The sequence below is a fragment of the Sturnira hondurensis genome, unplaced genomic scaffold (genome assembly GCF_014824575.4).
Source record: "Sturnira hondurensis isolate 20B ecotype Veracruz unplaced genomic scaffold, ASM1482457v3 Scaffold0006713, whole genome shotgun sequence".
In the NCBI taxonomy this organism is placed as follows: domain Eukaryota; kingdom Metazoa; phylum Chordata; class Mammalia; order Chiroptera; family Phyllostomidae; genus Sturnira; species Sturnira hondurensis.
The window spans coordinates 1,699,359-1,987,716 of record NW_028079344.1 but is presented as its reverse complement, the minus strand read 5'-3'; the positions used below and the strand labels follow the sequence as shown (position 1 = coordinate 1,987,716).

At 40.2% G+C, this 288,358-nt stretch overlaps 1 protein-coding gene across 27 annotated transcripts; it reads left to right on the top strand.

Moving 5' to 3' along the window:
- The first annotated feature begins 52,150 nt into the window (after nucleotides 1-52,150).
- On the top strand, nucleotides 52,151-278,213 carry EPB41L3 (erythrocyte membrane protein band 4.1 like 3). 27 transcript variants are annotated; one of them, XM_037050299.1, is made up of 26 exons: nucleotides 52,151-52,452; nucleotides 189,014-189,174; nucleotides 193,298-193,495; nucleotides 225,859-225,963; nucleotides 227,157-227,199; nucleotides 233,250-233,325; nucleotides 235,581-235,799; nucleotides 236,151-236,238; nucleotides 242,900-243,052; nucleotides 246,859-246,956; nucleotides 247,852-248,027; nucleotides 251,036-251,256; nucleotides 254,746-255,309; nucleotides 260,461-260,514; nucleotides 262,846-262,881; nucleotides 263,577-263,768; nucleotides 269,528-269,602; nucleotides 269,951-270,049; nucleotides 271,034-271,753; nucleotides 272,268-272,390; nucleotides 273,011-273,388; nucleotides 274,156-274,287; nucleotides 274,713-274,811; nucleotides 275,429-275,509; nucleotides 275,783-275,898; nucleotides 277,088-278,213. In XM_037050299.1, the coding sequence occupies exons 3-25, from the start codon at nucleotides 193,442-193,444 to the stop codon at nucleotides 275,891-275,893; spliced, it is 3,897 nt and encodes a 1,298-aa protein (XP_036906194.1). In that variant the 5' UTR covers nucleotides 52,151-52,452; nucleotides 189,014-189,174; nucleotides 193,298-193,441; the 3' UTR covers nucleotides 275,894-275,898; nucleotides 277,088-278,213. The 27 variants fall into 27 exon arrangements, with proteins under 27 accessions (XP_036906194.1, XP_036906190.1, XP_036906188.1 ...); XM_037050295.1 differs by lacking the exon at nucleotides 52,151-52,452 and adding an exon at nucleotides 134,165-134,647 and having other exon boundaries at nucleotides 188,981-189,174; nucleotides 251,090-251,256; XM_037050293.1 differs by lacking the exon at nucleotides 52,151-52,452 and adding an exon at nucleotides 134,166-134,647 and having other exon boundaries at nucleotides 188,981-189,174.
- The last annotated feature ends 10,145 nt before the right edge of the window (nucleotides 278,214-288,358 follow it).

Below are 288,358 nucleotides of genomic sequence, written 5' to 3'. Positions count from 1 at the left end.
TTTTTTAAGCAGCCAGGAGGCAGAAGGCAGTGAGGGCCATTAAGCAATGTGAGTTTTTACCTTCATTCTGCTTGGGAAAGTCGCCTACCTATTCAGTGTTGAGTTCTGTTGAGTTCTTCCTATCTAAGAATGAGAGATCAGTTTGGTGGTCACAACCACCAATCACAGTCATACTGCAGTAAGACATTCACCTTTTATATCCCATACCACAGGACCTTGTTAGTACTCTGGCTTCTCTTTCAGATATCTATGCTGTTTATAAAATCAAAATTATGTTTTAAATCTGCATTCATGGAAAGAAATGCCTCCTTTTATTTGAAAAAGGATTGAAGTGGAGGTGATTTTGGACATTAATCCAAAATCAAGTCTCTTTACACAGGTAGTTGAGACCAATTTGCCTCACAAACTCTCCTAAGCATGGAGGCGGAGAGAACAGAGAGATCGTTGTGGTACCCATGATCCTTTAATAACAACAGGCACCTGCTTTCAGCTCTAATATGGAGTGACATAAATGCACGAGGCTGTGGCAAAGGTCTAACTGAAGGATGCTATTTTCATAACAATGCTCAGCTTATTTCAAAGTCTCTGAATAAGATGGACCATTCCAATAAAGGTTGCATAGGTGTGTCTGTACACCAGAACCACCCTGAACCTCAGTTCCAGATAGAATTCTGTATTATCAGTAAGGATGGGCTCACTGCTGAAAAAGACAACTCTCAGCCCTGGCTGGTATAATTCAGTGGACTGAGCACAGACCTGTGAAGCAAAGGATCGCTGGTTCGATTCCCAGTCAGGGCACATGCCTAGGCTGCAGGCCAGGTCCCCAGTAGGAGACACATGAGAGGCAACCATACATTGATGTTTCTCTCCCACTCTTTCTCCTTCCGGTCCTCTCTCTCTAAAATAAATAAATAAATAAATAAAAAGAGAACCCTCAAATCTCAATGTCTTCACCCACAAAGAGTTTCTTACTCCTCTCACTGTCTCATGCATGGCAGCAGTCGGGTTCTGGGGTGCTCCATGAGGAAACCAAGCTCCTTCAATCTTGTGCCCCTAGCATCCCCTAGAACAGGGCTTCTCAAATGAGCACAATTACCCTGACTGGTGTGGCTCAATTGTTTGGAACATTGTCCTGAAAACCAGAGGGTCACTGGTTCAATTCCTAGCCAGGACATTTGTGTGGGTTATGGGTTTGGTCCCGGTCAGAGTGCTTTCAGAGGCAATCGTTTGATATTTCTCTTTCACATCAATGTTTCTTTCCCTCTCTCCTTCCCTTTCCCTTCCTCTCTCTAAAAATAAATAAAATATTTTGAAAGAAAGGCAAAATATCAGCACTACTGACATTATTTTGTTATCGGGGCCATCTTGTACACTGTAAGATATTTTAGCAGCATCCCTAGTCTTGACCCATTAGATGTTAGTAACATCCTTCAGTTATAAAAATCTGAAATGTCTCCAGCTATTGTCAAATTGTCAAACGTCTGAGGGTCAAAACCACCTACTACTGTCCTAAGCCCTCCCCCCACCACCTTCCGTTAAGAACCATTGCCCTAGGACTTGGGGGTTTTCCACCTTACAGCCGGCTAATAAACAAAAAGAGAGCCCTGACTGGTTGTGGCTCAGTTGGTTGGGTGTTTTTCCTCAAAACAAAGGGTTGCTGGTTTGATTCCTGGTCAGACCATATGCCTAGGATGTGGGTTCAATCCCCCACTAAGACGTGTGGGTGGCAACTGGTTTCTCGCTCACATCAGTGTTTCTCTCCCTCCCTTCCCCTCTCTCTGAAATAAAAAAAAAAAAAAACAGAAATAAAAATTATTTAAAAACAAAGAAAATAGAGAAGGCCCACCCACTTGCAGATGCCTCAGTACTAAGTGACAAACACCACCACTGGGCTCATATTTCACTGGTTAGAACAACACATGCCCCCACCTAGAATCAAGGATGCTGCAAGTATCTTCTAGCTGAATGCTCAGGAAGAAGAGGATTACTGAAATCTGATAAGAACTGAAATCTGATGAGTGCCAGTTGTCTCTGCCTCACAATGTCTATTAGAGAGAATTGTAGACAGGAAGGGGAATGTGGAACAGGGAGAATATTATTAACAGATGGGTGTTCCCAGTCTTCCTCTGCACTGTGACCTTTGTTCATTCAGTCCCTTCCCCTCTTCATTCTGTTTGAGGAAGTTTTCATCCTGGTCACCTGTTTGTTTGGTTTTTTGTCTTTCAAGATGCAATATTGAGCGGAAAGGAAAAAGGCTAAAAGAAGGGGAAATAGGTAATTTCTTCACTTTTAGGAAGAGTGAGGAAAAGAGAGGTTGCAGTACTATCATATATAAAGAAAATAAATGTGAGAGGAAAAGGGAGTTTTTAAAAAATGAATTAAAAATGGAGCTGCCTTTTGGCCCAATGATTCCACTGCTGAGAATATACCCCAAGAATCCCGAAACACCAATTCAAAAAAAACCTTATGTGTTCCTGTGTTAACAGCAGCACTATTTACAATAGCTAAGTTTTGGAAACAGCCTAAGTGTCCATTGGTAGATGAATGCATTAAAAAACTGTGGTACAAGAGGAACATATATAAAGGATACATGGACAACAACTGACAAGGGTGGAAATGGGAGGGAGGGGGGAGCATGGGGGTGGGATGGGATGGGAGTGATAGAATACTGAAAAAATAATTAAATAATTTTAAAAAAGAAAAAAACGGTGGTACATTTACACAATGGAATATGACACAGCAAAAAGAATGAAGAAGGAATTCCTACCCTTTGCGACAGCATGGATGGAAGTGCAGACAATTATGCTAAGTGAAATAAGTCAGTCAGTGAAAGGCAAATATTATATGATCTTACTTATAAGAGGAATCTAATGAATAAAATAAACTAACAAACGAACAGAACCAGAGACATGGAAACAGGGAACAGACTGACAGCTGCCAGAGGAAAGGGGTGGGTGAATGGTGGACAGAAGGGGAAGGGAGTAGTCAAAGAACATGTATGAGTGACCCGTGGACATGGACAACAGTGTGGGGATGCGCTGTGGGAGTGGAAGGCAGGCTTGACAGAGGGCAAAGAGGGAAAAGTTGGGACAATTGTAATAGAGTAATTAAGGTTAAGATATGTGTGTGTGTGTGTGTATAAATCATATATATATATGAGTTCCATTAGTCAAGTAGAAGAATAACAAGGAAGAATTGTTCCATATTTGTAAACAAATATGCAAGAGACTTCAAGAGAAGTCTCTTCAAGTAAACAAGAGACTTCATTTCCCTGAAGTCTCTTTGTCCAGAGGAAACAAAGAATGTGGTAACGAGCATATGAGGATCTATATTAGAAAATGAAGTTGATTTTTAGTGGCCAAGACAATTAAGTGTACAGAATCTAAAAGTGAGAAGACTAATGCTTCCCAGACTTTACAGTGCATGGATGCATATGATATAACTCTTATTAAAATGAAGATTCTGCTTCAGTGTCTCAAATGGGGCCCAGAGTTGTGCGTTTCTAATGAGCTCCTGAATTATGTGGAACTCGTATGATTTGGGTAGCAAGGAACTAGTGAGACAACCTGTGTTTGGAATATATGCATGAGCTGGTCCTGGTGAAGACAGTCATTTGCCCAAATAGACTCAAAATCTCATATCCTTTTAAGAACTAGCAGGTATCACTGCCTTTTATACAATTTTGGTCTGTGTTAGAGATGGTCCCACAGCTTACAAACATCTGAGCTTGAAGGGATCTAGAGGCGAAAGGGAAGGAGAGCCCGCCGCAGAGTCTCCAGTAGACTGCAGAGCAGTGTGGAGCAACACAGCATGTTTATGAAGAACTGCCAGAAGACAATGTTCTCGGATTTCCTCTTTCCCAGCAATAATAGGCATCATAGTCCTTTACAGTGAGATGGTAATGTTGCCAGACAGGTCCCTCTGCTCCTGGCCTCTGTGACAGCAGCCCTCACAAGCTGTATAAGACCCTAACAACATAACTAATACTTGATATCGCAAGACCTCTACCTCACTTTCTTGCATCACTGTGACCTGAACTTCTGAACATTTGCCTTTGAGGAAAAAAATGCACACTTTATTTCTAATGTCTTTCATCATTGAAAAGGATTTCAAATAGTTACAATTATCAACAGCTACAACTCTCTGCTCAGGTTAATTATTTATTTATAAAGGTGTTAACACCAAATTCTATTTAGTTCCAAAACCTTATGAAATCGGACATTGATATTCTTGGGATGGTTTCTCAAATGTATTCTGAAATTGCTCATATTCAGAACTACTAAGGGAAATTCATTCATGAATATTATACTTGCTAACATGTCAGCTCCTTATTTGCCTTTTAATATCAGGGATGATTATTCCTATTTCCTCTTCCTATGCTAATAACTGATTCATTTGTGGTGGTGATAAATGGCAATGATTTTTGCCTATATGCAGTTCTCCTGTGTAAATTTCCCTCTTACTTTCAGGCAACGGCAATTGCTTGGACAGCCCAGATGAGAAAAAATCATTGCCACTTACTTACCAATATTCAACGATATTCAAAAATGTCTTGTAAAATGAACAAAAAATAAAAATAAATTTTAAAAGAGCCCTATTAAAAATAGCACTGCAACACAGAGGTGCTTTGTGGAAACAGAAAGGGAGCCCCAATACAAATAGTGAGAAACCCTGAAAGCGGAGCACCTCCTCTCTGTGCTCTGAGGACGCTCCGTCCACATTCTGTGGCCGTCACTCAAACAGGCAGAGGCTGTGTATACTTCGAAGGTTCAGACAGTCACAGACAAGGCATAAAATGTGGATGGAAATTTGCTAAGTCATTCAGGCTCCCCTCATTTCTCTTCGATTGCCTTAGAAAATTCATGTCTGTGGTGGTTCTAGGCTTCCCAACCTGGATTTTAAAAAAAAAATTTCAGACTTAGAGATGTTTCTTATTTCTATGCATAGGGAGAATCCCAGAAAATCAAGTTCGTGTTGGTTTAACCCACACTTAGAGGACCTCGGGTTTGTGGTCACATTGCGGTATTACTGCTAATTTGGAGTTCTAGCCGCTAAATCACACTGATGTTCTTGCTAGCTATCTACTTTTATGTTAAGAGTGTTTAACGTATACTTTAGGCTGCAGGCATCTAGGTCTCCGATGATTATTAGAATGAGCTGGTGAATTTTTAATTCCATTTTGCTATTATCATAGAGAAATAATTACAAATTCTTTCTAAAAATTAAAAAAATCTTTATCTATTTAGATCCCTAGGAAGAAAAATCAATCTTAGGATTTTGTAAGAGCTTTAGTTTCTGTATGTATACATACAATTTAATTTCAGAAACAAAGTATCACTGTTTGATTTGTTTTCAGAATGCACATAAGGAGAGGGTAACATTGAGGCATTATCAGGACAAAATAAGAAACAAGGCAATTTTTTGATGACTACAAATAAAAGTATAAGCTCTCCAACTTCTAGACAAATTCCTTTTTTTATAACCAGGTAAAACCCAGAGGAATGTACATGCTACAAGATACCCCTCAAGACATTATAATGCAATTCCAAATCTCTTCAGGAAATTTGGTATTTTGATTTCCAAAGCACTTTCCTATCCAAAATGAAAGAGAAATAAAAAGAAATGTGTGTGTATATATATATATACATGTATATATGTATTATAAGTGTATATTTATGTGTGTGTGTGTGTGTGTCAGTTTCAGCAAGTTCAGGAAGAGTGGTAAGGAAGAAAAAGATAAGTAATTTGCAAAACAATCAGCTTGATAAGTCATCTGTGATTGCATTTTAATGATGGCTCCTTCTAGTGTTTCTATTTATTCCAATCTACAATCCTTCTCATCCTATTTCAGAAAGCCATTTAATAATAACAATAAATAATGTTAGGTTCCTTTAATCTCCTAATGGAGAGCGGGGGGCGGGGGAGGTGGACGTGCCCCTGACCCTCTCCCATACACTTCCAGTTCTCAAACACTGGCATCCTAAAGTAGAACGTTATGAAATATTTATCGCATTTTTATGGTGCTGTTCTAGGTGACGAGGGGGTAACTTCGAGGAGTACACAATCCAAAGAGAGACATATAAAATATTTAACTTTTTAAAAACACCTCTAAGATTTTAACCACAAAGAAAAAGAATTTTAAGGAAACTTTTCTTTCAGCAGGTCCTGGGTCTCTTATTTCTTCTGGCTGGTTTCAGCCACGGCTTCCTAAACACCTGCACCGCGCATGGTCCTCTGAGTTTCCACGGGGGCTGTGAGCCAAGAGGAGTGCATATTTCTTCCTTGAGGTCTGGAGGGTATTTCCAAAGTTCCACCCAGTTCAGGTCTTTCCTGCACAATCCTTTATGGCTCCCATGTGCCCATAAGAAAAAATCTGAACTCTGTATAAACCTAGACTAAAAGAACCTGGATGATGGATCCACGCAGCCCCCTAAGACTGCATTCCCACCCTGGATGGTGGGCACTGTCGAGCAGTAAGACATCGTGTTGGGTTTGGAGCCCAGACAACCTGAGATCCAGCATGTCCTGCTTGTAGGCCTGTGGTCAACTCAAGTGAGTCACCTCCCTGAGTCCCATCTTCCCAGTTGTGAGAATTGAAAAAATGTGGAAATATTTTAGGTCTGTAACAGACTAGAGGCGTATGGTCCCCACAGATGAGACCCGCATCGGACCAAAAGCTGTAATATGCTTCCTCTCTAGGACCACTGTGCCCAGAGGGTTATGTTCAGTTGTGCCGGCCCCTGGTGCCTAAAACTGCTAGGGAGGATGGCATTCTTGTCCCTCTAAAATCCCTCACAGAGCATTTAAAAATAGAGTGGAAAACATCTGTGGCTTCTTTCCAAGAGATATAGCACTTGCTCTCTGGAAGATGAAACACCGGAACATCAAGTCCTTATTCCTGCCAGCCACCAGGTACCTTTTAGGCCGGCAAACTCGAGCTTTGGAGCCAGGAGCGATCGTGAGTTTGTGCCAGCCTAGTCACTGCTTGTGTAGTGGGTTATTCCCCTATTCAGGCAGAGGTCATAGAGACCTAGGCAATACAGATTTACAAGGAAGTTTTGAAATCCCCTTACAGATTTGAATGGGATTGGAAAAGGAGTGAAAGCAGAAGCATGAGATACCTTTCTATGAGTTCATTTTGAGGTCTGGATTTTGGGATGTGGGCCAACATGGTGATTGTGCTATGTTCCTCAGGGGAAAAAAGAGGAATCCTCACTTATATGCAGGAATAAAAAGGAAAAGTAAAAAAATAATCTGGGTTTGGGTGAAATTTAGGAGAGAAACCATTCAACTTCTTTCTATTCTGAATCGGCTTGCAGGCATGGTCAGCACAATCACTGTGCATTACTCTCAGAAGACTGGAACTGACACACGGCTGCAAAGTACATCTGGTGATCTGCGAGCCAAATCTGCTCTTCACTAGCTCAGTCTGGATCTTAAGGGGGCTTGCCTGGTTGGGTGAGTCTCAGTGAGAAAGGATCCCTGTAAAATACAAAGTCACCAGGACGCGATAACTGGGTTCTCAGTTCCTTGGGCATCCCGGTTGCTCTATACCAAAGTTGGGAGGGTCAGGATGTACTTCTCTGAAGCTTCACAGTCAAGTAGACTGTTCAGGGTCAGATGGTCTTGATCCCCATGTAAATCTTCCTTTATACAGAACTGACTCCAGAAGCATCCATCAACCCAAAGCTTATCGACAGGAAATCCTACATTTCTTTTTAATCGTGACACTCTCATTTATGCAAACCTTTCATGAAAGGTAATCACTGTCACTCTCTACCCTACTCCTATCCCTTTTTATGATGAAATCTTCACAGGCCTCATGTTGCCAAAGAAATTATTAAGCTTTTCCCTTTAAGTGGGGCATGTTCATGAGCCCTCAGATTCTCCAAGTACAGTCACCTCTAGCTTCTTTGCAGGTGAGGAGGCAGCCCTAAGCCCAGCACAGGGCTGGATGGAGGCCACAGCCAGGCTGGATGGAGGCTGGGCTCATGGCAGAATACAGTCCAGTTGTCGTGACCACCTCTCCGAGAAAGCCCAGGCCCTCCCCTGAAGAGCAGTCCTCCCCCATGCAAGAACCCAGTTTTGCACATGTGGCAACAAAACCTACATGTCCATAGATAAGAGCCTGGGTAGGGACACTGAGGGGTTCTGGGATGAGGACTTTTCATTTCTCTGCCACCCAGGTGGCGCACTACTTAAGCCAGACTCAGAGGGGGGATGATGGCAATGCATTCAAGGGGAGACAGCAAGATAAAAACTCTTTCCTCTTTTCTCTTCACACTTGGTTTCCTTTCTCTTTTCCTTTGTCCCTCCCTCCATCTCTCTCATTTCTTCTTAACCTTCTTTCTTCTTTCCTTACTTCTTTTCTCTTTTCTTTCTCATTTCTTCCCTCCTTTAAGCCACAGAGCCCTTGATTCAAATAAAGTTGCATTTCTCAAGTAAATATATAAAATGATTCAATGTAACTGCTCTGATTAACACAGTGAGTGGCATCTGCTCGTGCCCCCCCCAAAGTGCTCCTCCACACTCACACATACCTAAATGTGAACATACATGCACACATTCACACACATGAACACTCATATTCACACACACAAATACACACTACATGTGTGCATATATGAACACACATATGAACACACAGTGTACAGTGGGCCCTGTGAGGCCTCAGAGGCCTGAGGGCTTCTTGAAGTCTAAACAGAAAACCAACTCTTCAGTATATTTAGGAAAAAACTTCAGTGTCATACTCACTGGGATTTTGGAACACCAAATTTCAAATAGAATAGTTTCAAACTGAATAACCTGCTCTCCATTCATGGAATGCACTTTCCCCTTAAGTTTAAGAAGAAGGATCCACACACAGCCACACACAGTTCCCTTCTGAACTGTGCGAGACAGGCAGGCGCCGCACACAAGCGTGCAGCTGTGCGACCCTCTGCAAGGGCTCTCCCTCATGATAAGTCTCAGGGAGTTCACTAGGAGGCTGAGGGGTACCTGATGGACTGGGCTGTAGAATTAGGTTTGCCCGTTATCTTCCCACCCTTTCAGATTGTCCATGGCTCTGAGCCAGTGAAGACGTTTGTGAGAGCAGCTTCCCGTGAACCAGAGCCCCAAGGGCACTGCTGGTCGCAGACCAGGACTGGGTCGCACAGAGAAACGGGTCTCCCTGGCTGTGTTTAAAAGCCCCAGCTGCAGCCCAAGAGGAGGTTAATTTAGCATTTAAAGTGCTGCATCAAACATGCTATTAAGCCCGATCCCCTGGAAGAGCTCATAAAGAAGCGTTGCGGCTTTCCCCACCTCTGCAGCACAGCCCCGCAGTGACCATCTTTCACATTCTGGTCTAAGCTTGGAGAACAGGTGGCTCGATGCTGAGAGGCAAGTCGTATCTTTGTCTATTAAGCTGTGTTTTTAGAACAATTTGCAGAATTTGCAGAAAAGTAACTTCAGGTTTGTTTTCATTTTACAAGAATATGTGGGCTCTGGACCCGACCTTAGAGGAAGGAAGCTCTGGCTGCAATAAAGTAAAAACAAAATTTATGATGGTGACTGAGACAGAGGCAGAAAATAGTGTTTGCCAGCATAATGGGTTTTGCCTACTAGCCAGCCTGGATTGTATTAATAGTTTCTACACCTCCAGCTCTTGAACCCTCACCCTTCCAAAAGCAGTAGCAACCACCAATGTGTCTGGCAACCCCTAACCTTGGCTTTGGACTGCTGATTTCTCTAGTACCCATCCCACTGGCTTCTCTGGGGATTTCCCTTCCTGCTCATATCCTGTGGTGATAGCTAATAAACTTTGGGCACCCCTAGGCAAATAACATAGTGTCCCTAATCAACTCAGATTCTAGCTCTCAGATTGCACATCTAGGAAGGGAATGTGGATTGGAGCATGGCTGGGGGTGGGGGGACAATGGAGCTGAAACGGTAAGGGTACTACTCAAAGAATCAGCAGAGCATTTTGTTGACACTCTTATTTTGGAGGGAGGGGCCTAGGAAAGGAGGGGCTTGAGGGGAAGGTGGTAATTAAGTATACATATAAAGAAAGGGTCCTTCTTAAGTTTCTTACTGTCAATAGACTTCAAAGACATAAGTTGTAAGAAATAACCAGGGTTTATTTCTTGATTGTGGCAATCATTTTCCAAAGGCCTGCAATGCTGTGATATGTAGTATGGCACAAATGGTTTTTAAATTCCCATAGCTATCAAAAAAGCTGCAGGGCCAGCATGTAACTGCACACTGGTCAGGTTATGTGGCTGGTTCAGGTTTTCAAGAATGTGTTTACCATGAAGCCAGAGGACCGAGGGGTTTGTGCATGAGAGAACGCCATACCTTTAGGGAGTATTTTGAATGCCTGGAGCAGAGAACTCAGGGATGAGGGAGGTGGCAGAAAAATATACTGAAAAGGTAAGAAAGGGCTTTATAATCACACAGAGGAATTTGAACCCATCACGGATAAAATGGGTCTGATGATCTGGTAAACAATGTAGAAATGCAATTTTTTACTACTGTAATCAATGTTTTTATTACAATAAACTATAGGAAAGTCTATCCAGAAAAAGTCCAGCCATTGTTAATATAACAAGAACGGTTTAAGCCACATCAGTGTAACCTGGCAGCCGAGGAGAGTGGACTGGAATGTGCATGTGTGAGCAATGGTGACTTCACTATTCTAGTCAGTGTGGTGGTAGAGACACTGTTGAGTGAGTATGTGTACTGTGTGGCTGCTGCATTCACAATGACTGAGCAAGTTGAGCAACGCATCTGTAGCAAATTTTGTGTTAAGCTTGAACATTTCTCCATGGAAGCCATTCAGATGATTCAGAAGGCTTTCAGGGATGATTCAAGGAGTGCAGCATAAATAAAGGTGTGACACAAATGCTTCACATGTGGTTGAGAATCTGTTGGAAGTGAGCCATGTTCTGGAAGGCCTGCAATAAGCAGAACACCTGAGAATGTTGAGAGTGTTTAGACTACAATCAACAAAGACCAGTAACTATGTAAGAACTAGAGGCTGATCTGGAGATTCCAAAAATCACTGTGTTCAAGATTTTGATGCAGGAAATGAAATGTGTTCATGGCAAAATTTATTACACGGCATCTGCTACCAGAGCAGAAGGAACATTGTGCTACAGTTGGGAGAACTGTGTGAAATCCAAAGGTGCCTACTTTGAAGGGGACTGAGGAGTAATTGTCCTATGTACAATGTTTCTTGTATCTTTGTCAATAAATGTCTCTATTTTTCACATGGATGGACACTTTCTGGACAATCCTTATATACCAGAGTGGGAGCAGCTGGTGGATATGAGGTCAGAAAGGAGGCAGCAAAAGAATGTCATGCAGGTGACTAGGATAAGGGCCTGATGTAAGGCCACAGCAAGGTGGAGAGGGAAGGTGGTGTCTGAGAGAATCTTGGGCAGGAGAAATAAAAGACTCTAAAGACTTAATGAATGAGAGGTTCAAGAATAAAAGGGAGTTAAGGGATGTGCCTAGATCAGTCAATTATATTTTCTCTTCAAAGACCTCAAGAAAGAAAACCCGAGGGGGTTTTCCCCCACTTTTAGATCTTGAAAAGGACCATTGCAACTCATCTCCTCTTCCTCATCCTTCCAGAAAAGAAGATATAAAACTGCTCCAGAACTCTCAAGAGACTCATCTTATTCATTCATTTTGTTATTTCTGCATAGGAAGCTGATTTAAGTTGTGGAATTTGCTTTAGTTATACCAGATAAGAATGGCAATCTAGTGAGGTATATATTACTGGCCTGCCTCCCCAAACTGTTATTTCAACAATGAGAGGGGCAGATAAAGCAGATTTTTTTCTGCTTGAAATAGATGCTAGCTATTCTCTTTTCTTAGAAATAGCCAATCAATAAACATTTAAAAATCAAGATCTCGTCCCCATCAACAGTGCACCATACGCAAAGTCCACACCCTCCTCCTCTACAAGTTTGCCAGGCTACAATTTTCCAGTAATGTAGCTGAGTGTATCCCTTTTGGTTTAATTGAACTCTTTGGCTAAGAAATCTCACATTGTCTGGTACAGTTCTGGTTCATTGCCGATCACTAATGGCCAGTCCTGTGGCCCTGAGCCCACGTTGGCAGGTATGACCGATCCAGTTTAGAAGAGTTGACTTGCCAACAGGTGGAGGGGAATGTTGACACTTGGAGCACTGACCAAGTCAAATATTATGAGCTCTTTCTGCAACAGCAAACTGCTTGTGAGGTACCTATTTGTGTGTGTTTTTTAAATCATTGGTTTGTAAAAATACTATTATCCCCACAATTCTCCCATTTAACACAAACTTTTAAGTCTAATAAAACCATCTTCGCCATTTAAAAAATCACTCTATTCTCTTTCTAGGTTCATTATGTAACTCTGGGCTAATAGAACAGAAGCATCTGTCTTCAGCAGTTGTGTTTAGAGTTGCCCCATAAATGTAGATTCCCATAAAATAAAAGGAAATAGAATCTAGAATGATTATTAGTCTGTTACCTGATTCTTATTATACTTACTTTGGATATTTTCTAGTGCTGGGTATTTATTTTTATCCATTGCACCATGATTTTCAGGTAATTTTTATAAAGAATCTTTATTTTTAAATTCATAAAAAGACTTGGTCTGCCACAGTTTTATGTCTCAATAAGTAAAGCATAATTTAAATGAGCATACATGTTTATGAGACCCACATAGATAATAAATTCCCTTCTTTTAAGAATTCTGATGGTTTAAGACAAAACGGATCTACCACATTGTCTCCTACAGGCTACTTAGGGTTGCCAGATTTAGCTAAAATATGGAATGTCCAGTTAAATTTGAATTTCCAACAAATAACATTTTTTAGTATTAAGTATGTTCTAGGCACTATTTGGGACATGCCTATACTATAAAAAGTATTCATTATTTATCTGTTATTCATCCTGAGTGTCTTCTGTTTTATCCATAAGTGGACGGGTAACATACAAACTTGACAACTCTGGCTTCCTTGACACTTCGTGTCTTTGCACAAGACAATTCCAACCAGTGGAATATTTTATTTTGAAAAATAGCCCTTCTCTGTATATATTTAGAGTGTGCTTTTGAGAGAACATTATCATGTTCGATTTTTAGTAATATGAAACACACTTAAAGGTTAAATGTTGACAGAATCTATATGAAAAAAATGAGTTTCTGTGGACAGATGGAAAGGTGGTTTTCTCTCCATTTCACTCACAGTGTGGGAAACAGAATGGATATCTAATAACTTGGGACACCAGGGATGTTAGATTTAGGTTTTCACAGTCACTCAAGTGTGAAAGGCATTATTTAACACAATTCTTGGGCCACAAAGACCTTAGCAGCATCTACACCTAGGACTGTAATATCCTCTAAAGATGGGCTTTTGTAGCCATTTCCCTAAATCATATTGTCAGAGAAAAGAGATTTCACTTATATTCCTATGGAAATTGCTCTACTATATTAGATGGACCCTCTTAAGCAAGTGTCACTTCACAAGAGGAGGAGGCTAAAGGGAGCACTTCACATTCCTTTCCTAGGTTCCCACCCAGAAAAAGGCTCCTGTTAGTCTCACTTCTAAATTCCTTTGGAAAGACTTTAGTCTCCCCTTCTTCCAGAATGAGAAGATTAAGAAAAAGCCCCTCCCATGTGCATGAGGTCAGCCTAATTAATAAAGATGTTAGCCCTGGCCAGGTGGCTGAGTTGATTGGAGTGTGGTCTCGTACACCAAAAGGTTGCTGGTTTGATTTCTGATCAGGGTGCATATGGGAGGCAATCCATCAATGTTTCTTTCTCACATTGATGTTTCTCTCTCTCCCCCTAACCCTTTCATTCTCTCTAAAATCAATAACCATATCGTTGGGTGGGGATTGAAAAGAAGATACGGCATCTGTATTAGTCCATCTGATAATTTCTACAACATTAGGCTGCCTTCTGAGTGCTGGTTAAGATCGTGTGCAGAACTTGGAGAGGGAGAGCAACCATCTGCCCAAAGAGGGGTGTGTTCACTCAAAGGTATGTATCACATATAAAATACAGTTGTTTCTCAAACCCAAGTTTCCTGAATCTTTTCTCCCACAATCATTTCTAGCATCAATTTGCTCTATATGGATAGGGGAAAATAATTTGGGTATAGTATTATTTAAAAACAAAAGCCAGCATAACTAATTTCATAACAACATTATTCATAATAGCTGAGAGGTGGGAGGAACTGTCCTTAAAAGAATAAGTGGATAAACAAAATGTAGTATATACAAACAATGCAATACTAGCCATTAAAAAGAATGAATTTCTGATACACTCTACAATGTACATAATCTTGAGGACACTGAGTTAAGTGAAATAGGCCAGTCACCAAAGGAAAATACCTTTGGTATATACACGTAAAAGTGATCTTGAGAAGTAACATTCATAGAAACAGAGTAGAAAGTGATTGCAGGGGGCTGTGGGAAGAGGAATGGGGAGCGTTGTTTAACAGGCGTAGTTTCAGTCTCTGGAAGAGAAAGAATTCTAGAGATTGCTTGTCAACTATGTCAATGTACTAACACTACTGAACTGTTCACTTAAAAATGGTCAGAACGACAAATTTTATGTTATGTACTTTTTAACCACAAAAGAAGCTTCATCAGACAAAAGATATCTGATTTTGTAAGATACTAAGGTGCTCACTCCAAGTGCTTTGCCAATAAGAATTGGGTTTAAAACTGAGAACAGACCTTAAGCATTCAACTGCCTAAAGGGTATGAAAGTGACTAAGAAATCTGTGTCAAGAGCAGACTTTGGTAGCCTTTACAAGGAAGGTTGGGGTGCTTTTCAAGTGGCCTGGGTAGGACAGAGCTGCAGGCAATGTCACTGAGGGGGCTATACTGTCCCAGAAAACCCCCCCAGCACTCTGCCATTTCATCCAGGGTGCTTAATTTGGTCATGCAATTTCACTTTAAAAATGCAAATAACTCAAGAAAGGTCATATTCCAAAACCCCTAACACAGCACATTGGCCTTACTTCTGGACTTCCTGGCTGATGCCCACTTTCCTCTCTGCACTGGAGGACTGCTTTAATTTCCATAGAACCTGTAACTCTTCCTTCAAAGTACTCAGCAAAGGATGGGATTTGTGTGCTATACTTATTTGTTTAATATCTGCCTATGTTAGCTTTTTGATGGCACGTATGTTTCCTCCTTTGTTCCTCCTGTGACTCAGCACTGAACATATTGTTTAGTACAGAGCAGGCTCACAATAAATAATTTTTAAATGTCTAGGTTAGAAGACTTAGAAGACTAGTAGGTCCAGGAGGTTCCCTGAGTCGTGCGTAAGTAAAGTCGCTGAAGCAGTCCCTGAAAGTCTCCCTCCTATCTGCTCAGCAGTCAGAAAAAGGACTATTCTGCCCGGATTCCCATTACAGTATGATGTGAAGGACTCCTAAAGCAAGCACTGAAGATGCATAATGAGCCTAAACACTTAATTCCAAATTTTGATGGGTCTTCAGAATATCATGCTTAATGAAATAGATCAGACAGAACAGGACAAGAACCATATGATTTTAGTCATATGTGGAATATAAAATGGAGAGCAACAAATGAACAAATGAAACAAATGAGCTCATTGATGAAGACAACACTATGGTGGCTCCCAGAGGAGGAGGATGGAGGAGGATAGAAGGAGTCAAATATATGGCAATAGAAGGAGACTGAACTTGGGTGGTGAGCACACTGTGCAACATACAGGTGATATGTGCTAGAATTGTATACTTAAGCTTATATGAGCAATTCACCCTAGTAACTTTAATTTTAAAAAAATTTCCAGAAGTTCTAGTCAAGATTGTGACATAGGTAAACAGTCCTTCCAAACCACATGAAAATTACAACTACAGCACAATACCTAGCATTCAGAACCACCAGAAATCTAGCTGAACACAAGTGCTACAGCTAAGGATATAAAGAAGAGGCCACATTTAGACTGGTGGGAGTGGTGGAGACAGAGAATGGGCTGGTCCTACACCCACATGTGTTGGATAAAAATTGGGAGGGGTATCTTGGCTGTGGGGGGTCCCCCTTGAGGATTTAAAGGTCCCAGTCCCACACCAGAACCTCTAGCTCAGGGTTCCAGTGCCAGCAATTAAAGTCCCCATAGCTTTTGGCTATAAAAACCAGCAGGGATTATGGCTGAGTGAGTCAAAGAGCTTCTAGGGCCCCAGGTATTCCTCTTAAAGGGCCTGTGCACTGGCTTCCTCAGACGTACTTGCTCTAAGTTCCAGAGCTACAGCAGCAGTTCAAAAGGCACCAGAAACATACAGGAAGGAACTAAAGTGTCTGGCATCAGGGCAAGAGCTGGAGGGGCAACTTACTCCCAGACAGAGTGCTGGCAGACACCATTATTTCTTTTCTGAGCCCTCTCCCCACACAACTGGCAGGTGGGGCACCATATCTGAGTCTCTATCAACGTGGCTAACTGTTCACCCCTACCCCCAGTGATTTCTTAAGCCCCTGCCTGATGCAACTTGTGAGCCCACCTAAGCTGTTTACAGTGACTTTTCCATACAAATGATTTGTCTCGGCTCCTGCTTTGAACTTTTCTAAAACCTCTCAAACAAGCAGGACCTGGCGCCAGCATGCCTCTGCCTAAGGGGCCCCAGGCACAGCACTGGTGGTGGCTGACCTTGGTTTGCAACTTGGCATCTCCTGGACACAAGTAGCAGCCATCCCCACTTTGCTTTATAGCTCATGCTGGGTGGTCTGCACCTCCCAGGGAGGCCCCAGAGCCAGGATACCTTTAGACCACAACAAAGTACCACCTCTACAAGTAACATACTCAAAGGGCAGACTTAGTAAACACCAAAGCCCCACTGAATTAAGCCCTACTCTGGGAGGTCAGCTCTGGCACAGCATATCTTCCATGGTGGTCACAGACATTTTTCGCAGCCAATCAGCCTGGAGGACAATCTCTCCCACTGAGGTGTCATCAGCAATCAACTACAATGGAAAGGTATTTTCATTGTCACCACAACAGGGGCACACCTGGAGTGCCCAGCCTAGGTGATTGTGGAAGCTGTGCCACAGGGCCCTACAGGACTTAACACCACTCTACCAAGTCCAATAGATCTAACAGTTCTACCTAATCCATAGAATAAACATAGGGAGACAGGCAAAACAAGACAGAAATACAGCCAAAGAAACATGTCCTAAATGAAAGGCAAGAACAAAATTCCAGAAAAAGCATTAAACAAAATGGAGACGAGCAATCCAGAAGCAGAGTTCAAAACACTGGTTATAAAGATGCTCAGCAAACTTAGGGGAAAGTAGATGAACTTAGTGGGAACTTCAGCTGAGAGCTAGGAAACTGAAAAATGTAGATAGAAAAAAGAAGAACCAGTCAGAAATAAAGAATACATTAGCTGAAATGAAGAATACATTACATGGAATCAGAGTGAAGTAGATGAAGCAGAGGATTAAATCTGAGACTTGAAAAATAAGGAAGCAGAAAAGACACCCAATCAGAACAACAAAAAGAAATAGAACCCCCCCCCAAATGAAGATAGTATAAGGAGCCTCTGGGACAATCTCAAGTACACCAATATTCACATCATGGGGGTGTCAGAAGGAAAAGAGAAAGAGAGCAAGGAATTGAAAACCTATACAGAAAAGTAATAATGAAAAATTTCTCTAAACTAGTGAAGGAAATAGACATACATGTCTAAGAAGAGCAGAGAGTCCCAAACAAAATGAACCCAAAGAGCCCACACAAAGACACGTCATAATTAAAATGCCAAAGGTTAGACAAAGAGAGAATCTTAAAAGCAGCTAGAGAAAAACAGTTTGTTATCTACAAGGAAGCTCTCAGTAGACTGTCAGCTGATTTCTCAGCAGACAGTTTGCAGGCTAGAAGAGATTGACAAGGAATATTGAAACCAATGAAAAGCAGGACTCTACAACCAAGATTACTCTACCCAGCAAAGCTATAATTTAGAAATAAAGGACAGATAAAGAGCTCCCCAGATAAGAAAAAGTTAAGGAGTTCATCATTACTAAACCAGTATTGCAAGAAATGTTAAAGAATCTTCTTTAAGAAGAAGAAGAAGAAAGATACACTTATGAAAAATGGTAATAAATATATATATCCATAATGATTTTAAATGCAAATGGATTAAATGCTCCAATCAAAAGACATACGAAGGCTGAACTGACAACAAAACAAGACCATTATGAATGTATCTATGACAGACTCACTTCAGATTGAGACACATATGCAGACTGAAAGTAAAACAATGAAAAAAAGTGTTTCATGAAATGAAAATAAACAAACAAAAAAGCTGGGATAGCAATATTTATACCAGATAAAATAGACTTTAAAACAAAAGCTGTATAATGAGATACAAAGAAGGTGCCAACAATTCTACTTCTGGGTATTTGAAGAAGCCCAAAATACTAAATCAAAAAGACATATACATCTATATGTCCATTACAGCATTATTTATAATAACCAAGGTATGGAAGCAACCTAAGTGTCTGTCAATAGTTGAATGAATAAAGAAGTGATGCATTTATATAATGGAATATGACTCAGCCATAAAAAGAAGAGTTAAATACTGCCATCTTGACAGCTTGGATGTATCTAGAGGTTATTGTGCTGAATGAAGCGAGTCAGACAGAAAAAGATAAAAGCAAGATAATTTCACTTATATATGAAATCTAAAACACAAAATAAACAAACAAACAGGACAGAAGCAGACTCATAGACACAGAGAATATTTTGACAGTTTCCAGATGGGAGGGTTTTCGAGGGGTGGGTAAAAATGTGAAGGAGTGTATGAAAAGAAATTGATAGTTGTGAAACAGCCATGGGATTGTAAAGTATAGCAATACTTTTTCTCAATTAAAAAATAGAAATTTTTTTCTACTTTTAAGATGGGGTAAGTGAAAAACAAAACAAAAAAAACTATAAACTTTTCCTATTTGAGGTTTAATGAGCACTAGCACTAATTATACAAAGTTAAAAAGTCACATATTTTATCCAGTATTTCATCAGAATATAGTGTGTATGAATATAGATAGATGATAGATAGATAGATAGATAGATAGATAGATAGATAGATAGATAAAAATCCAAAACACTCTTTGCCAGTACCCTTATTACATGGCCTATTCGATATTCTGTTTGCTTCTATGAGAATTCTAAGGAAGTTAAAAAGTCAGATAATAATCCTTTCAGCAATCTCTCTTGTTGATTACCAATGCCCTGTAGATTTTCTCCAGGGAAAAACTAACTGCTCGGAGAGATGATGGGGCTGAATTCTGAGTTTCTGACTCAGTGTTACAAGTCATAGGATTGCAGATCTGGTGAGCCACTTAAAACTGAATCTAGGCTAATGTTGCCACCAAAATTTATTACTGCCAGCTTCCTTAATAGATAAAGCAAAAACAAACTAATAGCTTATTGTATTTTAAATGATTTTAACAGAAACATTTTTCATTTTGTCATTTTTATGCTATAAAAAATCAATTCTAAAAGTCTCTGTCTAATGTCAAAGGTTACGAAGCCTTTTGATGAGCCATTAGCTTGTTTGGGAGTTTGAAATTGAGATTCTAAAAATATGTGTTCTACAGAACCTGGAAAATGGCTCCTTATTTTCTTATTTCCTAAAGAATAAAATATTCAAGGATATAACAAAAATTGACATGAAGCTAAAGTTCCCCTCTAGGTGTAGGAAACTAACGGCGAGGATGAACTCAACAGATCTTTCTTCCGACTGCAGTATATCACTTCAACACTATGATGAAATTTTAGATACGTTTCTTAGTACAATTTCATCTAGTGAAATTGTTTCATCTTTTGAAATTTCTAGTGAAATTTCAAATAATGAATTGTTTTGTTCTCTACCAACTTCACCCAGATGGTCATTTGCTGCGTTTCACAAAAATTACGAAATATTTCCTCTCCAAGGATGTCCTGTTTCTGCTCCTTCTCATCAGTACGTGACTCTGTTTAGACTCTGTGTTACCATGAGGCCCCAGTGGTGAAGCTTCCACTTTGAAATCAGCCTGGGAACAAAGGTGGCAGTGTGTCGACTGAAAGATTACAATTTGATGGCATTACACAAGACTTTCCAGCCCAGTATTCAGATATTGAAAGCCAACATCTGCTTTCCTTGGGGTCTAAGCTAATTACTCTTTACTCAGCAAAAATACCTTTTCACTCCTCCAAAATAGCTAGTTTTTGTAACTACAAGGAATACTCATGGCAATATTTGTAAGGCAGCAATTTCTTGATTGATGCTAATGATTTCCAGATGTCCTAGTGTATCCATTCTTCCTGATGTAGCACTTCAATATTTCACTCAGCATAGCTAGGGTTTTATCATCAAAGTTCTTCCATCATGAAATGATCACAAAAATTAACAAGGTACATCTCAAGTATTGGCATCTAAGCTAAAATCTGGATGGTGGAAATGCAATCTGGATGGTGGAAATGAGTTATATAACTCATACAGAGGTGAAATATCTAGTAAAATAAAAGTGACCCTTATTTTATCAAAAGTCCTCCACTAACTACTGTATGTAGTCACTCAAAAGGTTAAGAATAGAATTACCATATGATCCAACAATTCTACTTCTAAATGTATACCTACAAAAGTTAAAAGCCAGATCTTGATGAGATATTTGTATACCCAGGTTCATAGCGCCACTATTCACAATAGCCCAGAGGTAAAAGTAACCTAAATGTCCAGTGACAGATGAATGAATAAGCAAAATGTGGTACACGCAGTGAAATGTTAGCATGAAAATTCTGACACACACTATCACATGGATGAACCCTGAGGACATTATGCTATATGAAATAAGCCAGTCATGAAAGGACACTGTCACCTTTGTTCTCAGTCATCGTTATATGAAGGACCTAGAACAGTCAAATCCACAGAGACTCAAGGTAGATTGGTGTTTGGCAGAGGATGAGGAAGTGGGGAATGGGAAATTAGTATGTAATGAATATACGAGGGGGGACTAAAAAATTATCTTCTGGGGGGGGCGGGCCCCTTATAGTACAGGCTCTCCCTGCTAGTTGAGTGTTCCAGGACCCGACCTGTATCAGTGCACCAGCTGACATTGTAGTGAGAGCCTGATTTTTGCTTCAGTGAATCTTTTTGAAGACTCTTCTTTTAATGTGTTTGCCTATTTCACGATAGGTGATTTACAAGCATGCCTGCCCACACCATGTGGAGTGTTCAGCAGCATGACCCCCATGCCCTACTCTCCCTATTCATCTGGTCTCACCCTGAGCAACATTTTTTGTTTCCCTGGATGAAACAAGTGCTCAAAAGGAAATGTTTTTCCCACATGGAAGAGGTGAAACAAACAAACAGACAAACAGCAGAAGCACTAAAAGGCATCAAAATCAACAGGTTCAAAAATTGTTTTGGACAGTGGAAAAAAATGTCTCAGTAGGTTATTGCATCAAGTGGAGAGTATTTTGAAGGTGACTGAAGTTTAAACATAGAAGAAAATACACAATTTTTATAAATAAATTCAATTTGGGGGGTTCCCCTGTAGAGTTCCCATTTTGCAAGGTGCAGAGTCTAGAGATGATGATTGCACAACATGTGAATGTACCTAAGAGTGCCCAACCTCAGAAGCCACATCAGCCTCTTGGAGGTACATCATCCTGTAAGTGAAAGGTTGCTGGTTTGATTGCCAGTCAGAGCAGATGCCTGGGTTGCAGGTTCAATCCCCTGTTGGGGCATGTGTGAAAGGCAACTGATTGATGTTTCTCACATCCATTTTTCTCTTCTTCTCTTTCTATCTCCCTTCCCCTCTCTCTGAAAACAAATAAATAAAATCTTTTAACAAAGAGGTTGTAAGGAGACTTTGGTATGTTTACATAATACCTCTCAGTATTAGTACTCTTCTAATAACATTTTTCCAGATACTCTTAACTCTGGAAAATGTAAGACTGTCAGGGAAAAGTTGCAGGCTGAGAAAAAACTGTGAGGTAAGATTTTTCTAATATTGTAAAATATTTTAAGTTTCCAGGAATTTCTTTTATTTCCCATTTTTTTCATTAATCTTAGCTTTAGAATATTTCCCTATCACTCTCCAGTAAAAACTTAATTCATCCATTTCTCGAACAGCAAATGAATAAAAAGATTCTCCCAGTCTTTGATGTCATTGAGGGAGACATGATCATTTGTATTGACGACTTTGTTACATCTCTCTATAATGAGGGCAATGGGAACCAGCATTTTTGAACATGAGGGCAACACTATCAATGCAGAAATGTTACCTTCTTCTCTGCTTCTAGGTTTGCAGTTGACTGTCTACAAAGGAACCAGTTATCAAGTGTGTCAACTAGTGTGATTGCTTCTTGTATTCCAAACACTTCAATGAAGGGTGCTATTCTAAAGATGTTTTAACTGAGAATGAGATGCTGCTTTAGGTGTGTGGGGGACGTATGTGGAAAACAGGTCAGGAGTTGGTGTGCATCGTCATTTTTCACAGGGGCCTTCTCTACATCTACCATGTTTGTCTGACTGTGATCTAGCTTTTGAGGAGTCTATTTTAGTATCCGCCATCATGGCAGGAGCTCTCTCCATCAGCAGAACAAAAACAGCTGCAATGGCAACACAATTTCAACCAGAAACTAGATTTGCCTCCAGGGAGTGAAGGCAGACTTGTGCATATTAAATTCTATATGTTGTTAAAACCTGCTCTCCATTTTCAGGGTCAGAAAGAGAATAAAATGAATGTTTAGATTTTTTGTTTCTTTATCTGTCATCAGAGGAATATTACAATGTGTCTTATATAATTCTTTAGAATATGACACCAAGAATAATCTGCAAAAATTACCCTGTTTGATTTGTTCAATTTCATCCAAATATAACATTACTTCATCTATCTTTTATGTCTTGAAATATTCCAAATTTGACATCAGTGAAACCATGAACATTCTTCTACTATTTTTTTACTTGTGAGCAACTATTTATTACTGGTTCTTTTTCTTTTTCTTTTTTGATATTTTTACTAATGTTCAAATACAGTTGTTTCCACTTTCCCACCACCACTTTCCCCCACTCTACTCACTCCCACCTCCTACTTTCAATCCTACCCCCCTTGGCTTTGTCAATGGGTTCTTTATACATGTTCATTTATGACCCATTCCCTCCTTTCCCATGTCATTCCTTTCCCCCTTCCCTCTATCAGTTTGTTCTTTATTTCGATGTCTCTGGTGATATTTTCCTTGCTTGTTTCTTTTGTTGATTAGGCCCCACTTAAAAGTGAGATCATATGGTATTTGTCTTTCACCACCTGGTTTATTTCACTTAGCATAATGCTCTCCAGTTCCATCCATGCTGTCACAATTTTATTGGTGACATTTTTTCTCGGGGTTCCTAGAGGGTGCTCATTAGAATCCCCTAGGGGGCCTTTTAAAAATATAAGGTAGATATATATATGCATGTGTGTGCATATATATATATTAATATACCCTATATGTGAATATATATATATCAATATATATATATATATATATCAATACATCAATTGGTCTTTAATAAAGGAAAGGCAAAACAATGAAGCAAAAACAGGTTTTTCAAAAAATGGTCCCGACATACTGGACATCCACATGCAACAAATAAATCTAAACACAGACCCTACACCCATCATAAAAAAACATATCAAAATGGATACAGACCTAAAAGTAAAGTAAAAAAGTATAAAAATCCTAAACAATAACATAGGAGACAACCTAAGTAATCTTGGGTATGACAACAACTTTTTAGATATAATACCAATACAAAAGGCATGATCTGTGAAAAAATCATTGATAAGCTGGACGTCATTAAGATTAAAAACTTCTGGGCTGTTGAAGACAGTGTTAAGAGAATGAAAAAACAAAGCACAGACTGGGAGTACATATTTGCAAAAGACACATTTGATAAAAAAAACTGTTATCTAATATATACAAAGAATCTTAGAACTCAGCAATAAGAAAACAAACACCCCGGTTCAAAAATGTGGCACCTCCCCAGAGAATGTATACAGATGGCTAATAGGCATATGAAAAGATGCTCTACATCATATGTCCTTAGAAAAATGCAAATGAAAACAACAGTGAGGTACCATGACCCACCCACTAGATTGGCCCAAACCAAGAAGACTGACAGCACCAGATGCTGACGAGGGTGTGGAGCAATGGCGACTCTCGCTTACTGCTGGTGGGAATGCAAATTGGTACAGCCACTTCGGCAGTTTCTTATAAAATGAAGCATACTTTTACATTTTGATCCAGCAATCTCACTCCTTGATATTTACCCAGAAAAGTTGAAGATATGTACACACAAAAACCTGCACATGGGTGTTTAGCTTTACTCAGAATTGCCAAACCTTGAAACGACCAAGATGTGCTTCAATAGGTAAATGAGTAAACTGTAGTACGTCAACAGTGGACTATTACTCAATATTAAAACTGAACTATAGAACTATGAAAAAACATGGAGAGATCTTAAGTACATATTACTGCCTGAAAGAAGCCAATCAACAAAAGCTACATATTGTATGATTCCAACTATGTAACATTCTGTAAAGGGCAAAACTATGATTGCCAGGTAGAAGGTGACAATGAACATACTCTGTATGATACAATAATGACGGATATGTGTCATTACACAGCTGTCCAAACTCACAGAATGCACAACAGCAACAGTGAACCCTAAATAAGCTATCTCCTTGGAGGAATTATGATGTGTCAATGTAAGTTCATCATTCGTAACAAATGTACCTCTCTGGTTGGGGAGGTTGGTAATGGGAGGGGTTGTGCATGTGGGGGAACGGGGGCATAGGGTAACCTCCGCATCTTCCCCTCATTTTTTGTGAACCTAGACTACTCTAAAAAAGTAGTTTAATAAAGTATGTAGCTTAATAAAAATGAAGACAAAATAAGACAGATGCCCAACTCCCTACTTAAGCTCTACTCTACACACATTCACAAGAGTAGAACTCAGGCCTGTGCATTTGAAAAAGAAACCCACATAATTCTCATAAGCACCCTGATTGAAACCACTGGCATTTTATAAACACCTGCTATCCAAGTTGCGTTTAGTAATGAGATTTTTTTAAAAACTTTAACATGAATATTAAATGATGATAAATGATGGGGAAATGATACGATTACACTCACATAAATTGTGTCTTTTCTGCTGGTACTTGAAAACAAACAACAATGTGGAGATTCCGGTACTACCATATATCTGCTTTCTTTTTTTTTTCTGATTGCATTTTATTTTTTAATTATTTTACCGTTGTTCAATTACCATTATCCCATTTTCCCCTTGTTACTCTCCCTGCCCTGCCCTGCCCACCCCCAGCCACATTCTGTCCTATGCTCCACCCATTGTCCTTGTCCCTGGGTCTTTTATACATGTCCCCTGACTCATCCCCTTCTTTCCCCTATTACCCTCTCCCTCCTCTCCTCTGCTCACAGTCAGTTTGTTCTTTATTTCCATGTCTCTAGTTCTATTTTGCTCATTTGTTCATTTTGTTCATTAGGTTTCATTAGAAGTGAGGACATATGGTATTTGCCTTTTACCAACTGGCTTATTTCACTTAGCATAATCCTCTCCGGTTCCATCCATGCTGTCACAAAGGGTAGAAAATCCTTCTTTCTTTCTGCTGCATAGTATTCCATTGTGTAAATATACTGCAAGACACTGTAATCAAAACAGCCTGTTACTGGCATAAGAAGAGTCACATCGACCAATGGAACAGAACAGAGAGCCCAGAAATAAACCCAGGTCTCTATAGTTAAGTAATGTTCGACAAAGGAAGCAAAAACATAAATGAAATAAAAATATCTTCTTCAACAAATGGCTTTGGGAGATCTGGACAGCTACATGAAAAAAAATGAAACTTGACCACCAACTTACACCATACACAAAAGTAAACTCAAGATGGTTAAAAGACTTAAATATAAATAGTGACACTATAAAAATCCTGGAGGAGAACATAGATAGGGAAATCTCAGATATTCCACACAGCAATATTTTCACCAGTATGTTCCCTAGAGCAAGGGACATAGAGGAAAGAATAAACAAATAGGATCTCATCAAAACAAAAAGCTTTTGCATGGCTAAAGAAAACATCAGCAAAATGAAAAGAGAACCAACCGTATGGGAAAATGTATTTGCCAATGATACCTTGGGAAAGGGTTTGATCTCCAAAATATACAAAGAACTCACATGACTCCCCATAAGGAAGACATATACCTGCTTTCTTAAAGGTTGAGTTTGACATTTGATACCATTAAAAAAACAATATTGCTTTTCAGTGCATTGACTGAACAAACCATTTTCACTTATATTCCCAACTTCTGATTCTTTTTGCTTTTAGACATACAATATACTATTAAAATCTCTTTAAAAACTGTTCCCAGATTTCTTGAACAGGACCTGATGAAATGATACAAAATGTGCATCACAAGTTCCGTAGAATGTATATGTTTTTAATTCCATATTGTATCATCAGTTTTTGAAGGTGCTGCTTTAAAAGAAAATTTTTTCTCCTTCCATCTCAAATAAATAATGCTTATAGCAAAAATGCTCACAGATGTGGGGAAATAGAAATCATAAGAGACTTAAGTTTCACAACAGTAGACCTTCATAAACGCTGAATAGGTCATTCAATCTTTAGAGAAATTTAGGTGTTGCGGCAACCCCAGTCACCAACCCCCTCACATGCAGAAAACAGAATATTTAACTTTGAGTATCACAGTAAAGATAAAACAGGCATGAATGTGGGTATAATCATGGGAGACTACAAAGCACATATTGTCTACCTGTGTCATATCAGAGGATTAATAACATAAGAAAATATTTGCCGGAACTCTCACTCCTTACAGCATTAAGATGAATTGAAATGTATGCCCTTATGCTGAGACTATTTTTTATTAAACCCAGTGTTTTGGAGCCTCTGGTCTTCCACTTCTGTTAATGGTGAAGTGGCTTGATCACACTGACTTTCCTCGAATCAACAATTATGAAATCTGGACAAGTGGGGAGCAAAACAATTATTTGAACTACTTGAAGTGACTGAGTGCAGACAGGGCCGAATGAGAATCTATCCTTGAAAGATCAAATACAGTGGATGAGATTTGAAAGTTCGTAATTTTTGCATGAGTATACTCCTCAATCTCTGTGTAGTTAAGCAACAGAAATCTGTAGACTGGCTTAAGGTGCCAGAGGACAGTTAGAGAAGTTGACAGTTATGAGGAAAATCCCTGAAGAAAAGGAGCTTCAGAAGATGAGCACAAAATCTGTGTTCAAAAATCTGACTAAATTCTGCTCTGGCTGGTGTGGCTCAGTGTATTGAGGGTGGGCCTGCAAACCAAAGTGTTGCTGGTTCAATTCCCAGTCAGGGCACATACCTGGGTTTCGAGCCAGGTTCCCAGTCGTGTTCTCTCTTTCTCTTTCTCCCTCCTTTTTCCTCTCTCTGAAAATAAATAAATAAATAATCTGAATGTATTCTTGGTAGATTTCTAAATTAAACCTGTATGTAGTAGTGGGGAATCATGGCGGGGCAAAGGAGGAATGAACAAAAAAAGCTAGAAGTTGAGAGAACTAAGAAGATATTTCAGCCGCTGCCCACAAAATCAGAGACAGTTGTAAGTTAAAACCCCGCAAAGTCCACTGCCGGCTAGAACAAAAGTCACTCTTCAGAAGAAAGCCACACATTTCAGAGTCATTACAGTGTGTCATTTGTAGTGTCCATTACCAGTAAAAAATCACCAGACCTCCAAACAAACAGGAAAATGTGACACATTTGAGAAGAATCAATAGAAATAGACAGTGAGTTGACCCAGATTAGTATTTTAGGGGAGTGAGTATAAGTCTAGAGTCTTAAAATAAGCTATATGAAAAATGAATAAACAAATGTAGAACCAAAGCAAAGAAATAGAATAAAAATGAAATGAAATTTTCTAGACATGAAATAAATAAATATGATAAAAAAGGCACTGGATGAACATAGTAGCAATAGAAGAGTTAATTAATTTGAAGAAATTATTCTTTGTAAAGAACAGAGAGGAAAATATGAAAGAAAAATGAACAGAATCTCAAGAGCAGTGAGATAGTGTCAAGCATCACAGAAGGAGAAGACAGAGAAATTGAGAATAAAAATATGTAAGAATATAATAACCAAAATATTCCAAATTTTATTAACATATCTAATAATGTCAACAAATCCCAAACAGAGTAAGTACAAAGAAAATTACACTCAACACATCATAGTCAAATTGCTGACATTCAAAAATTAAGGTAAAATCTTGAAAGAAGCCAGAAAAAACTAATAATGGGGAAACAATGAGAATGACAGTGACTTTTTATCAGAAACAATGGAGTTCAGAAAATATTTGAGTGACACCTTTGAGGTGCTGAAAAAAGTCAACCCATAATTCTATATTCAGAAAAATTATCCTTCAAAAGATATTTTCAGTTAAAAAATGAAAATTCACCACCAGCAGAGTATAGCACACTAGAGAAATTTCTTCAGGCTAAAGAGAAATGACACCAGCCCTGGCTGTTGTAGCTCAGTGGGATGAGCAAGGGCCTGGGAAGCAAAGGGTCGCCTGTTTGATTCCCAGTCAGAGCACATGCCTGGGTTGCAGGCCAGATTCCCCGTAGGAGACACATGAGAGGCACACATCAAACACATTGATGTTTCTCTACCACTCTTTTCCCTTCTCTTCCCCTCTCTCTAAAAATAAATAAATAAAAATATTTAAAAAAAAGAAATGACACCAGATGGTAATGCAGATTTAAGGGCTAAAGATCATTGGAAATTAGGAACATGTAGGTGAATATATTACATCTCTATGTATCTGTATGTTTGCACACATACCCAAATTCTTGTTTTTAGTTTCTTTAAAAGACATATAAATGTTTACAGCAAGATTTGTGAAATGACTTTTATTCTCCGAAGTGGGCAGATTCAAGGACTTTCTCACGGAGCTTTATAGCACATTGAATGTCAGCCATGAAGTTTCTGTTAGGAGGTCTCTAGGTAAGCATGCTGTACTTTGAAATTCACTATTTATTTAATGCCCACATATATAGTAAGGTCCCTGAGAATTTAGTCATTTTTATGTGAAAAATATATGAAAATCGACATTGCTGTCTCAGTTCTACTCATAAGTTGGTAAAATTATCAGAGAAATGCTTTATATTTTTGGTCTTATTATAAAATTAGGTGCTTTATATAAGTAAGTTTTTGGTAACGGAAACTTTTCTACTTTAATTTCAAAACAGTAAGTTTCTAAAATCTTTTTTCTCACCATCCAAATAAGAATATAATGAATACAACTTAGTCTTTCCTTTATGATTTACATCCATCTTTAAGGACACCGTGATGTTGAAGCTATTCAGGTATATATGGCTTTTTTTATTCCTTTAAGAAATGACCTCAGACTACTGTGCTTTTCAAATTTACATATTTTATTTGTTTATTCAGCCTTTCATTTATTAATTCATTTACTAAGCAAAATACATTCATTCTGCCAGATGTTAAAGATACAATGATGAATAAGATTTCCCTCACCTTCAAAAAGCTCACAGTAGCCCTGGCTGGTGTAGCTCAGTGGATTGACCACAGGCCTGCGAACCAAAGGATTGTGGTTCAATTCCCAATCAGGGCACATGGCTGGGTTGCAAATCAGTTCCCAGCAGAGGATGCGTGAGAGGCAACCATACATTGATATTTCTGTCCCTCTCTCCTTCCCTTTCCCTGAAAATGGGGAACTAATAGCTCCTTGTAGAGTTCTTAGGAGGCAAAAGTTCAGTACCTGCAATATATTAGGCATTCTTAAATATAAATATTATTTTCAAGTATAACAGCACAGAATACTATAAAAGTACCCAGAGGGACAGAACATTTTCTAGAGATTGTGATATTTTATGTTTCTTTGTAATTTGTTTGTCCCTTTGCTGGCCAATGGACAATTCTTGTGGCTGTCACCCACTTGTAAATGTGCATTCTGGTCCTTAGGACTGAAGTGCGATGAGGCGCATGTGAACTGTCAGCAGCGAGATGAGAGAAAACAAGCTAAAATTCTGTGGGGGTTTTTGTGGGTTTTTTTTTTTTTTTTGCAAAAACACAGGGTGCCTGGGCTGATGGTGGGAACAGATTCCTTTGCCTGATTTGGCAAGAAACAGGAGCAACAAAACTAAGAAGAAATCACATTGATGAGCCATATTTGCATTTATCAGTCTCTTGATGATATTGAACTCGAAAACACTCTCTGTGTTGTTTCTGCAACTACCTACCCCATAGGCTGGGGGGAAGTAAAGGATGAAGGAGTACCTCATGTGTACAGTTACACACACAAGTTCACACCCCTGGCCTGAGCTCCTCCCCTACACGAACCCGGGCATACACAAGATACGTAGGATGGATGAGGATACGAAGACCTAAGCGAGGAGTATGTCAATGCTTAAATGAAAAGATTGGATTTTATCTTACAGGCAAGTTACAGCCACTAAAAGTTTATGAGCAAAAGAATCATAGGATCAAGTATATGAGGAATGAATGTTCCTTCCATAGTAGATAATAGAGAAATACTTGAAACTATAAATTGCCACTATAATCTTCTAAACAAGAAATAGCAAAATGTTCAAGAAAGCAATGTGGTATCACTGCATTTCAAGTCATCTCTGTCATCTCTAAGAGATTTCAGCCGTGGGTGGTAAGACTGATGTTAACAATAGCTAAGACTTACTAAGCACTATACATCCTCACATATATGGTCAATGATTTCCAACAAGGATGCCAAGACTGTTCAGTGAGGGAAAAGACAGTCTTTTCAACAAATGCTGTTGAGAGAGCAAAATATCCACATGTGAAAGGATGAAGTTAGACCCTTACTTTACACCATACACAAAAGTAAACTTAAAATAGATCACAGACTTAAGTGGCTGTGCTAAACTGTTAGAAGAAAACAGACACAGGAGTAGCCCTGGCTGGTGTAGCTCAGTAGATTGAATGTGGGCCTGCAAACCACAGGATCTCCGTTCGATTCTCAGTCAGGGCACATGCCTGGGTTGCAGGCCAGTTTCTGGCAGGGGACACACAAGAGGCAACCATACATTGATATTTCTCTCCCTCTCTCCTTCCCTTCCCCTCTAAAGATAAATAAATAAAAATTTTTAAAAAAACAGACACAGGAGAAAAGCTTTGTCACATTGTATTTGGCAATGATTTCTTAGCTATGACACTAGGAGCACAGATGACAAAAATATAGAGAGAAATGGGACTACAGAAAAATTTAAAACGATTGTGCCGCAATAAATATAATTAACAGGGTGAAAATGCAGTCCACTGAATGGGAGAAAATATTTGCAAATCGCATATCTGACAAGGGCTAATATCCAGAATATTTTAACGCTCTATAATTCAACAACAAAATAACTCAATTTAAAAATGGGTAGAGGACTTGAATAAATAGTCCCCCAAAGATGATACACAAATAGCCAACAAGCACATGAAAAGATGCTCAATATCACTAATCATTAGGAAAATACAAATCCAAATCACAATGAGGTATCACCTCATACCCACTTGGATGGCTAATACTAAAAAATAAAACATAGAATAGCAAGGTTTGGCAAGGATGTGAAAAAATCAGAGCCTTTGTATACTGTTGGTGGGGATATGAAATGGTCCAGCTGCTATAGAAAATGGTATGGAAATTCTTCAACATATTAAAATAGAATTACCATATGATTCAGCAATTTCACTTCTGGGTTTATATTTTAAAAAAACTGAAAATCTATTTGCACACCCATGTTCATAGCAGCATTATTCACAGGACACAAGAGATGGAAGGAACTAAATTGCCCTTAGAAAGACGAGTAAACAAAATATAGTTTATACATAAAGGAAATATTATTCGTTTCAAAAATGGAAGCAATTCTGACATATGCCACAAAAATGAACCTTTGAGACATTATGATAAATGAAACAGGCCAGTCTCTCTCTTTCTCTTTCTTCCTTCCTTCCTTCCTTTCTTTTTTTCTTTCTTTCTTTCTTTCTTTCTTTCTTTCTCTCTCTCTCTCTCTCTCTCTCTCTCTCTCACACACACACACACACACACACACACCGTAAGATCCCATTTTATATGAGATATCTAGTGAGGACTCAAACTCAGGGACAGAAAGGAGAATACTGCCTGCCAGGGACTGGGTTGGGGGTGGGGAGGAACAGAAAGTTGTTTAATGGATGCAGAGTTTCATTTGGGGAAATGCAAAAGCTCTGGAGATTGTTTGCATGAGATGAATATACTTAACACTACTGAACTATGCATTTAAAAATAGTTAAGATAGTACATTTTATATTATGTCATTTTTAGTCACAATTTCTTACATTTTAAAAATCTTTAAAGAATGTATCTTTTAGCATAAGCTTTGTCTTGTAAACAAAATCTCCATATCAGAACATATTTTGAGTTTGACCTAAGTATATGAGTTAGAATCACTGCAAAGAGAACCCCAATAATTAACCTTCATTACACAGAAATGTTCAATCCCCCACATTGAAGGATATGGGAAGAGAGGGGAGAGTGCTTCTTTCCTTGTGACTGGAGAAGAACTCTAAAATGAGTTCTTTATTCTTTTTCTTTTTTAATTGTTGTTCAAGTACAGTTTTCTGTCTTTTTAAGATGAGTTTCTGATGGGAGAATAAAGCTTTGTTGTATCTTTTGGATGTGGAAGAAAATGAAGTCCTCATGTGTTTCTGTCTTTTCCCGTTTTTCCACGAGTGAGAAACTGCAGCAAAGCTAAGGCCGAGAAAATGTGAACAATACATTATCTTTCCATCTAGCGGCACACCACCACCCCACGAGGTTTTTTTTAGCTGATGGGGTGAGGGGTAAACTGCAGAGCCAAGAATCCAAACCTATACATACCTTGGATGAAAAACTTGAGACTCTGTTTTCTAGAACAGTGATTCTCAAAAAATGATTCTGACCCTGAGATCTTATCATTAACTCTGGGTGGACCCAGGTACCTGTGTTTGCATAAGCCCTGCTGAAGTTTGAAACCTGAGTAAGTATGAATGCCATGACCACTCATGGAATGTGAGTCACCAGAGGAGGAGGGAAGGGGGGTTTTTCAAACAAGAGTGCAAGTGTAAAAATTAAATGTTTGCTTCAAAGGCATCAAATGATAAGAACAAATAAATCAAAGCACAGAAAAATAGATCAACACAAAATTGTTATCTATATATTTTCTATGAAGTTTATTTTTAAGGAGCATCTAATCCAATTAATAGGTTATTTCTGTTCCAATTAAAATAAAGTTTTACTAAAAAATTTTAAGACTCACTGAGCACTGTCGATAAGTCCTTTATAAAGGGCGTTAAATGCATTATCACTTCAGCCTCACAATAAGCCCAAGAGATAGGCACTATTTTTACCCCCATTCTACAGGTGAGAAAACAGGTTTGATGTTAGAGTATCTTGCCTCTGGTCACATGGATGGAATAAACAGCAAAGTTTAAATTTTAACCTAGCCTATCTGACCCAGAGTCTGAGCTTGCAGCATTTACCGTTCCCTCCTAGACAATGAGCTTGAAGACAGTCTTAGTCCCTTGCCCAGAATCGCATGTGACTTACCTTGCTCCTTGAATAAAATCTGCTTCTACTTTTTGCCATTATTTCTACTGAAAATTCCTACCTCATGCCTCCTGCTTCCACCTAAGCTTCATTCCGCTGGCAAGTGACTCCTCCATAAACATGACGTTCAACCTGTCAGCACCCAGTTTCAAAACTCCTAAATACCAAATCTCTCTTTTCACTATATCCTCCACTTGTCAGTTCTCACCCCACAGTAGTGGGTTCAGATGCTCTCTCTGGCAACAAACCTCGGCCTGCTATTCCCTCTACTCTCAGACACGCTGCCTCCTCCTTAGACTTGTGGATCTCCTCCCAGTCTCAGGAATATCCCACGGCCACCTCAGCTCCACTCTCCAGCTGGTGTTGTCTTCTGGACTGGAATATTCTCCCCTCTCCCTTCTGCTTATGTAAATGTACCACCTCTTGGCTTGAGCTCACACTGACCGCCTTCATTCCTACCCTCCTGCAGCTCTTGCTGCCTGCTGCAGTGGTCTCTCAGCTTTGCTGGGTGAAACCCTCTTGACAAGACACTTGTCTTACTTTTGCTTCTACCCGCCTTTATACATTATATAAGTATACCACCTTATGCACAGTGTACATGCACACTTTAAAGCATTGCAAAATGAGAAGTTAAAACATCGGTGGTTCTGGCATTTTCTCCCTTCATCTCAAAAGATCGCTCTGGGGGCCCCTGGGGCACAAAGCCCCCAGCCTGCACCATGCTGTCCCTAGGCTCTGACCATTCAACATAGTCACTTCATGTTAGGCTGCCAGGTTTCCTTGTTCAGTTTGTCATGTGTCCCTACTTTACTTTTAAAAATATATATCATATGCTCTTAGGGGGAATGAACTCTGTGTCCACTAGCTAAAATGGAATATCGCATAGTAGGTGCCAAATTTATTACTGGTACAGGTTCATCGCTATCCACCGCACTCAGCTGACATGTTAAGCTTTTAAGGCTGCTGGTTATTGTTGGATAATTGTTCTTGGTCATTGGGTAAAACAAGGTGGCAGATTTAGGTTTGTCTAACTTCAAAGAAAAGCCAGGTGGCTAATGTGTCTGGTGTCGCTTGGCGGGTTCCCGTGAAAATCCCAGTGAACTGAGGATTTTCAAAAGAATAGTCTAACTTGCAGCCCAAGAAAGAATAAAATATTTTATCATGTCTCAGTGAGTTGAGAGTAGCATGACTTTATTATTTTCTTCCTATCTTCCTTGCCTCTCTTTTTAGAAAAATTGCTTTTTTTTTTCTCCAGGCCTTATTGAAATATAACATTGTGTAAGTTTTAGGTACACAACATGTTGATTTGATACACTTATAGACTGCAATACCTCCATCACATCAAATAATTACCATTTCTTTTTAGTGGTGAGAATGTTAAGAATGTACACTGTTAGCAATAGTCAAGCATATAATACAGTATTATTAGCTGTAATCACTGTGCTATACATTAGGTCCTCGGGACTTGCTGATCTTGTAGCTGGAAGTTTCTACACTTTAACCAGCATCTCTTCATTCCCCCTATCTCCCAGGCCCCTGGTAACCACCCACCACTCCACTCTCTGTTTCTCTGAGCTTGGCTTTTTAAGATTCCATATAGATCATGTCATGCAGTATTTGTCTTTCTCTGTCTGACAGGTTTCACTTAGAATAATGCTCTCGGGTTTCATCCAAGTTGTTGCAAAGAGCAGGATTCCTTTCCTCCTCATGTCTGAATAATATTTCACTGTATATGTTATACATACTATTCATCCAATGATGGACACTTACGTTGTCTCAAAATCTTGGTTATTGTGACTAATCCTCAGTGAACATAGGTGTGCAGGTATCTCTGTGAGATCCTGAGTTCAACTCCTTCGGATATATACCCAAGAGTAGGGTCCCTGGATCATATATGGTTGTTCTGTTTTGTATTTTTTGAGGCATCCCCATAGTTTTTTCTGCAGTGAGTGCCCTGGATTACAGCGCCCACAGCAGTGCACAGGCGTTCCCTTTCTCCATCCATGCCCTCGCCAGCACTCAGGCTTCCATGCTTCTCTTCGGACCCTATATTGTGCCCCTGGATTACCTGGAGGTCAGGTGGCCAGCCCCAAAGTGCCTAGCAAAATTAGAGGTGACACTGTGCACCATGACCAACATCTTGAACAATATAATGTGTTTAAATCATGTTTTCTCCTAATAAAGTTTCAGTCAATCATTACTCAGAATAACAACCTTGGGTAGGAAGAGTAAAGAATCCTATTACTGAGGCGTGCTTTTTTCTTTATCCTAAATGTTGTTTTCACATCTCTAAATGTAGTCTTATGTTACTAAAACTCCTGAAACATGTCTCATTTCTTTCTGTTCTCCCCCTTGTATTTGTTAATTATCTGAGAGATGGAGAAAGTAGCATGTAAGTGGAATTTCCAGTGCTGACAAATTAGAGAGATGCAAAGGATTCAAAGAGTTGGAGAGGAGACGGGTAAGAAATGAAAGTCACACCATTCTTAATGAATAATGAGAAAATGTCTAGCCATTGCCATGAGTGACTCATCTGAAGCATTAACACCTTGCTTAGATATGCAATAATACTGGCAGATAAGACAAAACTCATCAGCAAGACCTGTTTTCCATATTCCTTAGCATAAAATGCCAAAAGGATTGCCCTGTTCCACTTTCAGTGGAAGGCAATGGATGCTCTTATCGACCTTTGCTGAAAGACCTTTTCCAACCAATACTATGATTTTGTGTATGATTTTGGAAAGCAGAGCCTGCCCAGGAAGGAGCCACTCTCCTGGCCGCTGCAGAGCTGGTCTTGGAAGGATTCCAGCAGTGTGAGCTCTCCCTGCTTCTGCTCAGGCTGAGGTCATGCTAAGAAGCATGGAGCTCGGCTGCTCCTGAAGAATAATGATGATGATCTCAGGTGGTCAAGGCCAAGTTGGGGACTAGGTGGCAGTGACGTTGCACATGTTCCTCTAACCCTTTTGCTTCCAGTGGGCTGTGGGCACAGAGTGAATAATTATCCTTATCATCATTACCATCAGTACCAGGATGACACCTTTTATTTCCTAGTCATCTTCCCTGCTAACACTTTTTAAGCAACTGTATGTGCAGAAATTATTGTCTCACCTTTTAGCAATCACATGGCAAAGCAGTTTCCAGAATACTATTCCCCAGATGAGAAAATATATTCAGAGGAATTGAGTCATTTGCCCAGATTCACACAGTTAGTTGGTAGAAGTTAAGACATCCTGAACTCCAGATACAGCCTTTTCCAACCCAGTAGATCACTTTTTGCCTGAATTACTGAGTGGCTACTAAGTGTTATAGCTCATTGTGTACAACTATAGATCTACGCACACTTATCCCTCTGTGTGCTGGCCCTGCGCTCCAAACATCTAAATCCATTACCTTTCCTTTGAGTTTTGTTGTTGCTGTTAGGGTTCAGTTTCTTCTGATTCCTTGTGGCATCTCCCTAAAATCTCTGGCAGGAAGTCTCTGATGACATTTTCCTAAAATTCCACCTGTGTCCCCCGTCCCCACCTCCTCCCCACACACTACCCCTTGCAGAATGAGGGACCAAGGAAGAAACTTTAGTTTTTATGTGGATTGCATTTCAAACACAGGACTCAAATATCCACAAAGTTCATTAACTGAATTTCAACACAGTGGTAGAAATAAGAAATTTAGTTTTATGAGCATTTTTATCCACTATTTTATCCACTATTTTATGAGCATTTTTATCCAATAGAGTTCTTTAACTGTAACTGAAGATTTTGTCCTGACAGAGGACTAACTCTGTGAAATGTAGGAGGTGGGAAAAAATAGATTTAATCTAACCATGAGAACAGTAGCTTAAGGTTTTTTTTTTAATCTCCCTTTCCAAGCACCTTTCCCACCTACATTCCAAGTTAAGAAGAATGTTACCAAATATCTTTTCCTAAAATATGTTCTTTGGATGCTGTGAAATAGCAATGTTTTAAAGGAGAGAGAGAAAGAGAAAGAGAGAGAAATGTTTATCCTAGGAGAGCGATGCTCAAAGTGTGGTCCTGGAACCCTGAGCGGCACCTGAGAACCTTTCAAGGGGACTGCAAAGTTAAAGCTAACCTCACAACAAAATTAAGATACTGTTGTTTTTTTCACTCTTATTCTCACATGAGTGTGCAGTGGAGTTTCCAGAAGCTATGTGGCATGTAATATCATTTTTCTGACAGTTTGTATTCTAATATTTTGCATTTTTTACTTTTACTTTTTGATATCATAAATATCAATATAATTGACAGAAGCAAAAATTGTTTTGCTGATGTAAAAGATTGTAAAACCAAAATGCCTGAGAACTACTGTTCCAAGAAATACTTGCTCATTTATAATAATTATCTTATGAGACAACCTGAAAGAAGGCATCATGTCACTGGAGTGCGGACGGTGGTGAAGGAAACAAAGGGGAAAGTAATGAGTTCCAGTATTCCCAAAGATTGCTTGGAGAGCATCAGGCTAGAACACACATCTGGCAAGTTCTCCGCGCACACAGTAGCAAACTGAAGGGGTAGAAACAAAAGAACAATGTAATGGCTGCATCTAGATGGGGAATTAAAATGAAAATTGTCTGCACCTGTCGGGTTTCCCACCTAGGTTTGCTTATCCTCGCCACACAGCCTGGGACGCTATCTGAGTCACACTTTTCTGTTCTGTGGAGTCTGTGACTGCTCTTGGAAGGGCACGGGAAGTAAATCAGAGGCAACACCATGTCTGCCTGGCATGGGCTCTTCTTTGCATCCAAATGACAGAAGTAGGGAAATGTTGGCTTTACAGAGAGCCCACCTGTTCCATCTTGTCAAGGATGGCACTTCTAGAATAAGTGACTGGGTTCAGTCTCAAAGCTGACTCATTGCACATTGTGCAAAAGCAGTCTGATTAGCTGTTCTCCGTGTAATCAAACAACAATACCATGTTTGGTGCGGTTTTTGTATGCAAAGTTGCAATTATCTGACAAAATAAGTAGCACCGATGTCTGCTGCTAATTCCTCAGAACTTTGAGAAGTCAAGAGAAATGAAGCACCTACTTCTAAGGGCCAAGTCCTAGAGAGCTGTCTCCTGATCAATGTACTTAGTACTAGCAGCTTTCTACGAAGCTCTATCCTTCTAAGTGACAGCTGCAAAGCTCAAAATCGTTCTAAATCGTCATTTGAGACACTATCAGGAAGTCCTTTATTTAGAACAAAATTTCAAGTATCCAGAATTTCCAGGTATTTTTGGTTAGCTGGGGATACTCATCAATTGCTGCTGGATAGAGAAGGGCACCCCCCAAAAGAAACCTTTAGTTTAACTCAAAGGTTAAACTGTGTTGCTGCTTAACTCAAAAGCTTCAAGTCATGGTTGTGCAACAGTGTGAATGTGGTAACGCCACTGGACTGTGCATTTAAACATGGCGAAGGTGGTAACTTCTGTTACGTGCATTATACTGCAATAGAAAGGTGGGAAGCGTTACTCCAGCTGTAGCACCAAGGAAAACCACTCCACCCTTGCTTTGAGCTGCCTGAATCAAGACAATTTCCAGGCTTAGGCATGTTGGATATGCCAAACTGCATTTGACATGGCTTGATCTTAGCCACACTTGGGCAGTAAAATGGATATACATCTGTACTTTGAACACAAAGATTATTTTAATTACTATATATGAAGGGGTTGTAAAAATGATCAAATTACGAGCATCAGACTTTTGCACCTTGGATTGTCCTTGGCTTGCTGGGCAGATGTTTGCAAAACACACTTTGTGAAACTAATACTCAGTGGCTGTGTTTGATGGCAGTATTTGTGCGGCTGTGTGGACGGTCTGGTCTCATTTGGGGCATTGATTTGCGGAGTCGGTATCCTAGCACGTGAGCCCTTGAGAAATGTGACTTAGGGAATGGTTTTTAAAAATAAGTAAAAATTGTACTTACTGAGCGGCAAGATTTTCACAATACTTCTTAAGTAAAATAATTAGGTTATGGACCAGTATTTGCAGTAAGATTCTATTTTTATTTTTTAAAACAAGTACAATCATAAGCTTGTCAGATATTTAAAAGAGCAAATTTGATAGTGGGATAACCTGGGGATGGGAGAGTAGGAAGCCGTGGAAAGATATGTGGGCATATTTTAAATCAGAATGGAACTTACCAAACACCAAATAAAGTGACCTTTAATATAAGATGGCTCTATACATCTAAATTTAGTCATCCAAGAATAAAACAGCAGACAACTGGAGACATTAACTATGCTCCAGTCTTCTAACCAAAATAGATATGGGTTTGATTCACTAAATTAAGGTGTAATTTTATGTACAAAAGTCTTTTCAAAACTCAGTGAAAAAGCCAACTGAGAGAATTTGGAAACTATTAGCATTTATAAACCAGAGGACATTTTTCTTCAATGTTCAGTGCAAAGTCTACACACATACATACATATATGTATGCTTTTTATTTAAAAAAAACTTTCCAGGATATAATATACTAGTATTTTTAAATACTCTATTTTTTTGCCAAATCCTAAGGTATGTTATTAGAAAAGCCATTCCAACTTAACTGTCTACATTAGCATATGGGTCACAATGGTTTTTCTAAACTTCGTACACTATAAAATAATAAATATGTTGTAATGAGTAATGAGTAATAGTTATGTAAAATAACTGCAGAGATGAATTTATCTAAAAAAAGAAACATTACAACATTAGAGGGGCAGGGTTTGCATAGAAACAAATATTATTTGTTGCTTTGTCTCTAGATTAATGCAATGAATTTATTCACTTAAAGAAAAAGGAGAGCCCTGGCTGGTGTAGTTCAGTGGATTGAGCATGGGCTGTGAACAAAAGAGTCGCCAGCTCAATTTGCAGTCAAGGCACATGCTTGGATTACAGGCCAAGTCCTCAGTGGGGGCCATGTGAGAGGCAACCACACATTGATGTTTCTCTTCCTCTCTTTCTTCTTCCCTTCTCCTCTCTATAAAAATAAATAAATGAATAAAATATTTTTAAAAAGAAAGAAAAAGGAGAGACCAAAATTGCAGGTAGCTAATATTACTGGAGGCAAGTTTTCCTGACACCAATCAAGAAGCTGGCAACTCTTTTACTGATTTTCTCTACAGCAATGTCCCTGATACAGACATTACGATGATACCAAAAATTATCTGTGCTAAAGAACAAAATATCTCTTCTCTTTTTATTAACAGAGATTTCCCTTCTTCCTGTATTCCACCAAAAGAACTTCCAAATTCAGCCTCTTGATTTCAAACTTTATTATAAATCTTTAGTGATCAAAATAGTATGGTACTGTCAATAAAAACAGATTCATAAACTAATGGAACAGAATCAAGAGCCCCAAAATAAGCCCATGCATAAATGGTCACTAATGTTTGACAAAAGATCTGAGGATACTCAATGGGGAAAGGAAGCTCTCGTCAATAAGAATCACATTGGGAAAACTGAATATACACATGCGAAAGAATGAGATTGGACTCCTACCTTATACCATACACAAAAATTAACTCAACATGGATTAAGGAGTTGAATGTAAGACCTGAAATTATAAAACTCCTAGAAGTAAACAAAGGGAAAATCTTGGCAAAAGTCTTGATGATAAGTTTTTGCATATGACACCAAAGCAAAGGCAAAAAAAATCAACAAGTGGGACTACATCAAACTGAAAAGCTTCAATCTAAAAAGAAACCATCAACAGATTTTAAAAAGCAACATAAAGAATGGGAGAAAATACTTCCAAAGCACATATCTGATAGAGGATTAATATCCAAATTATATAAGGCATTTATGAAACTCAATAGCAATCCCCCCAAACCCAAACAATTGGTTTAAAAAAATGGGTGGAAGAGTCAAGTAGACATTTTTTCAGAGAAGACACATAGGACAACAAGCACATGAAAAGGTGCTTAATGCCACAAGTCACCAGGGAAATAGAAATCAAAAACCACAATGAGATATCACCTCAAAAGTGTCAGAATGGCTACTGTCAAAAAGATAGCCATGTTTTCCATGGTGACAAATGTAGGCCAGGATGTGGACAAACGGTAACCCTTGGGCACTATTGGTGGAAATGTGAACTGGGTCAGTCACCATGGAAAACATTAGGGAGTTTCCTCAAAATACTTAATATATAACTTCTCTATGGTCCAGAAATCCTAATTCTAGGTATGTCTAAAGGAAATGAAATAAAATCATCACCTGGAAGAGATATCCACAGTCATTCATTCAGCATGAGTGAAGGCTGCAATACAGCATTATACACAATAGCCAAGGCATGGAAACTAAGTGTTCACCAATGGATGAATGCATAAAGAAAATGTGATATATACACATTCACACACACACACACACACACACACACACACACCTACACACACAATATTCAACTGTAAAAAAAAGAAGAAAATCCTGTCATTTGCAATAACATGAATGAAACTTGGGACATTATGTTGCATGATATAAATCAGAAGATAAATACTGTATGATTTTACTTATATGTAAAATCTAAAAAGGTCAAAGTCATAGAAACAGGGACCACCATGGTGGTTGTTGAGGTTGAGAGGTGAGGAAAACGGAGAGATATTGGTCAAAGGGTACAAAATTTTAGTTTTAAGAGGAATGATTTTTCCAACATGGAAAACAGCATAGAGGGTCCTCAAAAATTAAAAACAAAACTGCCTTATAATCCAGCAACCCCACTTCTGGGACTTTATCTGATGAAATGCAAAACACTAATTTGAAAGAATATAAGCACCCTTGTGTTCATTGCAGTGTTATTTACAACAGCCAAGATATGGACGCAGACCAAGTGCCCATTAATAGAGAAGTGGATAGAGAAGTGGTACATATATGCACTGTAATATTACTCAGCCATGAAAAAGAATGAGACTTGAAGACAATGACCATTGAAGACAACATGGATGGACTTAGAAGGCATTATGCTCAGTGAAATAAGTCAGACAAAGACAAATACCATATAATTATCCATATGTGTGGAATCTAAAAACAAGCACACAAAACAGAAACAAACTCGTTGACACTGGGAGTATTTTTAATGGTTGCTAGATGGGAGAGGGGGTTGAGAGGATGAGCGAAAAAGGTGAAGGGATTCAGAGGTGTAAATTGGTAGTTACAAAATAGTCTAGGAGATACAAAGTACAGAATAGGGAGGGGATATAGTCAATAATATTGTAATAACGATTTATGGTGTCCGATGGGTACTAGACTTATCAGGGTGATCACTTTGTAAGGTATATAAATGTCCAATCACTACGTTGTTCACCTAAAACCAATATAATGTTGTATGTCAACTATAAAACATCTTTAAAAACCCCAGAAAAACAAAATGAGGCCACCCCCAGGCAGAGGGAGGTGGGAGGCAAGTAGCAACCCCAGAGTAGGTTACAGTTGGCATTTTTAAATCTTATCTGAGGTAATGCAAGGTTATCGAAAAGTATAAGACAAAGGAGGGATGGATCCCTGTGGCTCCCTGGGCTGGTTTGAGAAGGTTGTGCTAGGGGCAGCAAAGCTGCAGAGGAAAGCAGAGCAGCAGGTAGGAAGCTTCTGGGAGCCCAGGCCAGGGGAAACGGAAGCTTGGAAACTACACGGACAAAAGAGGTGGACACGACCACAATGTGATCTGAAAATAAACTGGGACAAAACTGACAGGTATCCAGGTAGCTCCAGGCCCTGCGGGAATCCCTGCTACCTGTGCATAGACACAGCTTCAAAGATGAAATACTGGAATAAATGTTCTTTTCTTACAAATTGTAAATCCTGGTTTATATTATTAAAATAACATGGTTCTTTTTAGGATCAAGATTATGTGAAATTGGAGAACCCTAACAAGTTTGCTTAAAAACTGATGATTCAGCAGTTCTCAGGAGCAAATCCTTTTAAAGTATCAATGTCTACTTAGGAAACTACTTATAACCTAGCTCCTTACAATATCAAAGAAATCTTTTACATTTCAGAGATACCTGACCATCCCTCTATCAAATTCTTTCTCATAGGGTCTTGGGTCCGGCAAAATTCTGCATCAGCTCCCACCCCGGTGGGTGACCTCAGTACCTAAACAACTGACTCAGTCATAAAAGCGAGGGCTAGACCAGAGACAGACTGGCAAGACCCAGGAGCTACACGGTCGAGATTATAGAATTTTGTCACCATTGATATTGGATTGGCTTTGACCTGAACTGGTACCAATTTCATGAGAAGACTAAAAAGATACATTGAAGATGTAATGAGTCAATCCATAGAAACCCCATTTCTGATCTACATGATGTTTATCCAACCACAAAGCCCTTTTCTGGCCCAGTGTTTGCTGAGCTTTTCCTCTTCCCTCCCTTCCCTAAACACAACCTCAGGTAAAGGGAGTTCTAGCTACTGCTCCCACAAATCAACTCAGGGCCACTGGCCAGGGTGGAGTACTTGAAGATGATCCAAGTGGAGGCCTGACAACACGGAACCCACTTCTTTTCAGTGGCACCTGAACACAGAGACACTTGTCTTCAAAGTTGGGAGCAGCACAGGGTGAGTGCTGGGACCCGGACAGCGGTTGCCCTCTTCCCAGATAGCTGTGTGACTGTGGGGATGTGACCTGCTGAAGGGGAGATCTCATCCTAATCTCAGGAAAGAAGCCCTTTGGGTAAACAATGGCCCTGCACTTCAACCTGAGTACAACAGCAGATACGTTCATTGCCAGCTGCCTTAACAAAAATGGAGGATGTTAACCAGAGAAGGTTGCCTCCTTCAGAAACTGGGTTTCTGATCCTCGTTTCCAGCTGACTGAAAGCTATGTAGTGATATCTTATAGTAAGAATAAAAATGTACTAAATCTCAGTTAATGAAAACAAGTATCACTAACCAGCTACAATCCATGGCTTTTTGTGGCAAAGAATGTGGCTCTGATTTTAAAAGGGAAAAAAAGTAGAAATTAGATTAATACTCTGTTTTGTCATCAGCATTGGCTTAAGGTGATACAGATGTCAACAGCTGCCAAATTTAAATCAGTCATATCGTATTTTGAAAATTTCTTGCTTTGTAAAATTTGGCAAAGAATTCACCTTTCAAGTAATTAACTTCTATTTATTGCTGAGTTTGCATGCTTAGTGTCAGAGGAGAAAATAGCCTACACCGTTCCTGCATCCACAGTGTTCTTTTCACAGGCTGACACGCATCAAGCAAAGAACAAGGAAACGTCAAGTTCTAAATCTTCACAAAGACTTATGATCTGCAGTTATATGGAAGGTTTATTGCTATTTGATATTTTGCTGCAAAGAGCAGGAATTACTCTAAAACTTTCTGCTCTTGGCAACTTGGTTAAATTTGGATTATAATTTAGAAGTTCTTGAAAAAAGAAAAATCATTCTTGGGTTAGTTCATGCCCTGCAAAATTTAACAAGTTCTGGAGTACAGAGAAATCAGTGAAAATTAAAGTTTCAAGTATTAGAGTAGAATTTCACTTAAGGGGAAAGCTGGTTAGGAGTATAAGAGCATCTGACTATTACAAAGTTCAGGCTGCACATCGAGAGTATTTTTAAATTTCTGCCATTATTCAATATAAGTAGTTCGATGAGAAGGAGGAGAGAGATGGTGGCGGTGATGATAGCACTATCACTCTCCTGGCTGTTATTAGTTTTCAAAGCCCTTTCATCAAATTGTTTCATTTAATCCTACCTATTTGATGAGGTACTCGATGCCATTCCCAATTTCTGTAAGGAAATTGAGATTCAGGGAGTTAATCCTGAGATCACAGAGCTAGGAAAGAAACAGCACTGGGGAAAAACTTGGAAGGCATTTCAAGAAATTACAACTTTGCTTGATGTTTTGCTTGACATTTTGACGTGTTCAGCAGCAGAACAGGGGCATCGGGGAGAAGAGATTGATGCTCCAAAGGCAAGTCTCCAGGTCGTGCACTGGTGGACACAGGACGCCATCAATGCGCTTCTCCAGCCCTTGTGTTAGCAATGATGGCTCCTTCGAGAACACGCGGAAAGGTCTTCCTCTCCAAAGAAGCTTAACTCATAAACCAGATAGCTGTGTTTGCAGAGTTCAGAATTTATTTGGAAGGATACATACTAATGACATAAATTTGAGAGCAGTAACCCTCTTACCAACCATTTCATAACTCCATTAAGAGTGTGCTGAAACCTGTAAAAGTTAGAATATCTAAAATTTCTATCAGAGCTATATCTTTTCATTTTATTCACTGAGTTTCATTGAAACATCCACCTGCATACTTTGGGGAGTTATAAAAATAAACTATTTTTGCAATTCAAAATATAATCACTTTATCTTATGTGTTCTCTCCAAGCATAGTCATTAAATAATTACCAGACTGGCCTTGGTGAAACTCGTCCTCTACAGAGCTGCCCTCTGTGCGTCAGAGTCGTCTGCCACACACAGAGTCAGGTACACTAAGAAGTTGGTGACCCATCAGTGCTGAACATTTCTCTGATGTGTGTGTTTCCATTTCATTTTATATAAATGTTTTTTAAGGACTTTGGGCTTATAAAGGACCACACTGAACACAGGACTTCAATAATAATAGAAAAGGATTTATTTCCCTTGTGAGCTGAGTCGGCACCTTAAAAAAGAAGGTGCTAAATTTGAAGTATTGCGAACTCCTTTAATGAGTCCTTTTTTTGCTCTAAGAGACTTCTGTTTCACAAGAAGAAACTGTCTAAAATCCTTGTAACATACTATAGAATTTTTCTGAAGCATTTATAGAACTTTTCTTTTTAATGCCTGGTGGTATACAATTTAGTCATTGGGTCCAATAAGTGACCAGTTGATACCTAACAACATCTTGTTTCCAAATTACCCACTTTACTTCATAGTCATCAAATACAGAGTCTTTTCCTGTCTAAATGTTTTTGATAACCTTTCACTGGTATACTCTACCTTTAAGGTTATATATATTTGTATATGTAAATGATTCCTTTTCATGAAACCTTTTGAGTTAAGACCTATTGGCTTTAAACTCTTAATTTACATTGACAGCCACCTAGCATATGAGTATACCTATACTTAGTCATAAATATATTTATGTGTTTCTATAATTTTATTCATTCATTTAACAAATATTTATTGAGGGTATATTGTATGCCAGGCTCTGGGCATTAGCAGTGAACATAAGAGGCTAAAATCTTTCTTTTCTTGGAGTTTACAGTCAAGGCAGGAGAAGGGGGCAGACTGTGAATAAATAAAGACAATGTATATTGTATTGGATTATAATACATCCAATAGAGAAAAAAGTAGGGACTGAGAGAAGGTGGGTTGGAAGGAGAGTGCGCAGTTATAAATATGGCTCCCAGAGAAGGCTTCTCTGGGTAAGACACATTTGAGCAAAGACCTGGAGGTGATGGGAGTTACAAGGATACCCGGGGAAGAGTGTCTCAGGCAGGGCGAAGGGCAGTGCCAAGAGCAGAAGGGAGCCAGTGTGCCTGGGGTGGAGACCCAAGGTAGAGAGCAGCAGGGGGTGAGAAAAAGGAGGCATTGGGCCCAAAGAACAAATCTGTTAGGATTTAACTTCTTATTCAGCTAAAGCGGAAGCCATTGAGCAGGGAATTGAATGATATGATTTATATATTAAAAGTATTATTTAGGTGCTGGGCTGACAATAGTCTTTAGGAGAGCAAGGCTCACCATAGGGGGTCAGTTAGGAGGCTATTACAGTAGTTGAAACAAGAGATGACATTGACCTGGACCAGGATATTAATGGTGAAGGTGGTGACAAAGGGCTAAATTCTGGACCTAGCTGAAGAGAGAACAATTGACTACAGTTTAGTATGGAATGTGAGAGAAAGGGTATTATCAAAGATAATTTCAGAATTTTGACATGAACAAGTACAGGGACAGAAAAGTCATTATACTGATGAGGTATGGTCAGGGACAGCACCAGGGACTCAGGACACTGACACAGAAGAGGCTGCAGTAGAGACAGGAGCCCAGAAGTTTGCAAGTGCAAGGGTCACCCACTGGGGCAAAGGTGAGGAGGTGGCTGATGTGGTCAGAAAATTGTTACATAAGGTGAGCTAGAGAAAGTAGGTCAACACACTGAAGGTATTTGGGACTCAGGCTTCTCTGTCAGAGAAGAGATTAATACATACAGAAAGGAGGAAGATTAGAAAAGACCCTAATGTATTGGGTTAGAATTAGAGGTATTGGTGTGATGTAGATATAGGAATAGATATATATCTCTATATGTTTAACTGATATATATGTACAAGTGAATATATAGAGAAATAGATACATATAAACACACATATAGAAATAGACATAAATGCGTGAGTGCTTGTATGTGAACATTAATCATTTATTTCCTAGCTCTGTCCACTCAGAGAGTGAAAAGTTATGGCATGTCATTAGCAGTGCACATGATGGGTACCTGTATCTCGTTTCTGAATGCCATCTCCCATTAAAAGGAACCAGGGCTCCTTGTGGAGCTGGCTGATTTCAAGGCTGGGAAAGTGAAAGTACTAAATGAGCCTGGAATATAGTTATGTAACTTCAGAAAGTTAGAAGCTTCCCAAAGAACAATGAGGACTTATCAGAGGGATGGAAAAGCCAGCTTGATAGAGATTACCTCTGACCAAGTCTGGGTAATTAGAACATCAAATTAATGAAAATAACAGAATACAACTCACTGAATGGAACACATGAATCTATACTGCCACAAATATATAAATGAAGGGAAGGAAAAGATTTTAACAGAAGAATGCCAATTAATAAATGCAAAGGAATGATACAAATAGAAGCCCGTCATTTGGCAATCACCACAGTAGCGGTTGGTTCAGGTGGGAGTCATCAGTGCCTCCTAAAACTGGTTGAGGGAGGGTTTTGTGAGGAACAGGATATTGGTGTGGCCACAGAGTATATCCCTATCAAACACCTATTGGTCACAAAAGGGAAAATGGTCACTTTACAATGGAAAATTTCAGTGTGCACCAATCCAGATGGTCAAGATTAACATTATACTGAGGGGGTGGTTCAACATCATGCAAGGACCATTAGGCAGGTGTTCACAGTTGCAATGGCTCAACAGTGAGGATGAACTGTCAAGGGCACAGCACTGTTCCTTTGATGTTTCCAACAAGAATACAATACATGGCCTGCATCAGAGATTAAGAAACGTCCAATGGGACTATAGAATGAAGTGCATATGGTTTTTAAAATTTTAAAGGCATGGAAGACAGAGAGACTGAAGAACTGAATACAAAAGGAGAATAAAGAGGCATGGCAACTAAATGTAATGTGTGATCCTGGATTTGGGCCCCAGACCAAACATAAAAGAGAGAGATAGAGGGGAAAGTTGGTAAAATTTGAACAAGTTCTATGGATTGGTTGTATTGAGCTGATGTAGGAAGGAATCCTGATTTGAGGAAAATATATACACTGGTATATTTAAGTATGAGGGGCATCATGTCTAAACTTGCTCTTAAATGTCTCAGAAGAAGAATATTGATCATGAGTACTACCTATCTATCTATCATCTACCTACCTATTTGACAAAGAGGGAAAGAAAAATCAAATGTAAAATGATAACAACTGGGAAAACTAGGAGAGGAGGACATAGTAGTTATCTGTACCATTTTCCATATATCTGTATGTTAAAACTTATTTCAGAATAAATTAAAAAGTAACTTGAATGGTCAGTGAGTTTAATCCTGCTTTTACAGAAAAGAAACATTGAATGACAACACCAGGACCCCCAAAGTTCTGGACAAAGAGTAACATGTGAAGATTTATGAGTTTTAGTTAATAGGCAGCTCAGTAGGTATCAAGAGTTGATCTCCCAATCTCAATGTATATAAAAGTGCAGGTTGGGTTAACAGCGTGTGTGGGCAGGGAAAGTATTTTGTTGGAAGGACTGGGTTGGAGCAGTGCATTCTTATTTTAAGGAGGTCAAGGCAATTTGGAGGGTAAGAGATAGGGTAAGTTTGTGAAACTATACCATGTGAGGAGAGGCTGAGGGGCAGGATGTTTTAGACTGGACAAAATAAGTCACACAGGAAATCTTTTATTTGTCTTAAACAATTTGGAAGGCTTTCTTATGAAATGAGGTTTAGACAGTTGAATGACCACTATGGATAGAAAAAGTATCAGCCAGTTTTTTTAAAGGCAGTGCTACACATTTCATATTTAAGTAAGAAAAGTGGAATGTACTCAGTTTGATGAGATTCTAACCACAGGGAATGCACATGCAGGATCAGCACCTGATGAAAATATTCTGTTGAAAACAAATCTCAAAAGTATTAGGTGACTTTTAAGCCCCTTTAAAACACTTTTTACAGTAATAGCTACTATTTTTGAATGCCTGCTGTATGCACAATAGTGTGCCAAGCATTGCAGATGCATTATCTCAGTTAATTTCTACCACAGCTCTACTGGGTAGGCACCCTTACCCCCTCATCACAGATAAAGAAAACGAAGCTTAAACAATGTGCCCCGCATGCATATTAGACAAATCACACAGAAGTGTTGGAGCCAGGATTCAGCCCTATGACTGCTGATGCCAAAAACCACTCAAAGACCCTTAGCTTCCACACTTGCTGCCTCTAAGTCCCAACAATTCTCTTTGGTCCCCTGCTCCAGAACCTTGAACCACACAGTGTCCATTGGCATGTCCAAGGGGTCAAACAGTGTTCACTGATTTCTCTCATTGTCAGTAGCCTCTCCCGTATTCTTTTAAAATTCATTCTCATTCCTAGATAATGCTTTCTCATAACTTGACCCTGAACTCCTTTCCTGCTATTAAGAAAATGCATCTTGTCTAGTTGTTTGTGCCTTGCCTGGTAGTCAGCCAATCAGATGTATATCTGGGTAAAATAACTATCCCCATCCCAACTCCCAATTTTTGCCAGGTACTCCTCCAGTTATAGAGTCAATGTGCACTCAAATCTGAGCCACTCGCTCCTTCATTCTACTCATAGTTTCACCCCTTTCAGGTCAAAGTACAGTTCGTTAATCAAGCACTTGACCTAGCTAGTGTCCTGAAGTAGCACCTTGTGAAAGTTTTGCCTCTGAACTCTACTACCCAAGTCTTCCTGGGTTTCAAGAAGATGGATAAAACTAACCTCTTCTGAGAGAGGTAAAAGTAAGCATTCGGCCAGGGGAAGTGGATGAGGGAGGGAAATTTGGTATTGATTCCCAAAGTGGATCCAAGATGTCAGGGTCTCATGAAACAAATCTGCCTCAGAACGAAACTAGTGCTATGAAGCAGCCCTCCGGGTTACTTAGCAACAGCTGAGAGGGAGTGGCTCCTTGACTGGTGCCAACTGTCCTCAATATGCCCTGTAAAGAGCCACTTTCGGACTTGCTTCATTAAACACCCTTTCCTCCTGCCTTACCCTGATGAGGACTCTATAAATCGAAGCCGGACATGAGTTTGCAAGTGCAGTCTTTGTCACACTTAACAGCGACTCACCTGCACTCTCAAAAAGTAGACAGTTCCCTTGTGGGCTATAAAATGTGCTATTTGGGAAGTTCACTTGGAAATATTATCAAACCAATGGGTATACTTGGCAATGCACGCCTTTCACAAAGATACACCCTGGAGTGAGATGTTTCTGGGTAATCGGATGGCTTTTCAGACTGGTACTTTCATATCTTTATAGTTTTTCTCCTCCAAACGAGTTTACCAAATCAGCTTTTCCAGAAAACATGGCTTCAGAAGGCGTTAAGAGGTAAAGTGGAGAGTATGCTTGATTGCCCTGGGAGATTCGGCAGTGAGCTCCTATTTCAGTCTTTGGGGTGGAAGTGGGAAGAGAAAGAAAGATAACGTTTACTTAAAAGGCTAAGAATTGTGCAAAACCCTTGGCCTCTGACATGCAGCAGCACAAGTTTTCGTGGCCTGGACTTGCAGCTTCAGAAGCAAGCAAGCTTGTGGCCCAAACGCTGGGCCCTCGAGCCTGGGTTGGAGGGTAAGCACCTGTGGCGGGCGGCGGGGCATGGAGGGGGGGGGGCGTTTTTCTGGGTGCTCGAACCGGAGGCTTCTCTATCGCAGTGGTGCAGGTTAAGTGAGAAATGGCACGAGACGCCAGGACTTAATTTTTGCATTTTGGCCCTTCATGTGTACTTTTATGATAACTGTCCCCAAACCACTTTCCTGGTTACATCTTTACACTGTTTGCCGCTGTGATGTTAACTCTTTTTCAGACCGCATAAATTTAATACCAGCAAAAGAAACCAAGTTACCTTGTCCCCTGAAGGCACACGAAGGACATTTCTCATATCCGGTCCTTTTTCTTTCTACTAGTCCCCATCCAACCTACAAAATAATGTGTGTGTGTCTGTGTGTGTGTACGTGAGTGACGGATTCCCACCACACCCCGCCCCCCATCCCCGGCTTGCAAAAGCCTGAGCAGCTTCGCGAACTTGCTGGCTACAAAGCCCAGGGAGGCCTGTTAGGTGACCCACGCTCAGGGAGCGAGAGGCTCGGAGGCGGGAGCTGGGCGGGCTGAAGAGCTGAGACCGCCCGGCGCCGGGCGCAGCCAACTAGCAGACGGGGAGGGCGGGGAGGGCGGGCTGTCAGAGGCGCCCCGCGCGCGCTGCAGGTGGCAAGTTGGAGGTGCCACGGCCACCGACACGAGAGGAGCCGGGGTCTGGCGGCCCCTATCAGCCTCGGGGAGTCCTTTCCTGCCGCCGAGCCTGAGACACGGCCCAAGAAAATCTGCAGGGAAAGCCGCTGCGTGGGTACCTGTGAGCAGCCCTACCTCTCTGCTGCCATTGCGCTACTTTTTTTCTTCGAGGAAGGTTGGACCTGGAAGCTGCGAAGAGGATCCAGAGGGGCTAGAGAGGAAGACTCCCAGTGACTCAGGTGAGCGCCTTTCCTTTCCAGTGCCTTTCCCCTCTTCGCAGCCTGTCGCAGGCCGGGACCTTGGCTTGCCCGGTGGGCAGGGGCCGGAGCACGGGCGCCTGCCCTTGGTTCGAGGTCGATGAGGGAGAAACAGGGAAGGGGCGAGGCTGGCCTGGATGGCCCCGGCTAGGGGCTGCCTACCGGGACCCGCCTGAAATAGGCAGGGACTTCTGAGAGGGCACCCTGAGGCGAGAGACCGGAAGAGACCAGCTTTAAGGAGGCTGGAGGGAGGGCTTGCATCCAGCTTTAGGAGGGCGGGGATCGCCTAGGTGTCCGCTGTTCCGGAGACGCAGCGGGAGCGGGGCGCGGCGCGGCGGGTCAGCGGACGCCCGGAGTGAGCGCTCCGGGCCGGGCGAGAGCACGAATCTCCAGTCTCAGCGATCCCCAGGCGCTGGAGGACGTCATCCCTCTCCGCTCCGGCAACTCCTCCTCCGCCCCTCTCTCCTCCGCCCTCCGTGCCCGCTGCTCAGCCTATTCTGAGATTCGGTGCCTTTGCCAACGCGCGAAGTGGTGGCTGCTGTCACTCCTCGCTTTCCTCGCCAGAGCTGGAGCTCCCCGGGGTCCCGCTCCCTGCCCCAACCCCCTAGTTATGCGCTGGAGGCGAGAGGGGCTGGCTAGTTCCCCGAGAACCGAGGTGAGCGCGCTGGCTCTCTAGTGCTCCCTCTATCCATCCCCGCCTAACTGCAGTTTGAACCCCTGTCCAATGAGCAGAATCTCAGAAGCCAAACCTTGCTCGCTCGGAGAATCTGAGGGGCCTCCTAGGTCGGTGCGAACATTGGAGAAGAGGCGAGAGCGTTTCAGCTCCAATCTTAAAGTGAGCAGTGGCTCTCCGTCCTCCGCGTCCCGCTCGTGGAGGCGGGGGCGGGGGGGGGGTGGGGAGCTGGCGGCAGATTGTGTGTGTGTGTGTGAGTGTGTGTGTGTGTGTGTGATCCTCCACGAGGAGGAGGCGCAGCATCCCGGTCTCCTTGGGCTGAGCCGACGAGTCCGCTCGCCCCTCACCCCGAGGGGCGCGAGGCTGCAGCCCAGCGACTCAGTGCCGCGGGCTCCTCTCTTCCCGTTCCAGCTACAGGCCTCCACCTAGGCACGTCCCGGGGTGAAAATCATCTGGCCAAAGGGTGCAGGTTGGAGTTTGAGGCGCTCCTGAGACGGATGAAGAGGTTTTTCAAAATCCCAGGGAGCGCCCCTCACCGGGCATTTGATCTTCCCTCAGCGCGGCTTTAAGGATCTCGGGTGGAGGCTGGAGGAGGCGGTTCCGCGCTCCCGGGAGGGCGAAGTGTCACTTGGAAGTCGAAGTTAGGGCCGTTGGACACCGAGCTCCCTTTGGCGTGTCTTACCCCGGCCGGGGAGCTAGGGGCTGGCGGGCCCACGGGCGGGCGGGGGTCATGCTCCACCGGAGGTTGGGGACCAGCTGCGGGAAGGCTCCTCCGAGCTGTGGGAGCTGAAGGCCCTTTGCCCGCTTTGGAGGGCGCGTTGGGGCTGCTGCGGGCTCGCCGGCGCCAGACTTGGGCTGGAAGTTGAGGTCTGGGTCCTCACCGCGTGGTGATAACCCTGGCGGCGGCTGCGGATTTAGAACAGCAGCCACGCGGCTTGTACCGCCGCCCCTCCACCCGCCAGCCTCCGCTTTCGCTTTTCATTATGCAGAAGTGAAGCTCCTCGCGCGGGGAAATCCTGGGGCGCTGGGGGAGAAATCCTCTGCGGAGAGACCGACGGCGTCCGAAAGATAATCAAAAGGAAAACGTCGGGATCCGGGTGGCACAGGTGCGATAGCGCTGCTGTGAGCGCCAGAGATCTCCAGCTCCCGGTCCTTGGCGCCGCTCTCCCGAGGGGACCGGGCGTTAGAGCCCACTCCACCCTCACCCCAGCCTCGTGGACAACTCCTGTGTATGGCCCTCCGATGTGCATTGGATTAAGACTGGGCACAGAGAGGACTGGAATCCACAAAGTGAATGATAGTAGAAACTACTGTAAATCTCAAATCCAATTCTGGTTTAAATCTAAATTCCATTTGATTAAAAATAGACAAGCCTGGTAGAGCCGGGTCTGGGTGGTGGTCCAGATTGTATTTCTCCTCAGGGCAGCTCCTGGAGAGCCCTCTGAGGTTTGCAGTTTCCAAGTTGGGACTGCCTTGTCATGGGGGGAGGAGTCCTTATGTCTCTCCGTTTAACTTACAGTAGGAAAGAAGTTAAGTTCAGGCTGGCTTTGAAATGACCTTTCAAGCCTTCTTCCCCTTTCTCTGTCTGCCGTAGGCATTTCTCAGCTGGATCAATTCCCATTCAGGGACTTATGAGTTCCTGAGGGTTAAAGTTCTTCCTGTAACATTAGCATCCAAAGACAACTTTAAAGTAGACTTCGTGGACCATGTAGTGACCTCGGGAAAACATTCTGAGGAAGAGAGATATAAAACCAAAATTTGGTATAAAACCAAAATTAGATTATTACCTCTTTATCCCTTGCTAAACATGTAAGTTATTGGAAATATCCTTACTAGGATGTAAGTTATTGAAGGCAGGGCTCTGCCTCTCTCATCCTCTGATCTCCAGGGAGGCATTTAATAATTTCTAGGATCAATCATTATTAAAATCAGAATATTAAATGAATTCACATGGTCATTTTGAGGAGCAGTGTACATCGTTTACATATATTTTAAACTATTTGGGCCTGGTGAAATCACTTCAAGTAAGAACGCACTTAAGACACTAGTTAGAAATAGCAGAGTGACAGCTGTATGATTGAGGTCCCTCTGAAACTGCCTCTGATTGAATGTGTCTAGAAACAGAGGTCTCATGACTTTTACCAGTGTGTGTGAAAGCACTTCATATAAATTAATAGTCAAATATTGGGGACACAGGGGTACACATGACACGACTCGGCCTGCACATTCTAGCTGGCGGGCCGAACGGGAAGCAGGACTTCGGTGCTGATGTACGGAAACCTGAGACACTTGAGATATCTCAGTGCAGTGACCGCACACTAGGAGAGGCAGTGGCTAGAAAGATTTCACCACAGAGGGGTCCTTTGGTTTGGATTTTAAGGAGGAGATGATAAAGTGAAAACTTAAGGGAATGGTTCATTAAAAAGATCCAGGGAGGCCAATGAGGCACAGTCCACTCTGGGCCACTTCCTCATCTGGAAAGAGAACACTAATTTTCACGTGCCACACTGTGAGGGTTTATCTGTGACTCCAGTTATCAGAAGTCCTGGGAGGGAAGTGTGAGAACTAGCACATGGAGTGTAGAAGTTTCTGATTTAGAACTAGTTAATGAAGAATAGCAAGACACACAGTTAGTTAGAAAATAGGACTTTCATGGGAGAGGTGCTAAAGAGGCTAGAAGATTTTCAAAATATTTTATTTAATTTTTAGGGAGAGGGGAAGGGAGGAAGAAAGAGAGGGAGAGAAACTGATGTGAGGGTGAGAGAGAAACATCAGCTGGGGCGCAGCTGGCAACACAGGTATGGGTCCTGACTGGGAACTGACTGGGAACTGAACTGGCAACCTTTTGGTTTGCAGGAGGACACCCAACCCACTGAGCTGCACCAGTCAGGGTAAGGCTGGAAATTTTAAAAGCTGTTGAGCCATGCTCTTCACAGTAAAGGTGGAGAAACATAAATAGCTGTTAGAAAGTTTATGATTTGTCATACTGCCAGAGAGTCAATGAAACTGCAATATAAAAACCAAAGTAGCGACCGAATTGCTGAGAAGAAAATCATTTATTTTGTTTGCATGCTAGTTGAGTACCATGTGTGGCTTTTGTCTGGGAGCATTTGGTGTCATGGTGACATAATCTTCAAAAAAAAAAAAGCTGGTCTGATAGATGTCCAGGATGGGTTCTGAAGTGCTGGGCGTGCACAGCCCAAAGCTAATAAGGGATCATATCCTGGTGGGACTGTTGGCAGAATGCAAGGCATGGGAGCTAAAAGCGCACTGTCTTGAAATCCTCTATAATGAAAGAGTGCACAGCTAACTAGGTTAAAAGCAATCGTGAGACATGGAATGGCACTGAATATAATTGAGGCCGATTAGACAAGATTTCAGTCAAATAGAATGAATGGAGATTAGAACTGGAGCAAAGAGATAAATGGAAAAAGGAATGCGTGGCAGTACTTAACATCGAGAACTCTGAACTAAAAGGAGGGAGAGAGCTATCCTTTCTTAGTGTGGTGGAAAAACAGGGACATAAATCAGAACTCAGACATCTCACTACTGGCTTCAGCACTTTGGCAATGTTTCTGAGCCACAACGTCCCCATCAGTAAAATGGGGATGAGAAGGCTTCCTGGCAACAAGCTTCTGGTATTGGAGCATCAGAAGTGTGGTGGGGTGGATGAGTTATCACCTCGTCTTTATTTTCAGCCTCCATTAGGAATCTAGACTCACATTTCCAAGGAGATATTTTTACCCAGCTGTTTCAGTCACATGAGACTGAATATATCTAAAAATGCTATTCATCAATTTCCTACTTTTTTCCCTTACACCAGTTCAGTGTACCCTGAGTCACCAGGCGGGAAACCTGATCTTCATTTTTTTTTTAATCCTCACCAGAGGGTATGTTTACTGATGTTAGAAAGAGGAGAGGGGAGAGAGAGAAACATCGATGTCAGAGAGAAACATCCATCAGTTGCCTCCTATACACACCCCAACTGGGGATCGAACCTGCAACCTAGATACATATGTGCCCTGACCTGGGATGGAACCCACCACCCTTCAGTGTATGGGATGATGCTCCAACCAACTCAACCACGAGGCCAGGGCCTTGGTCTTCATTTTTTACAGCATCTTCTCACATTGATCCCCTACAGTCACGTACCACCAGAATCTCAGGGGTCAAGTTGTGAAGACTCATTGTCGCTTCCTTTGTATCATGTTGCCAGCAGTCCTACTCCAGGTTCTGCCACCTCTTTCTCAGACCATGAGGTAATCGTCCTGCTTCACCTCACCTCTGCACCCAGTTCAATCTTTTTACAGCAAAGCTTTGGTTATATCAATTCCTGGCTTCAAAAATCAAGTCTCTCCTGTTTCCTAAAGGATAGGTCTAGATTCTTCAGATTTACACATTTATTCAAAACCCTATCCTATCTACACATGCAGTGTTGTGTCCCACTGGCCTCAGCAGGAAACACACTGCACCTGTCAACGTTTCCGAGGCGTACCTTAAGGTTTTACTTTTATGTCCTTTGCTCATCCATTTTCTTCACCCAAATTGCCCCTCCTCATCCTGTCTTCATCTTGAAGTCTACCAATTTTTCAAGGCCACCACCTTCCTTATGAAATTTTTCTGTGTAGCCCTTAGGAGGTTTCTGTCCCTCCTCTTTCCTTTTGCAACTCTGCTTTTTTTCCTCTCACGTGGCATGTACACTGTCTTCATTCTTCAGTGTGTTCCTGTTGATTGAGAAGTTGTTCATTTTTGTAGTGACCACTAAGTGGTGCCCAGAGTGGGAGCTCAATGACCCTTCATTGAGTGAATGATTGTTCAGGGCAGCCTGAGAAGGGGGATGAGAGAAGAAGGACCTTCCAAACCCAAGTCATGTCAGTGTGAGAGGGTAGCCAGCCCTTGATTGCATCTGCACAGGCAACGTGGAACAGAAGCTGTTGCCTGGAAACTTCACAGATGACCCTCTATCTCACGTTGGTCTAATTGTATGAATAATTTAAGCATTGGTAATGGGAAGAATTTGTGTAATTACTAATATTATTCATTATAGAAATGAGCTTAGAGTCATGTGAGCTGGACAGAGCTTTCAAAAGCAGACTCGCATGTGGACAGCCAGACTGATGGTGATTGGGCTGAAAGAAGAATGAGATGTGCTGGGCAAGATGCCTGTTAAGTGCTAAATGCATTCAGAAATATGTAGGAGAATTAGTGGTTTGTCTGATCTAGAATCTCTTTCAGAAGCTTGTCATCTGGTTCCTATCATGGCTCCTTGATTTACAAAATACAGTCATGCATGCGCTACTTATCACGGTTCAGATGTTTCTGATCTCCAAGAATGAAAAGACCAAGCCGTTCCCCGTGTGTATGTGGTGTGCGTGAGGCCAGGCAGAGAAACAAGTGACTGCAAAATGCTCAGCAGCTTCCATATTCCAGAACGGAAATGTTTCCAAACAGTTTTAAAACTTGAAAGGATAAACCCATCCTCATTAAATAGTTATAAACAGCCCATTGCACACAGGAATGAAAAAGTAGGAAAAAAAAACAAGGCTTGATCGAGTCCTGAGGTTTCGAGGAGTTAGGACTTAGACACTTTGTAATGTGTGTTATATATTCAGATCTCCATTGGAATGTGAGAATTGTATGGGTCTCAGTGACCAAGAACTGTGGTGTCTGTGTTTTACAGATTTTGACCCATGGCGCTTATAAAGTTTACATAAGCATGTTGCAGACTGGGAGAGATGTTGGTCATCCACCATGTGAAAACATTTGGCCACACATGTGTGATTCCCATCAGCACACTGCTCCCAGCCCAGTTCCTCTGACAGCTCACTTAGCCACGGTCAGCCACAGCTTCTTCATGGACAAATGGCAATAACAGTAGTTTCTACATCACACAAAGGATGAATAAAACTAAACAACACCATAAAGTGTCACATTCATGATATTCTCATTACTAGTCTGGTAGTTTTAAATGATCAGCATTGTGCCATACAAATCTCTCCTTCTCTATAACCCCTTCAATATAAATATGCAGCATGGAAGATTCACCACATCCAATTCAAATACAATCAAGTGTTCTATCAGGTACTCAGAGTATCCTTTAAATTAAGAATTTATTTTCCCCCAATGGCCTAAAATTTCTGCAGAGCTAAATCATCAAGCCAGGAGTCCTTGTGGGGCAAAGATTATTTGGATAAGCTAGTGGCCTGATCATTTAAAACAGTGTAAGATATGTTTGCATTCCTCTTAAAGTAGTTGTTTTCTTGGATGTTGGATGCCCTTTTGTTTTGCATTGTGAATAAGAAAATACCAATACAAAATGACACGTTTAAAAATATATACCCGAGAAGCTCTGAAGAGCAGAGTAAGCATGGTGATACTCCCTCAAATGAGTCAGATAGCCTTGCCACTGTGTTCAGTGCACACATACCAAGGTTTCATAAGTCTCAGGGTAGCATCTTCAGGAGCAGAGGGGAAAACATTAATATATGGGTGGGCGCCAGGATGGGGACACATAAAAGGTGCCACCCTTTGCTTGTTCTTTCCTCTGTTTTACAATGTTGTGCTCTCATGCCAATTCTTCAAACACTCTTCCACCGAGGTCTTAAGAATGACTTTCAATATGGTTCTTTAAACATTATTTAAATGCTGTTATTTATTTTTGGAGAATGTTCTCTCTACCTATGCTCCTTCTTCTATACTCCTATGAGCTAAGCTGCTGTCCCCCACTTATGTACACGTATCACTCATCTGCATAATCAGTATTAGTCTGACGCCATTGGAAACAGACCCTGAGATAAGGGTTTGACAGGGAGGAGACGAGCTACACACTCACCTTGCTGCAGCCCAGTACCAGGAGGTTCTGGCTGAATGTCTGGGGACCAGTCACCCAACTCTTCTGAGTCTCAGTTTCTTCTTCTGCATAACTAGTTTAGGAACACCTGCCTAGTGGAGTGGTTGTAGAATGAGAAATATTACTTATAAAATAACTGGCGCGTGGTGCTCAAACAGAGGTACTCATTCGTTTGTGTCATGTGATGCCTATTAATAAAATATACTTGAAAGTAAAGCATAAATGTTAATGAAACATTTAATTCAGTATGAAAATTTATATTTAGCCAATCAACTTTTACTTTCAATCTTTATGTTTCAAGCTTTATGTTCTGACTACATTTATTTATTTTCAAGCATTAAAAGAACTTTGATGGTGAATATTTTGAATTGTAAAAACCTCTGTGCCCCTTTTTACATTTTTTAACAGTAAACAAAGCAAAATGCAATTATAAATGTAGACTGGTAATCCTCTGCAGAATGTTCCTGCCTTTCAAGATGGAGTAGGTGTTATTTTCTGGTCCGCTCCCTCTCTATATGCATCATTCGTGTTGGAACAAATGAGTATCATACACATCTGTCTCTGTCTGCACTAGAATAATCAGTGACGAGTTCATTTAGATTCCTTGATCTTGCAGGGATCTACATTGATCACTTAATTACCAAGATAATTAGGTAAAACTGCTACACTTATTTTTTTTTCAAATGGACTGATCTGATCTGTTTTGTTTTGTTTTTTAAAGAGCACTCAACTTATAGTGGAGCCCATGTTTCCCAGACCAAACAACTGTATTTCTTTGACTCCATCACCACCTGCAGCAATGGTGATTCTAACTGTACTCAGATTTCTCCTAACACTGGCCCTAGAGGTCCATAGGCATCTCTTCCCTGCTTGCAAAACCAATTCCTCTCTGTGCTGAGTGCACCCAGCCATTTTTACTAGCTCTTATTCTGGCCACCATAGTGACATTTAATAGCAAATGTCCTAAAGGCACCAATGGATGCCACTAAACCCATCGTGGTCCAACCCAGAGTGTCGCACCCACTGCCAGTGGCTAATGTGTTCCTCAGCTTCCCCAAGGTCTGGATTGGAAGCAGGTCTGAGTCACTGCTCAGTCTGCTGTGTTCTCCCACCACCACATGTGGTCCAGCATCATCTCGTCGCCCTGGCGGCACCATCCCACAACACTGCCACTGGGCGAATTCTGTGATTGCAGTGGAGTGACACTTTTACTCAGGACTCAGGCACAAGGGGCTGGTGCTAGGATGGAGCGTGGAGCAAGACATACTCTGTGTCACCCTCCAGATCTGTTATGGTTTCTATGTTTTCATATGAAATGCCTGGTATATAATAAGTGCTTAAACGGGAATACCCACCTTGTAAACTTACAAAATTTTGGAATTTATACAATAGACAAAGGGAAACCAAGGAAGGATTTTGTACACAAGAGTAATACAAGGAGGTTAGACATAGAAAGATTAACACTGACTGAGGTGGAGAAATTTTGACAGCGTAGACTCACAGGGGTGTCCAACCTGTTGGCGTCTCTGTGCCACATATTAAACACACTGTGACACATAGTCACAAAAGAAATCTCAAAATGTTTTAAGTAAATTTATGATTTTGTGTTGGGCTGCATTCATAGGTATCCTGAGTGCATGCAGCCCGCAGGTTGGACACCCCTGGCACTAGAGGTTGGGATGTTAGATGTGTGGCCAGGAAGAGTCTGCACCCAGCCCAGCCCCCCACACTGACGTTGGACCAAAGTTTGTACCTTGATTCTCCCTTGACCTGAGTTCTTTCCCAGGAGACTCCTTACTTTTTCTCTTTATGGTTAGATGTTGGAATAACAGAAACTAAATATATAGAGATTTTATTTTTGAGAGGTTGGAGGGCTTAGATAACTTTCAGAAAATTTATGAATCCAGGGGAATAATATCATGTTAAAATGTCATCTATATTTTACCTCTAGTGGATGAGCAATATGTGCTCTTCTTATCTATTTGCTTCCTTTGAAAAATATATTAAAGATGAAAACAATTAAGTAATGCAACAGTGAGTAATGCTGCTTAAGTGTGCAAGTTACCCAGTTATCAGACCTTTTCACTAAGTGTTTTGTGTCTCGTACTTTTAATACACTCTTATTTTTCAGGTTACTGCACATAGTATTTTATCTTCAGTGTAGCTTTTCTCTCCCTATGATATGGTTAGAAGATATCTAAGTGTATTTCAGGAAAAAGAAGCAGAGATATAATTTTCCAGATTGTGGGCTCATCACCACTTAATTTCCCTGGATGACAGTTTATTTATCTCTGTGATAGAGTCACAGCTGCTTCAGCTTTCAAGCCCACAGTCCTAAAGCATCATCATAGATTCGTTTGTTAAACCTGTAATACAGCATAAACTTCATGATAGTTTTTACGGGCCAGTGTTATTGAAACAAAAGTGTGATAGGAGGAAATGAAACTACCACTCGGCACAGGATCTGTTACACAACAAATACTCAATAATGACGATAGTAATAGTGATATTATCATTAGGGTAAGTAACCACAGGTTTTCGTTCTCTGGAAAATTGATCATGTCAACCTGATGACAGCCTACTGTTTTTCTGAACTGGTTTAACACTTTTATGGCTTAACCATGTTACCTGGAATTTCATTTCATTTTTATGTTCTTTGACCTTTCCTCATAGATTTGGGTGATTTCAAAGATATTCTGAGTAATCTTCACAAAGCCCAGTAAAATGATTTATTTGTGTTTCCCATTAAACATCTATTGAAATGGTAGATACCAGCTAAAGCACAGCACGTCCTCCTGGCCTCCATTTGGCTCGAGGAAAGGGAGTTTCGGTTACATCTGACTGGCCCTTGTGTGGTGGCGGATAAAACTCAGTGGGCAGGGCAGGAATGTGGCACGTGGCTTCAACTGGGAGCTGCTTACATGAGGCTGCGAAGAACCTGAATCGCCAGCGCTTTCTAAGGCAGTGCAGGTAACGTACTGTCTGGAAATGAGCTGACTTGGGAATAAGTGTCTGACCCATAAAATTATTGCTCTGACCAAAAATATTAGTTTAGCAAAACTGAAAAGAGTTGAGAATAGAAAAAAATATAAGAAATAAAAAAAAAGAGGAAAGAATTATTTCTTCACCATGCACTTCACTGGGGTGGCCATGGATGAGAGCGACCACATACTGTGGGCCCCACAGAGCAAACTGTACTATGTTCATAGAGAACTTATCAGGGGCAGTAAAACATGTTCTCTTCTTTTTCTGCCCTTGCCCCGAACATCACCTTGTCCCCCACCACCCCCCCCTCAAATTCTAAAAAACCTGTCTTAATAGCCAAGACTCATATTTTTGTCGGGCTGTCCTTTTATGTGTAGCACATAGTAGGTGTCCAGTAAATACAAATAGTTATTGTTAAGTAGTAAATACAAATAATTATGACTTGATTTACCATTCTAAACTAAGATAGAAATTAGAGCTTATCTGTTTGTGTATTTTCAAAAATGTTTAAGTGTCTGAGTTAATTAGAGTAATATTTTAAAGATCGCAAACCTCTTCCTCTAACTTGAGCCATCGATTATCCCTTTAACACCGGGGTGCCCTGAGCACGTGCCTTCTCCCAGTGCTGAAAACACTGAGCTCTGTTCCAAGTGTTCTCTTTTCTTGATGGTTTTGTCATTGTAGAGACAAGCTGAGTGTGTTTGTATGAGGTTGCTGGCTGGAAAGTTAAGGCATAGTGCTTACCCATGTTTTGTTGACTCTTCTCTGTTCACAAGGAGACACACTGAATTCAGGAATTTTCTTTTTGGCATTGACCTACTAAAGTAACAGTTTGCACACAATGTGAAAGCCAGCATCAAAAATGCAGGCAAGACAGGGTCAGTGACCTCTGAGTGTTTTGAAGCCTTTAATTTTTCAGCTGCATTCGCGTGGAGGAGAATCTCGGTTCCAGTAGTGTCCTGTGCCCTTAGACATGCCGGGAGCAATGCTGACACGGTCTTCCTCTTTCTTGAGCCTGTGGTTTTTAAAAAACTTTTTATATCTCCCTCATAAGGAATGCCTACATAGCTCATACTTTGGGAAGTTTGGGCATTTCTTTTTGAGTTATTTTTCAAAGCAGAAGATAAGCAGTGGTCAAAGAGTAGTTTTATAGATGCTGTGCATTTTGTTTTGGGAGCATGGAGATGCTTCTCTTCTTCCACTTCTGGCTCCCTTAGCCCTAGGGATGAAAAGATTAGAGTGATAGAAGGCAGAGACCTACTTTCTGAATATAGGCATTCCCCATGTTACAAATGAGTCCTTTTACCAAAAGTGCATTTGTCAGTAGTTGTTTGGAATTTTGAGTTCTTCACCGTGAGAGGAGTTGTTAAAAATGATGGTTAGGGTTCCAGGCTAGGCCAGACAACTATACTCAATCTACATTACTAAAAATGTATAACTATTCCTAACTGTAGTTGTGAGACCCTAGAACAGGCGGTCACATGGCCAGTCTAAGGCACACATCTTCAGATGAGCATGTGGTGCTTGACGCCTCTCCCCGAATCCCTCACCTACCTTCTCGTGCCCATTTCTCTGGGCTCTAGTGTTCTCGTGCTATGCTGAGTCCCCCTTTTACGCTTATGGTTTACTTCCGAAAATGGACTTCTTGCTCCAAATTTATTGGCTTCTCTCTTCCTTAGGTAAAACCACCATTTTCTTAGTTGTGCTGATCCAACTTGGTAATAGTAGGAAAGCAATCTAATTGGGTTAATCATATTTTTGTGCAAAGGATTAATAACCCCATAATCCTTACATGTAATTTGCATCAAAAAGTATAAAATCTTTTTTAAATTTTATTTTTATTTATCTTTAGAGGTGAAGGGAAGGAGAGCGGGAGAGAGATATCAATGTATGGTTGCTTATCATGTGTCCCCTGCTGGGAACTGGCCTGCAACCCAGGCATGTGCCCTGACTGGGAATTGAACCATAATCGTGTGGTTCACAGGCCCACGCTCAATCCACTGAGCTACACCAGAAAATCTTTTAATTCAAATCAGATGCAAGCTGTTGTATATACTCCAGTTTTATTTTCATTTAACATTTTTTACAAGCAGGGTACTGATAGGATATAATTGTGAATGAATAATTATGCTTATCAGATTATAGGGAGATAAGTATATAAATACTAATAAACATGGTAAAAGTGTGATAATAATGAATTTCAAAAGATAATTTTATAAATATCAAATCTTACATATTGCAGGAGAAAAGCAGGTAAATTGGTTACAATGTTGAAAAGCAGTTATGCATTATCTTCTAACAATGGCACATTGTTCAATATAGTAATTCTGCATATAATTATCTACCATTGAGAAACTGTCACACATATGCACTAAGAAATATTTCAAAAATAGCAAGAAACTGGACACAACACAAATGTCTATAGACAGGAGAATGGGTAAATAAATTATGACATATTCACAAAGTGAGATTTCATACAGCCAGAAAAATGAATGAATTATAGCTAAAAAACAGCCATTGGGATGAATCTTAATAATACTGATACAAAATGGGAAAAGACTGAATGATATAATACCATTTTTGTAAGGTTAAAACCCATGCAAAACAACAGTATTCTGTTGTATCGCATGTTTTTTTAGGACAGAACCAGAGAGCACAGAACAAGGACCTCCCAGGCAGAAGGGTGCTTCTGGCGGTTTTGTTTTGTTTCAGGGGGGCAGCAAAGTGGTACTCAGACACTAGTTCTGTCTTTGCCAGCAATTTATTTAGCACAGGTTTGCTGTGGGAATTGTAATTTCAGAAGGCAGTAGCATGCAAAATAATATCTCTTAATAAGCCAATAAAGAAACAAAATACTCCAAACAAATGACAGCTTAATCACACTCTTGTTCCAGGCAAGGGGAGATAAAAAGAATAAAGCCCAAATTTAACAGAGGTTTATATTTTTATACAAGTTTTCGGGAGAGGGGGCTTGTCCAGCTGAAAGCTGACTTCCAGCTGCCAGTGCAAAAAGAAAGTCCCTTGTTGCTAGAGCATGATGCCAGGGAACGAGGTGCCAGCGCCTTGGACCGGCGAGGCTGCTCCGAGGGTTCTCCCTCCAGGGATGGCTGCAGGAGGTGGTGCCCACCGAAGAGTCGCCTTGGCATTGGCAGCAGGAAGTGTCTCAGGATCTTTGGAGAGATGGGTCAGCGAAGTGCATCTTGCTCAGACCAAAACTCTTGGATAGTCCTCACAAACTCTCAGCATTTATAGTCTAAAAATCCTCCTGCTGTATTGCTTCTCCGCAGGTTGTTATCGGTGAGCCCCCAGTGAGGTCGCTAAGGAGCGGATCAGTCACAGTACATGAAATGACAATATCCTGACATAACTTACTTCAGTCTGGCACCAAAGCAATTACTTCTAAAAACAATTTTTTTTTGTCCTTGGCATGAACAAGTGGATTTAAGCAACTTCACTTGTGATAAACAAAAGGGTTTGAAATCTCACTAAACCAATTCACAACCCAGACCCATGAAGCGAAGGGTTACGCAGCACAGAAAAGGGGTTGTCTTTGCTAGAAAGGAGTAAGGAGAACCCACCAGAAGGAGAAGGTAGATGAAATTGCCGGTAGGTTCTGGACAAACCTGGAAGCTGAAGGAGTTTATAGATGCCTCAACTACCACGAGTTTCCGTATCCGATGTCAGGAAGGAGAGTTTCAACCAAATCACCAATGGGTAGAAGATTCTATTTTTTAATATATTTCTTAATTACAGACATCCATCTTCACTATAAATACATTTGTCCTATTTCTACCTTTCTCTCTCTCTCTCTTGAAAAATATCTTTTTTGTATGTGTATACATCATAGGTACCTGAAAGCTGAGCGGCTCTCCGATGGCCGCTTAGGACAGGAAGAAAACGAGGAAGGAGAAAAAGAACTGCCACCTCCTGAGCTCTGTTCATAAGCTCTTCTCATCTGAGGGTGGAAAAGGCTTATTTGCAGCCTTTACCATATCTGTGTAGTATGTAATGTTAAGAAATATCAAAATCAAAGCACACAGGGCAAGTGACCCCCCAAGCCAAAGTCCATTCAAAGAAGACAGACCATCTCTGTGTAATCGTTTCTCCCATTGTTCCACACTCCTCCAAAACAACACACACACACACAGAAGTATCTTCTTAAAATGTTTCAATTAGATACACTGAGAAATATAATTCCCTGCCTCTTGTGGTTTTGCTCAGATATAGTTGGCATTTTTAAATGATAACCCAGGGACTTGATGTTTTACCATCTCAGCCTTGATTGAAGTTTCTAGCATCTTATCAGTTGCTTCCTTAAGGTAAAGGCTGTTCCCACAGTCATGCTGTCCCTGAAGAAGGTACTTTGATAAAATTTTCGTTGTGACTAGAGTTGTCTCCTGGCTAAGTTTCATAGCCCCTCTTTACACATATTCCTGTACACAGACATGGCTTAGACCTATCTTTTCTCGCTGATTTTATTAACATACAATTATTTTCTTGTCATGAAAACCATAATCACACTTTCAGTGCTATTTATTCCTGGAAACTGCATATTAAAATGATTATTTTTATCTCACCGACACTAAAGTTACAACTCATAAATTTTATTATCATAGTGCATGAATGTTAACTCTGTAACTTCCTGCCTTTAGCTTCTTGGCAAAGAGAGAAGTGGAGTTTTTTCCTAAGCGAGTGGGGAGTGCAGAGGGGACTTGAGAATAAACAGTTTGCAACAATGCCTGAGAGGAGAGGTACCAAAAAGCCAACAAGGAGAGCAGAAAGGGTTTGCCTGCTCACAGGAGGGTCACACTGAGCTTAGAAAAGGCCATTTTTACTAGGAGCTTCATCTCCCAGCCCACTCCCCAGATCACCGGAGCAGGCGCCTCAACCCTGGTTTTGGTTTCATCGGAATGTGGGCACCGGTTTGGGGAGATAAAAGGAAGCTCTTCCATAAATATTTCCCACTTCCAAATTAACCATCAAGTTGGCTTTTAAAAGTAAGCATAATACAAAAAATAAACAAAATTTTTTAAAAGTAAAGGTAAGCACAGTAGAGACATTGCCTCTGACTGCATCGGGGAAATGACTCTTTTTGAAAACAACCTTGAGATTTATGACGGGATGATGGAGTTTTAGGTTTAGTAATAGGGGATTTATTAATTCATTTTTATGATAATCACAATAAGGTGGAAAAGGAAGGTGAACAGTAAGTGACTCCGTATAACTGTCATGCACAGAGAAAGGCACCGTAACTGCAGCCCTTAGCATGTGGAACAGCCGCCTGCTGCCCTTCCATAGAGACCCAAGCCTTCACGTGGCCCCCAGGCGCGAGCGATCCTGCCTTGGGGTCTCCACAGCCTCTGCAGCCTCATCTTCTGCCATGTGTCCTCCCTCTGTCTGTGCTACCCACAATGGTTCTCAAACATTTCGGTCTCGGAACCCCTGTGCTTTCTTTAAAATGATTGAAGGTTGCAAAGTACATTCATTTACATATTATGCCTACCAATGTTTACTGCATTACAAATTGCAACTGGGAATGCTTTAATACTTATTTTTAATTCACTTAAAAATAACGATGAAAACCCATTCCATGTTAACATAAATATTTTATGAAAGTTAACTCTGTTTTCTGAAACAAGAATAATTTTGAGTAGAGTGGCATCACAGACCTGTTAAAGGTCTGAATTAGTAGAAGAGAGTGGATTTGGACGCCTGCTTCTGCATTAGAAACTGAAGATGAGCTATCACACATCATGTAGCTTCGAGGAACTTCCATTCTCTTCCTAAGAGAATGACAGTGAAAAGGCCAATAATGTGCTAGTGTGACTGGAACCTCCCAAACCTCCCAGAAGAGTTTTGGGGACTCCCCGGGGTCCAGGGCTACACTTTAAGAGCCTCCTACTTTAGACTCATGAGCCTTCGTTTGGTTGGAATACGCCAACCTGGTGAAAGGTGGGGCAATGGGAAATAAGGTTGGAAAGTGAAGTCCAAGCTTCAGCATATCCTGTCTTATTTGGATATTCCTCATCTTCTGGAAAGGAACTGAGCATTCCTGCCAGAGGCAGGCAATGGTTAGGGACATTCCGAAGCCCACCCTGAATTTACACTGCTTTGTGTTCCTTAAAGGAGTTTTTTTTTAAGTGTCATTCCATTTGAACATTACCAGAACTCTATGAGAAAACCAGAATATCTATTATATTCCTTTTCACTCAGAGAAACAGAGATGTTTAGTGGCTTGCTCAAGGTTACCCAGTTCCTTAAAACTGCTGAACCCATACCTCTGATTCCCTAAGTCCTTTTCCTATGCAACTTGTCTCCCTCATTGGGAGGTCAACCCTTGTACACAGAGGCCTAGTGGTAGAAACTGTGAGCAGAAGATGACTGAAAGCAGATATTTAAAACTACCTCCATTATAGTGACCCATATATTCACCAGTGTATTTCCCTTTGTGATTCTTTAGTAAATACAGATGGTTAACATCAAAGAAAAATCAACTGTATTTTTTCTCCATACAATTAAAATTCTCATGGGAAGAAAATTCACCACTCATTATCTGGACTTGAGAGAGTAGATTAAACAAAAGGCTATCTACAACCCAAGTTGTTAAACTTTTAAGATATCCAATGGACTGTAAGAAGAACTTGCAGGGGCACTTTTCAGGGTGTCCGTGGACTTGGATAGAACAGGAGAGGTCCGCACCCTGCCTTCTTTGAGGAGTTGACTGCGTGCTGACAGCCTGGCTGTCATCCCTGGTCCTTGGCATCTTTATCAGTTGTTTCTTCCAAAGCCCTTCAAGCAGCTACTCTCATCCTACCACCTGCTGAGAGGAAGCCCACGTTTCTTGAATTTCTGCTAGGCTCTAGCCCGTTTCTGTGCTGTTACAAATCAGTCTTTGACACTTTATACTGACTGTTGACTTACACTTATTCATTCTTTCCTTTGAAGACTGGATCTATACAAGGTGGCCAGATAGTTCCAAGAATCATTCTGATTGTAGCTTTTTATTTTTAGCTGTAGTAAAATACATGTAATGAAATTTACCATCTTACCCATTTTTACATGTGCAGTTGAGTAGTTTTGTCTACATTCATATCATGCAAACAACCTCCAGAACTATTTCCCTTTTCCCATTGAATAACAACTTCCAGTTTCCTTCTCCCTCCAGCTCCTGGCAACCCAACATTCTACCTTCCGTCTCTATGAATTTGATTACTCTAAGTACCTCATATGAGTGGAATCATATGGTATTTGGCCTTTTGTGACTTGCCTGCTTCACTTAGCATAATGTCCCTGAGGTTTGTTTATGTTGTGGCTCCTGTCAGAATTTCATTCCTTTTAAAGGCTGAATAATATTCCATTGTGTGTATGGACCGAATTTTTGATTATCCATTTATCTGTCAATGGACATTTAGATTGCTTCCACTTTTTGGCTATTGTGTACAATGCGACTATCAACAAATATCTCTTTGAGACTCTCTCTGCTTTCATTTCTCTTGAGTGTCACAGTAGCTTTTGATGGAATAAATTAGTAGTGTACATATGTAAGGCGGAAGCCTAGGAGGCTGCAGTGGAACTGGGCATCATGGGACTCTTCTAGCGTGACCTTGGCACAGCCTCATTTCCCAGTGTGATTGCTCGTGTAGAAAGCCTATGCCAGAAGAATTGTTTTAAATAAAGGCTCAGTTTAAAAACCTCCATCTACTTGAAAATGTTTTATATGATTTTTATGCTCTGAAATTTCTTCCCTAATAGAGCAACTATCATGGCTTGTAGGATTGAAAAATAAAAATAATGCTTCCTAGAAATTGTATGCCATGAAAATTGGGGGGGGGGGCTATATAAAAAAGAATAATAACAACAACTTATTTCTTTGTTCCTTTTTTTTTGAAGAGTTCAAATTCTATGGCTCTGACCTATAGCACATCTAAAATGGGTTGTAATTGATATTCTTTGAGAGTGTGTAATTAGAAATATTTTAGTCAAATGTTTGTTGGCATGTATAAATAATTTTACTTAGTTTTCTAATTATGGTTCTGAGTCAGCCTAAGTCTTTGACCTTGCCATAAATTTTTCTTCCCTATTCTAGTCCAGATGTGATTTAATTATTTTGATGTCCCTAAATGTTCATACAACTCTTTCATGAGATTTGTCTGGAAGCATCTATTACATGTTCTTATGTGGCTTACATGTTTTTTTCTCTTATTTGCAAATGCTAAATAAAAATGTTAATGAAAGATTTCTTTGGCTATTTTATGAATTATCTACCTTGTTCTTCTGTAGCAGCTTTCTCCTTAACCCAGGGTGTCTCAGTAGTGGGGCAATTTCTAGAAAAGGGGCAGCTATTGTTATCATATTTGGTAAGGGGGTATATTATTGCCAGTTGTGGAATTGTTCCTGAACTAATTTTTCCTCTCCTTTTTGCACACCCTCCATGTCTCACTGCCTCTTGGAACATGGATCATGGAACACGGACCTGCCTGTCATCTGGAAAAATGTTATTACTGGGCGTTGGGACTTGGACGATGTGGGTGAGTCCTACCTAAACTTACTGTTTAAGCTGTTGATTTCTCTCTTTGTTTGTGGAAGAAGAAAATTCCATAATGAAATTGTTTGATGGCGAAGTATCTTGGGCACCCCAGTGACCAAGTGTGCTCCCCCCCATGTGCCGTTGGTTGCAGTCACCCCTCCCACATCAGCGAGGGAGGACTCCTGAGGTGTGCTGCTGGCAGCCTGGCTCAAGTGAAACCGAGGTGAATTATAGTGAATGACAAAAGTTGATTTTTAAACCTTCGCTGTTGGTTTTCTTTTTCTTTTGGGGGTCTATACAATCTCTAATAATAGTGCAATGTTATAAAGCAATTAGAAAATATGCCATATACCTTGAAACTGAATTTTCTAAAGCTCTTGTTCAGTTGTTTCTATAAGTCACATGCCTCATATATTCATAGCTACACTTGTAGCATAAATATGTTGGTGATGTTGACATTGTTTCTAATATAAACTCATTGAAATGGTATATTGTCGATGGATTTATACTAAATGAGTCATGAATCTTGACATGAAATCATTCTACTTCACTCAGTCTTTAATAGATCATTTGCAAACCAAGGTAGCTAAACTATTAAACCTCAAACTCTAAGTCTCTTCTTCCAAAACTGAGCAATAAAAGTGTACAGGGCACCCAGCTTCACCAGAGGCAGGACCAGGCCTGGGAGGCAGGGTCCTGTCTTTTGGGGGATGTTATGCTGGGGAATGGAGCTAGAAGACAGGAAGATTTTGAATACAAAATCTAGTTTAAACACATTTTTTTTAGTTCTCAAGCTTGTGGGAAGCAAGATTCCAAGAAAAGCTTTTGATTAACATAATATTATAGAAGAGGCTGGTCCACTATCATCTCTACTTTTCTTAAAGTATTTTGCATGGCTGATTTCTGGGGTGGAGGCAGGGAAGAAGTCTGTTGGAGTATACCTCTGAAGGAAAGCCATTGTCTTGATCATCAGTTCCATTTTTGTCCTGAGTCACTCTCCTCTACATGAATTCCAAACTGTCAGTCGCTGTCTTAGCCAGCTGAGGTGGCAGGATTTCTCTTGCTGGGAGCAAACACATTTGTTGTTGCAATATGTTATTTCTGAAAATTCCAAAATTACATTGAATGTTAGCATGAAACTTGGCATCAGTGTTTGTAAGATTTTCTATTCTGGTGTAAGTGATTTGGGAATCTCTATCTTAGATGATTTGCATACCCATAAATATCCTTAAGAATATGCGCCCTTGGAGTGTAATCTGTTGAGCTGTGAGTTGTTGATTTGACACAATTACCACCTAATCAGCTGTTTCGCTTTTTTGGGTTCTGGTGCGATTCTTTAGTTCCGTGTCTTGGTTCTCCTTTCAGGATTCACATTGTGTATTTTACTCTGTGTATCTCTTCAGGTCTTTTAGTCTCCGCCTTTTTCATAAGCAATAGCCAGCTGAAAACTCATCCTTAAAACCTCATTTTCTCTGCCGGTAATAACCAGTAGCCAGAATCTACTTCGTTTTTTAAGCATATTTTATTGCTTATGCTCTTACAGTTGTCCCCATTTTTCCCTTTGCTCTCCTCCACCCAGCCCCCATCCCACTCCCTCAGGCAACGCTCCCCCACACCCTTGTCCAATCTACTTCTTTTAAACTGATTATGAGCCAAATCCTGTGACTTCTCCTTTTGCCTGGGACTTTGAAAGCCTTCTGAAGATAACGGTTTATTTATGAGATGCTCAGGAAGCTGCAGAAACCTCTGATCCTAAAAGCAGTGGAGAGCGAGCAGGGTGTGTTACTGTTCCTTTTCAACCTGCTCCTAAGGTGTGTGCATGTTCTCCTCTTCAGCCTCCCCCTCTGCTCTAAGGCCTCCTTCCACTGAGGACTCGCTGGACTTGGGGGTCATTTGGTTTTCTTATTCGTTTCTGTTCCATTTATAAGAAAGAAGATAGACTGGCTCTGCAGCCTAATAAGTCATTGTTTGGTCGATGAAGAATCATTTTCTCAAAAAAAAAACAGTAGCTGGTGGGTTTGAAACACAGTTCACTTCCTGTACAGTGCGGGATCACATATAACCACCATCACGCTCAGCATCACCCTCAGGTGATTGCTCTCTCCCGGGCCCTGGGTTACAGACTTTATAGGAGTCTCATTTACTTTTCATAACAATCTCCTGGTACAGGAACTTTTTATCATCTAATTTTATGAACAAGCAAGCTGAAGTACAGCCTAACTTGACAAAAGCCACTAGGGGCACATTCGTAAAATCTTTCCACTAGATGCATTTCCCTTAACCAATGTAATGTGCTTTTTGACTCTTCTGTGCTTCCAAAGACAGAATTTCAGGGCACCTCGGACAGTACTCTGTCATGGTCAGCTGTGTTTGTCTTCATCTGGCAGTCGCATGAAGGTCCTTCCTGAATCAGAGATGGCAAACTTGCGGTGGCAGGGCATGAAAGGGGCTAAAATGGGTACAGTAGAAGACTTATTCTTGGGGGACTTGTCCTATGAAACTGACTTCTGTTTCTAGGGAAACTGATATTTTCATATCTGGCAGTATTTGTATAGTAGTAGTTTCGGAGGGAAAAAATCAAGCAGAAACTGACTTTTTTCCAAATTCAGTTAAACTCTTGTACCTACAAATTCCATTTGGATTTTCAACTCTTGTTTCCAAGTGTTATTGAGCTTCTAAATCTAATCATGAGTACTTCTCTAATAGCTAATTTTCTGCTTTATTAGTCAGGGTAATAGGCCTTCCTCAAAACCAGGGAGACCCGCACAGCGTGAGCAGAAGGCTTTCTCTGTCAGCTCACTCGCCTTGCTCACCTCTTTCAGGGGACCCTGCTGACCAGGACTTAGTCCACAGAAGTGTCTGTCCAGAAGGCTGATACTTCCAGTCACCCAGGGTACGCAGACCCCCGTCGTATCTCATTTGAGTTTTCTTACAGCTTGCTAAACCCTTCTTTTTATTTTTATTCCATCCTCCATCTGGCTCTGGAGAGACCCATCCAAGCTAGAAATCCAAACACAATGCTCTTGCTTTAAACGCCCCAGTGGTTCCGTGTTGCTTCGAGTAGTGACTCTGAATCACAGCATTGCAGCAGCCTAGTGAGAACTGGCCATGTGTGTGGCTGTCACAAGCAAAGTGTTACTAATGATGTCAGGTATTAAAGTGTAAACATTACTTATGGTTGTAAAGAAAAATAGACTGGATCCAAGTTTACCTCTATGGCAACCTTGTTTACACTCATCTTTATTCCGTATTATCTCTGTGTGTTAGACAGAGAGGTGACGGCATGACGAGCGAGGGACTAGGGATTGTGCAAAATCGGCAGCCTTGCATATCTGGCCCGTTGCCTACTGATTCTTGGTGTACAGCTGAAATTCTGCTTGTCAATAGTGTTGGTAGTGCTTATGAGTTTTAGCTATCAACTAAAGCTTATGTGGTTTTAGTTATTAACTTTGCTCATGTACCTTTACTCGAGGATAAGTTTTATAAGAAGGAAGGCAAGGACCGAGGAAGAAAACTCAACCTTTTGTGTGTAATGCTATGAACATTCTTATCCATAATGACAAATACTTATGATTACTAACGAACAGCAAAACAATGATAAAAGCAAAACTTACAAGAAGATAAGTCATATAACTAAAGGTTAAATCTGAAAATTTCATTTATTTCAGTAACAACAAATATCATATGTACTGTTCAACAATTCATGTTTGTTTACCTTTTTAATATTACCTGTGTGATGGAGGTCTGAAAAAAAGACAAGATTCTTTTTCACAATAAAATAATATATTTTGAAAAATTTTATGTGCTGGGAATTTTTTATACAAAATGACTTATTTCATGTGTAATAGGTCGTTTAAGTTGATTCTGATAAAACGACTTATTATATGTTTATATAAAGGTATTGTCCACACCATGCTCATCTTCCCAAAGTGTCTGTGCCACTTTTTGCTCTATTTTTCCAAAAAGTTTTGATAGAAGTGAAGAGTAGGGAAAATTTAGAAGTAGGGGTTGCATGGAAAAGTCATCTGTTTTGTGTCTCTGTTGGTTAAAAATTCAAGAACAAAACCTGTTAGGATGACCCGGAAGTTTTTAGGCCCCTTCTCTCATGCGTCCCTTCTTCTGTGCTCATTGGCGTGGTGTGCCTTTAGCACTCCAGGAACTCTCACGTGTTTGTGATTTTTCTCATCTTCTTTCTTCTGCCTCCAACTCTACCTCGTCTTTGTGGAGTAACCCCTGCTTGTCTTTTACATGCAGCTCCTACAAGAAGCCTGTTCTGATAACCTTTCTCTTCCCACCCCTCTGGATAGAAGAGTCTCCTGGACCCTAAAGGCACCCTGAGTGGCTCTCACACATTTTTGCATTGTTGTAAGGTGGACTTACCTGTCCACTCCCTATTGTTTTATTAGTTTGGAAAAATGCGACTTCATCCTTGAATAATTTCTTTATGCCTAACACCTAAAATTTCATAGGCTGTCACAGGTCATTTGTTGACTGTGAAATGGACATTGGTGGCCAATGTGTTTATTAGGGAATGTTCCTGGGACCACCACTGAGGAAGAAAGCAGGAGGCAGAAGGAGAAGTTGGGCTGTGTTCCCCTGGTAGGCCTCAGAACACCCCATGGGGAACCCTAGAGCTGGAATGCTTTTCCCGTTGTTTCTAATTAGAGCGAGAACTCTGACACACAGGGGAGTCATTTGGGATGCAGGCACCCCTGGATGATGGTTGGACCCAGCAAGGCTTCTTCTGCAGTGGAGACAGTCCCCAAAGGAGGCTAAGGGCAGAGGGGAGCCTTCTGGCAACACTTCCACCTGGAAGATTATAAGCCTTCATTTCTGTTAGGGTGTCTGAGCAATGTATATCATCAGGTCTAGGTCTACCCTTTGGGAGCATGAGGTTTTTGTGAAATTAACTGAAGGAGAGCATAATGCCCATGAATTTGGGGGTTGGGGATAGAAAGAAGAAATGAAACACAGGGACAATTTCTATCCGCTCTATTAACAGAAATGGTTTTAATAAAATGGATTTCTCTCTGAAAAAAGGAGGTACGAGGCCGAAAGATCCTTTAAGTTTTAATTAAGACTTTCAACCCTAAAAGCAGCAAAAGCATCAATTGTTACTATTCCAAATATTTAAACTTCTACTACTCATGCTATTGTTTATTAGCTACACAAAGGTACACAGCTATATATTAGCAGGTGTGGGACCAAAAAAAAACCCAAACCAGAGTCATATATCCAGGAGATTTCAAACCATTGGTAGATGCGGTCATTTAAACAGTTGACTGTAGTACAAAGCAGAAGAAAACCTTGGAATGAGATGTAGAATGAGCTGAGCTCTGAACCTCCGGGGACTTGAGTTTGACTTTTTCAGGAAATGTTAGCTTTTACTTTTCTGCCTGAAATAATATCTCATTCAACTTTTATAGCTTCTGCAACCACTGACCTCTGTATTGGAAGGAGGGGCACTCTTATCAAAACTGACAGTTGGCATTGAAACCAAAATCATAACTGCTCCTTCCCTATTCCACTCCCAGACTCTAAAAATGAAATGACCCTCGTTCCTCTCAGGTTTGATTTTTCTGCAGGGGAATTAAGTCTCCAAACATGGGACTGTATTTCAATTCTAGGCTGGGCTTATGTTCCCCTGCTGGTCTTGCCGTCATCTTCAACTCATTATGGGCACTCCAGCCCTTCCATGAATCTAAGCCCTGTGCAGGATGGAGGTGGACCTAGCTCGTTTCCAGCGTGTCTGAAATGTTTCCTTTGCTCACCTCCCTTTCCCTGAAAAAGGACCCCTGCTTTCTTTTACTAACTCTATGTATGTGTAGTTCTTTTGTTTCCCCTACCTTATCTTTAATTGCTAAGCTAATGACCGTGCTGATGACTAAGACATTATGTTTCTCTCTCAAAGGTTTAGCAAAAAGGAAAAAAAGGAAGCATACTGAATTATAATAGCAAAGTTCTAAATTATGCTTATAAGGCAGTGTTGATGATAAGGAAGTGGTTAAACATTACTTTGCTTAGAAAGAAGTTTTTCTCAGGACCAATACCGAGTGTCAGCGAAATGAAAAACAATTGATTCATCAAGTTCTTTCCTCCCTGGCATATAGAGAATGTGATTATTAGCCAGGGAAAGTTATTCTAAAATTTATTTTAGTCGATTGCTCTCTTTGTCAACCATTTCCCTGTCAGTCCCAAAATCCTATATTTAAAAATGTAAAACATCTGTCACCCATTCTCCTCCTCTGACTATGCTGAAGTTGTTACCCAGAGACAGAGAGGAGGCTGGAAGGACTGTAAACCTGTGAGTGTGTATTGGCCCTTACCACCAGATTTGCAGCCCCTCCTTTGAGTCATGCTGGAGGTGGAGAGGAGGTGCCTTGGCTCCCCTTTATCTTTTAGGGGACAATTTGAATCTAAGCTTTACTTTGTAAGGATCTGTTACCTTATTGTCAGCGCTGGCTACAGTTTGGCAGATGGGATGGAGAAGGAGCGGTGTTTAGGAGGGAAGTGCGTTCGTGTGTATTTTCTATTCCATAGGACATGTCACTAGCCTCCCCCACCCCTTTTGAAAAATTAATTGGGAAACTTTATTAAATTGTAGCAGAAGGACAAAAAGCCTTACCCTCAAAGTAAGATTTGTTATGAAAACATACAAAGTTTAATGACTAAGTTCACATACACACTTGTCAGTTGTAAAGGCATTAAAAAAGGCTGTCTTTTCAACATAGTTTGTCCAATTCATCCAGTCTTTATTTTAGCTACTATATGGCTTGAGAACCCAAGTTTCAAGTTTTTTTAAACAAATCACTTTTGTCATTAAAGAAAATTACCCATTCCTGAATCCTATTCTTCTTTATTCCTTTCAGTTTGCATCTCCAAATCATTTCTGGTAGCAGAGTAATAATTTGACTTTAGTAAATAGCTCACAAAACAGAAATCAGCTTGCATGTGGAAAATATGAAGTAAACATCAAAGATCATTTGTTTTTCAAATTGTTTTGATTTAACAGGTATAAGTCCCCAGGTATATTTGAAACTGGACTCTTGGGACAGTGCTGTTTTCATGCCTATCTGACCCTGATTCAACCAGTTCCTTGTACTTTCTCTGGAAGAATTTATGTGAGGTCAATGATTTGTACTTGTTCAAAGGTTACTCTGCTACATAATTCAGATGTCAGCAGAAGTAGGTCTTGCCTGGTCCAAGATTTCATATAAATTTGGAACAAAAAGAAAGAAAGACTCCAGCACCTCTTATTGCTCAGTAAACTGATAGATCCATGTTGGCTGTGTCAGCACAAGTGTTTCAGAACGGCCAAGGGTTCTCCTCACTGCTGGCTCATCCGAACTTCACATTTTGTACATGTAAGGTCAGAAAGCGGGCCCTGAGACAGCACAGGGGAAGTGGACTAGCGACTGTGGAGGAGACAGAGGTGCTTTTGTCCTGCAGCAATGAGCAATCACCAAGTTTGGCGGGTTATCTCAGAAGTCTTATCTCCTCCAGCTAGAGTCCACCGTGAGGCTCAAGAGCACAGTCAGGGCCTATTTTTAACTGCAGGTCTTCTGGACCCATAGTTGAACATGCGGTTTGTTCATTTCATACCCCCCTTCTCAGACATCCAGAAATGCATGATTAGGCCTCCCTATATTTCTGCATCATGGAAAATCTCTGGGTTTGAGTGTATTTGGGATGTTTTGCCTTTGTTAGGGCTCCAGTATTTTAAAGAGTTTTTAAAATTATTTTATTGTTGTTCAATTACAGTTGTTTGCATTAAAGAGTTGTGTTTTTGTGTTTTTTTAAATATATTCTATTGATTATACCATTATAGTTGTTCTATTCCCTCCCTTCATTCCCCTCCACCCTGCACACTTCCTCCCTCACCATTCCCCACCTTTAGTTTATGACCACGTGTCTCAAAACCTTTAGATTCTATATTTCCCATACTATTCCTGCCCTCCCCCATATCTATTTTCTACCTACCATCTATGCTACTTATTTACTGTACCTTCTCCCCCTTCTCCTCCTCCCACTCCCCTGTTGCTAACCCTCCATGTGATCTTCATTTCTATGGTTCTGCTCCTGATCTAGCTTTGGTTTGCTTTTGTTTTAGGTGTGGTTATTAATAACTGTGAGTTTGCTGTCCTTTCACTGTTCATATTTTTCATCTTCTTTTTCTTAGACAAGTCCCTTTAACATTTCATATAATGAGGGCTTGGTGCACTTTATCTGTCCTTCCATTCTAAATGAAAGCTTCGCTGGATAGAGCAGTCTTGGATGTAGGTATTTGGATTTCAGGACTTGGAATATTTCTTTCCAGCCCCTTCTTGCTTGTAAGGTCTCTTTGGAGAAATCTGCTGACAGTCTGATGGGAACTCCTTTGTAGGTGACTGTCCCCTTATCCCTTGATGCTTCTAGGATTCTCTCCTTCATTTTAATCTTGGCTAATATAATTATGATGTGCTTTGGTGTGTTCCTTCTTGGGTCCAACTTCTTTGGGACTCTCTGAGCTTCCTGGATTTCCTGGAAGTCTATTTCCTTTGCCAGACTGGGAAAGCTCTCCTTTGTTATTTGTTCAAATAAGTTTTCCACTCGTGGCTGTTTCTTTTCCCCTTCTGATACCCCTATAATTCAGATGTGGGAATGTTTAAAGATGTCCTGGAGGTTCCTAAGCCTCTCCTCATTTTTCTGAATTCTTGTTACTTCACATTTTTCTGTTTGGTCATTTCTTCGTTCCTTCTGGTCCACTCCTTGATTTGAGTCCCAGTTTCCTTTCCATCACTGTTGGTTTCCTGTGCATCTCCCTTCATTTCAATTAGTTTAGCCTTCATATGTTCCTCTAATTTATGACTAAAATCAACCAGTTCTTGGAGCATCCTGATCACCAGTATTTTGAACTGTGCATCTGAAAGATTTGCTATTTCTTTTTTGCTTAGAGTTATCAGCTCTGGGGCTTTGAATTCTTCTTGAGCCATATTTTGGACTGTTCGTGCCTGTTACCTATGAGGAGCAGAGCCCTAGGTGTTCCCCAGGGCTGGGCAACTCAGTTGCTGGGTTGTGATGCTGTATGTGGGGGGTGGTGGGTCAGAGAGGGGCAATGGCGGTCCCCTCTGCTGCCTCCTGCCACTGCGGTCCACGGGATCCGTCCCACTGTCCGCGTGAATGTGTGACCATGGTCAGCCTGCTGCCTTGCGCCCTCACTGGGTGCGCCCAATGCTACCCCAGCTGCCTGGGTGCCTGGGGTCAGGGGATCTTTCCTGCCCGACCCTGCTCCGCTGCTAGTTCTGCCCCTCTTACCAGTCCGTTTGAATGGTTTGTTGTTGTTGGAATTCCGTATAGTTCAATTTTCTGTTCTTTGGCTGCGTCCTTGTTTTCTAAACCTTTGTTGTATTCAAACTTGGTTGTGGGAGAAGGCACAGGTGTAGTATTTCTACCTATACCTCCATCTTGGTGGAAGTCCTCTAAAGAGTTGTTTTTAACAGCAGTGTATTTCTAAGTGTCATGAAGCATCTGAGTACCATGCCCACTGTAGACACCTGAGGTCGTTGATATTGTTGAAATATCTTCACAAGTAGCCAGAAAAGGTTTTATCCCCGTGGGCTCTGTACCTCTGCCCCAAGTGAAACTGAATGTTTTCACTGAATTCAGAACCTTGTGGCTGTTACTATAGCGGCAGCTTTGCCACTGGTGCTTCTCCATAGTAAACGTTAGTGGTCTTATCCACTGTCACGGTTTCTTACTATTAGGAAGAAAAATTCTTTTCTGGTGGTACTGTAGGTTTTAGGGTACATTTTTTAAAATGAAAACATATAGGTGTCTTTGTGGTTTGGCTTTGAGTTGTTAATTTTTTTTTCCTTAATCATTCCAAATCTTGGACAAGGGGCTCCACCTAGTGTAAATTTTAGGTTAGCAAACATTGTGTGGCTGTAAGGAGAGGCAAAAAGTAGCTGAGCATACTCCTTTACGATAAGAATGCAAAACAAACAACGGTGAAATTTTGTAAAACATTTTCATGGTTCAGGTGACTCATATCGGTATTTAGAAGCATTATCAGTCCTTCGTTTTCCATAATTCTTATGTTTATACCTTTATCTAAAAGGCAAAATTGTATTCCTTATGTGTATAAACACAGTTTTAGTTATAAACATTTTCTTTGCCTGTGATAAATGGATTTAGATCCAATTTTCTGGTGGAGTTACAAAACAAGAATCTTAAATGACACAGTTTGGGATCTTAACAAAGAGTAAACTTAGAGTTATTGCCTGAAATTGCATTTTTTTTTCAGTAAACAGGAGCTTGATGTTTGTACTTATTAATTTTCAAAGTATCATGTAATTACAATTTGAAATGTTTACATTGCATCTACTTTAAGATTCAGGTTTTTTACTCTGCAACCACTAAGTGAAGTTGTAATACTGTTGATAATAGAATTTTTTTACAACTTTGATATTTCTGCAATGTGGTATTTAGTTTCTTTATATTTTTTTCTCACAGAGGGGAATTTTCAGTGTTTATATCTATTGCCACTGAGTTCTAAGAACAGAAAGAATGCATGTCTCTAAAGGACTAAATGCTGAACTGGACTGACACACACAGGGCAATGGCCCAACTGGATGACGACCTCCACAGCCGAGAGTTGAGAGCCTGGTAGCTCAGAGATGGAGAAATTCACTTGAAAAGTGTCCCTTCATGCACTAGGATTATCTGGCGTGCAGCACTTGCCCTAGAACTAGCCCATTCGTGTTACAATGGGAATAATGCACTTGGGATACATTTACTTCTCCTAACGCCCTGTGAATCAGGGACTCTTGAGATCTGCTTCACAGACAAAGTAACTGAGCCTTAGAAAAATTAAATAACATATGTAGGTTCTGTCAGGATTGGAACTCAAGTCTGAGTCTCTGTAATTTGTACCTTTCCTCTGCATCGCATTACTAACTTATTCAAACGTGTAATTCCTTTGCGACACCAACTCCCCTTTACGTTTCCAGGTAATTGCTATTTTCATTCAAGAGTCAGTATGTGCTAGATTCCGAGGGAGTTGTTACTATTCATGTCCTCAAGAGACTGAAGAAACTGAGCACTTCAGTCATACTTCCTGAGATCATATGCTCCCTGTGCATTTGGTTCAGTGTAAGTGTTTGGCAGAGGTAATAGGCACCATGGAAGTCTGGGTCTCTAAAAACACAGGGTCTTCTTTTCCATTTCCCTTGCTCCATCAATGAGAACTTCCCTTCTGGAATGGAGGGGACACAATGATAATCAAAGGAGTATAACCTGAAAGCAGCAGTTCTTAAATTTTGGGGGTTGGTATCCCTTTGCACCAAAAGATTAAAAAAGCTTAAAGCTTTAAAGTAAGCTTTAAAAAAAAATATTTTTTTTTACAAAAAAAATATTTACAAATATTTACAAAAAAAAATATTTACAAATTTTTTTGTAAAAAGCTTTGGGTAAGCTGTACTAGTTTACCAACTTAGAAATTAAAACTAATAATATTTTAAAATATTCATTCATTTAAAAATAATATTAGTAGACCCATTTTATGTTAACATAAATGACATTTTTTAAGATTTTTTTGTTTATCTATCTTTAGAGGGGAAGGGAAGGAGAGAGGGAGAGAAATATCAATGTATGGTTGCCTCTTGTGCATCCCCTGCTGGGAACTGGCCTGCAACCCAGGCACATGCCCTGACTGGGAATCGAACCACAATCCTCTGGTTCGCAGGCCCACGCTCAATCCACTGAACTACACCAGCAAGGCCCATCAATGACATCTTTTATAAAAAATAATATTTCCCAAAACAATTTAGTGAAAAAAGTAGCATTGTTTTACATTTTCTCATCTACTTCTGCATTCAACCTATTATAATGTATTGTTTTCGTTGATGTACACTAAGAAAATCCAGCTCAGACAGAAATTTCTTTGGGGAAGGGAAGCATATTGTAATACTTTGTCAGATAATTCTTTGGTCTTGCTGACCTACAAAAGAGTTTCAGGGAACCCCCAAGTGTTTCTGGGCCTCACTTTGAGAACTGCTGGTTTATATAAGATGAGACCTAATTTCAAATCTCAGTCTTTCATTTCCCAGATGTGAAGTGTGGGGAAGTTACTTCACTTTTGGCACAACCATTACAAATATTAGAAACCATGTGCATGCAGAATCTGGTACATAGAATGCATCAAATAAATGGTTGTGATGTCCATGGTAAAAAGTTCTTGCCCTTGAGTGGTGTGAAGCCCAGATTCAGAAAGTGCAGTCAGACCCAGACCATGGGTATCTAGGAATAAAACAACATAGAAGACAATGATACAAAAGAGAAGGCTTTCCTAGGTTATGTGGCTTAGTCCACTCAGTCTTCAGTCCTTCCTAGCCCCAGAGGATAAGGCTGATTTGCAGGGTCTGCCCAGCCTTCCTAGATTTTGAATTTACTACCCTGAAGAATCAGTTTTAGTTCTTTTATTATTGGGATAAATGTAATAGAGATGAAGTTCTATATTTTATATACGTATTTAATGTGAAATCACTGTTAAAAGTGTAATGAATAGTGAAAGTGTTTCATAAAATAAATGGTAAAAAGTAGGTACCATGGACTTGAAAAAGGTAAGAAAACAAAAATTCTAAGAAGGCTTTACAGATGCTTTTCAGGAGCTTAATGCATTGTGATGTTGAGCAAAGCACATTCCATCTACAACATGCAATGCTCATATTTTCTAGAACACTGTGGAACCACTACTGTCAATTTGACATAGGATGCTAAAGGGTTCGAGTCAGGATGAAACAAGACAATAGAGGCCATTTCTGAGAGAGAGTCCTGAAGCCGAGTCACGTTACAGGGAGACAAGCTGTGTGCTCTGAGTCAGGAAGGAGGCTGTGGGACGGGTTCAGAGTATGTGTCAGAGATCAGAGGAGCAGAAAGGCCAAGGCGTGGGAAACAAAGGGGGCTTGGGGAGGGTCTGGTGGCATTGCTGGGGCAGGAGGTAGGTAAGCAAACAGGATAGTGAAACTAGAGCCCTAACAGTCTGGGACGGGATGAGGCATGAATGTGAACAACTTTGGTGAAGCCAAATCTTGTATACATTTATCTGTCGTCTTGCTTAGTTACTGAAAGAGCTGGGAGAGGAGATTTTTTTCAGAATTCTTGGAAATGTACACCTTGAAAATATTTTTTAAAAACTTATTCAAAAGGTTTTTGGAAAAATATGTCATTATTAGAACACTACGAAAGTGACCCCATAAAAAGAATCTTCTTATTGCATTGTCAGAAAGATGACATAATATTTTTGTTTCAAAATAACATTTTAGCCCCAGCAATAAAACTGCCACAAGAGATTTATCATTTAAAGAAAGTAAAAAAATAAAAAGAACAAAATTCTCAACTGTTTGTGTGAGATGAGCAGAATCACGGACTCCTTTCTCTCCTATCCTCAGTGGTATCAGGTAAAACTAGTATTGCCAACCAATTGGAGCATCTCCAGCTGAGACACATTTTTGTGTCTGTGGTGGTCACCTACAAGTCTCAGGGACCCATGTGTGACCTGCCTAAGAAGACCCTGTCCCTCAGAGCATGATTAGGTCCCCAGTCACCATCTTAGCTGTGCTACTTTGGGTAGATCACACCCAGCTTCTGAAGGTCTCAATCTACTCATTCATTACATGAGGAAATAAGATTAGATGAGTTGTTCTCAAGGTGTGGTCCACAGACAAGAAGCAACACCATCACCGGAACTGGTTAGAAATACATTTCTGGGCCCTATGCCAGGCTTGCTGAAGCATTAACTGCAGGAGTGGCACCAGCTCTCGGTGTCCTGACGTGCCCGTCATCATGTGAGTCTGTGCACTCTGCAGCCTGAGAGCCACTGCACTAGATGAACTCTAAGGCCCCTGTGGTGTCAATGGTGTGGGAGTCAGTCACATGGAGCAGTCAGAGCAGACAATTATTCTTCTGTAAGCATCCAGAGGAGACACTGCCTTGGGTGGCTCATCTCATTGCTCCACCCTTTCAGGAACCTTTTATTCCTTATTGTTTATTTGAAAATATACATAGAGCAGTGATTTTTTAAAATTGATTTTTGGATTACAGTTTCCTTAAAGACTCTAAAAGAGCAATAGAGATGCTCTAGGGTGTGTGTTGAGGGGTGGGGTGCGGAGCCACATACTAGAATATATGTTAAATTTATGTACAATTTCAAGAGGTTCACAGATTCTCGAATATCCATCTACAGCCCTCATGGATTTGGTTAAGAAGAACTGACTTAGAAGATTTTTAGTAAATTATTAAAGACAGTAAGCACATTTCTGAGGGTTCTGAGGTAGAGACTCATCACACACATTTCCTCCTGTTTCCATTTGTTAAACACGTGTCAAACACTTACTTACTGGTGGGGAAGGTGCTGCTTTAGGTTGTGGGGTGGCATATACTCTTTGAGCTTTCACACAATTATCTGCAAAAGTGGACAATACAAGTAGCAAGTGGGCACCAAATTTGGGGAAAATCTCAAAAAACACAGCACATGAGTTGGTCTTTGGGGATGAGCTAGGGGAGCGCTGACAAGCTGAGAGGACGGTGTGAGGAAAGGCGGGAGGTGAACGACCGTCCAGGACACCTACCTGACGGAGGGGTTTCTCTGGGCCACCCAGACTCCTTCCAGCTTTCTTCAGGGGCTGCATGGAAAAGTCTGAAAGGAGATGAAGCGGAATCCTTTCCTTCCCACACTTATATTAATGTGCACAATTGTCCATTTCCACTGTAGCTCCAAGGACTCTCTTGAAGACAAAAAATTTCTTCCCACTGAGAATACTGATCTTAAACAGTTAGACTGCTCTCCTTACAGAACACGGTGTAACCATTTGCCCACAAGACATGTTTTTAAAATTTTCTGTATAGAAAATTAGCTATATTTTAGAAATATAGCTGGTTTTAGAATTAGCTATATTTTTACTTCAACTTTAAAGAAGTCAAAGATTGGTCATTGTCGAGAACTCGTAACTGAGGTGCTTGCTCTCAGTGCATCTGCTGGGAATTGAGGAACTCTGGACGCTTCAGAGTTCCTCACAAGATGCGGCCTGTTAGTCTTTTAATGAGATGGTAGTGGATTCTAGTAAAAAAGGCAAATTTTATCTTTTTCCTTTCTTTCTTTATTTCTTTCTTGTTTCTGGCTTTTAATATCAGAAATTTGTTCACTCACAGTTCTGGAGGCTAGAAGTTTAAGATCAACGTGTTGGCAGGACCACACTCCTTTGGAGGGAAGAATCCATCCTTTGCATCTTCCAGCTTCTGGGGCTCCAGGCCCCCTTTGGCCTGTAGCTTCATTCCCCCAGCCTCTTCCCCTGAGGGCACACTCCTTCAGTCCCTCTGGGGAGTTGAATGTCCCTCTGCCTCTCTCTTACAAGAACACTTGTGACTGCATTTGTGGCCCATGCAGATAATCCAAGTCAACTTCCCTATCTCAAGATTATTAACTTAATTACAGCTGCAAGTTCCCTTTTCTTAATAAGATAAGAAAGATAATTTTCTACTCATTTATTAGAATTATCTCATTATAATTATTAATTATAATTACAATAGTTGTGTCTTGATAACCTCATGTAGCTCAACACCATTTTTCAGGTGTTTAATTTCAGAGAAAAATAGGACAGTATGAAAGTGCTTTCTGATCTGATTGAATCTTTATCCTTAATATTCACTGCTAGACTACATTAGGGCTTCTTTACTGACAGAGGCTGCTTACATTCACTGTGAGGAAAAAACACCATTTAAAGAGTTGGTTTTGAGGCTACCATCTAAGGGAAACAAGGGAAAATGATGCTGTTACTTCGTCTAAAGGTGCAACGTATATTATCCATAATTGGAATTCAGAATGACATAATTAAAAGTTAAATATCCCATAACAATCACAAACTAAATGAACTCTTGCAGAAAATACAAATTATAATAAAATACAAATTATTATTTGTACATTTTATTACAACCCAAGGCCTAAGGAAAAAAATGTGTTTTTCCTCTCTACCTGTCAATACTAGGTCAAACAAAATGGGAAGTCCTATAACGTTACTTTTATGTGATTAAAAATAATCAGAAGGTCTTACTTAATGAAGGATTGGCATTAACACAGGAAAAGTGGGAACGCAGAACATTTTTAGAATGTGGTGAGATAAGTTGTATGTGGAACCATGTCTCTACAATGCTAAGGAACCAGTGAAGTAGTCCAAGGTCCGTGGTGTGGAGCGGACAGTGGTTCCCATCATTACAATCGAGAAGGAGTTAGAAATAGTGCTGCTGAGCCCCATCAAGTAAGTCCATACCTCTGAAGATTGTTCGTTGTTTTTCATTCTCACCTGAGGACATTTTTCCATTGCTGTTAGAGAGAGAAGGAGAGACAGGAGAGAGAAACATTACTGGGCTGCCTTCTCCTGCATGCCCTGACCTGGAATCAAACCCATGACCTTTAGGTCTGTGGGACAATGCTCCAACCAGCTGAGCTGCACCAGGCTAGGCTGGAGATTGTTTTTTTTTTCAATATATTTTATTGATTATGTCATTACAGTTGTTCTATTTCCCCCCATTCATTCCCCTCCACCCTGCACATCCCCTCCCCTTCAATCCCCTCTTCCATACCGCCCTTTAGTTTATGTCCATGTGTCACAAGTTCTTTAGATTCTATATTTCCCATACTATTCTTGCCCTTCCCCCTGTCTATTTTCTACCCACTGTCTATGCCACTTATTCCCTGTACCTTCTCCCCCCTTCTTCTCCTCCCACTCCCCTGTTGCTAATCCTCCATGTGATCTTCATTTCTATGGTTCCGCTCCTGATCTAGCTGTCCTCTTGGTTTGCTTTTGTTTTAGGTGTGGTTGTTAATAACTGTGAGTTTGCTGTGAGATCACTGCTCATTTTTTTATATTCTTTTTCTTAGATAAGCCCCTTTAACATTTTGTGTTAAACATGAACTCCTTGAATTTGACCTTATCTGAGAAGCACTTTATCTGCCCTTCCATTCTAAATGAAAGCTTTGCTGGATAGAGCAGTCTTGGCTGTAGGTCTTTGGATTTCATGACTTGGAATACTTCCTTCTAGCTCCTCTGGCCTGTAAGGTCTCTTTTGAGAAATCGGCTGACAGTCTGATGGGAACTCCTTTGTAGGTGACTGTCCTCTTATCTCTTGCTGCTTCTAGGATTTTCTCCTTCATTTTAATCTTGGCTAATATAATTATGATGTGCTTTGGTGTGTTCCTCCTTGGATCCAACTTCTTTGGGACTCTCTGAGCTTCCTGGATTTCCTGGAAGTCTATTTCCTCTGCTCGATTGGGGAAGTTCTCCTTTATTATTTATTCAAATAAGTTTTCCACTTGTCACTCGCTCTTCCTCTTCCCCTTCTGGTACCCCTATAATCTGGATGTTGGAATGTTTAAAGATGTCCTGGAGGTTCCTAAGCCTCCCCTCATTTTTTGAATTCTTGTTTCTTCATTCTTTTCTGTTTGGTTGTTTTTTTCTTCCTTCTGGTCTACTCCCTTGATTTGAGTCCCAGTTTCTTTTCCATCACTATTGGTTTCCTGTGCATTTCCCTTCATTTCAATCAGTTTAGCTTTCATATGTTCCTCTAATTTGTGACCAAATTCAACCAGTTCTGTGAGCATCCTGACCACCAGTGTTTTGAACTGTGCATCTGAAAGGTTGGCTATCTCTTGATTGCTTAGAATTATTGGCTCTGGGAATTTGAGTTGTTCTTGAGCCATAATGTTTTGGTCTGTCCATGCCTATTATGTATGAGGGGCAGAGCCCTAGGGGTTCACCAGGGCAGGGCAACTCAGTCTAGAGGTTGTGATGCTGTATGTGGGGGTGGGGTCAGAGAGGGGCAATGGCGGTCCCCACCACTGGGGCCTGCGCAGTTGGTCTCACTGCTCGCTCCTTCGCCTGGTTTATCTATGCGCAAATGTGTGACCTTGGTCAGCCAGCCACCTTGCGCCCTCACTGGGTCTGCCCGTTGCCGCCCTATGCCTGGGATCTGCCAACTGCTGCCTGCGCACACCTGGGTCAGTCTGGCCGATTTTTCCTATGCAACTCTGCTCCGCCAGCCGCTAGCTCCGCCCGCTACCAGCTGGCTGAATGGTTTGTTGTTGTCAGACTTCCGTACAGTTCAATTTTCTGTGTTTTGGTTGTGTTTTTGTTACTAAAACTTTGTTGTCTTTAAACATGGTTGTGCGAGGAGGCACAGTGTTTCCACCTACGCCTCCATCTCAGCTGGAAGTCCTGGAGATTGGTTTTTAAGACTCTCAGGGGATTCTCCAGTGCAATTACCGTTGAGATGCTCTGGCCTTTATGATATCTGCATGGTTGTCACCTTCGAGCAGTGATGTGATTGATGGAAAGATGCTAACAGATTCAGCTAGAAGATATGTTTTTTTAATGGTACTTAATTTGAAAACACCCAGAGACTTTTATATCAAGCAGGAGCTAGCAGGAGTCCCCAGAGTTATGACTTTCCAGGCCTCTGAAGTTCCCCATAGTGATGTACAGCTGTGGTTGATAATGCCTATGTGACATGAGGGTCTCCCAGAGGCAGCTAGCATCTTTGGCCACTCTAGCCTGAGTTCTGTCTACTCCTGCCTCTCTACCCTTATGCACCCTCTCCTGGTCTGTGTTCTGGGGGCCTAGATACTGTGTTTGCTGCTCTCAAGTAAAGTAGCTGGTGCAATCTCCCCTCCTCATTCATATTCTTGAGTATGTGCTCCAAGATGGAAGGGAGGACCCTCTGAGGGCATCCCTTAGCCAGCCCGGCCAGGATCCCCGGGCATCTAAGGGCCATTCCTGCAGTGCCAGTTAACAGTTTATCTGACTTCTCTGTTAAGATTGGAATGAGTTTTATAAATAGAGATTTTGGTAGCATAAATTTTTAGGCAAATTATTTATCACAATAGTTGATTAGCTTGATGTTTTCATCTGTTTTTCAAATGTGAGTCACTGAGGAAATTCACACTGTCAAAGCATTTTTGTTTAAGCCCAGACCATGCTTAGCATTCTCTCATAGGAAAGAACTCCGGAGTGCCCTTCAGACAATGGTTGGCCTGGTGGTTATTTGGCGATTTTTTCACTTTTCTGGGAAGGAGAGTGACTATAAAAGATTACATCACACATCTATTTTGTGTGTTCTGCCTTTCCTGAAAATAACATTTTGTAACCTTTGAAAGTTCTTATTTGTCCTCTTCTTTCACTCCTGAAATTTCTTTTTTTTATCCTATACTTGGGGATCAGAACAAAGGTGAAATTCTCACACAAGTTTTATAAAGAAAATGACATAGCCAAAATTTTAGTGGTCATTACAATGCCATTTGAACTTTTATTTTTCTAATATGTCTTGTACTTTGTTCCCCCCAAGCAAATAATATCATTTCTTCTAAGCCTGAAAAAGGGAGGCATGAGGGTGCACGGATTCTGTTCATGTTTATGAAACGTAAAGGAGAGAGAAAATGGTGGATTGGTGATGTTTTCATTTTGGGTACTTTATTGATTAAAAAGCTGAGGGTTTTTTTCTTTCCCCCTTTAAAACATTTTTAATTTTACATTTTAAATTATCATACAATAAATTTTAGCTTTTTGTCTGTATTGTTTTCTTTTTTTAAAAATATTTTATTTATTTATTTTTAGAGGGGAAGGGAAGGAGAGAGGAAGAGAAACATCAATGTATGCTTGCTTCTTGTGCGTCCCCTGCTGGGAACTGGCCTGCAACCCAGGATTGTGCCCTGACTGGGAATCGAACCGCGATTGTCTGGTTCACAGGCCCGTGCTCAATCCACTGAGCTACACCAGCCAGGGCCCTGTCTGTATTGTTTTCATATGCAGAGATTCATGTAACCACCACTGCAGTCGGGGTACAGAATAGTTCATCCCCACAAAAACACCCCCAGGGCTGTCCCCTGGTAGTCATGGCCATCTCACACCTGGAGCCCCTGGAAACCACTGGCCTCTTCTCTGGCACTTTAGTTTTCTGTTTTGGTGTTTTCTAGAATGTCATATAAATGGAGTCATACAATCCTATGAGACTGGCTTCTTTCACTCCACACAATGCCTCTGAGATTCATCCAGCTTGTTGCATGTACCAATGTTATTTGTTCCTTTTTATTGCTGAGTAGTATTTTATTGTCTGGACAGATGAAGTGTGTTTATTCACTCTCCTACTGAAGGGTATTTAGATTGTTTTCTGGCTCTTGATGATTATGAACAGAACTGCTACAAATATTCTTGTCTTTTTCTGTGAACAGAAGTTTTAACTTCTCTAGGGTAAATGCTTAGGAGTATAGGACTGCTGGGCCACATAGTAGGAACTTGACAAAAAAAGTGCCAAACTTCTAGCCCTGGCTGGTGTGGCTTAGCTGCTTGGAGCATTGCCCTATACACCAAAGTGTTGGGGATATGATTCCCAGTCAGGGTACATATGTAGGAAGCGGGTTCAATCCTTGCAGGTCGGGGCATATAAGGAAGGCAGCAGATCCTCTCTCTCTAAAATCTATAAACATATTTGAAAAAATAATAGTTAAAAAAAGGAAGTGCCAAACTTCCAGAGTGGCTTTGCTGTTGTGTATTCCCACCAGCAATGAAGGAGACTGCCAGTTGCTCCACATTTTCTTCAGCACTTGCTATGGGCAGTACTTTTTATTCAGCCATGCTAATAGATGTCCAGTGGCCCACTGGGGATTTCACAGGGGTGAAGGAGTGGGCCCCATGCTCTTTGAGCTCCTTGTTCACTCTGCAGAGTCAGAGCTGGTTGGGACCTCAAGCAATGGCCCTGGGAACAGCTCTCCCCTAACATCCCATCTAGGCAGCTGGGGTGCCTGTCCTGGTCTCCTCCTGGCCAAGATTTATTATCTGGAGAAGAATGTGAAAGGAGAGATAAGGAGAGAAGGAGAGGCAACTTCAAAGAAAGGGAGCAGTTTGCACCATCTCTCTTCTTTCTCTGGGCTCTTGCCTCCTTCCTCCCACATCTCCATTCTTCCTTCTTCCTTCTTCCTTCTTCCTTCTTCCTTCTCCCTTCTTCCTTCTTCCTTCTCCCTTCTTCCTTCTTCCTTGGTGAAAAATAAATGGAAGGTTGTGATTTGCTCCTTTTAATTCAAATTGATATCTATATTCTGAGGATGACAAAGCTCATTCTACTTCATTAAGCGGTGACAGAAGAGAAACATACTAGAAAAAAGAAGTTGAAATAATCACAGGATCTCGGTGTTTTCACCCCAATCACTCTGCCACCAGCTGTGAGTCTGATTAATGTCCTTGAAGCACCAGAGAGTCACACTCATTTAAAACAGCAGCAGCCCCAAACTCCCCCAAACCACAAAAAGTGTATGTAAAGTTATGGGGAGGTGTACCTTCTCCTTTTTTAAAACATTGAAAGAAAATATTGGCAAAATTTAGGATATGGGAAATTGATCATTGAAACACATTTATAAGAAAGCTGGGGAGTATATACAAACTAAAGAAAGGTTTTTGTCAGTGTTTGCATACTTTTTTAAAAATAACAAGTTTGGGTGAAACTACAAAGAGCTAAAGAATCATCCGAACATAATTAAACATGCCTAGTGGAGACCCATATCTTATATGTTTTACAGCCACATATAAAATTTATAAAACGTAAGTGACTTGCTTGATAACTATGTTTTCGTATTGTTATTATCACCTTGAGTAAGAGATAAATAACAATACAAATCATCGTAAATGAAATACCTTCCCTACTAATCTTTTACAACAGATTCAGAAAAGTCTATCATAGATATGTTGGAGGGGAGGTGGACTGGGAGGGTGTGTTAGGGAAGAAGTATGATATGCACTGCCAAATATTTTAATGGCTTCCTATAATCATTAGCATTTATAAGAGTACACTTTGTAATGAGTCGACACCATAAAATTAGCTTTGAATTTTCCCCAATGGAAAGAGGGAATTGTGGTCACTGTTTTTAATGTCTTTGGCCGTAATAAACCCCTAGCATCATCTGCCTCCTCATTGAATTATTTATGGGAACATAGTGTGCCTACCTCTCTCTAAGTGCAATACAGGACACGTATTCAAATAGCCATTTCTCAAATTAAATGCACTTTCTTGTCTACAAAGTAATAATTTTTTTACTGAACTAAGAAGCCATAAATATTTGGGTGCCTGGAAGTACATCTTGTCATAATTCACACTACCCTTTATTTTCTTGAAAAACTAAAGTCATCATATTTATTAATGAAGTCCACTTTGCAAGTCTCAAGATTTTATTTAGGTACTGTTTTTTCCAGCTTGCTATAAAGCCTATAGAAATAGGAACCTACTGCTTTAATTCCAGCAGAGAGATCATCTTCAGCTTTTAGAAGCTTAGTGTCAGAAAGACTCCTGATATCTGTTCTCTGCTAAAACCTTTGGAACCTTGGCCAATGTTCTTAATATGGAAATGTTTGTTACAAAAGAACATGGGCCCAGTACGTTAAACATAGGGATGTGACAAAGTAGTAAGCATTTAACAAATGCCTACTGAATAAATGAATGGATCTACCATTTTATTTCTACTTTTTCACTCAAGATTGCTTTCTACGTACTTTTCCCAGATGTATATAGCTTATACATTTCAAATTTCAAATTATTTTATTTTATTATAATAATATATCATTTTTACCTGACTCACTCATGGTTGGGAAAAGGCCATTCCCCTGCCATTGAAGGCATGTTAAGAAACATCTTTGTACACACAACTATTTTCTTCTTGAGTTACATCTTGAGGGTACTGATTCTAAAGTCGGAATTACTGGGTTCCAAGCTGTGGTCAGTGTTCTGACTCTCACTGGCTACTGGGTGGTTGTCTCCAAGTTCACTGCACAAACTCAGAGGACTCCTTGCAACTCCTGCCAATGCATGTATTAATTTAATTTGTGTTTCCTAGTTCAATAAGTGTGAGATGGCAGCTTATATTTATTTAAATGTTTGTTGCCTTCGTTGTCTGTGAGGCTGAATATTGTTTCAAAGTGTGTTATTTTAGTGTTTTTTTGTGTGTGAACTGCATTTTAGTATTGTTAAATTGAGGTTAGGTATTGTCTTAAGGGATTGAAGCAGGTTATTCCTCATAGGATTATATTCGTCATATGGGGGGAATTATTTTAACTGTAGCTCTTTTTATTTTCATCCTAGTTCTCATTTTCATTGTCATACAGAATTATTTTATTTCATTAATTAAAGCCATTAGTAAATTATGAGTCAAACAAACTGTAGCTTCTCTCCAGAATTAAAATTCTCTCTCTTTCTATCCCTCTCCTCCTCTTCCTCTTTTCCTCTCTCCTTGGTCTTTGTAAGATTTGTTGGTTACTGTCACATCGTGTGGAAATTTCTGTGGATGTCATGTGAGGGAATTGAAGAAAGAAGGAAAGAAAGAATACCATGGATGCTCTTGGTCTGTGACGCTACTGCACTTTCCCAAGATGCCCTTTTTCCGGCTATAAGGCCCCTAGTCATCCAATTAATTTCTACCCTCCCCTGCTTCTTCCTGATTATTCTTATTTCCTACAAGTTGTATATAATTCTTCTTACTAATCAACTTGAGGCAGGGATAATGAATTATATAGATTAATTTTTACTTCCAAGATATACATTGAAACCTATTTTAATAAATTATTTAAATGTTACAAACCAAAATAATGTAATCTATTCATATTTACTCCAGGTATATTAATGAGTTAAGTAAGGCCTTGCTGCCGCTTCTTGTGCAGGGAAAGGGCTAAAGAACCTCGAGGGCTCTGAACAGATTCAATAAGGATGACTGTAATGACCTGGGACACCAAGGTTCCGAATAGCAACTCTGTTTTCACAACAGCTGCCTGGAGGTGTGTCCTGTTGCCAGGCTTCACGGAGCACACCGAGTAACCAAGCTGCCAAATAATTATTTTTGGAAATAACTAAATCACCATTCATGAAATCTTGTTTCTCTTAAGTAGCATCACATCTGGGAAAACAATGCAGTACCATTCGTTGATACTTTAAAAATATTTAGACTCCTTATTCATTACATAGGATCCTCAGATTTTTCAGTTCTCTATCTAGTGTGACTAGATCAAGTAAATGACTTTTTAAAAATGACATATGCCAAAATAATAGAATTTTGCCCTAACTGAGTTGTTGTAGTAGGAGCAAATTTTAGTAGCCATTAGGTTGATTTGTGGGCCTATCAATCAGGACCATTACAGGCAGCAGGAGGCACATTCAGCTGTGTATTCTGGAGGATGTAAGGCAGGGAATTTTACAGAAGGCAACAATGGGGGTTGGGGACCTGAGAGTGGAAAGCTTTCCCATCCTTGGCCTGAAATGGTGAGGGGAGCAAACAGTGTTAACAGAACCCACTCTGAATTGACATGGGAGGAGAGACCATCTAACAAGAACTATTCCTGAGAGACGGATGTGGCCATTGGCAGACACATGGCACCTAAGCTGGAAGGAAGCTTGGGGAAAATACCGTAGCCTCTCTGAGGCTTCCGTCCTGATGACCCAAGCCGACCCAAGTCAGAGGTTCATAGGGTTAGACCCTCCTCCAAGCCCCCTGGTCCTGAGCACAGTAAAGTGGGAAATGGATCTGGGTATCTAATGGAGAGTAAATTAGCAAGATAGAATTTTGGTGTTTCCTTTGAGGAAATCTATGTTGGTGAACACATTTGGTAGAGCAATACACCATAGAATCATTTACCTTATTTTATTTTATTTTTTAGAATCATTTATTTTCAATAGATCTGTCCTTGCATTACTTGTTTCCAAGATACATATTTAAGATCTGTCTGTATTATTTGAGTAACAGGAACATTGAGAGAGGATCTCTTATTGATAATAGTTTCGGCACAGCTAACATGCTGCATCCACTTGTAACTTACAACTGCATACTGCATTCCAGCGAAATGAAAAGAACTCAGAAAGAGCAAGAACATAATCACTTCATCTAGCATATTTATTTTTCCCTTTCTTTTAAATTTCAGTTTGTGAGTCTTTTTTCTTGAAAAGTATTGCAGGATTCCTGAAGGGACAAAAGGGCCATTCTATTAAGTTTTGGGCAACTGCACCTCCTCTACACAAGGCACCCATTGACTAGTACACAGTCCCGCCATCCAGTTTTCTGAGTCATCGTCTCATGTTGGGCTTAGTTAGTATTATGTTCATTTTTTAATTCAAATCAGCCTTCTCTTTGAAGCTGCATGCCTTTTGTTTTAATGTGCTACAGATTTCACTTTGAAGCAAATGAAATACTTTGATACTTTGGGATGTCTCACCATTGGTGGTTACAAGCTATTTTCATTTACTCACTGGAGTGGTGAAATTCCTTTGTGATAGAAAAAAGCATAAGATATTACTCATAGAAGCTAACTAATGTTTACTGAATACCTATTTGTACCACAATCTTTTTTATCTTTCTCTTTGTCCTTTATACTTCATTTTATTTCATAAAAAAGCCTGGGATAACTTTTGTTAACAGGTAACAAGCTTTACAATAGCTATATGCTATAGGGGCATTTAATTTTACCTTACAGATGAGGAAAAGAAGATACGGAGACCTTCAGTAACTTCATAAAACTATAAAACGAACCCAATAAGTTAAAGGCTCCCCAGTAAATATTAGATGATCTATCAATGTTAAATTCGACACCATGGCAACAGCAAAATGCACCTTGCGCCACGTGCTGAATGCTTTCAGGTCATACTCGTCAAATGGGATGACGTTCTATTGCAGCAGAGCCGCTCAGGGAATTTTGAGTCTGCCAGACAGGCAAGCCCTGGATGACCCTCAGAGACTGAACCCAGGAAATCAATGACCCAACCATTTGCCAGTTTTTGCTGCACCCCTATGTCCCATTGCATTATGGATAGACAGCCCAAAGGCATGGTGCAGGTCAGAAGCATATTCGAGAAGCATTTAAGAATTATTTTCCAAACCATATCTCTTAAAAGAGTTAATCTAAATTTTCAAAGGCATTTATCATCTGAAAAAAAATACTTCAGCCCTTCAATTCTCAGATGCTATATGATTACTTCATCAGTTTAATGACAGCTTTTCAGGGAGGAAACCCTATCACATTAAGTATATGAATCAGTTTCACATCCTGATTTCAGAAATGTTGAAACGTTAGGAGAAAAGTACATGTTAGAAAGGGAGAAATAAGGAGTTGCTTGTGACATAATTTTCTTGAAGTAAACTTTTTTCCCCTTGTAGCCAACTGTATCCAGATAATATTCTGAAAAAGAAAAGAAAGGGGGTGGCTGTTGATTTCTGATTGTGCTGCTCTCGATGACCTAATCCAGGCACACGGGTCATGACAGGGGTTGTGCGTTCTGCCTGGGTGGGTTGGCAGACCTGGGTTAAAATTATGACTCTGCCACAAGGTCTCCGGCCTCACCAGTGCAGTGGGCAGGCACAGGTCCCTCCTGGGAGGCTGGTGGAAGTTTAGAAGAGCTAGCAGGTGTGTGGGGTACCTTGCCAGGCACATGGTTGGGTTGTGGCTGTGTTTTCCGCAAAGGATATACAACCTTTTGGTCTTAGTCACTCTGCCTAGGAGTTATATAGTACACTAAAAACAAAAAAAAATTATATTCCTGATTTCTCTCTCTCTGCCTAATCTCAGGAATCCCAGACTCCTTTCCAGGTTTTCCCTTCTCCATCCACCAGCTTTTCTCGGGAGGAGGTCGGTGGCATCTCTGGCATGGTGTTCTTAGTTAACGACCCAAGGGGACCTGCCACCTTCCTTCCTGCTGCTCTGCTCCTATCCCTGGGGGAGGCCAGGGACCCTGGCCCTCCTGAAGCCCCAGCATCGGTGCTGCCAACCTCGTGACGCTCAGTGACCCCCAGAAAGTGCTTTTAGTTCACAATTAGACTTTCATGACAGCTCCTGTAATTCCATGCGACATTTACATTTTTACGAAGTCGAAACATTTAAAGTCAAAACTTCCACTTAGGTCATATCTCCAGCTCAGTCAAGAACTATTTGTGTAGAAACAATAAGCCACTTAGCTATCTGGAACTCGGCTTCTTCCATCCTGAAAGGAGAGCTGGAAGCGCTCATTCCTTCGGTCCTTTCTAGCACTAATATTCTCTGTGTGGAAACCATCTTGGCCACTGCAAGAAACACCAAGTTGCATTCGTCATATTTAGAAAACATTAGCTTTAGAATATATTTAAACATACACTGTTTAGCACTTTAAAAGTAAGCATCTGTTTCATGTTGGGAGAAATGAAATTGTAGGCTCCAGATGTGCTTCCGTTCTCTGTGGAAATATGTATTTAAATCACAGATCTCTAACCAGCCTAGAGGCAGCTGCCAGATTTCTGTCCCCCCCAATCCGGTTTTCCTTTACCTGTTTTCAACTCTTTGTGAAATGGAGATTTTGTGAAGTTGTTCCAGCAATGTTGGCTTCTCTGTGTCTTCTGTGTTTAGCACCTTTTGTAGCAGGGTTTTATATTACAGCCTCCACTGCATTTCCTCTGACTGTGAGCAACATTTAGTGACTACAGAGCCCAACTCTCTTAGGGATTTGATCTGAGTGAGAGGCAGCCCTTTGGGCTTGAAATGGCTGGGTCACAAAATTTTCTGGTTCGATGTAAAACTTATTTCAAATCTTGATTCTTTTCTTTTGTTTTTCTGTCTTTCATATGAAAGTAACAGGTGAAACCACATCTTAGTCTTTTAAAAAGTTACATTTTTGTGTTTTGATTGACATTTGGAGAATGACATAGAGTTAAATCAGGGAGTGTGTGTGTGAGTGGGGAGATGCAGGTGCCGTTTGTTTTGTCTGCCGGCAGTGAGTACGTGATTCTCCCATATTGGAGAGATTCCGAGTGTACGAAGTTTAGTTTTATTCTTGCAATTCTATATCCCCCTTCCAACTCTTATATGATGTCTTATTTACATCAGCAGAAAATACTGAAAGTTGTAGCCGATTTACTTTTTCTTTATTCTCTGGAGTTGGTAGCCTCTTTAAAATCAAATTGGAGAGAATGTTCCTGTAACTGAACTCACAGGGGAACTTTATATTTAGACACTGTATGGGTAAAGCCCCCAAAACTAAAAAGCTCCCAAAATAAGAGATCAAAAACTAAATGTAGAAAAACTAGATTCTATATAAGGAATGATAAGAGTTGAGTCTTATTTTTTGTAATAATAATAGCTGCCATTCATTTTGCACTGGTTACATTCCAGACTCCATCTGCTAAATAGCAATATAAATAAAATAAATTTCTTTCATGTGGTTGCATCACACCAAAAAGGCTTAATGGCTTTTTCCTAATTTAGGGAGATCTGATTACAAGTATTGACTCATTAGCCTCTGCTCAGTTCACTCTGTGGGGCCCATCACACGTGGGCCTCACCCTCTGAGGAACAGAGAGTTAGGTACAGCCAGGGGCCGAAGTGCCTGCTAATGCGGAGGGACAGGCCACGCTGACACGCATGTGCTGAAATGCACACAGTGCATGTGACAAGCAGCCCCAGGATGAAAACCATGGGCCAAAGTGCTCCGAGCGAGTCTCATTTATTTGAAGTTGAGCTGTTTCTCACATGGCCAGCACTACATCATGTGCACAGGAGGGAGAGGGAGCAGGAAGTTTTTAACAGTAGGTAACGAATTGAGCAATATTTGAAAAGCTAGGCAATATTTTGTGTATTTGTGTTTGCACAATTGTGTGCATGAGTGTGTATCTATACACATGTGGGTATGGGTGTGCACATATACATGAATATGTCTATAAAGGGTACATTGTGTATCTAGAAATCTGCATATGACTTTGTATGTCTCTGTACATATATGTCTATACACGAGCATATCTTCACATGCATGTGTATCTATACATACGAGTATGTATCTGTGTATACCTATCATAGGTACGTATTCATGCATGAGTGTTTCTATACATATATGTATATTTGTATATGTGTGTGTTCTTAGCTGTGAAGAACTCGGGCAATGGGACAGAAGAAAGCTGGGTTTAAGACTCTTCCATCATAAATGTGTGACCTTGAGGAAATGTCTTAATCTCTTTCTCTTTCAATCAATCGTTAAGTTGAAAATAATAAAAACCCATGCCTCGTGGGTTGTGGTGAGAGGCATTTTTAAAGTGTTGGCAATGTTCTGCCTTCTAAGCAACTGAAGTGTTAGTCAGGATGATTACCACCTGCATCCTCGCATCCCCAGGAAACAGAAGTGGCAAGAGTGGGACCTTCCCCTCCAGAGATGCAGTAGAGCCAGAATCCTAGCCTAGGTCAGCCTGTGTGTTGCCCAGGGGTGTCTGACGGTAATGTATTTGGGCCTTTCTACACTATCTGGAAAAACCAAGTTGATCAGTTCTTGTTATGGTCTGTACACAAGGTCACGCCATCCTCCTGGCGAATGGGAGTGACTTGCACTGCTTTTTATGTCTCCGGTTGAGAAGAGAGGAGTGGCCTGCCCTGGTGGCAGTATGAGCTCTGGAGATTGCTGGACCGGATCTGGGACCAGTTTTTGTTTATTCGTTGGTTTTTCTCTTCTTTGCATGTTTTTAGGACCTTGCATATACAAAACTGGGCTATTAATAATCGTTGGTTAATTATACACTCTCATCAATGTTCTCTCTTTATTTACTTGTTTTGTTATTAAACATTTTACATAATGCAGTAAGCACCTGTGAGACCACCTCTCAAATAAAAGCTAGGATTTTGACAGTACGTTTAATCCAATCATTGGTCTGTTCTGGAAAGAAAATTTTTCATTGTAATTGTTTTTAACTTTCTAAAAAGGATGTAATGTTGCATTTAACCCTTTGAGACTAACTTTTTATTGGGAAGATTCATCTATAGTGTGATATGCTGTACTGCAGTTGTTTTGTCCTATTGTTTAATATTACAATGTGTAAAAAATACTGTAGTTTATTGATACCCTCTCAGTGATGGCCATTTGCATGGTTTCAGGATTCTGTTGTTATGGGGAGAGCTGTTTCAGCATCACTGAACGTGGCTCTCACGCACATGTACAAGAATTCCCCTTGGACAGGAATAGCATTGCTGCATTATGGGATGATGAACGCTCACCTTTAGGAGAGAGTAGCAACTTGTTTCCCACAGTTGGTTGCCTCCATTTTCACTCTCATTGGCGTGTGTATCCACAGTCTTTCAACACAAGGAATTGTTAGATTTTTTCATTTTCGCCCATTGATGGGTGTAAAATGATTATCTCACTGGGGTTTTAATTTAAATTTCTCTACTACTGGTGCTGAACACCTCCTCTCATGCTCATTGGCATTATGTTTGTTCTGCCGTGAAATGTATATTCATGTCTTTTGATAAATTTTCTGTTGCATTTGTGATTTTTTTATTAGTTTTTAGGAGATGTTGGGCAACTTCATCATTTGAGACCATTTCTGCATCTGTAAAAGTGGGGATGATAACACAGTGTTCATAAGGTTGATTTTAGGGTTAAATTAATACTTACATATGATACTGTAAATACTGGCATATAGCATCACAGACAATCAAAAACGTTGGTTCTCAGTCCCTGCTACCAGAGCAGGTCCCACTCCACTGGGGCCTTCCTTTCGGTGGACCAGCTTGGTCAGGCTTTACTCTGTTTGCTTACGGGAGACTCTCTGCTCTTTGGTGTAGCAGGTATTGTCCTACTAATGTTGTTGTGCTTTAGGGAATGAAGCAAGTTAATGACCTCAGGCTCCCTTGGAAGAAATATGGGAAAGGAATGTGGAAGGGAAGAGCTTCAGTGGAGTCCTTGCAGAGTGAAGGGGGAAAATCAGTGCAATTATTCCAGTGATCTCAATAGCCCTGTCTGTGGATATTTGCAGTGTGTGTTAATATGGCAACTGGGAAAACTAAGGATTTAAAAAAATATCCATACACATGATTAAACTGAAAATTCAATACAACGTTCAATACCTGTGACACTTTAGTCTTCCTGTCTGCCTGCTGCTGGAACCTACTTCCACAGCACTTTTGAGAGTTTTGCACAGTCATGCAGAGAAGCTACCCTGGGAACCAGGAGAAGAAGCTGAAGGACACTGGGAAATGCTGTGCAGTTATTAGTTCCTGTTTCTGGTTTGTTTTTGAGTGTTGCAGTCAAGGAGGCTATCTGGATGTGGTAGTAAAACGACTGTGTTTTCCACCTGGATCTTTCTGTGTTTCATCGAGCTGTTCCTGGAGGCATGGACGCGGAAGGCCAGTGCTCTGGCCACTGAAAGTGCTGCACTGCAGCATGCCGTCTCTCATCTGTCTCTATCTGTGTTCAAAGGCCCTGTTAGGACTTGGAGGTAAAATTTTTGTATTCCTAACATTAATGTATACATATGATGAGTGACCATTTTTAGTGATTATAACTCTGAATTTGATCAATTTTCAAGCAAGTCTACATGTAAATTCAATCAGGGAAATGTAGAAATTATTCTTTAGTGCGTGATGCCTCTTAAAATGCTTGTTCATTCATGCTATGCTAATTGTTCTCCAGTTTTTCTCTGGTTTAAAAGCTCTGCTTTTCAGTTTTTAGTAGGAAAGCTGGAATTGAGAACAGATGGAGTTTAGCTTCAATGTCATTTCACCTTTCCCTTTGTCCTTCTCACTATACACCAGTCTAACTGATTTGTCAGAAATTATTTGCTCTAAGGACACATGCGTAGACTTTGGAAACAGCTTTTACTTGAGATAGCAATTGCAATTTAAGAAGTAGTTAAGAGAAAAGTTTGAATGCTCTCCAAGGGCAAAAATGTCACATTCTCGTGCTTAAGCTTTGCAATTCACACACTGTAATTTGTTTTCCTTTGTGCCAAGAATTACACAGAATATTGAAATATAATTTAAATGTATTTTGTAAGTAATTGTAAAAACAACTTCATTAAAACATGGATGGTACCTAGACCTCAAAGGGATGGAGTTGCCCGTCAGCCAAGCCTAGGAACCTACTCCAGGCTGGAGAGTCTTATGTATGGCTCCCTCAGTGGCTTTTGTAGACCTTAATTGATTGTTGGGAAAATGAATTTCAATGGTAATTGGTATTTCATGTGACTAGTTAGTAAAGTATGTACACAGATGCAGCTGTAAACGGAGAGGTTTTTCTGTGGGCTCTTGTTCAAAATTTTGCTCCCGTTTTTTATGTTTGTTTGTTTTTGAAGATTTTATTTACTTATTTTTAGAGAGAGGGGAAGGGAGGGAGAAAAAGTGAGAGAAACATTGACTGGTTGCCTCTTGCACATGCCCTGACTGGGAATCGAGCTGATGGTCTTCTGGTGTGTAGGACGACACCCAACCCGCTGAGCCACACCAGTCAGGTTTGAGCCTAGGATGTTCTTAACAAAGGAGGTTCTCAAAGTTTCAGAAGAGGCTGTTTCCTGCCCGTGTCATCTGCCTCATCCTGAGGGGCATGGGGCTCCAGCTGAACAGAAATCCAACCCCTTTCCTGCCAGCTACTGGGCTGGTTGCTCATTTCTCTTTATCCTTTTCTTTTATAGCAGTGATGTTCAAAAATAATACTATTATCAGGAGAGTATCATGTGGTATTTGAGTATTATTCCTATCTTCAGAGCATATTACATTTTCCTTTAAATACCTAATTCTGAAATATTTCTCACAATTTCTTTCAGTGAACCCAGAAATTTTTGCAGAACTATACAAAATGACTTTTCATAATGGAAGTTACAGAAAAAAATAGGCCTCCCTTCACAGAGCTGCTTTGCTTTACAATTAACTTTGAGAAAATGTGCCTGTTACTTGCAAATCAGTAAAGTTATCTGTATGGAAAACCAAAATCTTGAACCTGGATATTATTTGTACCTGTAGTTTTATTCACATTTTACATGCAACAATATAAAGCCCTGGAGAGGTTGTGCATTAGTAAGAACTGAATAGGAAATAGCACAGGAGAAGGAATAGAAAATAGAAACGAGGTCTCTTCACCCACGCTGAGAGCTGCCCCTTATAAACTACCATCCCTACTGCACCAGTCATGATCTGCCTGAAGTAGTTGGTGGGCACACACTGGAATCCAGAAGAAACACCAGGAGAAGTAAGTAATAGTAAGGGCAGGTATGAAGAGCTTTACAAGTTGGACAAGAGAGGATAGAAACGATGAAACAAGCCATGGCAGTTATGTCAGGGTCCCAAAGTCAGTGGTTTGCTGGGAGGACTCACCGGATTCATCATACAGTTGTACTCAGGGCTAAGATTTATTACAGCAAAATGACACAAAGCAAAGTCAGCAAAGGGCAAAGGCACATGGGGCAAAGTCTTGGGGAAACTAGCCTCGGGCTTCCAAGGGTCTCCTCCCAGTGTCATCACACACCGTGTGCTCAAGTGCTCCAGCAGCAAACCGTGACGACACGTGTTGTCTGCCTGGGACGCTTATTGGAGACCCAGCACCCATGGATTTGATTGAGTGCCGGTCACACAGATGTCATCTGCACACTGTCAAAATCCCGGACTCCCAGAACGAGGTGGTGTTCAGCATGAACCACATTGTTGGCACAACATTTGGGGGCACCACGAGCTACCCTTAGCAGTTGGGGAGCAGTGGAAACTCTCCTGAAATCTAAGTTTTCAAACGTGAACCAGGAGCCAACCTTGCAAGCAGAACTTTCTAAGGATAGTATCTCAGACCTACCACGGTGACTCTGCACAGGAGCTATATTGTAGGTTATTGAACAATTGCAGTGACATTGAAAACAAGGGTTTAAAAGATTTTGGTGGAGTGGACTACAGAGTGCAGTGGTTGGTGAGAGACTGGAGTCAGGAGACTCTAGAAAAAATCTAGCCCAAGTCTCAGACATCAGTGTGAGAACGAAAAAAGAAGTGACAGATATCACAGACAGTCAACAGGAGGGATAGACAGGTTAGATGTAAGGAGTGAAGAAACAAAGATGTTTTCAAGTCTGGGGATGAAATACATGACAGTTTTGGGCTTTGTTTTTGTTTTGGCAGAAGAGGATTGCTTACCAAGAACAGCTGTGTAGGAGGGGCGAGTGTTCTAAATTTTTGGATATTGACTTTGGATGACAAAGGAGTCATATTAGGATTTTTTTAACCATAAGGGAAATACATTCAATATATTGGTACATTATATTTTTAAATAACTCATTCTACTATGAAGTTCATGTCCACGGAACGTTCTTGTGTCATACTTAGAGAATTAGAGTAAAATCATGTAATTAAAAAATAAGTGTTGAAAATTTTGACTTTGTATTAGCTGTGAAAGACATCCTGTTAACAGACATAATTTTAACATGAAAATATTATGAATGTCATTAAAATGTATGTATGTTAGGCAACTTTTTAAAGGACTGAATTAGCTTTGTATTCCACTTACCACTTATTGAAATTAGGTAATTCTTTACCTGAGTTGTCTAATGTTGTCTTGGTTTTTAAAAAGCACAAGTAGCTATTTTTATTGAAAATATCATATGAATAATAATAATTATAATAATAATGTTCTAGAGTTTGTTTCCTACACGGGAGGAGGGTCCTAATGGGCACAGATTTTAAAAAGGGAAATGGCTAGGGTAAGACAAAATGTTGAGATGCCTAGGGAACTTTGCAGCAAACCAATGAAGCAATGTGTGTGTACAGGCTTCTAAACACTCTAACACGAAGTTTCTTTCTCAGTGATTTTGTGCACAATATGAGCAAATCTCAGGTATTTAGGAAGAGCCATGCCATATCTGTGGCCTCAGCAGCTTCTGAGAATCCATAGGTATATTTTCTCCCTATAGTTACTAATTAAATGTTTAAAGCTTTTTATTGGGCTTATATAACTGCTTTTGAAACATTTCACTTAGCCAAAGTAAATTTTTTTATTCTTCATATGGGTTTTTATTTTTTTTTTTAATGAAGGCACTCTTTTACTTGTGGGGATAGAAAACATAGTGTCAGGGAACCAGAAGGGAGGTGGGAGGGAATAATGGCGGGCGGGGGGGAAGGGTTTTCAGGATCAACTGTTATAAAGGACACATGGACAAAACCAAAGGGGGTTGGAAACAAGGGAGGGAGATGGGGATGGTTGGGTTGGTAGGGGAAATGCAGACAACTGTAATTGAACTATAATGAAATAATTGACAAACTATATAGTGTCAGGTTTGAGATAATTTTCAGAATTGTGTAAGTGTGGGGGAAAATGGTGATACAGTAATTGTGCTCTAATATAAATAAAACTACTTCATCAATATGTATGGTGAAGATGACATTTTTATGTTATACAAATTGGATGTGTCAGGATTTTAAATGTCACCTTTGGATTTAATGCAAGAAGTTCCTGACTGGCATTTTCTTGACTTTCCTTAGAAGTGACCCTGTAGCCACAGAATCTTACTTTCAATTCCTTGCTGACAGACAGTGAGATCTCTGTCCTTCCCTCTTCTGTGCCCTCCCAACTCCCACCAACTCCTGTTACTCTGGACTCTCACCACGTCTGGGTGGTCAGGAAGCACAGCAGCAGTAAGTAGGGGGACGGCATGGGGTACCCTTTATTCCATTTATCTTTGAAAAGGGGAGGACTAAGAACAAGAATAAGAGGGTTATCTTCTGTATCTTCCATGCAACCATTTTGTTTGTTGTTAATTTTTAAAACTCAAACCCTGTATTGCTCTAAAGCACATTGCTCAAATAGAATAAATGGTTGAGGAAGTCAGGGTTAAAAGAATACATGGAAAGGAAAAAGCAAAGCCAGGGCAAGATGAGTGTGATAAATACATACCTTAAGGTCTGTACAGTTGATAGAGGTAAGTTGCACGTTTGGCTCATAGGTTCCTAACAGTGAAAGTGAAGAAGAAAACACGGTCAGTGACAGACTTGAAATATATGTAAGATAAAGACCCAAACTTTTCTAATGCTAACACCTAAAAGGAGTTTCTTTTGTGGATGCTCTTAAAGTGTAATGTAAATGACAATGACTTCACATGAACCCTACAACAGAAATAAGAAGGCTCATATAGTTATTGATTATATCCTCATCAATATGTGCTTATTTACATGCTGCACAGTCCTAATGGAATAGAAGCATTTAAAAAATGGCCAATGTAAGATGAAGACATAGGTAGAAACACCATGCCTCCTTGCATAACCAAAAGAAGTACAATAACAAATTTAAAAACAAAAACAACCAGAACTAGCAGAAAATCAAACTGTATGGAAGTCCAACGACCAAAGAGTTAAAGAAGAAATATTCATCCAGACCAGTAGGAGAGGAGGAGATGGGCAGTGGGGGTGGAGAGGACTGGAGGCAAGGTAGTGGCTGGCAGGCTGGGTGGTCTCACATTCGCATGCAGATAAACTGAGAGGAACATCTGGGAAATGAGACAGACAGCAAAATCCAGGGTCCCAGCACGGGAAGATAAAGCCTCAAACCACTGATTGAAAACACCTGTGGGGGTTGAGGTGGTGAGAGAAACTCCCAGCCTCACAGGAGAGTTCATTGGAGAGACTCACAGGATCCTAGAATGTACACAAACCCACCTACCTGGGAATCAGCACCAGAAGGGCCCAATTTGCTCGTGGGAAGTGAGAGAAGTGACTGAAAGTTGGCAGAGAGTCGAGCAAGCACCATTGTTCCCTCTTGGACCCCTCCCCCACATAAACAGCACAACACAGCGACTTGGGTTGCCCCACCCTGGTGAACACCTAAGGCTCTGCCCCTTACTATGTAACAGGTGCACGGAGACAAAAAAATATGGTCCAAATGAAAGAACAGATCAAAGCTCCAGGAAAAGTATAACTAAGCAACAAAGAGATAGCCAGCATACCAGATGCACTGTTCAAAACACTAGTAATTAGGATGCTCACAGAACTGGTTGAGTATGGTGGCAATTTAGAGGAAAAAATAAAGGCTATGCTAAGTGAAATAAAGGAAAATGTACAGGGAACCAACAGTGAAGGGAAGGAAACTTGGACTTAAGTCAATGGAGTGGACCAGAAAGAAGAAAGAAACATTCAACCAGAAAAGAATGAAGAAACAAGAATTCAAAGAAATGAGGAGAGGCTTAGGAACCTTCAGGACATCTTTAAACATTCCAACATCTGAACCATAGGGGTGCCAGAAGGAAAAGAGGAACAACAAGAAGTTCAGAACTTATTTGAACAAGTAATGAAGAACTTCCCCAATCTGGAAAAGGAAATAGACTTCCAGGAAGTCCAGGAAGCTCAGAGTCCCAAAGAAATTGGACCCAAGGAGGAACATACCAAGGCACATCATAATTACATTACCCAGGATTAAAGATAAGAAGAGACTCTTACAAGCAGCAAGAGAAAAAGAGACAGTTATGAACAAAGGAGTTCCCATAAGAGTATCAGGTGATTTCTCAAAAGAAATCTCACAGGCAAGAAGGGGCTTGAAAGAAGTATTCCAAGTCAAGGACCTACATCCAAGATTGCTCTATCCAGCAAAGCTATCATTTATAATGGAAGGGCAGATAAAGTGCGTCCCAGATAAGATCAGGTTAAAAGAGTCATCACCAAGCTCTTATTCTATGAAATGTTAAAGGGACTTACCTAAGAAAAAGAAAATTAAAAATATGAACAGTAACATGACAACAAACTCACAGTTATTAACAACTGAACCTAAACAAAAACAAAAACAAACTAAGCAAACAACTAGAACAGGAAGAGAAGCACAGAAATGGAGATCATGTGGAGGGTTATCAGTGGGGGAGTGGGAGGGGAGAGAGGGGGAAAAGGTACAGAAAATAAATTGCATAAATGGTAGGAAGAAAATAGACAGGGGGAGGTTAAGAATAGTACAGGAAATGGGCAAGCCAAAGAACTTATATATATGGCCCAAGAACTAAAGGGGGGGGATGTGGGTGGGAAGTGGTGTGCAGGGCAGAGGGGAATAAAGGGGTAGAAAATGGGACAACTGTAATAGCATGCTCAATAAAATATATTTAAAAATCAAAATCAAAATAAAAAAAAATGGCCAATGATTCCAAATTCACAGTTCTTTCCAAAAGTAAAATTCAGGACATTTAGAGGGATAGGCAGTCCCCATATAGTTCAGGCAATTCTATTCATGGATATATTTCCCCCACTGGGTTTTGGATAGAATCATTCAGCATAGAGTCATGGTTTATAATCTCTGACTAAAACTGGGAGTTCAATGCTTGTGATTTAATCCAGGAAGGATAGAGTTAATTTTCTCCAATGAAATTTAAGGACCCAACTGTGAATGGATGATCTCAGTGGCTTTACTCTGAGACAAAATGAGGGAGGATGTACAACCAAGGATAAAAATTTTCCTCAAAAATAATTCTGGATCCCCTACAAACCAACGTGGAAGGTGATTCTAACTCAGGTTACCTTACCTTTAAACCTTTACTTTGAAAACTTAAAAATGAGGGCTAGGAGTCATAGAACCACCACATTGCCTAGAAATGAAATGTCATTAAAGCATATTGTGTTGTGCCCACTGGGAAAGAAGTCTTCAAATGCATCATGCTGAAATGCAATTAACTATCCATGAGCTACGAATCCTTAGGGGCCTAGCATTTGGTACAGAACAGGCTAAAAAAAAAAAAAACTCCAGAGAAGATGCTTAAATTTTGATAGCATTCTTTCTCATTTCAGAACAGAAAGAAGAAAACTTATAGAATATTTTTCTTCCCCGTCTCTAAGGAATAATTTTTTAATAAGGAAGCCAATGTATTTGAAAATGGAATTTTATTCAACATTAACTATTGGTTCAAAGAGGGGGCATTTAAATTCAATGAGTATTTCTGGTAACTCTTGGAATGCTTCCAGATGTGTTCACAACCGCTTTTCACATAGTATATGACTTCGCAATGCCAGAGATTTTTCACTTTAACCTTTAAAGTGTGCTAACATAATAGAGAAGTTCATCTTGAAGCAATGCACATAATTAAAATTCTCCATGTGTACTGGACTTATATTCAGAATGAAAAATTTCTAAAAACTTGGCATTTGAAAAGACAAAATACAGACCATTCAATACAATGAAACCTATTTTATTTCAAGATTTACAAAGTTAGATGGAAAATGCTGATAAGACTTGCTTTCCATAATGACTTTGGTCTGCTCCTTAACCTCTGACATCTCTTGCCACATCTCAGTTGCTAGGCAACAGCAGAGAAATAAAACCTGTGTGAGTAAAGGAAGTTCCCGACATAAGAATGGCTTCTATTCTAGAAGCTGGTGAGCCACTTCTTTAAAATTTTAAATACAGTTTTTATGTTAAAATATGATAAGTGTTAGTTCAGTACCCAAGCCAGCTACTATAAGCGTATTTAACTCAAAAGTCCTCTTGAAGTATAGAAAAGGAGCACCTCTTCTCTCCAGATTGAATAATTTGACAATTCTCTTCTCCCAAATGCCAAATTTTAGGGAATAAGAAAGTGCCTCTGCAAAAATAAATATTACAACACGGTCTTCTTGGTTATAGGAAGGGTTAGATGAAGCCACAGCCTATGTAGTCTTGCTTTAAATACAACTGTGACAGCTCACTATTTGAGAAATGATCAAACCAGAAGACACACAGACAGAATTAAGATGTGACCACTGACAGTCTGAATGCAGAGGAAGATGCAGAACATTTTAGACAATCTAAAGCATAACTGCCCCTTCCCTTCTACAATAGGGTACTCAGCCCCCTCCACACTAGACACCCTGTGCTGTATTATGCCTCCTTATAAAAACGATGATAACCATCCATAACCAACAAAATGATGCTCCTTTTAAAGACCCATTAGTGTGCATTTTAGAAAGCTTGAATCATAAAAAGTGAACATGTAAAAGAAATTAGCACCAACTACAAGTGTTTAAGGGGTATGTCTTCAGTTCTAAGCAAAGTTCGTTTAACTCAAGTAACAAAAACCAAGAGTTCTGTATAGCTGAATTTTACCATAAAAGTACCACAATTTCATTATACCTGTAATTTGTAGGATGAGGAAATATATTATGAATTGCACCAAGGGACACCAGATAAACATCCACCACTCTGGGGCATTGACAGTTAGCCACGGAAAGCTGTTCGTTCTTGCAAATCTTACAGAGAAAAGGAAGAAATGTTTTCACCTCTGTGTAAGGGAAACACACATCTCTATATTAGTCATCAGGTGTTACAAACTGTGTAGGAAAATGCATTTATCCCTACGGAAGGTGAGAATGGGCTTCCCCTTCTCATCCCTGCTTCTTATGCCTCAGGTGGGCTGCTCTCTCACAATGGAGGCATCCCTCATTTGAGGACTGTTTTATGTATTACATCTCAAAAATATTTTAATCTAATTGTGCATGAGCCCTGCTGATTCTTAATTGCTGTTTTGGTCATGGACACAGCAGTGACAGTAATTCTGAATTAAAAGGTGACTGCCCTGGCTGGTGTAGCTCAGTGGATTGAGTGTGGGCCTGTGAAGCAAGGGGTCGCCGGTTCGATTCCCAGTCAGGGCACATGCCTGGGTTGTGGGCCAGGTCTCCAGTCGGGGACACATGGGAGACAACCACACGTTGATGTTTCTCTCCCACTTTTTCTCCTTCCCTTCCCCTCTCTCTGAAAATAAATAAATATTTTTTTAAAAAGGTGACTGACTGATATTAAGCATTGGATTAACTGGGTACAGTAAGTCCCCATATTGGTAACATCATTTAGAGGCAGCAAACCACCGCCTAACTAAAAACATTCGGTTCACCACAGCAGAGCCTGCTGTTGTTTTGTTTCATTATTTCTTCATTTACATTACCTCTGTATCTGCAGGACTAATTTTGAGTATTCCTATTCCAGATAGCTAAAAATTCTTCTAAAATGCTATGCAGCCCTGTTGAAAGAAAATGTTGTCCAATCAAATCTGCAGATTATAATCAAGATGCATTTTTTAAATTGTTTTTATGGAAATGTTCCTTAGGAGATTTTGTAAACAAGCACTAAACTTGATCTTTAAACAGTTCCTCAAGTTTCAATGACTAAAGTCTTTCTTCCTAATTTTTCAGCTTGACTTTCTTATAGAATTCCTTAAATTTAAAGGATGTTCGGGCTAAGCCGGGGCTTTGTGAAGTAGCTGATAAGAAGAGGTTCACACACAACATATTCAAAAACAGCTTACTCTAGAAATCCTGGGATCTGAAAGTATGAACTCTTTAGAAGTAAGGTATTTAACATGCTCCCTCCATCAGAGGATTAGGGAATGTTTTCAAGGTAAACCACTAGGAAGATACCCTGGGGAAAGTGACTGCACCTTCCTTAGACTCTGCTCCTGTTCCGAATAGCCCGTAACACCCACAGATGTTTTGCACTCAATCAGGGCTTAAGTATACCCTGGGGGCCCCCTAGCAAATGCGGCTATACCTCCGGGAAATCTAGATCCATATTTCACACTTCATGTTTCAAAAACATCCTTTGATATGTCAACAAAGTCTTTGCTTTCTCTCATATTTGACTTTTTAAAATAGCCATCCAGAGGAATTCATTGGTAGAAACCATGTAGTGGAGAGAGAAGGGAAGCCCTTTGGTATGGAGGGGATGGTGCTCCACTGAGAAACAGCAGTCTTCACACTTTTTTGCTTGTGTGCCACTGAAAAAAAGAAAGAAAAAAACCCTTTGGAAAACTATGTACCCCATGCACATTTTTAAGTTGACATCTAAAATCTTTATCTTAAATTAAAATGGTTAAACAGCATATAATTTCAGATATAATGCACACGTTATACTTTTTCTAACCAAACAAATCTATCACTCTTTTGTATGTATCTTTTTTTTTATTTTTTTTTCAATTTTTTTATTTAATTATTTTTCAAGTACAGTTTTCTCTCTATTACTCCCATCCCGTCGCACCCCCCATCCTCCCCCCTCCCTCCCATTTCCACCCTTCTCATTTGTTGTCCATGTATCCTTTATATAGGTTCCTCTAAATCCCTCCCTTATTTCCCCTGAAATTCCCTCCCCTCTCCCCTCTGGTCACTGTCAGCCTGTTCTCTCTTTCAGTGTCTTTGGTTNCACTGAAAAAAAGAAAGAAAAAACCCTTTGGAAAACTGTGTACCCCATGCACATTTTTAAGTTGACATCTAAAATCTTTATCTTAAATTAAAATAGTTAAACAGCATATAATTTCAGATATAATGCACACGTTATACTTTTTCTAACCAAACAAGTCCATCACTCTTTTGTATGTATCTTAAACATTGTAGTGATTTGCTGTCTGTCGTCATCTATTTCACAAATACAGGAACACACTTTTTTTCCAGATATTCTGCACCATTTCTTTTTCTCAGTCTTGTATTTTCATTCCATTTCACCACAGAATATTACCCTAATGTAATAGTTTTATGCTTGAAAGTATTTTATTGATTACCTATCATAATTCTCTGCAACAAAATGGGTATAGAAATTGAAATTTGAACTTCATTTTTCATTTTATGTAACCATAACATTCTAAGTTTTAAAAATATTTGCAGCAGTAACTGCTCATTATAATTATTAGCATTAGACACTGATCTAAACAACACAACTATATTACAAACTATGATAAGTATTAAACGTATAAAGAAAATGTTTTTAGAAATTAATCTTTTAATAAGATAGGCAGAGCATCTTTTACATTTGTCCATGCATCTTTGATAAGTATTTCGTATTCCTAAAATGACACATGGGTGAGCAACATCCATTCTCCCTCCTCTCTCTCTCTCCCCCTTTCTCTGTCTTTGTCTGTCTCCATTTCTTATAGAAGCACAAATTGTTGCAATACAAAAGTTGATGTAAATGGAAGGATTACCATATCACATCAAATATTCCCCAAATCTTTAATTTATTAGTGGCTTCATTTGTTCATCAATTTGGTTGAAAGGAGAATATTAGAACTTACCTGAGTTGCAGAGTTTGTTAGTGACTTAAGTATTTCCAATCACTGAAGAAATTAACTGTGTTGATCTTTTAGATAGACCCTTTTTGCCCTCTACAGGTTTACTATCATGGGACAATGCAGGATACAGATTAATCGTGGGGGCTGGTCTGCCTTCATATCATTTAGTGGGAGGAAAGGGTTTTGAAATAGGAAGTAAGAAAGGAGAACCTCAAAGGCAGTCACTGACTCGGGCAGAGCAGTCTTAGGATATGGAGCTGAGAATCTTAAAACTAGACAACCTACCCAGCCAAGTGCCAGAATATGCCTTTGAAAAAAAATGTGTACATGGACAACAGTGTGGTGATGGAGTGGGGGGATATAAGGGGACTCAATGGTAATGGAAAATAAAATAAACTTTCAGAAACAAAACAAAACAGAAGAAAAACATCCCAGAGGTATCCATACTCCAGTTTGCAGACCTTACGATAGATAATAAATACTTGGCTATGTGGTTGTTGTTTAAGGGAGAAGTTCTGATTGTGAATTTAGATGCCCTACAGATGTGAGCATTATTTGAAAAAAGGAAAAAAACCCTATTAGGTAAAGTTATAAGGGACTCTCGGTAGAATTCTCTCACTAGACAAGTAACCTGTCTACTGTTGACCCTTGAATAACGCAGGGGTAGGGGGTGCTGGCAGCCCCCCCACAGTTGAAAATCTACTTATAACTTTCAACTCCCCCAAAACTTAACTACTAATGGGCTGCTATTGCCTCAAAGCCTTACCAAATACAGTTGATACATTTGTAAGTTATATGTTACACACACACACACACACACACATATATATATATACTGTATTCTTACAATAAAGTAAGCTAGAGAAAATAAAGTGTTATTAAGAAAAATTGTAAATTTCTTCAGATTTTTGCAAGTTGTTGCAAGTCTCCAAAAGACTTTCCAATATATGTATTGAAAAATTCCACATATAAGCATACCTATAGAGTTCACACCTGTGTTGTTTGAGGACCAACCATATTTTCTCCTCCAAACCAAAGACCAACTCTATTTTATCTTTGTTCTTGCTGCCCTCATGTAGCTAGTCCTAAGTCACACAATAGGTGCTCAATAAACATCTGAACAAAACTGATGGGAAGAGGCAAGAGGGCATCAGGGGGACTTGGACAGGACCTGAAGCAGTAATGTGTATACAGACTAGAGCTTTGTCATCTTCTATGTCTGAGGTGTGGGGATGGGATATTCTTTGGGGCCTTGTGGAAGGAGATTTGTGCTACTGGCCAGTCACAGACAGGCTGTTCATTAACACTACTGTCAACATCTCCATCACCACTGTTGCTGGGTGGTGACTGGGTCCCTACAATATAGCAGGCATGTTACTCTCTTTATGTGACTTATTACATGTAATCATCACTTAGCTCTATGAGTTAGATACCCTGCCTCACCTGCTATTTAGCGATGAAGAAACTGAGCCTTAGCAAAAGTAAAAGTAGCTCGCCCAAGACTGCACAGCTTGGCTGAGTGAGGAATGGAGCCAAGTCATATGTTTAATTTTCCTTTTATCTAAGCTTTTAATTCCTATTTTCATTATTTAACTTTTGTCCATCCTTCAAGATACAACTCAGTCTGGATACAGAGCAACTAAGCGATTTTTTTTTACATTTATATTATTTATTTATTTAACAGTATTTTGAAACAATTTTAGACTTTAACAGAGGAGTAGTAAATGTAATAGAGATTTCCCATATAGCCCACTCCCATCTATCCGTAATGTTAACAGTTTACATAAAGACAGTAAAATGAACAAAACTAAGAAATAGGCATTGGTACAATACTATTAACTAAACTACAGACTTCATCCAGATTTTGCAATTTTTTTCACTAATGTCCTTCTTCTGTTCTAAGATCCTACACTGCACATTAGTCAACTTACTATGATCTCTTTAGTCTCTTCTGATCTTGTCACTTTTTTGTAATCCTCACCCAAGGACACACTTATTGATTTTAGGGAGAGAAACATCAATGTGAGAGAGAAACTGATTGGTTGCCTCTCGCACAGGCCCTGACTGGGACCCTACTGGCAACTCAGACCTTGCCCTGACTGGAATTGAACCCATGACCCTTTGGTTAACAGGAGTTATGCTCCAACCAACTGAGCCACACATGATGGGGCTAATCTTAACACTTTTAAAGAGTAACTCATCAAGGTGCTTCATAGAATGTCCCTCAGACTGGGCTTGTCTCACGTTCCCCTGTGATTAGATTGAGGTCATGTCTGGCAGCCCTTGCTCTCTATGTGACTTACTGCTGATGACTTCAACTTTCATCACTTGGTTAAGGTGGTTCTGCTGGGTTGCTCTGCTGTAGTGTCAACATGGATCATTTTATAATTAAGAAATATTTGTGGAGAGATACTTTGAAACTTAAACTTTCACCCACTGATGTTGGCATCATTGGTGGGTCATGCCTGTAGCAAATTATTCCTGTGGCTTTCTAATAGAGATTTTTCTATTTTCTTCATTCATCCTACAATTATTGGTTGGAATTTTCTGTAAAGAAGAGTAGTTCTTTCTCATTTATTTACTTTTCAGTTATTTATTTTTAGAACTATGAATTCATGAGTAGTTATTCTTGGGGTAATCCAACACTATCCTTATTTATTTGCTCAAATTGTTCCAGCCTTGGCCATGGGGAGCCCTTTCAGACTGGCTGCTGAGGTTTTTCTACATGACCCTTCCTTTTTTTTTTAAAGTACCTTCTTACTTTACAGAGCACAGAATGCTGCAGGCTTACCAAATGAAGCAAATTTTAAAAGTTAAACTATTTAAAATTAAACTAATTAAACTGTTAAGTATAGTAACTATGTATTATGCTTAAACATTGAAGTTTCTCACTGGACATCTCATTCAGTCCATCACTAACTTTTTAGAAGCTTGGTGCTTCTTAGGAAGAAATCGTCTTGTGTAGCTGTAAGAAAACCACAGAAGATAACAAGTTGTTTTTTCCTTCCCCCAACATGAAGTCTTGGAAATTACTTTCTAGTATGGAATGTAGCATTCAAGTCACATAACAATGCCTGCCACTGCTATTTAATTTCCTTTCAATAAATATGCAAATGTTCCCCTTCCTGATCAATGTACCCGAACAAATGCAGATTTTCAGAATGGTGCAGCAGCGGGCATCCTGCAGTGTTCTCTAGAACTTTTAGGATCTGTGGGCTTAATTCCCCTACTTAGATGAACTTGTACTTCACCCAGGGCTGTTGACTTTGTTCTGTAGCCAGTTGTTCCTTTCTACACATGTGCGTTAAATTTGAAGAAGTTAAAATTACAGTTATTCTTGTCAGGCTGATTGCACTGCCAAAATTGTTTAGTCTTTTTACATGCTTCTTCAAAGAAGCGTTTCCTTAAAAGCTAATTGTAAGGTAGGAAAGAGAGTCTTCACTCTGAAAGTTACTGAGTTTAGATGAGTGCGGGCTGTGGACGGTCTCCATCACTTATCAGGCTGTCGTTCTGCCATCAATCAAGGAAACCCATCTAATTTTAGGTTTAGCTTTAATCCGCTCTTGTGCTATTTCCATTTTTATACAAACACTTTAGATTACTTTGAGCATCTCTGAAACTCAGAACTGCAAAAAAACCAATCCAGCTCACAGGCTCGTAGGAGACGGGAGCATATTGGGGAGAGTCATTGGAAGTACGTGTGTTTTTCGCATTCGGATGTTATCATCATATCTGAACCAAAGACTAAAATAAAATGAAAAGACAGTTCAACAGGCAATATAAAGACAGGCTAAGTCACAAATTTGTGTTTTCAAATGCACAAAGGTAAATTTTAAAATATTATAACTAAGGTCACAATGGGTGCAATATAATGAATTTCCTCTGGTCTTACTAGAAAAATTATCAATATGTGGCAGATGAAAAATATTTTATTTAGCTCACATACAAAAAATTGAGATAGTAATGAAACTGTATATAATTTTGTTTAGTCTTCATAGATTTTTCTAGAGAGGTAACCAAGTAAATGTTACATGATCAATAGAAACTATAAGAGGTTCAAATTAAACCAAATAATTGTGAGTTTATAAACATTCACATCCATAAGTCCATTTGTAGGCTGATTGTTTGGAACTCACAAGATATTTTTTCCATAAAAAGACTGCTTTAGTTGTTGGCTTCCCAGGAAATTGGACAAAAGCCTATTTCGTCCGGGATATATTTGAAGTATAGATAAACTGTAGTATTTCTCTTACCCCGAATTGCCATGTCATGCATTGCTGTCATGAAGCTTTGCCTTCAGGGTCCCATCTCTGGCGGCTCTTGAGATAGCCAGGCGGATACGATATCCCCTGGTGGTGTGAGATCGGGAGAAGAAGCAGGGGTCTGCTGGCAGAAGCAGGGGCTTCTACGGTTAAGTAGATGCTCCAGGGGACCCAGAACTTTGTCTCTCTCTCTGCATAAGATGGGTGTTAACAATGATAAAACAAGGGCAAATTCCCCAATGATTTGTAATTATGGCTTTTATCAAGTCCAGACCTAATGACTGAACATTCCATTGTAGTATACCTTGTCATCTATTTTATTGATCTGCAACTTTGGAGTGACTGTGCCTGTCTCAACTTCATAAAAATAAAACTATGGCTGAATATGTTCAAGATCACAAGATTTCTATAGGAAAAGAATGTTTATTCATCTTCATGAAGAGCGCAAAAATTATTTTTGAAGGATTATACAGAAATGATCCTGGAAACATTTCACTTTAGCAACTATCATTTAATTAGCTGCAGACACTGTGTACTCTTGGGAGAGAAAAGCCTCCTGAAGGTCGAAAGACGCATACCTGATGCGGTCCAATGGGATTCAAGTGCCACTGTCAAAGACGGAGCACACTTGTAAAATGTGAATGTTTGTCCTGCTGTGCCCTCCCCCTGATAAGGACCCCTAGGGCAGAGTGATGTATTTTTACACACACATTAATAGTTACAGCTAACGTTTACAACGCACTCCCTATGGGCACAATTGGAATAGCTTCACATATTGGGTTCTCAAGCAAGGTGAAGAGAGTGACATGATCATCCCTGCTTCGTAACTAAGACACTGAGGCCTTAAAGGATAACTTACTAACAGGCAGCAGATTCCAGAGTCAGGTTCAAACTCAGCTTGTAATACCTAGGCTGTACAGCGTATATATAATTAAATATAATAAACAATTATTCTTTATACTACCAGCTTAAACTCTCCACATAAGCATAATGGCATCTGGATACGAATGCCATTATCAGTTACCCATTTCCAGATTTTTATTTTATTTTATTTATTTATTTATCTTTAGAGGGGAAGGGAAGGAGAGAGGGAGAGAAATATCAATGTATGGTTGCCTCTTGTGGGTCCCCCCACCAGGAACTGGCCTGCAACCCAGGCATGTGCCCTGACTGGGAATCGAACCATGGTCCTGTGATTCACAGGCCCATGGTCAATCCACTGAGCTACACCAGCCAGGGCCCATTTCCAAATTTTTATCAGGCTCATTTCTTCTTCCCATTTGAAAGGGTTGCATCATGGTTCCCCTAGGCATTGGGGTTTCTGTACATTTGTAAAGCCCTGTTCCATTATGAACAGGCTCCAGATTCCATTAATCTTGGGTATTTGTTGGAATGTCCTGTTTTTGCATTAAAGGAAGCTTGACTATTACATGATACAAATTTTTAAAAATCATCAGAGTACATTCACTCCAAGGAAAGCTGTCTTCTTCTAGAGGAGATAGTCAAGTGAATTCTTCTATGCGGATAAGTGCAATTCTACTATTTACCTTGTTTTGACCTTGGGCAGTTACTTAATCACTCATCTGTAAAACAGGTATAATGAACCTCAGGGAAAGTTCATAGAGTGTATGAAAGCCCTTACAGAGTGCCTGGCGCATACAGTAAGCACTCAATAAATGATAGGGGTTTTTTTTGTGAGTAGAGATGGTTTGGTGGCTCAGAATCTTTTTGGAACTAGTTTTTGAACTTTCTTCCAAAGTAGCACATTAAACTATTCTAAGAATTCAGTTGAATGTGTGTATAGTCAAAACCTCGGGAGTTTGTTTATTTTTTTGAAAACAAACAAAAAAAACACATTTGTTTTTTAATGTCTAGTGGTTATTGTAATTTTATATTTTATGAATATATTTTATTTTTAATATATTTAAAAGACATTATATTTTGTCTTTTGACATAAAGACATAAATATATTTTGTCTTTATGTCAAAATGTAAAGATATAGATATTCTACATAATATAAGAGACATTGTATTTTAATGTCTAGGGTGATTATTACCACCCTAGTTGACCCCTATAACCACCGCCTTCTTCATTAGCCTGGTGCAAAATCATTTTGTCTCCTCCCCCCCCAAAAAAACAAAACAAAAAAACCCCATCCATCTTCAACAACATGAGTTTTTGCAGTTTTTTAAGTGACTTCCAAATAATGAGGTATGTGCTCTTGAGAGAATTTCTCAAATAAATCTTTAAAAATGCTTTCATCAATGACTGCAGGACTGAGGAAAAATATTACTAGGACCAGCACACATGATAATATAGTATAAGTTCTTGTGTGTTGATTTAAAAATATTGGCCTGTTATGTCCTAGCAGATATGAATTCCTGCACTTGCCTCCTTTCCATCAGTGATGTAACCAAATTAGCAGCACCAGCAGAATAGCTTTTAAGAGCTCCTGGATGCTTCTGTCCAGCTCCTCGTTGAAGTGCATTTGTAAGTTCAACACTACCAAGGGTCTAGAGCCTTCCTCCTTCAGGGCTTCTGCATCTGGGCAGTCAGCAAAGTGAGACAGAAGGAGGGAGGCATCGGGAACTTCTGGGCTGCACTGGCCGAGGGAGAGTGGTTAAGTGGCATTATTGTGTGTGAGCCACTGTGTTATAACTACAACACATACACTGCATGACACTTAGACCTCACTAAGTGCTTTTACCTCAATTATTTCATTTAATCCTCTCAATGGTCCTTGAAGCAGATTTAGTTAGTTTAGAAGTGAAAAAGCAGAGAAAAAGAAATGAAGCAATGTGGGCCAAGCCAAGGTTAAGGGCACTGGGCGTGGAGGAGCTGGAGGGCTGACTGTGTCTACCACAGGGGGCCAGGGATGGAGACTCACTGTCTGCCTGGCTTTCCCTCCACCCATCCCTGATTGCCACACAAATGTCCTTTGCTTTTCTGTACTTTAATTTCTTTAGCAAGAGGAACCACTGAGCACATGTGAATCAGTACTGAAGTCAGAGGCCGATGCTCTGGACCAAGGAACCCTGTGTCACTCTCCTTTCTTTAAGTGACAGCATTTCAGGCACCAAATGTTCTCACTCTAGCTACACTCCTAGGGAAAATGACACATTTTGTTTTCTCCTGAGTCCTGTTCAAAGTAATATGGATAAATATTTGAATGCCCACTGTGAGCCTTACTTAAGTGTCCAAGATCCAAAATGCCTTTTTGAGTCTCTGTCTCTGCTTTTTCCTCTGTAGCCGGCAGAAGTGACAAGCCCCTCACAACCAACTGTGCAGCCAGGCACCTAATCATTATGAATTGTACTGTTTCCAGTATTGACAGTCCATGGACATTTGTTTATCATAAATGTTCACTGAGTGCCTCCTATGTCCCAGATAGCGTGCTAGCTGCAGACACTGTGGTGATCAGAAGCAACCCTAGTCCTCCATTGAGATTAGCAGTTCATCAAATAATCATGCATGCAATGCATAGTTGCAACGCTGGCAATGCTGGAAAGCAGAGGGACTGGCACTTCCAGAGCCCTCAGTGAGCATATCTGACCTAAGGTGGGGAACTGGATAAAAAGGGCGATTAGGTAGCCACTGTGATGAGATAGAAGAAGAGGGCATGGTTCAGGAGCCCAGAGAGAACTCGGGGCGTTGAGGCTGTGTTAGAGGGTGTCGTCTGCACCCTGAGAATACTGGGTTCAGAATGTTCTAAGCAGAGGGTCATAGCATCACCCTTATGCCTCTGAGAGCTCAGTCATGTTGGGGAAACTGGATTAGAGACCCAAGAAAAGACAATTACAGAATGGAGGGTCGGGACGGGGAGATGTGGACAGATCCAGGAGTGTAAGGTAAAATGCAAAGGCCTGGGTTGAGGGAGAGTAAGGTGGCAAGAAGACAGGATTTCTAATCTGCATGACTGGGAATTAGTGGTGTCATTCACTAAACTCTCTAGGACCTAGTGCTAGAAGTGTTTTCAGGGTTTAACTGCTCCCCCTCCCCAGGTTAATGTGCCATGATACTCACACTGGAAAATACAAACAGGAATGAGAGATAACTGCTTCCTTGCAGAGCTTGCAATCCAGTAGAGGAGCGTGGAAGGAGTGGTTAAGATACCTTGCTAAAATGTGTTTAAAGTGTGGCTGTTGCATAAAGTTGGCAATGGAAATCCACATAGAGACTCCTTCCAGAGGGTAACTAGGGGGTGGGAAGCCTTAGAACTTGGATGTCCTGGTGGAGGAAGAGGCTAGGATTAAGAGACACTTTTGGCAAATAAAGGAATGACCTGGTGACCTTTGAAAAGGCACTGCGAATCACTGAGTAAAGCCTTAATGCAGACCAAATGGAAAAACACAGTACAGGCTTCAAGCCTGAAATGACAATTGAAAACTCATCTTTCATGGGCATGCCAAGTGCAATCAAAGAAGTGAGCCACCCAATGGGATCAAGTAGGATGAGAGTGATTTGTGAGGACAGAGGGTAGATTGCAACTTCTTTGCCTGCCTCCAACAGTCTCTTAAAAGTATTCACTGCATGGTCATTGCTAAATCTTTATAAATGTCACCATGGCAACCATTGGTATGAAAAATAATATTAGCCTAGACACTTCTGCATCAGTTGACCTGCCATTTTCCATCGCAGAAAGCGTTTACATAACTACATTCTGTTGTGCAGGTGCATAGATTTCTACTTGGATCCTGTCACATTTTTTTTGTCCTGAGAAGACAAGTGTTTGTTAAGTCCACCCTGATATTAAAAAATGACTCAGTGGCACTGGAAATGGGTGGCGTTACCATTCTTTCCTTTCATCTCTGAGGATGTCCTGGGGAGATGGATCCTGTTGGTGTCATCTGTGGTCATTCGGGGTGATGCTGGGGAGCCTTTTAGTGCAGTTGGTTGGCAGATTCACCGAGATCAGTTAGTTCCTAGAGGACCTAGAGGAGGTATATTGCATATAACTATGTACAGTTTTTAAAAAATCACAAATCCACTATTCTTTCTCATAGTTCTTTGGAATCTCTTCCTTCGGGTGTCTAATCTGAATCTTGGGAACCCCACTCTTCAGTTCTGTACTTTCTATCCTTCTATTCATCCTTCTCCCAGCCTCATATTTTATAATCCCCGCTGCTTTCTTTATTCTCTCATTCAATAAACATGTATTGAAGGCCTTCCCCATGTCAGGCACTCTTCCAGGGGGCCGAGCACCCAGTGCATAGGAGCCCAGAACCCCTGCCTTTGTGTCACTTACATAAAGAACGGTGGGAAACACACAATTAACAAGGACACGATGGGTATGTTAGGTGATAATTTGTTTAAAAAGTAGAGTGGGAGGAAGGGTAGGCATGCTGGGTAGCCCAGTCACAATCGTTAATAAAGTTACCAGGGTAGGCCTCTGTGAGTGGGACCGTGAGAGCAGTCTTGAAGGAAGTGAGGGCATACTGGAAAGAGAAGGAAGGCAGGAGATGCCTGGCTTGTCTGAGGACCTGCCAGGGATGGAGTGCGGCTGTAGGTGTGATCGGATTGGTGGGGTTGGCAAGGGTGAGGGCTAAGATGCATGTCCGAGGGCCTTTGGAGGTTGTGAATATGAGTGAAGTGATCTGGCTTGTTTTGTAGGGACCACAACAATATCTTTTGTTTGGAGAAGGAATACAAAGGTCCCAGGATGGCAAGAGAGAAAAATGTGATGAGGCTGTTGTGGGAACCAAGGGGAGGGATGATGATGGCTTGTTCGGAGTGTGAGCAGTGGATGTGGTGAGAAGTCATTGGATCCTGGGCGTGTTTTGAAGGTAGAGCCACTAGGATTTATGAATGGAGCACAGCATTCTCCTTTGAACTGTTTTCAAACTTCAAATAGTAGTAGAACACTCTTGTTAGTAAAATAAATACACAGGTTCCATTTATAGTAGCTTCTTAACAAATTAATATTCCTTTTTCTGTAGAGGAAATTCAACAGGACATACGGAATTCTGTAGGAACAACTTAGCATTGTGGTTAATAGCAGTTTCCAAAATAAAATTGCCTGGTCCCATTATGTCACAAATGTGTGACCAGGACAAGTTACTTAGCTCATCAGTGGGCTCAGTCTTACCACCTGTAATATGTGGATCATGAGAATTTCTGCCTCAAAGGACTATGCGGTGGGCGGGGGTAGGGGGGGTGGGAATGAGACAATATACATAGGAAGCACTTAAAACAGTGTGTGGCATCTAGTAGGTGTCAAATAAAAGTTAATAATTACTAGAGTTTTATTAGTTCTTCTAATAGCTTAGAAGAACTAAGTTCTTCTAAGTTCTTAAGTTCTTGTAGCTTCTTAGATGATGAAATGGCTGAAGATGCTTCCTGTATTAGTAAATAGAGACTTTTTAGAGAACCTTCACCATTCTCTAATATGTCCACGGTAGTAGCAACACTCAACACTTAAGTCAGTTCTTCTCTGCATTCATAGTTAACTCAATGTTTTGTTATTACACTGCATTATTATACTGTAAAATTATTGTTTTTGAAAGTTGAAGACCAATTGAATGTTAATGATTTCATGAGATTTAACCAATATGTGCATGTACATGTATATATTTGACAAGTTTTAAAGACCTACAGGTGTAGCTATGGAGTGAGACCACCCAAGTTTGTATCCTGTCCCTATTGGTCATACCTGTGTAACCGTGGATACATTGTTGAGTCTCTTTCTGCCTTATTTACCCCTTCTGTAAAATAGGGGTAATGATAGGATCTATTTCTGGGACAATAGCTGATAAAACCATTCCTTGCACAAGGTAAATATTCAATCAATTTGGTTCTTAGTGAAAATAGTGACCCCTGGACTGGACACCATGATGTAGAATCCCAATGCCTGAATGTGTCTGGGGGAAAAATCACTAGCTCCATTTAATAAAACACTGGCATCATATTTATTTAGATGTGATTCCTATTAAACCCCTCTAACATGCTAGAAACATGCTAGAACATGCTAGAAACTTCTGTGATTCATCACCTAAGATAATCATGAATGGTCAAGTGCATTTTCTCTATATTACACAGGAACTTGGGACAAAACCATGAATGACATATTTTTTCTTTGGAGTGTTTGAGGAGCTGTTGAAATTCTAGTCATGATAGTTAGTGTGTTATGAATTCTTTATGCCCGTTGTTAAATATGCCAGCATTTTATCGACACATTACAATGAAATAGACAGCCAGCTACAGTAATAGGTTCCCCCAAAAAGCATGAATATCAACAAATCTGATGGCATGCACAGCCAAGGAAACCAAATGTGTACAAAAAACAAGTAGCTTTGTGGAGATAATGGGTCTATTCATGCTTAATCCAGTGGCTTCTACCAAGTACTTCAGGTATTTGTTAAAAGATGTAAATAGGTGGTTACTACTAATATTTATTTTTATGGCATCCTTCTTTTGAGAAGTTCTTAAAATTCTATTTAATCTTATGCCTTAGGGTTTTATTTTTTTAATTCCTTCATTTTCTCAGCCATGCCTACATCTAAAAGTCACTAGGGGAATGAACTTAGCAATACCCAGGTTGCATTCCCCAAAGGCTCTCGGCTGACCGGTCTGGTGTAGATCTCAAGCATCAGTATTTTTAAATTATCTTGTAATTTAAATGTTTACTGTGAAATATTTCAAATGCACACAAAGTAAAGAGAATCATAATAATAAGCCCACATATATGTATCACCCAGCCATGATAACTAACTTTAGTTGCTATTTTTAAAAGTACCCCCAAGTGATTCTTCTACTATGCAGCATGGTGAGAACCAGCACTCTATTTATTCTAATAAAACAGAAAATGGAAAGAGTATTTCAGTGGATATTGATATCAAGAGGCTGAAGTTTGCTCCAGGACACAAAACAATTTTAAGACATCACCTAGACCTCCGTTCATCAAGCCATAACGGCATTCGTGAACATGCATGTCATGTGGTGAGTGTCTGCCTGCTTGATTTTGTTAAACAGTGAAATAATTTGAAAATGGGTATTGGAACACCTGGGGGAAATTCAGAAAGACTTAGAAGTATAATGGTTTTCCGTTTAGAATCTTTATACCTTGACTCAGACAACATCATGCCTTTCCACCTAAGCGGCTCAGTCCAACCTGGCTCAGAGAGAGAGCAATGGTGGGACAAGTGGATTAGAACCTGTGGGAGGGGAAATTGTCTCCAGACTCAGGGAGAAAAAGCACCACACCAGTGACAGGCTATTCAATAACAATGTAAAGAAACATAGTCAGTATATCTTAATTAAGTGAACATTTGAATTGCTACCTCAACAGTGAACAATTCTGGGCATTTCCTGGTTCCTAGGTGGAAAAAACTTGGAAAGCAATTCGGTCTGAGTTGGACAGGACCTTAAATATGATCTTGCCTAAGTACCTACTCGTTAGAGGGATCACTTCTGGTGATCACTTCTGATCACTACTGACAGTTGTCACCTGGTATCCATCCCCTTAAACATTCTGGCTGGAGACCCCATTGCTCATAAGAAAGCCTGGGTCCACATTAAAATGGTAGTCTTCTTTGACTGAGCTGATATCTTATTCTTAAAGACCCCTCTAAAGGAAAGACGGTATTTCTAATGCCCTGGCATGTTGTCTTGAAATTAATTTTCTTACTTAAATATGTAGATATAGATACAGATATGTGTAAAAAAGATTTAAGTATATCATGCTATTGGTTTCATCATCTATAAAACCAAAGTAATCTTACAAATTGATATAAAAATACAAGGCCTATAAAATTAACAACATATTAACTAAATAGGATTAAGGATATTGTCTTTTTATGAAACAAAATTCCTCACATTGTGCCTAAGGGTAGAAAGAGGTAGCCTCTGGTCAGTTTCTTCCATTTGGTTCACTAGTTTTTCACTTATCAATGCAGGGGATTCCTGTTAGCGTATGTATGGTATACCAAATAGTATTAATAGTTTAAAGTATCTATTTGCTAAGTTAGGGATAGTCCAATCTGAAACTTAACCAAAGCTGCCAGCAATTAGTTCTCCATTTCCCATTTTAATGAGACATCCCTTGGCAACTTTGTAAAGATGTTTTGTGCATTTGGATATTAAGGTCAGAGTTGTAGTGTAATTGCAATCTTCCATGAATGGGCATTTAATCCAATTATTGTTGAAATTGGGTACGGAACAATCCTTCATTGTTACTTATTACTGTACTGATTGCTAATGAACCGCTCTTGCAAACACGCATACGACAGGATCCAGGCCATAAATCTTGCCAAATGTGTGCGGACTGTGGTCGCACGGGCTCACTTACATGGCCGAGTGGGGCTGTCCTCCTCCCATGTTTCTCTGTTTCAGCTTCTGTTACACATCTACCTGGATAACACACCAACTCTGTCACCTTGGTGATGATTGTTGGGCACCCATCACCTAAATCAGTGGCTCTCAAAATTGAGTGTGGATTTGAATCCATGGGGAGCTACTTCAAAGCACCTGCTTTCTGCACTCCACCCTGAAGCTTCTGATTTGCTTATTCTGGGGCCAGACCCAAGAACCTACATTGTTAACAAACTCTACAAGAGGTTCTAATGTAAATGGTGTGAAAACTTTTATTACTTTCCAAAATTATTGTTGACACAGAAATATAAAATGTAAACTCTTCACGAACAATTTGAATTGAGAGATTCCAGCGTCCCTCTCAGATGTGTATCATCTGCAAATGAGCCCAATAAGCCCACCATGGATGTTCTGGCAAATCCCTGATAAACAACTTGAAAAAGAAAGAGTGAATAGCAGAAGCTTTCTTTAAAATGGCTTTGATCTATTAGACATCAGATTTGTTTCAAGGGATACAGATATTCTAGATAACATTTTCACTGATTCTAAGAATGTTCTGGAAGTTGTGGACCAGTGTAGAATCACATTTTCAGATTGTGCCCACACTGTTAAAGTATACATAGAGTGAGGCAATTGAAATGGGAAGTAAGTGCTGGAAGACAGGATCAAACCAAGCAGCAGAAAGACATTCTTTGTTCTGTGTAGTTATAGCTGTAAATTTCTTAGTTTATAAAGTTAACTGTTACATGTTTGCTGAAAGAGGGGACATAAACTTAGAGACAGAATCAACAAGTGAAACAAGACAACCAAATGCGTCTTTATTACCCATTTTTCTCCTTCAGTTAATTCTTGTTGATTGCTGTTAGAAGGAAGCGTAATAGCTGGTTAGGATGATTTATAATTTTACAGGAGACTGAGAGGCTTGCTGGCATTTATTTTATGTCTTTTGGGGGAAAGCTAATTAAAACGTTAAGTATCTTAGCATAAACCAGTACTGATTGTCTGTTCAGGATATCAGTGTGGTCTCAGAGAGTGCAATGAAATGCTTGGGAGTTAAATTTAGTAATATTAAGATTACCAACTTTCTTTCATTTTGCCACTACATACAAAATGCTCAAATATAAATATCCTTAGTGAGTTTTCATTTTTACTTAATGGGAGAATAGAATTATCCAGCACTTAAACTTTATGATATGAGGATTAGAATAAACCTTAAAATTTTATTAGCACTTTTCTATTCAAAAGTGCTGAGATTTACTTCTAAACTTTAGTAGAAATGGAGAAAACAAAATAATTTTGAGTATATTTTAATACAATGAAATTTACATATGTATTGATCCTGCCTTTATGACTAATATTTTTATAATAGTACAAAGGAGGCAGATAAAAAAATTTGATGACTAGAAATTGTTTTTTAAAATGATGTTAACATATCTAAACTCACTCCCTCTCAGATGTATATATTTTTGTACATTTTGTACTGCAATTATATTTATTGGCATTTTTTAATTTTTGTTTTGCATCTGTTCTCTATATGTATATAGATGCATGAAATGATATATAGGAACCAGGAATAAAGAGAACATCTGGAAGTCTTAATGAGCTGTCGAGTTGATACTATTCTTAGAACTTAGAAACACTTAAACGAATTTTTATTTCACAAGAATTCACTTGTTGACTTTGAATTATGCATTCACCCTTGCATTTCTCTTATTTATGGTCCCTGGTAACACTATGGCTGAACACTGTGTCCTGATTTCAAGGACTTGATATGCAAATCAGGTGCCCAGCATTATGCCGTGCATACGGTAAGCCTCAGCTAGTTACCGCAAGTGTCGCTGACATTATACTAAATCAGCCTAGGCTGAAAAAGTTAGCTTAGAGGACTAAAGCATATGGAGATATTTTTAAATATCACAATTCTTTAGGTAAAGGTGGTCTGAGATTGTCAGAGAGGAAAAATGGGTGTTGCATGCCTCGTTAGAGCAGTGTTTGTAGGGTTTGGTCAAGCTCCAATATTCTTCCAACCCTCATTTTGCCTTCACGTTTGAGGGCAAAGTTCTGAAAGATGGATTTTTCATATTTTTTTTTCTGGAGCCTTGTCAATGGAGCTGACAGTAACTGTAATACAACCTGAAAATGCTGCCCTTGCCTTGGCTATCGGGTTGGAGTTATTATTGCTCTTCAGGTAGCAGGGTATCAGTGAGCACCAATGAGTATGTATACTATTAGCTCCTGTGGTTGGAATGAGGTTCATGGGGAATTCTGTCTCCATGGCCTGGAGTGAAGTTACACACATCTCTTACCTGAAGGCAGCCGGGCTCCTTTTCTCCGTGCCATGGTTAGAATTCGGCACGACTCGGTGGTCTTCAGTGCTATCTTACACACGGTAGAACAGTTTCAAGAAATCCAGAAATAAGATTAGTGTTGTAAAGTAAGCCTTAGTATGGTGGAAGAGATTAGAATGGGCATCTTGAGAATAGGTTGGAGTCTTGGAATATTTTCCCGTGTTTCACGAATTATTTCATTGTTTGCCCTGTGGACACATTAAACTAGAAAGCTGAGTTCTCCCGCCAATTCTTCATTAACTCTGGTACTACGTGAAAGGCCTTCCCTGGACACAAGAACTACTTTCCTGTAACTTATTGGAAAAGCACCAGGAGGGTTATATACGGCTAAGGAGAAAGAACGCTCTGGAAGTGAGGGGGATACAGCGAAAAGTTGGTCTTCTGTGAAAGAAAGCAAACCGTAATGGCATCATCATGCCTCTTTGACTTTATTACTTTCCTTCTCTTTTCCATGTGGAAGAACTCACCATTTTATTTCTGGATAAGGGTAAATAGGTTTTTCATTATTGCTTTTACTTAGCTGGTATTAAGAGGTAGTGATATCTTTTTATCTTATGGAACTCTAGTATTTCTTATTACTTTACTGACATGACATTGATTGATAACATATGTTTCAAGTGTACAGTTCTATAACACATCATCTGTATATTGCATTGTGTGTTCAGCACCCAAAGTTTAGCTCCTTCCACCAGCATATATTTGAGCAACTTTACCATCTTTCCTCTCTACCAACCTCATTTCCCCTCCGGTAGCCACCATACTGTTCTTTCTCTATGAGTTTGTTTATATTGTTTATCCATTTGGTGTTTTCTGTTTTATGAGGGAGGACTTTAAAAAATCAGAATTATCTTCTGGAGGGCAGTCTCCTTGTAGTACAGGCTTCCCCCACTAGGTGAGTGTTCTAGGAACCCATCTGTATCCGTGTAAGAGCTGGCATTGTTGTGAGAGGCTGCACTGGACTGCAGTGAATTTTTTTTGAAGACCGTTTCATGTGTTTGCCCATTTCATGATGGGTGATTTACAGATGTGCCTGCCCACACCTCACTGAGTTTCAGCAGTTTTTGACCAAAAAGCACATGATCCCCATGCCTCCCACCCTCCCTATTCACGTGACCTTGCCCGGAGTGACCTTTTTCCCCCTGCATAAAAAAAGTCATCAAACAGAAAAATTTTGTCCATGTGGAAAAGGCAAAACAAAAAATGGCAGAAGCACTAAAAGACATCAAATTGGTAAGTTCAAAAACTGCGTTGAGCAGTGGGAAAAAATGTCCCGATAGGTGTATTGCATTAAATGGAAAGTATTTTGAAAATGGCTGAAGTTTAAACATGAAAGAATACACATTTTTTATAAATAAATTCCATTTTGGGGTCCCCCCTTGTATATCCCATGAGTGAAATCATGATTGTGATTGTGATTGTGAAAATCATGTGATTCTTGTCCATCTTATTTTACTTAGCATGATACTCTCAGGATCCACCCGTGTTGTTACAAATGACAGTATTTCTTATGGTTGATTTAGTATTCCATGGATTATATGTACCTTATCTTCTTTGCTCATCATCCATTAAAGGACACTTAGGTTATTCCCATAGCTTGGCTACAGTGAATAATGCTGCAATGAACATGGATACACACACACATATTTACAAATAAATATTTTCAAATATTTCAGATATATACCCAGAAGAGGGATTGCTGGGTCATATGGTAGCTCTACTCTTAATTTTTCTGAAAAAAATTCCATAGTGTTTCATGGTAGCTGTACCAGCTGTACTCTTCTCTCCCATACAGTCTGTAAAATGCTTCCTTTTTCTATTACATTCCCACCAGCAGTGTATAAGGGTTCCTTTTTTTGCACATCCTCTCCAACACTTTTTAAAATTGATAATAGTAATTCTAACAGGTGTGAGGTAGTATCCTGTTGCAGGTTTGATTTGCATTTCCCTCATGGTGAAGTTGTGTGTCATTTCATATACCTGTTGGCCAATTTCATGTCTTCTTGGGAAAGAAGTGTCTGTTCAGGCCCTCTGCCCATTTTTAAATTGAATTATATTTTTGTTGTTGAGTTGTATGAGTTCTTTATGTATTTTGGATATCAGCCCCTATTGGAGGTATTGTTTGCAAATATCTTCTCCCTTTCAGTTGGTTGCCTTTTTGCTTCATTGATGATTTCTTTTGCTGTGCAGAATGAAGCCCTAGTATTTTTAAAGCATAAAGGACTTTGGAAATACTAACTTATTTTACACATGAGAAACTGAACCATCAAAGTGAAACCTTAGTTCATTAAACTTAGTACTTTATTTGATGTCCACTCACTAAAATGTTCAGTGCTCAGCTTGCAATGCACCCAGAGAGGCACTGTGGGGAGACAAAGATGACAGAGGGCTCCTGCCTGTTATTAACAAGGTGGAAGGCGTTTTATTACAGAGATGCAAGCAAGCTGCTGATTGACAGAGCTCTGTGCTGCTCTTGAGCTTGTTCAACACTTCGTTTTCTCCACATCTGTGCTGGGAGAAACAAACAAGCCAACAAACAAAAATAGCAGAGTGCTGGTCAAGCCCAAAGCGTTTCACAGTTATTGCTTCCTAGATTTACTATTAAACTAGGAAGCAGAATGTTTTTACTTCAAATTTTGAAATAATGGAATGTTAGGATAATTAGTTAGGGACTTCTAACTTTAAAAAAGAAAACATTTAGGACTCTAACATTTTCTCCAAAGAAAACAGACATCCGTATACCATTGCTACTTTTCTCCAACGGGAGAAAGATTCAGATTCATGAATTAGGGAAAAAACAGCTTGCTCTCAATTAAAAAAAATAGCAAAAATAATAAAATGAATGAAAATATGAAACCATCTGTGTGTCAAATAATGCCAACTTAATGTTTGTTGTAAACAATACAATTTGTTCAAGTCCATTTTTAAAGGAGGCGCTTTAGTGTACACACGAAAGAAAATTAGTACAGTCTTCATTCAAAGATCTTACATGCCACACAGGCAGCTATATAAGTACAATATATGCATTTTGCCTATATGTAAAGGCAATATATGTATACGCATATACGCTTCTAACACTGATGTGGTCTTGAAAGGAAGTTAATACAGGTGATCCCCAAATATATCACCCAGTATTTGAACTATCACTTTTACCTGTCACTTTAAAGGCAGTGCAGGCTCTTGTTACCTTTGTTACTAGGAACAATGTGCTAATCACTTCCAATCAGCTCCTGGTATTTGCTCATCCATTCTAGTCTTTGCTGTGTCAACAGACTAGTTTTCCAATAACGTAAGTCACATTTTCTTGCTAAAAGTTTTCCCAAAGTGGGCACATCCGTGGAATACAGGTCCATAACAACCTAGTAACCCTATTTTCCACTCTTCTCTCCCATGTAGTCTGCAAAATGCTTCCTTTTTCTATTACTGTTTTCCCTGTCCTAGAAACACAGGCCAAGTCTCAGGGGCAGATCAGACCCACTAATCTCTGTATCACATCGTTGACACCCAACAGTAAATGCAGTATTTTTGTGAGTCTCTTTTCCCTCCCTAAAATGAGTCGGCCAACTCCTGGAAAAGTGACTAGGAGTATATGGAGAGGGCCCTAGACATTAAATATGCCTGGGTTACTTGGTTAGAACCTTAATGTGGGATGACCAGGAATAATTCATTTTACACAAATCGGAGTGTGAGCCCCCTCCGCTCCATCTGAACGTAAAGCTTTATCAATAATGACTTCCTGTTAGTCTGGGACGCTCAGGACAACACCTTAACTGTGAATATTTATGGTAGGGAGTGTAAGTTTGTGGGAGCAGGGGGCTACTGAAAGACAAAAACCCTCTCCCCTCACCTTTAATTCAGGCCTTCTGTATTAGCTTACTATTTCTTGAGCGCCCACGTGTGCAAGATGCCAATAATCTGAATTTCTTTTTACTTTCACAAGAAAAAAAAATAACTGCATTTTCTAAGCCAATAAATAACTCACCTGAAGGTCAGGGACACTCTCCCCACACTCAAAAGGACTGTCTGGGTGGGCTGTGCAGGGGATAGAGGGCCCGGTAGTAATCTAACTGGGTATCCAAAAGCTAACCGCTACTACCAACTGTATCCAGGCGTTGTCTCCAGCCTGACCCCTACGCCAGGATTGAGAAGGCTGTTACTACGTAACAGTCCTAAAGTACAGCGGTGGCCCCCTCCCCCCGCACCCGGGAATCGGAGTCTGGACGAGGCTGGCTTTCTCTGCGCTGTCTCTGGGCGTGTGCCCCCGCCGCAGCTCCGCCAAGCTTCCCAGTCCCCTGCAAAGGGGGGCGGGGAGCCGCGGCGAGCAGCCCGCGTCTGCGGCTTCCTCCCCACGCCCGCGCCTCCTGCGCACAGACTGGAGGACGTGCGCCGAGCCCGTCCCCACGCACCCGCGCGCCCGGGCTCCCTGCCCAGCCGAGGTAACTTTTCTGTCTGCCAGAGAGGGGGGATCCGAGGGGGTCTCCCGTTTGTGAGGTGCGGAGGATAAGCCAGAGGCCGGGGTCGCGGCGCGCGTGGCTGTGCCCCTGACGCGTGGCCCCCTGCCGCTGGGCTGCCGGAATCCTGGGAGCGCAGATCTGCGGGGCCCGACCGCGACCCCGCCCGACGCTGGGACCCTCGCCGGGCCGAGCCCTTGCGCTGAGCCTCGCGCACGGGAACACACCCGCTCCGCCCGCCGTCGCGCTGCAGCATTTGCTGGGCCGGCTCGCGGAGCCGGTCTCCGGCCTGGGGGGGTTCTCTTTGGTCGCCCTCGCAGAAAAGGGCGACTCGGTCCTTGCGTCGTTTCTCGGCCAATTTGCCTAAATCCCCCGTTTGGGGCGCCATGTTTTAAGTTACCCCTTGGGGTGGGGGCGAGGGCCGGGGACTGGAGGGGTACGACCAGGAGGCGCCGCCCGGAGCGGGGGGCCGGCTGGAGGCCCCCCCTCCCCCCCGCGCGGTGTGGCTGCGGGCCGGCCCCTAGGTCCGGCGCGGGGATAAGGTGCGCTCCGCACAACGCATCCCCGCTCGGGAGCGGGCCGGCGCTTTTATGTAACTTGTCTCCTTCCCCGAACTGGGGCAGCGTACCTCGGACGCGGCGGGGGCTGCAGCCCGGCTGCTGGGAGAAGAGGAGGGAGCGTCCTGTAGACGCTGTTACGAACCCGGGCACCTGCGGGTCTACCTGGCCCGGGCCTTCGCTCCCCTTGCCCCCTCCCCAATCCCGCGCGGGGAGCTGAGGCGCCGGGAGCAGCAGGGCTCACCTGGCGCCCGCGGGACCGCGAGCCGCCTGGGGTGGTGTCTGCGAGAGCGGCTCTGCGGCGGGTGGGGGCGGGGAGGCCCGGGCTTCAGTCCGCTGGAGTCCTGGTCTCAGCCGATTTCTGACAGGGGTTTCCTGGCTCTTGGCGCGGGGGCTTGCTTTCTCGGATTCCCCCTCTAATCTCGCCCTACTTCTTCCCCTGCCCCCTCTCCATTTTCCATCCCCCCCCCCCCCCCCCCCAAGTTCATGGCTTCTGCAATGCGGTGGGTGTGGTTACCTAGTAAATTGTAACTGTGGTCCTTTGCAGTGGGAGCGTTCTTTTTTGGGGGGTGGGGGGGTATATTTACAGATACAAAGTTTTCTAGGGTTTTCTCCTCCAGTTGGCGGTCCCGGATTGAAGTTGGGAAGAAATTGTTGCAGAAGGAATAGAATGATAAAGAAAACATGTGTTATTAATTACTCTTGGAGGCTGAGCTGGGAAATCCTGAGAGGGCCAGGCAGTCCTGCTAATGTAGTGCTTCCATTACGTGCTTAAATTGGTGTTTCAGCCTTTTTTTTTTTTTTACATTGGTCTTGTGGAATTACTTTTGCAGACATCCTGCTTGTCCTTTCTGGGGTCCATTTGTAGGCTTTCTGACGTGACCAGGTGTGGTGGAGTTTTTCTTGCTAGCATTAATTTCCCTAAGTGGAAGAGTCATCACGCCAAATGTTAAAAACGTTCTTTTTGAACTTTACACTGGTTTTTAAAGTCTCAGGGAAGCTAAAAAGATGAAACTCTACTTATATTTGAGAGCCCTGGATGTACTAACAATTACTGCAAATTAGAAAAGCCTTATTAAGAAAAGGGAACACATCAAGCTTGAATGAACTCTGGGGAATGGGAGGTGATTTATATCTTGGCTCAGACAAGGTTTTTTTAAAGATGCATGTTAATTTTGTTATCAGAGTTTCAAAACTGGAATAGCAAAGTTTCCGTGAGAAGAAATAAATAATAAATTTAGAAGGCATTGATAAAAATAAAATAGCAGATCATTAATAGCACGATAATTTGCATTATCATGTTCTGATGGTTTAGAAAAAGAACATGTAAGATGCACGAGTTACTGGATAAAATTTAGCCAGTACACTTCAGGCAGATATATTTTTTGCAAAATAGAACATGTTTTGTGAGTGATGTATCATTAACAAGAAGAGTAGTCGACTTAATTCATAAATCCCTTTTAGGTGAAGGTTTGGGAAGATACAGGTCAAAGGTCAGTGTCTCTGAAATATTTTTCTTTAATTTTTAAGTGATTTTTTTTCCTGTATAAAAGCCATCTGTGTTAAAAGCTGTTTTTGTCAACTCTCGTACTGTACTGGACTTTGTCCAGCTTTGAATTGTGTTGCAACAGGAAATCAGGGATATTTTTTTTTACTTCATTAGATGCTATTTTATACTTACATTGTTTTTTTGAAAGTGGTTGGTCAGCTGCATTAAGGAACTGCCCAGGTGGAAGAGAGGCGTTCCCTTCATGTACTGAGACATATGATATTGCTGTTATTTGGGGAATCCATCTAGATTTACTGTAGATGATGGGTTAGTATGCTGGAACATGCTGTCCAAGAGATTTTTCTTACATTTTTTCTTAACTTTTTAAAATTTTTTTTCTGAGGACATGCTTATTGTTTTTAGAGAGAGGGAAAGGGAGGGACAGAGAGAGAGAGAGATGGACCATTGTCTCTGAGCTGTGCCTGGGAATGGAACCCAACACCTAGGTAAGAGCCCTGATTGGAACCTGGGATCTTTTGGTGTCTGGGATGACACTTCAACCAACTGAGCCATACCAGCCAGGGCTTTCTTACATGTTGAAAAGTAACTATTCATCTTTTAAGTTAGTGCTTTAAAAATGTTGTAAAATTCACAAATTAGAATTCATATCCTCTTCAGTAAAATAGAACTCTTAAGAATGGGCTGAAAAATAAATATGTTTCTTTTCCGTGAGAATTCGACTGTAATGAAGAGAGAGATTTCATAAGTACTCTACTACCCAGGTCATCTTTAGTTTCTATGGTCTCTTCCAAGTATCCAACCAGTTTTCCTCTGAATGTCAGCTTTATTTTGACTTACTCTAGAAATTTTAGGCTTGCTATAAAAACCATGAGTCAATTTATCTTTAGCACCACTTCATTTAGAGAGATTTTTAATGGTGCAATTGCTGCATCTATTCCTTTCAGAAGGCTCTCTGGCTGTTATTTTGTTGAGAATTCGTCAGATGCTCCCGGAGGGTTCTGCTGTCATTTGATTTGCCTTGGCTGCAAAGAATTATGTGCTCACAAGGAAGCGCTGGAGCAGTGAAGTCATTGCCCTGCCCAGTGTTGTGACATCACTGTGGCTCAAAGGAAACAAGGGTGGGGCAGACCAAACCAGATGGTCTCAAGCATCTTGCTGGTTTTGACTTTGCCTGATAAATGAATGAGACTATCCTTTCTCAAACTGAACCAAGCCATAAGGTATTGTTTGGAGAACTGGAAGGTAGTCATGAATGAATGGAAAGTGTGATGACTGGGTTTTGTTGCTGTTGTTGTTTTGGTGCAATAGTAGAAATCATTGGATATTCCTTTTATTGAGGAAAATGCTGTAATTTTTTTTAAAGGGCTGTGTAAAAACTTTCTTAAAAACAAGAAAAATGAGTCTGTATTATTTTATGCATGGACTCAATATATTTTAATAAAATAGCATTCTTGCTGTATTCTTGGTTTAGATTATTGGTGTTGTCTTTTAAAAGTGTTTGGTGCCTATAATGATAGTTTATCTCCTGTGTAGGCAGTGTTCTTTCTGATTTATTTTTAAGGGATGTAATTGCAATTGGTAATTAGGAAAAATAGAAAAACCTACAGATTTGTAAGTTTAGAAGATACTGCAGTGATTGGGGGTAATTGGTTTCTATTTAAGTTTTTGTTTATTTGCAAAATATTTTACAATTTAGCATATTAGTCCTACCTTAGAACTCTAGTACAAGATCATCATAGACACTTTTCATCCAAATTAGTGATGAATAAATTATAAGAGGAGGTCTGAATTCTGAAATGTAAAGTACATTTTATAAACATAATTGATTTCTGAATTTAATGTGCTGTCAGCATAAAGAAAGGAATATCCAGAGTAGCTGAAGCTTTCACTGAGTTTGCTGTATCTCCTTGGTAAGATGACTGTCATTTTTTTAGTGGGTTTTATGTATGGGAGCTCTTACAGTTCTTACTTAATTGTGTAACTATTCCAGAATACATTTCCAAACCAAAGGGAAGGCAAAAAAAAAAAAAAAGGCATAAAAAGAGAAGTTGAAATTAGGTACCAGAACTGTGGAAGGGTTGGTTGAAATGTCTTCGGTACTGCATTTTTAGACCTTGCCATGATTGCTTAAATGGCACACTTTAGAACCGTAAGCTTCTATTAGCAACAAGCCCCCAATTATTTTGTAATTTGCAGTACAGAGTAAAAGCTGACAACTTAATTTTTAGATTGCTGACATTTTGATACATTGTTCTTGTAGCCCTTTCTTACAAACTTAAAAAAAAAGAAAAAGGAGCAGAAAGGCCTTTATTAGATCTAGGAAACAAACTAGACATGCTATTTAAACTGCCTCATGTGTTTGTTTTTCTCTCCAGTTACATTGAGTGATTGCTTGATGTGAGTAGGAGCTTGCTTCTCTTGGAGTTTCATCCCCAAACCATGTACAGGTCTAAACACAGCACTCAGTCAATATTTAAGGAATTGAATAAAAAATGAGGCCTTTAAGAGACTTACCCTTCACTACAAAAAAACAAACAAATGTTTGAAAAGTCTTTAAAAGCCTTGCTGCTTCATTGAAGAATGAGAAGTACTGGACTCATGTATGTAGTCATTATTTTTAATGGCACCATCCTCTTGGTTACAAGCATGCTACTCCGTCCATAGCTCAAATTAGGTAGGTTCTGATGGTTTTACCAAATCAGAGAAGAGAATGCTGTAGGGGCCAAGGGAAAAAAGAATGGCTTTTTGAAGGGCGATCTGCAGGCCACCTGCTTCCTTCCCTGCCAGTTGGCCAATCGTTGCTGTCATGGAGGTCGTCAGTGTGGAGGGACTCCTGGGGGCGGGGGGGGGTGGTCAGACTGAAATGTGACCAAAGCTGAAAATGAGTTCGGGCCAGACTATGATATTGCTCCTGATGTTGAACTAAAAGGGGAAAAAGTGTTTCATGGTAGATCTCTTTTCTTTGGAGATATATATCATCTGGCACAATTAATGCCCCTTTTTATTACAAAATCTTCTGTTACAAAGTCATAAGCATGTAATTTTATATAACAATATCACGCTCAAGCACACCATATGACATTTTAGGTGAAATGTTCAAATTAAAGCTATAAATTTTTACATTCATATTATTACCCGGCCAACCACACTCAGGCAGGCGCTATTTCTGCCTGACCCTGTATATAGTGCTTACATTCTCAAACGGGGTTTTTGTGGTGTGTTTTACAAGTTATTTTAAGAACTTCCATTATTCCTAAAACAAACATTTTTCTCCACATTTTAACATGCCTAAAACTGGGATATTTCATCCACGTAGCAGAGAGAACGCCAGCAACTTTATTGATTGGGAGCGTGCATCAAAAAGTGGAGAATTAGGTGTCAGCTAATTGGAAGAAAACCTTGGGGACAGTAATGGAGCACTCGTGAGAAATAGCGCATTATCTACAAAGAAACATAGAAGACGTTGTATAAAAGTAGTTATAACTGAGTTGGTATGCAATTCAAGAGTTAGATTTGGACCTTATGAAGAACTTTTAGTATTATCTTGGCTACTTCATTATGTTCGGTTTTCTTTACATACGCATAAATGTATCTAAAAGAATAAATCTAAATAAATGTAAGAAAGTTCTTTAAAGAACAGAATTAAAAATAATAATTCTAAGTTATAAGTCATAGCTAAATTGGTAGAGTACTACATAGCATATTATCACAGTTACTGATTTCATGAATTTTGTGAAATAGATTTTATCACTTGGCTATGAACATTTTTTGAAATGCTTTATAATGTTCATTGTTTATTTACATGGCCCAGTTCATGTATTATTATGTTTCTTATGTGCATCCCTCAATAGAAAAAGTCTATTAAGCAATATTTGTTTTTCCATCTTGACTATTCCATTGTGGTCCTTGGAAGATGGTTGGACTTGGATGGAGATTAGTCATTAAGAAGACATTCCAGAAGTCAAGAGACCTAAATTCGGCTGAAATATAATCTTTTATCTATCTATCTATTTACTTATTTATTTTAAAAGATTTTATTTATTTACTTTTAGAGAGAGGGGAAGGGAAGGAGAAAGAAAGGCAGAGAAACATCAATGTGTGGTTGCCTCTCAGGTCACCCCCACTGGGGACCTGGCCTGCAACCCAGGCATGTGCGCTGACTGGGAGTTGAACTAGCGACCCTTTGGTTCATGGGCCGAGCTCAGTTGGAATATAATCTTAATCATAGGGAGTAGCAGGAGGTGAGTCTAAGGAGGGAATGTGGGGCCTGATTGTGGAAGGGTTTTCCATTCTATGTGAGATGAAGAGATATTTTGGCAACTTACCCATATATTTTTTCGTGGTCATATTTAGTTGAAGATTACGTATTACTTTCGGACTGTTTGGGGTAGGTTGAGATACAGTGAAGGTGGAGAAATTTTTCAATCTTATTTATCCTTCCAATTAAAATATCTTTGTTATTTCAGATACTAAAAATAATGAATGCCTGCTCTGCAATATATTCTAACAATACTGAAAAAAGAAATCTTATTATCTAGAAATAGCTACTGTTAATACTTTTGGCAAATATCCTTGAACTACCTTTCTGAATGTATAATGCCCTGCAGTGAGTCTTAGGATCAGACAGACCGGAGCTGGGCTCCCAGGCTCACTGTTTAGTAGCTGTGTGACTGGGTCAAGACTCTTAACTTCCCTGAGTCTGTTTGCTTATTCATAAAGTAGCCATAATGCTTAAATCTCAAGGCTTTGAGGACTAAAGGATATGAAACATGCAAAGCACTGAATGTATATATATCATAGTGCCTGTTAAATAGCAGTAGCTTGCCCTGGCTGGTGTGACTCAGTGGAGTGTGGGCTGTGAACCAAAGGGGATCATTGTGATCCCCAGTCAAGGCACATGCCTGGGTCATGGGCCAGATTCCCAGTTGGGGGTGCGTGAGAAGATACCACCCATTGATGTTTTTCTCCCTCTCTTTCTACCTCCCTTCCCCTGTTTCTAAAAAATAAATAAATAAATAAATAAATAATTTAAAAAAAATAGCAGTAGCTCCATTATATATATGTATAGATTCATATATAGGTACATAATACTTTACATGAATAGACCTTTACGTTAAATATTAATATGTAACTATTTTTAATGTAACAGTATGTCCTGGGAAGCCTTTTCATGAATGCAAATTTGTATCTACATTGTTATTTTTAATGGGAAATATTCTCCTTGAGTCCTGTACAGCACTGGTGAAGAATCATTACCTTAACGGTAGTGATTATTGGAAGGCTTGTCATGCAGCCCCTCTCCCTCCCGATACTTACTGCCTACACTTCTCATCGTGGTCTTACAGCACACACATCAGAGGGTGGCAGTGAAGGAGGACAGTCTCCAATAATAATTGTGTACCTCTCACTCATGTGTGTGAATATTCAGTTTTAACAGACTAAGGCAGTCAACCTGTGGCCATATATTTCTTGGTTTCCTAATTTAAGCTTTAATGAAGCCTCCTGACAGTGGGCTGACCTCTCATAGTACAGCCCCACTGTGAGGGTCCCGGGTGCCCACTGTCTTCCCACACGCACGTGTCCTAGCATGCCCCAAAGGGCAGCAGACGCCACAGCCTGTATGGAACTAAACTCGGAATTCAGTGTCGAGACACGTCAAGATGGGGGATAGTTTGGGAGGTGTGGGAGCATTGGATTCCCAGAAATGGAAGACGTTAAGCCTCCCTTGGTCATGTTCTGAGTTCTGAACCCTTCCTTTGTGCTCAGCAGTAGAGAGTTCACGAGTCAGTTCGCCATTCAGATTCCCGAGGGACACGGGCCACTTGGTTATGTTATTGATCAACACGTGGTTTCGACGGATCTCAGGTTTTCTTGAAATCCAGTTCGTTTTCCCTGCATTCACGCAATTGAGGACAGTAACTGTATGATCCTAAGGTGGTGCTACCCGGATGGTGCTCCGAGACAGACCGCTCCTCGGTCAGGCCATGGTGGAGTCTGAGCTTAAGGAAGGGCCGGTGCATTGCTTGCTTTTGTGTAACTTGTATCTAGAGTTGCTCGTTTCGCAGAGGTAACAGGCAGTTTGGCAACTTCTGTACAGAGAATCCTTGATTTTTGTCTGCTTTATCCCTTAGTATTATGCTCTCGGGTGATGAGTTTTATTAACTTGAAGAGGAATACTCTTGGTGGGCTAAGTATAGGGTTGGAAAATTAGAGATTGATTAATTTGTCTGCTCCAGACATGTGGAAAGTTCCCCTCCACCCTTGATTTTTAAAGTATAGATAGCAGTAATTCATGGGGAGGAGCTGTTTTGTAGGATAAAGAAAATATGAATTAAAGAAGGTAAACATCTGCTAACCTTCAGCTAGGTGACTTTGGGCAAGTTACTCTGTTTCTCTGCACGGTCCCCCATCTGCAGTGGTGATGATGGTGCCAACCACAAGGTCGAAATGAGACCTATCTATTCAGAGACATCTGGAGCCGTGTGTAGTGAAAGCAGGCCCGTAGTGCATGTTTTCTCATTTCAGCCGATAATGTCGTTTGCCTGTTTTGTACTTAGGGACCTATGTGGGAATTATGCACTTCCAAAGATAAATTCTTACTTATGACATTCTATCACAAACTCCATAATCCAAAGATGACCCTCAGTGAGAATACAGAATTTTGTCAATTTTGAAACTCCAAATAACAATAGTAGAGATTTGCAAACAGCCACAATGTTTTTCAAGTTTTCATATGAGGCAGAATCACCTGGGGAATTATTAAAAAGCAGTTTCTAGGGACTCCTCCACGGTTCTCATTTACTAGGCCTGAAGTCGGGGTGAGGCATCGTGTGTTCATCAAACTCCTCAGTGGGTTTTGGTACAGGTGGTCCCTGGACCAAGTTTTAAGATGTGCTGCCTTAAGGGATCTCATCTTAAGGACTTCTCAGCTTACTAGCTGTTGTCTTGTTCATATTTAATCTGTAAAGACAGTTTGTTGTACATAAAGAGTACTAATTTATGAAAGACTATTTAGCATAAAGGAACGTGTCCTGACCTTGGACTGAGAAAAACCTGGTTTCATTATGGCTGGTTCATTACTTACCACTTTTGTGGCCCTAGGAAATTTTGTAAAATTTAAAAGGTAGAGGAAGTAGGATTAAGGGATAGCTTTATTACCTACTAAATAGGAATGATAGTAATTACATAGCGTAATGGTTAAGAGTATTAAATGAGAATCTGAGTGAAAATGCATGGCTCTTAATACATTTTCCGGTGAAGTTGGTTTCCTTTCATTATGATTGATAATAGAAAGATGGAGTAAAATGCGATAGTGAAGAAGAGATGCTTCTGTGAGGAAATGTGATCCTGCTGATCAAATCATACTGAGCTGTTTGGGTCTTGTAGACCCAAATATAAGTTCTCGACTTAGACTGGTGAAACTTAAAATGATTAAAAGCTTTGTTTTCTTTATGGGTGGTACTATTTCTAGTGTTGTGTAAAATATAAATGGTCAGACTACATTATGAAATCTGTGTGTGAACATTTTTTTCTATGTGACCATAGAAAAAAGTCTTAAGTCATGTCTAAGAAGGTTCCACATGTCACATAAGCCCCATATAGGGGCAACAAAACCAAACCAAAATCATTTGTCATGCACAATTAAATTGCTTCAATGTCTTAGGATCCAAAGGTCATTCTAGAGGGGGCTTCTGGTCCTTGGTGCTACAGTTGCAATACAGGGTCTGAAGAAGCTTTTCTGACAGAGTGCCCCTGTTTTGATAGAGGATGCCAAGACACATGCGTTATTTAACCATCTTCAGACAACTGGTAATAATGTTCCAAGCATGAGACTTTGACCTTTTGTAACGTTCTGTGTCTTTATTTATTGCTTCCTCTATTTATCTGTTGATTCCACAAATACTTGTGGAATGCTTATGACCCTGGTACCTTGCTGGGTGCTAGGATTATAGCAATGAACAGGACAAACCAGGCCTCTATTCTCCTGGACTCTGTCTTTTAAGCAGGGGGCAGGTGATAAACATAGAAACAAATATGATTTCAGGTAGTGTTGAGTGTTCTGAAGCAAGACCAGGCCACAGTGACCGCGTGTGTAGAGGGCTACTTTAGGTGCTGTTATGTGGATATGTTTAATGTTTTACTGAGTCCTTCCTTCTTGTCTGCATCCCTTCTCTGCAAGCGTGACGTCAGGTGTAGGTTGTAAGTAGTCACGGGTAGGGGCCACGTCTTTAATCACCTTTGTGCCCTTGGCCTAGCGCAGTGCTTTGCAGTGGACCCATGTTCACTGCTGAATAAATAGCCTTCACTCTTGCCACCTCTCTTGTACCTTGTCTTTCTGGTGATGCTGTTTTTACTTAGAACAGATATCCTCTTCTTTCTTGTTTAATTTCTCTTACTATCCCACTTAGATGTGGACTTACCATGAACGAACGAAGCTCGTATTTAAATTTGAATTTATAATTTTATAATCTTTTTTCTTAGAGAAGGTTCCCAAATGGCAGAAGCTTCGGTGCTCACAAAACCTGCATCTGCCTGTGATCCCAACCCACAAAACTGCAACTGTCGTTACCCAGAATCCAGAACTTTGTGTCCCAACTCTTTTTTTGAAGTATCTCAAGGACGCGCAGGAGAGACGTATTCAAAGGCATGAATTTATTCCTTGTGACTTGACTACAATAAGTGACTGAACCTCTCAGAGACATAAACTCACATGTAAATGTACAGAACAACCCCTTTCCATTTGCTGCAGAATGATTGTGTTGGGAAAGCACTCTTGAAGCCGTGAAGATGTATATGGTAATACTCGACAGTATTTTTAGAGAGTTAAGATGGCAAACAGTTAGGGTAAGGGGAACGTCTTTGGTCTCTTCCATGCTCTACTCCCACTCTTCTGTCCTTTGTTTTCTGAATGGAGTATGTCTTGAGTACTTAAGGAGTGCCAGCGCTGTGCAGGTACTGGTGATAGCAAGGTGAACTATGTAAACAGGAGTGCCCACTCTGGTGGGGCTCCCTGTCACCCAGGGTGCACGGCTAAGTAATTGTGTCCTTGGCACGTGCAATCTACTGCGACATGTGCTGTGGTAAGGGAGCTGGGGCACTAAGTGGTCACAAAGGGAACTCTCCCACCCAGAGCCTGGGGTGTGTGGTCACAGGAGGAGAGGTCCCACCTGAGACCGAAACTATGACCTAGAGTCGGCATGTGATGGAGGAGGGGGGAGGCCTGATGGAGTCTAGAGGAGGCAAGAAAGGAGGTGTTCGAGGTGACTGAGCAGCAGGTACAAAGGCCAAAGGGAAAGGAGCTTGGCCACTTCAGAGAGTTGAAAGAAAGAGGGGAGGGAATTTCAGGGGAAATAAGGGAGGGATTTAGAGGAACCTATATAAAGGATACATGGACAACAACTGAGAAGGGTGGAAATGGGAGGGAGGGGGGAGGATGGGGGGTGGGATGGGATGGGAGTAATAGAAAACTGTACTTGAAAAATAATTAAATAAAAAAATTGGAAAAAAAAAAGAAATTGCATCTGGCTAAGGAGCCAGATGGCATGCAGGGGCAGTGGGGAGACAATGAGGTGAGCCTTATGGGCAGCTGAGGTCAGGGTTCAGAGCCATGAGAACCATGTCATCCTGAGGGGTGATGTGGGGCCAACTAAGAGCTTTGCCTCATCCGATGAAATGGTCAAATGTGATTTTTAAGAAAGTTACTGTGGCTTCTGTAGTGATTTAGGGAATTTACTTTTTATCAATTGTTAAAATTACTGTTATCTAGTCGTTTTTTTGAGTGGATGAATGCCTCAATAAGCTTATTAATAAATTCTGACTCCAAGAAAGTCTATCCTTGTAGGAAGTGCTTAACCTTAACTTTATTTTTTTCTGTGAAGTAAAACTTGCCACACTTCACAACATAGCAATCATTTCTGCAAACCTGTGGATAAGTCCTTTGCATATAGTAAATTCTCAATAGCCAGTAGCTGTATTACTGTCCAGGGAGAATTAAGGGTGTTCTGAACTACGAAGTGGTAGTAGAAACGGAGGGAAATGCACATTTGAATAATGTTAGGAGGTGGCAGTTTGAGGCTTGGTGACGTGTTGGAATTGGGAGGTGACGGAAAGGGGGAATGGCTCCACTTACTGCCTCTGAGTTTGCACCCACCTGGGAGGCCCAGAACGGTGGGGCTGCCGAGGGTGCTGTGGAAGGTGGGAGCTGAGCTCGAGGGTCTTGCCTGGACATCTGGAGAGAGATGTCTAGGAGCCTTCACACAGGAGTCTGCAAGCCAGAGAAATCAAGACATCATTACTATAAGATGGTCATTAAAGCTGTGGAAGATGAGTCCCTAGAGAGAGGGAGGGTGAGGGGAATCTGCAGTGGAGAAAAGGAGAAGGGGAGATAAAATGTGTTTCATGAAGGAGCAGTGACCAGAGCAACCAAGCATCCGGGTGATACTGTGCCTGGTGCACAGGTTTGTGATGATGTTGGTGACCTCTCAGTGAGGAATGCAGAGAATAATAGCACTGCGTTCCCCTGTTGCGCACAGATTCTACTGCATCCGAGCTTTCCTTTCACCCTTGCCCAGTGCATCCTAAGGATGGTGCAGATGCAGTGAGTGAAGGAGTGAGAGGAAACCAAGGTAGTGGGAGAGCTGGTGCACAGCTGCACAGCTGGGGGGCCTGAATGCGCACGGGAAAACCAGTAGACTGGGTCTGGTATGAAATATACATTTTATCTGTAGTGTTCTCTTTTTCTAAAGAAGTACATTGAGAAGCAAAGGTGATATTGCTAAAAATACCTACCTCTTATGTAGATAAGGGATTGTATTTAAAATTGTGTCAGGCAGCCCTGGCTGGTGTAGCTCAGTGGATTGAGCGCGGGCCTGTGAACCAGAGGATCACAGTTGGATCCCCAGTCAGGGCACATCCTGGGTTGCAGGCCAGTTCCCAGTAGGGGGCACATGAGAGGCAACCACACATTGATATTTCTCCTCTTCTCTCCTTCTCTTCCTCTCTGAAGATAAATAAATAAAATCTTTAAAAATTTTTTAAAAAGTAAAATTGTGACAGACAGCTTAGATGAAAATGCTAAGCAAAGATTTGTCATATGTTTTACGCAGACCATAAAGGCTCTAGTGTGTCATTTCAGAGGGCCAGAGAAGGGATGACCGTTCCTTTATTCCCTTAATTTGCTCCTTTTTTCCTCATGATAACAGAAATGATGCTACCGGTGGTAAAATATTCTTGATCATAATGGAACAGAAATATTGGTGTTGTCTTGGCCATTGCTCAGAGACAGGCACCAAAATGCCCTGTGGGTGGTTAACTAAGAAATCAGAGAATGCTGAGGTAGAGTTGAGGATTTTTTTAAACAATAGCGCAAAGTATTTCTGATACACCCCAAAAAGTTGAATACCACATACCCAAGATCCATCTTAAATAGTTAACATTCCCCCAAATGGCTCAGTTTTCCCAAGTCCTCCACAGCTGTACTGCTCCTCAGACATTGCTACTCTTCGGAATTTGAGTTTGCTGTAACCATAGTTTCTTTATTCCTTTTCAAATCACTGTTTCTATATCGCCAAGTCTGTGGTATTGTCTTTAATGTTCAGAAAACTTTAAATGGCATCCTCTATGTATCCTTCTGCAGCTTGTTTTCATTCAACGTTATGTTTGTCTGTTGTATTTGTGTCTGTCCTATTCCATAGTATATTTCTGATTAGTAAGACCAGGTGCTTTAACCCAGGTTCATGACTTCCTTGCCGATCCTTGAACAGGGTCATGCTTCCACCTCTGAGACATGATACTTGCTGTCCCCTGGGTCTGGGACATTCTCCCCCAGCGCATTGTCACAGCTTGCTCCTTGCTCAGACCACCCACCACCTCTCACCCTGTTTAACACGCCCTGTTTGCCTTCCTTGCCTATAGTTCTTCATATTACTACATATTTTCCTTATTTACAGTATGTTTGCTGCATGTCTCCCCCAGCCAGAATATCAGCTTTGTGAGGATGGGGCTTTTATCTCTCTTGTTCACTGCCACAGACTCTAGTTCTTAGAAGAGTGCTAGGCAAGTAACAGGTGCTCAGTAAGTATTTAAATGGAGTTATTTAAAATGTAGCATGAAACAGTCTTGTGGACTTAGAAACAAAAGTTCTATTGAATCATTAACATTTTATTCAGTGGATAAAGTTTTTTTTAGAAGTGATTTAACTTTGAATTGTAAATAAAACCTTAAAAAGTGACACTTCTGCCCTGGCTGGTGTAGCTCACTGGATTGAGCACAGGCCTGCGAACCACATGATCATGGTTCGATTCCCAGTCAGGGCACATGCCTGGGTTGCAGGCCAGTTCCCAGCAGGGGACTCACGAGAGGCAACCGTATATTGATACTTCTCTCCTTCCCTTTCCCTCTAAAGATAAATAAATAAAATCTTTTTAAAAAAAGTGAGACTTCTGATGGGAAGATAACAGCTTGCCTGAATGGCCTGCAGGATCTGCTTGGGACACAAAGGACTTGGTGTGTGGGGTGGACCAAAACCTTACTGCAGTGAGGGGTAGTTCAGCCATGCTTCCAGAGGTGACCGTTGGGTTCTGGTCATTTTCAATTAACTAGGACTGTGGATGCTTCATGCTCATTATAGTAATTGTCCCCCTTCCCCAGAATTAACACTTACACGTTGTTAATACCGCCCCAGATATACCATCTGGCCTGCCCTATCCTTCCTAATTTTAGCAGTCTAAGGTAAACAGCATTTTTTCCATACCAATGAATATTCCATTGTCTTATAATTTGGAAAATAATTTGCATAACTCTCATTTTCACTCTTTGTATTTAGTGAGGTTGGTTTTTAATTCTGAGCTCTTGAACACCAAATAGATAAGAGGTTTTGATTAGGCATGCATTGTAATGAAAAATTAATGATAATTTTTCATTTGGACTACCAGGGAAAATTATAGGTATAAAAATAGATATTTGTGTTTACCTATTGGAACTATCATTCATAGCTTAGTTTTGAAGAATTTCTTACCCAAAAAGAAGATTTGTAGGAAATTAATTTTTTCTGTAATCTGAGTATCATGCCTAGACTTTCCGAGGATAGAGATTTAGAATTTCTCTTTCTATAGCTCCTGGTACTCAGACGGCCTTGGTGAAATTAAATGGTCTCTTTTCATGTTAAATTTGTTTCTAGTCGCTATATATGCTTTTCATCTTGTGCAAATAGTGACTTGTCCTTGGATGAGGCTCTAAAATCAGTGTGACAAATTGAACGTGCCTACTCGATGAGGGGGAGTTGACTTGAGTGGTAAGAAGGTATCGGCCTAGAAGTTTTCTAGTAACTGAAGATGGGGATGGGCATCCTCAGACTCCTTCCTCGTGAACCCCTTCAGTGGGTGGCCCTCATGCGTAGCTTTACCGAGACACACCGGTGTCCACCTCTTTGGACCCGTCTGTATCTGGAGTCACTGAGTTCAGGATGTCTGACAGCAGCCGTTGCTCACTTTGAAGCTATTACATTCTTCAGGGTGAGCAGTCAGGATTCTGTCTCAGGCCCTGCTCAGCAAAGTTGATGTTTTGAAGCTCCTTTTAAAGACTCTGTAATGACATAGATAATTGTTTTTTTGGCTTTCTCGTGAAATGGAATTGTCTGATAGAGCTGTCTTGGTTCTTGGCCTTCTTTTATCTGATCCCAAAAAGAGGATGAGGATGAAAACCATTTCCGTAGAAATACCAACATCATTACAATCCTCATAAGCATTAAATATGCATTGACTGTTTCTCCTAAAGAAGGTATTTTTCTTGGAAGGGGTACTGAGGACACTGCAGCGATTTTAATGCAGCTGCCTGATGAAGGGAAGTTGGTTGGGTAGTAGGGACGCTATCACTTAGGTAGGTAGTCTCTAGTAATAGGCCTGTGTTCTCTAAAATCATTCTCCCTAGATCTTTAAGTTCTGTGAAGATATATATTTCAAATGTTTTGTATTATTAGTATATACATAATTTCTGTATCATTTTTAAGTATATATGGTATAACTATACTATGTATATAATATTTATATGTATCATAATCAGTGTGGAACTTTTAGATCAGATTTGTCACATGCAGTAAAGTATCTTTATGTGTTACACAATCTCTACATTCAGTCCCAGCTTAGTCACTTTTTCTTTGCTTGTAAAATGTGGCTGATGATACCAACCTCGCTGGGTTTGTGTGCAGTTTATGTGCATGAGTAAATCCAAAATGGGAATTGTAGTAAATTTGACCTCATTGTGTTACTGTCAGGATGCTTATTAGTATTACTAATACTCTATAGAGTTGATTTCAAAATGCCAGTGCACAGGGCAGTGCCCAGTCTGTGTGAAAGTTTCCTAGGCCATGGCATCCCTCTTGGGTAAACTGCTTGTTGCTTTGGTTGTCTGGGTCTCATGAAGACTGTCAGTGTGAACACACCCTGGGCTTTCAGGCCCTGCTCTTCTTGGGCCCAGTAGGGGAAAGTGTAAGAAAGGGCACAGAACAGGGGGATTTTGCTACTTGACTGCTCTCACTTGTGCATATCATTTTAATTAAATGAAATGAAATAGGACGCATCTGTTAAAACTGGGTTTCCTGCAATGGATGGATAAACGTGAAGAACTGAAATAAGCTAGACAGTCGATCTCACAGCATGAACTTTGTTGTGCCTGACCGGTGCCTCCTCTCCTTTGCTTTGGAGATTGCTTCTCCCTTTTTTCTTGTGATTATTTGGGGCTGTCAGCATCGGCTGCCCGCTCCCTGGGTAAATGGGAGGCAGGGGGTCCAGACCTTGCCATGATGTGCTCCTCCATCCCTGGGTGTGGGATCCAGGCCAACTCAACATCCTCCCCTGGACTCTTCCCTGTGGATGGAAGAAAGGTGGCCTTAAATGTCTCAGTGATTGAGGCTGAAGAATGTGACCTTCTTGCTCAGTTCAGAAAGCATGATGTCAACAAGACAGATGAGATTATTTTTTAACAAAGCAGAATCCCTGAGACCTCTGGAGCTGCAAATGACCAATGGAAATGGCCGGAATGTTTTTTGTTTATATTTTGAAAGTGGCCAAAAATATTTTTGTTTCTATTTGTTAATTAAAGATAGTACAAAAATAGCTGTTAGCAGTATAATAATATAGTAAAGATCCAAGCCAATCACTGTATGAGAAGAAGGTTAAGCATAACCTCTCTGTGCTTCAACTTCTTCAATTGGGAATAATAATAATAATAATAATAGTACCCACTTCATGAATTTGTTGTGAGAATTATTATTTTAGAAATATATATGTTATCCATGTAAATCATGTTTATTTTGTAAAGTTTTTAGTTATTTATTTTCAGGGAGAGGGGAAAGGAGGGAGAAAGAAAAGGAGAGAAACATCAGTTGGTTGCCTCTTGCACATCACCAACCAGGGACCTGGCCTGCAACCCAGGCATGTGCCCTGACTGGGAATTGAACTGGTGACCTTTTGATTCCCAGGACGGGAATCAATCTACTGAGCCACATTAGCCAGAGCTAAATCATATGTTTAAAATACATACTTCAATATCTATTTATAGGTATTATTATCTATTTATAAATATCTATTTATATTTTAAAATCTTTTAAATGATTTTTAAAACCAAAAAACCCTATGATTTTGGACAATCCTTCTTAAAAAGGTTCAGCAAAATAAATGTTATTGCTATATGATTCCTCATCACTGCCCTGAGCCATGTCCAGTGTGATTCCACCTGAAGAGAGGACAAGTGTCATAAGAAGCTAGCATGGAACCTGTGTGCAAACACCCCCAGCAAGTCAGCTCACATGCACTTTCTCCTTTTGCTTAATAATTAATTTATTAACATAGTGCCTTTGACATCTTATAAGGAGACATCTATAGGAAATATCTAATATAGATGTAATGCTTATAATTTTCTGATTAGAAAGCACATTTACAAAGATGTCAAGTAAAAACAAAGAGTAAAAAATACATAGTCTGCATAATGTGGTTTATGGTATATTGTAAAATGGAAAACATGTCTGTTATTTTGTATCTGCTGGTTTTCTTTGTTATGAATTTATTGTTTTAAGATTTGAATCAAAAGTTGAGGAGTAGGTGTGCACTCTGAAGGTTTGAACTCTAATGAAATTTTACGTTGAAAGGCTGATTGATGACTGCACTTGTATATTTTTGAAGCTGAGTACAAAAAACTGAAATGCATACAGTCTCTAAAAGATAGTTTATTGTGTATACCCTGCATGACAAATACCTTCTTTCATCTGGACCACTGTTAAATCTACAAATAGTCATCTGTTTTATTATTATTATAGTGTAACTGTAAACATCTATTTTGCATCAAAGGAATAGATATTTCTGTTCTATGAAGATAACCCTTTTACTTGTAAAGAACCTCCTGAGGCTCATTGTTTGGTAGAGTTTAGTTGCATTCTTGCTAATATTAACAGGTTAATGTTTTAACTGTTAATATTATATATTTTCTATGGCTGGTGTTGAGACTAGTTGTCACTATTTCAATATTTTATGACCAAGTTAATCACAATAATATTTTGAATGACAGCTCAGTTACTCATTTATATTCATTCACTTATTCACCAAATATTTCTTGAGTACCTATGATGTGCCAGACACTTTTCCACCCAACAGCGAAGAAAACACAGAAAATCTCTGCCCATGTGTCTTATATTCCAGTCTGATCTTCCATTATCTCTAAGTCTACAACACATTTATAGACCAGGTACATATTATCTCTGGTCTACAAAATTCTGAGTGGAAGTTTGGGCTTTATATTTTTTTTCTTGGGAGGTGAGGAAGGGGTACATGAGTGATGTGACCTAGAAGAGAAATAAAACCAAAGTTAATTAGTTCAGTATTTTCCAGTTTTGTTCCCCCAAGTAATGGATGTCAGTAAGAGTGTTACTTTGTGTAACATTGTTGGGGAAAGGCTACTTTAAAGTGCTACTACCTGCCTTATTATTAATCATATGTCATATGTACATTTTCAGATATGCTTTAAATAGCATTTTGATCATGGAAACATTGGGTTTCCCAATGTTTAAATTCTTGGAAGATACTATAAGTGGAGGAACAGTTTATTTATCTGTCATTTTTATTTGATTGGTAATAACTTCAGTAACAAAATAATATTCATACGGGATATATATGAAGGAAGGTCTGTCTGGAAAAAATGCAGCCATTGTCAATATAACAAGAATGGTTTGTGCAACATCGATGTAACCTGGCAGCCAAGGAGCATGGACTGGAAGGCACAGGTGTGAGCAATGATGACTGCACTGTACTAGTCAGTGGGGGCAGTAGATGCCATTGAGGGAGCATGTGTACTGTGTGGCCGTCACATTCAAAATGACTGAGCGAGTAGAGCAACAAATAGGCATCATATTTCGCGTTAAGCTTGAACATTCCTCTGAGGAAACTATTTAGATGATTCAGAAGGCTGCAGCTCTGGGCAACTGGTGATTGGCAGTTTCATCACGACGATATACACATTCATGTATCATGTCTTGTACAGAGATTTTTGGTGAAACATCAGATCACCCAGGTGACTCTGACTCTACAGCCAGATTTGGTGTTCTGTGATTTCTGGTTTTTCCCAAAATTAAAATCACCTTTGAAAGGGAAGAGACTGCAGACCATTGACGAGATTCAGGAAAACATGACGGAGGAGCTGATGGCAATTGGGAGAACGGGGTGAGGTCCCAAGATGCTCTCTTTGAAGGGGAGTGAGGTGTCATTGTCCTATGTACAATGTTTCTTGTATCTTCTTCAATAAATGTCTCTACTTTTCATGTTACATGGCTGTATACTTTCTGGACAGACCTTCCTGTTATTTTACTTTGACATTTTCTGACCAAGCCATTTGTAATTCACGGGAAGGTGCTTCCCTGCCCTGACCTGGCTCCCTTCCTTTGCCACGAGAAGGCAGCTTGATGGTCTCTTCTGGATTAACACTCTGTGACTCAGAAACGTGTCCAACTTGCACAACTCAGAAATGAATCCACCGACCTAGTTTATTTGGCCTTATTTGCTTCTTGATTTGAATCACATTTCTTTGGGGGGCATCTCTCATTTGATGCCTTTGAAGCACTGTAGATTGCTATGAATTGTTATTAGTCAGTGTATTATGAAGTCCAAAATAGGAAGTGCATCGAGGTACCCATGACAAATCCTGGACTTGCCCGAAAAGACAGAACAATCCCATTCCTGAGCTGTCTGTGCTGCTTTGCCCTGCACAGATGTTTTAGGTTTGGATTGGTTGGTACTCACCAACATTAGTGTAATGCTCTACATCGCAGATCATAGTAACACTGAACAGTGTGACGTCCGGGCCGCTAACTACTACAGGAAAAAGTTTCAGCTGTTACTGAGCTGAATCTACTTCAACTTCAGGGAAAAGAAGGTAAATCCTTTCCAAGGAAAAACAAAGACTGCCCCATGTGTGCACAGACCTCACAGCTGAATGTAAGATGGTCCCAACATCACCTCTGGCAGAGGTCCTAAGTGACTTAGGAGGAGACATTGGCAAGGGTGTCCTCCAATTTATGAGGTCCCAGCATTGCTTTGTACAGCCCCCTGAGGGAACCAACGGTGGAGGATTGCCAGTAGTTCGTGGGTTCAGTGTCCTCTCTTGGAAAAATAGCTCAGTGGGTTCACAGGAACCAACCTCTGCTCTTAAAACATACTGGGCACTTGTTTTGTTGAGTTACAGCCGTTCTCAGGGACAGGTGATAACTGTTTTCCTAGAGTTTTGAAATGGAGAAAAATAGAAAATGACATGGACATTCTGGAATAACTGAGAGTAGGTGGGTAGGAGAACAGGACTGAGGAGGAAGGAGTCTCATAGAGTGGATTCCCCCACTGTACCGGGGGCTCTGAGCTGCTTCACTGTCTTCCCGAAGACAGCCACGTGCTGGTCCGCCTCTGCCTGTGGATGGGCCACGCACAGCCCTGTGTCCCAGGGATGGACTTCACAGGAGATGCAATTGTGCTTTCACCAAAAAACAACTGTTGAGGGTTTGTTGTCGTTTTAGTCATGTTTTCCTGTCTTCACAGCTTAGCATGAGTCGTTTCCCTGCAATTTTTCTCTCTTATCAACCCTATAATTTTATTGTAATAACTCACTGTGGGATGTCTCTTGACACACATCCAAGCTGACGTCTCTGTGAAGCAGATTGCCTGCTAATTTGCTAAACAAATGGGTTCAGACACTTTTTAGTGAGCTTCTGCATATTCTTTTTAACTTTGAACTACTTGTATCAAAAGAAAAAGCTCCAAACTTTCATTTTAATACTTGCTCCTTCTTATCTGCAAATACCTATGTTTGTGGCAGGGTTGTTTCTAAGTAATAAAAAAATGGGAAAACCCTAAATTCCATCAGGAGGGGACCAAACTGCGTACGTGTTTTTACATCCTCACAGCAGACACCCAGTCAGTGTTTAATGCGAGGAGATCATTGTATCTATCTAATAAAGAAACTGTTAAGAAAAAGTATTCAGAATATGTTGCTTGTTCGTTAGTTCATGCAACAGATATTTACTGAGTGCCTGTCACTGAGTGCTGGGCATTGTGTTCTGGGAACTGGAGGTAGAGCAGGGAACAAGCAGAGAGAAACCTGACAGTCCTGAAGGCTCTACTCTAGAGGTGACAAGCTGAAAATAAGCCCTAAATTACAGTAGAGCATGAAGAGTCTGGTAAATGTTACAGGACAAGATAAAGCAGAGAAGAGGAGTAGGAAGAGTGGGTTGGACAGATAGAGAAGGCTTTAGGAAAAGAGATGCCCTGAGCAGAGCCTGGAATGGAAGCTAGGGAGCGCACGGGTATGGGTGGGAACTGCGTTCCGGTGTAGAGTGTGAGGTGGAGATGCACCTGGTGGCTTTAGGGACAGCAAGGAGGCCAGTGCGGCTGGAGTGGCAAGAGGGAGAGTAACTGGAAGTGAGGCCAGAGAAGAAATAGGGCCACGTGTGTTGTCGCTTAGGCTTCTCTGGGTGCGATGAGTGATTGGGGGCTTCTTAGCCTAGGAATACATGACCTGATTTCATATTTTAGGAGATGAGCTCTACAAGATGTGTAAAGAATAGACTCTGGGGGGAGGAGAAGAGAGGGTCAGGGAGACCAGGTAGGAGCTCAGTACAGTAATCCAGGTAAGGGATGATGGCAACCATGTCTAGAGCCATGAGATTGGTTAGGCTTTTCAAAGACTGGATGTGGGTGTAGGTAAAGAGCACAGCTGTAACAATGGAGCTCTGAGGAATCCAGTGTCTCCAGGAGGTAGGGGGCATACCAGGAGTTTGGGGTCAGGACTCCTGAAGGAGAAAGTGTTTGAAGGGTGGGCAGTGGCGACTGTGCCTGGTGGTGCTGATGGAACGATCATGGTGCAGAACCGTGTGTATAAATTGCATCTCATCTGTTTACAGGGGAGGAGTTTGTTCACATATTTGTGCTTCATTATGCCTAGAACATTTCTGAGGGAATACCAAAAATCTTGACAGTGTTCTCTGTGGAGGCCTACTCTACAGAGAACTTTCATTTTAAAAATCATGTTAATTTTTAAGTGCATTTAAGCCATTCCAAGAACATTCGATGGAGCAACTGCTACCTGCCCCTCTCCTCTTCTCTTTCTCAGCCCGGCTTTGAGCATTTCTTCCTACGGTGTTGTGCTAAACCTCCACCCTCTCAGACTCTCAGATTGCAGTCCATGCATTTTCTCATTTATTCACTCATTCACTCATGCATTGGGTGCCTGATTGTGCCAAGGACTGCTTGAAAGGTTTGATGATAGAGCCATGAACTGAAAAACACAAACACATATTTGTTTTTAGAGCCATACGCAGCCCTGCTCTCCCGCAGCTAATCTCTGCTCAGTGCGAGGAGTCTCATTGGCTTTAGTGATGCTGAAGTACTGTTGTGTTGCGTTCTGGTTTAAGACTTATAGGGGAAAAGGGAATGGACTCACATGAACAAGTATAAAGGACACATGGACAATAACTAAGGGTGGGGGGTGGAAATGGGAGGGAGGCGGGGAGCATGGGGCGGGGGGCGGGCAGGGTTGGGAATATAAGACAGAAACCTGTACGTGAACAAGAATTAAATAAAAATTATATTTAAAAAAATAATAAATAAAAAAAAGAATTGATGCAAAAAAAAAAGAAAAGAAAATAGACAGGGGGGAGGGCAGGAATAGTATGGGAAATACAAAATCTAAAGAACTGTGACACATGGACATGAACAAAAGGGGGGAATGGTGAGGGAGGGGAGTGTATGGTGGAGGGGAGTGAAGGAGGGAATGGGACAACTGTAATGGCATAATCAATAAAATATATTTTAAAAAAAAGACTTTATGGCCAGTCCTTGAAGCCTGACTGTAACTTATGACATCGTTTCCATGGAAAGTAGGGTTTGGGGCTCTGAATAACCACTGTGCAAGTAGCATTTTGAAATACAATTACTTGGCAGTTGGTAACTGACCATAATCTGGTTTTAACTATTCTCATCAGCAGATTGTATGTAGTAATCAACTCTTAGTTATCTCTGTTTATACTGCATGTAGTAGTGTAAATATATAAACTTTTACTGCTGAGTTAAAAAAATCAGATTTGTTTAATTGTTTTGCTTAGGCTAATACTAAAATGAGTTTACATTCCTCAGATTTGTACCAACTGATACTCAGTGCGATAAGGTAGCTACGGGCTGTGAAACGGAGTGCTGGAGGCTCATGGTGCTGAGCATTTTGGGTGCAAGGACTTGTGGAAATACAAGACATCTTGACAGTTATTTCCATCAAAATGTGTGTGTGGGGGGGTTGTACTGAAAGGACTAAACTTCAGTTTATTGAAAAAAGTCATGTGGGAAACAACTGATAATATCAGGTACCAGCATGGACATACTGGTCTCTGCTTGACCTGTGACCTCTGGCCTGAGAAATTCTCTCACTGGTCAGTGGAAGTGTAAGAGGAATGGCAGTTCCCCAGGGCTTCTTTCGTAGAGATAAACAATGAGAGGAGTCCTCAGTTGGGTGGTCCTCACATCCATTCCTTACATGTTGCCCTCAGTCCTGGTCGGGTGGCTCAGTTGGCTGGAGTGTTGTTCCGTACACCCAAAGGATATGGGTTCCACCCTGGAGCAGGGCACATACCTAGGTTGGGGGTTTGATCCCTGGTTGGGGTGCACGTATGGGAGGCATTGACCGATGTTTCTCTCTCACATCCATCTCTCTCTCTCCCACTCACCCTCCCTTCATCTCTCTCTAAAGTCAATTTAGAAACATTCTCGGGTGAGGGTTAAAAACAATATATACTGCCTTCAAGTATGTCCTCTTAAGTTTTCGATTTCCAAAACCAACAGCATAGATGAGCCCTTGATCTTAGTTGTCATCTCGTTCTTTCAAGTTCAAGAACACAGTAGTTTCCAGTCATGCCAGGTGTCATTGCCTGGGAGGAGCACAGATTGTTTGGTATGCACCCCTGGTCTGGGCTCCGAGTGTGGTCCACAGACCAGAAGCATCTCCGGCACCTGGACCTTTTTTTAGTTAATGCATCTTGCCCTTCTGAGGGCCCTGGGTCACTTATCAGCTCTCAGAGTGGCTGACTTTTCATGGGCACTTGAGTTTTGGTTCACTTTGTCATTTTTCTAGTCAGGGAAACAATGACTTCCTGAGGTTGAGGATGACCCATGCCCAGCCTCCCTCTGCAATTGCAGCAGGTCCTTCTCTGCTGAGATCTGCTTCTGGCCATTTGTTTTCAGGAGTACTTGGACCAGAATCCCAGGGGTGGTAGATGGTGCTCTGCATCTGGAAAGTGTTTTCATTTTCTTAAAAATCAGACTCTGTGTGTTAAAGACTTACTCCAATTTACTGCTTGCTTCCTCTTTTACTTGTTTACTTTGTTTTCCTGGACTTGCACGCTATCTTTTCTGGCACAGTTGGCCTTGATTTTGAAACAGGGTGAGATTTTTGCCTGCCTTGCTAGTTCCTCCTTGCTGTGCCCTTTCGCTTCGCCCTGGTGATGGTGCCTGGAAAGAGAATTACGTAAAAAGCTCTGAGAGTAGTCGTGACTGGTTCAGTTCTGATGTTCTGTGCACATTTGAATTAGGAAGTTTCTAGTATTGTTTTTGCACTTCCCCATTTTTTATGCTTAGTCTCAATTCTCTGCTCATGTCGTTGGCTCAGAATTCATTTTAAAGCAAAGCTCCCTCCTTGTAAAACAGACCTGTTTGTGGCAAATGGTTCAAGAATTCATATTTGCTCTCCAAACAGAATTCCAAACTGTGTTACTCCAAAAGTACCATCTTTAAGAGGACTTTTTAGGAAATGCTATAAAGCAGAAAACTCAGTTCGCTCCAGCAGTATATGCAGTGGCAGCTGGAAAGTCTAATTATAGGCTGGGAAGCCTTTTGGGAATTACAGCAAGTGTTAGCAGAAGGCCTGGATGTAAATGACAGCTGTCTGCCTTGGGCTCCAGGGAGCCAGAATGCATATAGAATAAAGAGCCCTGTCCAGCATATGTTGGCATTAGACACTTGTGAAAATCACCCTACTTAGTGTTGGCAATAGTAAATTGATGGTCGATCACTGTAGTAGTGTTGGCTCAGAAAGTGCTGTGAGGAAGAGAACACATACATTCCTTTTGTAGTTCAGAATCATGTGTTTGAGATGTTCAAGCATTCAATGAACACTGATTTAAAGATGGCATAGGAAATAAATGTTACATGCCTGTAATTTGGAATATTGTGGGTGCAGCTGTGCTTGTCTGCACTTAAGATTCTAGGACCAAGGAAATCTCACCTTCTTATGAGAAACATATGGCGTGAGAAATATTCCTTTTGTTAAAAAAAAAAACCTTGAGCATCAGAGCAATGCCAAGAATATGCTAATGATTACTCTGAATAAATATATTTCTCAGACTTAGCATTTTTCATGAGATGCATTTGAAAATATATAGTTTCTTTGTAACTGTCTTGTTTTTTTTTTACAGAGAAGAAAACCGTTTTGAAAATAAAAAAATAGTTACCTGCAGGTGGACTGTAATACTTATGGGAGAAAGAAAATGTATTTCACGAGTAATCTTATACTGTAATCCATATTTTTACCATGTATATAATATGGCATCTTGGTTACATTTTCAAATTCCTCTTTTGACAGTACAAAAACATGTTCACTATTAGTGACTGGCATCATATGTAAAAATGTATAGCAACTTAACTCCTCGTATTCCTGTACAGGGAAAATGAACCTCGCACTGTAATCCATGGTGAGAACTGTTCTGTGTTAACAGCTGCCTGGCCTCATGTGTCAGTTAGGTTGGGGCAGGAAGGAGGAAGTGGTGCTTGGTTCTGGAATAATCGCTGCATTGGGGTTGATGTCGCTGTGTTGCCGTTGAGAGTTGTAATTTAACACGCAAGACATGTGGAAGAAAATGCTCACTTTTCTTTCACATTGGTAACCTTATAATTATGCTTTTGCCTTTGTATTGACTAAACCAAAGTCACTACTACTTTTTTTAATCAAAAGTGAATTCCACATTTAAAATGCAGCTTTAGCTTTGCTGTATCATTTTTATTATCAGGTTTCTGTTAGGACACACATTAAAATTATCTTCATTTTCTACTTTGGATTAGCCATTATTACTATAAGTTATATTCTCTACATACTGGATATAGGAATCTGAAGTATATGTATATATATGAGATAAATATATCTGTACCATTCCATGTATCTCTGGAATTATCTCATTTCATCCTTACAAGAAGGTAGATATGCAGATATGATTAATACCTGTATATTATACTAAGACTCAGAGACATTAAGTCACTTTCCCAAAGTTACACAGCTGATTAATCATGGAGCCAGATGAACCCAAGCAGTCTGACTGTAGGGTTGTTACTCTTAACCTCTCCGTATTGTTTGGTGTGACACTGTCTGACTGTAGGGTTGTTACTCTTAACCTCTCCGTATTGTTTGGTGTGACGCTGTCTGACTGTAGGGTTGTTACTCCTAACCTCTCCGTATTGTTTGGTGTGATGCAGTCTGACTGTAGGGTTGTTACTCTTAACCTCTCTGTGTTATTTGGTGTGATGTAGTCTGGCTGTAGGGTTGTTACTCCTAACCTCTCTGTGTTGTTTGGTGTGATGCAGTCTGACTGTAGGGTTGTTACTCTTAACCTCTCTGTGTTATTTGGTGTGATGTAGTCTGACTGTAGAGTTGTTACTCCTAACCTCTCCGTGTTGATTGGTGTGACACTGTCTGACTGTAGGGTTGTTACTCCTAACCTCTCTGTGTTATTTGGTGTGACAGTAGTGTCCTGACATAGTCACAGATGAGGTGCTCCGTAAGGACAAGGTGGGGCAGAAGTAGGTTTACAGCTCCTGTGGAAAATAGTACAATAATTAATAAATAGTAATACGAGAATAAACTTTGTGTCATGTACTCACAAGTGTTAACCTACTTTATCCCACCCAGTAAAGTCTCCATTTTCTAACCTTCAGTTTAATCTGGTCATCCTACCTTTTGTTTTTTCTAGGTCCTTTTTTTCTTTTAATTTTATTTCTGATATTAGAAAAAGGGGAAGAAAGGGAGACAAACATCATGACCAGGAATTTAACTAACGACCCTTCAGTTTGGGGGATTGACATCCAACCAGCTGAGCCACACTGGCCGTGGCTTTCCTAGGTCTTTTAAACACAGCACAAACACCTATCTCTTCTCTTATTACTAGACATGTGGCTTTCTCCAGCTCAGTCAGTTAGGATGGATGAGGTTATGCTGCTATAACAACCCCAAGTCTCTGGTGTAAAACAGCAAAGATTCACATCTTGCTCAAGCTGTCTGCATTGTGGTTTCGCAAGGGGTCTTCACTCATGGTAGTATATGAGGGACCCGTACCATCAAGGATGTTCAGTCATACTCTGTGCCTAAAAAGAGGAGACCCTGAAGTTCTTTGGTGGAGAGAGAACTGTTAACCATTATAGCTGTGTTCTCCAACCGAGAGAACTGCATGCACGCTCCACCAATGCCTAGGCACTCTGCTTGATGCCCAGTCCCTTGTCCTCCTGTGCACTGTTGGTCACCTCTCTGTAGAATACACTCTTGTCCCCCTTCTGGTGGCTCCAGCATTTTTACGTAGGTGGGGCATCACCAGGTAAGCTATGTGAAGATGAGGAATTAGAGGATTTATCCTGTTCCTGTCTTTGCATAGGCAGCCAAATTAGATTATTATTTTGGAAGTGGGGTGGGGAGGGAAGTGACTTATAATGGAGATAATGGGGAGGTGTAACGCTCCCCATTCTCCCTGCTTCTCCAAAACCCATCTCCATTTGTATGACATTACAGTCATTCAGGCCCTCATCTTTATCCTGGGTCATTGTGATGCATTCCTCACTGGTCTTCTTTTCTCTACTTTCAACCCTGGTTCTCTCCCTAATCCATTCTCCAGTCTTTAGCCATCATGATATATCTCACATACCAATCAGACAGTACTACTCCAAGGCTTAAAGCCTTGGTAACTTGTCCTCTCTCGCTTCTATTAAGTGCTGATGAGCTCCCTTTGTGATCTGATTCCTGATTGCCCCTATAGCCTCCTCTGCGTTACCATCCCCTGCCCCCTGCCCAAACCCAGACACTCTTCACCTTGCTATGTTCTTTGGGTCTCAGATTTCACATTCTCTTGAAAGGAATTCCTGATCTCCTCAGTCTAGCTCAAGTGCCCCTTCTTCCCCATCTCATGCCATTCCTCTTACAACTGTTTGCTTGTCTGTGGTCCCTCTAGTCTATGAGGTGTTTGAGGGTGGGAATGTTATCAATATCTTCTTTGTTCATCATTATGTTGTCTGCATTAACACATTGTGCTGTGTTGTTAGGTGAAGGGACAACCAGCTGGGCAATATAATCCAGTCCAATTGCGCTTTACATTTTATAAAGCTATTTTTTTTTGTATTGCTGAATTTGACCAGAAAGAAAGTTCTAACTCCACCTGTGTTCTTAAATACTACTTTATTCAGGAAACCTTTTGATTTGGGTATAGCCTTCTATACATTTTTAATCTCTAGCAAGCTGGTTCCCGATGGTTTTTCAGCCCTATTTGTGGCATCCATTGCTACATAGCAGGTGTTCTCTGTGTCTGGAAGGTTGGGCTGTGGAGGGCCCTTGAAGGGCAAACGCCGGGGTCACTGGAAAGGTATCCGGGACTTCTGGAATGCTGACCAGTAGTAGAGCTAAATTTACACACTTGATTAAAAGAACAACATAGAGTGTGGTTATTTCAAATACTTCTCCTTTTCTTAGTATAATGATGCCTACGGTGAATTTTTGATACTTCATTCATCACTTTCCTAAGTGAATAGGTTGATGAAGCTCACATTTAAGTAAAAACGTATTAATCTGAATTTGATAATTTTTATCTTAAAAAACTTTATGGTGATGAGACATTTTAAAAAATAAAACTATGAAGTTAATTTATTTAGCATATATTTATGGAACAAATATAAGAGGTATGTTCTGGGCACTGTAATAAGAAGCTGAAAACTGCTAGCTCCCTGCTGAGGAACAGCCCATGTCAGGTTGGGCACTGGGTACTGTCTGCGCAGTGTAGCTGGTGGGCTAAGAATTTGGGGACTGCTCTTGAGCACTCATGAGGGGTTCCCTGTTGCCTGGAAGTTGGGCTTAGTTTGTGTAAGGAATGATGCTTCATCTGGTACCAAAGAAGAAAGTTGGGCCCTCTGGGCCCACTTCACGCCATTAACAAGCATCATGTGTCCAATCATAGCCTTCCTGGACTGTATGGCACAGGTCTGTTAGATATCCTACAAGCGCAGGTGTTCCCTGCGTCCCCCATACTAGTTTTATAGCAAAATTAGATGGTACCTATGTAGTTATATCATGTGAATGCCTTTCCTGGCATTCTTTTTCATAAGTACAAGCCCTTAAGTATTGTGGGGGCAACTTTCCTCGCAAGTCCCCCATCCATGTGCCATGGATGAGAGTAAACATGGCAGAGATATGGTGTGATCTGCTTGGGGAGGAGAGGTAGCCAGTTTCCCAGAGGAAAAAGGCTGTGAACTGTGGCCAGTTTCTCAGGGGAAAAAGGTGTTGAGCCCCTTCCTCCAAGGGCTTTTATTGGGTTCTAATACACAGGAATACAGGGCAGCAAAGATCAAACAGTAGATAACATTTCAAAGAAATCTGAGGGCTTAGTGTGAGTCAGTGTCTGAAAGGGGGTTGCAGAAACTTTGGGAGACATACTCATTTCCTCTCGGACCCTTATCATATGAATGAAAGCACTCTTAGCAGAGCAGATTTCACAGGTTTATCAGGAAGTCTTTGTGATGCCAGATTTCCCCCCAGGACATGCTCTAGCAAGGCAAGGAGCTGCACCCCTCCCCACCACGTATTCAGGCTTAAGGGGATTAGAGCCAGGAAGAACTTCTCCAAGAAGACTTGGGGACTTGGGCTTTGTCAAAGCTGGGGCGGGGTGGTGGGGTGAGAGTCTATCGCTCTTTGTTGCAGCACCCACCCCTCCAGTCCTGTGATGTGTCTGGCCTAGGTTGTCCCCCGCTGTGAGGGGTCTTACCCGTCATATACCCGTCATTGACTTCCGACCAAGCTTTGGGGGCAGGGAGAGGAAACTGAGGTAGCTGTTGATTTGCTACCAGAGACAAGCTTTGTCTCCTGCGGCTCACATTCCAAAGGTCATTGCTTGCCCTTAGCCACAGGGGGTCGAGTTACAATTCCTAGAACCAGGCAGAGTGGTCCACAACAAAGTATGGCAACACCTGATGTCCATGTTAAAGTGCCATACCTGTAGCTTAGGGTGAGTGGGTGTTCTAGAAATACAGGTACCTCCTGACTTTGGTCTAGGTTGATGGTTAGCTGTAAGTGACTAGTCTGTATGTATTTAGTTATTTTAATGATTATACCATAACACGTGTTGTTCAATAGTAAAAAACAGAAGCAATCTAAATCAAAAACATTTCAGAGTCTTGGGCTCTGGAGACCCAGCATATAGCATGTAAATGTTACTGAATGATAGATTAAGGGAGTGAATGGTTATGAATAAAGGGCAATTATAAAGAGAAAGATTGGAATCTTACCAAAACAAGGCAGAACAATNGCACTTCTCCAAGAAGACTTGGGGACTTGGGCTTTGTTAAAGCTGGGCGGGGTGGTGGGGTGAGAGTCTATCGCTCTTTGTTGCAGCGCCCCCCCAGTCCTGTGATGTGTCTGGCCTAGGTTGTCCCCCGCTGTGAGGGGTCTTACCTGTCATTGACTTCCGACCAAGCTTTGGGGGCAGGTAGAGGAAACTGAGGTAGCCGTTGGTTTGCTACCAGAGACAAGCTTTGTCTCCTGCAGCTCACATTCCAAAGGTCATTGCTTGTCCTTAGCCACAGGGGGTCGAGTTACAATTCCTAGAACCAGGCAGAGTGGTCCACAACAAAGTATGGCAACACCTGATGTCCATGTTAAAGTGCCATACCTGTAGCTTAGGGTGAGCGGGTGTTCTAGAAATACAGGTACCTCCTGACTTTGGTCTAGGTTGATGGTTAGCTGTAAGTGACTAGTCTGTATGTATTTAGTTATTTTAATGATTATACCATAACACATGTTGTTCAATAGTAAAAAACAGAAGCAATCTAAATCAAAAACATTTCAGAGTCTTGGGCTCTGGAGACCCAGCATATAGCATGTAAATGTTACTGAATGATAGATTAAGGGAGTGAATGGTTATGAATAAAGGGCAATTATAAAGAGAAAGATTGGAATCTTACCAAAACAAGGCAGAACAATAGCAAAACAACAAAAATTTCATTAGTAGAAATTCACTCAAAGTGCTTTGCAGAAGAATCCAGCCAAGCAATTTGAGGCCCATTGCACGGTGTCTTTGTGTGAGCCAGTACCTCTGGTTTGAGCGCATCCTGTTCGGGGCCTGTAGGCTTCCCCTTTTGATCTCCTTTGATTACTTTTAGGTTAGTGATTCTAAAGTAGCACACTGTGAAATTGGGAGATTAATGTCTTCACTCCCATTTAAATTTCCAACCATTTTTCTCCTCTTACCACATTCTGTTCTCTTCCTTCGATCCCTACTATCTTAGGCAGCTGCCATGACTCTGGTGGACTAACCAATGTCCTCATGTCACCAGAAATGAATGTTTTCGTGTGTCCTTTAAGATTCAGTACTCACTCTGACTAGTGTGGCTCAGTGGATTGAGTGCTGGCTGGTGAACAGAAAGGATGTCAGTTCAGTTCCCAGTCAGGGCACATGCCTGGGCTGTGGGCTGGCTCCCCAGTTGGATGTCTCTGTCACACATCGTTGTTTCTCTCCCTCTTTCTCCTTTCCCCTCTCTAAAAGGAAATGAATTTTTTTTAAAGACCCAATACTTAGGAATGATGTTCACTTTGGAAGGCCAAAAGGGGGTTGTTTGGGCCAGGTGGGGAACCGAGCCCTCCTCTGGCTTATTTCTTCTTCTCAGAGTTAAAACATCCTCTCAGGCAAATGCAAACCAGTTTGCATGTTCGTGAGGAATTGCTCAGCACCACTGGTCTCTGATTATGAAACTTGTTTCTTTCGATACCTTTAAGTACTTATGTCTGACTGGACTCTGAAATGTAGCGTCTTCTAGATTGGTCTTTGTGACATGAGGGCCTGCTGAGTACCCCGAGGCTGATTAGACACAACCTCTAAGTATCATCTTTGTTCTCGCTGTTAAGCACAGTGCTCTTTTTTAATGTTTGCACCTTATCTCTGCCTAACTGATCTGTGTGTTGCTTATTAGACTTATTAAAAATAGACACATCAAAGCCCTGGCTGGTGTAGCTCAGTGGATTGAGTGTGGGCCTGTGAACCAGAGGATTGAGGTTCGACTCCCAGTCAGGGCACATGCCTGGGTTGCAGACCAGTTCCCGGCAGGGGACCCACAAGAGGCAACCATACATTGATATTTCTCTCCCCCTCTCCTTCCCTTCCCCTCTAAAGATAAATAAATAAAATCTTCAAAAAAATAGACACATCAAATAGCTGTAGTTCTTCTTAGATGCCGTTATACATCAGAAACAGATTGGAAGCAGATAGGGAATGAGGGGATGTGGAGAAAATGGAAAGATGGAAACAAATACTTTGCACAAACTTCAGAAAAACAAGATATTTCAGTGTGAGATACATCTGCTGTACTTGACAATGTTATTAGAAAAATTACACTGTAGTTAATTGTTCTCATTTTTCCCATCATAGGAGAGAAGATATCTTGGAAAGTGGAATATTTTTGTTTTAATCATGCCTTCTGGAAACTAAGTGAAGACAAAATATAGGATATGATAAAAGTTAGGCTCTGGTAATTAGGATTTTGTAGTCATGGTTCCTCAATACCCATTTCGTTGTCTTCCTGTCTAACCAAGGGCGTTATTGTCCCGTGTAACCTTTGTCTGAACTCTTTTTCCATATCTCCCTCCCGAGAGAGTCCTGGGGTAGGATAATTATCTCCCAAGCTCAGATTTTCAACAGAGTTCATGTAAGCACATTACTGAAAATGACAAGTTCACAGACGTGATGGATGCTGCTGTGATTTTTCTGACACAGTGACAAGGAGAGAGTCCAACCTGCCCCTTAATTTGTTTACTAATTATGATAGTAGCACTAGCAATCCTTAAGGCGTATAAAGCTCTGAACGAGGATGTAATATTTCATAAGTTTGGAGGATCTTTGCCCAAATCATCATTTGGTTTTGACAAAATGTCCATGTTTTTTCCCTCATTAATTTTGGGATAAACTGAAGCCAGGAGATAGTGGTGAGAAGAGCTGTCCCCCTGGTCTAAGGTGACGGCCTGTTCATCAGCATTGAGCGCCTCCTCGGTCTGTTGTGCTAGAATAAATGTGCGGTGTTTTACTTAATTCTCAAAAATCATAGAGGTATTTTACCTGCATTTTACAAGTGATATACATTCGTATTGCATAGAGTTTAACTTCAATTCATAAAGCTGGTGCCAGCTAAAATTTTAATATAATCTGTTAGATTTTAACACTTTGTAGGAGGTAATTGACACGAATTGGTGAAAGTGATTAATAGTATCAATATCTTTCATTTTGAATAATAATGTCCTTTTGGCTTTTGTTGTTAATTTCCTTTTCAGAGAGACAAGGTTCATGCCAAATTGTTAATGCTAAACAGAAGGGTTATATGATGCCTCTTAATCTCACACTGATATTTTCTGTGCCCATTGGTTGCTCTGTTTTTTTTGCTTGCTTGTTTGTTTGTTTTTGTGAGTTTGGACAAGTGATAAGCTGCCTCTGGCAGTTCCTTGTCATATGGGAGACACCACAAGGGACATCAGTGTCACCATGTGGGATGGATGGGTCATTCTTTAAAGTGCTTTTCTGGATAATAGCCACTTTTGAGTTTCACGTAATGGAGTAGCCCTCTTTTAGATAAACGTGGAGCAGAACATTCTGCATGCTACAGGGATCAACGTATTAATGTACAAGTGCTTTTAATTCCGGTCAAGGCCCGTGTGGGCTGTGGCCAAGCCTTGTTCAGTCCCAGTAGCCACACTGCCCTGGAGGTGCTGCGCATGCGGGGGGCGTCCTTAGAAGTGGACTTGAGGAGGATGAGTCTCAGTAGTTCTTACAGCCTCAGATACGGAGACCCTCTTGCTGACTCAGCCTTGTCTAGAGAGGCCCTACAGAAACCCATCCTGGTTGAAGAAACATCTGTGACTCTGTAACGTGTCTGGAGGAACAGGCTCCAGTCCTTCCTGATTTCCAGTGAATCAGCCCTGGAGATAACAGTCACTGTGCTTTTTCTAGTCAAGGACTTGAATATACCTTCCTCCCATAGTGGACCAAGCCTTCTTTTAAATCTGGACTTTTGTCCCACCTCCTGATCTATTAAAGAATAGTCCACGTTGGCAATTTCTTAAAACTGTTCTGAGAAACTAATAAATACAATGGTAATAGCTATAATTCATTGGGTAATGCTACATGCTAGATATTTTCTATACATCCTCTATAGTCCTTAGTGCAGCCTCCTTAGTGCAGCCTTCGAAGGTAGATGTTTAGCTCATTTAAAGATAAAGAACCTGAGACTTTCGAGGTCACACCACCCATGGTAGAGCTGGCGTTCCAGCCCATGCCTGTCTGATACCAATGCCCAAGCTCTTTTCACTAGACTGGGCTGTCTTCTGTGAAAAATGATTCTAGGAATTATAATAAGCATGTCAATTATAGTGCCATTTTGCATAAAAATTTACTGAAATGGACAGCACAATTTCAAATAACATTTCAGGAATTTAGCAGATGGGTGTCCTAATTCAGCAAACATAATCTAATGAGCACCTATTAAGTGCCTGGCACTCACTGTTCAAGGGCCTGAAGACTCAAAGCTGAGGTCATTTACTCAATAGCAAATATTCATTGAGCACCTGCTCTGTATCAGATACTCTTTGGGGCAATGGGGATACATTAGTGGCTATTACAGATAAAAATCCCTGCCCTCACCATGCTTGAACAAGCCTCCAGAATGAGGCGAGAGACAGATGAAAAGCAAAGTAAATAAGTGAAATGAAATATTTCATATATTGAACAGTGATAAGTGTTACAGAGAAAATAGAGCAGGAGAGAGGATAGGGAGTGGCAGGGTTTGACGTGGAAGGCCTCACTAAGAAGGCAAACTTGAGCAAAGATGTGAGTGAGGCTGGGGAACGATCAGGGGTGGGGGAAAATGTTCCAGGCAGGAATGGCAGGCTCTGGGTGGGAGTCCTGCTGTGTTAGCAGTGGTGGAGAGTCTGGGAGGCTGCCAGAGTGGGTAAGTGGGAGAGGAGAACACAGGGCAGCATTTGTGCATCATTGTTTTAGGCAGATACAATGACTGCAATTTACTCTTCCTGAAGTGGGGAAGACTTGGCGTAGAAAGATAACACTTTGATTTATACAAGGTCTATCCAGAAACAGTCCAGCCATTGTTAGTATAACCAGAATGGTTTGAGATAACCTGGCAGCCAAGGAGAGTGAACTGGAATGAGCACGCGTGAACATTGACAGCTTCACTGTACTAGTCAGTGGGGGCAGTAGAATGCTGTTGAGTGAGCATGTGTACTGTGTGGCCGTTGCATTCATAATGACTGAGCAAGTAGAATCTGTATCATATTTTGCATTAAGTTTGAACATCCCTCCGTGGAAACTATTAGGATGATTCCAAAAGCTGCAGCTATGGGCAACTGGTGATTGACAGCTTCATCATGACAGTGCACCTGCTCACGCATTGTATCTTGTGTAGTTTTTTGGGAAACATCAAATCACCCAGGTAACTCAGCCCTGCCGCAGCCCAGATTTGGCACCCTATGACTTTCAGATTTTCCCCAAAACTAAAATCACCTTGAAAGGGAAGAGATTTTAAGTGGTCGATGAGATTCAGGAAAATACGGTAGAGCAGTTGATGGCAATTGAGAGAGTTGTATGAGGTCCCAAGGTGCCTACTTTGAAGGAGACGGAGGTGTCATTGTCCTATGTACATTGTTTCTTGTATATTGTATCATCTTCAGTCTGTACTTTTCATATTACGTGACTGGATACTTTCTGGATGGGCCTTGTATTCCAAAAGGATCAACCTGGCTCTTTATGGAAAACACCACAGAGAGTGCAAGGGCAGGCAGAGGGAGACCAGTTAGGAGAATAGCAGGGTAACTGGGCAAGCAGGGATGGTGGGTTGGATGGGGTGGGGTGATGGATGTGCTGGCAGTGACAGATGTGGAGGGTGGAGGAATGGACTGGTTGCAGTTCTGATACATTTTGAAGGTAGAGCCACAGGGTTTACTGAAGGGACTGAATGTGGAGTGTATAGAAATTTTTGTTAGTTTAGTATTTTCTTTGGCCTAAGACCCTGGAAGCTTGGGTTGGCCATTGGGTGAAGACTTGAGCATGACCTAGTTTGGGGGAGAAGGCTCAGGAATTTGATTTTAGATACCTTAGGTTTGAGATAGACATCTCATACAGAGTGAGTGAAGCCCATTCTTGCCTTTAAGAATCTTGGGTCTGGCAGCAGCGAGACATACTTGACGGGAACGTGCACAAGTGCACTGGTTGCCCAGCAGACGGTACCAGTGGGGAATGGGAAACACACCGGAGTGGAGCTGGTGTCAGAGCTGAGTTTTGAAGCGTAAGGGTTAATAATGCTTGGACAAAGTGGGTTAGATTGGAAGCTTCTAGACCCAGGGGCAGCACCTTCAAGAGCGTGGCGCTTTTGGAAAACTACACCTCACTCAGTGGGCCATGATTACTGAAGCTTGTGTTGTGGGAATAACGTGAGGCTTGAGAGTCAGGGTGGTTTAGTATGTGGCTGCCCTCAGTGTCTTACCAGGGAGAAGGAAGGGATGGGGAGCTACTGGAAATAGTTTAGAGAGAAATGGCCTGTCCATTTCAGACTTGCCAGAATCCAGCTGGTGACAAATACCAGTAGAAAACAATAGAGAGGCGGTTATAATCTGTGCCTTTATTTAGTTACTGTTTTTTGTTTTTTTCATAACCAAGGTTTCCTGAGCTATAATAAAAATACTATGTTCCTAGTTCTTAGTAACAGCATTGTGTTGAATAGATCATGGACTGGATTTGGTGGAGGGCGCTCAAAATGTCCTTGAACCGACTGCTGGCTGCACTCTTGTCCCGCTCAGGAGAGCCTTCAACAGGGCTGCCAGGGAGAAAAGACTGCAGTAAAGATGTTATTTAGAAAGGATTTGACAGGTTTTCTTGATATTTGGGATTGGGTAAATATAAAGTTTGGTCATGAGGCCTTTTCAAAAAATAATATTTTGATGTATCTGTTTCCTTCTATTTTAGGTGACCAAGTCCCCAACTCCCTGAGGGGTCAGGGCTCAGCAATTTTTGTAGAACTGGATTGAAAGCAGTGGGTAAGGGCAGGCAGGGTGGCCAGATTGGAGCTGTGTTTAAAGCGAGAACCAAAGGTAGCTTGAGCATTGTAATTAACAGGGTTTTAGTTTTCCCCCTTTTTTGATCATTCCTCTTTCTCTTCCTCTTCAAGTGTCCTCCCCTCATTGGAAGCCCATTTCAATTTAAATGGTACCTGGCTCCCCAGTGCAGCAGGCAGCTTGTCAGCCTCATAATCAGTTTATAGAAGGGGCTTCTTGGGGAAGAAGGGGAAATAAGTTGTCTCAGCTTGAAGGAAGTAAGATGTTCCCAAATTTGTTTCAGTGATAATCATTACCACCATAGGTGACTAATACTCTTTCCACTAGTTATTACTTAACATACTATTGTGAAGAAGATTGAGCGTGACTGAGATGGAAGAACATATCTATTGTGAAATAGAGTTTGTTATCAGTGTTATATATTATTGAAGTGAAGATCTAGCTAAAATTCAAAAACGTCTAGTCTGCATGTAATTTTGCAAATACCGGTAAAAACAAAGTGACATATGAATTTGTGCAATGTAAAAACCAGTAAGATTGCTTAGCTTGATTTTGTAGCAGTAATCAAAATAACAAAAATTGATGGCCTTGTTATCTGCTTGTCATTTCGGTTCAGATGCAGTCACTCAATAGCTGTAAGACTGTTAATTTCCTTCTAGGCCACCACTAGTTAGAAAACTTTAAGAATCATGTGAGTGCCTATTAAAAATGCTGAAATATTACCCCACTGTTCTCTATCCAGCCTGCATTTTAGAATCCCAGGGTAGCTTCTAAAAATTACGTGCGCCTGGGAATTGCCACCAGAGATTCTGGTTCAATTGGTAGGGGTGGAACCTAGGCCTTTGTTCTTACGCTTCTCTATACCTGCAGGGAGGTCTGGGGCACGTGCGTGTTTACTAGGAGGGTTTGAATATCATCCTCTGCTCCTCTTCAACCTTCACGGACTGCCCCACCCCCCGAATGATGGCACCCAGTTGTACTGGTGGGAGGATAAATAGGCGTATTTCAGATGTGCTAAAACAAATTATATTTGAATTAATCTTTTAAAATCAAAAACTAAGTTTTTTTTTTACCTTTGTTTTTTTTTTCAATTTTTTATTTAATTATTTTTCAAGTACAGTTTTCTGTCAAAAACTAAGTTTAAAAAAATTAGGAAAGTGACCTTTCTAAAAGAGCATTTAAAAGAAGTGGTAAATAAATACATCTTGAAAAAGAAACATTTTAATTTGCTTTGTTCTGATGATAAAAATAATACTTTTGTAGAAAATCTGAAAAAGACAGAGTTGGCCTTCATAGGTGATCACTCTAAACATTTTGGTTTATCATTTAAATATTTCTTCTTGTAGTGAGTCTGGATGTTGAAAACCCCAGGCTCGGTCCACAGCCTGTGTTGGTTAGTAGTTAGCGGTATCCTCTCCACCTTTGTGGCCTCTGTTGCAGACCCATCACTTCCATCAGAAAGTATCACCTCTCTCCTCTCAGGGGGTAGCTTATTGTCTTCCCCATCCCTTCATTTTTCCTACTCTAGGTCAGAAACACCAGAGGGAGTTTAGGAAGCTCTCGTGCTGCCCTAAATCTGTATGACTGTTTCCAGTGAAGAGTCTCCCTGGTTAATGGGTGAGGACCAACCTCATCTTCTTATCCAACCCAGTTTTGCTTTGGTATCTTTGCATTTTTTCTCATCTTCCCGATATGACTCTGCCCAGGGCTACTTTGGTGGAATAAGCACCCCTTTCCCTGCTTATTTGAGGGCCCCTCTAAATAGAAGAGTTTTAAAGTGAGGAATCAGTATGGCTTCCTTAACTATTGGTTTAGCCAAAAAGTTCATTTTTTTTCCCTGTAAGATGGCTCTAGTAGTGCACAATTGTCTTTAACTTCATTCAAAACAGTTGTTAGATTGTATTGTGACCGCTGCCATATTAGCATGCATTAAAAAAGCTTATCAAAAATTCTCTTGATAAGTTTTAATATTGAAGATAGAAGAAAAATTTTAATACTGAAAATAGAAGAAAATATGCAACATTTTCAGCATCTTATGCTTTATTATTTCAATAAAGGTAAAAATACAACTAAAACATAGAAAACGGTTTGTGCAGTGTATGGAGAAGGTGCCGTAGTTGATCAAACCTGTCAAAAGTGGTCTGCGAAGTTCCACACTGGAGATTTCTCGTGGGACGATGCTCCGTGGTTGAGTAGACCAGTTGAAGTTGATAGCGATCAAATCGAGACATTAATTAAGGATAGGTAGCATTATACCACATAGGAGATGGCTGACGTACTCCAGACATCCAACTCAATAAAGTTATGGTGAAAATGAAAAGCATGTCTTTTATTTTAGGGGAAAAAAACCATATGGACTTTTTGGTAACCCAATGCATATAAAGCTTCCAGCTATAGGCAGATTTATTTTGTTAATTTTAAGTAGACATATTAAAATTCTTTAAACTAATTTCATTGTGAGAAATGTAGTAAATTAAAAATTATCAATATAGGAAGTGAAGCAGGTTTTGCTGTGATTAAAAAAATCCTAGACCATAAAGAACCTATAAAAATATCTTAAGATGAACTGTTTTTCAGCCTTGCAGTTTTTCTTCAAATTTGTTTTTATCTGTAGGGTTTTAAGTTAATCCCCATTGAACTGGAAATAGGTGCTTTTAAAAATTGGAAGAGCTGTTTATTGACTTAGTTGCCCATTATAGAAAACGAATATAAATGATACATCACTCCTGTAGCTGTTCAGTCGGTTTTAGTACACTGTGTGGGAAATTCAGTTACTCTGAATTTGATCCTGCCCCCAAAGGCAGCTCTAACCCGGGGCTTCGTTGTTACCTACTGAGTCACTTCAGAGGCAGGAAGGAAGATGGTGGCTGAGCCAGTCCCATGAGGCTTCAATCGCAAAGGATTTGCAGTGTAAATGGGAGACCCTTCCAACGTTCCAGACTCCCAGTGAACATCCCTGGAGGAAGGAAACCTCTTACCAGCTCCTTCAGAGACCTGGACGAGGCATTGTTCTCAAGTAGCGCATTTGTGTGCCAGTGAGGTCTTTTAAGAACATTCTTTGTAGGCTTCATCCATTACTAGCGGCCAGATGAAAGCTGATGCATTACAGTAAAAACCGAATCATTACTCTGCCTGGTATTTGTATTGAAGGATGAAAAAATTCAACAGCCTGTGAGGTATGAAAGGATCCAGAATGCCAGAGGAGCTCCCATTTCCTCTCTGTGAGAGTTGTGATAAGAGATGTGAACACTTAGTAATTAGTTGTGGGGTGGCACAGGTTTCATTATGTGGAACGTGGGGGACACCAAATTTGGAATACAGAAATGTCCTAGAAAACCACAGGATTAAAAAGAGAAACTGATCAAAGTTAACATATTCTGTGTGGGGAAGAGTTGAGAGGTATTAACTATTCGTAGCATATATTACAAATCTGCCAGGAGGCTGGGGGTCATACTGAATTAGATCTGATTTCCCAAGACATCACTTGTAGGCATGTGACTTAGGGCACATTTATTTTAAGTGAGGCTGATATATTCAATTATTCATTCATTTACATATTTAATGACCACTAGGCTGCCAATAATGGTTACTTTGTATGATTTTTTAAAAAAGAAATGGCAACAATAATAGAGTGTCTGGAAATTTCCCATGTATTTGATTTCTTTTTCTTAGCAGTAGAAGTGCCTTTTTTCATATTTCTCTATGGATTTGATCCTACGTGATTTCTGCCGTAGCTGATCAAACCTGTCAAAGGTGGTCTGCGAAGTTCCACACTGGAGATTTCTCATGGGACGATGCTCCGTGGTCGAGTAGACCAGTTGAAGTCTTCATGACACACTGCCTAGAACTTTTGTAAGCACGAAACAAACACAGGCAGCTTACCTTCCAGCTCCTTGAAAGGTCTTTGGCCCCTTTGCTCTCTTTCTCATTCTCACCACGTGGCATTCTGGTGAGAAATTTGGATGCCTGCGTGAATCTCCCATTAGGAGCTAACCACAGAGATAAAAGCCTCGAGACATGAAAATGGACAGGTCAGACCTGTGTTTGGCTGATCATCTGATTTTATAGGGTTCCTAGGTAAACGTGAGACCTGCTGTTCTGTCTTGTATTCAGGAGACTCAGAAACACAAACTGTTCCCTCATGATTTGTTCATTGGTTACTTGTAGGCAATCTTTTCCTAGACAGGCAGCAAATTAGAGCACAGGTATTTACTGGTAGGTCTTTTTCAGACGTCCATTACTGTGCTTCTGGCTGTCCCAACCCCTGTGGTATTGACACCTATGAAGACAAACCCAGATTGTGGATTCTCGGCCAGACATCCCATTACTGTACAGTCTTACTGTTTTAATTCATTCACTCTCTGTGGTTCACACCTCACTTCTCACAGATGCAGAGTCAGATGTTGGGTAATGGAAAAATATGCTCCTGCATTAAGATGCCAAAGAAATCTTATTGCTAATAGGTTCTTCCCAAAGATAGGATTGGCCAGCAGTACAGAGGGAATAACTCTGTAACCGTTGCTCTCCTCTTTTGGTTTTAGCCACGGAATTCGTGGAACATTTTAAACAATGGAGTTGGTCATGTATAATTTGAAACATTTTACTGGCTCTTGTCAGTTTGAGGCCCTCCACTAATGATGCTTTCAAACTTGGAACTAATTAAAATTCAGGCTTTCCATTTGAGTCTTAAAGCCACAGAGTAGAAAGTTATAACTTGTTAAGATTCTAGAAGCAGAGTCAGTCCTATTCATATTTTCTCTAGAAGGAACTCCAATCATTTATTTATTTTTTTGTTTTCCAGGAATAAAATGGCAACTTGGGACAGAGTCCTGAAGGTTCACACAAGATTAGAAACCTCTTTTTTATACAGGAAGAAACTAGCATTGTGATGTTTTATATCTATATGTTTAAAGATAAGTAAGTAGGAGGAAAATGTCTTAAAACAAAATATAGTTTTATAGAGCTTTGAATTTACTCAAGTCTGACTTACATAAGTAGAAGTGGAAGGTAGCACATTAGCAGCGTGGAATTGCAGGTGATCGTATGTAACAACAAAAGTTGTCCAGTTCTGAAACTGGAACGGGAGGTTAAGAGGAGATTTTATTGGTGTATCAAAGTGCCGAACCTGTGTGGAAGAAAGAGCTTTGTTACTGGAGGCAGAAACTCAGATTTCATTCTTGGCTCTGTTCTTAACTGTCACTTAGCCCTGGGCACTTGTGCACTCACCTTCCTGTCCCAGTCTGCCCTGTGGAGGGAACACCCACTTCGGGGTGGGGGAGCTTGTGCGAGGGGGCAGAGGGGCGGGGCCCAGCACCACTCGTCTGTGTGTTCCCTGACTTCCTTTACTTTCGAAAGCACCATACTGTGAATTAAAAAATAATTACTAAAGTGTGAAAGGTTTATGAGAAATTATCTCAGCTGTCCAACTTAAGAGGATCCATTGCATTTTAGAAACTGACTTTTCCTATTTGGAAACCGTGGGTAGTATTTTACAATATCTGTGGAGAGCTAGTTAAGAAGCAAATATGCCACGTTTGGAAAATGATCTACACCTTCAGGCTATAACAACAGTTTCTTTTTTAGAAAGTGTGATTAATGGTTAACAGAAAAAGAAAAAAAACGGTTGCTGTTTTTAGCTTATTTTCTTACACTTTCCAGGATAGTGTTTGACATAAGCACCGAACATTGCTTTTAGGTATTTCATTGGCACTCTGAAATTTCCATTTTTATTTAATTTTTTCCCTTAAATCCTGCAGAAAACTGTGGGAGTGCCTTTGGCTAAGGGAGATGAAGTCATAGTCGGTTTTGAACTGGATTCAGTGATGGGGAACACTGATAAATTGCTGTGAGCATAGCCATCAGGAAACTGAATTCACGTATTCATGTTAACTACTGAAGAAAAATATATATATATTTACATATTTGGCAATTTCCTCTCCCAGGACCAGTTCTTTAACGTATTTCTTCTGTATATTGAATAATGCATGAAAGTGCTTGTCAACATGGGAAATGCAAATATGATGTGCGGCAACACTGCATCTCACTGGTGCATCTTTCTAGTTCACCCTGGGGCAAAATAGGGTTCACCCCTGGGCAGGGTAGACACGTACATTTAAACCCTTTAATAGCACCAGCTGGAGTCTTACCTACTCAAGTTACTGATAATGATAGCGTCTCAGTAGTAATCATGTTAAAATCTTAGCGAGACTGAAGTTCTTTGCCAGATTGTATGGGAGAGGAGGATATCGGTACAAAGGCCAGGTAGGCATTATTTAGGTTTTCAGATGAACCCAGAAATGTACTGTATACTAAAAGACCAAAACCTTCCGTGTTACTTTGGCCTGTGTGTGTCTGTAAGTCTGGAGCTGTCACTTAAACCACAAGAATACATTCTTTGTCCATAAAGCTTCTCTTCTGAAATGGATGTTTTTAAAATGATTGCTGATGATGTAGGGGGTCACTGATGACTTCTTGTGTGAAAGGTGATGGAATACTACCTACAAGAGTAACATGGAAACTTAACATTTGTTTGTTGGTAGGCTCCCTGCCTGTAGGGGAATGTGTTATCATGCAAGTCTTACCCCCGGGGATCCTCGGGTTCATAAGAGACCTCATATTTATAGAAGATTTTGCCTACCAGCTCAGTCTACCTTCCCTGTCTTCACCAAGCTCTAGTCAGGGGCTCTGATGCTCTAGTAGGGCATCACTTACTTTCTCTCCCCTCTTGATACCCTGTTCCAGCATTTTCTCTCAGCTGGACCTTTGCCATAGCCTGCTAACTGCCCTCCCTGCTGTCGCTCAGCTCCTTCAATCAGAAGTCAGAGCAGTCTTTTAAAGGTATCAGTATGACCCTGTCATTCCTCACTTTACAGTGCTCCATTGCATTACATACAAAACCAAGCTTCAGAAACTGGCTTGCCAAGACCCACAGGTTGTGATCCATGCTCCCTGCCCCCCGTGCCCTCCCCCTCCCCACCCGGACCCAGGTCTTCTACTTCATCTTTCACCTCCTGGGTCCCAGCTCCCTCAGCCCTCTCTCCGTTCCCTGAGCACACCAAGCTCATTGCCTCCTTGGGGCCTGGGCACTAGTCTTCCTGGTGGGCAGTATCCTCCAATCTTCAGAGGGCAGCTTCTTCTCATATTCCAGCATCTGTTCAAACATTCCCTCTTCTTGGAGAAGCTGTCCCTAACACCCGGTGTAAGCAGCCACCCTCTCCTTCAGATTGAGTTATCTAGTAACATCTGTCTCTAGCTGACACAGTTGATTTCCTTTTCTCCTTCAATTAGAACAGAAGCTTCGCTAGAGCAGAGACCTGTTTGCCGTTATCTGATGTATCCCCAGGTTTCAGCTATTCAGGAAGTGTTTGCTGGAGGAACATATTAATGAACAAAGAAGTGATGCAGCCGGTATTTCTAGCCTTAACTGATAAATACTCAACCGAAAGCAAAGAAACTTGGTTAGTGTGTGCAGCTGTATCATTGCTAAATGTGCACTGTCCTTTAAAATGTCAAAATAAAGTCAGACCCATACATAGTTTTTTTCCCATCCTCTGGAGTTCAGGAATCTCAGCTTGGGGAGTTCTTTATTTTTACATAACAGTGGTAATGCAGATGTCCAGAACAGACAGACCCTGAGTTGGTACTTCTTCTACTTTGCCTGTAGACTCATTTCGCATGTAGTCTGTCTCCTCAGGAACCCTGCCTCTCCTGTCCTTAGTGCTGTCACTGAAAGCTCTTAACCCCCTTCACTAGCACAAGCCTCTCTTCTCCCGGAGAGGGAGCCAGCTGCTTCTTGGTTTATTGAAGTGCATCTAGGGAACTGGTGGGAGCAATCAAGTGTCCTTGGTATTTCCAATAATATATAGAGAAATATGAGTATATATTGATAAGGTAGGTGCCTACATAATCACAACATCCATATCTATCAAACTACATCTATTAAACAGAATAGAGATCTAAACTTTTTTAACTTAAAAATAAAAGCTAACTTACTAAAAACAAACCAGTTTTTTTCAATGTATAGAGTGAAGAGTGTTTCCTTCAGGTTTCTCAGATTATTTGGGTCAAAAGTATTGTTTCAAGGAATGAAATACAACCTTAATATAGACTCAAATGATTAAGGAGGCCTTTGCTGCCTGTGCGGTGGAGGGGGGGCTGTCTTTCCTATGAGAGGGCTGGCGGCTGCCTGCCCTAGTTGTTCGTGCCCTCGGAGCCAGGCAGGAAGGTCAGTTAGTGTCTGTCTTCACTTTTCTCAGAGGACAAAATTTCCTTAGATCTCACGCTGTTACTACAACAGGGTCCCTGGTTCTCAAGAATCCTAGAATTTGAGAATCTTAGAACAGAAAGGGAAGCTGAATTCCACTGAGGTCACAGAGCCTGTGGCAGAGTCCAGGCCAGAGCACAATCTCTCCTGGCTGGTTCACGCCCTCCCGCCCCACCAGGGCTCTGCCCCATCATGGCCCCTCTCCTTCGCTTTTATCCCCCGGGCTTCCTTCTATCTTTCTGATGGCTGCTTGAAGTCGATGGTTTTTAGTGGACCGATGGATAGGATTCAGCAGTTATGAAAGTTTAAGTGAGTACGTATCAGTGTCCTAGCCTCTTGTTTCCTATATATTTATATTTTAATTATAAAAAAAGAAAAAACTAAATGGGAGGGGAGAGGGCTAGGTGGGTGGGCTGGGATGGGAGTAAAAGACAGAAAAGTGGAAAACAGTACTTGAACAAGCAATAAATAATTTTTAAAAATTTAAAAAAAGACAAAACTGTTCTTGCACAACAATTAAAATTAAAAAATAGAAAAAACTTAAAATGTTTTTCTATTGTAGTGCTACTAAATGGTATTCTATAGGAATCCTGTTGTGTACATGATTTATATTAAGCATTTCTGGCACCATCTTAGGCTTATGTCTTTTAATAAAATACCACTGAATTTTTAAATCAGCAAGAGAGGTAGGTACATTTGAATAGAGAAGCTAATTTAGTTATGAGGTGGGAATTTTAGACATGTTACTCCTGAAAGTGGAAAAGATGAAGACAAACTGACTTTTTTTTGCTTTAATGGAACAAAAAAATTAAAGCTGAAAAGGAACCAAACCTGAAATGCATGACAATGACTGTTTTTTATAGGTAAAATGAACTGGGAATTGTGACTATGATTCCATTTACACCTGCACGGTGTTGCCTTTGAAGCTCATTACCGTTTCCTTGGGCAGTCACTTAATAACTGTATCCCTGAGAGAGGCATAATGAAACACAGTTTATGTTTCTTAAAAAGTAAAGGACTACTCTTGCCTTCGCTCCAGGGTCCTTAATGAATGTCCTTACCCCAGCTTGTAAAATTTGGAGTGTCTAGGTATTCTAGCCTTTTTAGCTTACGTAAAACACAAATAATAAGGTAAATTTAGTATTAAAAAAGAGAAAGCTAAGCATAAGCATTTTGCATTGCTTCTGTTTGGGATTGCAAGTGGGGTTTATTTGCAGTAACTGAAATAATCAACAGCCATGTTTAATCCAAAGTGAAAATATCAGGTGAAGATGTGGGAGCACTGGAAAATAGTAATCTTTAGTGAGTTGGAAAGGGAACTTTGTGACTTTAGTGTCAAGGATTATCCAACAAAGCAAGGAATGAGTATAAGAAAAAGAAAAACCAAGACAGTGTAGCTATTATGAAAATCTAATTTTAAAAAATGTTCTGGCATTTGGGGGCAAGATCAGAAGTACATAGAGGAGAATAAGGTGTAAAACTATTAAAATAATGAGTTAAAGTTAGAACTACTGTATTTAGATGCTTATTATGTTGCTTGGCATTTAAGAATCAGTTTATTGCCTACTTATGTTGCCATGTGGGTGGGGAAGAAGGCTATTGTAAAAAGTTTTGAAATTGAATTTACTGATCAAGGTCATCAGGACCATTTACTCACAGGTACAATATGAACTGATTCCCATTCAGATATGTGGAATTAAATATTGATTCCAGTGAGAGTCCACAATTTAAAGGCCTTACATTTTTAAGGTTTATTACTTTACTTTCTCTCAACAACAATGAAAGGTTTTTTTTACGTTAAAAGTAGTCAAAAAGCAGCAATGTTTTTTTTATTCATTATATTATGCATACAACCTGAAAAAAAACAGTATACCTAGGAAAGATTTGACAAGGGCATAGGAGTTTATTTAAGGTTTGAAGTTCGGTGATTTATGTAATTTGTAAACAGGTAGGGGTATTATACAATGTATTCATAGGTAGGAAATAATGGCGTTATTTTATTATTTAAATAGTCGATAGGTGTTTGCTGAGCTCTCTCCATTTTGCATTTTTATTCAGCTTTTGTGTAGCTGGCTCTTTGCCTTAGGGAGTCATGGAATTAGAGACAAAAGCAGGTGCAGAATGGTTTCGGGGCTAGAATAATAATACTGAAACTCAAAATTCGGATATATTTTTACTAAACTTGCCTTTTTAATTCATATATAGTGAGTCCAGGGGCTAATGCCATGGGTCTAGAAAGATTTCTATTTTAACGTATATCTGACAGCTTTTTAAAGTTTCAAGTGCATTATCATGATATGTCTGTCTGTACTACAACTATATTTGTGTGGAAAAGTCCTTTGTTTTAAAAAGTAGGAAGTAGGACAATGATGAACATGGTGACAGGCTGGTTGCCCTGAACAGAAAGAAGGTCCAGAAATTCCCTGCCTTTCCCTGCCTCTTCCCCCACCTCCTGTCTCACTCCCTCACCTTCTTTGCCAGTCCAACCCCTTGTTTTATGGAAGTAGGAGATCGAAAAATTAAGTTAATCACCCAGGACACACATGGCAACATATTTATTGCTGGTTATTTTTATGTATTATACCTGTAATGATTATACATAGATTTTAGAGTGAAATGAACTGAAATGTTTGTATTTTGCTACATGATTCTGATTTTCTGCATCCGTAACAGTTTTGGCATCTCATCATTCTTATAGTCATTATTTGATGAAATATACATAATAAAGAATCCTACTGAAGGCATCTAAATTTTTTAAAAATAATATGATTTATATGTAGAAACTGTTCTATCTAGGAATAATTAACTAGTTTTTAAAATATGCTTTTTCTAGTAGTCATTTATGTTTTTTAAATTCATGACCTGGTGACTTTTTTAAAGATTTTATTTTTTTATTTATTTACAGAGAGGGAAGGGAAGGAGAAAGAAAGGGAGAGAAATGTAAGTGTGTGGTTGCCCCTTACGTGTCCCCAGCTGGGGACCTGACCCACAACCCAGGCATGTGGCCTGATTGGGAATCGAACTGGCAACCTTTTGGTTTGCAGGCCCACACTCAATTCACTGAACTATACCAGCCAGGGTCGACCTGGTGACTTTTTGGTTACTCTTTTATAGATGCTCTCTAAACTACCTAAATATTTTCTTTTTTTTGTTTTGTTTTTAGAAGGCCCTTTGGTCTATTGATAATAGTATTAGGCTGTGAAAAGACCAATAGTGTCTATTACCTTCTAAAGAGATTTTGGTTCTGAAAGTTGAACTGAGCTCTATTTTCTATAAAACATAAAAATATCTACTCTTTACCCACTTAAGAAAGATATTGCAATGATTAAGAACTATAAAGAACAGTTATTACACTATAAAATGCAGAAACATAATAATGGGGTTGATTTTGTTATTTAGTCATCCATCAAATAGTTGTTGAAGTACCTGTTGTGATGTGGGTACTAGGTTGACACAGTAGGCCCCCACCTGCAGTTTCACTTTCTGTGATTTCAGTTACCTAAAGTCAGCTGTGGTCTGAAAATGTCAAATGGAAAATTCCAGAAGTAAACTGTTCATAAGTTTTAAATCGCCCACTGTTCTGAGTAGTGTATGACACCTCACCCAGTCCTGCTTGTGACACAATCATTCTTTGTTCACGCCACAGCACTGCTACATACACCCCTGCCCTCCAGTCACTTAGTAGGAACCTTGGGTATCAGATCCGTTATCAGACATTTTGAGAGAGCGAGAGAGAGACTTCATTCACATAACTTTTATTACAGTATACGGTTGTATTTGTACCAGTTTATTTGTATTGTTATTAAACTCTGTGTCTAATTTACAATTCAACTTTATCACATGGATGTATGGATGCACATATGTATTAAAAAAACATAGTATATATGGGGTTCAGTGTTATCGTAGTTCAGGCATCCAATGGGTACACTGGCAGGGGGGATTCTTGTACGGTTATATTGAAGAATAAACATATATGATTCCCACCCTTGAGTGTAAGGGAAGGTAGTTAAGGGAAAGTGAATAGTTTAAAAATTTGATAATTTATATGAAGGAAACAATAAGGCACAAATAGAATAACTGTTTAAAAGTGGGGAAAGTGTCTCTTGGTCTCTTGGTCTCTCTGCCGACACTTGATGAATGGGGAATTGGCCGTTTGAAGAGCAGAGCAAAATTGTTCTCAGCAAAGAGAACAGCATGTCTAGAATATCCTGAGGCAGAAAATCTGGATGTAGTTTAGAGACTGAAAGGAGACCCTGGGGCTGGATCACTGTGGACAGCGGGATAGGCTCTGCTGCTGGGTAAGGCCATGGGGTGGGGGCCTTGGCCTGCCCTGGAGGCCACAGCAATTAAACAGTTTAGGTTTAACTTAAAGCACGTTGGAAAGCTGTTAAAGGGTTAATGGTTTATGAAGATCATACAGAATAGAGGTGGGCAGGAATAGAGGCAGTGAAAAGGAGGTTATTGAAGAATTCAGAAATGTTGATTTCCTTAGTGGCAGGAAACCAAGGGGAGATACACAGTTTGCCCTTGAACAACACAGCCTTGAACTGCATGGGTCCACTTATATGTGGATTATTTTCAATGAAGCTATGGCAGAATTTTTGCCTTTGGAGGTTTTGTATTGATTCCACTAAGCTGCCATAAAGCAGTCATTTTTGCTTCTTTGTTATCAATGCACAAATTGTTACATCTGTAAATAAATGTGAATTTCTTTTTCACATTTAGACCAATACCTTTTTCTGGTCTTTAATGTTAGTGATAAGTATAATGTCTACAGTGTTTTGTATCATGTAAGACAATATTGGTTTAGGTGCTGAGGCAATTCATCTTGTAAACAGATGATGGGAACTTACAGTATCAGTGAATACAGTACAGTATTATAAATATTTTCTCTTATAATTTTCTTAATAACATTTTCTCTCACTTTATTGTAAGAATACAGTCTATACTACAGATAAATATAATATACGTGTTAACCAACTGTGTTATTGGTGAGGCTGCAGGGCAGCATAGACTGTATTAGAAAGGTGTTTCTGGGAAGTCAACAGTTACATGCAGATTTTTGACCATGGCAGAAGGTCAGTACCCCTGACCTCCGCATTATTCAAGAGTCAATTATATTTTGGAAGAACATACTTTTAAAATATATTTACAAAGTCCTATTTTGCAAACCTGTCCTATATTAGATAAGGAAGATAAGGGAAAGGAAAGTGTCAGGGGTGACTTATGGAATTCTGGCTGGAAGGAGTGGCATTGCAGTTTGTCGAGGTGAGGAAGGGGAGGGGAGGAGCAGATTTGGGAGAGAAAAGTCAACAGATACCTGGGGAGATGGTAAAGTGGAGATTGCGTGCTAGCATTACAGCTCAGAAAAGAGGGTTGGGGCCCTGGCTGGCGTAGCTCAGTGGATTGAGCGCGGGCCTGCGAACCAGACGATCGCGGTTCGATTCCCAGTCAGGGCACATGCCTGGGTTGCAAACCGGTTCCTTGCAGGCTAACTACCAGCAGGGGATGCACAAAAAGGCAACCATACATTGATGTTTCTCTCCCTCTCTCCTTCCCCTCTAAAAATAAATAAATAAATAAAAATCTTTAAAAAAAAAAAAAGAAAAGAGGGTTGGAACAGAGAGATGAATGTGCGAGTTGATGGCTTATGGGAAGTATTTAAAGCCCTGGGAGAGGGTATCATAAACTGCAGAGGGAATGTAGAGAGAGAAGAATAGAGGACTGAGAATGGACTTTTCCAGGACATTCCCACACTTAGAGGTTGCTTAAGGAGTAAGCTTTTATCAAGAGCGTGCGAAGGAGTAGCCAGAGAGATGGGCGAAAGGGAAGAGAGTATGGTGAGTTCTGAATCCCAAGAGATGGAAACGTGTTGACAGGGCAAGTCCCATCACCAAGCTGGGTCTACTAAAGGTCAGAGGAATCGAGAACAGATGAGAACACATGGTCTGTTGCATGGACCACAAGAGCCACCCAAATGGAGTAAGACAGGAGTGGTGGCAAAGAGGGAGTGAGGAAGTATAAGACAGTAAGGATCAACAGAAACTTTTCTGAGAAGTTATGAGTGGAAAGCAGAGAAATATGAAATAGCTGACAGAGGATGTGAGATCATGGAAAGACTAGTTTGTTTTAGTAAGATGGGAACCCCTGGAGTATGACTAGTAGAATTTTAGTTGATAGAATATGCATTAGATTGGGTATGGGCTAGAATACTGAGTTTCAAACGAGGCAGAAGTTGATTTCTGCCTCACATAACAATCCAGGGTGGGTATGTTATACTCCATGGAGTCATCCAGAGGTCCAGGCCGAAAGGGGCGACTCTGGCATCCTCCTGAACTTGGGGTCCCCAGGACCAACCACATCAGTCATTATTTCTAGCCAATAAGAATGAGAAATCTAAGGCAAGTACGTGGCTTTGTCTTCATGATGGTGACCTAAACATTGAATTCATTTTCTCTGTTGTCTCATTGGTCAGCCTTTATCACATGGCCACAGCTCATGTGGTCTCAAGCTAGATGGAAGAGTACCAGCAAAACCTGAAAGTTTAGTTACTTAAAAGGAAAATGGAGAAAATGGATTCTAGGGAGTTTCTATTCTGTAATATTTACTTTGAAGATTTGCTTGAAGATCTAAAATGTGATATAAGAGGAAAAAAGACAATGTGTTAGTTTTATTTGGATTACTGTCTTGCTCTGAATTTAGATTTGATATATACATACATTTTGGGCAACTGAGCACATGTCAAATTGATATGTCTCTGATTCAACAGAAAGAATAAAAAGGAAGATTGTAAAAAGGAACTCTGAATAGAAGCACTGATTCAGTCTTTAGTCTATAACATAGATCAGTATTTATTTGTGATGTTTCTCCTCTTCTTCAAATTAGTAAACATATTCCAATGTGTATTGTGAAGACGGCAACTAAAGAGTTTTAGCATGGAGTTTTATTTGCATAATTTTACATTCTACTGATGTGTATACCATTTGCTTAAGGCATTACACTAGCCTTCTGCTCATGAGATTTTTACCATAAAATTATAATTAGGAAGGAAAAATCTATGACAATCTGAGATATTTGTTTTTGAGATAGTTCCCTTAAACCCAAGATAAGAAATTACTTAGAATGACATGGTAACCACAAACATAATGGCTCTGTTGCCGCTTAGAGCAAGAAACAGCTTTACAAAAAATGGCATGTCTTTTAGTAGGGAAGTTAACAGCAGAAAATGGGTTCTGGAGGTATGAGTGGTTCAGTTCCTTCAGTTAGCAGAAGTAGAATCTGGTGCAGAACACGCTTAAGTGTCTTGACCAGTGAGTGCTTAGAAGATGGTGGATATATTCTATAAAGTCTTTTCAGGATGTAAGAGTAGATTATTATAAATTAAGATCTGTTGTTTGAGTTTCTTATGAGATAGTTCCCTTTCAGGCTGCAAGGGAAGTAGGAGGAAGCCCAGAACAAGCCTACGGGAACGATTGTGAGGGATGGAGAAGTGACGCCGCCCAGCTCCCCTCCCGCCATGGCTAGTGACTGTCCATATGTGACCCATTCCGGGTCACTCGCCAAACCTCTGTTGTTTCAATGGGAAATCAAAGAGAAGGGCGTTTGATCAGGCAAGACCGAGAGATTCAGGAGCTGGGAGAGGCAGAACAGGGCTCCTAGAGACAGGAATGACATAGGGAATGAGAAAGAATAGGTGCTTCCCTTATCGGATCAGCCTTCCCAGAGATTAAAATGTATGTTAGGCTGATGGAGCAAATTCACTTTTCTGAAATTAAATATGTCATTAGTATGGCATTACTTTAGTGGCATTTTAGAGTCATCTGTGGCAGAAATCTAATAGAACTAAAACCTGTGATCATTACAAATGAACTTTAACTCCTAGTGAAATGTTAATTTTGAATTTTTCATGGGCACCTGTCTTCATGGTAAATCTGACAAGTCGTCTATTAGTTGTGTGTGGTAGGATCATGCTTTGATTATTAGCATTTCTCTGCAGCCTTTGCATGTAGCTTCCTCGTTTTCTTGCCTAGGAAAGATAATTGCACCAGTGATGGGACTTGTCCTTTTTCTTCTTGCAGAACAATCAACCATGACAACCGAATCTGGCTCAGACTCAGAATCCAAGCCTGAGCAGGAGGCCGAGCCCCGGGAGGCGGCTGGTCCGCAGGGGCCTGCAGGGGCGCAGCAGCCAGGGCCGGGGCCAGAAGAGCAGCGCCAGGCCTTGGAGCAGTTCGAAGCTGCCGCGGCGCACAGCACCCCTGTGAGAAAGGAGGTGAGCCCTGGGACCCTGCCGCCCCACGCCCCTGCAGTGGCTGGCATCACCCAGAGACCGATTAAAGAATGTTTACTGAGCTTTTTCAGGGTCTGGTCTGACCTTGGTCTCTTAGCACTAGAGGGAACTATGAGGAGTCATCTGCTTCACCCCTTCTGGTCCCAGGCAGATGGAAATTGGTCCTCTTTCAAGGCTTTCAATGAATGACATTCCACAGCCATGCTTGGTAGCTCCTTCATTTGATTAAAGCTGTTGAGCTCACACTGAAATCTGGATTCCAGGTTGTTGGTTTTATCTGGGTTAACAGGAAGGCCAGACACCACACTGATGGCTTTAATTACGCTCTTGATTTTCATTCAAGTGTGGGGGGCGGTAGAGCTATTTTGGTGTTTCCGTATGTTGCCAGCTACTCTTTGTGGATGTTCAGGTCAGTCTCTTTCCCTCCTCTCCCCCATGTACGTGTATATTTTCAACTCTGTTACATACTAGGCATACTTCAGATGTCACATGTAATGTGGATATTTCTTTTAAAACTTTCCATGTAAAATATAAAGCATGGTTTATACCTGAGCTTTGAATGAATCCATGTTTAAATTTCTTTGGCTTAAAACATTAAACCTGGAACCACCAAGTTTTAGAGTTCTGGCTGACGTGTGGTAAGCAAGTCCAGAGGCCCCTGCAATGATTTGCTTTTCAAAGGTCAGGTGTGATGGTGGGAAGCTAGAAATTCTGGACCCTGTGAGAGAACAGAATGAAGTCAGCATGTTTGTGAAATTCTTTGAAAGGCACGACACATTATTATAACATTAAACCACAGTATATGTTTACAACCTGATTATTTTATTTTCTTTTCCCGGGGAATTTACGTTTTGCTTTATAATAGTATTGAGAATAACATTTATTTTCATGCTGTGTAGATTGTCTGTCTGTCCCAGGATGTTTTGTGATGAGGAGTAAAGGGTTATTATTCGTTAATTCTGTGAAGGAAAATCGGCGGACCTTTTGTTTTCATGGTGTTCCTTTACCTTTTCTTTTGCTCTTGTGGAGGAGTCGTGCTGATAGTGTTTGTTTTTAAATCTTCAGAAATTTAAAATAACTAGGCTGGCTTTTCTTTATTCTTTCCTTTTAACTCTGAATGGAAATAAAAATGAAACCAGGGGAGAGCTGTAGAGATGGAAGAGTTTCTATAACCAGACATGTTTAAATATGCTGTGTCTTTTGTAGTCAGGTGTTTGAAAGAGAGCGAAAGCAGTGATATCAGACCTTTATTGGAAAGATGACTGCCGGCAAAGTCAGGAGGCCCAGATTAGTTCTGTGTCTTCCCTAGTATTTTAATAGCCTGGAGATATCCAGGTCCTCGGGGCCTCAATTTCTTACTTACAAGTGAAGAGATCACAAAACATAATTTTCTAAGATTCTTCCACTCTAAAATTCTTTGATTCATACTCTGAGCCCAGTTCTGTTGGAGACATTTAACAAAGTACATTTGGATATTTAGCAGTGATTGAAACATGGGCTTTGGTTGAATTTGAAGTCCAGTTCACTAGTCTCGTGGCCTTGAGAAAGGTTGTTAAGACTGTGTGCTTTGTTGCATTCTCCGCCTGTGCAAGTGAGGGTGCTGGTACCCACCTCCCAGAGCTGTGAGGAGGGTGAGATGAATAGAGATTTGCTAAAACAGTTGATATTGATATTTCTATTTTATATATTTTTCTAGTTTTGAAAGACTGTTTATTAATGTTAAATATTTACAGACTCATGGATTAAACTATTTATCAATTTACTACCAGTAGGTTATTTGTTGGGATTTCGTTTGGAAGAGGCGTCACCTGTTATCTCTACGACTTTTTTCCCGTGCAAGAGGATTTTAGGTTATCTTTTCTTTTTTTCACATCCTTTCTACATGCTTTGAATCAGTCCTCTGGCTATCTTAGGAAATTCAATGATATTGATGTTTTTATTTCTTATTTTTTTAATATCTTTTCTTGATTATCCTATTACACTTGTCCCATTTTTTCTCTCCCCTTTATATCTCTCTGTCCCCCACCCCGCCACACCAGCATCCCCCACCTTAGTTCATGTCCATACATGGAAGTTCTTTGGCTTCTCCCTTTCCCACACTATTCTGAACCTCCCATTGTACCTGCCATTTATGCTTCCTATTCCCTATACCTTCACCCCCATTCCTCTCTTCCCTTCCCCACTGATAACCCTCCCTGCTATTTCCATTTCTTGACATTTTTAAATTGTAGCACGTTGTATGACCGTGATTGACATTTCATTTTGAAGTACTTGGTCTGTTCTTCCATGTGCTTAAGAGCCTCCATGATGGGTTGGTGTTTCAAGTGTATGGAAAGGAGGCCTCCCTTTGACCATTGGTGGTTTATGCTGATTCTGGAATCGATACATAAGTATAAGTATAAGTAACCCACAAAGCTTGTTCTGATACAGAAGTACTTATATCTTAGTAGAGGAAAAATGAAATTCATCTTCCTACTACATAGATAGGTTGATTTCAGGTAACAGTTAAATAAAAAATGTAGCCTTTGTTGACTTTGCAGAGGATGAGCTGAAATGTAAATTAAATGTCTTACGTAAATTATGAAGCATTTAACAAATGTATTATGGTAATTGATACAAAAATCCAAAATTACCAAACTTCTTAAACTAACTTAAAACCAAAGTTAATAATTTATTGCTTTTTTCGCACTATTTTAATGTTTTGATGTGCAAAGACCAACAGTTAGCAGTTGGACCGTGTTGCCAGAGCAGGCCTTTCCTTGTGTTAGCTGGGGCTGGCCTGCTGGCTGCTTTGGACCTGGAAAAAGTTGGTTCACTTTTTCCTTGATTTTGTCCCTTGGCAAGTGGTTTTTTGTTTGTTTGCTTTGCTTTGTTTTGTTCCCCCCTAGGGAACGTCTCAGGACTTGGCCTTGAATTCCTGGGCAAGGTAGTGGAGGAAAGGATTGTTATTTGTAATCTTCTGGGTGTAAAACAAGATAGAAAATGCTATTGTAAAAGCAGGAATCTATACCTAAAACCCAAAATAAATATGCTGAAAAATAGCTGTGATTCTATTGGAGGGTTATAGAATCATAGAGACTCATAAAGAAGAGAAGTGGGAATGATGGTACTGCCTTTACTCTCAAGCCCAGTCCCTGGAGCTGCCAGCAGGAGAGTGTGTTCACAAGAGAGGAAATTTCGTGCTATTTCAAGGAGCCTAAAGTGAATTCTGGAACGTATTTTTCTCTGGACTGTCAGTGCAAATTTTTGTAGGCCAGTGGAGTGGTAGTTTGGCTCATGAAACGAACTCGCACTAATACCATTCGCGGTCGGTCATTTAATGTATAGATGAAGGGTGTAAAAAGGTTTCCAAGGAGAGTGACTCAGGGGAGTATTTTATTGTTACACAGGACATCCTCGGGAGTTTTGAGTCTAGCCTGGACTAGACAGACTGTTGTGATCTGAAAGCAGATTAAAGCTTTTGGACAGATTTGATCTGTTCTTACACTGGCTCATTACAAGGAGGGGAAGTGGATTTAGGGGATTACTTTGCAATGAATTTCAGTGCTGCTGGCTTCATTGAATTGATTTAGAGCTAAATCAAACATTTTAACAATTGTAAAATTACTAAGAGGATTAATACTTGAGATTCTGTGGACTTTAAAGTTGATAACATACCTTGTATATATTGTATATTTGGTGATTATGGGTCTTGGTGAATATAGGAGATCCAGATAATGAAGAGAATTCTAGTACATTAGGTAAAATCTAGATGATATATTTTAAAGACCAATACTATCCAATGTCTTTCTTAAAAACCCTGGAGTCCATTTGTTTTTCTTCTTTGATTAGTGAGTTTCAACAGAATTTGCTCAGTGCTTCAAAGGCAGATCCTGGAGTCAAACTGAAATAAGGCCTTATCGGTACATCTTAACAAGAAAAGTTATTTAGGTAAAATTGTTAGCTTTATAAATATCTGTGTATTTATAGCCTTTTCTAATGTCCCAATTCAGATGTCTCTCATCAGGAAATAGGAATGCCTGTTTCCAATGTGTACTGGTATTGCCAGAGCAATGCAATATTTATGTCCTGTCTTGCAATGAAAACTCTTCATTGTTCTTCACAGGTCACGGACAAGGAACGGGAATTTGCTGCTGGAGCTGCAAAACAGCTCGAATATCAGCAATTGGAAGACGATAAACTTTCTCTGAAATCATCTAGCAGTAAACTCTCTCGATCTCCGTTGAAGATTGTCAAAAAGCCTAAAAGCATGCAGTGCAAAGTGATACTTCTGGATGGATCCGAATATACCTGTGATGTGGAGGTAAGTGTATATTTTAAAACCTTTTTGTCCCAAATCTGAGAGCTGGGGAATGTTGGCATAAACATACAAGATGCCTCTTTATTTTTTCAGAACTCTGGAAAAACACTCAGACCCAGCCTCTAAACACAAAATTGTTTCCAAAGTCTGTCATAGGGTATCAAATTACTAAAAAATGCTTATAATGTTCCTCAAATGTTACAATTTAAAAAGTGTGATTCTTTTAAAAAATTCAACACTTTTCATGGTAGGAAAAAAATGGGAAGCCTTAAAAATCACATGTTCTTTAATATCCTGGCTAAGAGCTATCCTCTAAGTGAATTTGGCCTTTTGCCTTTGAATATTTTATGGACAAGTCAGTTGTTTAATGATGGTAGAAACTTGGAAACTTTTGTATATAGGAGCGGTGGGATATTTCAAACTATGAATGTCTTTTTCTTGCTGAGAAAATGAGTAACCTGTAAAATGTACAATGTTGTGGGCATTGCAGCTTGAATGGTCTTTTGGTAAAGAAAACACATTCCTCTCAGAGAAGAAGCAGTTGAATGACTTTTGCCTGAGATGTTTAGCAGACGCAAGTTAACAGATGACAACAGGAAAACTAGGGTTTTTCCATGTTTTCTTAGATGTCTGTAGATGTCTGTAGCTACGAACTGGGGTGACTGCTGAGTTCTGTAAGTTGTCACGGGGAGTGCACACAGGGCATGGACACAGGCCGCAGGAGCAGGTCTCTGTGTGCTCCTCCCGCGGCATCCTCTCCTCACAGCTGGGAAGGAGCAGCTTGCTCTCTCAGCAAGGTGATCCCGTTTCAAAGTTAATGTTTTCATTCAAAGAGCCTATTCCTCCTATCTTCAGGCCCCTGCCCTTTATCACACAAGGACATTACACATCCTTCTGTACCAGCCCTTCCCACCACATTTTCATGCATTTACACAGTTTTCCTTTTTTGCTGGGTGTTCCAAGTTGCTCCCCGGCCCACGAGCAGTGTAGGCCTGTGTGCTCCACGTTTCTCTTCCTCTTTCCTCATGACATGAACAGCACCAGACTCACCTGACTTTGTGTGTCCCACATTCGTTCATCTCTGCTTCCCCTGACTACAGCCCCATCTCATTCATTTCCATTCTACTTTTTTTAATGGGCATTAAAAAAATGCCCTCTGTAATCAGAGGTCATTCAGCACTCTTCTTGGAATAGAAGATTCAAATCCACTTCACGTTGATAATGTCAGTAAGGGCAGGGGGTGGGATTTGGGTTACTGAATTATTACAGATTATAAGAACATAGGAAATGGGGGTGTGTGTAATATATGTATGTGTGTATATATACATATAAATTATTAGATCAACACTTATTTGCTCTATCATGCATTTGTGTCATATAACTTAACAAATATTGAGGGGTACAAAGAGTGTACTGTATGTCCCACGGACCCCTACCTAAGGTTGCCGCAGGCAGATCTGTTTCTTGCATTTCCCTGGCTTTGATTTTGGCTGAAATCTTAGCCCAAAGTGTTCAGTTGTTGATTTGGATATTTATTCTGGAAGCAGGGTGACTCAATAATACATCTCTATGTATGTTTTACTGTGAAGCTTAAAGAACGTTTATAACCTTGGGAGAGGCTGTATTTTTCCATTGTAGATCTGCTTTCTGGAAAAATCGATCAAAGCCAAGGGGAGCTTTTTTGTTAACTTCAAGGACTGTCTTTCTGTTGATTTCATTATACAATCTAATAGAATAAATAGGGTTATCTGGCAGCCCTCTAGTCCACCAGAGTTTTCTAGAGAAGACTATAGTGTTTCATATGGGGAGAATAAATGCTTCAGGAGTGACCAAGGTATGTGTAATGTTGTTCATTTGGCTAAATTTAATTTATATCCCACGCTTCAAATTCATTAAAGGTAATTTGTGTTTTCCAGTACAGACTTTCCATTTTTTAATTAACTTTGAACAGTTCGGCGTTACTTTTACTGTCACTGTGATCATTTGGAGTCATTTTGAGTGACAAGGCAGTGCTGGTCAGTTATTTTCCTTTGTAATACGGTATTTTTATAAATTTGACAGATTCTTGAGTAACTTTTTTTTTCTGTCACAGAAACCTTGGCCAGCAGAATATTTTCAATTTTACAACAGACAGACCTTAGTAGCTCTGTGCAAAAAAATGTGTTCAGTATGGACATTGTTGTGAGGAAGATGGAGACGTTTGGACGTGGTAATGTGAAACGGACTTGCTTGTGGCTGGCTGGGTGCATAAGAATGGCTGTGAAGCGGCGGCGTGGTTCCCCAAGTGGGAATAAGACGCCAGTTGACAAAACATATTCGAAATGCCTCTTGTCTGTAGATACAAACTGCAGAATATAAAACTTGGCTGGCAAGGTGAACAGGGTGTAATAGGTAAACAGAGGTTGAAAAACTTTACCCTGGGAAAGATCCTTCAGTCTTTTCTCTCCTTTAGAATAAAGTTTTATCAGCCTTGGATGAAGGCATCAGAAAAATTTTTTGAAGTGATTCAGAGCTTTAAAAGTGTCTATGGGCGCATGTATAATGATGCATGTGTGACGTAGACAGTGTGGAACGCTGAGGCAAAGTAGCAAGATAAGATTTAGCGGGAGGGAAAACCTTACCTATTTTCAAGGTGTAAGTACAAAGGAGAAATGTGTTTGGGGAAGGGGCAGTTAGACTTAATGACAGTTCAGGTGCAGCTTATCTTTGGGTCAGTCAGCTAGAAAGTCAGCACGTGCCCTGGCTGGAGTAGCTCAGTGGATTGAGTGCAGGCCTGTGAAGCAAAGGGTCGCCGGTTCAATTCCCAGTCAGGGCACATACCTGGGTTGCAGTCCAGTTCCCAGCAGGGGACACACGAGAAGCAACCATACATTAATATTTCTCTCCCTCTCTCCTTCCCTTCCCCTCTAAAAATAAATGAATAAAATATTTTTTTAAAAAAAGAAAGTCAGCACATACCAGCAGTGTGGCACAGCTGTCAGACTGGTCCTGCGTTCCCAGGCTGAGAATCGCCTGGTTCCTGGTGCTGGAGAGTCCCATCCATCATGTCTTGTTTAGTTCAGATGTGAGAAGAATGCTCCATCTCCACCAAATTGGGGTACAAAAATAGAATCCTTCACTTGTTACCCACAATTTCAAGTGATATCCTTAAACTTTCTGGACCTAAGTTTCCTCACCAGAAAAATGGGGGTGAAAGTATTTGCTTCAAAAAGGCATGATTTGAAAAGATGAAAGCTATTACTTTATTTGAACACTATCTGGGATGTAGCATAGTCTTGATAAATGGTAGCCATTTACTCATAATAAGAGCAGTGAATTCAGCCCTGGCTGGTGTGGCTTAGTTGGTTGGAGCATCATCCCATAAACCAAAAGGTCATAGGTTTGATTCCTGCTCAGGGCACATGCCTAGTTGTGGGTTTGGTCCCCTGGTCAGGGTAGGAGGAAACTGATCGATGTTGCTCTCTCACATAGATGTTTCTCTCCCTTTCTCTTGGTGCCTCTCTTTTCCTCTTTCTAAAATCAATAAGCGTGTCCTCAGTGAGGATTAAAACAAAAAAGAACAGTGAATCTGACTTGAGTTTATTCGACAGAGAGTTATTGGATGGTGAGGGATCTCCAGATGGCTCGAATCTGGAGTAAACACAGAAATGGTGGAGTTCATTCCAAGAAACATTCCTTGATCCCATCCAGAGATGCTTCTAAGGAACTTTTTCACATTTCCTTTTAGCAGTAGACTGAGATCATTGTAGCATTCAATGTTTTTCCATTTGAGAGACTTTTTCCTAAATAATTTATAAACTGTTAGTTTTGATTATCTAAAATATAAAAAGATCTTATAATGTTATAATATGAGAAGAGATCTTATTATAAGTAATTGAATACATATGTTTGGGACATCTTTGGATGCTACCAGATTTTCAAGTCTGCCAATAAAATCACCCCACTGTCATCCCCTTATTATTTGTATTGGACCGTTGAAGGACACAAGCAACTTTCCATAGCCGGTTTGTTACCACTCTTGCTGTATATTTTTTGGACATAAATTTTAGAAGAAAATAAATACCCCAGTCACACACAATAGAGGAAATAGTGCTCATCACATTTATTTTAGTCCTATTATGTTTGTGTTTGGCAGACTCATTGAGTCTGATTTATTAACATACAATATGTGTACTAAGAACCATCCAATTAGAAATGTTTTCTGTTATTTGGATACCATTTTAATCTAATCTGAGTTGGTCTTAGGAAAATAAACATGATCTGAAATTTGAGTCCATATTTCATAATACAGCTTTGTGGCTGCATATAGAAAATGTTCAAGCCGCTTTTTGGTATAACTTGGTCTGCCCTCCACAAGAAACCAGATTGATGGAGGAGTCTAGAGCATGACTGGAGAAGTGGCACAGAGTTTACCAGGCAGCCTCACAAGGGCCTGCCATGTGTCTCCGTGCATGTGAGACCTCTGTTTACTGTACCTGTGGGTGATTCTGTGGTGAAGGAGACTTGATGCTTAGGAGACCCAGGTAGATTTACATGGAATGGCACTCCAGGGGAAGATGCTAATGAATCAACCGTGTTGGAGGGAGAGGTTTATATCCAGATTGGGGCAAATCAAAAAGAGCTACTTCCGTGCAGCAGGGAAATTATAAAAACAAGCCCCCCAGCTTTGGCTCTGTGTAGAAGCTGGCTGTGGAATGAGCTCTGTAACAAGACTGTCAGGGTCCCTTAGAATGTCCCGGAATATGGGGTAAGCACAGAAACTGTGGACTTCACTTCAACAAGCATTACTGAATGAGCGTCCCGAGATGCTTCTAAGGAACCAGAGAGGGTAAGGCAATGTATGGCACTGTGTCCTAAATGTCCTGCGGTCACCTTCTAACTACTGGTTGGGAAGGGACTGTTAGAAAAATTTCCAAAAGCTTTGTCTGGTCTCTAATCGAATGAACTGCCTAAATCTATTGTACTATTTTACGTACTCCACTAACTGGAATACGGTTCGAAAAACAAATGTAGTGTCTGAATTTTTCAACTTCTGTAGATGTCACATGACTAAAATACCTTACAATTTCTTTGGAAGTTCTTGTCTAGACTGCAAAGGGAATCGTCATAATCCAGAAAGTTGATTAGAGCACGGGTTGCCATTCATGTATTATAAGAAATAATAATTAATTGTAAGAAAAATAAGGGTCTTTTCCAAACCAGTGCAAGTACTCTTCATTCAACAACCACGTGTCAGAGTTTTTGAATCTGTGATTGTGTAAATTCCCATTCAACCTCTCAGTGGCTCTCCGCTCAGCTACGCCTTATCACATCACACTGTCTGCTCTGCTGTCCCGAGTGGCCCATTCTTGCGACAGCAGCTTTCCTGCTACACCGACACCCCCAGAGACTCCCGAGGATGAAAGGGTTTTAATTAACTTATTTTCCTTGGGTGATGACTCTTTGGGGCAACCAAAGGAACAGTTACATCCAAAGACTGTGGACATGTACCTTCTCATTTTCCTGACATAGTTACCATTAAGTCTTCCCATATATTGAGATCTGTTCTCATTAAGGCAAACCCTTTTTTTACTAAAATTATTAAATCTGTTTCCCTGGATTTTATTTTTTCTGTAGTAAACTCTAATAGTCCATCATATGAGTATAGACATGGTCTAATAATCCCTCTAAAATATTACAATTTAAAATATGAGCATATATGAGGTTTGTCCAGAAGGCATCCAGCCATGTAATATGAAAAATAGAGACATTTACTGAAGAAGATACAAGATACAAGAAACATTGTGCTTAGGACAGTGACACCTCAGTCCCCTTCAAAGTAGACACCTTGGGACCTCACACAGTTCTCCCAGTTGCCATCAGCTGCCCCATCGTATTTCTGAATCTCATCAACAGTCTGAAATCCCTTTCCTTTCAAAGGCGATTTTACTTTTGGGAAAAGCCAGAAGTCACAGGGTGCCAAGTCTGTAAAGGGTGGAGATGGTGAGTCACCTGGGTGATTTGATGTTTCTCAAAAAAAACCTGCACGAGATGAGATGAATAAGTGGGCACACTGTCATGATGAGTCTGCCAGTTACCAGTTGCCCATAGCTGCAGCCTTCTGAATCATGTGAGTTGTTTCTGGGGAACAATGTTTCACTTTCTCATTTCCTTTTCTTCTGCCCCCTCCTCCACCTTTCACCTCTCTCTTTCCCTGCCCTCTGCTGGTTGCTGGAAGGCTTTGAAATCACCTTGAAGCACATCTAGAGTAGACACTCAAGATTTCTTAAGTGATCACTAAGTCTTTGGTTTTGAGTATACTATCATGAAGTAAGGTACTGTTTGAAGAGTAGAATTTGAAAACAATACTTTTTATTTTGAGCAGGAAGAGGAAAATAACTGGAGAGGTAATACAGAAGGTTGTCCAGGTGGCATATATAAGTGTTCGAGGCTCAGTTCAGCTCTTTGTCTTCAGATGGAATGGTTTTAAGAGTTCTGCAGTTCTCCCATAGTCCAGCTCAAAGCAGAAAAGCTAATGTAAACTGGAGAGAGACCCTGGCAATCCCTTCTGGAGAGAAATAGTTTTCACCTTACACTGATTCCCTCCCCACCCACCCCCGGTTTTCATGATCAATTGCCAGTTCATTTCATAATTATAGCACTTCCCCCATGAAAGACAGGTTATAATTTTCAAGATTATAGCTCATATCCCCTTAATTAGTATTTAAATTGATGCTTTTCTTTTCATGAAAGTACTCTTGGCCCTTCAGGAAGTTTAGGAAGCAGGCTACTGGTATTAGCCACAAGATTAGAAAATCTTTTAATAGATGGGTAATAAGCTGGGAAGATTTCTACATGGTGGATAATCTCTTGAATTTCACATCAAATTTTTTTGTTACCTTTAGTTTAAGAGGCTGGAATTTTTTGACCTGTCTCCAAATATCAGGGCTTATGGGAGCACCTGTGACCTCTTTTTGAGTAGAGTTGAAGCCTGGTAAATGACATGTTCTTAGAGGAGAACATAAGCTCTAGTTCAGTTCCCCCAAATATGTATGTGGTGTCTGTGTGTGCACATTTCCACCAAAATACAGAAGCAGGTTCAGGGAAGACTGGAGTACAGTATGAAATTGAAGGCCCTATTATAGGGCCATGGTAAAGTATTTAGAAAGAACTGGCTTTCATGCAACTGCTGGCATGCACACAGCGGCTGATCCCGTCGAGAGAGGAAGTGCGCATAGACAGGCAGTGATTAGTGCCAGGATTTGGCTGGCATGTCTGCCTCGCGGCCCGGAGTCCAGCTGGCATGTGAAGAGAGGTGAATGTGCTGCTGCTAGTTAGGAAAACGTTTTTAACGAAAGAGGAGGTATAAAGCTGCATTTCTGAAGACCTTTTGTGGTTTTACTGTTCCTATGATCATACTAATTTTTATAGCAGAGGCAGAAGGGAAAACCTGTCACAGTGGTCATTTCAGTGCAGCCCTGTTTGCTCTTTGGGTAGGACAATCAAATAATTCAGCAGGAGATGGGAGAATTGATGATGAAATACAGAAAGGGAGAAGCTCAGCAAAATGTTACACAGTCAAACTGAATAGCTTCCTTTTCCACTTTTCTGTTAGTAAGACTTAGGCCATAGCTACTGTTAAATGGCAGTGAATTCATAGACCACAGCAGCCAGTTTTGGCACTCATTTCAAGGCTCATGTAGTTAGCTCCCACCGCAAGCTCATTTGAGGCTATCAGTACATGAAAAAGGTATTGTTAACCACTCTTGGCAGGGTTTTCTGTTTTTCTTATCTCATTCTCCTAAGGTTTTTATATCAGGCAGACATTCTTAGAATGTCTGGTGTACGGTTGCTCCAATAAACAGAGGGCCATTTTAAAATACTAAATTAATCTAAAAATTAGATTTAGCTTTGACAAATTTTAACTCTCTTAAGTAGCTGGGGACTTGTGCTAGGAAATGTGTTGTCAGTTCTTATGCTGTGCTGCTTGTGAAGTTTTATAACACAGAATGGTGGAACCGTTGAACTCAATTTTATCATGAATCCATTCACCTGGTAGTGGAACCAGCATTTAGTATTTCCATTAAAATCACTCATACCCGTGCTTTTTAAAAATGTGTTTATGAAACTTAGAATGTATAGCTACCCTAATAATTGAGTACCTATGGAAATACGAATCCAATCAGACGAGAAGATTGTTCAGGAGAGTAAGTTTTCCCAGTCGTCTCTATAAAGAATTGACATTTGAGCTTGAGAATATAGAATGGTGAGAGGCAGTATGTCATACTAGCACTAGTCCAGGTAGCATCTTGGCTTTGCCATTTGTTCATAAGTTACTCATTCCCTGAAGTCCTCAGTTTCCTCATCTGTAACATGGAGCTCACTGGGTTGTTGAGAGTCATACAGAGTGAATGGTGAATGTTTACTTGTGCCAAGGAACCTGTTGACTGACAATGGCTAGGAAATTTGAAAGGTTCCCCAGCTTTGTGGAACTTTTGTCCCTTAAAGCATGAAGTATATCCTTCTAGGCCTGTCTGTAAGAATATAAATATAAAATATTTTACAGAGTGATTGTTTTTAACATAAATATCATGGGTTTCCTACTGCTTACGGGTAAATTTTTTTTACCCTTCAGTAGGTAAATGTATAAGTAAACTGTGTTAACTTTCCAGACAATGGAATATTAATTCAGCATTATAAAGAAATGATCTATCAAGCCATGAAAAGACTCGAAGGAACCTTACATGCATGCCACTAGTGGAAGAAACCGATCTGAAGGGCCATCTACCTTATGATTCCAACTCTGTGACATTCTGGAAAAGGCAGAACTATGGAGACAGTGAAAAGATCAGTGTGAGGGAGGGTGGAGGGATGAATAAGTAGGACACAGAGTTTTTAGGGCAGAGAAACTACCCTGTGTAATACCATAGTGGTGAATGTATGTCATACGTTTGTCCAAGTCCATAAAATGTACAGCAGCAAGAGTGAGGCCTAATGGAAATTATACTCATTACACGATTGTGATGTGACAGTGTAAGTTCATCATTTGTAACAAATTGCTCTGGCGAGGGATGCTCATAATGGGGGCGGGCGGTGAGTGAGGGTGGGAGGCATGTGGGAAGTCATGTAACTTCCCCTCAACTTAACTGTGGGCCTAAAACTGCTCTAACAATATTGTCTTAAATAATAACAAAACCACAGGATCATACCCTCCACACTAGTTAGAGATTTGCTCTTCTCACCTAACAATATATTAGACATGGGAAAGTATTCGTTAAATCTGAGAAAATTAATTTCATCTTAACTCTTCATTCCTAGGTTGTGTGTGTGTGTGTGTGTGTGTGTGTGTGTTTATACTAGTAAGAATATTATTAGTGTTTTCACATAGGTACGCATTAATTTGGCAGTTTGGGAAATGCTGAATGATTTTATTAAATACAAACAGGAAGTAATTGTTCATGTTTAAGTAACTATTTAAGATTTAAACTCCATTTACCTAGAAGCTTAATAGGATTGAGAAACTGACCCAGAAAATAAGAAATTTGCTTTTTTCTTACCTTGTCTATCCTCAACCTGCTGAAACTAGAGGGAAGATGCAGCTGATGTTCTGCTGCTTTTGTGTCAGAAATCGGTGTGTGTCTAACAAGCCTGAATATGTTCTGAAGATAATCACACACACACTCCATTTCTGCTTTCAGGCTGGTGTCCTGAACTGACTGACTCACCTTTTATGGTGCATAAGGAGGTGGTGTTCCCTGGCTTCAGTAATGAGCTCCCTCAATTATGTAGGAAAGTCTACTAGAGAAGGGGCCTGATGAAGTCAACCTGCTTTCCCTTCATCTTTAGTCTCATTGCAAGTCAGCATGGAACGTTCTTTCTGGTTCCACTTAGCCTCAACTCACTGTATTTTGTGAATTCTTACCAAGTAACTCTAAGTAGTTCATGTGAAGATGTTTCTTTACTACTCGGTTTTAAGTATCTTTGAAAATGCAGGTCCTCCTGCCCTGGCTAGTATGGATCACTTGGTTGGAGCATCATCCTGTAAGTGGAAAGGTTGTGGGTTTGATTTCTGGTCGGGGCACATGCCTGGGTTGTAGGTTTGGTCCCCTGCTGGGGCATGTACAAGAGGCCATCAGTTGATGTTTTTCTCTCACATTGGTATTTTCCTCTCTCTGTCCTTCTCTTCTCCTCTCTCTAAAATCAATAAGCGTGTCCTTAGGTGAGGACACAAAATTATTTGAAAATGCACGTCCTCCTATATGTGCCCCAGTGTAGAATATAGGACTTTTGTTTGTTTGTTTTTTGCCTTTTATCATTATTAGGAGTTCTCTGGCATGCTGGGTTTTCATAAAATAACTAGGGACATAACAGAAGCAGCAGGAAGAAGGAAAGAAATGGAAACCTACCCAATTCACTTCCTTTCTATATTGGGGCAGATCCTCTACTATTGTAGAGAATTTCTCTTGACTAAAGAAATTGGGAGTGGTGACTGGAGGCACGTTTCCTTCATACTTCTTTCTCTTTGAAGATCTGGGTTTTCAAACAGGGCTGATATATACAAAGCATGACTCTAGATTTTTAGGGCTGGAAAAACCTTTAGGAGGAAGGGTTCCTCATCCATGCTGAGCACATGTCCAGCACTCTTTGGCAAGTAGATGTTAGTTATTGGAAAATGCTGGCTTTGGGAGCAGACAAGGAGAGGTGAAAATTGAGCATGGAGTATAGGAACATCTGGGGCAGATGAGGCTGGAAAAGAAGGCAGGGAAGAATAGGAAAGGTGGGCTAGACTTGCTAACAAGGTTTAATATTGTTTGGGATGTATTGTTTTCTCTTGCTGTTTAACGTATTACCATAAACTTAGTGACTTAAGACAACATGTTTGTTATCTTACATTTTTCAGCTGGTCCTCTGCTGTGGGTCTCATACAGCAGAAATCAAGTAGTTCACCAATTGTGTCTTCATCTGGAGACTGGGTTAGGGAAAGACCCACTTTCATACCCCTGTGGACAGTAGGCAGATTTCATTTTCTCCTGGTTGTAGGACTGAGGTCCCCTCTGTCTTTCTGGCTACTGGCTAAGGACCACTGTAGGGTGCAGCTTGGGGTCCTTATACTGAGGCACCCTCTGTCTCAGTAACAAAGGCCCTTACTCACTTTGGATCCCTGTACTGTTCTTTGAATCTCTGATCTCTCCCTCTGCTATCAGCCAGAGAAAACTGCCTTTTAAAGGGGCTCTTGTGATTAGGTCAGGCCCTCCCTGATAATGTCCCTATTTTACAGTCCACTGTGCCGGCTGATAACCTAATCACATGAGTAAGAACCACTCCGTCCACATTTTCAGGGATTGTGCAGGTTGTGTACACCAGGGAGGCAGGAGATCTTGGGGCCTAACACAATAAGTGATGGGGTACTTCTAAGGGGCTTTACATGGGGGAGTTGTTTGGCCATTTGTGTTTTTAAAACATACTTCTATTAAATAGCAATTAAAGAGGAAGAGCCTCGAAGCAGAGACACTATCATCTCTTTTGCGATGAACCAAGCAAGAGAGACTGAGGACCAGAACCAAGGCAGGGGCAGTGGGATAGAGAGAGGAGAATAGAGTTGAAGAATAGAGTTGGAGAATAGAGTTAGGAAGCTGAATGGTCTTAATGAATTGGGCGTGTGGGGAGCATATGGGTTGTGATAAGAGACAGTAAGTGATAATGACTTCCAAGTTTCTGGATTGAGTGACTGCATAGACAGATGCAGAACACAAGAAGAAAAGTTTGTGGTGGAAGATAATGGATTTAATTCAAACCAATTGAAGTTTAAGTGCCTGGAATATGAAAGTGGCTACCTGCTGTGCCATTGGATATATTGTTCAGTGTTTGGAAGAGAGGTCAGGCTGGTGACTTTGCGGGAGCCATTACTTTTGTACCCATTCAAATATGGGAGTGAATGAGATGGTACAGATAATCAGTGAATAAGAAGAAAAGAACACTAACAGTAGAGTTTTGAGGAATACTAGCATTTAAAGTAGGGGAGTGCTTTGTCAGATTCCCCCACCACACCCTGTTCTTCTATGCACTCAGCTCCTCACCATTTTTGCCAATGCCCCCAGCCGAAGAGCTGGGATTGCCTGACTCCATGGGGAAATTACAGTAGCAATTATAGTTGAATGAGTCTCCTTCAAACAATTCAAAGAGAGAGCCTACGTAGAAAAACATGCCCAGCGTAATTTTTTAATGCCATTAATGCAGTGCACTCTAGGGTGTAGGAATCAGGGAGCTGGAGATTGTAGAAAGGACCATCCACTGAGAAATGCCTTAGTGCTGTCATTAACTGTGATTGATTTCTGTGCTCCAGTTTGTTGCCAGTTCTCCTTTTATTTCTTTAATCAGGCTTTTTGCTGTCTTCTACTCCATTAGAATTTCAGTTATACAAAGTGATAAGAGCCATAACACTACATTTCACTTTTTAATTTATTGTGGTAACTTTGATTAATAACACTAATAAATTTCAGGGGTTCAACATTATAATTAAACGTCTGTGTACTCTATTGCATGCTTGCTACCGAAAGTCTAGTTTCCTTCTGTCACTGTATATTTGAGGGTTACTCCCCTCTGGTAACCACCAAACTGTTGTCTGTGTCTATGAGTTAGCTTTTGTTTTGTTAGTTTATTCTACATATGAATGAAATAATATGGTTTTTTTCTTTTTTCCATTTGACTTATTTCACTTAGCATAGTACCCTTAAGATCCATCCATCTTGTTGCAAATGGTAGCATTTCCTTTTTTATGGCTGAGTAATATTCCTGTGTGTGTGTGTGTGTGTGTGTGTGTGCGCGGGCACACGCACACACCACATTTTTTTTATCCAGTCGTCTGTCAAGGGACACTTACATTGTTTATAAATAATGCTGCACTGAGCAAAGGGATACCTATACCTTTCAAATGTGTTTTTATGTTCTTTGAATAAATATCCAGAAGAAGGATTGCTGGGTTATATAATAGTCCATTTTTAAGAAACCTCCATAGTGTTTTCCATAGTGGCTGCACCAGTTAAGGAGTGACCAATCCCTGATTTTTTTTTAATAACTTGAAAAGACTATTAGGAGTAGTTGAACATTAGCATAGTATATAGTTGTGATTTGTAAGGTACCATAATTACACTTCAAACAGTGAAGGAGCTGGGTTATTTAGAAAAAAAATTTTTTAAATTTATCTCAAATTGGAAAAAATAAGTCCCTTATGCATAGTCTCCAGCAGTTTTCCAGTTGGGGCTATGGTAATATCCTGTTCTTCATTCAGGTAATAGCCCACCCTCACTCCTGGCCTCCCCTTCCTCTGGTTTAGGGCAGAAGGGCACCTCCTGCTAATCACCTGATTCAGCTCCTTCTCTACAGCATGGAAGCAGTGGATTCTTTTCCCCTGACAAGCCAGTGTACTTGCAGGCTTTTGTTTCTTCTGGAAGAGGTCGTGGATTTCAAGTTTGAGGAGCTTTTTGTTGGAACACATACCATTTCAATCAATAACATTAACTTCTTATAACTTGTTATTTCCCTTGTCAGACAACTATTAAGGATATCTTATTTCTAGATAAATTGAATTCAGCTCTTCCTATTGCTTATCTAGCCAAGACTACCCTATTTTGTTAGTTGCTTAGTGACTGTTTCCTGCAATCAAGGTCCAGGATATCTCTACAAATGGCAAATTAAAGTGGCCTGATAAGATATTAATTCATGAAATGCTTGCAACAGTGGAGGTTTCTTTTTGTCAACAAACCAAACATCTTTGCTGTGTGGGGGTGTATTTGTTCAATGTGACAGACAGCTGTGTTTAACTGGTATGCACATTTGGAGTCATTTTCTAATAATAGTGAAAGAAAACCCTATCTCTAAGTCTTATTTACACTTAGGAATGCACCTCATTTTCCCTGCTGCTGCTTATAGGAATGAGTGATGGTGTGCAGATGTACAGCCACACAAGGAAGTGGTTCTTACGATGGTGTTTGGAAAACTCGAAGGAATAAAGAGACTTGTTATTTCTTATGGAATGCCATGGCGACAGCAAATAAAATCACTGAAGAGCCACCACATTCTTTGGGGAAATGCTGTTGGACTGAGCCTGTAAAGCCCATGAATGGTTTTAGAAGATTACCCCAAGCAAAATGCATCAGTCATGCCTCAGTCCTTCCTTCAGGAAAAAGTACAATACAGAATGCCATGACCTGCATGTACATTCACTGGCACAGCAGCCCAGAATTCATCATCATAAGAAAACCCACGCCAAAATTATAAGTGTAATTTGTTTAAATATACATTTTATTTTATTTTATTTTGAGGCTTCTATTATTTTTACCCCACCATGTTCTAACAGGGAATTAAAATGTTTTCCATAAGTACAGTTAATATAATGAGAAGAAAATAAATAAATAGAAAGCAGGACCAAGAAAAGCAAAGTGAGAAGCTGGAACGAGTGTAGAACACAAAACTGGTGGCCTGAGCACAGACTGTGGCAGCCACTGCGGAGGGATCTTGACTCCCGGTGTCCACAAAGTAAACACTCCCCAGTCGTTCAAGAGAAGCGTGTGTAATCCGGCTTTAGTCGTTTGAGAAAAACTCTCTAGTGCAGCTCTCTGCTGGCTTATTCCAGGAGTAGGTCCTGAAAAGCCACTAGGAAAGTCTCAGTGGTTATGATTCCTCAGTCACATCTTTAGTAAACATTAAGTGATGGCTGTCAGTCTGCGATTGTGTTCCTCACTAAGCATTCCAGACGTACTGCTTTCTGTGTTGTCCGTTTGGTGGGAAAGCATATTTTTTAATAGTAGAAGTAGTGACTTCTCAGGAGAGGGGAGCGCTTGACAAGAACATGCTCACTAAGAGATGTCACCCCCCACCTTCCACAAGGACACGGGCCATGCAAGTGCCTGAGGGTGATGTTAAGATGTACCTCAAACATTTGGATCTGGGCCATCGCAGAGACCCCAGCCCTGGACTACATAGTGCATGGCTTTCATGGTGTCAGCTCAGAAAACCTTTGAAGCATGAGCAATATAATTTATTCTGTACTCTTCAAAATAACCTCAAAGCAATAGCTATGCCTAGATATGTAGATGAGTTCATTTCCTTTATAGGACTATTAACTGTAAGCCCATTAAATATTGTGACTGCTACAAAAATATTGATTTCAATTTTAGAAAGGCTTTTATGTAGCAGGACCAATTGCACACTTCATAGTTAATTCTCCAGTCTGCTGTCCACATGGTCATCTTTCTATACTCTTGTTCTTAGGGAAGAGGGAATATTTTTCCTGCTTATCCAGGAGTTCTAAATGAAATTTTAAAAAGAGGATTGAGTGACATTCATCAGAAGACAGACCTACTAAGCAGGTGGTATGAAGATGCAGGCCTGGTGACTCCTCGGGATCAGGCTGTTCTAATGCACTTTATCCAAGGGAGGTCCTTAAAAACCATAAGTCACCTTATGTGTGTCTGTTCCCATGTGAAGGGTGTTTCAAACGTGTATCAAATGACAGTAATGAGTACAGCCCTGGTTCAGGACCACTTAACCCTTGAGGAGAACCTGAGGAATTTTTCAGCAAGTTAATCTGCAATATTAGAAGTAGAATGTTAAAAAGTAATGGGTGTTTTATTTGTGGAAGTATTGTTTTCTTGCAAAAATTGGGTGGGGGAGTCCAACACTCTAGATCTGGCCAGAGCAGATTATATGCATGTGTTGAAAAAATATAAATAACTTTGTCATGAACAAATTTCAAAGATCAGGGCAGTTTTTGAAGAGTTTTGGAACAGGAAATCCACCTCAGATGCATTTACTTAGTTTGACTTTCCTATTTAAAAATAATCATCATTCTACTCCATGTTGGGCACCAGAGGATGTTCTGGGAATCTATTTGTCAGTTTAAACTGCTTACCGGAGAGGCTGACATTTGCATTATTCAAGTCAATATCAACCAATATAAAATTGCCACGACGAAAATGACAAGTGCAGTGCAGACGCTGTGAGAGCACTCTCTGGGATTGGCCCCAGTCTGGAGGTCAGGGACGGAGTCCTGAGGAAGGGGAGCGGAGTGGAGATCTGAAGGACCGGCAGGTGGGCCACTCTGGGTGTGATGATCCCCGGTGCAGGACGGTGTGAAGAAGGCTGGGGCATTTTGGTGGCTGAGGCTGAAGAGGAGGCAGGCAGGGCCTCCCAGGCCGTGAAGGGATCTCCCCATATTCCCACTGGCTGGCTGTGCCCCAGAGCAGCTCTCACTGCTAAACCTGATAGGCACCTGCTCACCTTCCCATGGACTTAATTCTCCCTGAAAATTTGCTTTTAATGTAGCCACAGAAGTTAAAATAAATTTGATGACATTTCTAGAGTGACCGTCTTGGAATGTCACTTGGGATCCTACCAGGCATCCCAGATCTGGGCATTTTGCTCTCTGCCACGCAGTCCCTGCTATACCAGCTGAGAGCAGGTAGGACTGGCGTACAGGCTCAGCACTGAAAGAGAAGGGTCCACGTCACCTGAGTCCCTACATGGACACAAGTGCTGGGAAGTGCCTCAGTCCTGAGGCTCCCAGTTCAGCCCTGAGCACAGGCAAGCTCCAGGAAAGCAGTGGCTCTCCTATGATGACAAGAAAACAGAACAATATGAAGTTGTGTGTAGTAATTTACTTATTGCTTAAATAGAATGTTTTAAGTTTTCCTGCAAATAAAAGAATTATAGTTGTTTATTAGGTACCTATTTTAAAAGCAATTTGATTATTCGATTCGCTTTGCCATATCATTTCAATAATTGTTATTTACTACTATTTATTAATGCTGTTTGTGCTTTAAAAAATTTATCTACAGCCCTGGCTGGTGTAGCTCAGTGGATTGAGCAAGCCAGACAACAGTGGTTCGATTCCCAGTCAGGGCACATGCCTGGGTTGCAGGCCAGTTCCCAGCAGGGGATACACGAGAGGCAACCATACATTGATATTTCTCTCCCTCTCTCCTTCCCTTCCTCTCTAAAGATAAATAAATAAAATCTTTTAAAAAAAATTTTGTCTACAGCCCTGGCTGGTGTGGCTCAATGGATTGAGCAGCTGACTAGGAAGCAAAGGGTTACAGGTTGGATTCCTAGTCAGGACACATGCCTGGGTCTCGGGCCAGGTCCCCAGTGTGGGGTGTAGGAGAGGCAACCACACATTGATGTTTATTTCCCTTTCTTTCTCCCTCCCTTCCCCTCTCTCTAAAAATAAATAAAATCTTTAAAAAAACCCCTTGTTATCTACAAAACTTAAAGAAATAGCCATCGTACACTCAGGTAAACAAGGTCTTGGTAAAGTTGCAAGGAGGCTGACTTCGAGTTGCTCCAGGTTCTGTGAACTGCGGACCCGAGGGGAATGGGGCTGCCTGATCTGGTTCTAGAATTAGGACTGGAGGTCTCCCCACGCTCACTCACAGCAGGGGACTGACAGGCAGAGAGGATTAGTGCTGGCTTCTGGGGGATTCTGAGCTCAGGCAGTATTAACTCAGGGGGCCCTGATGAAGTGGTGTCAGAAAATAATCCCAACCTCTGACGTGGAGATCCAGCTGTAGCTGCATCCAGCTGTGGCCCAGAGTGGTACAGATGGGCTATTAAATGAGTCAGAAAAAGTTGGAGAAAATATAGAGAGAATCAAAATATTTAATGATTAAATAGGCTTTTTCTCCTCTACTGCTAGATTTTAAGCTCTAATCCAAATTATGATAGGCTCAAATGAAGACAAGACTGATCTAAGTATCATTTAAAGTGTGATCACCTATTCTATTTTTTACCAAATATTTATATTCTATTATATGTCTTTTATAGATTATAATATCATTTTAATTTAAAAGCTTATATTTGACTGGTAAAATGATATACAGTTGACTCTTGAACAACACCAATTTAAATTGCACACATCCATTTTTTTGCAATTTTTTTCAATAAACATTAAATGTATTTTCTGTTCCTTATGGTTTTCTTGATACCTTTTCTTTTCTCTAGTTTCCTTTATTGTAATAATACAATATATAATACATATGACAAAATAGCATTTTTCAATGGCCTATGTTATTGGTTAAGGTTTCCGGTCAATAGTAAGCTATTAGTAGTTAAGTTTTAGGGGTGTCAGAAGTTACACATGAATTATCAACCTCACGCAGGGGCAGAGAGGGGGGTACTCTTTAATCCCCATGTTCAAAGGCCAACTGTAATTACATTTTTATATTATGTGTTTATATACTAACCCTGATATCCTTTCTTTTACTGCTCACTCACTGCTCACTGCCCTATTAAGAGGCTAAAAGGTGGGTGGAAAGGACAGTTTCACTTTGTGCATATTTGTTTAAAGCACTGGCAATATTATTCTTATATTGTTTTTATCATTAGTGACATAGATTTGAAATGTGACAGTGCTGCAAATCTATTCTCATTGAGTTATTAAAAGTCATGTTTTTGCCCTGGTCGGGTGGTTTAGTTAGTTGGAATATCTGTCCTGTACATCAAAAGGTTGCAAGTTTGATTCCCAGTCAGGGCACATACCTAGGTTGCAAGTTCCAGCCCCAGTCTGGAGTGTGAGGGAGGCAACTAGTCAGTGTTTCTCTCTCACGTAGATGTTTTTCTCCCTCTCCCTGTCCTCCTTCCTCTCCCTCTCCCTCCCTGCCTCCCTTCCTCCCTCTCTAAAATCAATAAACATATCCTCTGGTGGGGATTTAAAACAAAGTCATATTTTTGTTGTCAATATTTGCAATGCTTACAGCTCTTTATTTGAATGAATTGAATTATAAACCACAATTTGGGTTTTGATTTATTTTTAAGAATTGTCTTAGGAAAGATATTAAGTACTTCCTCTCACAGGAAAAACTTTCTCAGATTTTTACATCATTGAGAATTAGGTATTACAGCTATGTTCCACAATGGAAGTGTAAGTTTGCCTCTCTTTCAAACATTCCTCTCTCTTTGGCTTCCTTTTCAGCATTCATTGTGCACACTTTGGCTTAGTGACCTGAATCCTTAGCAGATTAACAGCAGGAAATGTTGTCTGACAGTTTGCTGCCAATGTCTCATATGTGTGATGTGAAACTCTTTGTAAAAACCAAGCCCAGTGTTTTTGCTGGCTAAGGAAAAGCGTGCTTTACTGGGAAACTGTTATCTACCCCAGTGCGCGTCTGTGACCACAAAAGTCTGATTTAGAATAGAGGCTGAATTCTGCTACAACAAATGAAGGCAGAAACAGATTGTGCCTGAAAGAAAAGGCCTCTTTTTAAAAATAATTGGATGGCTTATTATGCAAAAAGTTTCCCTTGTCATGTAGGTGCTAAAATTATTTGTTCCCAGAATCTCAGCCTAAACATAGGTTGACTCTTGCATTTGAGCAGTGAATTCTTGTTTTGGCAGTGTTACTTGCAATATATGTGAAAATGTGTAACCGTTTTATTTTTTGGCCTAGGATATACCAAAATGTGCCAGTATACCCCATACATATTAAAAACCATTTTATGTCTGTTTATAAAAGATAATTGAGTATACACTGTTTTCTGATAATTGTACTATTTTCAACCATTTTCTCAAGTCAGTGATTTTTGTTTTCTATGGGAGAAGTGGGATGATTTGTCTTCTGTGATTATACTACAGAGAAATAAGCTTTCAGTAGTATGTTAGTTTCTATACCAAATTTCAGTGTTGTAAATCATAAATGCATTTGGTTCTTTGTCAAGAAGCGCCACTAATAATCACTGGCACTTACTGGTTATTGCTTCCCATGAGCTAGGCAATATGCTTTCCTGTGTTTTACCTTATTTAACGTAACAGTCCTCTGAGTTAGTACTAAGATCATTTCCATTTTATAAAGAAGACAGTGAAGCTGAGGAGGTTGTAAAGACTTGTCCAACCGCACAGAGCTGGCTGGTTGTGGAACCAGGCCCGGCCTCGTGGCTCCTAATACACTTCCCTTAGAACACAGTGGTATGAAAACAAACAAAGGTAAGGAAACCTATTTTAAAGATGTTTAAATATTGCTAGATAAATTATAATCTGTAGATAATTTAGACAAGGAAGTCACTGTTTTGTTTAACAATTTACTGAGACCGGGAAATAGTTCCATATTCCATTTTTGACAGGATATTTTAGATCATCATTGCTGAACCTGAGCAAGAATGTTGTCAATGTTTGCACAAAGATAAAGAAAGGAAAAAAAAATAACAGAGAGAAAAAAAAAAAACCACAATGGGGCAGAATAATTATTGCTCTACTTATTAATGTTTGAAAGAAGCAACCATCATGGCTTTCTGAAAAGCTGGTTCCTCTTGAATTTCAAGGAAGGGCTGCCAATATGTAACATCTAGACAGAAGAAATTTGATTTCTGCCTCTCATGTCACGGCCCTGTGATTATGCTGCCTGGATCACATTCGGGATTAGACTGAAGATTCCGTTCAATCCTGCCCCTACAGGCATGGGTTCTGGCAGGAGTGGTATAGACTTTCTGCTGTGCTTATTAAAACTTGACATTCAAAGTATACTTCAGCCAGAAAGTACAAGAAGGAAGTACATGCATGTGAGGCAGCTGGTGCCCCATATTGCTTCTGAGACCTTCTTGGCCTCAGACCTCTGTAAGGGGCTTCTGCACAGCTCTGACCGACCAGGCACCATCGTCTTTTATTCCTGGATTGACTGCAGCCTGTTGGTGTTTTTCATGTGTGGATTTTAAAAAAAATCACTCTTCACTTAAATTTCAGGGAAGACAGTGTTAGAATGTTTTTCTATCAAGAAACTGACTGAGAAAAAGGAAAACCCAGGGAGAAGATGGCTTACACAGAGTCCAGGTGTCCCAGGTGGGCTCAAGCTCTGGCCTAGATAGTTTGCTGAGCTGGTCAAATGCTCCTAAACTCCACATACATTGTGCTGCAATCATTTAGAAATAAGGAGCTTTCCAGTCGACCTTTAGAAGTGAAGAAAAAGGAAAAACATTCAGTATGGAAAAAGGCAGTTAGGGAAGGAAGCTGGAAAAAACTGATGACCTTTTACTTCATGATTAATCCAAGAGTCTGTGAAGAGAAATTCTTGGTGTTGGTAGCGCTGGGAGCACATGGGTGGAATGCTGCTGTGTCAGACACTGCAACAGGGGCATTAAAAAGGATGAAGTTTCCTGTCCTCAGGGAGCAGGTATGCAAGCTCACAAAATATAGGAACACGTGGAAAATATTATTTCCAGAAGAAAATCAGTGATCTGTTTGAGGCAGATGTGTGATAGAACAGGGACTTAGAGTGTTAATGCTCCCGCAAATTATAAAAAAATGGAAGGATAGTATCCGTTTTCCTGAAAGTTCTCTGTATCATCTGTATTTCCTTGTATTAACATGAGTGGTTTAAGCCTAAGCAAAATAACAAGAGGCTTTTTAGTTCTTTCATTTCTCAGGGTGGTAGTTTAAAGAAATGCATACATACATTCTGAAGACCCTTAAGGATACACACACTTCCTGATGGGGGTTTGGCCCTGTTCCTCCCTGGTCCCCCCCCCCCCCCCCCGCCCCCACCGGCCCTCCTAAGAAGTAGGGACTACTGATTAGCTCCTGTTCTTGAGCAACCAAGGCTTGCTCTGCCTTATTTTCCTCTTGATTGTGCAGCTCTGGGTAGAGAAGAACTATAACCCATCTTCTGAGGCTAGATTATTATACTTGAGTTCACAGATTTTTCCGATTTCAGTGGTTAGCCTTTACTGGAGGAGAGCTTCACCAGGCTGATTCAGAGCATCGTGAGGCCAAAGAAAAAACACATTCTGTTGGAGTCTCCTGCTGAGACTCGGCACAGCCTGTGCTTCCTGCTCTTGTACCTGTTGTCTGAAGCATGGATTAAAAAATGATTTCTGGGGACTTGAGGCAGTTCTCACTTCGAAGAACAGAATGCACTGCCCGGGTGTAGCTGTGATCCTGAGAGCACCTCACTCAGCCCTTCCCTGGGTTCAGTGCCCTGTTGTTGTTCCCCCTCCCAGTCCCTCTGTAATCTGCTGGGGAAGTTGTTAGCGCTTCTACTCTGTTAGAAAGGAGGGAATCTAGACATTAATTAATCTATTGGGATCATTCTTTAGTCATGGAGCAGGATGTGGAGTAAAGACTATTTTAGCTCCATGAAGGGAAAATACCATCCTTAAAAACACAAAACTTAAAAACATTTCAATTTCATACACAGTGTGGGGCAAAAGCAGGTTTACAGTTCTTTGTATGGGAAATAACACAGTAATTAATAAATAATACAACTCTCTGTGAGAGTTGTGTACTCACAACTGCAAACCTGCCTTTGCCCCATCCTGTGTTTTATACATAGGTTTAAACACAAGTTTGTTGTGTTGTAGTTCTTTGATAGTTTGGGGGGTTATCATTTCTCATCTGTATCATTTTAATAACCAGCACTTGGCCGGCTGTTATTTTTTTGAGAACTTAAGTTTCTCAAGAAAATTGGTTGAAAGAATATCTTAAGATTTTAAGTGTGTATATATGTGTGTGTGTAAATAAATTTCATAATGCAGCTATGAGTGTATTTGTCCAAGAGGCCTAAAAGAAACTGGTTTGGGCCTAAACTAAATCTGAAAAAGTTACACATTTTCTCAAAAAAGGTCACTTTAGACTCCTTAGAGTTAAGAATTTTTAACTTACAGACATAATTTACAACATATAGCCATACGTGCACGGGTCATCTGAGGCCTTAACAACATGCATATGCCTCACTCACTCTGATTTACTTGACTTGAGGGACGTCCCTGGACAGCAGAATTTTTTAAATGCTCCCTGGGTCCACAGTTGGAAACCAGTACTTTAAAAATATTACTTCTATGACATTGGTTATGATATGCTAGCAAGAAAAAATTATGTAAAGTTTCATTGAGTTACCCTTTTAATCTCTTAATGATATTTGACCAAAATGAGTCCCCATAAAAGATTAATTCCAGAAGACATGGTGCCACTGGGAGTGTGTTTATAGCCAGTAGGGATATAAGGGGATGTGCAGAGAGACAGCTGGGATATAGGCAGAGTATGGGAAGTGCCCTCTTGGTGCTATAAAGTGTCGGAATGTCCAGAGCAGAGGGAAACCACATTTGGCTGGCAAGACAGGAAATGCTCTGAAGAAGCTGGCCTGGAGAAGCTCTGCAAAGGGTGAGTGAGACTTGACAGGCAATAGGCAAGGCATTTGGGCACATTTAGAGCATCAGTATGGGCAGTGGGTTAAAACACATCATACCTGTTTCAATCCATGAGTTCGCAGTGGTAGTAGCACGCAAAAAATCTAATTGGTGACTTTTGGATGATGCTAGAGAGCCAACTCACTATCTTGAGATTGGACAAAGGGGAAGGATTGAGCACTGATCCTCAATTTCATCATCAAATTGTGTCCCTGGATAAACAGTTCTGACAAAGGGAAGGAGAGTATCTCTTTATAGACACACTCTGACTAATAAAGAGAACGAATGATTAGGATTAGAATATTCCCATCTTGTAAACTCAGGTAAATGAATACAGGCAATCATCAGTGATTGCCAATATCATAAAAAAGGCAAGGTTCTCTTTATGCCTGCCGATGAAATTACACAGCATCACTTATGGAAATTGGCCAAATCAGAATCTGATCAAGCTTTTAGATTTAACTACCATTTACAGGAAATACAGGAGACAGACAAAGGAGTTAAAATACACCATGGAGATGAAAACAGCACTGTCTAGACTGAGGAAACTACAAGTAAATGGCTTGGTCTCTTGGACAAATTCATTTCAAGGAGAAACCCAAGATAAATGGGGAATTGCAGATTAAGACTAAAGAGCTATGTCAGCAAATACAGTGTATGGACATATTCAACAAACCGAAAAAGAAAAAAATTGGGAAATTAAAATACTGGCTAGGTACTTAATGACATTAAGGGCTAATTGCAAATTTTGTTTAGGTGTGATAAAGGTATTGAGATTATATATTTTCAAAAGTAGGGTTACATACTAAGACATATAGAGATAATATCATCAGAATAAAAGGCATTTGTTGAAACTGGGTGATGAGTATGCAGGGTTTCATTATACTGCCCTGATTTTGAGTATGTTTGAAATTCCCCATACTGAAGCATGTTGAGACTAATTTTTCAAAATGGCTCCTCCAAGTGGAGAAGTAAAAATTAAAAGTTTAATACAAACTTTCCAAGTGATACTGGTTAATGAGCCATTCATTGAGAACCAGTGTTTTACAAGCGTTATTGTGAAAACCTCGAATGACCTTTGATTTGTGGGAGGTTTCATTAAGGCTTCAGAAAAGCCTGCTTCACCTGTGGTATTTGAGTGGAGATGATGGTCATGTCCTGATGACTTTAGGGCCCACAGAAAGCCTCTGAGCCTTAGCTAATGTTACCATTTTCAGTTGTTTCGAGTTCGCATACCCAGCTGGGCAGCGCAGCTCACCAGGAGCCACTCTGGTCTGTTGCCCTGAATGTATGTTTGTCTCCAGATCATCTTGGCTTAGCTGGCAGGCGTTTTATCTTCCTGGAGTCGAGTCGTGTGAGTTCTTTATGTATTTTGGAGATCAAACCCTTGTCTGAGGTATCATTGGCCAATATGTTTTCCCATATGGTCAGTTCCCTTTTCATTTTGCTGATGTTTTCTTTAGCCATGCAGAAGCTTTTTATTTTGATGAAGTCCCATTTGTTTATTCTTTCCTCTTTGTCCCTTGCTCTAGGGGACATACTGGCAAAAATATTGCTATGTGGAATATCTGAGATTTTCTTGCCTATAGTCTCCTCTAGGACTTTTATGGTGTCGTGCCTTATATTGAAATCTTTTTTCCACCTTGGTTTATTTTTGTGTGTGGTGTAAATCGGCACCCAAGTTTTATTTTTTTGCATGAAGTTGTCCATATCTCCCAACACTATTTATTGGAGAGGCTATTTTTACTCCATTTATGTTTCTGTCCTCTTTATCAAATATTAATTGACCATGGAGACCTGGATTTATTTCTGGGCTCTCTATTCTGTTCCACTGATCTATGTGTCTGTTCTTATGCCGGTACTAGGCTGTTTTGATTACTGTGGCCTTGTAATATAGTTTGATGCCAGGTACTGTGATCCCTCCTACTTTCTTCCTCTTCCTCAAAACTGCTGCAGCTATTCAGAGTCATTTATGCTTCCATATAAATTTTTGAAATGTTTGTTCTAAATCGGTGAAATATGTCATAGGTATTTTAATAGGAATTGTGTTGACTCTATAAGTTGCTTTGGGTAACACGGACATTTGGATGATGTTAATTCTTCCCATCCATGAACACGGTATGTGCTTCCATTTGTTTGTGTCTTCCTGGATTTTAGACTTGAGGTCCCCAGGTGTGTGTGTGCACGTGGGATGGAGGAGGATGCCATCGTGTCCTTGAGTATGTGTTGTGAATAACACGTTCTAATTTTCTAAAATGTTACTCTTAATAAAATTTCTTTTATTTTTATTATTGACACTGTTATAGGTATTCCCATTTCTCCCCCTTGGCTCACCTCCACCCAGCCCCCAACCCCCTTTCCTCTGGCCATCACCACACTGTGTGTGTCCGTCCATGGGTTATGGATTTATGTTCTTTAGCTAATCTCGTCCCCTTCTTTCATTCACTCCCTTCCTCCCTCTCCCCTCTGACAGTGCTCAGTCTGTTCTATGTGTCTCTGCCTTTTTTCTGTTTCATTCATCAGTTTATTTTGTTCATTACATTCCACATACAAGTGAGATTGTATGGGAGTTGTCTTTCTCTGACTGGCTTATTTTACTTAACAGAAATTTTAAGTAAAATAAGATTATTTGGAGTTTAACTTTATTAACCTTTTAAAGTATTTACCTAATTTATTGACAGTGTAAAATAAGACAGCCTCAGCTGGTGCAGCTTAGTGGGTCGAGTGCCAGCCTGCTAACCAAAGGGTCGCCCTTTCAATTCCCGGCGGGGGGTAGGGGAGCACATGCCTGGGTTGCTGACTAGGTCCCTGGTAGGGAGCACACAAGAGGCAACCACACATTGATGTTTCTCTCCCTCTATTTTGCCCTCCTTCCTCTCTCTAAAACTAAGTAGATAAAATCTTTAAAAAAATAAAATAAGACATTAATACACTTTTTAGCAGTTTTAGGTCTACAGGAAAATTGAGCAGAAAGTACAGAAAGTTCTTATATAATCCCTCTTATTCTGTCTCTTCCATCTTTCCCTATTTTTAACACTTTACATTAGTGTGCTACATTCATTATCATTAACAAACCATCTTGACACACTATTGACGAAAGTGCATAGTTTACTCGAGGGTTCACTCGTTGTGTGGCACATTGTATGTGGGTTTTGACAAGTGTATAATGACATGTATCTACCATTATAGTATCATACTAAGTAGTTTTACTGCCCGAAAAATTCTCTGTGCTCCACCCTCGCCCGGCCCTCCACCTAATCTTGGCAACCACTGACCTGTTCATTGTCTCCATAGTTTTGCCTCTTCCAGGATGTTGTATATTTGGAATAATACAGTTAGCTCATTTCATTTTAGTGCTAGGTGATATTCCATTGTCTGGATTGTACCACAGTTTATTTATCCACTTACCTAATGAAGGGCATCTTAATTGCTTCCATGTTTTAGCATTGTTGAATAAAGCTGCTATAAATATTTATGTGCAGGGTTTTTGTGTACATAATTTTTCAACTCCTTCGTGCAAGTAACAGGGAACATAATGGCTAAATCATATAGTAAGAGTGTGTTTACTTTTCTAAGAAACTGCTAGATTGTCTTCCAAAGTTGCTGCAGCATTTTGCATTTCCAAAGAGGTACTGTTGCTCCACATTTTTGTCAGTATTAGGTATTGTCAGTATTTGGTATTGTCTGTATTTTGAATTTTAGCCATTCTAATAGAGTGTAATGGTATCTTGTTTAAATTGGTGATTTTTCTCATAACATCTGATGTTGAACATTTTTTTCACATGCTCATTTAATATCTTCTTTGTCGAGGTGTCTGTTCAGATCTTTAGCTGGTTTTTTAATTTGACTATTTTCTTACTGTTGAATTTTAAGAGTTCTTTGTATATTTTGGATATGAGTTCTTTATCAGACATGTGTTTGAAAATATTTTAGCCCAGTCTGTTTCTTGCCATTTTATTATCTTAATGTTTTTCTCTTTTGACATGCTTCTTTTAACACCCAACAATGTCATAAGCCAATTTAGAAAAGTTTTCACTTAAAATAAAGAGAAAATTAAAGTAGTTAAAAGTGAAAGTTGTTTGAGTTGCTTTGGCATTTACCATTCTTAGGCTGTACCAAGTCTTTCTGATCGTTGGGCTGCGATATTCTAATTTACTCTATCAGAAATAGAAATGCAATTTTTCAGTGCAATGAAGAGGGCAGTCCTCCGTTGTTTTGTTATCCAGAAAAGCAAAAGCAGCCTTTAGGTTTGGGTCTTCATATAGTGAATACAGTTACACGAATGAACTGCAAATGCCTTAGAGTCAGAGACATGACTTAACTCATAAGAAACAGCATATAAGCCTAAAAACTCTTAATCTTCACTGGTTAGGTAAATTATTCATTGATTTAGAATGCCTCTGTCATTGTTTATCTCACATTTTACTCATTATGGCTGTATATAAATACACTGAATGGCAGTAAGGTTTTTAGATTTTATCACTTAATGAACATTATGTTTTGGAGAACCAAATATTTAACATAAATTCTCTAAAAGTTCCAGTCTGATTGTTGGGGTTTTGTCATCTGTTACCACCTGAAGACACACACATATATCAACAAATAGAAATAAGTTGAATAATGTGCTAGAAAAAATCGTCTGAGTCATCAGAGTCAAGAATTTGGGGGGTAGGAAGTGATCACAGAGGGGATCCAGTCCAGGACTGGAGGGTAGTCCCAGCTCCCTGACCTGCGTTCATTGGCTGCACCTGGGCACCTCCGGAAAGAGCGATAATCTTCAGCAGTGTTACATGAGCTGTAGCCTTGAGGCAATGATTGCCTTGCTCCGTGGAGTCTTATGTCCTCACTCAGGGATGAGAAGACAAAGGCCCAAATAACTTAAAAACCCTTTCTAATGTCATCCAGCCAGCTGCTGGTTGCGATGATATTTAGCAGGTAGGAATTTCATTGTTTATGTATAACCATGCATAGATGCTAAACAATCGATTTTGGTTCTTAGGGGGGAAAAACCCCCAGTGTGAAGAATGGACCACTAAAAGATTGTCTTAAGAACTGTTTATAGTGTCCAAAATGTTTCAAGTATTCAGTAAGAAAAAATCTTTTCTAATCAAGAGAGAGCTATGAGTCATTCAAAGAAATCAAATTGTAAGAAGCCAGAAAACTTAAGAGCTACTTGGTATAGTGTTTTGTGCTTGACCTGAATCATGTCACCTGTCAGAAGAAAGGACAAACACAGCAGCCAGAAGATAATTAGTTAAAACAAGGCCCAAGGCAACCAGTGATCTGTTCAGAAAAAATTCCTCTATTGAGGGACTGGCTGTCGTCTGCTGGGTCTAAGGATATGGAAAAATGTTTACTTATTTGTATTTTGTTTGTTTTTACTCACTGAGAAAGCATTAGTACTTGGCCCGACATGGATGTATATTTGTGGGGTGTATGTCTGTAAATATCGTGGTCTAGCTAAAGCAAATTAAGCAGTGGGCAGGTAATGGATATCTAAACCAAGGGCTCATTGACACCCCAAGGAGCTGTATGTGTGCTCCGACAGCAGCAGCACCTCAGTTCTCCGTGTCCTGCCGCTCGTCGGTTCCTCGGGCGATAAGAGCTGACGTTTGTGGAATGCTTGACATGCCGTCACGGGGCCACATCTGGTTACTGGTTTTCATGTCAGTCATTCCAAAGAAGTAAGTAGTATCATACATTTGATGGAAGGAAAAGCAGAGAGGTTCACCCAGCTGCAAGGGACATACTGAACGGGAGTCACCTGCAAGAGCTGGTGGCCGGTGCATAAAACTGGCTCTCTCAGCCCACTTTCCGAACCTGTGTTCTTCTGTGGGAACTGAAGGTAAGACCAGTAGAAGCACCAGAAGAGTCAGTTTTTGTGAAAACTTTATAAATTGTTGAGCATTATTCAGAAATACTATGTTATTGTTCATAAAGATTTAAACCAGTGAGCAGCATTTTGTTGTCATACCACCTATTTCTAACCATTGAGCAATATTATTAGGTAGTTTTGCTAACATGTAATTTACGTTCATCCGTTATTAAATGTTTTTCCAGTACACCATTGATTATATAGCTAGCTACAATTCAAGACTTACTTCTCTGTCATCTATTTATCCTTTTTCCTAAATAGTCATGCTTGAGGGGACTGATTGAGTAATTAATATCCAGTATAATTATGGTTACATAGTGATACACACCACTTATGGGTCTTCTGAATATTTATTATTTTGGCATGTACGTTATCAGTATTCATATCTGTCATTGTTAATACATTAACTTTTAAAGACACATATGCTTAATATAGTAGATGTGAAATGTTGGTTCTACACACAAAAAAATTAGTTTAATTCTTGCCAGTTGATCTGTTTTAGAATCCAAAGCCATGTTGAAAGAAAGGCCTTTGAAAGATTAGATAAAATATAATAACTATGTATTACAGTAAATTAAATGGATGGATTTTTTCCTCAGATGATCACCTTTTTCCTTCCTCCAAATGACTGCTTACAGGCCAAAAATACAGCACATATATTCATATATTCTTATATTTTATTTTAAAATGACAACTAAAATCTTTAAACTTAATTAACAGTTTGTTTTTAATAGGAAGGATTTTATCTAAAAAAATTAAGAGAAAGTTGAATACTGTAATACAAAACTGAAGTTAGTGACAAAACCTAAAAATAAACGAATGAAATTAGTTTAATGGGTTTTTAGAAGATGACTCATAGCTAGAATTTTAAAGTAAAGATTAGTAGAGAAAGTTTTAAGGGAAGGTCTAAGACAAGGAAGAGGGTTAATTCTTCTCAGGCTCAGAATCTGATTACATGGGCCAGAGTGTAGGTATGTTGAAACATGGCTTTTTGGTCCTTTAGTACTTACTTTTACTGTTGCAATTTTTATATTTCACGAGGTATTGGAGGCTTCCAAGCACCACATCTTTTCCTAGCCACCCCTGTTTAAAGTCATCCACAGGTTACTCCTCACTGACACTGGTGGTTTTCTCTTATTTGTTTTTTGTTTTCAATTATCCTAATGTCTTTCTTATTTTTTTAAATTTATTTTTAAATTACTTTATTGCTTATACTATTACATGTGTCCCATTTTCCCCTCTTTATTCCGCTTCACCCTGTACACCCTTTCCACTCACATTCCCCCCACCTCCGACGCCCTGCCACCACCTCCCTGCTTAGTTCATGTCCATGAGTCATACATGTAAGTTCTATGGCTTCTACATTTTCTATATTATTCTTAAGCTCCGCCTGTCTATTTTCTACCTGCCATTTATGCTACTAATTTCCTGTACATTTCCCCCATTCCCCTCCATCTCTTCCCCATTGATAACCCTTCATGTGATCTCCATTACTGTATTCTGTTCCTATTCTACTTGTTTGCTTAATTCATTTTGGGGTTTTTTTTTTAGGTTCAGTTGTTGATAGTTGAGAGTTTGTTGTCATTTTACTGTTCATATTTTTATCTTCTTTTTCTTAGATAAGTCCCTTTAACATTTCATATAATAAGGGCTTGGTGATGATGAACTCCTTGAATTTGACCTTATCTGAGAAGCATTTTATCTGTCCTTCCATTCTAAATGAAAGCTTTGCTGGATAGAGCAATCTTGGATGTAGGTTTTTGGATTTCATGACTTTGAATACTTCTTTCCAGCCCCTTCTTGTCTATAAGGTTTCTTTTGAGAAATAAGCGTCTAATGGGAGAGTCTAATGGGAACTCCTTTGTAGGTAACTGTCTCCTTTTGTCTTGATGCTTTTAAGATTCCTTATCTTTAATCTTGGGTAATGTAATTATGATGTGCCTTGGTGTGTGCTTCCTTGGGTCCACCTGCTTTGGGACTCTCTGAGCTTCCTGGTCTTCCTGGAAGACTATTTCCTTAGCCAGATTAAGTTCTCCTTCATTATTTTTTCAAATAAGTTTTTTATTTCTTTCTCTTCCTCTTCTCCTTCTAGCAACCTTATGATTTGAATGTTTGAACGTTTCTAGTCCTGGAGGTCTCTCCCCATTTTTTTGAGTGTTGTTTCTTCATTCTGTTCTGGTTAAATGTTTATTTCTTCCTTCTGGTCAACACTGTTGATTTGAGTCCTAGTTTCCTTCCCTTCACTATTGGTTCCCTGTACATTTTTCTTTATTTCACTTTTTATAACCTTCACTTTTTCCTCTATTTTGTGACCGTACTCAACCAATTCTGTGAGCTTCCTGATCACCATTGGTTTGAATGGTGCATTTGATAAGTTGGCTACCTCTTCATCCCTTAGTTGCGTTTTTTCTGTAGCTTTGATCTGTTCTTCATTTGAGCCATTTTTTCTGTCTTGGTGTGCCTCTTACCTACGTAGTAAGGGGCAGAGCCTTATGTATTCGCCAGGGTGGGGCAACCCACAACATTGCATTGTGATGCTGTATGTGGGGGAGGGGCCCGAGAGGGAACAGTGCTGCTTGCTGGGCTCTCTGCCCATTTTCAGTTACTTTCCCCACTTCCCACAAGCAAATTGGGCCCTTCTGGTGCTGATACCTGGGTGGGTGGGTTTGTGTACGTTCCAGGACCCTGTGGGTCTCTCCAGTGAACTCTTTTGTGAGTCTGGGAGTTTCTCCTGCCTCCTTAATTCCCATGGATTTTTTTAGTCAGAGGTTTGAGGCTTTATTTCCCTGTGGTGGAACCCTGGGTTCTGTCTGTCTTGTTCCCCAATTGTTCTTCCCAGTTTGTCCACACACAAATGTGGGCCCACCTGGTCCTCCAGCTTCAGCCTTGCCCCTCCTGCTGGTCTGGGTGAATGTTTCTAATTTAACTGTTTGGTTGTCACACTTCTGTATAGTTCAATTTTCTGCCTTGTTTTTTTTTGTTTTGTTTTGTTTTTTTAACTTACTTAAAAAGCTCTGATTGTGTTTTGTTTTTTAATTTATTGTCTTTCTTTTGGTTGTGCAAGAAGGTACAGTATATCTACCAATGCCTCCATCTTAGCCGGAAGTCTGGACATTGGTGATTTTTTGTTTATATATCTGTAGGGTCAGGCTTTTATAGGTGCAAGTCCACTTTTTTTTTTAGCCTTTTTACTAGTTGAAAAGGAGATGGCAAAGTGATCAGACTTGATTGTCAACTACTCTATAGTTACGGCAAGTGCTGTTTGAAATTTTACCTGTTTTTATTCATGGCAATTGAGAGAACTTTGTTGAGTATGTTGACTCCTTTTAATGTTTTGTTTTCCACAGAAACGCTCCAGAGGCCAAATGCTGTTTGATAAAGTATGTGAACATCTGAACTTGCTAGAAAAAGACTACTTTGGGCTTACATATCGAGATGCCGAAAACCAGAAGGTAAGTAATTAAAAGCAGTCCAAGACATTAGGGCTTGAGCTGCTCATTGCTGCCAGGAAGCGAACTTGAACTGGATTGGTAAGTCTTTTCTCCACCCACCCCGTCCTCCCACATTTACTACTCTCAGTCCCTGTATGTTGTTAATCCCCTTATTTCTTCATAAAGGAAATTATTAACAACTTCTTCCAATCTTGAGTGTTGTGGAAACAGTAAGTCAGTGTTTCTCTTCTTCATGCTTCAGTTATTTATGGTTTCAGGAAAGTGTTTATCTGGTGCTTTTTTGTGATGATATATTTCAATGGCTGTGAGCTGAAAATCAAATATGTTGGTACTTATATAGAAAACAGGTTCAAGGCTGGTATCCTGTTCTTAGCTCACCTTCTTATGCTTATGTTCTTGCCAAATCAAAATAAGAGATGAGTTGTTGGCTGACCTGACAGTTGTCCCATGTAGTTAGCAGGTATTTATTGTTTAATGTAATACCTCTGTAGACTTAAGAATCTTAAACTGGAATAATGCAGTCTCTTCAGAGCTTCACCTCATTAATCCCCACAACCACCTGAAAAATAAGGAAGAAGAAATGGTTTCCAGTGTATTGGTGCTAGGAACTGAGTAACAGACATCTTATTCATAGATGGTGTATGTGGTATTATGCAGTGGATTATATCTAATATCTACGGAATTTGCTGGACAATGTAACTTCATTATTAAACATCTGAGTGTTCTGATGAGGAAAGCCATAAATCCCAAGCAAGCATTCATTTGTCAGGGAAGTGTTCTCTGTAGGTTCCTGAGAATCTGTAATCACAGAAGTCACTGTGTGGGACTGAATGGCTAGGACATCATTGTGTCAAATTTCATGTGTGTTTAGTTTATTGTAGTAACTTGTGTGAACATAGAGTCCACCTTTTTTTGTTCTTTAATTTACTGTTTCTCTGCTAGCTTGAATCTCTGAAGGCATTGATTATAGAAGAAAAGTTTGTTAGAATAACCTGTGGACACCACAGTTTTTCATTAGACCAGTGCCTGGACTCTCACAAGACCTGGCAAAGGGTACCAGTTGTGGGGAAAGGTCAGCCTGGAGGGCCTTCTGGCAACCGCTCACTCTCACACATGCTGAGTGTGTTTCTACCTGGTCAGCCTGACCTCGTTGTGCTCTCCTCTGATTCATAAAGCTATGTTTTCCTTTTCAGAATTGGCTGGACCCTGCTAAGGAAATTAAAAAACAGATTCGAAGTAAGTTCTTTTGGATTATTAGATGTGAAAATGTGAAGATTTCCAGAGAGTGGGGTTGTCTAGTGTGAATATAGTGTTTTGGAAAATAGAACAAGATCTCAAATTTTATCTTTGGTAAGCTAGTCTAGCTTATATCCCATTTTTAGTGATCACGACTCAGGAATAAAATGACTTTTGACCTATTCCCGTGCCAGTACACAGATGTGAAATGTGATTTAATCAAGCAGTGCTCCAAATGGTGATTAATCATTTAAAAGCTCCAAACCTAATTATTAATGTTATATTAAACCCAACTGCTATGAAAGTATGAAAGGCAAGCTAAAAGTAATAGTCATTTAATAGTTTAGAAATGGAATAACAAATCAGACTAAAGTTTACTGTCTGGTGACAGCCTCTTTCCTTGGTCCCTAAAGGCAAGTTATGAAATGCATATTACCTAGTAGATAAAATCAATTGCATGAGCAACTCACAAAGTTGAAATACAAGTAGCTAATCAGTATTAGGTGCTAAATCTTACTAAGGGTTAAAAAAATTAAAAGGAGGCACATTTTTTTACCTATTCAGAGTAGCAAAGATTTTAAAAAGTTTAGTAATACCCTGCACTGGCAATTATGGACACAATTGATAGAAATATAAATTGGTACAACTTTTAAATATAAAAGGCACATTTAAAGTACCTTTATTTTATTTTTTATTGCTAAATTGAGAATTTCTTTTCATTTAAAGTACCTTTAAAAGAAGGTACTTTGTGTCAGTATTTATTAAAACTTAAAATATGTTTACTCTTTAACCCCTAATTTTACTTAAATTTATTCCACATATGTTTAAGAGAAGAAAATGTGCATGTATAAAAGTTCATTATAATACCATTTGTAATAGAAAACTAGAAGTAATTTAAATATCTGTTTATGAAGAAATGATTAAATCACTGATGGAATAGCCATACCTTGAAATACTAAGCAGCTTTTAAATACAGTAAAATAGAATAAATATGTCTTAGCTTTCATTAGTGAGAAAAATCATATTCATCTTTAAAATATTATGCATATAAACAACAAAACAAACAAGCAAGCAAAATATGACCAAAGATACTCAAATACGGAACAGGCTGACAAGGACCAGAGGGGAGAGGGGAGAGAATCACAGGGGAAAAGGGGAAGGACTCACATGAACAAGTATAAAGGACACATGGACAATAACTAAGGTGGGAGGTGGAAATGGGAGGGAGGTGGGGAGCACTGGGGGTGGGGGCAGGGTGGGAAATAGAAGACAGAAAACTGTACTTGAACAAGAATTAAATAAAAAATAAAAGAAAAAGAAAAAAGAAAAAGAAATAAAAAATAATTGGCTTCCTAAAAAATATATTATGCATATATATATATATATGTATATATATATATATATTTGGTTGGCCAAAAGTTTATTTAGTTTTTTCTATAGTATGGCTCTAGTAATGCTTAGTTGTCTTTAACTTTATTCAAAACAATTTTGTTAGATTGTATGGTGACAGCTGCCATATCAGTGTGCATTTAAAAAAACATCAAAACTACTGAATTTTTGTGCAGCCATTTTAGTATTGAAGATAAAAGAAAATACACAACATTTTTGTCAGTTGTGCTTTATTATTTCAAGAAAGGTACAAACACAACTGAAATGCAAAAAAAAAATTTGTAGTGTGTGGAGAAGGTGCTGTGACTAACTGAATGTGTCAGAAGCGGTTTGCAAACTTTCTTGGTACTCTTTACATTTTGGCCAAATAACTTTTTGCTGTGGGGCCGTCTTATGCATTGGAAGATGTTTAGCAGCACCTCCAGCCTCTACCCACTAGAAGCCAATATGGCAGATAGCCAACATACTCAAAATATCCAAATCAATAAGGTTATTGATAAAAATAAAAAATGTCTTTGTTTTATAGAAAAAAAACTAAATGAACTCTTTGGCTCACCCAGTAGTTGTGTGGAAAAATTATGGAAGCGCACAAAATATATTAGCAGTAAATACGTCTAGAAGTGGCACTGCAGTGTTTGGGGATGAGAAACAGAAAAGTAAAAATTTAATTTTTATTTTCAACCTTTCATTTTTAACCCTCTGCTTTTGCCATAAACACGGATCTTTATCATTTTAAATAACTAAAGAATGTTCAAAGAGCAATTCATTTTATCAAAATCTAGATTAATATTCCTGAACAACTAATTTTAAATGAATAAATTTAAAACCAGTTTATTAATAAGAACATCAACAGCCTACTAGTAAGAGAAGAGATATTTCTAGTGCCTTTGCATGTACTGAAGTGTTAAAATATGCCAACTATTAATAAGTAATTAGTAGCAAGCAGTTTGACATGGTTTAATGCTGGATAATATTACAAAAGAAGAAAAAAGTTACTAAACTTCTAGATATTAGAGAGTCTGCTGATTATTTATTACAACTATAACATCTTGACCACATTTTTTAAGAATTTGATGTATTCACTAACTCAAACTTGATAATGAGTTTGATAGAAGGAAGTGGAGATTGAAACCAGGAATAGCTACAGTTATGATATGTAGGTCAGAACACTTTTTGCTTCAGAGAGTCATAATAGAACAACTTAAGGGAATGACTGTATTCTAAGGCTCTTTCTGTGGAGGCAGATGTGTTGAATATATCTCCTAACATGTTTGTGTGCCGAAGTCCTCTGTATTCCTCTAACTAATGAAATGCTGTTTTGTATTTGGGTGATTTATAATTATGAAGCACATTAAAATATATTAAATGTTTCACAATGGGTCATCATATTGTTACAAGAAAGGCCGTATGAACAGTCAATTTTCTTTTCTTTCATTATTAGAATTTTTTCCCCTTAACTTTCCGCTTATCCTGCCCCCTACAGATCTTTCTAGGGGGAAAAAGCTAAAGGGATGGTCAGAAAGAACGTGAGAGTTGGAGGATATTTTCGCTGTGCAGATGAGGCAGTGTTTGCAACTGCAACAGGAAGAGAACTGAGTGACCCTGGATTTTTTAATAGTAGAAGCTGATATTTTTTTAATCCACGTTCGTTAGTGTTTTAATACACTAAAATGCCCTCTTTCTGCAAATTTACATTTACCAAAGGCAGAGAAGTTTTTATCAAACTATTATAATTATTTTCTTATCACCTCCTACTCCTAAATATAAGTGATAAAAGGATGTTTCCACTCTTTTTATACTATAGGTCCACAGTGTGTTTCCAGAATGAGATCTTCAGGGGAATGGCAGTCAAGCTGGTTAAGTTTTTTTAAGTTACAAATTTATGAGGAATAGGAAATTCTGAAAATGAAGATTTCTTATGAAAAAAATCCAATTTTGCTCATCTTTTGTTCATACCTGATCTCAAAATGTTTAAATATATTCTATTCTGTAATATAATAATTATAGAATAATTTCATGATATAAAGTACATGATAAGTACTTTAAATGTCAATGCAGTATATTTAAACATTTTAAGGTTTGGCAGGTATAGAGACAAGAAATATAATTTTTTCATAAGGATGAATTCTTCAGTTTTACAGTGTTCTATTTATTATAAATTTGTGATTTAAAACCCTCTGTCAGCATTGTAGGAGTATCGCGTTAGTGCATTCAAGCTGCTCCATTCCTGTTGCTCACCAGCGCCACCATCTGAGCAGACCCAGGCTATAACCCCCTTCCTGACAGGTCCTCCCAGTTGATCTGCTCCTCGGTATTCTTCACGGGGATATAGATTTGAGCTTTAATTTGCCTCTGTCATTATTTTCAAGCTTTATAAGCCATTTAACTGGATTTTTTTTCTTAATCAGAGTATATATATGGTAGCAATCTTAAACTTTCTCACTGTTTCCAAATAATGTCCTACAAAACCTAGTAGTTATTTGGGTTATGCCCTGAGGAGAGCGGATTCCTTAGAATTAGTGATTTTCAAAGTGTGGTCCCCAATCCCATCTGTATTAGAACCACAAGTTCCTAGGCCGTATTCCAGCTCTCTGGAACAAAGTGTCTGGGTGGAGCTCTGAAACTGACATTTTCTTTAAGCACCTCAGATGCTTCTGAGGCCCCTGTAGTCTGAAACTCACTTTCCCGGAATGGGGAATTTTGCATAGAAATAGCTTTCTTATACTTTTATTTTTGGTTTCTAACTTAGAGTATTTACCTTGAATTTATTATGAGATTATAGTGCTAAACTACTCATTGGATTCAAGGCATACTCAGAAGTGGTTAAAAATGATAAAAAAGCAATAAATCCATGTTTCATAACTGATTCATTAGTTGTAATTCCACTTGCTTGAGGGGGAAGGGGAAGCCAGCTCTTTTTTTGAACCTCACCAGTAGCAGGCATGGACAGATCCATTGTAGCAGAAAGGGAATAAAAATCACTAGGAAAGTAAAACCAAATCAGGCCTTTTATAACGACAGAAGGACTTTTTTGACAACGGTGGGAACATAATCACTAGAAATCCGTTTGGTTGACAGGTATTTTATGGATTAGAATTCTAATAGACCATGTTTCAATAATGTTTCTAAGTGGTTTTAAAATAATAGTAACCACCCAATTATACCTGGTCTTATGCCAAATCCTTTCATGCTAGGGCACAAATCTTTGTACCACTTCGTGGTAGTGCCCTGCTGTTCATACTTAAGTGTAGTATGAATGGTGGTGTCAAGAATGAACTAGAATTCAAAAATAAACCTAATGTAGGTAACCCAGGCAGGTAAGTATTTGTAAAAGAGAACAGAGAACACATATAAAAGAAAACAGAGCAAAGAAAGATGCTAGGAAGTGTTTACAATACTGTCCCTCGCTTCTGAATGTTTGGGAAGGGTTCAGACAAAAATGGACTTTTCAGAAGTTACTTAATGGGCAGAAGGGAGCGTCTGGAAGTCTCCGGAGAGTATTGACCCTTAAGAGCTGAACTTTGAGCCCACAGAGCGTGAAAGGAAGGCTTCCATTACGTGTGGCATAGATAAAAGGCTGCCGGTGCAGAAGCCAGGGAGACTGGAGGGAATTTTTCAGCAGCACATTCATAATACTGGCAGGACCTATACTGTGACCCTGTTAGTGTGGTCCCTGGGTAGAGGGAAGCATGTATGCAGCATCCCAGTGAAGGAGGGCCGGGACACCGGTAAATCACTGCATTAAAAGGCCAGAATAAAAAGACAAGATGAACATGAGTAAGTTAAAGGAGTGACTGTGTAGAGATGAAATGTAGAAAGGAAGAAGAGGTTGCTTTTTCACGTTTATAATGATACACCCTAGCGATTAGAGGTAAGATTAGGAAATGGAGAGTTTAGTATGCCTTACTGATGTTTCAAGTATACGTGCGGACAATACAGAGGAAGGAGTAGGTGCCTGGGAGCAAACATCTGGAGAGGCCGTAGGTGCTGCAGGATGAAGAACGGCAGCGTGTAAGGAGGATCCGTTCAGCTTGTGGGCTAAGAGGGAGGTGTGCACATTGGCGTTGCATAGCAAATACATTCAAGTATCTTTTTAATAAAAAAATTTCCCTGAATAAGAAAAGAATTTTCAGCAGCCCATGGAGCAGCCCCGTTAAATACTCACTACAAGAAACCTTCCCCATAAAATAAAAATAGCTTGAACTGCCCCTTGAATGTATTATCATGGAATTTGACCTGTAATAACAAACCAGAAAGAACAAAGGAAAGGGAATTAGTCTGTGAGGCTGGTATGTAAACTATCCAGAACTTCATAGCAGTAGTCAGTTCCAAACTTGTCTGATTGAGGATTATCCACGTTGCTCACTTTTGTCCCTTCCTCTTCCAAACACTTACCTTTGTGCCTGAGAAAGGGAGGAAGTTTAGTCTATTTTCTCCCTAGTTAGAAGTTCCAGTAAAGGATTCGATTGGTGAGAAGATTAGAAACTAGGTGAAGTTTTGGACTTATCAGTGGATTTCACATAACAGAGACTTCCATGTTTTCCATGGGTAACCCAAATTTGCCTGGGTGATAGAACTTGGAGTTACTGTAGCTCTAGTTATCATAAGTAGAAAGGTATTTTTCTAAGGTTTTATTCTAATTTTTTTCCTCGTCTCCACAGGTGGTGCTTGGCACTTTTCATTTAATGTGAAGTTTTACCCACCAGACCCCTCTCAGCTATCAGAAGATATCACCAGGTATTTGAAAGTTGGCTCTAAAAAGGCAGGCATCTTGGGGAGAGTTGTGGTCCTCTTAGATTATCCAGAGAGGAGCATGCTTACGTTCAGTAACCTTATAATCATCCACACTAAAGTGCTAAACAGAAGGCAACTCCATGAGAGCAAACATCCAGTTAGAAGACTTGCCAAGTCATATCTGTTTGTAGTTGAATCTGGTGCTAAGCTGAGACTTCTCTCTGCCTGACCTCAGTGACAAGACGTGCAGAATTGAGGTACTGTCATCTGGTCACCATGGCCAAACTGGGTGGGATTCAGCCTTAAATGATACAGCCATTCTTAGTGCTCATGCTTTCAAACTTTGAGTAAAAAAAAGTGTGTCTCTGGATGCTTATGCCTTTCATATACCATTCTGGTATTTAACAGCTCTTTAAAAAAAATACACAAGCACACACATGTACACATGCACATGCACATGTACACAGATGCACACAAACACACATACCCTTACAGTTTTACTTTCCAACCTACAAAGGAAGCAATTCATTTTACAAGAGAACACTTTTAACAAAAAGCACACCACAAAAATGTTCTGGCATGGTACCTGAGCTTTGTGAGAATCTGTCCCTTTATGCAGCTGCCCTGGGTGTGCTGTGTCCTCGACTTCTCTGCCTTCCGCCGTGGAACCCCGGCTCTGCTGTGGTTGGTGGGACGTTCACGGCCAGCCAGAGTGTGCAGCGGTGAACGTTTCCTGTGTCAGCCTCACATCCTGGCAGGGCTTTTCATAAAAGGGGAATTACTCAAAAGTTTCAATTTCTTGGAATGATTATGAATAATTTCAACAAGCATTTTAGAAGAAGGGTATAAACTAGATCCAGAGTATTTTTCTATGTTTATATTAAATTGGAAAATTTATAATTTCTGGAAAGAAGGGAAAGGGTGGTCAAAGAACATGTATAAAGGGCCGATGGACAAAGCCAGAGAGTGGGGTAGGATTGAGGGGGGGAGGCAGAGATGGCTGGGGTGGGGGAAAGTGGCGGTGGGAAAACAGAAACAACGGTATTCAAACAACAATAAAAATGATTAAACATTTTATAATTTCTTTAGGAATACTTTTTAATAATATTGAGGAACTGTTTACTTGTGGCTAATTTGTGGTTATAGAGCCTATATATAGCTGGATTTGAAATTTAGTGCGTGGTTGATTTCTGTCTATCTGTGTAGTGTTTGCAGAGCCTGAGGAGTAATTAGAAAATTTTATATCTGCATTACATGTAGTTTGCTTATGTCATTAGCTTAAAATGATATTTAGACCTTAACACGTTTTTATAGTCCTCAGCTTCAGTAGATCAACAGTTCATTTGTTATATAAAAGGTACAATGTGTGTTTTATTATTATACACATATGCTGGGCCATGAAAGGTATTTTCATGTTATTGACATTAACTTATTAATGTCAGTACTTACCTTTGAATATTCCAAAACTAGTATTATATCTTTAAGGCTTAAAAGCAAAATAACAAAAAGTACATCAGCTGTTGATGGAAATATTTTTATGCTACCTTGGCAAAATTACATGGAAAACATTTTGTAGTTCCCAAATTTAAAACTGTTTACTTACAGTGACAAAGTGATCATAACGCTAGTAATTTTTCAATTAGTCTTCATATTATTTGGCTACTAGGAAGTTATCTTTAAAATGAGAAGTTGAAACAGAAATCATTCATTATTATCAGGAGTCTATCTGACCAGGAATGAAGGAATGCAGGAAATTGAGAGCAGAGTTTATGATGGCATAGCTGTTGAGTTACCTGAAATTTGTCTTGGTCATATGGCAAGACCTTTAGTAGATATCAAAATGAGACTTCCTGAAGTCTAGTTGAGACTTAATAATTATATTTAAGAACACCATTTTTATATTATGATACCCTCAACCAAAGATTTCAGAGAGTGTCTTGGGGACTATTCGTTTGACTATAAGTGTTATTTTAAAAGATTTAGAGGAGTATGTCCTAAGTTTTTGTTTTACTCTGTGTTTTATTAATAAACCCTGTTTTATTATGAACATTGACTTGCCTTTAGATGCCCTTAAATATTGTGTTTTTGTGGCCAAGTATTTTCCCCTTTATCTAGATCAAAATATAGGTGATAGGAAATTTGTCCTTGAGTGATTATTCAGTTGGGAGAAACTGCTTACCCAACACCGTGGCCTGAGTCTTCTCCTTTTCCTGAATCCCAATGCTGGCTTTTTGCTTTGTCCTTTCGGCTACCGGAAGGTACTACCTCTGCTTACAACTGCGAGATGACATCGTGTCCGGAAGGCTGCCCTGCTCCTTTGTCACCCTCGCCCTGTTGGGTTCCTACACTGTCCAGTCAGAACTTGGAGACTATGACCCAGATGAATGCGGGAGTGATTACATTAGTGAGTTCCGCTTTGCACCAAATCACACTAAAGAACTGGAAGATAAAGTGATCGAGCTGCACAAGAGTCACAGGTCAGTGGCAGAAACCTTGAGGACAGTCCATTTAAGTTGTACCTTGATGAGTGAGCCTCACTTTCACTACCTACTTTTCCCAGGACTGATTTCAGTGCATTGTGGATGGGACTTTAGCAGAGTCGGGTTCTCCATTGGAACAGTTCTGGGACAGTTAGGTTCTTACTTAGAATATCCATTTATAAGGTTTTCTTTAAAAGCCACCTTATTATATTACTCCTTCAGAGCCCAGATCTGCTGGGGCTCCTCTGGGGGCTGGCTTATTAGATAGCAAGGGAGCCTAGTAGGAAGTATTACAGCCTCAGCAGGTAAAAGAAAAACAGCATTGTATCATTGTTTTTTTCTTATCAGAGGAATGACGCCAGCCGAAGCCGAGATGCATTTCTTGGAAAATGCCAAAAAACTATCCATGTACGGGGTAGATTTACATCATGCCAAGGTATGCATTGTTTGAGTTTTTTTTTAACTTCATGCATTTGTTTTTAGAGAGGGAGAAGGGAGGGAGGAAGAGAGGAAGAAAAGCATCGATGTGAGAGATAAACATTGATTGGTTGCTTCTCACATGCACCCCAACTGGGAGTTGCACCCCAGGCATGTGACCTGATCAGGAATCGAAGTGGCAACCTTTTGCTTTGCCAAACCTTTGCTTTGCCAGAATAATGCCCAACCAACTGAGTCACACTGGTCAGGACAGTATGCATTGCTTAAATCCCAAACTTTTAACTTCATTTCATTCAGTGCACTTATTGCTATAAGCTGCTGATTTTTACTTCAGTGTGTGTAACCAAAACTTAGGGGATTCAAATCTGTGTTTGCAAAAATAAAGCAAATTTAGCTCTCTGATATTTTACGGAGGGGTTAGCCCTCCATGACTCATGGTGTCAGCAACTGAAAGTTCTCAGTAGTCAGAGCCTCCGATTGCCTAGTGACTCAGTGGAAATTTATCTTCAGTAATAAGATCTGAGCTCACCTTGACTTCCCCTGCTCAGGTGTAGCTCCCACTTTGTGCTAAAATGTACCCTTTGCTCCTGTCAAGCCCTGTTTCTGCCTTTTTCCTGAAAGTGCTCATTTTGTCTGCACTGTCCTGCTCCTTTCTGTCCATCTGTCTGCAAGCCTAAGGATCACATCTATTATGTGTGAAGACTGTTTGTGGTCCTGTTCTGGTTATCCACCAGGCACTCAGTAAATTCGTGTGAAATTTAACTCCATCTCTAAAGTTGAGGTATTCTGACAAATAACCTGCATACTGAAATCTCATGGTTAGTTTTCAAGTTCAGGTGAAATTGGCCACCCAAGCTAAGGATTGACTGTTGACTGATGATTGGTGAAATGTTACAAAGTGTGTCTTGGCAATGGTGTCTTGGGAAGAAAAATTGGAATTAGACTGTCTGAGGGTGAAGGTTGTAAGGATGCATAGAGAAGTTTTTACTCAATAATATGCTTTTTCTAGAATCTCCATATTTTTCAGAAGTAAGAGAAAGAATGCATGGACTATTAGTCTGGTATTTGAGCAGCTGTGAATAAAGTACCATGGCCCTGGCCAGGTGGTGTAGTGGATTGGAGTGTTGTCCATGCACCAAAAGGTTGTGGGTTTGAGTCCCATCAGGGCACATACCTGAGTTGCAGGTTTGATCCCTGGTCAAGGCACATACAGGAGGCCGCCTATTGATGTTTCTCTCATATCCACATTCCTCTCTCCCTATCTCTCTCTCTTTCTCTCTCATCTCTCTCTCTCTCCCCTTTCCACCCTCCCTCCCTCTCTAAAATCAGTGATTGTATCCTCTGGTGAGGTTTAAAAGGAAGGAAGAAAGAAAGTACTGTGGAAGTACAGGCAGGCTTTTATGAAAAGTAATCAAAACATGAGAAGTTTGTTAGATTCAGTCACTTTAGCAGTGTTAAAAATCACTGTTTGCAGTTGAGGGGCCATTATTTCTGATACGGGCAGACAAGATAGCTTTGGTCTGGTTGTGGGAATGAGCTTGTACTTCTAATACACAGAATAGCCACCAATCTCGTGGTCTTGGACTCACAAGAACATGCAGTTAACAGGCTTCTAGGAAAGCGAGTATCTTAAACAATCAAGTTTGGGATCAAGAAATTAAGAGGGTTTTCAGCTGGCTCTGTTCAGGCAAATAGCTCACCAGCGCTGAGGTTGCATGGGAGGGAAATCTATGATCCACAGGTTCTGTTGATGCTGCATCTGGGCCTGCTCTTTGGATGGTGTTTGGGGAGAGACTAATCTTCAGAAAATGGTGACCATTACGTGAATGCAGGTGTGACTGGTTCTGTCTGTGGATCACTTCACACAGGATGAGCACTTCCTAGGGCTGAAGGGCTGAGCAGTAACAAGCACAATCTCAGAGACTTGGCTGAGCTTATTCCAGCGATGGGCTGGTGCGTTATGCCAGGCTCTTTAACGTTTGTGTGTAATTAGTGCAGCAGGTGGTCTCTCTGTTCACTTGCCAGTTTGCTACTATTTTTTTTCAGTTATTTTGTAATCAGAGAACAAATGTGTTTTATATTTTATGCTAGGTATAAGGCAGGATGCGAATTTCAAAAGAAAATAAGGGGACACGCTAATAAGATTTTCTCTTGGAGTTTTTCCTTAGATGAGTAAAAACTAAGGAAACAAGAGGGAAGTAAAGGTAGCCTGAACATTTGAGTAAGTTGAAAACTGTTTTTGGATTCCATTACACATGATGATTTACTTGCTGCCCACGAAGAATAAGTAAATGAAAGATTAGGGCATGCTTTCAGGGAAGTGCAATTCAGGATGTGTGTGTTTCCATCAGTGAAACTGAAATCACTTAATATTGCCATAGCTACTGAGTTAAAATAGATAGCTGCAATAATATGCTTTGAAATTATGCCAATTAAAAAAGAAAGAGAATTAAGGAAGTGCAAATGCAGCCTGTTACAGGAATTTCATCTGAATAGTAAGTGTAACAAATGGCTCCGTTATGGACTCCATTTTCTCATGCATCCACATTCTGTCATTTTAAGAAGGAAATTTACTGAATTAAATTATAGCTAATTTCCGGCCAGAGCAGGGTAAAAAGACTGTAAGCTTTAGGACCTATTTAGTGATTCTGAATTGCAATCTTGAACTCCACGCCTCTATATAAAGAATAAATACCCATATTAGAAAAAGGTCCCTTGTTTTGGAAAACCTGTTCTAAATGCTTCTTTTTTTGCCCTTTGGAAGACTGTCTCTGCTTATTTGTCATCTAATGTCAGTCTGAATGAGCTCTGTGAGCATCATTTATTTCATATAAGATTCTAAAATTTAGATCTAAATTCATATTGGATAAGGTTTAATCTCCAAAATATACAAAGAACTCACTCGACTCCACTCAAAGAAGATGAGCAACCCAATTAAAAAATGGGCAAAGGACTCGAACAGACATTTCTCCAAGGAGGACATACAAAGGATCCAGAGACACATGAAAAGATGCTCGATATCACTAGCTATCAGAGAGATGCAAATTAAAACCACCATGAGATACCACTTTACACCAGTCAGAATGGCTATGATAAACAAAGAAACAAACAACAAGTGCTGGAGAGGTTGTGGGGAAAGGGGGACCCTAGTTCACTATTGGTGGGATTGCAGACTGGTACAACCACTATGGAAAACAGTATGGAACTTTCTAAGAAAACTGAAAATGAACGTGCCTTTTGACCCAGCAATTCCACTATTAGGAGTATATCCTAAGAACCCTGAAACACCAATCTAAAAGAACCTATGCACCCTGATGTTCATAGCAGCACAATTCACGATAGCCAAAAGTTGGAAGCAACCTAGATGCCCATCAGTAAATGACTGGATCAAAAAGCTATGGTACATTTACACAATGGAATTCTATGCTGCAGAAAGGAAGAAGGAACTACTACCCTTTGCAACATCATGGATGGAACTGGAAAGCATTATATGCTGAGTGAAATAAGCCAGGTGGTGAAAGACAAATACCATATGATCTCACCTTTAACAGGAATCTAAACAACAAAACAAACAAGCAAGCAAAATATGACCAATTACACTGAAATACGGAGCAGGCTGACAGGGTCCAGAGGGGAGAGGGGAGAGAATCATAGGGGAAAAGGGGAGGGACTCACATGAATAAGTATAAAGGACACATGGACAATAATTAAGGTGGGGGGTGGAAATGGGAGGGAGGTGGGGAGCACTGGGCGGGGCAGGGCAGGGAATATAAAACAGAAAACTGTACTTGAATAAGAATTAAATAAAAAAATAAAAATAATAATAAATTCATACCGGATATCCAGTGGACCAAGTGATAGTGAAAGATGACAAAATTTAACAGTGGTTTTTATTTATTTTTAAAAGATTTTATTTATTTATTGTTAGAGAGAGGGGAGGGAGGGAGACAGGGAGAGAAACATAAGTGTGTAGTTGTCTCTCGAACACCCCCTACTGAGGACCTGGCCCACAACCCAGACATGTGCCCTGACTGGGAATCGAACCAGCAATCCTTTGTTTCGTAGGACCATGCTCAGTCCATTGAGTTACACCAGCCAGGGCTGACCACTGATTTTTAAATTAAGGGAATAGCGTGCCCATTTATTTTAATTGTGAGAGACAGAGTGTACAGGTCTGCCTTCAGTATTCCCTGGGACAGGGAGCATTAAATGTATTCATTGGTAGGAAAGCATACTTGTCCCTGAGAAAAGCTGCTGAGAGTTTTTATGCAAAAGATTTATTAAACTAACCTCAATACAATGGACTATGGCAGAAAACGAGAGAAAAAAGTATCATTTTCTTGTTGTTGCTTTGTGGTTGATGGAGACTGTCATCCAGTTTAATACCCCACTTGCCTGATATTTTCTTTCTTCCTTTGCCAAACATGTAATGGCTCAACTGACATGCCAGGTAGGCACTACGTCACCCTGTGGTTACAGAGATTCAACAGAGCTCCTGCTCTCAGCCAGCTACCGTCCTGAGGAGAAGGAGTATTCGTGGGAGTGTATTGCAGTGCCATTTGCTGGGGGTGTGCTGAATGCAACAGAATGACATGGGGCCATGGAGAAGTTCATGTTGGGGGTGCAGGGAGAAGAGGAGAGAAGCAAAGGGGCCTTCCTGTTTTTCCCCATGAAGGGATTCTCTTTCCTTATGATTGAAAGACACATGAGTGATTTAAAAATAAATAATGAAAAATACTTCAAATGTTCTTTCCCTCCTTCATTCAAAGTAGTATTTTCTGAACTTTATGTTCTTTATCAAAAAGGAAGTGAATCAAAGCGCAGTTCCTCAGGCGGTCCTCTGTCATGCCTGCATTTCTGCTCATGGAGCAACGTGGTCACCTCTGACCTGCCCTGTGAGCAGATTGGCTGGTTCTAAAGGATCAGTAGTGCCAGCTCTGTGTCAGCATCAGGCTATAGGTCTTTAAATGCTCTGTCAGAGTGAAGCCCTTGGTGAGCAGTTTCTGGTCTTGGAATTCTCCTCAGGTTTTATGACGTTGTAATATGCTGCCATCAAGCTTTTCCACACCTATAATTTCATGCCTAATAGATAATGTTTCAAAGTAAAATATTTCTTTTTAACTCAAGTATAAACTTATATCTCCCAGAGATGGGCCAAAATATTTATTTTTGATTCTGGAAATACTCACTATGCACCTTGGACTGACAGAATTTAGAAGTAAATTCCCACAATATGATGAGTCAGAATCTCCTACTCGGATTCCGCCTTTTTCCTCTCCCCTCTTTGCTGGTGCTGCAGAGGGGCTCAAAGCGGAGGACAGCCCTGCTGATGGATGTGACGGGAGAGCTCAGCTTCGCCTCCTGTGTCACCCCTGCTTCCAGTAGCCAGTGAGATCGGATGGAGACTGTGCCTCACACTCAGTCCTGCCTTTGTCATTTGTTTCTACCCCACTCGAGGCCACCCTGTTCATTTTACCCTGATTTCACCTGAACAAAACTTTTAGAGGGTGTAGACTACCCCTAGTTATGTCTCCTGAACTGTACGTAACATCTCTGATGAACTCTGGGACCTCTGGGCATTATGCATCCCTGGGAAGTTACCATAATGCAAAATGCGCAAATAAAGCAAATTGCAAATGTAGCATGATCCCACTTTTGTTATAAAAGACTAAACTATACAGACATGTAAAATGTATCTGTACGTGAATCATATTGTTAAGTGTAGCCACCACTGGGCAGTGTGTGTGTTGGGGGCGGGTGGGGGAAGTGCAGTTCATACTTAAGGAACAGAAAAACTTTTATATTTAAGTTTTATTCAGACAATAACAAAATTTTAAAAAATTCAGGCTCTTTTTAAAGGAACAAACTTTGTAACACTCAAGAAAAGATATGGCTCCTCTCTTAGTATTCGTATTAGTCAAGAGTGCTGCCTCTAGCCCTGGCTGGTGTGGCACAGTGAACTGAGCACCGGCCTGCAAACCAAAGGCTTGCAGATCTGATTCCCCATCAGGACACATGCCTGGGTGGTGGGCCAGGTCCCCAGTAGGGGGCGCAAGAGAGGCAACCACGCATTTTTTTTCTCTCCTTCTCTTCCTCCCTCCCTTCCCCTCTCTCTAAAAGTAAATAAATAAAATCTTTTTATAAAGCAGTGCTGCTTCTGGAACCAAACTGCCCACATTTCAACTGGGATACTTAACCCCTCTATATCTCAGTTTCCTCATATGTAAAATGGGAATAATAATAGAAATTGCCTCAAAATATCCTAGTGTGTATTAAAGGAGTAATATTCGTAACATGGTTAGAACAGCGCTTGGCCCCTGACAACCCAGAACCGCAGCTGTCATTTCTGTTCCTAACACACCTCTGTCTGCGGGCGTTCTCTACGTGCAGTGTTTCTGCTGTAAGTCTGAGACCCCTGGGGAGCAGACGGTGCTCTTACAAATCTCTGTTGTGCTAAATGTCTTCATTGAAAGGCTGCTGTTCAGTGGTGATGCTTTTGAAAATGACTGCAGCGTTTTTCTTATTTAAATTAGAGTTATAGGTAGTCAGTTATAGGCTCTGACATAGAGGCTTAAATATCATATCCAGCTATCTATAAGTGGAAATAAATGAGAAATAAATGAGATACTGATCCTTTATTCCTTGCCGCTGTTTTCCAGGATTCTGAAGGAGTTGAAATTATGTTAGGAGTTTGTGCAAGTGGTCTGTTGATATATCGTGACCGACTGCGGATAAATAGATTTGCCTGGCCTAAGGTCCTAAAAATTTCATACAAAAGGAACAACTTTTACATTAAGATTCGCCCTGGAGAGGTAAGTAGACCCAAAATTGCATGTGCATCGAGGAAAAGGTAACTGTTAGCAAACAAAAACTTAAATTACCTGCTCACAAGTTCTCGACATCTCGTGACATTGGTTAGTTATATCTAAATGCCTAAGAAAATTTATTGTAGGTTTGGCCAATAAACAGGAAGAAATAAAATGTTCTTCTTTTTTATTATTTTACTTCAGTTTTTCCTACAGCGTACATTAAAAGGGTTGTTTTTACATATCTTAATGTGAAATCATGAATGTTTTGTATTTTTCAAGCTGTGGTTTTAAAGAAAGTCTTAGTCATTAAACCTCCTTGTGAATAAAGGACTGATTTCTTCCTACCTGTCCCATTGGCGTGTCCTTTTCTCTCTTCTTCTCTCTCTGTTGTCCAAATCTGATAGTGTCCTAAAGTGAATAGCTTAGAGATGATGTGCATTGAGATACAAGAAAGATTAGAATAGGGGATACAGAGTGTAAATTATGTGAATGTTCCACGGCCTAATATATTTCCACCCTTTTTTACAATCAGAGGCTAGTGAATGAGTCAAAACTAATCCTTATTCCTTGGACATCAGCATCCATGAGTGACTTACATTTGTATCCTCCTTAGTGGCTTATACATAATAGATAACAAATATCTGCTATTATCTGCTAAATAGTAAATATCTCCATTTCTAATCAGTATGGTTGATACAAATGGAGACAAAGCTCTAAGATTGCAGGTCATTTATGTCTCTGAACTTCTTCTGGCATAATATAGAACTCTCTGCTGCCTTCAAAATCATCCTAGCTAGTGGTAGAAAATACAATTAGAATATCAGACTGCACAGCAACCCATCATGTTTAGTGTAAGTACAAAGTCATACTTATATGTGGAGACCGAAATAATCTGTAAGCTTTTCATGTAGACACCTGAAATTACAGTAATTTAAAAAATATTTCTTTTTTTAAAAAGATTTTATTTATTTATCTTTAGAGGGGAAGGGAAGGAGAGAAGGAGAGAAATATCAATGTATGGTTGCCTATTGTGAGTCCCCTGCCGGGAACTGGCCTGCAACCCAGGCATGTGCCCTGACTGGGAATCGAACCACGATTGTCTGGTTCGCAGGCCCGTGCTCAATCCACTGAGCTACACCAGCCAGGGCTTAAAAAATATTTCTAAAAATTGCTTGTTAAATTTATAACTGATATAAGTGCCCTGGCTGGTGTGGATCAGTGGATTGAGTGCTGGCCTTCAAACCAAAAAGGTCTGTGGTTCAATTCCCAGTCAGGGCACATGCCTGGGATGCAGGCCAGGTCCCCAGTAGGGGGCGCTTGAGAGGCAACCACACATTAATGTTTCTTTCTCCCTCCCTTCCCTTCTCTAAAAATAAATAGATAAAATCTTTAAAAAACAGCATTTATTAAGCAAGCATTTATTTATTTATTGTTAGGCACCATGTTCGGCATTGGAAATAGAAAAATAAATAAGACCTTGTGCCTGGCCTTAGGGGACTTCATGTTTAGTGGAGAAACAGACTCACACACTTCGGTACAGATGAGATAATAGACCGTGGACATTGAAAGGGCATAGCCGTGAGAGGCCTGCAGGGAAAATTGGAGAATGCATCAGGAGACAGGAGTGAGCCCTGGAAGTTTTTAAATTAGTATGTGACATAACTAGATGAATACCTTAAAATGATGGATTTCTTAATGAAATTTAGCTACTTAGCAAGGTGATATGATAAGACTAAACTGGGGCAGAGGCTCTGGGAATAGAATGGAAGAGGCCAACTCGAGACATACAGACAACAGAGGCAGAACAGTAGGTTCTGGAGACCAGATGGGGTAGGATAAAAAGGTGAGAGAGTCCAGAATAATCAGAGGTTTTCAGTTTGCACTAGAGAAGGCAATGGAGGTAATGTTATTAGACAAGAGAGAAAAGGGGGGCGAATTTCAGAAAAAAAGATTGAATTTGCTTTGGGACAGATTCTTGCATAATAAGAAATTAGGATTTGAACAGTCATCAGCTGTATATATTTTATTCAAGGCCTTAGACATGGAGTAAATTACCCAAAGAGCGAGAGAAGTTAAAGGGGAAAAAAAAGAGACCCTGTAACAAAAACTTTGGGTAAGACCACTTTTTGAGAGGGAAGTTAGACGGAAAAGGAACATGGAGATTAAGAATAACAGCCGGAGAAAGGGGACCAAAACAGTCACTGATAACAAGGAGATGGGATTCAGGGGACATGTTTAACCAGGAGTGCCAAGTGCCCAGTGTTACAGAGAAGGCACGGGCAAGAACTAAGAAAAGTGCATTGGAGCTGACAGGCAGGTCCCATGGTAGCATTTGATGTTCGGGCAGGAGTTTGGAGCACCTGCCAGGTTGCAATGAGGTAAGGCATGGAGTAGCTGAGGCTTCTCATTCATGACGTTTAGCAGTGAGCAATGAGAAGGTTCTGGCTCAGGCAGAAGCAGGCTCAAAGAAAGTTGTTTCCTTCCCCTTTTTTTTACGATCGTATTTGTAGGCTGAGAATAATGAGTAAAGAGAAATTGTTGGTGGCATGAAGGCTTTGAAGAGGTTACAAGCAACGAATAGAAAGCACAGAGACCTAGACAAACATTTAAAAAGTTCAGGGACCTCTCTTGGCTTTGAGAGAATCTTCCCAGTTTCTTGCAGGAGCAGATTGACTAACCCCTGGCCTTTGCATAGTGTGGGATGCATGTTAGATACAGGATGAATAAATGGATGTGGTTTACTGAAGATCCATAGTACTCAGGCTTGTCAAGTTGCGTCTGTTAGACAGCGGTGATTTTCATGACCACCACTGCACATGCACATTGGGAAGGGCAACTGCACTTAGAGCAGTCTGTGATGCATTTCCCAGTCTTCCCCCTGCCCAGTCCCTCTCCACAAACAAGAAACAAGGTCAAGCGTAAGTATATCTTACATGCCATGCAGAGGACGCCTCTCCTCGGTTCTTTGCCACATAAATTACTTTTGCTGTTGATTTCATCAGTAATCAGTAGTTGGGTGGCGTTTTGCTCTTTTGGAAACCCTTTACTGTTTAAAATGATTGCCCTCTGGTGGCCTGATGCACACTGTCCTCAGAAAATTTAAAAAAAATAATGAGTATCTGTAATACTAATAAAATAATTACTCAGGAAATCAGATATATCACTTTGCAAAATCAAATGGCTGATGGAGTGTATCACCTGAGCTGTACATGTTGAGAAATATGAAGATGTGTTTTCCCCATCTATAATCTTCTGTAAAATATCAAGAGAAATTGGCATCTAAGGCGATCCATGTAATAAAGAATAAATAATGTCAACGATACCTGATGCGAAGTTACCATACCTGGGATAGAAGCGTGTTTCCAGACCAGATAGTAGGATAAAATGTCGTTCTGAGAACACTCTAGAATATAAACCGTTTGCTCATCTCTGTTCCATTTGAAGTCACAATGTCATGGAGAAACTATGAAAATTAGCCTTAAAAATGAGATCAGGACAAATTAGTCTCTAGAAGGAATCCAAATATTCTTTTTTGCATTTAGTTTTCATAAAATCTATAATGGTACATAAAACATTTACTATAGGCATAATGGGATTGTCTATACCTGCAGCATTTTAAGGAGATAAACATAAGGAGTTTTTTTTTCCTTTTAATGAATGAATATGTATAACATGAATTCTGCATATAACATCTGATTTAGTGAGTAAAGAATAAAACTGTGGTGGCATTATGATTTTTAAAATTATTTGCTTTTCTGTTATGTATGATTTTAAACTTGATTCCAATCTTCAATGTTTTTTAAATTTAGTTTGAACAATTTGAAAGTACCATTGGGTTTAAACTGCCAAACCACAGAGCTGCCAAGCGTTTATGGAAAGTATGTGTTGAACACCACACATTTTTCAGGTAAGCAAAGATCAGTTTGCTTTTTTCTTAAGAAAAAATTAGAATGACTGGAATGACTTATATTGTGAAAGATTGTTGGGAAGAAATGTAGAAGGATATCCTTTCTGTTCCTTCAAGTTTGTTGTCACCAGATTACTTAATAAGAATCCTAAAAGAACTCCTGACTAAAATTTTTTAAAGATTTCATTTATTTATCTTTAGAGGGGAAGGGAAGGAGAGAGGGAGAGCAATATCAATGTATGGTTGCCTCTCGTGTGTCCCCTGCTGGGAACTGGCCTGCAACCCAGGCATGTGCCCTGACTGGGAATTGAACTGTGATCCTCTGGTTCATAGGCCCATGCTCAATCCACTGAGCTACGCCAGCCAGGGCAACTTCTGACCAAATTTCAAGGGTTTTCTTTGATTTGTTCTGTATCTATCTGCTCCATCTCTGTTTCCTTTATTATTTTTAGTGTCTTTTTACTATTTTTATAGGATGTCCACTTCAAGTGTCTGATCCACTTCTTACTGTGTTAGTAATTTCTTGATACCCTCAACTCACCAGGGCCATCAGATTTGTGTCTACACAATAACAAGTGTCATTGCTCTTCACTACCATCACCTATTTCATTGTTCTTGGGGTTTGTAGAACCACACAGTTTCCTGTTACGTGGGGTGTGGAGGGTCACTGGTCCGACCCCACCCCTGTTTTGCATGTAGCCTCTCTATAACATCCCTAGTTAACATGTACTCTGTGCGTTACTTTTTCTTGTAAAATCAGATTAATTTAATGCCATGTTTGATATTAATCCTTTAGTGCACAAAGCACTTTACCTTTCAGAACAGAGTAAAAAGTTACCATTCTTAATGTTTGACTTAATATCCTTTCTGGTGTTTTTTTCTTTACTATCTTTAGATTGTTGTTACCAGAAGCACCTCCAAAGAAATTCCTTACCTTGGGCTCCAAGTTTCGTTATAGTGGCAGAACGCAAGCCCAAACAAGGAGAGCCAGTGCGTTGATAGACCGCCCAGCCCCTTACTTTGAACGCTCATCCAGCAAACGTTACACCATGTCTCGCAGCTTGGATGGAGGTAGGCATCACTACCTGGCCCTTCATAACCTTTCTGGCCACCCAACAGGACGAAACCATCAGGAGCTTTCAATAAACGTAGATCCTTTTGGGTCGTATGAAGTGGGAAGCACTCAGTCCGTGGCTGGATGGCAAGTTTTAACCCCCCATTCTCAAAAAGAAAGTACCTTTGTGAGTCTGATGTCTGTCACTGTAGATTTCTATAAAATTACAGTAAAAGGATGCTACCTAGGGAATGAAGAGCCTAGCGTTCTTAAGCTGCTACCCTGGATTTGGAGGGTTTCTTTCATTCTACATTTTGTAGTCACACACTCTATATAAGTAACCTGGCTTCCTTGCCAACATATCTTAAATATAGGCACGTTTGCCTTAGACGATTTGTTTCAGAAAGAAAAGTGTAAGTTAAATTTATCTCTGTTTCTAAAATATTTTGTGAATACAATGTGATTCTTATAAGTTGATGAGCAATATCTTATAGGAAGGATTACATTCACATAACAGAGCGAAGGGCTCCCAGTGAAGTCCTTCTGGTCTCTGTTAATCACTGCACCAGATGGACTGGGAGAGCACTGCCCTGTGCATGTTCCCTCCTGTGATGTCAAATGTGTATGTGGAACAGGGAGAGAATCGGTTAAATAACATGTTTAAGGAATGGCATAATCATGAGTTTTCAGTAGGTTTTGTTTTGTGGGGTGGTTTTGTATTGCTTCTATAGTTACATGTAGATGTACTTTCTGCTACAAAACCTGGCAGCTGGAGTGGTGCTTCACTTAGGAACTAAGCCATGGCCAGGCCTCCGTCTTCCCATTCAGAGCACCTGGAGGTTAGTTGTTTTACAGACCTATCCTGTGCACATAAAGAGAAGTTTCCGGCATGTGTGTACAGTTTTAATAATAAACAAAAATATAACTACTAGTAAGTTAATGCTACGGGGGCCTGGGATCACCTTCCTCCTATCTTTCTTCCACTGCCTGCCGTAGCTCGTGATACCTCGGTGGTTCGGTGAGAGACTCCCTGAATGCCCTAATTAAAAAGACTGTATTTTCCTTAGTGGACGACATTGTAAGCTGTTTAGAGGAGAAGTGAAAATTGTGTTATTAGTGCTCTGTTACGTATGTTACTAGTGAAGTGGAAAGAACACTCACCTGGCGTTGACGAATCAGGCTGTCCCGTCCCTCTGCCTGCGCGGTCATTGGTGGACGACTGAAGCTCCTCGTCTGGTGTTGCCAACCACGTGTAGAGTGGGAGCAAGGCCACCTCTGTCAGGGTTGTCGCAAAGACTGGGGGGGACATATCAAAGCTCTCTTGTTAGATGTAATTATAATTATCTCAATAATTGTACTGATAATTATCCTTATGGGCTTTTGTGAGGTGGCCGAGGAAGTTATTACCATTCCGTAACATCTAAGTTTCCCGTTTTCAGAATATCTAACTTAGAACCATACTTTCGAAATAAAATGTTTATCAGGACTCTTGGAGTTGGATCGAGATACTGATCTATCCATGTTAACATTGAAGTGTTTCTTTCAGCACTGTCTCGCTTGCTCTTCTTTCTCCTTTAGAGAATCTCTGTAAATTATTTGTGTGTTCTCTAAGCCAGTGTTGGAGGCGCTTTTGTAGAATCACACCTTTTCCCCTGGATGCCATCCACTTTATTCAGTGATGTGTACCCAAGGGGACACATGTGCTGTGAATGTTGTTTTCCTCATGACCTTTTGTGTGATAATGATTGCTGAGAAGACAGAAGACGACTGTGAAATAAATGTACTAATATCATGCTGTCTCTTCCTCCCTGCCCAAAAGGGATGTTAGTATGTGTTGTCTCTCACTCTTCGGGGTCCTGCCACTTCTAGTGTTTTCCCTGCTGCTGAGCCGGGGCCATGACTGCACGTTGGCATATTAAAGAGCTTTTTGCAAGGTCATGTCTCCTTTAGACCAGCTTAACTGGCCATTAGGAAGCTGTCTTACATGGGCTTTTTGGGTGGTATAATGAGATATAAAATATCTTAGTGAAGGTATTTTAATGAGATGATTTACTATTAAAAATGTCAGAATATTTTTTTACATTTCTATAAATATGAAAGTAGATTATATTTTGACTGTGAGTAGCTACTTATGTGTTTTTGAAAAGCAGCATTTATAAGTTTCAGTAAATACTATGTGGTCTAAAACAAAATAGAATATTGCATTTTAAAAACTCAGCCGAAGCAAGCATCTCTTTCACTAAGATATTTTAGCTGGAATGAATGGCTGCAGCTTATATCTCATAGATGTTTGCATGTTTTGTCTTTGCATGAGTTTCAGTAGCAACATTTGTCTTCCTTTCTCCAAATATTAGAGCTGAGTGAACATATGCATATTTTGGTGGATATGTATGCATACCTTTTTAAAATGCAGTAAAAATAAAAACATTTCTGCACTTCAGTTAATGGAGTTACCATCTCAATTTTATAATCTCTGCCAACATGGTTAATTTTCATTATAACTTTGTGGCTGGTATATCGCAGGAGACTTTTAAGCCATTATTATTAATAGCAATTTTTTATTAATGGCTCCTTTGTGAATGGCACTTCCAAAAATATGTCAAAGTCAAGTGTACTAGATCAGTTGTCTACTGAAAATGTTACTAATTGTGGAACTTGCCACTAAATGTCTGGTGCCGGTGCCCAGGCAGTTACTCTGGAGTAACAGGCTCGGCAACAGCTCAGCTTCCCATCCTTACACTCACGTCCACCCTGACACACATCCTCACCATAGGTCCTGAGAATGGAGGAAAACCGTTTCTGTGGCCTCAAGAGATGAACATTTAAATCACTTTAAAAATCTAGTGTAGATGACATAGAGAGTCAAGTCTGGTAGCTTAGAGAAAGTACCTGCAACGCTGTCTTGTCTTTTGAAGACAAATATGATCTTTTATAGGGGTTTTCATAGTGGGACAGTTGGTGGTATTTATCTGTCTTCTGACTTAACTATTTCCTACTTCATTTCTTCAATTGTATTTGCTTTTAGCGTCAGTGAATGAAAACCATGAAATATACATGAAGGATTCTGTGTCTGCTGCAGAGGTTGGTACTGGCCAGTACACCACAACAAAGGGCATCTCTCAGACCAACTTGATCACCACTGTGACTCCGGAGAAGAAGGCCGAGGAGGAGCCCGACGAGGAGGAAGACAGGCGGAAAAAGGCAGAGGAAGCCACCCCGGTGGCAGCAATACGGCACGAGGGAAAGGTACATTTCACAGGCTGCCTCCTAGAGCTTGCTCAAACTTTTGAGAATTGGTAAACAATACTGAGACTATAAACCAGGAATGTGTTAAGATTTAGACTAATTCATATTTCAGCATTAGTCAAATTCTTATTGTCAATTTTTAAGTTATTTCCTGTGTCAGCATCTTTCCTTTGAAAGATTCCTCTTCTCAACTTTTTGAGCAGTTTTAACAACTGATGTGCTACATAAGACTTTCAACAGCTGTCCTGTCTGTACTTTTTAAAAATACATTTAATGGCCTATTACACTTTTCTGTTTTGGCTCACGTTTCAGACTTATCACTAAAGCTATTTTCTTCGTTCCTGGCCCCATTGTCCTACCCAAGGACCGCATGTTTTTCTAGATATACAGGATAATGACACTGCCAACCTTCTGACTGCAAGCAATTGAGTGCCTACCCTGCGTATTTGTACAGTGCTTCCTCTCTTTGATGATTGTAATGTAATCATCAAAGTAGCAATGGGCATGTTTTGGAAAGTAATGTTAAGGCAGAAATTTGTAAGGGAAGATGGAAAGTGAATTTGGCAGCAATTTTTCCGAGGTGGTTTTTTTTTCCCATTAGATTTAATAACTTCATTTCACCCAAATTCAGTTTATTTTTAAACACCATGTTTGTTTCTGGTGACCCAACACAGAGCCATGTAGACAGATCTACTTCTGATCACCAGTTTCTGTATGGAGCAAAGCCACTCTCTAAAAGTGGGAAAACACTGGGAAGTTTATACATAATAATAATGGGCAGGAGTGGCTCCTGCAATGTACACAGTGCAGAAGGGATGGAAATAGCAGAATAAAAATGCCACGTAACTAGCAGGCTGGGCTGAAACTTGCATAAATCTGATTTAAAAATGTTCTTTTGCACATGGGCTCTTCAAATACAGATTTATATGCGGGGACTCACCACCTAGGACCATAGAAAAACACTCCTTTTGACAAGAATTTAACAGCAACGGCTAAAAGGGTACACACAATAAATGTTGTTGTTATGATTACATTAGGATACTCCAAATGACCTAGTCTGTCATTTTTTTAGGTTAAAATGATTTGCCAAACAGGATAGGAAATGACAGCAAAAAATATTAGACTCTCTTGTACTGTTAAAATGTGCTTTGTTCTGAATTTTGTATTTATATACTCTTCCTTTCAGTTAAGGCAGGTTTTAAATGGGACATGCATGTACCTGAACAGGAAATGTGCCCCATCATCTCTTGACCTCACCCACACCAACATATGATTGTCATGGATGTGTGAATACGATTAAGTGGCACATAAAAGTAAATGACTTTTAGTTTGTTCCAAAAATAGATCAGGAGGTCTCACTTTACATGATTACATAAGATGTGTCACAATGCAATCGCCATTTTGTGCCATTTATATCATGGAAAAATAAGAAAGGCAAAGAAAACTAAGATGCTTATAGTCTGATATTCTGAGAAGTGAGCCCTTTGACCCAAAGGTGCCTCAAGAGGACTGTGGCCGAGACCCAGTGCTGAAGTAGGTGGATGGCTGTCTTCATTTTCCACAGTGCAAATTTGTCTTTTAAAAACCATGTTAATGACCCTGGCTGGTGTAGCTCAGTGGATTGAGCACGGGTCTATGAAGCAAAGGGTCACTGGTTCGATTCCCAGTTAGGGCACATGCCTGGGTTGCAGGCCAGGTCCCCAGTGGGGGGCACATGAGAGGCAAACACACATTGATGTTTCTCTCTCTCTCTTTCTCCTTCCCTTCCCCTCTCTCTAAAATAAATAAATAAATAAATATTTTTAAAAAACCATGTTAATGAACAACATGAAAGATTACACCTTAATTTTATTCTTCTTCATCTTTAAAAAGTAACATAAAGGATACTCACTTTTTAAAGAAAATGGAATTGTATTACTAAAAATATTATTAAGCAACTAGTTCCCTGTTCCTTTGAGAGGACACATGTTTCCCCGCTGTGATCACCCCAAGTGACCGGGTGGCCTTTTGCCACTGTGGGGACAATTGTCAGCATGCAGAAGTCAGCTTACAACATGTACATTATTCTCAGTTAAATGAGATTTGTGCCGGGTCTTGTTGAAAACAGAATGTTTAATGTCACACTTGAGTGTTAGGAAAAGACATACTTATCTATTAAAGAGGCACTTCTAAATTCTGATGGATCCATGATATAATTTTATTGGTGCCTTTTCTTACCCTGTGACTCTGTTGTCACCAAGTCGAATTAGATAACCAGCACAAAGCAGGTTGGGTAATTTCCCTGCTGTCAGGTCACTAGGCAAAACACAAGTACGTGTGAATACACACACACACAGTGTCACAGAGAGCAGCAGAAGTCTATCTTCCGGCTCTGCGTGACCGCTACGTGAACTCCCTGAGCTGTAGCAGCTTCGAGGCTGCCCACAGGTCCTGTCTGGGGTCTGCTTGCTTTCCTTCTTCTCCTTCTTGCTCAGCAGCCCTCTGTGACCTGCAGAGGAGACTGGCTGTGGTCCACGAGACCACCCAGGCCAGAGGAAAGGCAAAAGAGCCTCCCATTCCCCCCGCAGAAGCCTGAGCTGACGGGGAGGCTACCTAGTGGGAATGCCTGCCTTTATTGTTCTCTTAAGAACCCAAACTAGGAGCAATAAACATACCGTTTATCTGCTAGGAAAAACCAGAAGGCTGGGAAATTGTATCTTTCTATTATTTGTGGGCCACAAATAATACAAAGTAAACCCCTGTCAGCCATAGTCCCAGAAAACAGGTTGGTTTTGCTTGCTAGCTTGTTGAGATCACTTATTGGAGTCTAGGTTCCGTTTGGTTCTGATAATGGAGCCAAAATAAGAATTTTCAGAGGAACCTCAGTTCTTTGTGGAGAGTGAGGCTTCCTAAAATGCTAATTACTGAATTCCCTGATTGCAACTGCTTGTCAGGTAGGAGTGGGGCCAGAAACTTCTTTATTTGGAAACCCACCTGTTTTGGGTGTAACTGACCAACCAAGGAAAGGTAATGCTCGAGGTTTCTTTTTGCATAATCAAAACTTGGATTCACTTGTATTTTTAATTCAGCTGAACCACAGTAACAGATGTGTTAACTACAGATCAGGAGTCGTTATTGAAAGTCTTGATTTTAAGTTATCAGAGTTATATTTGCTCTCAAAACCCTAAAACTTTCTAGGGTTGTTCATCTTCACAAGATTTTTTCATCCTGTAAAACATGTAGACTTTGAAATTGCCCACAAACAACTTCATTCTGATTTTTTTAAGTCCACCCTCAATTCGACAGTCTAATGGGAAAGTGGTAGCCATCCATGGTTACGTTGGCATGCACCTGAGTACTTTGAAGTTCATGAACAACCCTAGTGCTAAAATTCTTGTTTTACGATTTTATATTGATACCCATAAGAAAATTAACTAATTGCAGTTTTCTTTTTGTCCTTTTGCACCTCTGTTTGCTGCTTTCTGTCTCTCTCTGTCTCTTTCCCATCAGTCACCTGGGCTTGGCACTGACTCATGTCCCCTGTCCCCCCCGTCACCTCATTGTCCCCCTGCATCTCGCACAGAGCTCCGTAGGAGGTGTAAGGAGAATGACTGCCAGCCCCCTGCTTCCGAGCCCTCTAAAGACATCGTGCCTGTGCGTGGAGAGTCCTCCGTGGACGCTGATGGCAAAGGGAAGCCGTACCTTGGGGACCAAGATGTGGCTTTTAGCTACAAACAGCAAACTGGCAAAGGGGCCACCCTGTTCTCCTTCTCCTTGCAGCTCCCGGAGTCATTCCCTTCTCTTCTAGATGATGATGGGTACCTGTCTTTTCCCAACCTGTCTGAAACCAACTTCCTCCCCCAGAGCTTGCAGCATTATCTCCCGATTCGCTCACCCTCCCTTGTGCCCTGTTTCCTCTTCATCTTTTTCTTTCTGCTCTCCGCCTCCTTCTCAGTGCCATATGCCCTCACTCTCTCCTTCCCTCTGGCTATGTGCCTCTGCTACCTGGAGCCCAAGGCGGCCTCCTTGAGTGCCTCACTAGACAATGACCCGAGTGACAGTTCAGAGGAAGAGGTGTGTACCTCGGCATAGAACACACTTCCCTGTCGTGGTCGGGGCCTTGGTCCGAAACAGTGTTAAACGGCTGCTGCGATAGTGGTCCTACTTTCAGAGCCTCATTTATTGTCTGTGCGAATCTGTGAAGAGGTTTTTGTGTGTCGGGGGAAACCACCCGGCCCCAGGGTTAGGCACAACGCCATGTGGACGTGGCAGTCCAAGCCCAGCCCAGGATTATTCTGCTACCCACTGAGTGACACCAGTGCCGAGGGGCTCGGCCAGAAGCCAACTCTAAGTAACCGGTTAGCCATGCAAGAACCAGAGTTAAGTTAAAAATTTTGTTCAGTTACTGTTGAATAAATTACATACAAAACAGATATATAACTTCCGACTAGATTTACAGAGTGAAAAGATGTTTTATTCAACAACTTTTCATTATAACATTGATGAGATGCCATAGGAATTGAACTGTTGTTTACATCCATTGGCCTATGGTAATGTTGGTTTCATTGTATGTTGTTTTATGTAAAGTCACAAACCCTGTTGACATTAAGTGAGGACTTACTATATCCTGATACTATGATACATAGTGATGATATGGCCTAAATTGGTGATTTTTAACCTTCCTCATCTCATGGTATACATCAGCTGATTCCTAAAATTCTGCAGTAGATAGGTATAATTTTCATTCATTCCCACTAGACAGCCATTGTCCTGTTGGCTGTTGTCGTTTTTTACTGGCAGTCTAAGGGAAAAGAGGCCAGTGCCCCTGACTAAATAGTCAGGTGTTGTGTGTTGTAAAAATTCTCATGGCACACTGGTTGAGAATCGCTGGTCTAGGTAAGCCCTGCTCAGGACAGGTGGGGGACAGCACCAGCGGAGGGGTGGGCCATCACTGTCAGCTGTACAAAACTGTAAATGCCTTTTGCTCCTGGAGATTCTGAAATGTCCCTACTACTTTCTTCTCTTGTCGTTGCCAGACCATCATTGTTGGTCACAGAGGTAGGCCAGGTCCTGTGGGTGTTTTGGATGAGAAAGGTTTGAGCATTTTAAGTGCCCGCAGGACATCAGTTATGGGTAGGGCCAGAAGCAACTGCTGTTAAAAACACCAGTTTTCAAGCAGTCAGGAAAAGACTCTCTTATGGCTTCTGTACATTATAAAAAAATGTGCTGAAATTTCATCAGTACTAGCAATACCAGTGCATATACTGGGTGAATTCTTCAAAATTCAGCATGAGCCAAGTCCTCCCACGTAACTGGACAGTCCAGAAAGGCCAGGGAAGTTAGAGGGGCTTCTGGCCTTCAGCCAGGCAGATGTTAAGTGGGGGGAGGACTTGGGCCTTCAGCTTCCATCCAAGACATGCCACCTGTCTGTTTCCTGTTTCTTGTCCAAGCCATTGGGTAAGCGAGCCAGTGTTGTAGCCCGCAGTATTTCCTCTTAATTGCTCTGCTTTCCCACCACTCTATAGCTGCATGAACAGCCCAGCAGTTTCCCTTTGTACGGGATTCAAATAGAGTGCAGGGAAAAAGAACAGAAGCTGCCGAGAGGGGTACCTGGCTGTCACCTGCCCCCCTGCCCACACCTCCTCCAGGCGCCCCCAGCTCTCTGTTCCCACAGAAGGATTTTGTGGCAGGAGACAAGCCCAGCACTCCCAGCATCAAAAAAAAATATTTACAGAATCAAAGCAACACTGCAAAAAGAAAAGAGAGTCTTTTCAGTTTTTGCTCAGCTAGAAATCATGTGAGCTACACCTGTGAGTATATAGTGTTGCCAGGGTGTGTAAGGGTCTATATTTAGTTGTATTATGGTCATGTCTTTGCAGCAAACTGAAAAAAAATGGGAATGGTTTCACAGATATTTGACATAAAAGTTTATGCTTTTCAATTTGATACTGCCTCAGAACCCTTTTCAAGGTTCTATACATATATATGTGTATGTATGTATGTATAGTTATATATATAATTATTTTCATACATGGAAATTATTTTAAGAGAAAACTAGTTTAAGTCTTGGGCTTTCATAGCACCCTTTCTCACAGCGGCAATATTATCAAACAATATAGGACTAGAACATACAGCAATTACCAACACAAGTTTATCTACAAAGACTATAACTTATTTCCTTTCCAACCTGGACATATATTTTTCTTTTAGCAGTGGTTAGTCATCAGGCTAACATAAAGCAAAAAGATTGCCATTTTATGCATTTTGAATTCTGAATAACTGAACTTATGTGTGTAGAAAACCACACAGATCTTGTGCCTAATCCAGGGTATACATCTTGGTGTGATCAATGCATGAGAATTAATGTTAAACTTGGGCATGTCTGCATTACATCAGCAAAACAAATCACAGCAGTACTCATGCACGCTAATGACGGTGGGACTGGAGCTTCCCAGTACGGGCCTCTCCTTGTTACTGCAAACCTCTCAGACCATGAACCAGCTCTGGCCACTGCAGTCTCCTTAGCCCTCCTCTGCAGCATCCCATCAGCTGTGGAGTCCTCCTGACACAAGACTTCCCATTGGGCCATCTGTTCAAAGTTGTCTCTTAATGCCAAGTGTTCAGAGCTGTGCACCCTAGTTCCAGCTGAGCTAGAGAACTCATATGTAGGTCATTCAGTTTAAAAAAATAGCCATTTGTTTACATGGCCTGTTTCATCCTCCAGGCCTCAAGCACTTTGGCAGCTAAACTGGGTGACTGCCTAATACACAGTCCAGCCCTTCGACTCTCATTTTGCAGGGTCACTAATGGCCACAATTCTTTTAAAATATTTTATCATCGCTGCTTACATTTTTCACTTGTGCTGGTGGTTTAATTAGTTGCAGCCTTTCCCCAGAGTGATACCCAATGCAGAAAGGTTTAATCATCTCAGACATAAAGCTATTGGTCAGTAATCATTTTCTTTTGTCATTTCTGAATGGTCAAGTAAGAAGGGGCAGTATATTAAATTATCTTTCAAGAAACATAAGATGGATTTAGCTCACCACACTATAGAATATAAATTACATATTTCCAAAGAGTTTTTTGATAGTGCAAGAAACAAAAAGATAAAATCAAATCGGGAAGAAAAAAATTGATCACTTGATTTTAACATTTATAGTTGAAGATGTGCTACACATTTTGCAGTTTTGTTTAGTGATAGTATATTACATAAATAACAGTTCTGGAACAGCTCATTTATTCAGCTTTTATAACTTCATTTATTAACTATTTATTGACCAGGTACTCTTGTTTTTTGAGTGGCTGACCGACTAGGTACCGAGTAGGAATTTGAGGGAGTTTAGAATGGCCTAAGCTGTTATTTATCTATAGCTGGGAAAGTAATTGTAATAAATATGTAGTATTACATTAACCCCAATATATTACAATTATTATAAATACTTTTAGTTCTTTATATGTTATGTATCATATAAAGTACTTAGTACCCTTAGTGTGTTATGGTTATTTTCCTCATTTACTAGAATGAGATTGGGATTAAAATATGGACGTGCCCAGTTTGTCACAGACTGAAATTTAGCAAGGAATTGAGCCCATGTCAGTCTGGTATCAAACCCCTCACGTTTCACCACAACTGTAATCTAAAGCCACGGTGCTTTCAAGAACTTTCAAGAACTTTTGAAATCTTTAATACAATTAGTTAGCATACTGAGCACCAGTCATTCTTGTTTGTTCTTGAAAGTTTAAGATTCTGAGTCACCCTGTGCCCCTGAACAGCAACCTCTCTCTCTCCCTGGTTCAGACTGGCCTTTTCCTAGGCTGTCAGTGGGCAAAGCCACGGTCATGCTATAGCAGCGAGCACCCACACACCACCCCCGCCAGGTGTTACTAAGGTTGTCAAGTCATGAAAATGTATCAACACACTTTCTTTACTGGCCTGCTAAAAATTATTTTCTACTTAGATGTGGTAGCAGGTGGCCAGAACGACGACCTCAGGAGCACTATTGCACAAATTCCAACTCCTTTTCTTTTAGGAATATATAAAATGAAAGTTTGGGGTACTGCCAAGAAATTGTCAACCTAGTCAGAGTTATGTGAGCATAAACAACACTGTCCCACTTGTCCCTTCTTGCCATTCCTTGTTCTTGGGACTGAGAGATTGTTTTAAGAGGCTGATTTATAACCTTAGCACCCCCAGTTTTGATTCTGTTTCCAAAATATTACTCACACATTTTTGCTCAAGAGAATGTTAATACTTCATTGATATTGTGGAAAGAAAGTCAGTTAATATTATATTAGGGCATTTACATGTCCCAGTTTCAATGCCTTATGGCTCTACTCTCCTCCAGAGAAAATAGTTTTTGTTTTAAATCATAAACCTCTGAAACAGATTAAACACCAGTCCTGAAATTACTATTATAAACCTAGGTTCTGACAAATGCTGTGCTTTGTTTTATTTGTTTCCAAGTAGATGTCTCTTTTATTTATTAAAATTTTTATTTGCTTCATTTGAATGGTTTTCTTTTGGGGAAGAGATGTTTCGATACATACTTCGATATACTTTACATTGAAGGGTGGGGCACAGTAAATACATTACATAGTCTTGAAAAATACCTAGTTAGCAGTGCTACTTGAAAATTGAGTTACATTTTTTTTCTTCCATAAAACATATGCCTGTGAGTCACTGGCATGTGCTTTTTATAATTAACAGGTAATGCAGACAGCCTGGTAATCATAAATGGGTATATACTGTCAAAATGGTATAAATGAGGGGCTGAAAGTCCAGTGACTGTTATAGTAGCTTTTTATTGTCATTTACCTTTCAAATGTGTGAAATATTCCTAGAATAAAAATATACATAAACATCAAATTTATTTGCATTAAACATTTTTAGGTGATCTGTCTTGGGTTTTAGTTAAAACTAGGGGTAAGGGTGTCAAATTGGTTTTCTGGAGACAAAGCCAGACAGGTCAGCCTGGCTAATGCAGTGTCTGTGGTTCCTGCAGGCTGCGTGCCTCTGGTCTTCCTCTGAGTGGCTCTGCTGGTGAAACCCGGCTCTGGCCTTTCTTTTGCTTTTGCTTGACCCTGCGTTCTTGCGGGAAGATAGTGACACAGATCACAGAGAAAGAGAATGCACTGTTTGGCCTGCCACATACCCAATTTAACCCCACGGGTTTGCTTTCTATTCCTGCCTTCCTCCTGGAACCCGATCACTTCTGTGATCAACAGACGGACAGCGAGCGCACAGACACCGCGGCCGACGGGGAAACCACCGCCACTGAGGTTGGTCCAATAACTGAGGGCAGTGGCTCTCATTTAAGAATTTTGCAAGTTAGCTTTAGAGTGGAGGGAGATTCCAACTTCAACAGTGTGAGTTCAGTCTGTTTTACTGCCTAGACCACTGATGCTCAAACTCTAGCCTGCATCAGAGTCCTCTGCTGAGTGCCAGCCTCGTGCTTCTCATTCTGAAGGTCTGGGGTGGGGATGGAGACTTTGCATTTCCACGAGGTTTCAGATGATAGGGATTCGGTCAGTTTTAGTTAGGATCACATTTTGAGAACCATTTCGCAAAACTGATAGTACTTACTTTTAATACAGCCTTCTATCCAAACGAGAGCCTGTTTATGTACCATAGCCATGGTGAGTGGGAGGAGGACTGCAGTTAATTCAGTTAGCGTATTGACTGGATACAGATGTGTATTTTAATGCTCAATGGTCAAATAATACTTGGTAAAATAAATGCTTCTTTGAGCTCATTTTTGTAGACTGGGTGTAGCACGTCACTCAAAATAAATGAATTATCTAAGGAAGAGAAAATTAACAAATAAATTTTAGTCCTTTATTGAAAAAGTGGAATAGTGACAGAGGTACTATGCCATTACGTGTCCTTTATTAAGGATACAATAAATATGAGTACATGTGTGGCTTACGCTGCTTGTCAGATCTTCTCTACCAGTTATTAATTAAAATTTCTATGAAACCAATATTTATCTATAGTAATGGAAGTCAAGATGTTTATTTCCTAAAGTGCTAGCAGAGTTTATTTTTCACATTATTCAGTATTAAATACCTAGTTGGATATTTAGGAAGAACTAAAAATATTGTAAGTAACACCTATGTCACTTTATTGAAAATATCTTCAGGAAAACATTTCAAAATGGAGTTTTATTAAGTGTCTTTCCTTGGCAATGCCAGGATTCAGTTCAAAGCTTGGAAATCATAAGTTTTTAAGTTAAAAATAATTCTGTAAAACTCCTTTTTCTATTCTCTTAAGTAATCATGTAAATTTATTAAAAGTTAATTTTCTATGATGAAAGATAACAGTACATTTTGACCGTATAAGAATTTTTAGTTAATATAACTACATCTTAACATATTTAATAAATTTCATTGTAATCCTAGGTGCTATAAATTAAAAATAATAATACTTTAAGTTTATATAGCAGTTTCTCCTGAAGCATGGAAGCAAATACATGTAGCATGGGTAGATTGTGAAGTTTTAAAATGAATGAGGAGCTGTGAGCCACCACACACTTAAGAATTAGCACGTCACCAGCACTCTGTTAGAGTTACCTGTGCATTGTCTAACACTTTCTAAACACGTTTCCTTTTCTTCCAGGAACCAGCGCATTAGTAGTGCAGGGTGGGGATGCTGGCTAGGCTGTCTTGTCCCCGCCGGCAGATTCGAGACTCAGATAGACTGATTTGCTTACAGCCCCTTGCTCAGGCTTTGCTCTCTTCTCGCCAGGGCCTCCTCCGCAGCACAGGGCCAGGAAGCCCAGGCCCTGTGTACACGTGTGGTCTGGCCTAGTTACCTAGTAGTTTTTGTATTCAAGATGCCAGTCCAAGGATTAGACATATCTTTGAAATTAGGCGGGAGAGGGGGAGATAGCAAAGCTGCATTTGGGTAATTTTTTTGTATTTCTCAAAAACTAAAAAATTGCATTGCCTACATTTTAAAGGTAATATTGATGGTAGTTTACTTTTGTAAAAATTTTCTTCCTGTATATCTTTCTTCTGCCCTCCCAAATTGGTTTTTAAGTAAATGTGTTCAAAAAGTGACAGGTTCCAAGAAATGTTTAAATGGGACAACCTCTGTCTTAACTTTTTTGAGCCTTAGTTCTCTGGCCTACAAATTGGGGATAATAACACCTAACCTCATAGGATCGTTATGAGGATTCGTACACTTACAAGACAGCTCTCATTATTGGGAAATCCTAGCCATTCTTACAAATGTTTCTCTTAGTGGGACTCCCCACACTTCCTGGACCATTTCTGATGTTCACTAAGGACAGCCTGCCAAGCCCTTGCTGTTACCTCCCAAGCACATTGTACATTCATCACACCTGGACATCCCTATGTTAAGGTGGCAAAGACCCACTGAGCAAGGAATCTTTCACTCCTCTCTTCTTATTAAGCTTCGTAGTTTGTGTGAGAGACTGTTGTGCTGCATATAAGAAAGAGATAACATTCGTACACGTATAAGGAAGAGATAACATTCGTAAGCAAGAACACGCTGGAGGCCCCTTTTAGCAAGTTTATAGACTGTAGTGCTTCAGTCTCAGTCACTCGCATGGTAAGACTTTATCTCCCACTCTTTCCTGATGCTGGCAGTCGGACCAGGAGGAAGATGCCGAGCTCAAGGCACAGGTAGAAAATTAAAAATAAAGCAGTAGCAAAACCCAGTGTGTGATAAGCCATGGTTTGTCTGTGTCATTCAAGTCTTCCAGCATGCTCCGTAGCCAGTGCCTGTGTTGTTGATTCAGTGTGGAGGATGGCATTTGTCTCCATGACTACCATGTCCCTTACCTTTCCCTCTCTTCTCCACTTTTTTCAGAATAGTCTGATTAAGCGAATAAAGGGTGAAAATGTGTATGTCAAACATAGTAATCTTATGTTAGAGGTTGGTATTGGTATATACCAGTGCATGTTCGTGTGTGTGGATTTCTTCTCGTGCTGTACCTGTGAGCTCATACCATGCTGCATGAACTGTGTGGTCTCTCTCACCTGTGAATAAGTGGGGATGACCTCTCACCTTCCTCTGATTTCCTTCCTCTCTCTTTTTCTCTGTGTGTATATTTATTTATTTTAATTCTCTCTGGTTATACGTGAATTACCATTTCACAGTTTACCTTTCAAAACTCGATTTTTATGCTTGCGTGAACTAGATCTTTTTCCTCTCTTTTCCCTGGAAATATTTTCACCAGAGTGTTTGTGGTAGTGTCATGAGCCGCGATCAAAACTTTTGTTTTAACTACTAATGAGATTGACATTGCTTTTTTTAAATGAGAGGATGAGCAAAAAGGAAAATGTTGACTGTTGGATTCTTTATGTTCTGAATATAGGAGCTAGATAAAACTCAAGATGACCTGGTGAAACATCAAACCAATATTAGTGAGCTGAAAAGAACCTTTTTAGAAACCTCCACAGACACTGCCATCACAAATGAGTGGGAAAAGAGGCTTTCTACCTCCCCGGTGCGACTAGCCGCCAGGCAGGAGGACGCGCCCATGATCGAACCCCTTGTACCTGAAGAGGTCGGTATTCAGGCTCTTGGTTGCATTTGTCTTCTGTTCACTAGACTTACTTCTTTACAGGGTCTGCACCTGGGGAAAGGCTTTGGCAAGCTTCTGAGAATCTCACCATTTGTCTGTGTGTAACCTGAGCTGACATTTGCAAAGGAAAGCTGAAAAGTAAAGTGATTAGGTGACGAAGGAGCGAGTCAGTCACATCAGATGGTGCTTAGCGTGAACAAGGAGTCACCGGCAGTTCTGGTGCAAGTTGGTTTATTCTAACTGCTAAACCAGATTTCCCAGCTGGGAGAAATTGAGGTGTTATCTTATTGAACTGATGCCTTTTTCTGAATATGCTGTTTCTGCTGCACTAAGAAGTGCTCTGAAAACTCATGAATGCTTCTCATCCATTGCAAGATGAGGCGGATGGAAGTTGTCTAATGTTTAAGAAAATGGTGACCTGAGGATGATAGAATTTCAGGACATACTTTACTCAAGGAATATTACTCCAGAGTTTTACTGGTATGATCACTATTTTATTTTATTTTTATTTATAACTGATTTTTTTGTACTTATACCTGGTATTTTAACTGACTTATAACCAGTTTTTACTTGGTTTTTAGTAAGAAAAGCAAGGCCAGAATGTCTTTTTAAGTGAGACTCTTCCATATGGGAAAGCTCTCTTTTAATTGCAACCAGAGCGTAGGGGGGACTCAGTTGGTGTTAGTGACTCAGGCTCCCCGTTGTGTGGGACCCACAGGAGGCAGTGGTGCTAATCTGTCAGCTGTCAGACATCACCTTGCTTTATCTGTCTTTCAAAAGAATTAGTTTTTAAAACTGCATCTCTCTAGCATCGTTACTAACTAAGTATCAAGACTGTTATTGTTAGATATTTGTCCAGGAAGCTGAAATGGGACAAAAGAAAATTAAAACTTGGGCCTTTATGGGTGGAAAATTCTTTAAACAGTAGTCTACTTGCAATGCATAGGTCCTTGCAAAGAAAAGAAGAATGTAATTGCACTCATTTTGGTCATTTTTAAAACTTCCTTTGAGAGCTGTTTATCAAAAGTGACCACAATCACTATCTTTATCACAATTCCAACCCTTTGAAAAAGACCCTTTTATGCAGAATAAATGATAGGTACTGTTATCAAAGTGTTCCTTTACCATTGAACACTGATTTCATTCTGAATTACTTGAGTTTCAAGAGACAAAAACTTGACATCCCAATTGATTGAAATGTTGGTGGTCCCTGCATTAATAAGAATACCACTTGTTAATTTCTGTGCAATTTGTGAAGTCGGGCTTACCGTATGTCTTTTATTACTGTTGGAAATGAGGAAGATCATTTTGGCTCTGAGGATGGGCGACACTGGAGTAAGTTACAAAAACAAAAAATAGCCACCAGAACTGAAACCAACCAAATAAGCCATTGCCTCTTCACAGTCTGTTAACAAGGGGCATAGTAGGTGGTAGCCATTTGAATGGCGTTTAGGTGGACGCTTGGAGAACTCTGTTAATGGTTGTTGCTAATAAGCAAGGGACTTTAAAAGGCTAAGCCACTAGACTAGTAAAATTTTTTTCACTTAAATCTCCCGATTCTTAGAGAATGACATCGATGAATCCAAAAAACATTAATAACTTAATGAAATGGTGATACTTTGAACCTGGAGAACTTTCCCTGGAATGCCTTTTTTGTGTTAGTGCAGAGAAACTGCTGTGAGCCCGAAGGGTTGTTTTTGGTTTTTTTTAATGATTAAAGGTTGGAAACATATTCTCTGCAGAAGAGTCCAGCCGTTTGGTTAATTAGCATGGAGAAGAGCAAAGGCTGGCTTAACTGCTTTCAAGTGTCTTCTGAGTTGTTCAGCAGAAGGTATATAGCCCATTGCTCACCACCACCAGTGCACAGAGAGGGAAGTGTAGAAAGACTTTGCTCAGTGTAAAGAACTTCTTAGAAGCAAGGCTGATTCACCCTGGTTATCACAGGCACTCTGAAAGAGCAGCCCTAAGGAGCTTAGGTCTGGGAGGAAGAGAGGTACTTCTGGGCGTGGGTCCGAGCTCTGCCTGCTTGCCTTGGCCTTGGGGCTTGGCAGAGTGGCCAAGGGGCTCCCCTCTACCCTTGCCCAGCACCCTTGATGACATCCAAGTTTATACTCCATTTGAGGGCCCTGGAGATAGCCCTGAGGAATAACCCGCAAAGTTTGTATGCTCTAAATTCTTGTCACTTTCTGTGTTAAGACTATGGCTTTTAAAATTTGTTTTATGAAAAGCTCAAAAGAGAATTTTACCCTCCCAGCCAGCTACATATAAAGCATATTCGTTTGCAAACACATAACCAAAATATTTTCATTTCAGAAGGGAGGTGCTTTTCAAAGTAAATTACTAATTTGATATCATCCTGTTACTTAATACATCTCTTTAAATTAAGTAAACAGTATTGACCAGTTCAGAAAAAGTCCAGTTATTCCTAAGAGGAAATATTTAATTTTAAAAAGTGGCATTCCAAATAAAGCAATAGCGTTTGTGACAGAGGTCGAAGAAACTGGTTCAGTGACCCCAAGCTTACTTGGACTTTTTTGTTAATATTGGTGATAAAATATTGTGGGGGGAAAAATCTATAGCTAATTTTTAATGTGACCTTTTTTTTTTACCTACGGTGTTTGACTCCCAAGTAAATATACTTATATAAAATACTATAAATTTATGATTAAAAGAAAATTAAGAGTTAGAAATATAAATAATGAGCTAGTTGTGGTGACAATACTCTCAGAATATTATGTGGGTTTACTATAAAATGAGAAATTTATTGCCAATAGTTTCAAGTTTCAAGTATTTGAGTTATTAGCATCAGTCAAATAGCAAGGATATGCCCCAAAGCAGCAGATAAGTCCTCATTAACTTTGGAAAACTGGCAAACCCACTTACAGGGGCCACAAAACATAGGAAAGGTCAATGTGCGATATGGGAAGAGTTCCAGGTATTCCCAGGACATATTCCCAGGACAGCCTTCTGTGACGCACCTCGGCCTGCTCCGCATTAGAGGTACCAGGTGTGTCCAATCTTTTGGCATCTGGGCCACACTGGAAAATGAGGGCCACACATTAAATACACATCCGCTAATGAAAACTGAGGAGCAGAAAAAAAGTTTGAAGTAAATTTACGGTTTCGTATTGGTCCGCATTCATAGTCATCCTGGGCCACATGCAGTCCGTGGGCCCCAGGTTGGATATCCCTGGTTGTTGTCACTTGACTATTAAAATTTCCCAAATCCCAACCAAGTGGACTACACGATGCCAGTATTGTCCTCTTTTTAAATGTGGCTGGTTTTATAGGTATGTAAGCTTAGTACAGTCGATCCTCCCCATTCACGATTCCATATTTGCAGATTTGCTTACCCACTAAAATTTACTGTAGCCCCAACATCCATATTAACAACGCTTTCATGGTCATGTGCAGACAGGTTCAGAGTGGTGAAAACTGAGTGGCTCAGTGTACGTATTCCCAGCTGAAGTTAAAAGGCAGCATTCTGCTTCCTTGTTTCAGTTCTCATACTGTATACAAGCGTCCTTTCCATGGCCTATTTAGTGGCACGTTTTTGCTCTTTTGTGTTGTTACTGGTGATTTTGCTCTTTAAAATGGCCCCAAACATAGTACTGAAGAGCTGTCTAATGTTCCTAAGCTTAAGAGGGCCACAGTGTGCTCTATGAGAGACTCCGTGTGTTAGATAAGCTTCATTTGGGAATAAGTTATAGTGTTGTTGACCTGAGTTCAGTGCCAATGGATCAATAATATATATTGAATATAAAGGTCTTTAAACAGAAACACATATAAAACAAGGTTATGTATTGATATGGCCAAAAGTTCACTGTAACCTAACCCTGTATTTTCCTAATGGGGCACGTTTCACTAGTCACTAATTGATTGTTCATAGTGACTTTATAGAATGTAACTACCATGAAAAACTAGAATCAATTCTGTTGGTGCGTTTGTCTATTTTCTAGTCCACTTCTACTTTTGCTATGCAGCTCTTAGATGGACCTCAAATTGAATAACAAAACCCATTCGCCAGGGATCATCTGTTTGTAAATAGGATGGATTATCTTCATCCTTGGAATCTGACTTCTGTGATTTTCTATCTGGGCCTTGGGGTGCAAAACGAGGTGCCTAATAAAATTATCCATGGACATTTTTTTAAATACTGATGTGCACCTAGAGCAAAAACACTCCTGTGAGTTTTGCATGCCAGTGTTCCTTGTTTCCCAATATGATACAGAAATGAACTTTTAAGTAGCTGAGCAAAATTGTTGGAATATACATCTGACTGTATTCTAACCTGTTACGTAAGTAAATATTTCTGTTATCAACTTTATCAGGACTTCTTGTCTGTTAACTGAACTAAGTAGTTGACCATACATAGTATTAAATATTTAAGTCTATCCCCTTTGTTACCCTTTTCTGTTATTGGACATGCACAGTTCTATAAGCAGATAATGTGGACAATTCTAGTTATAGACACAGACCTTTTTGAAATTAGTTGATGTCAGAGAACAGATACGCTGAAAACCAATGTTTTTCTGCTGGGTTTTTTGGAGCTTTCATCTTAGGAAAAATATTTAGTTCAACGATTGTAATTGGAGGCCTAGCAGTGGTATTCTGAAAAGTTCTGATGCTTTTTACCTTTCTTTACCGTTTCTTCTTCCTGTTTGAAAAGAGGCTATGATTGAAAGTAAAGTAAAAATCCACATGTAAGAGTTCCACATGGTACCTTTTGTCTCTTCCAATACCTTTCTCCAAAATGGGGCAGGACAGGAATTTTTTTCTCTCTTTCAAAAACGTCTTATTTGTTACTCATTAAATAGCTCTATAAAATTATATTGTTTACAACAATAAAATCTATTTTAAACGCTCTATTCTTCTAGAAACTGAACTTCCTGTTAATTTTTTAATTCATTTTCCAAAATATCCTTTCTGTCATTGTGCAGTTGTACACTGTGCACAGGGGTAGGGTCAGTAGCTGTGTATTGTCGCTGAAATGATGCCTTTTTAACACTAAAGAATGGCATAAAAAGCAGGTAACAAAAAAACTACTTCTAACATGACACACGTCAACATTTCTTTCTTAATTTTATATAATAAAGATAAGCATGGTTTGAAAAACTTAATGTTTCACCAAAATATTTTCAAATTGACTTTTACTTTAAAGTCTTCACCATGCCATAAAAGTTCAAATAAAGCTATTACTCTGAATAGATTTTTTTATTTGTGGAACAGTACAGAATCAATCTAGATATAACTGGGTTTATTCAAATCAGTAGCTGATGCAGCGAGCAGGTGTATTTCTTTACTCTTCCTTTATGGGGACTGCTATCAAGTCAAGTATTTGTCAAAAATAGAAGTGTACTCCTACCTCAATTTTTTTTGTCTTAACATTTTCTTTTAATACCCACTCCTACAGTGTTGCAAGTGACTGGGACATAGACATTGTCCGCATGCCAAGTGCCCTCTCTGTTGGTTTTGCATGTTCTGTGTTTGTAGAAATGAAAAATGTTTGAGTCAGACAAACACCAGAGTTTCAGAAAATTATCTGTTACTTTTGGAAATAATTATTAAACTTCGAGATGGTTTCAGACCATTTTTCAAATTAATGAACAATAATTTGCATCTTCGGGAAAAAATGAGTGACTGTTATATGTATAGTACTGTAAAAGAACTCTCTTCCTAACTGGCCTTTTTGGAAACTGTCTACTTCCTCTTCTTCAACCCAACCCCCTTTATTCAAACAGACCAAAGAAGAAAGAGAGATTTCTGAAAAAGTTATATTTTTGCAGCAAGGAAGCTCTCCATTCCTTGAGTCTCAGGTAAAAAACAAACATAAAGGAATTTTCCAAAAGGGAATTGCTCTTCGTATTGCAGTGCCATTAAAATGTCTTTAGAGAATTTTTTTTTAATTTATCTTGCTGAAAACTAAGGTAGGTATATCATTTTTGCTTAGATTCTGGGGAGGGGAAAATGAATTTTTTTACCATTATATTTATCAGTTAGCCATCCTTTCTTTATGGCTTTTGCTTCTAGGTGGTCATGTCTGTGTATGGTCATTTCTAATAGTATTGAACTTTTTACCATTTGTTTTACTCATAGTATAATACTAATTTAGATGACTTTGAGTGATTATGAAAGCTCTGAACTTTTATTGGTTTTCCCACTAGCCAAGTGTGATAAAGAAAACGCGGGAAGGAGATTCTGCAGGCTCTGTGGTTACCTCTCATCAAATCATTTTCCAGAAAACTGTCCCATCGACCATAGAGGTTACTTTTCAATTCATTTCAGTTACTCCAGCACCGACCTATAGATGAATCTGCAGTCCTTTTTCTTAAAGCACACGTATTTCTAGATTCAAGTTTTCAGACAGTGATCAATGTGAGAGTAGAAAACATTCTAGTTTAAAATATAAACCAAGGTGCTCATCTGCTCCTGGTCTGATTTCTCTTCCCTCTGTAATAGGCTAGTCGGTTACCTGGTCACACCCTATTGTTAGGCTTCCGAAATACAAAAATGTCTTAACTTTTATTTCCTGTGCCTTACTGGAACTATCACCAAGGAGAGTGGCAAAGAAAGTACTGAGATGAAGAACTTCAGTTGTAAATAAGATCAGAACACTGTACAAACCACTATAGCCTGTTTATAAAACTCTCCACCAATGTCCCAACAGTGCAGAGAATTTCATTATAATTCCTTGAACACAGGCACACTCAGTATTTATCAGATAATAAGTGTTGTAATGGATTTGCTCTCCTAAATAAGGGAGTACAACTTATAAACATAAAGTGGTATTCACAGAAATTTGTGCAATGCTGGCAAGTCCCTGTGAGAACAACAGATACAAAGTACACTGTTATGGCTCATGTGGAAAACCGCTTTCTGTGTCCACACAGGTAAAGCTAAATAACTTGTACAACCATTTCAATTATGTTATCTAATCTTAAAAGTATAGAATCATCAGATACTGAACGTACCATCAAATATATTTCTTGCAAAATTTACCATCAAGGTATGTTTCCATTTAAAGAAATCTGAAGTCGCAGCTCTGCATGCAGACTGTATTCCTAAGTGAAGGTTAGAGTCTATAAATTTCAGGTGAGAAGAGATTGCAGCCATGACTATTAGATGATAACACCAACCCTGTGCAGTCACGCAGGTGTAGCGCTCACCCCGACTTCCTGAAAGGATTCTTATTTTAGAAATGAGATGCCATCAGAATTTCTAATTTAGCTTTTATATTTCAAATATAGGGCACAGAGGATTGGGTTATTGTAGACAAAATACCTACTGAGGTAGTTGATGGTGATTCGAGAAAGATTGTGACTTACAAGGTGGTGACCGTGAGCAGTAGAACTGGTGACATCCCTGCCGACTTGTTACGGTCTAGTACCATTGAAATGCAGAGCTTCGATGACTTGGCCCGAGAAATGCAATTGAAAGAAGAAAGCAAACAGAAAGTATACACTCTAGGAAAGTCCTATGATACTGTGTCCGGAAAAATCGTTACGATGACTGGAAAAACTAAGGAAGGAGAGAAGGGAGCACAACCATCCACTCTGGAAGCTCTTCAGAAAATGGAGTCAGTGAAGCTCATCCCTGTCATGACAGAGTATGAGGTCCTGGAAGCCATTGCTGACGAGAAATCCAAGAGAGGACCTGAGGTCCATACTCCAAAGCGGAAATTATCAGAATCCCTGGCTCCCATCAAGGAAGCCGAGTCCCGCCGGCAGAGTCCTGAAGAAGAAGACCTCAAGCAAGCTCAGATGCTGGGAGGGGACGCGGCTCTGCACGTGAACCTGGAGAGTGTGCAGTGGAGCAAAACTGAACATGCACCCGAGGGCGAGGCCCTGAGAGTGGGGCTCTTTGGACCCAGAAGGAAGAGTCTGTCCGAGTGGAGGTACTCCCAGGAACCGGCCTTCACCGTGGCTACTGCTCATTACCTTACCGAGTCCACAGCGTCGCAAGTCGTGGTAACCAGTGCCTTTCATTTGGGCCACGTGTCAGATCCAGCATGACGTTTCTGCGGCAGTGCCCTTCCACCCTGAACCTTTCCGTTTCTCTCGCTGTTTGTTTGGCTTTATGTTCGGAGCCGCCAACCCAAGCTTTTTACTTTTGTTGATGGTTAAGTCGATACCGCAGTCCAGCGAGCATTAAAACACTTTCCGTTTTATTTCCAGCTCCCCGTTCCCGAGGTGTGATAGTGCTGCTGTGGCTTGCAATGAAGGGGAAAATGATCTGCTTAAACCAGCACTGCCCTAATCCTAATAACTCTCTCTGCTTTACCAAACAAGAGCTCATGGTCACCTCAATTTGCTGTTTTATTTCCCATTCTTTTCTGTTTCCGAAGTCTGTCTAGTAGATTCCTTCATCCCTCCTCCCTTTCTCCTCTGCCTCCAGTTTTGTCTGTAACCAGCTGTGAATGTGCTGCGTGCCTGTGTATGGACCTGTCTCTGTGTCTGACTGTCCATTTCTTTGTTCACCCAGAGTAAGCAGTCTTCTGGTGAAAAGCTCATGGATGGCTCTGAAATCTTCAGTTTATTAGAATCTGCAAGAAAACCAACAGAATTCATAGGAGGGGTTACCTCTTCTTCTCAAAGCTGGGTTCAGGTGGCCTTTTGCTTCTATCCTTGGTGTTCCTGACTCTGTTTGCCTCACTTTATTGCTTTGTGCCTTTTGCTGCATGTGTGTGTATGTTTCACATCCAAGTGGGCTTTGCCTCAAGCACCTCAAAGGTGCTGTCAGTTCTTCTCCTTTGTGCCTGCTTGGCATATATGCACTCAGTTTGATTATGAGAACATACTTCAGATACTCAAAAGGCAATGGTGCTGAGAAATTAAAATAACATTTAATTTTAAAGCATTTTATGTCACCTGTCGGGTTCAAGAAAGCAGCCAAAACCAATAGGAATGTCCTACAATGGCTTTGTTTTCTGTTGTTGCTTGTTTTTTCAAATTGTATTTTATACTGCATTTTGTTTCTTTTGCCGATATCCCGAAGTAACAGCACAGACTCAAATGTGTGTGTCAGAGCAGAGCACGCATCAAAGGCTGTGGTTGGGGGAATGAAAGCTAATTTTTATTTTCTGTAAGTGTTTCTGGTTATAATCACTTGACACTGGCTTTAGGCATCCTGGTGAGAGGCATCTTTTGTTTTTTGGGTTTTTTGTTTGTTCTTTGACCTTTGGTTTATAGAAAGTCACATTCACACCACAGTCTTTTCCCTTGCAGAAAACGGAAACCTGGACGGGGTCCAGTGAAACAGAGACAGAAACAACCCAGCACCCCCAGCCACTGAGCACTGAGAAGGTTGTGCAGGAAACTGTGTTGGTGGAGGAGAGACATGTGATGAATGTGCATGCAAGTGGGGATGCTTCTTACGCAGCTGGAGATGACGTGGATGCCTCGGCGCAGGCAGCATCTGTGGATGCTTCTAGAGGAAAAGAGGGCTCTGCTCTGACAGAGGGGGCTAAAGAGGAAAAAATGGAGATGGCTGATAAAGCTGTACTGGAACAGGAAGAAATGGCCACCCCTTCCCATGAGCTAAAGGAGGAGCAGAGTGTAGCAGTCCACGTTTCTGAAACTTTGGAACAAAAACCTCACTTTGAGGTAACTAGTAGTTAATGTTTCTTTTAGCACTTAAGTAAACTGATACGAGTTCTTGAAATTTAGCTAAGCATGAAGATACAGTTAAGTTTAATTTTCTACCTTTTTCAGGTACATTTTGTTTCATTTTATTTTCATCTTGCATGGCAAGTGTGGGTCTCATGCAAACATATTACAAGCCTTAATGATATATAGTTCCAAGGATGGTTTCTGCTCTCATTGTATTTATTATAATTGATAATAAATCTGAGTAATACATGTCCAGCTAGGATATTAAAACATTTGATAAATTTATTTCTGATCAATGTAATCTTGTTAGGACCAAAACCACACTTGTCCAGGTGCCAAATACCAGAACTTTATTCTTTATCCTTTTTTCTTGAAGTTCTTGAGGTACTGGGGGCAGGGAGGTTATGTCTTACTACTTAGTTATTCCTTCTTTCTAAGATGTTAACATTTTTTAAAGGCTAATTTATGATTTTTAATTTATTTTTGAGATCAAGGAGGGGGAATGTAAAAATAGTTTATGTCCTTCAAAATGTTTTCCTTTATCTGGAACATTCCCTATAAATAGGTGTGATGGGATTCTAGGAGACTGCTGGACATGTATCTGTTGTGTGCTTCCCTCTCCAGCTTAGTCCTGACATCATGAAATGTATAAACATTTGTCATGCTAACCTGTGCTTATACACATTCGCCAAGTGGGGAGGGGGAAAGTAAACTGTTGGGTCAGACTAATGGCCACTCTTCCCCACTCCCCGTTGGTGCAGTCATCCACTGTGAAGACAGAGACCATCAGCTTTGGCAGTGTTTCACCCGGTGGAGTCAAGCTAGACATTTCTACCAAGGAATTGCCAGTTGTTCACACAGAAACCAAAACCATAACATACGAGTCATCACAGGTAAGATGGTCTGCGGAGACCAGAGCCCTGGCACAGTCTGTGGAGACCAGAGCCATTATCCCTTTAATGGCTCTGCGAGATTAAGTGTAACAACCTGATGTTTAATTTGTGAGACTCAGCGGACCCAGCAGCCAGACTGTCTTTATACAATGATGCAATGATTACAATTTTGCGCCTTATCGTGGAGTAGCAGGTGGCTTAAATCTGCCACTGCTCTCTTTCTAAAATCCCATTTATTAATAATAGTTAACTCTGGCCGTGTCTGGTTCAGCCTTCACCCACAGTGGCAGCTGCCAGGTGTTAATTGCGGCACATAGTGATGGTAGGAGACAAGTAAATCATCAAAGGCCCGAAACTAACATGGCAGACATCTGAAGCAGTCATGTAAATATGAGAGAGTGCTGTGTATTTCTTTGCTTGCTTAGGTGGATCCTAGTGCCGATTTGGAGCCGGGTGTGCTAATGAGTGCGCAGACGATTACATCTGAAACCACCAGTACCACGACCACCACCCACATCACCAAAGTAAGTGGAGTGGGAATTGATCAAAGTAAAGCCTTCACTCAGGATTTCTTCCAGGTTGGGCTGCATAAGCAAATAAGTATATGATGATCAGGATGCCAAGAGCTGCATTGGACCTTTCACAACTACTATAGTGTGGTCCATTTGTCCTCGTGGGCTAGCGTCTGTTTAGGAATATGCATTCTGATAACCTTTGCTGACTTAGCACTCTTGCTTAGCACAGGGTAGGTGTTTCCAGAAACACTGGCTAGCCAAGTCCAAAGGTTTTGATAGAATCCAAATTCTATCCTCACTTTTTTTTTTGAAATTAACAATTTAAAATCGCTGACATAGAATTCTATTTTAGTTCTTAATGATATTGTAATAACTATGTATGATGTCACATGGGCACTAGACTTACTGGGGTCATAACTTCATAATTTATATAAATGTCTAATCACTGTCTAATCACTTGTACACCTGATACTAACAGATCATTGTATGTCAACTGTAATTGAAAAATTAGGAAAAAAAGCATGATGTTACCTCCAACTCTGTTAGCATTTTCTGCCATTTCCTTCATTGAACAGTGATTGCTCCTTTGAGTGGGCACATTCAGAACACTTATCCCTGCCTTTCAGACTGTGAAAGGAGGCATTTCGGAAACGAGAATTGAGAAGCGAATAGTCATCACGGGCGATGCGGACATCGACCATGACCAGGTAGTGTGTATGAGATGGTAAATACCTTGTCAGAGAGACGGAGAAACACTTGTTGGCCCTGCTCCTCCCAGTCCTACTCTTATGGTCCATCATGCAATCTAAACATTTTCTGAAGTAGCTTTCCAATATACAATGTACAATTCCTTTGGCAGTCATTGTACCTCATTTGTAAATTGTGTATATAGATCTAGCTCATAAGTCTCCACCTTGCTGCTGATCATGCATGTTCCTCCTCCTTTTTGTCTTTGCCCTTCCGTGATTTCCTGGGGATAGGCGCTGGCTCAGGCAATTAAAGAGGCCAAAGAGCAGCACCCTGACATGTCAGTGACCAAAGTAGTGGTCCATAAAGAGACAGAGATCACGCCGGAAGATGGAGAGGATTGACCCAGGTAAGAGGTGACGCGGATTCTCTTGGCTTGGCCTCAGCTGGCATGTGGCATGGGGCACTTTCCTCTCATCCTTCACCTGACTCCTCCCTTTTCTTTTTTCTCTCACTGGCATTTGTGGGGCTGGTTACCAAAAGGATGGAGAATTGCTTGGCGGGTGCTGGTCTGTGTCAGATTTGAAGGTTGTATCCCGTGGATCTTTTGCATTTACTGCCAGTTAGAGGATAAAGGAAAAGCAGAGCCTTTGCTTGCGTGGCCTCCCCGGTGTTCCCTTTTAATCCACATCCTTCATTCTTTTTATTAACCAACTTTGCAAGGCCAACTTTGATTTTACTTGTCATGCGACCTAATCAGAACTAAGGCATTTATGTTTTGAAAGGTGCAATTTGTGGGTTCCAAATAAAATATGAAATAAAATATGCTCCTTTCTCCTTTTGACAGCAACATTATCCCATTATAAGTTTTTTCTTCAACTGTCCTTGGTTATAGTCTGTTGATGCTTCTGTTTTGTTTTGTTTTTAAATTTGGAACCTGAGCACTCACTTTCGTTTTGGATGTCTTATATTTTCTGTATTCTTTGGGTTGATTTTTTCCCTTAGTATTAGCGTTGTGTCTCAGGAGGAGGAAAAATGCAGTACTGTGGTCCCGCTTTCCCCCAGGAAGTGCATGCCTTTCCACCTGCTGTTTCGCCAGCATCACGAACAGACAGCATCCTCTGTGTGTGCGTAGACTCGTCATGCACACTAACCTGCCGTGCAAGACTCCGTGCGGCCTTCAGCGTCCCTACAGGGCTCTGAATGCTGAATGGAACTGATGAGCTACTTGCACACTTGGCTATGTGTTTAAAGTCTCTTAAATGTTTTACTTCTATAAATGAGAGAAGTTAGTCCTCTAACATTGGTTTAAGAAACATAGATTGACAAGAGACGCCTCTTAAAGAAAAACATAAAAATCACTCAGATTAAAATTAATAATGTAATTTGAAGATAGAAAGCAAAAAAAATGATCTTCGGTGAGCTTTAGCCACTTGAGTGATGCTGTAGTGATTCAAGACAAAGCCTAACAGTGACTTACACTGGTGCTTCACAGCCTCTTGTCAAAAAGAGTATTGAATGACCAGCAAGATACTTTCCTTGTGACCTTGATCTCAGATGTTTTCGAATGAGTAACTGATCAAATCTCTTTTCTGTAGGAATAACTTAGCCTGCACAGGAATCCAGTCATGCAAACCATTAGGAAAACCAGAGCCTATATGGAGTTCCCTCTTCTACCCCAACTGACTTGTGTCTGCCTGTGGAAATGTTCAGTCCAGAAGAACAGACCTTGACCATTAATAAAGACAGGGGCAGAGAGGTCTTCCCATAATAAAGCAATCTGAATCAGCATCACTAACCTGATATTGCATGAAGCAATGGTAAAATTACAAAAGAGCAGCATTTTTATTTTTCACAAAGTGTCTAAGTTTTCTGCTATACCTGCACGTTCATAACCAACAATATAAACCGTGATTTCATGTAACACACAAACAATCCATGCCTTTTATAGTTTATCATTATTAAAGTCTAAACAGAATTTCAGTTTCTTAAGTGACAGATCTTTTGTTTACAGATAAATGAAGATTGCCCCAAAATGCTAGAAGCTGTCTAGGTTCAGTGTGTCAGGTTTATCCCAGATTAGATGTGCCAATAACCAAGTTTATTCAGTAAACACTTGAATCTTGTATTTGTTTCATCCGGTTTTATTACTCTTAACCCATAAACAGTGGTGACTCTCTGATCCTCTGGAAATATTTAATGCTTACAATCCTGCTTTGTGTATCTAATTTAATTCATTATAAGGTAGCACTGATTTTAGCATATTAATGTGATTTCTTCCTTGTTGTCCACTTTGGTCCGTGTTCAATCTGGAAAGCTTCCCAAAGTTCCCTATCAAGTCCTAAATATGTAAATTGTGATTATTTTGGGAAGAAAATATGTATTTTTGTTAGTTTACAATATTATGAAATTTCACTCTAGGAAAACCTGTTGTGTTCCCATTGGGTTTTTCTTTCTTTCTTTGTTGCTTTTTTCTTATATTTTTACATTGATTTTTCTTCTTTTACTTGAAAAAGTGTTTTATTTCCAAATATGGTCCATATTTACAACCTAGTTCAGAGCCAAGCCTTAAACTGTACAGAATTTCCACTGTAATTAAAACTATTTAGTGTTTAGTTATAAATAGCCTTCAAAAAGATATATTCTCCATTACACTGTCTGCTGCATCACACAGCCCATGGTGAATGTATGTTTCTGCACAGCGAAATAAAAATGGTTAAATGCATTCTCTGTGTGCTAATTTCAGTGTCGTCTGTGTTTAGCCCAGAGGAAGCATTGGCGTGGCATCAAAGCCTCATTCACCTGCATTGCAGAGATAGTTTGTTCTTGCACGTAATAAAAAGTGTACACATGGTGAGTGACATAGTGTACCGCCTACTCCAGGTATTGGAGATGGGGAACAAAATACATATGTAAGTGTTTGGCTGCCCATGGAAGGCCTTTTGTAAGAATTACAGAATCTCATTTTCCAACTTTGGACTTTTTTTTATAAGAAAAGAAACTCTGTTATATAACCAGAGTTGCTGGGTGCTGTTAAACTACCAAAAGAGCCACCTCTGTCCCTCACATCAGTGCCATAGCTGAACAGGTTACCCAATGCGTCCTACAGAGGCCCCTGCAGCCGTTTCTGCAACTCATCCACGTCAAACTCTTCACGTGTCGGGGACCAAGAATAAGACTCTGTCACCAACGGCCAATGTAACACCTAAACATAGTTGCTGGCATTTTCTACCATGGCACGCTTTACCTAACTTAGGGATTTTTATTAACTCTAAATTTTTTTTAAAAAGCTAATTTTTCAGAAAATGGCTAGATTCGATCATGCATCTTGGTCTTATCAAGGTTGTCAAATTCTTATCATTTATCTCTGAGGGCGTTGCCAGCTTGTCCTTACTGTCAACACCGAGTATTCATTTTAGGAGCCAAAGCATCATCTAAGTTGTGTTTGAAGCCAAGCAAAAGCATGTGGAGAAGAGGTAATACTCTGCTGACAGGGAACGGTGGGTGGCCTCCCAAGGTGCCGGCACCCGCGCTGCTTCGTCTTCACCCGTCAGGTCGTCACGTGTTCACTGTCTAAACACTGGGCTTTCATGTTTTCCTGTCCTTAGCAGTAAGTTCATTTTTATAAACATTATGAAGGACGTTGTACGTTTTCAGCTTTCTTTTCCTTCTCTATTAATCACCCTTCAAAATTTCCCGGCCCCCACTTGCCGCCGTGTGGGGGTTCGAGAGCCACTCCCATGTGTTTGTGCATCGTGACAGCAGAGCCCCACTTCTAATGCCACACGCTGAAGCTGGTTTTGTTTAGATTTTACTTATTTATTATTTCTTTTTAGAGAGGGGGGAAGAGAGGGAGAGAAACATGAATGTATGGTTGCCTCGCACATGGCCCCCACTAGGGACCTGGCCCCACAACCCAGACATGTGCCCTGACTGGAAATCAAACTGGTGACCCTTTGGTTCACAGCCCACACTCAGTCCACTGAGCTACACCAGCCAGGGCTGAAGCTGCTTTTTATTGCTATGTGATAGACGACAATAAAATTAGCTCAAAACAACACACATTTATTATTTCACAGTTTCTGCAGGTCACATGTCTGGGCGTGGTTTCACTGGATCCCCTGTAAGGCTAGGACTGAGGTCTCAACTGGGGAAGGACCCACTTCCAAGCTCATTCCAGCCATTTGCACAATGCATTTTCTTAGGCTCATAAGACCCTTGACAGCTTGCTTCGTCAAAGCCAACAATAGAGGGAGGGAGACTAGCGTATGTCTCCCAGCAAAACAGAGTCTTAGATGACATAATCAAGGAAGCAGCTTCCCATTCTGTTGATTAGAAGCAAGTCACAGGTTCTGGTCACAGCATTAACAAATTTAAAGTTTGGATTTGGACATTAGGCAAGCCCTATCTCACATTCCCCAATTCAACAGTTTGGAAGCTTAATTCCACTAATGTGTAAAACTGGCTTATGCTTATTGCTAAACTCTTAGGTAATCTCAGAACATTTTTTAGCTATTACTAATTCAGAAAAATGTAGCATTGCAATAGGTGTGAAAAAGAGCCTAGATGTTATACTTTAAGAAATTAAAGAATTCCCCTTGAGTTAGCTATTTGATTCACAGTAAAGATATTCTCGCTCCTCAATTTGGTCTAAGATTCAGGCCCAGGGTCATAAGAAAACATGAACTTAGGGTTCTATCAATGAACAGAAAAGCAAATTGCAAACCTAAAGGCGTGGAGTGCAGCCTACTGGTAACCTGCAGTTCCTACTAATCACACAGGGACTTGAGAATTATGAGGAGTTGCTAAGCCTTTAAAAGCCTACATATTTTCTCTGGAGCCATAAAGTGAATCGCTAAGTTCAGGCAAAGCCTTCTTCATTCAGATAAAGGGCTGTCTGCTTTCCATCCAGTGGAGCTGGAAGGAGCTCAGAGCTCAGCCCAGGTGGACACGTTCTGCCCCTTCTGTGGCACTGGGATTAAAGGGAGGAGCTGCAGTGGTGCTGAGACAGCCACTGCCCAGTGAGAACACACAACGTGGGAATTTCATGCAGTTTTACTCTCCCAGAAGAATGTTCCATCCAGTTCTGCTCTACATTCCTTTGAAATTTCTGAGAGCCTTCTTGTCAGGTACAGTAAGATCATGCACCTTGTATGACTGACTGCTCAGCCCATTTTCATAAACAATTGCTATGATCCATTCCCTTTGTTACATCACCTTTCTAGCACAACCTTTATGCAATGTAAGTCAACATCAACCCTAGCTGCTTTTAAAAACCAACATGGAGTCTAGAACATGGATCCAAATTTACTTCCAAACAAAGGTTACGTACCTCCCTGCCCCCCAAATGCTTTTTTACCAGCTCTGGATGTCTCTCTCTCTCTCTCTGTCTCTCTCTCTCTCCCCTCCTCTCTCTCTCTCCCCCACACACCGCCATTAAAGTCAGTAAATAAAATTTAAACCGTAAAGTGGCTTCATTTATTAAAAAATAAATGCTTTTTTAAAAAGATTTTATTTATTTAACTTTAGAGGGGAAGGGAAGGAGAGAGGGAGAGAAATATCAATGTATGGTTGCCTCTTGTGTGTCCGCTGCTGGGAACTGGCCTGCAACCCAGGCATGTGCCCTGACTGGAAATCGAACCTCGATACTCTGGTTTACAGGCCCTCGCTCAATCCACTGAGCTGCACCAGCCAGGAAAATAAATGCTTTTTTTTAACCTTTCTCAGTACAGTAAGATAACCAAAATAAAAGTGCTGACCTCAGTCCTGGCTTGTGTGGCTCAGTTGGTTGGAGTGTGTTCTCGTAAACAAAAAGGCTGTGGGTTTGATTCCCGTCAGGGCATGTGCCTGAGTTGCCATTTTAATCCCAGGTCAGATTGTGTACAAGAGGCAAATGAGTGATGTTTCTCACATCGATGTTTCTCTCCCTCTCTCTCCCCACTCCTTTCACCTCTCTCTAAAGTCAATAAGCTCCTCCTTGGGTGAGGATTGAAAAAAACAAAATGTCAGCCCTGACTTTCCAAAGAGGTGGTGGTGTGTTTTAATGGGCATTTTACTTATTAAGTACAATTGCATTATTGCATTTTAAGTACATTTTTTTGTGGATGGCCATTGGCACATGTAAAATTGTGTTCACAGAAATGACATTTTATTTTCACAAATAGTTTCTTGTAAGAGTTGTTTAACCCCGAGGGAGGGTGACAGAAGGCAGTAACGCTCCCCAGTGAGTACGCTTACTAACACGGGCAGACACACATGCACAATAGCCTTTCCTATTTCTTTTCAATGTTATCTTCTAAGAGACTGGGCAGATTCTTGTATTGCAAGCTTAAGAAAAAGCTTATCAGCCAAGACAATAGTGCATTTGTTAGAGTACTCCATGCAATGTGGAGGTGCCAGAATATTTTTGGCTGAATTTCAGGCTTACTCATTCTCCTTGAAAAATACTAAATGATCTAAATGATCAGGGATCTAAGTGATCCCTGAAGACTAGTAGTGATGAAGAAATGCACATTTTAATTCAGTATAATTTACCAACAATCAACTGATGAAGACATTCTTAAATTTTTTGCATACCTGACCTGGCAAATCTACTGAGAATTTTTCTTAAAAAAGAGTTTGCAGGAATTAATATAGAAGGATATTTTGCTCCATGTTACTCATTAAAAAAAGGTCTAACCAGTAAATATTCAGCAAAATGGAAAATTAGGAGTTAACTTTGGTACATACATAAGGTAGACTACTGTGCAACCACTGAAAATTAGAGAATAAGCATTTTGATGGAGGAAATTCTGATATGTTAGGTGTGTAACAGGAGAAAATTACTTTATCATACTAATTGGTAAACGTGCTTATCTGCACAGAAAATGCCTGGGAGGCTGTATGCCCAAATGGGAGCAGTGATATTCTCTCTCTGAGGAGAGCATATAATTTTTTCCTTCTTTGTGCTGTTCTGTTTTTCTAAAGTTTCTTTGAATGTCTATCACTATTATTATTTTTTAAAAAGTAGTTTAAGAAATAATACCAGTAATTTTATCTGGCAACTGAGAATAATGGAGAGTAAGTGATACGTAAATGAGAAGAAAGTTGGAAAACTGATTTTTTCCTGGAACTTCAAAGCCATTATTATAACCTCCCAATGTTACAAACGCCTTGTTAAATACTGACTTCCTTAGTCACGTTCTCAATAGAATGGTGATAGATGATTTCTGTTACAGATAATGAAGTTATTTATAGGAACACTTGATGCAGTGTCGTGGATGTGCATGAGCAGCTTAGGCAGTGTGTTTGCTTTAAAAAAAATCTTCACCCAAGGACATGTTTATTGATTTGAGAGAGAGAGAGAAACAGAGAAACATCCATCATCCCAGTCAGATCAAACCCGCAAATGTGCCCTGACTGGCAATCGAACCTGCAACATTTTGGTATACAGGACGATGCTTCAACAACCAACTGAGGCACCTGGACAAGGCCATTTGCTTTTGAGGGTAGTATTTAGTATACTGTAAAATGTTAAGTGTTACCAAAGTAGAATCGAAAGATCGTGCTTAACTCTCTTCCCTCTGCATAAAACTGACTTTTACTAGCTCTATTTTTTTAGAACAAGTATAGCCTAAGAACAAAGAAACACAAATGTAGATTCTGTGCCATGCCACTTAGAAATTTTGTCACCTTAATCCAGTGACTTAGACACTTGGAACCTCAGTTTGCTCATAATTAAAAAATTGAATTATAGCCAGCTACAAAGGTTATGATGGTGAAAAATCCTTTGGTTCTGTGAGAAAGTATATTACGGAATAGGGATGTATGAGGAAGTTCATTGTAAAATATAAAATGGCAGTTTAGTGTAACAACTTACTTTACCCCTCCTTTGTCCCCTCCGCACACTGTATCATTTCCTCTGTTTGTGAGAACTCAAACCGGTTTATCTCAGGAATAGCTAATTGCCCTTGATTGAGAAAAAATATCCTTCAGCTGAGTGGAAGTGTTCAGAAGCTGGAAAATCTGTTTCTTGTCATGATTCAAGTGATGTGAGTGACCATAGATAGCCAGGATTCCTTCCTGTGTGAAGGTCAACTTTCACTTTGTTCAGAGAGGCAAAAAAGTAACACGTGTATGGTTACCCTTAGTAGGTGGCCCATGCCTTTCCTATGGTGAGAAGTTAGCTAATAATGTCAGCGACAATGGGAAGCAAGAATGCAGTAAGTATGCAAGTTCCTATGATTATTGCATTGCTTTTTGGGCAACACTTACCTCTACAGTCATGCACATATTTTGGGGTTAACTGTAATGATTTTCTGTATAGGGTTTTATATTTTCATGGGCACATTTTATATGAATACACAGAGTTGATTAATAAGTAGCATTTTAAAGTTCCATAAAACACTCATGTGCTTAAATCAGGGTTATGTAAGGTACCTTTGTGGGGCAAGCCTATTGACTAAATCAGAGGGAATTCACAGGCTACATAGGCTCTTCATCTTCCAGAGCGGTGGGTCTTTTAAGTCTAGATGCTAGTGGAATTACCTGGGGATTTTTTTTTTTTTTAGATACTAAAGTCTGAACCTCCAGAGATTCTGAAATAATTGGGCTGGGGCTGGGGCTTGGGGCTCAAGCCTTACTGTTTTTATAAAACTTTGCAGATGAGACAAATGCACTGCCCTTGTGACGAATCACTAGCCTCCTGAAATGATTCTCAAAGCAGAATCTGCATCAGAATACATGCTGGGCTTGTTGAAACCCTGGACCCCACCCTCAGGGTTTCTGACTCAGCAGGTTTGAGGCAAGACCCAAGGTTAGCACTTCTAACACATTCTCAGGTGCTTCTGTCCCTGCTGGTCTGGAGAACTGCTGACCTAGTGAAAAGAGCACTCACGGATTTAGGATTAAGAAGAACTATGTGATCAGTTTCTTCACCTGTGATTCCTCTCCTACAAAAGGAAATTAACCACATACAATTTATTGTAGAGATTGATAAAGCCAGTATGGTGAAATTCACATACCAAATGGTTCTAGTGCTATACAAGCCCAAGACAATACTGTTGTCTCCCCCATGTTTTGGGAACCCATAAGAGAAAAGTGGAGTGTTTTCCAGGAACATGAAGAAAATGATAAAATGATGAAAGCAACAACTGCCCATACCAGTGCTCAGGATGGAGACAACAGCTCTAGAAATTGTATCTTTATTTAATTGAACTTATCGGGGTGACGTTGGTTCACAAAACCATACAGGTTTCAATTGTACAAGTCAACGAAACATCACCTGCACACTGCATTGTGCTCCCAATGCCCAAAGCATTGAGCATTGAGCACTCTTTCTGGCCCCATTTATTCCCCCTTTGCCCAACTTCACCTACTTCCATCCCCTCTTCCCCCTGGCTACCACTACACTGTTGTCTGTGTCTATGTGAGACTGTATGTATACACACACATAGGTATACATGTATATGACATGTAATATATAGTCTATATATAATATATATAATATTTTTGCTTAATCCCTTCATCTTCTGTCATCCAGCCCCCTAAACCCCCTTCCATCTGATAGCTGTTGGTCTGTATCATGTGTCTATGCCTCTTTTGTTCTATTTTGTTTATCATTTTACTTTGTTCATTAGATTCCACATATAAGTGAGATCATATGGTACTTTTCTTTCTCTAACTGGCTTATTTTACTTGGCAAAATCCACCCATGCTCTCACAAAACAAACAATTTTTTTCTTTTTTACAGCTGCATGACACTCCATTGTATAAATGTACCACAGCTTTTTATCCACTCATCTACTGATGGGCACCTGGGCTGTTTCCAGATATTGACTATTATAAACAATCGTGCAGTGAATATAAGAGTGCGTATATTATTTCAAATAAATGTGACAGGTTTACTCAGATATATTTCCATAGGTGGAATTGCTGGGTTTTGAGGAAACCCCATACTGCTTTCCACAGTGGCTGCACCAATCTGCATTGCCAACAGTGCATAAGGGTTCCCTTTTCTCCACATCCTTGCCAACACTTGTTTGTTGATGTATTGATAAGAACCATTCTGACAGTTGTGAGGTAGTATCTCATCATAGTTTTAATTTGTATTTCACTGATGATTAGTGACATTGGCTATCTGTATACCCTCTTTGGAGAAGTTTCTGTTTAGGTCCTTTGCCCATTTCTTAACTGGGTTGTTTGTCTACTTGTTGAGAAACATATATATTTATATACTTTGGAAATTAGCCCCTTATCAGGTGTTATCATTGGAAAATATATTCTCACATTCAGTAGGTTCCCTTTTCATTTTGCTGATGCTTTTTTTTTGGTTTAGTCCCATTTATTTATTTATTTTTTGTTTCCCTTGTATGACATGATATATTGGCAAAAATATTGGTATGAGAAATGTCTGAAATTTTGCTGCCTATGTTTTCTTCTAGGATTTTTATAGTATTGAGACTTACATTTATTATTTTTTGCATATATCTGTCCAATTTTTCCAACATCATTTATTGAAAAGATTGTCTTTACGTCATCATATGTTATTGCCTTCTTTGTCAAATAATAATTGAACATGAAGGTATGGGTTTCTTTCTGAGTTCTCTGTTTCATTCCATTAACTTATATGCCTGTTTTTGTGCCAACGCCATGCTGTTTTGAGTACTATGGCTTTGTAGTATAGTTTTATATTGCACAGTGTGTTACATCCAACTCTTTTTTCTTTTCCAGGATTGCTGAACCTATTCAGGGTCTTTTTCAGTTCCATGTAAGTTGTTGGGATATTTGTTTTAGATCTGTGAGGTATGCCATCAGTGTTTTAATAGGAATTGAGTTGAATCTGTAGATTGCTTTGGGTAGTATGGACATTTTAATGATGTTGATTTTCCAATCCATGAACATTGTATATGCTCCCATTTGTTTGTATCTTTCTCAATTCCTTTCTTCAGTATATTATAATTTTTCAAGTACAACTGTTCTACCTCCTTGGTTAAATTTACTCCTAGGTACCTTTTGTTTGTTCTTGCAATAGCAAATGGGATTGCTGTCATAATTTCTCTTTTATAATTCATTATTGGCATGTAAAAATGCCACCATTTTCTGATTATTAATTTTGCTTCCTGCTACTTTGTTGAATTCGTTTATTGGCTTGCATAGTTTTTTGGTGGAGTCTTTAGGATTTTCTGTATACATTGTTATGTCACCTGCAAGTAATGACAATTTTAATTTCTCATTTCTAATTTTGATGTCTTTTATTTCTTCTTTTTCTTATCTGATTGCTATGGCTACAACTTATTGTACTATGTTAAGTAAGAGGGGTGAAAGTGGACACCCCTGTATTTTTCCTGATCTTAAGGGAAATGCTTTTAGTTTTTTTTTCACATTAAGTGTGATGTTGGCTGTGGGTTTGTTATATACAACTTCTGTTATGTTAATATATGATTCCTCTATTCCCACTTTGCTGAGAGTTTTTTCATACATGGGTGCTGAAATTATTCAATGATTTTTCTGCATCTGTCGATATGACCGTGTAGTTTTATCCTTCATTTTGTTTATGTGACATAAGATATTTATTGATTTGTGGATATTCTACCAACCTTGCATCTCAGGAATAAATCCCCTGATCATGGAGTATGATCTTTTTAATTGGTGGGTCTGGTTTGTTAATATTTTGTTGAGGATTTTAGCATATATGATTTTAGCATGAATTTGTTAAGACTTATTTTGTGTCCTAACATGTGGTCTATTTTTTTTAGAATGTTCCTTTTGCACTTGAGAAGAATGTATATTCTTCTGCTCTGGGATGAAATGTTTTGTAAATATCAACTAAATTTATCCAATCTAGTGTGTCATTTAAAATCACCATTGTCTTGTTGATTTTGAGCTGAAAGAGCTATCCATTGATGTCAGTGGGGTGTTAAAGTCCCTAACTGACATATATATGTGTCATATATATTTATATGTGTAAATATATATATTTATATTTATATAAATATATTTATATTTATATATGTACATGTATGTATAAGAGTGATATATACACACATTTCTTTTTAAGAAATATATATATATTTCTTATTCTTCCTAAACAGGCCCTTTAACATTTTTTGTAATACTGGTTTGGTGGTAATGAACTCCTTTAGCTTTTTGGGGGTGGAGGGGGGTCCTGGGAAGCACTTTATTTCACCTTCAATTTTAAACAATAGCCTTGCTGTATGGAGTAGTCTTGGTTGTGGGTCCTTGCTTTTTATCACCTGAAATATTTCATGTCAATTTCTTCTGGCCTTAGTGTTTCTGATGATGAATCAGCTGACAGCCTTGTAGTAGCTACCTTGTAGATAACTGTCTCTCTCTCTCTCTCGCTGTTTTTGAGATTCTTTCTTTGTCTTTAACCTGTGCCTTTTTAATTTAATGCTTCTTGGTGTGGGTCTTTATGGGTAAATTTTGATTGGGATTTTTTGTGCTTCCTGAACTTGTATGTCTTTTTCCTTCACCAAGTTAGGAAAGTTCTTGGCCATTATTTTTTCAAACGGGTTCTTGAACTCTTGCTTACTCTCTTCTCCTTCCGGTATCCCTATAATGCAGATGTTGTTGTGCTTGATATTATCCTAGAGGTCCCAGAGACTTTCTTCATTTTTAAAAATCCTCTTTACTTTTTGTTGTTCTGCTTCACTGCTTACTATCACCTTGTTCTCTAAATTCCTGATTCAGTCCTCTGCTTCCTTTAACCTGCTGTTGATTCCTTCTAGGGTACTCTTTATTTCAGGGATATACTCTTCATCTCTGCCTGATTCTTTTAAATGGCTTCTATGTCCCTTTTAATGCTTACCACCTCTTTTTTTAAGTTCTCATTGAGATCATCCATTCTTCCCCTAAAGATCTTGAACATT

What these genes read in the sequence shown, in the direction of transcription:
- EPB41L3 (XM_037050293.1), top strand. Translation starts at nt 188,992, where the DNA reads ATGACAACCGAATCTGGCTCAGACTCAGAATCCAAGCCTGAGCAGGAG. An exon ending in GAACACCACACATTTTTCAG is followed by an intron (nt 246,957 to 247,851) that starts GTAAGCAAAGAT and finishes TACTATCTTTAG; the next exon opens with ATTGTTGTTACCAGAAGCAC. An exon ending in CTTCTCAAAGCTGGGTTCAG is followed by an intron (nt 272,391 to 273,010) that starts GTGGCCTTTTGC and finishes TTTCCCTTGCAG; the next exon opens with AAAACGGAAACCTGGACGGG.